This window comes from Cynocephalus volans, chromosome 2 (genome assembly GCF_027409185.1).
Source record: "Cynocephalus volans isolate mCynVol1 chromosome 2, mCynVol1.pri, whole genome shotgun sequence".
NCBI lineage: Eukaryota > Metazoa > Chordata > Mammalia > Dermoptera > Cynocephalidae > Cynocephalus > Cynocephalus volans.
The window spans coordinates 83,373,025-83,660,731 of NC_084461.1; the positions used below are offsets into that span (position 1 = coordinate 83,373,025).

At 38.9% G+C, this 287,707-nt stretch overlaps 2 protein-coding genes across 11 annotated transcripts; one reads left to right on the forward strand and one right to left on the reverse strand.

The window, feature by feature from the left end:
* The first annotated feature begins 93,796 nt into the window (after positions 1-93,796).
* On the forward strand, positions 93,797-205,844 carry CAST (calpastatin). Of its 7 annotated transcripts, none has more exons than XM_063087029.1 (31): positions 93,797-94,053; positions 106,882-106,944; positions 131,415-131,486; positions 157,946-158,005; positions 162,453-162,494; positions 163,909-163,965; positions 164,366-164,479; positions 165,605-165,688; positions 169,347-169,418; positions 170,620-170,718; positions 172,273-172,353; positions 172,969-173,007; positions 173,467-173,559; positions 173,669-173,758; positions 174,856-174,957; positions 178,017-178,100; positions 179,117-179,164; positions 180,260-180,355; positions 182,014-182,109; positions 185,770-185,871; positions 186,338-186,421; positions 188,582-188,629; positions 188,802-188,873; positions 192,500-192,598; positions 195,449-195,550; positions 196,950-197,042; positions 198,375-198,419; positions 198,925-199,017; positions 201,233-201,304; positions 202,775-202,840; positions 203,795-205,844. In XM_063087029.1, the coding sequence occupies exons 1-30, from the start codon at positions 93,979-93,981 to the stop codon at positions 202,823-202,825; spliced, it is 2,328 nt and encodes a 775-aa protein (XP_062943099.1). In that variant the 5' UTR covers positions 93,797-93,978; the 3' UTR covers positions 202,826-202,840; positions 203,795-205,844. The 7 variants fall into 7 exon arrangements, with proteins under 7 accessions (XP_062943099.1, XP_062943100.1, XP_062943097.1 ...); XM_063087030.1 differs by having other exon boundaries at positions 169,350-169,418; XM_063087027.1 differs by having other exon boundaries at positions 93,798-94,053; positions 195,446-195,550.
* On the reverse strand, positions 205,661-240,475 carry ERAP1 (endoplasmic reticulum aminopeptidase 1). 4 transcript variants are annotated; one of them, XM_063087024.1, is made up of 20 exons: positions 240,396-240,475; positions 234,248-234,445; positions 233,192-233,731; positions 231,208-231,346; positions 228,459-228,593; positions 226,502-226,622; positions 225,576-225,730; positions 225,127-225,240; positions 223,796-223,927; positions 221,004-221,129; positions 220,774-220,845; positions 218,869-219,023; positions 217,216-217,295; positions 216,531-216,714; positions 215,012-215,168; positions 214,110-214,294; positions 212,267-212,428; positions 211,617-211,757; positions 211,013-211,094; positions 205,661-207,235 (listed from the first exon to the last, which is right to left on the reverse strand). In XM_063087024.1, the coding sequence occupies exons 2-20, from the start codon at positions 234,298-234,300 to the stop codon at positions 207,080-207,082; spliced, it is 2,889 nt and encodes a 962-aa protein (XP_062943094.1). In that variant the 5' UTR covers positions 234,301-234,445; positions 240,396-240,475; the 3' UTR covers positions 205,661-207,079. The 4 variants fall into 4 exon arrangements, with proteins under 4 accessions (XP_062943094.1, XP_062943096.1, XP_062943093.1 ...); XM_063087026.1 differs by lacking the exon at positions 240,396-240,475 and adding an exon at positions 235,817-235,991 and having other exon boundaries at positions 234,262-234,445; XM_063087023.1 differs by lacking the exon at positions 240,396-240,475 and adding an exon at positions 235,817-235,991.
* Between the last annotated feature and the right edge of the window lie 47,232 nt (positions 240,476-287,707).

The window sequence follows — 287,707 nt, forward strand, 5'->3', positions numbered from 1 at the left end:
AGCCTCATTGCATGAACTTCCCTACCTGTGAAATGAAGTAAAGATATGGGGAACACCTTGATGGTGGATGAGGCATTCTGTGTTTACACATGATGATGCTGCCAGAATGATTATGTGCAGGGAAGGCAAATTCACATTCAAAATATGTTTCTATGCCAATGGAAATAAATCTCTTCCCCTCCATGGTGAAAGAGGTCAAATGTAATTAATGTGCCACCAAGTGGCTAACCAGATCCCCCCAGTAATGATGCCATATCAGGGCTGTGTTGGTCTTTGCTGTTGACAGGTTAGGCAGTCAGCAGTAGTGTCAGTCAGGTCAGCCTTAGTAAGAGTAAGCCCACACATAGCCTTATTCACGCTATCATTGTCAGTTATTTCATAGGCCATTGAGCAACCACTGAAGTGGCTGGAGAAAGTGGCTGACCAACATGTACAGAGTGTATCGTTTTCCTTCTGCTGATTATTAAGACCTCCTCTGAATTGTATGCATTTTGATGACCATTTAAATGGGATACAAATATATTCACTATCTGTGCCACCCATTCACTATCTTTAGTCCAGCCATATGTCATTTTTCCAGACTTTTTTTCACCAATCTCCCAACCTTGGTCCTTTCAAGTTTCTGAACTTTCAGCCAAGCAGTTAGCCACTGCCTGTGAATACATCCATTTTTGGACATCTCTCACTGCTGGCAAAGTGGACAGTCCTGTTGTCCTACTGTCCTCTGAGTGTGACTGTGGTACTATAGCTGTCCACTTTTGGATTGTATCAACACCCTAATGTGCAGAACCATTCATAAACCAGGCTTCTAGTTTTTTCTCTTCATGTCGTTGGTCATTAGAAACATCCCAGGAGGCCAAAGTCATGAACTGAAGGAGAAGGGTTGATGCAGTAGTAGCCAGTGTTAAGGGATTCAGAGTCACCTGTTCCACTTACTTGTTGGCTGTGCCTGAGGTTGGTCTCTTATATTCCATTTCTACTTGCTGATACATTATTTCTTGCACATCTAAGCTTATATCTAGGTGGATCAGAAACACCAGTTTATGATAGAAAATTCAAAATGCATGGATACCTGATTTCCCAAGGTCAGGGATTCTATCTGTCTTCCAAAGCTTAGTGGAAAGACAGAAGTTGTTTCTCAAAATGGAAATAGTTATCTGCAAAAAAAATGTGCTCCAATGTCCTAGATCTTCACTTTGATTCTCCCACTAGTGCCTGAGAGAAAGACTATATAGCAGCTGTAATTGTCACATACACCTCAAATATCATTGGATCTGATGGATCATAAGGCCTTATAAGTAACTGTTGATGGATCAAAGAAGCACACTCAAATGTAACATATGTTGCCACCAAAATACAAAAAGGTCCATCAAGCATTGCATGTTTTGTGGAATGTCAATACAATCAAGATCTTTACAGACTGTTATTATTGCAAAGAACAGGAGAACTGACGGAGCCCTAAGGCAAGGCTTTGAAAGGCCATACCAGGTAAAAGCAAACTGCCCTGGGTTGTCCTTGCAAATTGCTATGGAGAAAAATGCATTTTCCAGGTTCAAGCTGGAACCCAAGTGCCAGAAACCATATCAATTTGATTCAGTGACGATCTAACATCTGAGACAGCAATTGTATATCACTCAAGGTTCTCCAGAGAAACAGAACCAATAGGATACATAGGTAGATATATATGAGGAAATTTATTATCGGAATTGGCTCACATGGTTTTGGAGGCTAAGAAGTCTGTAAGCTGGAGAACCAGGAAGCCAGTCATGTAATGCAGTGCAAATCCAAAGGCCTGAGAACCAGAGGAGCCAATGGTGCATCTCCCAGTCCAAAGCAGAAGGCTTGAGAACCAAGAAGAAGGAGGGTGCTTCAAGGCCCGAGAACCAGGAGTTCTGATGTATGAGAGCAGGAGATGGATGTCACAGCTCAAATAAAGAGAGAGAGAATTTTACTTCCTTTGCCTTTTTATTCTATTTGGGCCCTCAATAGATTAGATGATGTCCACCCACAGTGGTGAGGGCAGATCTTCTTTTTAGTGTCTACCAGTTCAAATGCTTAACTCTTCCAGAAACACCCTCACAGACACACCCAGAAATAGTATTTTACCAGCTATCTGGGCATCTTCTAACTCAGACTTAAGTTGACACAAACTGCAATTGGAGTAACTCCCTGATTAAGTTTATGATAGTCCACAGTCATTCCCCAAGATCCATCTGACTTCTGCACAGGTCAAACAAGTGAGTTAGATGGGGTTGTGATAGATCACCATATTTATTTGTTTCAAGTCTTTGCTAGTAGCATTAATCTCAGCAGTTTCCTCAGGGATGCAGTATTGCTTTTGGCTCACAATCTTAGTAAGAAATAGAAGGAAGTTCCAGGGCCTGAGATCCAATATGGGGATTCTGACAGTTGCTAAATATGTCCATTCCAATCACACATTCATGAATTGGGCAAATAAACACAAGGAGGATCCTTGAACCAAGTTAGTCCACTGTTGGTCAGACTTGAGCTAAAACTCCAACTCTTATCAGCAACCATAAGCCCCTACTTTGACTGATGGGCCATAATGGCATTTTGGGTACCTCAAAATTAGACAATTCAGAGTCAGTATCTAGTAATCCCCCAAAGATGTGTGTATTTCCTTTTCTCCAGTACACAATCACTCTATGTCATCTGAGAAAGGCTTGGAAAAAAATTTACATTATGTACTTCTAATCCTCATTGAGACAATGGGACCCAGACTCCCCTTCAATCAAGGGATTTGGGGGTCTGTGAATTTACTTAGGTCTGGAAACTGAGTGGAGGCTATGATTGATTCTCCACTGTGATGACTCAAATCAGGTTTTTGACAACCACAGGTTTTTTTATGTTATAGAGATCAACCAATTCTCTATCAGATTGCCCAACTATTTTGTTCCTAGGGACACTGTGATAAATTAGCTATCACCAAGGATCCTGCAGAACAAAGCATCTGGTTACCAGTACTTCCCTGCTGTTCTTTGTCATAAATGCACCTCCCTTGTCTTTGGCAGTTAAGTGATGCCACTGGCCTGTGCCACTCTAGGTTTCCATTGTCAGAGTGGCAGAATTCCCTAGGCCATAACCCATCCACAAAGGGGAGCAATCATAAGAGTTTTCAAGGATGCAGGTCCTCTTCTCTCTAATATATTTTCTAATGGCTCAGTAAAGGGACCTTCTTGGTAGGGCTGCCAGATTTAGCAAACAAAACAAAACAAAAAGCAAACAAAAGATTCTCAGTTAAATTTGAATGTTAGATAAACAAAAAAATTTTAGTATAATAATTTAGTATAAGTATGTCCCTGCTTTGGCTCTGAGTTTTGCCCATCCAGAGCTAGTTCACAGCTGGCAGGCAGAGTCTGGAGGGCAAGGAGGTAAGCAGGGACTCCTCCACTGAGTACCAGTAGCCTGAGATGGCTAGCAGGTAACCACAGACCAGGCCAAGCAAGACTGAGGGTCAGTGTCACTGGGTGACCTATATTCTACTGGCCACTGCAAGAAGATCACAAGAAACCAGGAAGAGAAGCCCCTTCCTCCTGTGGTGACCTTCCAGCACCCTCTACTGGCAAGGAAGAATGTACTGGCTTACAGGAGCCCGCTCCAATATTGCTAGCAGGGCAATAAAGGGTAGATTTAGAGCTACAAGTCACCTGGCTTTAATTAACTGGCACAGACACAAACGATAAAATTTTGTGGTACTAGCACATGAATACAAACACAAGTCAACAAAACAGACCAAAACAACAAAGTAGACCCAAATGCATTCTTGCATCAGGTGTATGATAAATTAGGCATATTAAATAAGTGGTGGAAAATTGATTATTGGTGTTGAAAAAACAGAAGAGTTGTTTGTAAAAAATGAATTAAGCTAGACTTTTACCTTACTTCTTATGCTAAAATTCTACATAGATCAAAATAAATAAATGTTAAAAAGTTAAAATATAAAAACACATGGGAAGGAGATATATATCTATAAAATATCTATAATATGTGTGTGAGTTTGTAAAATATCAGAGTGAAAAAGTCTTTTTAAGTATAGAGAAAATTTAGAAGCCATTAATGAAAATCTCCTGAAAAGAAAAGATAGGGTTAAATATTATGGAAAATCAAAAGATAAATGACAACCTAGAAAAATATTTGCAACTTATATCAAAGACAAATTACTAAGAGATCAATAACCTATCAAATTATTATCAAAATTATATCAACAAATATTTCATAAAATGCAAATACCCCATTAGTATATGAAAAATGCTCAATTTCACTCATAATAAGGAAAATGCAAATTAAAACTACAGTGGAATACACGTCTTTGCTCTCAAACTGAGCACTGAACAAAAAAATTAATAACAAATTGTGATAGTAAGAGCACGGGGAAACAAAACTGTCATACACATCGGGTGGGAGTAAAATACAATACAACCTTAATCATAAGCAATTTTGCAAAATTATCAAAATTACAAATGGCCAACAGGTATATGAAAAAATGCTCAACATCACTAATCATCAGAGAAATGCAAAACAAAACCACAGTGAGATATGATCAGTTAGACTGGCTATTATCAAAAAGAAAGAAAATTACAAATGCTGGCAAAGATGCAAAGAAAGAACTCTCCTACATATTTGGCAGGAATGCAAATTAGTACAGCCATTATGGAAAACAATATAGAGGCTTCTCAAAAATTACAGATAGAACTGCCATAAGAGCCAGCAAACCCACTACTAGGTATATATCCAAAGGAAAGGAAAAAGTCGAAGGGATACCTGAACTCCCATGTTTATCACACCTCTGTTCACAATAGCCAAAATTTGGAACCAACCTAAATGAACATCAATGGATATGGAAAAAGAAAATGTGATATATATACACAATGGGAATACTATTGAGCCATAAAAAGAGTGAAATTCTGCCATTCACAGCAACGTGGATGAACTTGGAGAAAAGCATGTTAAGTGAAATAAGACAGGCACAGAATGATAAATACCACAGATCTCACTCATATGTCAATGCTAAAAAAGTTGATTTTATAGAGGCAGAGAGTAGAATAGTGGTTACTAGAGACTAGTGAGGGGAGAGGGAGAGGAAGTGGGGAGAAGGTGGTCAAAGATACAAAATTGTAAAGAGATAAGAAGAATAAGATCTAGTGTTCTACAGAGAAATAGGGAGACTACAGTCAACAACAAACTACTGTATAACCTCAAATAGTTAGTTGACAGGATGTCGAATGTTCCCAACACAAAGAGGTAACAAATGTCTGAGGTGATGGATATGCTACATCCTCTGATATGATCATTGCACACTGTGCGAATGTATCCAAATATCACATCGTACTCCATAAATTTACACAATTATCATGGATCAATTAAGAAAATACAATTTAAAAGAAAAAATTTGCAGAGACAGAAGTAGACTAGTGATTACCAGAAATGGGGGTGGGGAGAAATAATGAGAAGTTGTTGCTTAATGGGTACAGAGTTTATGTTTGGGATGATGAAAAATTTGGTATATGGAGGTAGTGGTCACACAGCATTGTGAATGTAATTAATTCCATGCAATTGTATGTATAAAAACGCTTAAAATGACAATCCTTATGTTATATATATTTTACCACACTAAAAAAAATAGAAAAAAAATTATATGTACACACATTCTTTCACGCGACACTTATGCTCTACGAATTTTATTACAGACGTACTTTTATAGGTGTGCAATGACATACAGCTGAAGACACTCATTGCACCATTGCTAGTGATAGAAAAAGATTGAAACTGCTTTCGAGGTCCTTGAAGATGGGAATGGTTAAATGCTTATAATATCTCATTCAGTGGAATACTATGTGGCTCATGAAAAAAAATGAGACAGCTCATTTATGAGGAATGTGAAATGATGTCTGACGGGGTTCAGGATATGATACACCAAAATATTTTAAGCTGAATGAATTTGAGAAAACAGCCAAAGGAGAAAAATCTCTCTGACCTTCTCCCACACTTCTCTCCCGAAGCAGGTCATAAAATCTAGGAAGAATTTTCTGACCTTCCCCTGAAGCAGGTCACAAGACCCTTGTGTGAATGGTGCCCTACCTGTACCCAAAGGAAAGGAGTATCCTTATCTCTGAACACACAAAGATGCCAAAAGGAATCTAAACAAACAGGACTTGCTAAGTTTTCCAAAGTTTATTATCTATTAGATCATACCCTCTGTGTCCCATCCTATTTCTCCAAAACTACCAACTCTTCAACCTACTGTTAAAAAAATACTCAGGTTTAACTGTTTCTTTAAGACTGCATTTCCTTATGAAGTCTCCCATGTCACATAAAGCTTATATTAAATACATTTGTATACTTTTCTGTTGTTAATCATCTTTTGTACTAGGGGTCCCAGCCGTGAAGGTAGGATGCATAAAAGGAAAGATATTTTTCTTCCCCTACATGTTCAAGAAATATTTTTAAGTGAAAATATCAAAGTGCAGAAAGCGTGTGTAGTATTTCTCCATTTCCATAAATGTGTATATGTGTCCATAAACTTGAGATTTCCTAGAAGGAGACACAGGGAACTGGTAAAGGTGCTTTTCTCCAAGGAAGCGAACTGTTGACTGGGGGTTGGAGGTGGGAGTGAGACACACCTGGCACTATAGTCACCTTAAGATAGTTTTAAAATTTTATACCATATTACAGGTATTGCCTACCCCAAACTATAAGTATTCTTTGTTAAAACGTGTTTTTAAAAGATTGTAGTATTCTGGTGATGTTCACTGCTGTGATTATGGATTCCATTGTTAATTGGATTTTAAGGAGCACACTTTTGCAAAAAGCTTCCCCCGACCACACCTGGGCAGAAGACAGAGCTGAGGTCTCCTGAGCCTGCACAGAGCACAGCATCTGATCTGATCTGCAGATATCGTGACGCATGTGTTTCTTGCGTCTCACTGACCATGTGGGCAAGACTGCTGTCAGCAGGCTGTGGAGAGCATTCATCTTAGAAGGTACTGTTTGAATTTCTGAGCTCTGCAGTGATGCAGACTCAGTAGGAAAGGACTTTCCTAGGCCATTGTAAATGTCATTTTGGTTCCGTCATGAGGCCCTGTTTCATGATGCATAAAGAACACTGTCCTCTACGTAGGGCATCATTAGGCTTTTGCCTCTGCTTCTGAACAATGGTTGATATGCAGGAGAGAGATCTGCTTTTATTAATCCCACAAAATCACCAAATGCCTTCGTTTTATAGGAAATGGGTGCAGTGAGGGATCCTTTTATGTCCCACCAACTGCAAGGAGCACAGAGCACTTTTGTTTGATATCTTTTTGTTTGCTTTCTTTGGAGATACAATAAATGCCTCTCACAGTGTATCAGTTCCAGGGAAAAGGTTAACTGACAACAAGATCTTCAAATCAATTTTTTCATTTGGGCCTGCTCTGATTCCAGAAACAGTTTTCTGGAGCTTATTTTGTTTTCCAGATTTTTTTCCTTTCTTAAACAGAATCCTTTCCTGGTTGCCAGAAAATGTTTTGCATCAAAGAGGATTAGTACACATTTAAAGAGCAAGCAGACTTCTGACCAGATAACATTTTGCTACGGCAAAAGTCCTATTTAGGCTAACCCTTGCTCAAAACCAGTGAGGTATTCAACAAGGGAATGCACCCATGAAGACTCCAACTTAAATGTCACCTAAGCTTGGAAGTCTCTACCACCCCACTCAGGCAGAGTTACCTTCTCCTTTCTCAGAACTTTCAAAACATACTCTTGCCTCAATTAAAACACGTATCGTATAGAGAGGATTTTAAATGTTCTCACCACAAAGAAATGATGACTATTTGAGGTAATGGATGTGCTAATTAGCCTGACTTGATTATTCCACAAAATATACATGTATCAAAATATCACACTGTAATTGTACAGTCAAAATAGAAACAAAATCAGTCACATAAAAAATATAATTCAATATATAACACCTAGAAGGACCAGAAGTCTCCTGGGCTACCAAGCCAGAAAGAGGCGAGGGTCAGGGGCCTCAGCCATGCTCTGCAACACCCGCAACCAGTCCTGAGGGTGCAGGCCTCTGACCTCGGCCACATCTGCCTGACACACACAAACACCCCAGCAATGACCATCAAGCTGCTACAGGAAGCACCCCAGGCTCTCTTGAGCTGGGGTGGTGGGGGCCCAAGGGCTTCAGCCATGCCCCCCTGACATGCGCAAGCAGCCCAGTGATGACCACTAAGCCACAGCAAGATAGGCCCCAGGTTCCCGAGCTGGCGTGGTGTGGGGGTGAGAGCAGGATCCTCCCACAAGTGCATCATCAATAGACCCGGAGCTCCCAGAGGCCATCTGGTTGACCCCAGAGTGTGGTGGCAAAGAAGGCAGGGGACACACGGGATAACAAACTCTTTATGAGAATTTGCTATCACCAAGACACCCACTGCTTAGATAAATGTAGATGACATTGTTCAGAGAAATCCTGGAAAAATGGACGATTGTTAACCTGTTGTATTTTAAATAAATGGGAATAATTTACGAGTTGAGCAGTCTAGATTAGAGTAGCCATGAATATTGTAAAAGGCCTGAGAAACCATTATTCAGTACGTCATAGTCAGTTTTTCATTCCATCTTTATACAGTGTTTGGAATTTTTTTACTGCTTAGACTTTCCTGAACTTACACTATAAAACCTCCTCGCCTTTTCTGCTTACTGGGCAGACACATCTCATGCTGAGAGGTTGTTTCCCCAGTTTGAAAATCTAATAAAAGCCCCACTTAAATTTCAAAATAAATTACACGGTACCCCATAAATTTGAGGGTACTTCAAAAAGTTCATGGAATAATTGAGTTACGAGATGATACAAATCTTTCCACGAACCTTTTGAAGACCTATTGCGTATATAATTATTATTTATCAATTAAAATGTAAAATAAAACTTTGATAAAAACATGCATCATGTGGTATTATAAGTATTTATTCATCCACTCTTCTGCCCTTCTTATTGGGCCCATCCCCAAATTAGACCGTGAATGGCCAGAGCACAAACCAGCACTGAATGTGATACTTAACATGGTACTCGGCCCATTATAATCACTCTGCCATTAAATGAGTGAGTGAATAAATGAAGTGGTCAGGACTCCACTCGGAGAAAGCATTTAAATAGATAGACCCCTGGGTGAGTCCGGGAAGGGAACGATGAAAATAGACTGCTTAATTTTTCTGGAGGCAGCCAGTCAGGCTGGAGACTGTGCAGAACAATCCATGCGAGGACTGCATTCTCCCCATGAACGGACAGGGCAGAAGGGAATACCTGCCCTCCCACAGGGTAATTGGTGCTCAAATCAATGTGGAAATCCTACATTCACTCTCCCTTTTAGTGGAAAGCCTCTCTGCCCGGCTAGAATTTCAACAGAAATTGTATTTCCAACTGGCTTTATTATCGTGACCCAGATATAAATATCATGTCAGGAGCCCATGAGGTGGGAGCACAATTTATCCTAACTGAAAATAGAGGCAGAGAAGCATCAGCCCTGGTATCCCTGATACTAGAGTGGGGTTGCCATAGCAACGAGCTGAGTCACTAATGAAAAAAGGAGAGTCGCACTATGACGAGGCTGACATTCTGTGACATTCTCTTATTTGACTGTAGCTCTAATGATGTCTTCAGTAGGAATGACAGAGAGAAAAGGTTCTGACCTCTCTATTAAACCTGCAGCTTTCTTGACACACTCTGCCTGTAACCTAATGAATGTGAATTTCTGTGTGCAAATTCTGCCTTGGAGAAAAGCACTTTAGGAATTTGTCTGAATCATACATTAGACTTGTTGATTCCATTGTTCCTTTAATGTAGTTTCTTCTTTTCCAAATTAAGTTGGCAATGAAGCAGATGAGCCCAAAAAGCAAAACAGGAAGGGAAAAAAATAGTGAAAAGACGTGACGGGGTATTGCTAATCCATCACTGATGACGTGAAATTGGAGAAAACAACCAGAAGCAGCTTCTGCCCCTCTTTAAACAGGATGAACCACAGGCTATTAAACAAGAATGCCAGGAATCTCTGCAAAGAGAAAGGGACCTGCTGGAAACAAGGTCAGAGCACTCCAGGGCCCACAATATTCACTTACGTCAAGAGTTTGGATATCTGTACAGCTAGATGCCAAAAAAAAAAAAAAAAAGAAACATAATATTCACTTACTAGTCACTGTATTAAGGGCACTGAGCTAGGGATTATGGGTTATTACTAAGAAAGAATATTCTCAAGTTATTTCAAGTCTGAAGCTAAAGGCGGCATGAAGTGCATTAGCAACTTAAAAATGCATATACACTGCACATGACAATGACCCTTGCTACTGCCAAGAAACATTTGCAGAAACCAGCACATGGATGATGCAAGTTTTGAAAGTTGAAATTAATAAAATTAAAAAGTGCCACAACTTTGAGTATACAAATGGAGTTTAAAAATAGAGTTAATCAAGACACTGTTACTGAGTTTGAAAAGCACTGAGAATGTTTTATTTATGTTTCAGATTGTTTTTTGTTTGTGTTATTTTTTTCTGAATGTACTTGTGTGCAAACACATGAACTTGCCTTAAGCCCAGCACTGGGTTGCTTTCATATGCACAAGAAGGGCCACAAGGGCTAGTGTCAGCATTTGATGCAAATGATGTGAGTCTTTCTGAATTTGAGTGTAGGCACAGGCTTCTCCCTATCCACAGAAAAACAGAGAACTCATTCATTATTAAAATAGCCTTCGAGCTACTCTCTTTGTCAGCATAACACTGACAGACTAATTTTCTTAGTCTATGGCTTGTGTTGCATTATTCCTCTCCTCAAGATCTTAATTTACCACTTCCATCATGTCACTCTTCTGGTTAAGAACAGATGATGGCTCCCCACTGCAATTCAGGTCATACTAACTTGCTGCCTGATGTGCAATGACCTCTGCAGTTTTGCCCCAGCATATCTATGCATGCACATTTCGCATTCCTCCCCAATGCTAGTTCTTCCTTCCTGCCAGATTCTCTCCTCCTTGACCACAAAAAGGCACTGATTCTCATCTCCACTTCTTTCTACCAATGGATAGAGCTTTCTCCCTACCTGACCAGTCCTAACTCATCCTTGGAGAAAGTGCAAATGCCACTCCTCCGTAAAGGCGCTCTCTGGATGGCTGTTCCTTTTGTGAACAAGGACTTCCACTCAGCTGACTACTCACTGTTTTCCTAACCTGTTCTTATTTTTTCTGGTGACTAAACTGTTTTTCCTTGAGAGCAGACCTCATATTCCTTTCTTTTTCATGTGCATACTCCCATAGTTCATTTACTGTCAGTCATGTAGTCGTGCATTAATTCAAGAAACATTTATGGAACGTCAGGCCAGAGAAGATATAAAGACCCAGAGGAATCTTCCTTTGGACGTTTAGAGTTTGTTGTATCAGGAATATAGACAGGAAATGATACAGGCAGGGTAGTTCAGAACGAGACAATGCAGACATTTTAGAGTCATCGAAGGATTTTGGCCTTTTATCAAACCCTGCTTTATCAGAGCACCAGAGTCCCATGGAGGGGGAGGGGACAGCAGAGAGGCAGGTAACATTCTTTTTCCCGATCAGAGCAGGTTTGCTTTTATCTGCTCTGTGGGCTTAGACTTCTTGGACTTTGGGTTAAAATTTCTTTGGCAGAATGGGTATTTTTGACTGAACAGACATTGAAAGCTTCTTTTCTGGGTAGTAAAGAGCCTTTACTGTTTCTAGGTAGATTCAGGCAAGCATGTATCTGATGCTGAGTCGAGGCTTAATACACACCAGAAAGTCGGGAGACTGCTTAGCCCTGCAGTGTCTCTGGTACCATCGCATATCATTAGCAGATGTTCTTTCATTAATTTGTTTGCTATTAAGAGGCAGAAGATGAAGATAGTTCATTTATATCTTTAATACTGAGGGGGGTTAGGAATATTTTGGCATTATATTTTGCCTCTAATTCCCGAGAAGTAAAGGTGCTTCCATCTTCTTTCTGTGCATATTTCTTTTGTTTTCATGAGAATGTTTACTTTCTTTGCCTTGTTGGACAAGGGGGTTATTTAAAGAAATAGTAAAAGACAACCAAAATAACTGACTGTCTACCAACAGGTATAATAACTAAATCTATGCCTATGCAGGAAATTGTCGGAGAAAACCAAGCAGAGGGGACAGTGGAAGTCGTATGAAGGAGGAATAACGTAAGTGGGAAACCAGCATAGAGATGGCCCTTGCTGTTCCGTCAGAGCCAAAAATAGAAGAGTGGCCGACACAAAGCAGCAGCTCCACTCTGTCCAGACCAGCTTTCCTCTGGACACTGCTGCTTCAAGAACACGAACCTATGGCTGCCACCTCCTCAGCTGTTGCTGTTACACATTTTAGGATAATAAGTGGAAGAAACCCCCTGAGGGTTTCCAGGAACCAAACCAATAGAAACACATTTTATTTTATGGAACACCTCCCTGCTGAAATAGACATTCAAAAAACATTCCTAACATTCCAGCTCTTTGAAGAAACAGGAGCAATGAGAGACCTCCCTACTCATGAATCTGTTTCTGCCCACATAGGTGTGACATGGGTGACAACAAAGAAGTATCATGCCCAAGTGGGAGCTATTTGTGCTTGGGAGCCAGATGTTGGTTTCAAATTCTGGCTCAGTCATTTGAAGATAGATGAACAATATAGGAATAATTTATATAAATACATTTTTAGAAAAAAACAAAAACAAAAGAAAGTCCACTGGGTAACCCACTGAACACACTGTTTCTGAGACCTACAGACCGATCTCATCCAGCTGAGCTTGTTAGCCACATCCCTTCATACCTACTGTGCATGGCTTTTCTCATCCAAAACATACCAGACTTTTTGCAGGTCCACCTTCCCGGAGCTCCCATCATACCCTGTCAATTTCCACATCAGTCTTTAATTTCCTCTTTTGTAACTCCCCACTTCTTTTGTTTTAGTGCTAACTTAGGAATACTAGAATTTAGGCAGATCTCACTAAAAGGGATTAAAAGTCCCAAAACAGCACTAAACAAGTCACCCATAGTGACAACACAGTCACTGCTCCAGTATAACGTCTTATGGTACCTCTAAAAGAACCACACTTATTGCATTCTTCATTTGGACACACCTCGGCACTGTTTTACTTACTGTTGAGTAGAGCTGTTTACTGCTTGCCTACCCTCTTATATTTGCACAGAGCAAATTTCTCTTATGAGTCAGTAAACTAGTCATCCGGTCTGGCCCACGTTTGACATTATGCCTCACCTGTTTCATTCACATAGTGAAGGTAGCACATGCTTTCAATCACATTTCTCAGTCTAAGACCTTCTCGGTCTAATTCCTCCTGACTGACATCACAGTGACAGGTTGTATTCCCAGATAAAAGAAAAATAAATTTATAACTGATTTAAAGTCAGCAGCTCACTTGTGAATGTTTCGCAGCACTGTAGTTGAGAACCACAACTTTATGAACTTGTCTGTCTACCTCACGTGATGATAAGATCCTTAATATCCTTGGGAAGAGGGCAAAGGTCTTGCTCACCACTGTATGCCATAGTGCTGAACAGGGTAGGCACTCAAAAAGATTTATGAAATAAATTTCAAAAGCAATAAAGATAAAAACATTTATGTATTCACAGCTCCCCCGCACATGCCAGCTAGCAACGAAGGAAATATTCTTCATTGATCATGGAGCTATGGCCTAGATAAATGATGTAGTGATAAAGCTAATGGGATGAGTTGCTGAATTAGAAGTCTCAGGGAAAAGCAAGATTAGTTTACATTAGAATGGGCCTGGAACTAAAAAATATACAACTAATTTTAAAGGTGAAATTAAGGAGAGAAAGGAAGTGAGGAAGAAACATAGCGCTGGGAAGGGACAGAAGATAAAAGATTCAAGGAGAGCCCTTTCTGTAATGAGAATATAATAAAGGTAAAGAGGATCCTTAAGACATGTGCAGAGTGCCCTATAATGAGTTTCTCCCCTTTAGCATTTCTTCAAGCAACTTCAGTAAGGATTTAAATTAATTTTCACTCCTTTGGGGGAAATATTAAACTGGTATTTCTCTTGAATGCAATACAATGCTGAAACTGAAAACAAGGTGACCCAAGTTTATTTGGGTTATAGACAAAAAGAACCATTTCCTGGCTAAATGGAAGGGTGAACCTAGCTGACCCTTAGACTACTGCTGTCATGGACTAAAAAATTCAATGCCAATGCTCCTGACATTTTATTAGCAGTGTCTGATGATCCCTCATAAGTTTGAACAGTGTTATGAATCTGAGGCCTTTTTGCATGATGACATTACACTGAGCAAGAACAAGTACATGTTCAGAGGAGCAGGATATAGCCAGCAGAGTTTTATTCTGGTCAACAGTTGGAGTTTTCTAGACTTCTGATATTAAACATTAAACATTGAGGAGTGGTTCAGATTCCAGAGCTGTCATCTGTAATGGGTCCAAGCTCAGAGCCAGCTCTAAACTATTCAAATGTGGACCCCATTCTGGCTTCAGGCTCTGTAGGACTTAACTTCAGCAGAGAGACAGCAGTTGGGGGAGGGCCAGGGAATCTCATAAAACAGTAGGCCAGTCCTTTGGTGCTAAAAAAAAAAAAAAAAAAAAAAAAAAAAACACAGCAGGAGGCTTAGCTCTCTTGCTCTTTAATACCTTTCCCCTTTGACCAGAAAATGGGTAGAAACTGTTGTTCCTTTCTTAGCAAACATTCTCTAGGAATTTATTTATTTTTATTTACTTGGCATATCCATACTATTCATTTTGAAAATATTTCATGTAGTTATTGATGGGGCTTGTGGAGAGAATGAAGTTGATAAAGAAACACATGCGTTTTAAATTAGTTCTGTTCACTTAAGAATGGTCATAGTTACCAGAGACCATTGGATGGGGCTGGCATGCTTTATAAGTTTCCTGTTGTCAATAATCATCCTAGGAAGAAAGGGGGAAAGGAGTCACAGATTTCCAGTAGTTTGTTCACTTGCATCATCATCAGTCAGGTCTCTATTCAATTATAACTTCCCAGAGGGTTTTTTGGTTTTTTAAAATAAAAAATAGCACCTTATGCCACCTTCTATACCCCATCTAGCTTTACTTTCCTTTGTAGCTCTTATCACTCTGTCATTATATTACATGCTTATTCGCTTACCTGCTTATGCTTGCCTCTCTAAATGGAATGCAAATTACCTGACAACAGAAACTTTCCTATGTTTACTGATGCATCCTAAACCAATACCTAGTATATACTAGACTCTCAATATATGTTGTTGATATATCAATATTGAATTAATTAATAAATAAATATCGAATGAAATTAATGGAATGAATAAATGGACACATATCATGCACCAGCAATGGTAGATAGATGCTATATAAATAGTAAACACATAAATCCAATGCCAACCCGGTCAGGTAAGTGTTGCTTTCTAGATTGACAGATGCAGAAAATAAGGCTCAGAGAGGTTAAATAATTTGCCCAAACAACATGCACACAATAAGTTACGGATCTAAGATTTGGTTCTTTCTGATTATACAACTTGTGCTATTTTTATAACACTCTACTTTGTACAAAAGCTATAGGTCAGGCTACCTTAATCTCCTTCAAAGCTGTAACCTGACTTGGACATCAAAACAAGGCTTGCCTAGTTCCTTGGTTGAAAATAAAGTTTGCTTGCTGCTGGTCTCTGCACCTTGTACAGGCTTTCTCTTTCCTCAGGCATGTAAGGACAGCAGAACAGATGTGCGCCTGTCAGAGTGGAGGGGAACTCTGTGTTTGTCTACCAAGTGTCTGCAATTTGGGGAAGTATGGCTCACAGCATCAGGCACAGCCTGGTGAGACTTGGTGAGACAAGAGGAAGGAAGGTTAAATGGAAAGCAGGTGTGTTCAGGACAAAACAGAAATAAAGCAGGCAGGGAGTTGAGTGTAGACAGGAACAAGTTAACTTGATGACTAATTGGAGAGAACAAAAGCTGTGCTACTGAAGGACAAGGAGGAGCAACACATGATGTAGGAAATTGCTGTGGTTGCTGAGTCTATCTCATAAGGTGATCTTTTTACCTTTTATGGTTGATGTCCTTGGATTGTGCACTGAGTGTGATGACTCAACCGCATATGAGCCAGATGGTTTTTCACCATATCTTTGTGGGAGTCTCCCATAAGGACAGAAATTTGAACTTAAAGAATCTTCAGTTACCTCGGAATTTAATTTTTTCCTTTTTTTTTTTGTTTGTTTTGTTTTTTAGGCTTTTTCATTGAGGTATAATTTACAGAAAACAACATGCACAGATCATAGATGTATAGTTTAGTGAAAGGTGACAAATGCATATATCTGCTTAACCCACACGGCAAACAAGATAGAATTTACGTAAACTTAGAGAGTTCCCTTGTGTGCCTTCCCAGACAATCCCACCCACAACTTCCTCAAGCAATGATCTTCTGATTTCCATCATGGTAAATTATTTTTGCGTGATCTAGAATATCATATATATGGGATTACATAGTATGTACTCTTTGTTTCTGGCCTCTTCTCGTTATGATGTTTTTGAGATATTCCATGATTTATGCTTTAGTATTTCATTCACTTTTATTGCTGAGTATTATTTCATTGTAAATATACAAAATTTGTTATTCAAACCCTTTTACTTTCGCCTATTTTATAATTGTATTGATTGATTTTGTCTTGTTGGGTTTTGTTCCTTGAATATTCTAGGTACTAGCCATGTATTGAATACGTGATCTGCAAATATTTTCCCCATCCTGTAGTCTGCCTTTTCATCTTTTTAACATGGGCTTTCACATAGCAATAGCTTTGATATTCTGAGGTCCAATGTATCAATTTTCCCTTTTACGGACTGTACTTTCTGTGTCGAGTCTAAGAACTCTTTGCTTAGTCCCAAACTTCCAAATTTTCTCTTGTTTTTTTCCTATAAGTTTTATAATTTTATATTTAATATTTATGTCCATGATCTATTTTTGGTTAATTTATGTATAAGTGTGAAATTTAGGTCAGGGTTCATCTTTTTGCCTATAGATGTCCAATTGTTCTATCTTCATTTATTGTTTTCGCACCTTTGTCCAAAACTAGGTCAGCATATTTGCGTGGGTCTACTTCTGGTTTCTCTAACATATCATATCATATTTTCTATCATGTCTATTCCTCTGCCTGTGCCTTTTCAAATAAACTGTAGAGTAAGCTTGTTTATGTCATTCAGGAACAAACAAACAAATAATCTTGCTGAGATTTTGAAACAAATTGCATTACATCTATATAGATCAATGTAGAAAGAATTGGAATCTTTATTCTGTTGAGTCTTCCAATCTAGGAATATCATGTATCTCTCCATTTACTTAGGGTTTTTAAAAAATTTTCTTTCATCAGAATTTTGTGATTTTTAGGATACAAATCCTGTACATATTTTGTTAAGTGTGTATTTAAATATTTTATTTTGGAGAGGAATTGCAACAGTATTGTATTGTTTATTTTTATTATGTATTTATCATGTACAACATGATGTTTTGAAATATACAGACATTTTGAGTAGTTAAATCTAGCTAAGTAACAAATGCATTACCTCACATAGTTATTATTTTCGTGGTGAGAACACTTAACATCCACTATCTTTGCTCTTTAAGAAGGCAATACATCATCATTAACTTTAGTCACCATGCTGTACTATAAATCTCTAACTAAATCCTCCTATCTAATTGCAACTACATATCCTTTGTCCAACATCTCCCCATCCTCCCTCCCCACTAACCACCTCAGCATCTGGTAACAACCATTCTACTCTCACATGTTATTGTGAGTATATGAAAATGAGATTGACTTTTGCATGGTGATCTTGTATGCTGTAACCTTGTTGAACTCACTTATTAGTTCTAGGATGTACATTTCTTGGGCTTTCCTACAAAGACAACCATATCATCTGCAAACAGAAACAGTTTTATTTATTCCTTTCCAATCTGTAGGTTTCTATTTGTTTTTCTCAATTTAATGCAGTGGCTAAAAGTTCTAGTATTATATCGTATACGAGTGGTGAGAGTGAACACCCTTGCCTTGTTCCTGATTCTAGGGGAAAAGCATTCAGTTCTTCACTATTAAGTATGATGTTAGCTGTAGGATTTTTGTAGAGACTACTTATCAAATTGAGGTAGTTCCTGTCTAGTCCTAACTTACTGAAAGTTTGTATTATAATGGATGCTGCGTTTTTTCAAATTTTTTTCTATGTCAATAGATATGACTGTATGATTTTTCTTGACTGTTATCAACCTTGTTAATATAGCGGACAACACTGATTTTGGAATGGTGAACCAACCTTCCATATCTGTAATAAATCTCACTCGGTCACAGTGCATAATTCTTTTAAATCATTTTTAGATTTGATTTGCTAGTGTTTTGTTGAGGATTTTTTTTTTTTTTTTTTTTTTTTTTTTTTTTGCTCCTGTTCTCATAAGAGATATTGGTCTGTGGTTTTCTTTTTCTTACTGATTTTGTCTGGTTTGGGTATTAAAGTAATACTGGCTTGATAAGATGAGTCAGAAATTGTTCCTTCTTATTCTATTTTCTGGAAGAGGTGGTGTAAAATTGTAGTTAATTCTTCTTTAAGTATGTGATAGAATTCTCCAGTTAAACCATCTGGGTCTGGAGATTTCTTTTTCATAAACTTTTTCATTATGAATTCAATTTTTTTAATTGGGCTATTCCTATTACCTACTTCATCTTTGTTGAATTTCGGCAGTTTTTGCTTTTTCAGGAAATTGATTAATTTCTTCTCAGTTGTTAAATTTATGATCATAAAGTTGTTTATAATATTTCAGTATTATCTTTTAATGATTGCAGGATTTATAATGATATACTCGATTTATTCCTAATATTGATAACTTCTGTTTTCTTTTTATTTTTGTCAGTGTTGGTGGAGGTTATCAATTTTATTGATTTTTTAAAGAATTAATTTTTTAAAATAGATTTTCTCTGTCATTTTGCTGCTTTAAATTTTATTTAATTCTGCTCTGATTGATATTATTTTCTTCCTTCTGCTTGTCTGGGTTTCCCTCCCCCCCTTTTCTAGTTTCTTAAAGTAGAAACTTCAATTATTGATTTGATAATATGATAATAATTTGATAATATAAACCATCCAAAAACAAACATATAAGCAATTTAAATAATTTAAAATAAATTTTTGTTGATGTATAACACGCACACAAAAATATATGCAAAAAGCATTCATGTAAAGTTCAATGAACTATTACAAAGCACATATACTTCTGTAACCAAGAAATAGTATCAGCCTCACTCATGCCTCCCAACAATCACCTTCTCCCTCTGTCCTCCCAAAAAGTAACCAAAATTGATAATGACATCACATTTGGGGGGGGCAGCTGGCCAGTATGGGGATCTGAACCTTTGACCTTGGTGTTACAAGGCTGCGCTCTAAGCGACTGAGCCAACCAGCCAGCCTTTTCCTTGTTTTTAATGTAGGTATATGGTGCTATAAATTTCCCTCTCAGCACTATGTTAAATGTATCTCACATATTTTAATATATTGTATCATCATATTCATTAAGTTCAGTATATTTTTAATTTTCTTTGGAACTCCCTTTTCAATTGATGGATTATTTAGAAGAAAGTTGTTTAATTTCCATGTCTTCAGAGATTTGTTTTGTTTTCTATTATTGATTTCTGGTCTGATTCCATTACAGCCAAAGATTTCTCTGTATGATTTCAATTCTTTCAAATTTGTTGATGTGCATTTTATGGTCCAGCATATAGTCTATCTTGGTATATGTTCTATGGTCACTTCAAAAGAATCTGTAGTCTTCTGTTAGATGGAGTGTTCTATATATGTCAGTTCAGATCCTGTTTGTCAATTGCATTGTTCAGATATTTTATATCCTTGCTGATTTTCTTTCCAGTAGCTCTATCAGTTGCTGAGGGGAGGATGTGAAAGTCCCCAACTACCATTGCATGTATGTCTATCAGTTCTTACCTTGTGTAATTTGAGGCTTTGTTGCCTGGTATATAAACATTTAGGATCATTTTGTCTTTCTGATGGATTAATCCTTTTATCATCATGCAATGTCCCTCTTTGTCTTTAGCAATTTTCTTAGCTGTGATGTCTAATTTCTCAGATATTAATATAGCCAATCCTGCCTTTTTTAGATAATGTTTTCATAATAATCTTTTTCCATTCTTTTATTTCCAACATACTTATAACATTGAATTTGAAGCGATTTTCTTATGAACAGCATATAGTGGAGACATGTTTTTCAAATCCACTCTGACAATCTCTTTAGATCATGTACATTTAAGATAATTAATGATGTTAGCAAACAATAAGACTTCCACTTTATTCTTTGTTTTCTGTTTATTTCCTCTGGTTTCATTCCTCTATCTTTCCTTTTTGCCTTCTTGTGGGTTACTTTAGAAAAAAATTTTTAGTTTCATCGTGATTATTTTTTTTCTTTACTGAGCTTTTCTACTTTTTCTTTTGTCTGGAGAGAATTTTTATTGAAGCATTTTTATGATAGCTGCTTTCAAATTCATGTCAGAGAATTCCAACATTTGGCTCATCTCTGTGTAGGTATTCGTTGTCTTTTCCTATTGAAGTTGTGATTGTCATGGTTCTTGGTATGACAAGTGAGTTTTGACTGTTTCTTGGACATTTTGTCTATTTTAATAGGCAACTCTAGGTCCTATTTAAATCTCCTATTTGGGCAGGCAGTTACCCTGCTTAGGTTTAGCACATAGTTCCTGGCCTACTTTTATAGGCCAGGAACTATGTGCTAAACAGGCTTCAATAGCAGTTTAATTTTCAGAGCCCTTGTGCTGTTATTTGGTTTGCTTGATTTATCTGGTGCCACTGGGGCTTCCACTGGTCTCTGCTGGTACTGCCTGAGGAAGATGGAAGGAGCTTCCCTAGACTAGGCCACTAGTGTCTCTCCATGGGGGAGGAAAATCTCAGGTCCCAGGGATAAAGAGACTTCCTGGGCTAAACTATTTGTGGGGCTGGGTTCTTCTTGCTGGTTCTGCCCAGCTGCTCCAGTGTTTCCCAATGGGAAAGAGAGGTCTTGGGCATGTGAAGGTGAAGAGCTTCTTAGCCAGGCACTTGTGGCAGAATCCTCCTATGAGTACCCCCTTCCTCTGGCTGGTATCTCTGGGCAAGGCCCTTAGGGTCAAACAGGCTTCCTGGCTGGGATACTTGTCGTGGCTGTATCCCTCTTACCAGTTTCTCCCACTAGCTGTGGTATTTTTCAGCAGGGAAGGATAGTCTCCACCAGGCAGGAAAGGAGAGCACTTCCCATGTACTTATTGTTAGCAGGGGTTCTAGCTCTATTCTTGCCCTTGGAGTCAGGCTGCTCCCAGAGAGATGTTTTCCTAGGGACTCCCTTTTGAACTGATGGAGGATGAGCCTATCAGGGCTGCCTTCTATTGCTAGGTTGGGAGCCAGAAAATACAAAGTCTGGATTGCCTTCTTCCGATGGGTAGAGCTCGCAAGAGGCCCTGCCACTGTGCTGTTCCTTCTATCTAGGGTCCCAAACCTGTTTTCCTTCTTGCCACCTTTCAGATTCTCATTTGGCTGCCTCTTGAGTAATTTACAGGGTTTATAGTTAGTTTTTCTCAGTGGAGATGAACAAGGAGAAGCAAGTCTACACCATCTTGTTCAGACCTGAAGTTGGGTATACTTTTAAAAGAGTAATTTTCTTTGGCTTTCAGATGCCTTCTCACTGTGTTTAGAAACAATCATTTTAGAGGCCATAGTCACCTTGTGGTAATGATTCCCAAGCATTGCTGCTTTGGGGCAGTAGCACAACCCTAAGTCTCTTCTGGGTCTTGATGCCTTGATCTGTCATACAAGCAGCTGGTGAAGATAAAGGGCCAACAGGTGATTGTTTTGAAAGCAGGAACAAAGTCACTCAAGTACTATTACATGCATAAATGTCTTCAGCTAAATATTGTACATTGTGATATCTTCTTCCTTCTCTTTCCATTTAAGGCTTGTCTTAAAATTCATCTTAACTGGATTTAATATGTCCATAACACAAAGGAAAGTGAGCATAAAGGGACTTCTCTGTGGCCTTGCCACACCTCCTTATTCAAAGTTTTAGATTAATTTCCCCCAAAACTCGGTAATGAGAGCATCTACATTAAAATGCAGATTCAATATTCAAAAAGTATCTCATAAATCAGAATTATGAGTTGAAACAAATACAGTAAAATTTAATGAGGATAACAGCAAAATCTTGCATTTAGGTATAAAATGTTCATTAATAAACTGGAGAAACAGTTTAACAAAAATTTATTTGAAAACAAAATAGGAGACTTAGTTACTATGACCTAAAAAAGCTCCTAAAAAATCTTAATATGAATATTGAAGCCAGCAGCAAGAGTTAAAGACTCTTCATGCTCTACCAGTGTTTCTCAAATTTAAATGTGCATGCAGATTACTTTGATATCCTGTAAAACATAAGATTCAGCAGTTCTGGAGAAGGTCTTGAGATTCTGTAGTCTAACAAGCTCCAGGAGATGTTAGTTTTGTTGGTCAATGGACTACACCTTGAGTAAAAGGGCCATTCCCTGTGCTCTTCACTTCTAGGGTGAGATGTTCATTTAGAAGCAGAACATGTTAAGAGCATTACTGAGATATAAATTTGTTCAGAATAGGTAAGGGAGGATAGTCAGAAGTTCGAAATTGCTATGGTCTGAATGTTTGTGTCCTCCCAAAATTTATGTTGAAATCCTAACTCCCAAGGTGATGGTATTGAGAGGCAGGGTCTTTGGGGATGTAATTAGGTCATGAGGTACAGCCCTCAGGATTGGGATTAGTGCCCTTATTAAAGAGGCCCAAGGGAGCTCAATTGTCCCTTCCACCATGTGAGGACACAGCTTAAGAAGTCACCATCCATGAGAAAGTGGGCCCTCACCAGACTCTGAATCTGCCCGTGCTTTGGTCTTGGACTTGACAGCCTCCAGAACTGTGAGAAATAAATTCGTGTTGTTTATAAGCCACCCAGTTTATGGTATTTTGTTAGAGCAGCCAAATGAACTAAGATAGAAATTAAGTTCCAAGAGTAACAGTAGAAAGGTCAACTCTTAACCAACTGAAAACCCTTTCAGATTGATAACATAAACCATCCAAAGACAAACATGCCAGCAATTTAAAAAAAAAAAACACACAGAAGACCAAACACAGATAACAAATGAACATATGAAAAGATGTTTGACCTTACCAGTGATCATAACATGCAAATTAAAACACTGAGGCATTTTTTAAGCCAGTGGATAGACAAAAGTTTAAGTTTCTGATGGGAAAGTAGGTATTGTTATACATTATTGGTGGGATATGAATTGCCATAACCTTTTTGAAAAGTCGTTCAGCATTATCTATTAAAATAAAAAATGCATACATATACTTTGACTCAGCCATCCTACTTATGAGAGCCTTCACTAATGAAATAAACCCAGAATTATAGATATACTTACAAAGATGTTTACTGCACATGACTTGTTGTGATGAAAGCATGGAAACAACCTGAATGCTCATCAACTAATGATCAATTAAATTGTGGCACATGCAATTCAAGGGAGAATCTTTTATAAATCCTTGCCATCCAAAGGTGGAATGAGGTGGTAGTAAGCTCCTTGCACCAGAATATTCTATCAAAGACTGTAGAAATGTTATTTGGGGAATTCTTGTAGAGGAAAGACATTAGCCTGCATTATTTCTAAGTTTCCTTCTGACTCTATAAAATTCTATGATTCTATGAACTGGGCACAGTGACCCTCTTACAGTGAAGTAAAGAAACAAGAGAAAGGTAGGCAAGTTTTCCGCTCTGTTCTTATCTGCTCTCCTCATTTTAGAATTGAGGCTTTGGGAGTAGGTTTAAGGAGTGGAATATTTTCATCAGTGTGTATAGATGCCACAAGACTAAAACAATTTCATTAGATACATAATAAATGAAGAAAAATGGTTACTGGATTCTCTATTCTTAATTGTTCGAACGAGATTCATATTTCAGAAAATGTCTCCTTTATATTCACAGTCACTAGCGGAAAGTGACTAATTTGTGACTGGGCAGGCACACAGCGTCAAACACCCTGAGCATATGGATAAGTGACTCTCTGTGTGTCTAAGATCGATGGAGCCTGACGCCTGCTCCTTTGCCAGGAGCGTGGGCCAGCATAAATGTGCTCAGGAAGGGGAGAATGGCATCTCATTATGTACTGGGACAGGGTGAGTGGCTGGATGTCTGCATTTTCCTTCATTAGTAGTTTGCAAACTGTGACACTTCCTCAGAGGTACTTCCAGACTCAGCAAGCATTTGTTACAAGTGTTTAAAATACGTTTAAATAATTATTTTTAAAACTAATTAAAAACTAACCAGAAATCACATTCAAATGTGATATATGCCAAATTTTAACACACTACGAACCACCAGAATATTAATATACACTCTCATTGACTGGCTGTTTAGTAAATATTATGAATATCAATGCTGTTTTACCTGTTTTAGGATTTATGAGTTTATGATTTGTGATTTTGTTTGGAAAAAGGAGATTATGCTAAAATTTTTGATAGTCACTGTTTCAAAAATCACGAGTTAAGGAGAGACAGAAAAGTAAGGGTAGAATGAATAGAGCCTGAGAAATTACCATTAGAATATTCAGTCCAAATATTTCCTACATCTTTAGTGCTCTGGATGTCCTTTAGAACACCCCATCTTAAAAAGTTCTTTATTCAGTTTTAGAGCATTTAAATCTATTTTATTATTTCCAGAATCTGATAATGTTCTCTTTTCCTTATTCTTATTTTTTACTGTCTTTGGGGGAAGGGGGATTGGTGCTAGGAGTTAGATTTGATTTGAATTTTGGTGTAAGGTTTAACGTTATGACTTGCTTGGCAGCTCTTGTTCAAAGGAGGGGGTTCTTCTCAAAACACTCAGTTTTCTATTGCAAAAATATTTTGAGAAGTTAAATGAACTGGGAAAATTCCCAGCACAAGAACTGGAGTTTGAGCATATAGGTTCAAATTCTAGGTCTATCATCTTTGAGATGAAGCATAACACAGGCACATTTTCTAAGTTCTGCCTCAGTTTCCCTTTCTGTCATAGGGTTCTGGTAAGGAGATAATATACATAAAATGTTTAGTGTAGTGTCTAGCATATTATAAGCATTCCACAAATGTTAGTGCCACTATTATTCTTATATAAATTTTTGTCCAAATTTACTATGAGAACTGTAAGTACTAAGCAGAAAAATAAAGAGGAAGGCTAAAAGAGAAAGGGGACACACCACATGCATCCAATTATGCCACATACTTCTTAAAAAACTTATGCATTATTATTTGATTCTTCAATAAATCCTGTGAGCTATCCCTAAGTAGGAACCAAGGTTCTGAGAAGTTAAGACACCAAACAGCAAGTGGTGGTGATAGAGGAAGTGGATAGAAATGTGGGCTTTTGACTCTAACTTCAGCACTCTTCCTTCCACGATGTACCTTATGTTATAGTTGCAAGGCAGAGCTATTAAAGTTAACAATAGGTTGCCAATATTTTATTCTCTTCATTATTTTTGATAGATATGGAATTCTGATGTCCCCTGGATGGTACCACTCATTCACTCTCTCCTCTAACATTTGTCTTGGGTAAATATATAAGACAACGAGGAATGCCTAAACCAGGTGGAGCAAAGGGGGAAAGAATTCCACAAAGAAGTCATATCAGTCAGGAAAACAAGACAAAATCACTCCAGTTAATTTAACAGACAAAATGTCGTACAGGAAATTGTTTAAGCAAGTACTGGAGGATTGAAAAGGCAAACAGGGACACCGAGGTAATACAGAGAAATAAGTGCAGGAAGCAGCCATCACCTGTAGGCCTGGGGGAAACACAGGGAGGAAGTCATGGTCATTGGAACCCAGAAGTCTGAAGGAGGACACCCTTGGAGCTGAAACTCAAACCACCCAGGAGACGCCTCCCGCTGCTATTGGTGTTTCTGAGAGTGTCTGAAGAGGCTGCATCGGCAAGGGAGAAAAACAACTGGAAAGTGGAACCAACTCTAGCTACCAGGGTGAAGATGTGTTGCTGGGGTGATGCTGCAGGAACAGGAAGCAAAGAAGGAAGACCGAGTCCTTTCTCCTTTTTCGGGGTTTGCTATTTCTCTCTCGCGCACCCTATTGGCAGAGCCGAGTATGGATCCAGCTGGCAAAGCAGAAATGTGATTTGCGGAGTCCCAGAGAGACAATGGCTTAATAACCATCACATATGTATGTACATACTGTTATGTTTAACTGATATTAATATATAAGGTGTGCTACAGAGGAAGAAACTATTATTTTGAGCAGGTATCTCCTAGACTCCATTTTCTCTACTTGGACCTCATGTTTTGATTTCCTAGTTAATCTTATATATTAAGTCAATCCCTCAGCCCTTCTCCATTCTAACTCCCACTGCCCCAGATTAGACCTTTATCATGTCTTGCTTGTATTATTCCCACTCAATTTCCATGTTTCCAGTTTTACTACCTCCAATCCATCCTACCTGCCAACAGAATAATCCCTGATACTCCATGGTTTACAGTGCTTAATTAACTTCCTATAACCTATGGAATGATGTTCAAACTCCTATGCGTGGAATACAAGCTGCCTCACCTTTTCCAACCTGCCCACTTCCTACCTCAGATCTCATCTCTGCTAAAGCTGCTCAGAGCCCTTTTCTCAATATCACACACAGCAAGGTTGGGGAGTGTGTTGGAGGTTGGAGCTATAGAAAAGCGAAATGTGTATAGAATAGAAGAATTACCACAATCAATCAGGTCTTTGAAGAACTTCACCCAGTTTTCTATTTCTGGCAGAAGCATTAGGACTAAGAAAAGAAGGACATTCAGAGACCTGCCCATTCATCCAAGTGTCTCATAAAAATCTGTCAAGGACTAGAAACCATACAGAAACACACATGTTTTTAAACTTTTGGATGTTTAATATTTTAAATATATAAATAATAGCCAAAGCCACATTTCTTAAAAAATATATAGGGAAGTGAAGACCAGGATTTCTCATCTTCAGTGCCCAAGGATTGTGTTATTAGTAACTTCCTTAGACATGAAGTGAAGAAACATTTGTAGTTTTTCATTAAGAAAACATTTTTTAAACTGTTGTAATACTTTACCAATAATTAAATGTCTTTTCAAAAATAAAAAATAATAGCTAACATATATTGAAACCTTTTATGTGTCAGGCATTATTCTAAGCACATTACATACCTTGTCTCATTTATTTCTCACCAGAAACTTTTATTATCGATATTACAGATGAGGAAACTGAGACTGTAAGAAATTATTTATCTTTCTCAAGGCCACTCGGGTACCAGGTAGTGGTACACTAGCTCTTTGAGAGCCAATAAAATGAAAGGTTAGTAACTTTTGTGAATAGCTTTTGCTTTTCCCTGTGACAAGAAATAACTTTTATATTTGGTTTAAAACTTCCTTTTGTTTAAATAGGTTTTTAAAGGTTCAGGAAAAGACTCTTTTCAATGGGTTATATCAGACCTATCACAATATAACAGTGTCAGGGGAATTTTAAATTTAGTGGTTGACAAGAAATATTATAATATAAATGAGCACAATTTTGCTGTGATTAACCAAGTAAACTTATAGTCGCAGGACAGAAGAGAAGCCACATTTGGGAGTTCAATGTTGGTTAGAATCCAGGTACTTAACAGAATCAGAGACAAGGTCTTGCTGCAACAGTGTGGTGAGAAAGGCAGCTAATCAGAATAAACTGGAAATCTAGTAGCCATTTGGCAGAAGACCGCAATTCATTAAAACAACGACTTCCTAAAAGTAGCTACATCGGTGATAGACTGACCCTACAACCAGGACCAAAGGAGAGAACTGCTGATGCAAAGGAGAAGTTCCAGTATGAATTACATACCTATCATGAGTTAATCAGGGGTTAATTCAGAAAGGGTTGAAAAGAAGAATAGCTACTGCTATTTATCAGTCACCTACTAGGTGTTAGCCAGTCAGTCTATAAAGCCCTCTGCACATATTATCCCATTTAAACATCAAATAAACCCTATGGGGTATTTTTATCTTGATATTACAGATAAGGAAATGGAGGTAAATTAGACCAAGTAACATACTCAAGGTCACCGTGGTAGGAAAACTCCCTGCAAACACAGATTTATTAGATTTTAAAGCCTGTGCTCTTTCTACTGTGTCACACTGCCTCAGCCATTAGTGAACATAAGTCTTATTTGTTTCTATAATGGCTCTGGTTATTCAAGCAATAGAGTTTTGTTTTCAGAAAATAGGACCCCATATTATCTATTCACCACATCAGCTAAAAAGGTTTGTACAGCAATTCTTTGCTATGAAAAGCAAAATTGACTTTATTTAACAGCAAACCATTACAGCTGCTGGAGCCATCATCTCTGTGGCTCAGAAGGTCTATAGCCTGTGCCTAGAGTTTGCAAATCTCATACAGAAAGAGCTAGCATTGATGGTGGTTAGGTGGGGAGAACAGATGGAAATTTCCTGACTAGTGTAGGATAGTCATGCTAGTAAGTATATGAAGGACTGATAATGATATTTTGATTGGTTGCTATAATGTAAGTTGGTAAATATTTTGAATATCATATTGGGCTGGCTAGTTAGCTCACTTGGTAGAGCATGGTGCTGGTAACACCAAGGTCAAGGGTTCAGATCCCCATATTGGCCAGCCACCAAAGATAAAAAATAATAGAATAAAAATAATGTCATCTTTGTGAGGAGAGAGTTTTGGGGACACAGAAGGAAAATGATTGTTTCTTTAATTTGTAAAATTGACTTGTTTCTTAAGCAGAAAGACCAGTGGGAAATGGGTAACTAATAAGAATATTGAACATAATTAATTATGATAAATATTAAAGATATTGCCAATTTCAGCTCTGTGGACACATTCAAAGAGGCTTTGACTTCAAGAAACACTCAGTTATATTCAAGTTAGGAGGAAATGATGATTAGGAAACACTGAAGACTGACAATTTTCCTGTACTATTAAGGTGAGAGCATTCTTTATTTTTGTTTCTTATATACCAGGTATTTAAAGGAATATTCTGGAGGCTCTACTTAGCTCTTTCGGAAAAGCTTCTACTTTTATGAAAAGAATAGTCTTTTTTCTTTTTTTTTTTACAAATAATCATGAGATCATATATGCAAAATGCTTATAACAGTGCCTGCTCATTGAGGCAGCTGAGGTGGCTCAGCTTTCTTTCTCTTACTGGAATTCTAGTTGTTCAGACTTTTGTTCCATGATCCAGCCACCACTTTGATGTAATTACCTGAACTGTAATTACTTTAAAGGAAGTAATAGCTTGTAGAGTGTTATTATTTCTTTAATAAACCAAAACCTATGCAATTAAAGTTGGATGTTATAACCCATGTTAAATTCACACTTTCTACATACAAATATCAGTTCACCTGGCTTCATTGTCTGATAACAATAATGGTCTAAGTCTAATTCCTCAAATGCAATTAAGAAAAAAAAGCTACTTTTTTACTAATTGGATAAAATTACACTAACAGAAAAATGATTTATGATCAGACCCCAAGACAGTAATAAATGTGTACTCTGAAGCATAAAATCTGATTGCCCTTTTCTCTAATGTAAAACACCATGTACTACAATTTATTGGCCATAAAACTATTGATCCATAGTCAAAGCATTTTGTTTCATGATTTCTCTGTTCAATCTTCAAAGAAAGATAGATGTGAAATGGACTATTGACTTTGTGAAAAGAAAGCCCTGCCCACCTTTATTTTAAAGGCTCTGCTTAGAAGAGAGACTGCCACAAATTGGTAATAGAATTCTGCTTTCAAGTTGCATAATTTATTTCATTCAAATACCTACTAATTTTTTAGACTTCTAGAATCATTAAGTTGTCTTCCCACATATTCTTTTTTCATCCAAGAGTTGTAAACTTAGACAACATTTTATTTTTATTTTTATTTATTTTTATTTTTTATTATACATACATGTGGGATACAATGTTGATTTTCAGTAATTGTGTAGAATGTGTGGTGGTTAAATCAGTGTAGTTAACTTACTCATCATCACAATATACAATCATTCTTCGTGAACATTTTCTTTTTCAGCTTTTCAAACCTACTGCTCCAAGTACCCTTCTTTCCAAAGACATTTTCATTTAGACAATAAAACCATGTAATTTACGTTATTTTAAAGATAACAGATTTCTAAATGATGTCAAATTTACTCCCTACTATTCAATTGATACTCAAAGGTCTCAAATGATGCTCATATTACCAGGATTGATAGAATAAATGGCCAAATGCTCAGTAAAATTTTTCAGGAGATTCAAGAATCTTTTGTAAATACTTTTGTAAAAATTTCCAAAATTTCCATAATTTGAATTTGAATAGAGGTAGATTTCATTTTCAATATTATAACATATCAACAATTTCTCTTCTTCAACTGGTGTGTATAAAAATGGAAAGTTTACATATTTATTTTTAAAATGTTTTGACTCAAGAATTTATTTTCTATTTCAAAGAAATTATAATGCCACTTTCAGCTTTATCTGAAAGTTGCTTTTACATTTGCTTTTAAATGTATTTCCATTTGGAAATGGAACATATAGCCTATGAGTCTGCTTTCACAGACAGTTCGAGAGAAACAATAACAATTTCTAGAGCAAAAAGTTTTAGTCACCATTTGAGGAGAAAAAAATATTTTGTTTAATGTTCTTTTAATAGCATAACTTCTCTACATCAAGGACTAGGAAAATATAATAATTTTTAACATAATTATGCTTTTCTTTGAGTATGTTCAATCTTGCACAAAAGCCTTGTTAAATAATCAGCTATCACCTCTTTTTCGTAAGGGTCTTTCTTTGATTACAAGAAACCCAAATTTAGTAGTTCTCTTCACCCAGGCAAGTGTTCATTATAAGAGGAACTGTCGGTTAAAATTGCTTAAAATCAGCTCCATTAGAGGATTAGCGAGAACAACAATTTGAAGTTTCTAATGTATCAGATGTGTAAAACTGTGCCAAGGCAGATTTTGTCAAATAAGAGTGTTACACTTTTACAATTCAAAAAAAAAAAAAGGATGTTTTATACTGTTTCTGGTGTTCTGGTAACTAATTTTAATACTGGGGGAAATGTTCTCTGACTTGGATTCTTAAATAACTTTCCCAGAGCAAGTTGTGTTAACGAATCACCCTGTTCCTTATTACACAAATTACAATCCGTGAACCACACTGGCGACATCTGGGAGCTTGTTAGAAATGCAAAATCAGAATATGCATTTTTAGTGAGATCCTCAGGCAATGCATAAGCATATTAAAGTTTAAGAAGCACTGATCTAGTTAACATTGATAGTTGGAAGGACTGAAGATTCTCTGTTGCAGAGTTTCCCAATCTCTGTGCTAAGGCAGACTGCTAAGCTCCAAATGGACTGCAGGTATACTCCTGTAAGAACTCCTTCAACTCTCAGAGCAGACAGGTGGGGACTGACTCAGCCAAAAGCCCCCAGTGCAGCTCCCCACAGCTGCAAGTTGCCTTGACCATTAACCCCAGTGTGCCATACAGACATCATGATTTTCTATGTATGCCACTACATGAAGAAGGTAGCAAAGTGCTGCTCTGATGAATCAGATTTAATAGGGGAATATTTTCATGGGAAGGACTAGAGGGGAAAAGTAAATAGAAGTAGAAAATCAAAGCTCTTGGGCACAGACAGAAAAAAAAGTGAGGAAGTCAGGGTGAAACTGGAAATTTGCTTCAATTCTCCAATTCCTTGCAAAGTTAAATAAGTAAGACTTACACAACAACCAAACGATGTTGGAAGAATAGTTTCTGGCTGGCAGATTTTTTTCAGAGCTCTTGCTTTAAGATAGATTTGTCAATTTAAAATAATATTAGTAAATATAAATAAATAGATAAACCAGCATAGCCAACAACATGCATAAAATTGTTTGGCAGTTAAATCCTTGGCAATAGCAACAGAAGGATCATTTGACAGTATTACAGGAATTTTGAACAGTCCCTGTTTGGCATAGTGAGAAAACTTCCTATTTTCTCCAATGTGGGAAGGTAGCCTTCCCCCAAAACAGGAGCATGGTGTGTTCCCTTTTCCCCTGCTCAAAGCACCAGAAGATACACAGACACCAGTCATAGAGCCCTTGATATGGGGGATTGAAGGTGGAAGGAGAAGAAGAGGGGGAGGAGGAGGAGGAGGAAAGAAGAAAGGATGAAGAAGAGAAGAGAAGCCCCAAAGTAATATAAGAATTTGTAGCAGGCATTCAGCAAAGTACATTGGAGAAAGGCAATACTGTTGGTAAGCATTCTGTGCTCACCAAAGTCTGAGCTTTGGAAAAATTATCTAACCATAGATGAGGTAGGCACTTCAATTTGTATTAAAGGTCATAATAAAGAAGCCAGTAGTTCAATGCAGATGAGTGTAGGACCAAAACAGTGTAGAATCTACAAGTATAGGAACAGTAAGCCCCAATATCAAGAGAATAACAGAATATAGTCCAAATTAGAAAAGACATTTTTCTTAGCCATATTTGTCAGCATTTGACCAGTGCTTTGAAGAGAATGGCTTAGAAGTTGCTAAGAACCCAACTGTTTTAGTCTGTTTTGTGTTGCTATAACAGAATTACCTGAGACTGGGTAATTTATAAAGAAGAGAGTTTTATTTGACTTACGATTCTGGGACAGGGCATGGGCATCAGGCTGCCTCTACTCAAGGTGGAAAGTGGCAGGCATCCAGCAGGTACAAGCAGATCACATGGTGAGAGGAAGCAAGAGAGAGAGAGAAGGTGCCAGGGTCCTGTAAACAACCGGCTCTCAAGGGAACTAATAGAGCAAGAACTCACTCATTAATCCCCCTTCCCCCAGGGAAAGCATTAATCCATTCATGAGGGATCTGCCCCCAGGATTCAATCAGTTTCCAACACTGCCACATTGGGGATCAAAATTCCACATGAGTTTTGGAGGGGACAACACATCCAAACTCCATCACCCACTCTATAGCAATTGTCATTGCCATAAATGACATTGTGATTTATTTAATTTTTCAGTTAATACTTTAACTCATTTATCAATAAGGTGCTAACTTTCTCATTTAACTTTTTTATTATTATTATTTTAAATGGACAAAATATGAGAATCCCACAGTCTCAGCTTCTCTCTTGTAGAATAGTAATGGCTTCAAATTAGATTCTTTTGCTATAGTTTTCCTCTTTTAAACCTATCATCCACATAATTATCAGAGAGAACCTTTGAGAACACACATCCTCTATGTCACTTTCCTGCTTGTGTTGCTCCAATGACACCTCATAGCTTTCTTGATAGTTTAAATGACTCCATTTGGCACTTACATTCCTTTGGTCTTAAGGAATCTTAAGTCTCAACTGCCTTTGCTGCCCCACACCAATCTGCATTCCAACCACATCAAGCTATTGTATCCCCAAATATGCAGTACTTGATGGTGCCTCTTGGCCTCTGCACCTGGTGTTACCCTACTGAAACACTCTTCCCCTTGTTCACCTGCAAAATCTTTCTCATTCTTGAATCATCAGCTCCAGTGCCAACTCCAGTGGAAAGTCCTCCTCTCTTCTCCCCTTCTAGTGAACTATTCCCATAGAACCTTGAGCATGTCTTCATCATGGAGTTTCTCACAGGGTTTTGTCATCAGGACCAGCTTCCTGGGTGAGTGACCTGTGTGGTGTCACTGGGCCTTGCACTCTGAAGGGCCTTGCATTTTATTTAATACTCTGCTGTTACCATGTTAAAATGATTAATAATTTTATCTTTGAATTTGTGTTTTGTAAGTGAAGTTTAATGGGACAATGGAGCATGCACACGAGGAGATACACAAAATATGCATTCAAAATTCATATGTTGAAACCCTAACCCCTAATGTGGTGATCTTGGGAGGTGGGGCCTCTGGGAGGAAATTAGGTCATGAGGGTGAAGGCTTCCTGAGGGGGATCAGTGCCTGTATAAAACAGGGCTCTCTCGTCCTCTTTCCAACATGTGAGGATACAAGGAGAAGATGGCCATCTGCCACCCAGAAGAAGATTCTCATCAGAACCTGACCTTAGACTCCCAGTCTCCAAAATTGTAAGAAATAAATTTCTCTTGTTTATAAGCTAACCTGTCAATGGTACTCAATTATAGCAGCTCAAACTAAGACAATGAGTGTCATCTGCTCCTTAATGTGCCATTCACATAAAACATTTGCAATGACAAAGAGCACAGAATTTCAGTGGACCCACAATGCATGGGAGTTCAGCAAGACTCTAAACAAGTACAAGATAAACATATTACATCTACTACTGAGTAAGCAGCGGCAGTTGCGTCCCCAAGAGGCCATGCTTTATATACAACTAGAACTTTCTTTGAATGAAGACAGAAGACAATAATATTGTAAGATACACGAATGAACAGGAAACCCTACCATGCTTTCCTACTGTTAGCACTTCCCTGCATTACTCAACGACTTATAATGAAAATAATATAGAAGAAAGGGAAATCTAGGGCAACCCATAGTTGTTTTACCTTCAGTCCTTCCTTACTGATCAGTAAGCTAAAGGTAGAGCATTGGTAGAATACATGCATATCAAGAAGCAAAATAAAAACAGTTGATTTCACTTGTGCAGCATTTCCATTGTTCCGGTAAAAACAAAACACCACAATTACGTAATTTTGTTGATTCTGCATGGGTTAAATACTGTCATAACTGAATTCAAAACTAGCATTGCATAATATAAGGATGGATGGCAAAATTGCTAATAATGTAAATTTTTAATTTTTCTTTACTTAGAATGATATTAAAAACCACATTAAAAAAATACCATGCCAGGCCAAGAGAGCTGTGGAAGAAAGGAAAAAGTTTTAAATTTTGGTGCTGTTAATGGCACCTTTTCCCTTTTTTCTGCTTTTTCAACAAGAGGTTTCATATTTTCATTCTGTAGTAAACCCCCCAAATTATGTATCTGGCAATGATTACAATTCCTGTTTTAGTTGTTTGTGTACCACATTACATTAGGCATTCCTTAAAGGCAGGGACTGTGTTTTTCGTCTTGTTATTCCTAGTGTTTACATATTGCACGCTTTCAAAAAATGAATTTCAATTGGCAATTGCAGTTAATTTTAATATTTTCAGAATGGGGAGACCAAGGAAGCAGCTCTCCTTCCAGAATATGTCCTTAACAAAGTATATTTTGTCCTGAATGTGCCAATATGGAGCATGGAAAGTAAAACCAATCCCCCAATCAATTGGCACTGCTTTTGAACACCTGTTAGGTCTGTGTTAGGCATTGTGGGAGATTTGCATTGTATTCTGGAGTCTTTCGTGAGGTGTGACTGCTTACTCACGGGAACATAGGATAAAAGGCACAGAGGGTTAGAGCTGGTAGCAGACATGCACACTGAGGCATGACATGGATTGGGAGATTTGCCTCAGATACTGAAGTGGATGTTTATCTATGTGGATAAAAGCATGATTACTCCATTGGCAACTCCAGTGGCTCGAGATGAGGTAGGAGGGTTCTGATATGTGGGCTGGAACCAGCCAAAAGGCTAAGCAGTGGCCTGAGTCCCCAGATTACTATCAAACAGGATAAGCAACCCCAAGGGAAGGCAGAACCCTAGTTATGGAGGGCATTCAGCTTCAAGGAAGGTTCCCAGAACAAGACCTCAGAAGGGACCAGAGCAGGAGCCTGACCTACAACCAAGGCCAGAAGTGGGCTGGGGAGCAAACAAGCAGGGACTCTGAAAGGTTCAGGCACTCAGTTGGGGAATGACACAGAATCTGCAAGGGGGAATGAGTGAGTCGAGCTAAGGAGAAGTTGACTTAGAGGCCAAAGAAATTATTTCAGGGGAATAGGGAAGAAGAATGCAGGAAAATGTGCAAAACTTAAGTAGGAAACTTATAGTTTGGTTAGAGAAACAAGACAAATATACGTGAAACAAAATAGAGTTGAATTCAACATAACGTATTAGAGCCAAACAATGGCGTTCCTATTTTAAACAATATGAGAAGTAAAAGTGAGTTGGAGAAGTATGAGAAGGCTTCTTGGAGGAGGTGGTATAAGACCTGGATGTTCAAGGAGGAGAGACTCAGTCAACTTGGAAACAATATTAAGAGCCCACAGAGAGCTGCAAATGGGTGTGGTCTCCATAAGGGATTTGTGCCTGGGAGTGTGGGATACAGGGACGAGCAGGGTGGTAGGCTGAATAATGCCCCCTCCAAATATATTCATGTCCTAATCCCCAGAACCTGTGGCTATTGCCTTATGAGGCAAAAGGAACTATGTAGATGAGATAAAGTTACTGAGATGGGTAGATTATCCTGAATTATCCAAGTAGGCCCAATGTAATCACAGTGGTCCTTCTAAAAGCAATGCAAGAGAGGAGTCAGAGTCAGAGGAGATAGAGATGATAGCATATGACAGAACTTGCTGTGAGGTGCCCTCTTCTGTGTGTGGCATGGATCACAGCAGGGTACCTCAAGGTAAACCCTGGAGAGTGGAGGCTCCACTGAACTCAGCCCACAGCACTGTGTTGACAGTTTTCATGTGCCAACAGGTTTTACCTCACAGTGCTGGAGGCTGGAAGTCTAAGAGGAAGGTGTCAGCAGAGTTGGTTTCTGGTGAAGGCTTTTTTCCTGGCATGTAGACGGCAATCTTCTCACTGTTTTCGCAGATTGCCTTTTTTTTCCTGTGTGTGTGAAGGGAGAGAGATCTTTGTTGTCTTTTCCTCTTCTTAAATGGACTTCAGTCCTATTCAGTTAGGGCCCCACCTTTAGGACCTCATTTAATATTAATTACCTTTTAAAGGCCCTATCTCTAAATATAGTCATATTGGAAGTTAGGGGGGCTTCAACATAGGAATTTGGGGGGACACAATTCAGTTCATAACAGACAATGATGATCAGAATGGCACCATTCTGTATTAGGATTTATGACTTCATCTATATCATTGTTATGAAGACCATATCAGGAAGCACAATGAAAAATACTTCCAGAACACCTTTGAATTTTCATGCATTCTCAAAACATTCCTAATGCCACAATCTGCCGAGGAATTCATTCTCTGCTGTAAGAAAGAAAAGGAGACCAGGTTGGATCTGTGGCCTTTTCCTCACTCACCTGTGTGAAATACTAATTACAGAAAGTACAATGGAGAAAATATTAAGTTTTGTAAAAACCGTGCAGCTGAGGGCCTGCTGTCAGGATGTAATTATACAAACTGGAATTGATCTCAGGCAGGACACGAAGGCTACCATCAGCTACATAAAGTGCCTAGGGAGCTCCTCTAATTACCACTGACTTGAGATTTAGTCTTACAGCTCTTTCAAATAACGTCAGCAGCAGCAGAGACAGCCTGCCCCTTCCAACATCACACTCCTTTATTAGTTTGCTCTGACTCACCCTCCTCACATTCAACCCCCCCCAAACTTTTTATTGAGTGATTTATCTTTCCATGTACCAGGTAGCACTTAAGACACTGCATTCTTTCTTCCTTCTTTATTTTTTACCAAATAATTATTGAGTGTCTCTGTGCAAGGACATTTATATGTGCTATTTTATTCAGGCCTCACTGTAACCCTGCTAAGTAAATATCATCCCTCTAGATGGGGAAAGTGGAGATCAGAGTGGTCACATGGATGGGCACCAGGATTGAGTCACCCGTGGGCATCCGGAGGGGTGGAAGGGGGAGAGAGGGATGGGGAAAATTGGGAGGGGGAGAAGCCTGCAGGAGTGGGGGGGATGGCAGCACTGAGGTCTGCTGAGCCCAGCCCTGCCTTTCTCTAGGGTCAATATGGCCCTTCACATCCCCCAGACGTTCCCTACCCAGAGACTAATTTTATGGGAATTCATTGTAATGGGAACACATACACTCTGCTTGATGAGAATTGGTTGGACTTGCTGCCCAGACATAACAAAACTGTAGTGTTATTCTCTAAAAAAGCTCGGCTCCTGTGCCTAATTGGAGCATATAGACAGCTAAAGGAAAACATACTCTATCTTTGCTATCAATTCTCTTTTGTCCCCAGTGCATGAGAATAAGTTTTTTTGCCTTATTCCCATAGACTTTTCTTCATCCAAGATGGGACCGGACCTCTAAATCTGCCCACAGGCCAGCCAGTTCCCTGCACTCAGCCTCAGCCATGACTAAGACCATGAAGGACTGTTACATCCCACCCATCCACGCACTGGGGGAAACAGGTCCTCCCTCAGCTGTCCCTAGGGCTACACCTTGATTTCTTTGGGAAGATATGCAGTGTCCTGGCTCTACTTCCATTCTTCCTGTACGTGGCCCCTGAGTTGGGCCACATGGGCTGGATGCCACAGGACAAACCAATAAACTTTGTTCTACCTCTGTTTTTCTATGAGAAAAAAATAATTGAAGATGTTCACTGTGATGGTTAATTTTATATGTCAACTTGGCCAGCCCATGGGTGCCCAAGTATTTGTCAAACATTATTCTAGGTGTGTCTGTGAGGCTGTTTCTGGATGATATTAACACTTGAATTAGTAGACTGAGTGAGTGAAGCAGACTGCTCTCCCTAATGTGGGTGGGCCTCATTCATTCAGAAGATGGCCTGAATAGAACAAAAATACGACCCTTCCCTCTCCTCTCTGACTGCTTTGAACTGGGACATTGGTTTTTTTCCCTGCCTTTGGACTCAAACTAAAACATTGTATCATCCTGGGTCTTGAGCCTGTCAACTTTCAGACTGGAACTATACCATGGACTCTCTTCGTTCTCAACTCTGGACTGGAACTGCACCATCAGCTCTCCTGGGTCTCCAGCTTCTGACTGCAGATTTGCCAGCCTCCATGATCACATGAGCCAATTCTTTATAAGGAATATACTGTGTGTGTGTGTGTGTGCGTGTGCGTGTGTATGTGTGTGTGTGTGTGTGTGTGTGTGTGTGTGTTTCTCTGAAGAACCCTGACTAATACAATAATAGATATACAACTTCTATGAGACTTTTAGAGGATGGCTAAGTATATAGAAAATTTTCAAGTTGTCTCACAAATGCAGAATGCAAAAACCATGTGATTTGACCAAGGCCTCTCTTAATTTAAGGAATGAAAGAGAGAGACTGGTGGTTAGTGTCCCAATCTGCCCTCAGACTGATTCACCATCTGTCCCTGGTACTTAAATCAATGCAGCTGATATGATTTCTAGTTTCCAAATTAAAAGATAAAAGAAATACCTATTTCTTTATTTTCCTAAATCAAATGGAATATGAACTCAAGCATACATCTAAGCAAGCTGTAATATTGGAAATTCATCTCAGGTGATATTGGGCTGTCTCCTTATTCAAATCTGATAGAAACCTAAAAGTCTTACATGGTGTCAAGAAAACACCTCTCTCCTCCATGTGCCTTTCTGGGGTCTCCATTCTTCAGGCCATCATGGATACCACTATATCTACATTCCCTGAGCCCACAGTGGTCCCTCAAACTCTGATAACTTGAAGTCAGGTTATCATGTGTCAGGTGTAGAAATGTTTGCAGAGGCTGGAAATCCCTCCTCCTCAGGTGCCCCACCACTATTGTTTTGATGTATTGCTACCCACTTGGGGCACAGAATTGGGTACAGATATACCCAGAGCCTAGAGTCTTCTCTCCCTTTCTCATCAGAGGGAAATGTTTCTGCTTCCTTTCTCTTTCTCTCCTTTTCCTCATATAGCTTATTCAATTTCTACATTTCCCCTTCCCCTCCACCCAAAACATCCTGCGTTATTGCTTCACTAGGCTTGGGCTCTTTAGAAAAAATCCGAGGGCCACTGACTTTAGACTGCAAGTCTGAAGTGTTTTAAATCATTTCCTCTGGGGGGAAGTGACTTGACTTTGGGTCATTAAGTGTCCATGTAGTGGATTAATTAGGTTATATGGGCATTACTGAAGCCATATATTTAATAGGAAAAAGTGTGGCCTGCATGATGGGCAAGGGTGGGATGTATTGATCTCACCAACCGAGGTGCCTTTTAGTTTTATTCCCTCCCTTTCTAGATACCTGGGAAACACACAGTCTAAGACAGAAAGGTTTCATATATGCATCATGGCACATGGTCTTTCCACCCTGACCAGAGTTGTTGGAACCATGGTGGGCATCTAACCCAAGCCAGCCAAGCTCTGATGATGCCTCAAACAAGAGCTCTGCCCAGTAAGGACGCACTGTATGGATGATGACTGACCAAGTATGGACCCTCTGTATTAGGAAGTTTGAATTCAGAGACAGGGAGAAAATCATTGACAATAGGAGGAGCAGCAGAAGCAGAGATTGAAAGTGAAGTGATGAGAATACAAGAAAACCAAAGAAAGAAGAAATGCCTGGTGCTGACCTAATGACAAGGTACCTAGAAGTGTGTTCTCACCTAAAAGATCGTCCCACTTTTATTTTTCTGAAAGGCCTACCTAGATGTGGTTCCTGTTTTCCTTCCTTCTCTGCATAGCCTTTCCAGACACCCAAATCCTTTGAGAAAACCTGAGCTTTTCAATGTTCTTGCAACCTTCAGGCTCGCTCACATTTATTTAAAGAAAAGCTTCGAGGCTGAAGTATTAAAGTAGTTAAAGAGCAATAAACAACAATGTACTTATTACTTAACATTTAAATAACAGGTGATTTTATTCTGAAGTTTGAAGATTAAGCAGTCCTAGAGAAACAGGCAGCAGTGAAGAAATCTCTAAACCTACTAAACCTTTCTCCCTGCTTCTCCTTCTCTGGATATCGGTCTCCCTCTGTGTTCCTTCTGCTTTTCTTCTATTTTATGTACCTACCTCCCCTCTCCCCTTCCACAATCTGTCTTTCTCTGATGTGACTCCCTTTGTTTCTCTCGGCCTCTTTCCTTCCCTTTCTCTCTCTGGTCTCTCTTTTGTGTGGACATCTCTCTTCCACTCTCCTTCAACATCTCTCATCCCTCTTCTTCCTTTCACCCTCTCTTCCTTCCCTGGGCGCCTCCACTACCATTTACCTCCTCTTATTTTCCTTACTACCACTCTTTAAAGATCACTAATTGGGAAGAAAATATATTTATTAGAATTTATTGTGTTTATCACATTTTGTGTTCTGTTTTCTTTATTTAATAGCAGGTGACTTGAGCATTTCATTTTTTGTCTAATAAAAGGAAATACCTAAACAATCTGTTTTTGCATGTGTCCATTGATTTTTTTTTCTCCAGGATCTGTAGCCTTGGCAGAAAATAAAGGCTCTCCACCCCCAGGATTCTGCATACAAGGTTACTAGGGAAACAATAGATTTTCTGATAAGTTTACATTTGAAAGAATTTTTTAAAAAATCTCCTTGGTGTTTCTTTAAGTTGAAAAGAGTAAAGAGAAAGATGCAATCAATTATTTACTAAATTTGATTATTAATCCAAAAGGTACAAAGCTGTTATTGCAGTGAAAGTAGCTATTTCAGCTGCATTATATAAAGATATCTCTCCTGGTGGTACCCTGGGGCTGACATTAATCTTTCTACTAGATTATTTTTTAATGTTCCCTTGTTGCCCATTTCCTTTGTGACTCTGAAAATAAAATTTCAAATACATCTTACTCTTCATAGACCAAGGCCAGAGCTCTTACTATAATTTTTATCACCCTGTCAAATGATTAAAATCTCTGTACATTTAAGGTCAATAGAGAAAGTTATCCAGCATTTGATAAGCACTATCATATTAATTATGCCTGTTTTTATTCAATAGCATAGTCAACTGCCACCTAGTGTCTAAACAAAAAACTGCAGTAAATAGTCCATTCAGCCAAGGTCTTCTGAGCTCCCTCTGAACTCCTTGCTGGACAATTGGGGCCTAATTTCAAACTCTTCTTGGTGTCAGGCAGCCCTCTCTATGAGAGGCTACTAGACCTGACTTGCCCACTCTAAACAGCAGAATCCCACCTGTCACAGTTGGGTAAGGTCCCTCTTGTCTATATATGAGAAGACTCAGAGGAATATTCTGACTCAGGGCTTTATGGGAGAGAGAGCAATGGTCAGAATGGCTGAAACACATCAGGACATGAAAAGTGTACACAGTTTATGTTATACTGTTATTTCAACATACTTATGTGCAGTGATTGCCATGACATTTCAATTTAACATTTCATAAAGTGTCTACTATATACTGGTCACTGTGACAGGCACCGGGATGAAGCAACATCAGATAAGAGTCCTGCCCTCATAAGGCTTACACTCTAGGGAGGAAGACAGATAACAAACAAATAAACAAGATAAGTGAGGACAAATAGTATATAGGAAATAAACAGGGTCACAAAATAAACTTCCTGCAGGAGACCACTTTGTTTAAGTTGGTCAGGAAAACCTTTCTGAGAAAGTGGCATTTAAGTGAGACTCAAAACTGACAACATGCCAAGTATAAAAATATCTGGGAGAAGTCATTCCAGGTGGACGGATCAGCAAATGGGAAGGCTCGGAAAAGAAAGGGGTCCCTGTGTCCAAGGACCAGAAGGCAGGGAAATGTCGTTGAAATGTGATGAACGGCAGGCAGAATGGCCCTTGTTCTCTAAACATTGCTGATTCAGGACACGGAGAAAGTAAAATTGCCCTCCGAGATTCAAACTTTGAAATAATTACATAATGGATCACGTATATATTGGAGCTCCTTTTGGTTGCAAGAAACAGAAATCCAAATTAAATCAAATTAAGAGGAAACAAATTGTTGGGGGGGGTATTTATTGGTTTCTAAATCATAAAAGACGCAGGTATATCTGGGGATGCTAGTACCAGGGATTCTATGTCACTGGCTTCTCTTTCTCTGCTTCTCTTTGGAGGCTGGATTCAGTCTCTCCTAACACGAGGCTAGAACCAGGGCTGCTGAACTTACGTACAGCATTCCAACTGAGAAAGAAAGAAAGCTTCTTTCTTCTCTGCTCAGCTTGAAAAACCTGAGAAAGGACTCTGATTTCCCTGACTTTGTGATCACTCTTTGGACTGATTACTGTGGCCAGGGAACTGAGGAACCATGACTCGCTAGCTTGCTTCATATGCCCATCCCCATGACCAGGGCAGTTACTATAAATGGAGGGCACTATGCGGTAACACAGACATGGCCCCCGAGACACCAATGTCACTCTAATTTGTCTATTAGAAATGAAAAAAATATGCCAAATCGTATTTAAAATTAGCATGCCAATTAGATATTTCTTTAGGTTAAAAAGAAAAAGGAAAGACAAGGTATTCAGTGACATTTATGCTGCCCAAAGAAAGAACATGTTTTTCTGAAGGCATCTTAGCCATTAAAATACAGAAAGATAAAGGTCACAGATAAACCTTGTCAATTCTCATCTAAATGCTATGGTAGGGAAAAGAGAGCCTTTGCCAATGGCCACTAGGGCAAGGTAGATTGAGCCAGCCAATCTCTCTGGGCTAGCCCCACTGTGGCCCATTCCATTTTAATTCAATGTGATCAGTGAATTTCTGATATTAATTTGAAGTAGAACTTCATTGAAGAACTGAAAGACCTTTAGTCTATAACCAGGAATTGTCTTAATATTTTTCCTAACTGGATTTTTTTTTCCCTTCCATAACTCAAGTTCTGCTGATGTGCTTCTATGTCCCACACTGTTTTCATCCCATACCAGTTCAATCAGGATTTTGATTTCTTGTAATACAAGAATACTTCAAAAAGGTTCATGGAAGGATTCATTTTAATTCTATTTTTCCGTGGACATTTTGAGGTATCTTTGCATTGTTAACAGGAAAATCTAAGTCTCCGCATCAACTATTGCTGTTAGCTCACATTAATTTTGGCATCTTTATTAATTATATTTCTAAGGGGATTTTACTTCTCTCTAAACTTGGTATAGGAAAATAGCTTCTTTTTCAATTTACAGCAGCTCAGCTGTGTGTGTGTGTGTGTGTGTGTGTGTGTGTGTGTGTGTGTGTGTGTGTGTGTGTGTGTGTGTCCCACTGGTTCTTAACTGCCTTGTATTCTTAGCTGCATGATCAGAATTTTCTTTTGGAAAGGGTTTTATATTCCATTGCTTTTGACATAAAAAGTAACATTTAACCCTGCTGAAAATGTATTCAAGGCTGAGCGAACTTATAAATGACAATAAAGTTCAATTGCAAAATATTAAACAGCATTCTAGATTGCATGAAGTTTCTTTTTAACTTTGTTTCCACCATTTATTCACTTACTGACTCAAGTAGTAATTATTGAGCACTCACACTATTCTATGCACTGGGATACAAGGTGAGTAAGATGGACAGGATCCATATGCTCATGGTGGTCACAATGTACTGTGATCACTTGATTCCCAATAATACCCTGATTCCATCACATCTGGAATAAGATGATGAGTAAGATTTGGGCCCTATCTTTAAGACCTTAGAAATTTGGGACTGAAACAGATAATCACGTTCAACATTACATAGCAATTTTTAAACAGTGTGGCAGAGGTATGTTGAGGAGGAAGTAATTCAATCTCATTGGAAGTGTGTGGGACAAGGTCACTGAGTCCATCATAATGGAACTGGCATTTGTAGGACTTGAATACATGAAGGAGGAAAAGCAATTTCAGGCCCAGGGAACAGGGCTCATAAAAGGACTGAACTAAAGAATTTGTTGAGAGAATGTGGAATAATTTTATAGGACTTATATACATACCATTGGGATGATAGTGGGAAAGGGAATGTGAGATTAATGCAACATTATGCTAAAAATCATAGAGGCCAGAATGAAGGCCACTTAAATGTCTATGCTTGTGATTTAGATTTTGTTCTGTAGCAATGGCAATCCATCAAAGGATTTGTGCTCTAAAAAATATCTTTGTCAGTAGCTCATAGGATGATCTCAGTAGGCAAGAGGCAGAGAAGGCTAGAGGAAAAAATGTCCCTTGGGAGCTGCCTTGCCACTTGTTCAGGCCAGAGATGAAAACCTGACTTATGTTGGTGCCTGTGGAGGCAGAGGAGAAGAGATGTTTTTGAAAGACCCAGGAGACAGAGCCGACCACACTCTGTGATGGAGAGAGAGGGGGAAGAGGGCAGGTGGCACCAAGGTTGACTCCAAGGTCTCTCACTAAAGAGTAAAGTGATTGTGATGTGGAATGAGGAGAAGGATACATTTAAGTTTCCAACACACTGAGTATGAAACTGCAGGGAAACATTCCAGTGGAGCTGTCCAGCCTTTAATTAAAAGTATAAGTCTGCCGTCACTTTATTGCACATCCTAATGGCTGCCTTTTGTAGACTGCCTGCTACATGCTGCACGTTAAGCTTCATAGCAACTGGTCTAGGCAGATATCAACAGCCGCAATTTTCAGAAAAGAAAAATGAGCACTCACAGACATCCAACTTTCTCAAGTTCCCACAGCTAATAACAGGCAAAGGCAGAATTTGAACCCAGTTTGCTCGATTCTAAAGCCCTCATATTTTCCCATATATTTTGCTTTTTCCTGCTCTTGCAGCATTTTCCCCTTATTTCTTTTAGGGCAATTCAGCTTAACTGTCTTAATTAGATGCATAAAGTCATTCTCAGCCTGCAAAGAAAACTGTAGGTTACTCTCTTCATTCTTAGCCAGGGTAGAAGGAGAAATAACAAAAACACTTGACATGCCTCATGCTCAGAGGCATAACCGTGCCATCCCTCCGTGAAAAGCGGGTATTTTATTAATAAGAAACCTATTTACAGGAAGTTTAATAATCATTATCACCAGTTTTTTGTTAAACAGTAGAATATGTATAGAGAATTCGGAGCTCTATTTTTGCTGTTAAATCTAGTTACAGTATTGTGAAAACTTAGTATTTCAACATATGCTCTCCCCACCCATTAATACAGCTGTGGCAACTGATTTCCTAGAAGCTTTTGGAAGTCACAGGTGAAGCTGCTCTTGCTGGTGACATTTAAAATTACTCCTGAAATATCAAATATGGGGTTCATTCTGCCTTTCCTCTGGGTCAACTAAAAGAGTTTTGGGGGCAGTACCATTTTTAAAAATCCCTTTTGGAGTCACACAGATACCCACAAAGCAGTGTTCTCAGCCCTGGCAGCACATATGAATCATCTGAGGAGCTTTTTAAAAAATCCCACTGCGCAAGGCCTCCCCTTGGGATCTGGATTTAATGGATATGGGGTGGGGCCCAGGCACCAGTCTGAGGCTAACAGGCAGCCAGCATGGACAACTACTGCTTCAAGGGGCATGGTATAGACAAGTGGGAACGAGCCTTGGAGGCAGATAAACCAGAATTTGAACCCTATTTCACTACCTACTGGCTTTGTTGTGTTGGTAAATTCCCTAACTTCTCCAAATCTCAGTTTTCCATCTGTATAATAAGAATAATACCTATTTCATGGAGTTACCTGAGGATTAGTGCTAACATATACAGCACTCAGCCCAGTGCCCAATGCAGTGTATTGACGGAATGCCTGAGAACAAGCAGGAGGGGTAAAGACAGAAGGAAGGGCCTAGAGGAGAAGACAAGCCAGAGCAGAGAAGAGAGGCAGAAAAACAGACTCGCAAAGCAAACGCAAGCCTGCCTCAGCCTTATAAAGATCCATTTCCTGGTCCTCATATTTTTATCCAGCTTAAAACAAGGGGTTGGCTCAGAAAGAAGGAGAAATTTTACCTTCTGAGGAAGTCCTGCAATGTGGAAAACCTGGATGCTCCCAATCATCTTTATTTTCTTTGACTGTGGGAAGGTTTGCACCACCTGAGTACAACTTGAAACCTAGCTCTTGGGGTTTGACGATTGCTCTAGAACATTATACTATTCTAGTGGTTCTCTAGGTGTAGTCCCCAGGCCACCAGCAGCAGCATCTTAAACATTTATTAGAAATGTGTTAGAAATGCAAAAGCCTTGGAGCCCCTCCTCAGATCTACTGAATCAGAGACTGTGGGGATGGAGCCCAGAAATCTGTGTTTTACAAAGCCCCAGATAAATCTAATGCATGCAGAAGTTTTAGAACCACTGCATTAAAGTACTATAGCAGGGGCTGTCAGCAGCAAAAATGGCTAGCAACAAGAAAAAGCCACAGCACTTTTCATTTTATTCACTATTGTGCCAGGTTAAATAATCTCCTTATTCTTGTCTTCTTGGCTCAATAAATTTAATAAATGTGGGAATACACAAATAATTGAATTCTCCTTCAGAAAGAAGTAGAATATCATTCTTTAGACTTCACTTGCTCAATCTCCCAGAAAACATTTAAAATTACATATTAATATGCTATATCTACCTGTGTATGAATGTGTGTTCTTTCATGTGTCTAAATATGTATTTGTTTTCCTTTGGGGGGATTTCCTTTCACAATCACTTTTCCAGACCTCTGCTCCTCTTCCCAGTTAAGTGTGTTCTTCGAGTTAGTTGATCTGGTCACGAGGTTCTTCACAGCATGAGAGACTGCCAGTGCAGATGTAAGGGCTTTCATTGTGGGTTCAGCCCAGCAAAGGTTTAATCCCATCCCTGCTACTTACTAGCTTGTGTCCTTAGCCAAATGACTTAATCTCTGAGAGCCTTGTTTCCTTATCTGTGGAAATGAAGTTATTAATACCTGTGCCTACCTCACAAGGTCAGAGATCTAAATATATATGTATACACACACACATGCATACATATATACACATCCATAGACACATATATACATATGTAAGTATATATGCAATTATATGCTATGGATAACCAATTATTGTAAAACCATGTATCAACTAGCCCATGCATTTTCTATGGATTTGTAATGACAACACTGTCATATGTTAGTACCCGGATGTGTAGGAGTCTCTTTCTGAACTCTCCATTCGGTTCCACTGGTCAGTTATCCATCGCTGTGCCAACTCCACACTGTATTTTTACAGTTTTACAGTAAGTCTTGATATCTGGTAGAGTGACCCTCCCCGTCTTGTTCTTCTCTTTCAGAATTGTCTAACCTATTCTTAGCTCTTTTCTTCCATTCAAATCTTAGAATCATCTTGTCAAGTTCAACAAAAAACCAGGTTGAGATTATAATTTGAATTGCATTAGAATAGGTTAATTTGAATATGACTGACAGCTTTACAATATTGAATCTTCTTATCCTTGAACATGATTTTCTCTCTCCCTTCATTTAGGTATTCTCAAATGTCTTTCAATGAGAGTTGATACATTTGTAATAATTGTACATCTTTTGTTAGATTTAATACTAGACACCTTATATTTTTATTACTTCTATTCATGCTATCTACATTTTCTGTTTAAATCCTCACAACCCTATGAGTTAGATATTTCCATTTTATAACTAAGGAAACTAAGGTTCAGAAAGATTAAGTAATTCACTACATGTCACCAGTAGTCAGTGATGGGGATGGGATACAAAACAAAATGTTGTGTCTGACCCCAAATCCCGTGGTATTAACCTTCAATCCACACTCTGACTTGTGATGGTTTTCTTCAATGACAGCATTTTTTTTTTTTTGAGATTACTGAGGGTTTTTTCTCATTTTTGCATTTTTAAAATTAATTAACTAATTTTTAATTGATATCTATTAATTTTACATGTGTATGGGGTACATAGTCATATTGCAATACATGTATACAATGTGTGATCATCAAATCAGGGTAATTAGCATATCCATCAGGGCAAAAATTTATAATTTCTTTGTGATGAGAGCATTTGAGCTCCTCTCATCTAGCCATTTGAAAATATACAATAAATTATTGTTAATTATAGATACCTATCACTACTGCAGCCCACTAGAACTTATTTTTCCTATCTAGCTGTAATTTAATGTCAGCAGTTTTTAATGAAACAACTTGAGGGTGTTCAAAGGCACAAAACAACAACCATAGTAACAAGCCTTTATTTCAATGGAGAAAGCATCAAGAACAGTACCTCTCAAACTACACTGTCTATATGAATAACCCGGGCATCCTGTTAGAATTTACATCTTAATCCTGTAAGTACGGGGAAAAGCCTGAGAATATTTAGTATTCTCAAATATCTTTCAATGAAATTCTCCAGTTTTTGTCATAATTGCACAGTTTTTGTTAGATTTAATACTAGATGCCTTCTACTTGTTTATTATTACTGTTCATGTTAACTATATTTTATGATTAAATTCTCACAATCCTAGCAGTTAGATATGTCTGTTTTATAACTAAGGAAGCTAAGGCACTAAGTAACATGTCATCAGTAATAAGTAACCAGATGAATACCAATGCTGCTTTTCCAAGGCACTCACTGTGAGAATCACTACTGTATGAGGGTACTTTACAAAGTTCATGGACAAATCGAATTGAAAGATAGTACAAATTTTTCCATGTACTTTTAAAAGTACCCTCGTACCCTCCGGCACGTGACCCTTTAATTAACAATGATTAAAGGTGAGAGCTCCACCAGGTGGCAGCAGAACCTTATTATTTTTCCTCAAATTAATTTTCACTCCCCTCTGGATGAAATATTGGCTATGGGCCGATGCCTGACTGGTTGGGTTGTTTCAAGGAGACAAATCAGGGTCCTTCACTCCTGCTGCTCCGCAAAACCCCACCTGCTACAGTGCTTCAGTGGTGACCATGGATTTTCATCAGAAGCATCCAGCTGAGACCGGATACCATGCCCACAAGCTTCACTCGAAAACCTTGTAACAAGAGGCTCGTGAACGAGAATGAAAATTGTGTTTTCTGCAGGTTGCTTTTTCATCATAGTGAGTTCAGTTTAGGCTCTTAACTAAGACAGGAAGGCATGATTTGAAATGTTTGACAGGAGATGAGAAAAGGAAATGATTCATTTACTACGGGGGAAGGGAAAACTGTTCAGGCAGGTAGACCTCAAGCAGAGTCCAATGATTTGGGGAAATCCAAGAAGAATGCCAGTGGACCAGTAGCTTCATCCCCAAACCTAGGGCCAGCCAGCCCCAGGAGTGCCAGATTACACCTGTTTCTTGATTCTTTTTTATTTTCTTTTTCTTTTTCTTTTTTGAAACTGAAAAGAAAAATAAATTAATCATGAAGAAGAATCCATCATCTCTCAAATGTTCCTATCCTGAGCTTGGTAAGGTGAAAACACTCCATCTTCATTCAGAAAAATAATTAGTTCATTATACTCTGTTGCCTTTTAGTTACTCAGAAGCATAAGTCTGTGCATCAGGAGACCTCAGTGCTGATCTCCGCTGTGCTTTGAGCAGGCTAAAGTGTCACTGGGAAGCCCCTGGGCAGGTCCCTCCCCCTCCTCCCATTTATCCTCTGATAACCAACTTTCCATTTATGTGCCTGTCTGTCTGCACTGCACAGGGCTGTCACCCCAAGTGCACTAACACAGTCTATCAGATGGCTTTCTCAATGGCACCAATAACATCAGGGAGAGTGAGACAGGAAAGGAGTTGTACAAACCATCCTTGGCTGATACGAGCACTGAGGGAGAGCGTGATGCACTCACTGCTCTGGCCCCAGGAAGGCAGGCAGGCCAGGGAACCCAAGAGGGGCCAGCTGGAGTAGCACGGTTGTGAGTAGAGAATCAGATTAACAGTGGCCGTATTATTTAAGGGTTCCTATTTCAAGGATTTGCTGGGAAATTGGGGGACAGAGAACAGGGTCCACACCACTGAGACTCAGTGATTTGTATTAGGGCAAGCGTCAAAGATCATACCTCAGCCTGACTGTTAAATCTTTATCTGTAGCTCTAGAAGGTGGTCATCCTAACATGGAAGTGACACTCCGTGGGGCAGCGCCCTAGGGGAGATCCACTCCTAATCTTTCACCTCCTGGAAGTTCCTGCAGAGTCAGAGGCAGAAAGCCTCATGATGGGAAGCTCCCAGAGGTCAGGAATTCTGGCTTCTTTTATTGCCACCATCACCTCAGTGCCTGGCACACTGATGGAGCATGGACGATGTGTGGCTAAGTGACTTTATGTGTCATCGCGTTTAATCCTCAGTAGGATTCTGTGAGGTAGGCACCAGTACCACCTTCACTTTACAGATAAGAAACTGCAGCTGAGGGAGCTCAGGCTATTTTCCAGAATTATGTGGCTACAAGTGTGGAGTTGAGATATGAACTCATGGCAGACAGAGGTCCAGGCTCCAATGTGTGGGCTCTTAGACACCAAGCTACAATGTTCAATTAGTAGTTACTAAATTAGTTTATTTATGAGAGAAGTTACACTTGTAAGAAAACACCAGAAATAAGAAACCAGTCATCTAGAGACAGGCTACTGTCCAAAAGAATAAGCAAAGTCTTTGGGAATTGGCTCTGGACCCCAGGGCTCTTCTCTCTGGTCTGGGAACTCCAGTTGTGCCACCACAGGGCGTGGTGCCCTGGCCCACTGGAGCTTTCAGCCGCACTTTCCTGACGCTGCTTGACCACACCTTCTTATGACTCTTGGCCCTGTTCCTTTGATACACCAAGGCCACAGCCTGAGTCATAGGCTAATACACTGGGATAAGCTTCAACTGTGAATCACCTTATAAAACAAAGGTGACTTTTATTTTAAAAATTCTTTTAATTTGATTCTTGTTAATTCTACATGAGTGAATCTCAACTATCTTTAAATTGCAGACCCCTCTGAGGATGGAGTGAAAGTTATACAGACCTCTTCCCATAAAAGAACACACAGAACAGGGCACACGACTTCAGGGAGGTTCATAAACCTTCTGAGTCCTATCCAGAAACCCCATGCTAGGAACCCCTGCCCCAGATGGCCATTATTTGGGTACATTTAAATTGTTAAACACCTACAAAATACCACTGACTCCATTTACTAAGGGACAAGGTGAGATAGGGACAGAAATCGAATGTTACTCACCTTAAGTTTGTACCTTTTACATCGTTAGGCAGGCATCAATAGTGCTTTGTAAACTCTTAGAAAAAAAAGTATTTTAATCGGACAATGCAAAGGTGATTGCATTAAGTGGTTGCATTTGGTATCTAAAGGAAGGTGGAGGATTTGGAGAGCATTTCAGCCAGAGGAATAGCATTTGCACAACTGGACACACACCAGGGGTCTGCGCCATGGAGGACAAGGCTCTGCTCCCTACACAGGACAAGTCTCTTTTAGGGGTGTTAGCTGAGGGGGAGCATTTGCAAGGTCTTGGCTTAGAATGAAAAGACAAAGTGGAGACTTTAGTTTCATCCACACAGTCTTCCTGTGCCAATTCCAGGGCTTACTTCTAGAGAGGAGAGCAGATTTCCAGGCTGAAGGTGAGCTTCGAGCATCTTAGGATGCCAGAGCCAGCTCTTGAGAACTCTTTACCATCATGGGAAATCTGTCTGAGCTCTGTGCTTCTTGGGGCTCAAAGAGAGTACAACAGAATTTTGTACTCAGGCTAGGGTGACCAACCACCCTGGTTTACCTGGTGTTCTTCTGGTTTTAGCACTAAAAGTCTTGCATCTTAGGAAACTCCTCAGTCCCAGGCAAGCTAGGACAGTTGGTCACCCTACTCAAATTCCGGTTCTGTACCTCACTATCTATGTGACTTTGGGCAAGACACTTAATCTTTCTGAGCCTCGGTTTCCACTTCTGTAAAATGAAGACAAAACCCACACATTTCAGGGATTAGTGAGAATTAAATTAGAGACAATGCAAGTTAAATGCCCAGCACTTGGCAGACAAACAGCAGGAATGGCAATCTATCGGTGCTGCTTTTGTGACGGGATGGCCAGGCTCTCAGCAGTGGTTCAGGACTGCCATCGTACATGTAATTCCCTTCTCCCTTCTCCCCTAAGGCCCCTAGGACAATAGCTGTGAGGCCCAAAACCCAAAATTAGCCACCAGGAGTCAGGAGGACAATCCCAAGATAAAAATGAGATACAGGCAAAGTTGGTGTTTAACTCTCCCCTTTGGAATCCTTTCGTCTTCCTCCCACCCTTCCTTCAGACTCCTCACAGACAGCTCCTGGTCCTCCACCTCGAAATCTGCCCTCGGGAAAGGAGTTGCTCACAGTCATCTGTATTTTAAGTGACTTTAAAAAGACTCCTGAAAATGCATGCATTTTAAACCTCTTGTCTTGTAGAACCCAAGGCTTTGTTTTGTGTGAAAGGAAATTCCCATGCTGGAGTATTTAACCCTTTGATGGCTATTGGAGCTCAGCCAGGTTCAGCTGTCCATATGAGAAAACATAAAATTATAGCATTTTAAGATGGAGGTTTATTTCTCTGTCACATACAAGGGCTGGTGTGGCAGTTTCACAGCCATCTTGAACCATGGCATCTAGTCTCTCTCCCTCCATCCTAGTGCTGGCATCCTTCTTGAAAGTCACTTCCTGGCCCCAGAAGGCTGATGGAACTCTGACCATAACAAGCCATTTAAGCCTATACGAAAGAGGAAAGGTAAAAGGGCAGAGGGGAGACCTGCTGACTGAGTCAGTTCCTTTAAGCAGCCTTCCCCAAATTCTATGCAACACTTCAGTTCACATCTCATTGGCCAGAGCTTAATCACATGGTCACCATGAATGGCAAAAGATATTGGGTCTCCAATGGGAGGGATTGCAGCCTTACATAAAATCTGGGTTCAGATACTAAGGAAGAAAGGGAAAATGCATCTAGAAAATGCTCTAAATGGGGACCCTGCTCTGGTGAAAGCTTCTGTTGTTTCCCCTGGTGGCTGGTTCATAAGTGACATGTGGCCAGAATCACTTCACTACAGCTGCAAGCCTCTCTGCCCCTCAATTCTCATGATCAGCCCCAAATTTAGGCACCCCTCAGTGACCAATAAAAGAATGAAGGTAATTATGCTAACACTGGGGGGTTTGGGTTCAACTGTTAGTCACCGGGTTAGATTTCCAAGGGACGTTCTGTCTCAGGATTTTAAAACCCTGCAGTACAGACTTCACACATCTCCGGGTTTAAGGATTCTTGTATTCTCCTGAGATTCTATTTATAGCTTCTTAGTTATTCCTCAACTATGTGATGAGAGTAACTTCTGAAAGCATTCAGAAATTCTTAACAACAGAAGGTATTTCTTTTCCAAAATTTATTGATCATGACTCACATAGGAAATACGGAATGACCGGTGAACGTTCAGCTCATGACAGAACTGGTAATATAGTGGTGGCTGATTGCTAAGGGGAAAATAAATCTTACAGGACAATTTCTAGCCTGTCCAACAAAGAATAAATCATTTCAGCTTAGTTGTTATGTGCAAACAAGAGCTGGGATTTCCCAGCTAATATCACTAAAAAGACACCAGTTGGGTACAGTGCACGTAGTGCTGAGCCTGATGCCAAATAAACTCTTCTGATTCTTTTTCTATGGATACATAATTCTCTCTAACACTCAGGTTTCACCTCAGAAGTACAGGCAATAAACTAAAACATCCTTTCAGCTAAAAATAGCGATGAGAAGTAAGAGCTGGAATTGTCTGATCCATCATGAAGGCACCACTAGATACTGGAGTCTGATTGGCCCGAGGGTAGGAAACTTTAAGTGTCCTAAAAAGTATCTCCCTATTTAGGAGACACATTTAAAACAAAGTAAGCCAGGGGGTATATTCATTTTTAAATGAAAAACAAAAACGGACAGTCCTCTCTCTCAAGGGAGAAAAGGGAGATTTGAAATGTACAAGCAATTGCCATTTGCTGACTCATCCTTTGTGGAACTCTCTAGAAGGAGAGATACATGGGCAGCAGCAACAGTAGCGGCTAAAGTGTATTAGCCCTGATGGAAAAAGAGGGCTTAGTGCTGGCTGTTTTCTAGATTGTGTTTCTGAGTGGAATGCCTCATGACATGAGGAATAGAAATTGTTTTCCCTCCACAAATAGATTGTACCTCTAGTATTTCATGAATTGCATGATATCCAATGTACCTCAATAATTTTTATAACCTGGTGCTCTTTCCTGTCCTCTGCTTTGATTGTGTCTTAGTGACAGGTCACAGAATCTAAACCATAATAGCATTTTTTTTATTAGTTCAAAAGCAACCAGTTCAGTGAATGTTAAAGCTAACTGACACTGCTAAATTCATAGTATAGCACATGGGTGTGAGCATGGAGCCCTTGAGTTAATTCTTTCAAAAGTCAATAATAATAATAATAATAATAATAGCAGCTACCAAGTGCAGTGCCCACATTGAGCCAGATACCTATGAATAGCTTCACATTCATATTCTCATTTAATTCTCCGACAAGCATTTACACCCCCATTTTTCAGAAAAGGAAAGCCAGAATCAAGCTCGTACTGATATCAGTGCCAGTGTCATTATTGAAATCTGGGTCCGTCTAAATCCAAATCCATGCTCTTTTTTTCTATTTCTCTTTGCCTCATGGGAGTTCAAATTCCTTTCTCCTCCAACATTACTTTAACATACCTCCTTGGAAGAAAAAAGGAGAAATGTTAGGGCCTTTTTTTGTTTTGTTTTAGATTACAACAATTTTGTTAATTTTTCAATGAAATCTAAGCCATGTTATTTTGGCCAGATCTAAGTAGCACCTAAAGCTTTCCATACATTTTTCTAGATTATAATCAGACCCACCTTTTATCCATGTGCTTTACCAGGGCTCTCCACAAATCTTTTTAGGCATAGAGAGGAAATAACCACAACAGATTCAGGAGAATGGTGTTCTGATACCCACCCTGTGTTGTGGTGTTTTTTGTTTTTGTTTTTGTTTTTCTGTAGGCACACCTTTCTTTGAGAAAGAGGCAACCATCCTTAGACAATGGAGTGTTATAATCAGCTAAGTATATAACATTGAACAAATTTAGAAGAGTCTGGGAAAACAGTACAGACAGTGTGATTTCAAGCTTGTAAACGTGCGTGCCCACACCCGCACGCTCACGCAAACTAACACATGTGTAGTTTGTTTTATAATATATGCATGTAATGATCTGGAAGGAATTATAGCAGAATTATAACAGTGATTATAACACTGAGTGGTAGGATTCCAAGTGATTTTTCTTTTTAGTTCCTTCTAAATGTCCTAAAATAAATGGATACTACTAATACAATGTCCTCCAAAATGTAGTATTTTTAACGGGTATAAAAATTCTCAAAGCAAGGAATAAGTGGCTGGAGACATACATCACGAGGCCTTAGTTTTGCCCCTGCCTCTTGTTTATGAACATGGTTGTTAATAATAATAAAGATCTTTGATATTTCTTTGCCACTTTTTCATTGGCTGGAAAGATAAACTGGTCTCAATAAAATAACAAAGCTAAAGAATTTTCCACAGGGTTAATCACTATGAACCAGCATCATTTAATAATCAAATATTTTCATTTCCTTTGTGTGACTTTGTGTCTGTGTTTCCTTTGTACGAGGAGTGTTTCTAGAGATGAGGAATCATGGCATCGTTTGGGTTACCTATTTCCATGGCAACACATGAATTCAGGGAAGAGCTCTTGGTGTCTTTACTATTTGCTGTGTCAATTTTTACAGACACATGGTCCTTCTAAGTGAGAAAGGTTAATTTCCTGTGAGACTGCCTCATTTTGTTGTAAATATTTGAAGCAGAAGTGAAGTACAATTTTGGCTCTCAGAACTTACATTAATATCCGTAATTCTGTGAGCAGCAATAAAGAGTACGAGTATATTGGAAATATCTGTTTTTCGTGACAGTTCTCTCTTAAAGGGTCACAAAACAAAAATCTTTTTAGGACTACTGGTTAGTACAGAGTGTGACAACAACGGAGTTTCTAGTTCAGGTTTTATTCTCTCTCTTTCAATCTCTCACACACACATATACACACACTTAGAAAGTAGAATACGAATTTCTCCTTTATCTTTACTGAAATGAGATAGACCAAAATTTTGTCCAAGATCTTTCCTTGTAATGTTTTCCTGATAAATATTTAAAGCTAGCAACAAAATTGTATAGAAAACTGAGGCAGAATTCTGATTCCAATTCTGCCACTGTATGTGCAATCTTGGGCAATTTCCCCGTCCTCTCTGTGCTTCCAATTTCTCATCAGTGAAATTATCTAAGCTAATAAAAAGGAAAGAAAACCAGTTTGAAAGAAGAGTGAAAAGCTGTAAAAATCCTAAGCAAAGGTTGTTATTATGTGCAAAATGTTCTAGAAATAAAAGTGACATAATTCAAAATTGAAAATCAACTCTATACCCCACAGATATGTACAATCAATTATGTTTTAATAAATAAAATATAAATAGTGCTGAGGTTGGGGGGGAAAAGTGACATAATTCAAAATTGCCTTTTGTTTTTGTTTATTTTCTGTGGTAGTCTCTCTTTCAAACCCCAGGGAATATTGAGCTGCATGCCAAGTTAATATTGTCTCCTTCCACATTTTAGACTTTGAAGCTGAGTTGGAGAAGCGCCCCACCATCTACCTTCCCAAGGGTTGGGGTAGAAGGGCAGAGAAAGAGAAAGAATGTGGCTTCCTATTAGCTCTGAGGTTGAGTGATCTGGTAAGCCCACTGCGCTTGTGGGGGTTGGGGCCAGGGGCTGGGAGGACTGAGTGTGATTCTTAAAGTGAAATGGACGAGGCATGGAGAACCTGTCTGGGGAGCACAGCTGACCGCCAGCTGCAGCTGCTGCACCCTGAGAGGCACCACAGCCTTTGTGCTGAGACCACACTTTTCATAACTGCTGCCCATCACCAGCCGAGTGTGGTGGAGGTAATAGTGCAGGCCCATTCCTGTAGGACACTTCCCATGGGCAACCTCTCCTCCTGGACTCCCCATCAGCCCAGCTGAGGTGTCCAGAACTGCTCTGTAGCCTGAGACCCCTGTCCTGTCCTCCCTCTGTCAGGGGGACAGACCTGCAGTTCAATCTGAAGACACCCTGCGTCTTCCTCTAATACATCTCTTGCATGTTTAACCACGTCCTGGCATCTGCCTCTCAGAGAAGGATCAACACAAGGGGGAAGAGACCTGGAAGAGGACCTGAGCTCACTCTAGTGCGAGGGGGACAGGGGTCTTCAGAGGACAGATCAGGCTGTCCTCCTCTCCCACTGCTACTCCCAAGGCCAAGCCACCAGCATTTCCGTGATTACCTCATTTCTCTGCTGCCTCTTTTGCCCCCTAGCGTGATTAAAACAAAACATTAAGTTAGGTAAGGTCCTCTCTAACCTACAGCTTCCCATCACTCTTAGAAAATAATCTGAATTCATCATGGCCTATGGGGGTTTTTTGGTCTGAAGGCTTCTTCCCTCTGGGCCTCCTTTCCTCCTCTCCTCTCCTTTCCTCACTCAGGCCTTCCCCTTTCTCACATGCGTCAAGGTGCTCCCGCCTCACAGCCGCAGTGCATCCTGCCCCACCTCCCCTGACCTTCCTGGGGCTGCTCATTGTCAGAGTCGGAGCCCAGATCCAATAGCACCACCCCAGTGAGGGTCCCCAGGCTATTTTCTACAAAGCCCCTTGCTTCCAGCCATTCCCACCATGTTGCCATTTAAGTTTCTTCATGACAATTTTTCTCTCCAACACTGTCTGGATTGTTGTTATCCCCCACTACAATTAAAACTAAAATGGAAGCTACATGTTATCAGGCGCCCTGTCCATCTGTCACTGGGGCTCAGACTGTACCTGTGCATAGCAGGATCCCCACCATTTGCTAAATGAATGAACATCTGGCAGGGATGCATGTCAGGTGTGTGATATAAACCCTCTGCTTTATCTCTGAAGGTAAATTCTACATTACCTTCTAATACTTTTACCATGAGAACTGTATTTTGGGGAATACAAACATGTATATAGACCTCATTCTAGGGACAGCTCAGGGGAAATAAAGACTGTGGAAACAGCCACATGCCACGATTGAGAATGCACAGGAAACAATTGAGACAGCATTCCAGCAGCTGGTATAACACAGTGAGGAAGATAAGATTCCAACAGGCCCCATGCAAGTTCTGTGTCCACAAAATTTGTGTTGTGGGATCTTGGACTAGTTACTTTTCCATCCTAAGACTGACTTGCCCCTCTTTCAAATGGGGATAACATAAAAATATTAAGCCCAATTGTTATTGTGGGGATCAAATGACATGAGACATACAAAGTTCAGCACTCTGCAGGGAGCATGGGACAGCCTCTATCCGTGGACCTACAATACTATTAGAAACAGTAGGTTTTAATAACAGTTTTTAATAAATGGCTAAATGGAAGAGATCAGACAGGTATAGTTGGGCATGACTTTGAAATCACAGAATGTAGGAGCAACTTGGCAAGATGGCAGGAGATTGAAAGAAAGTGGGGAGAGTGCAGGGAGTGGAGGGAATGGGAAGAGCAGCTGTGACGGGCTGTCACCACTGATCTGCCCACTGTGGCCACACTCTAGTCCCTTACGTGAAAAGACAAAAGACACCAGAAATAGAATGCAATAGGAAAAGATGGGAGATGAACTTCAAATACTTGATTAAAATAGAACCAAAACCAGAAGATAGAAAAGTAGGACTGCCTTTATCCCCATACCAAAACAATTCTGTTCGTTTTTCCTCCATTAAGTGCAGGGTCTTTTCTGTCCTTTTAACTGCTATATCCCCAGTGTCTAGAATAGTGCTCTACTCATGTTAGATACTCAGTAAATACTTGTTAAATGAATGAATTAAATTATGCCATAGTTAGTGCCATAATTTTTTTTCTGTATAATGATTATTTCTCCTCTTTCTTGTTGTTTATTAAATTTACATTCAGGTGAACATCAGAACTATGGCATTGTTCATAGAAGGAAAGAAAGAATGCTAGGGGTCACCTTGTTGTTAACCAAACACACATATGGCCCCCCCCCAAAGAATTCCTAGTTAATGCTTCTCTTCAGGTTCAAACAGTGTATTCCAGCCCGTAAGAATCCATGTGGTTGGGGGAGGTACAGGCTTATCTAATGGTCCTTTGACTTTGCACCCAGAGTCCACCCTGACATTCAAGGATGTAGTTCTAGATTTTGAGAATAAAGAGCAACCCACTGTCTTCTCTTTTACTCTCTTCTGTCCCCTGCAACTCCCCCATCCTTTACTCCTTTTCTTCACCCTCCCACCACCACCCCTGGCTCTGCTGCTTCTCATAGACAGCTCTCTGCATGGGTTCCAGGGTATTCTCAGAAACCCCCTGGTTTTTTGGTTTTGTTTTGTTATCAAAGAACAGACATTTGTGTTTTTTTGTTTTTGATTATACATGTTTATGGGGTACAGATCATTGTTTCAGCACATGCATATATTGTATAATGATCTAATCAGAATAGTTAGCAGATTTATCGGCTAAACATTTATCATTTCTTTGTGGTTATAACATTCAATATCCTCTCCTCTGGCAATCTTGGAATATACAATACAGTAATATTAGCTACTCTCACCCTTGGGCACCAGAACTTACTCTTCTTATCTAAGTGTAACTTTGTGACTTGATACCAGTCTATCAACCTCTCCCCCACTCTCCCCCCACCCCTTTTCCCTGCCTCTGGTAACTACTATTCTACTCTCTATTTCTCTTTTTTATTTATTTTTCTTAATTGATCCAGGATAATTGTATATATTTATGGAGTACAATGTGATATTTGAGTACATTCATACTGTGTGCAATAATCATATCAGGGTGCTTAGTATATCCATCACCTCCAATATTTGTCATTACTTTGTGTTAGGAACACTCAACATCATCTTGACTAGCTATTCAAAATACACGGAAATTTGTTGTTAACTGTAGTCTCCCTATATTAGTATAGAACCCTAGATCCTATTCTTCCTATCTCTCTAATATTTTGTATTCACTGACCACCATCGCCCCATCCTCTCCTTCCCCTTCTCCTCACTAGTCTCTAGTAACCATTATTCTACTCTCTGCTTCTATGAGATCAACTATTTTAGCTCCCACATATGAGTTTGAAAACATATGGTATTTCTCTTTCTGTGGCTGGCTTAATTTTCTCCAAGCTTATCCATGTTGCTGCAAATGACAGAATTTCATCCTTTTTTATGGCTGAATAGTATTCCTCTGTGTGTGTGTGTGTGTGTGTGTGTGTGTGTGTGTGTGTGTGTGTGTGTGTGTGTGTGTGTGTGTGTGTGTGTGTGTGTACTACATTTTCTTTATCCAATTAGCCATGTAAGGACATTTATGTTGGTTCCAACTCTGGGCTATTGTGAATAGAGCCACAATAAACATGGGAGTGCAGGTGTCCCTTCGACTTGTTGATTTCCATTCTTTTGGGTATATACCCAGTAGTGAGATTGCTGAATTGTATAGTGATTCTATCTATACTTGTTTGAGAAATCTCCATACTGTTTCCCATAGTGGCTGTCCAAATTTACATTCCTACCAAAAATGTGTATGAGTTCCCCTTTCTCCACATCCTCACCAGCATTTGTTATTTTCTGTCTTTTTAATAACAGCCATTCTAACCTGGGTGAGATGATACCTCATTGTGCTTTTGATTTGCATTTCTCTGATGATTAGTGATATTGAGCATTTTTCCATATGCCCATTGACCATTTGTATGTTTTCTTTCCAAAAATGTCTATTCAGTTCCTTGCCCATATTTTAATCTAATTATTTGGGGGGGGGGGGGTTTGTTTCTGTTTTTACTATTGAGTTGTTTGAATTCTTTGTATGTTCTGGATATTAATCCCTTGTTGGGCGCATAGTTTGGAAATATTTTCTCCCATATTCAGGTTGTCTCTTCCCTCTGTTCATTGTTTCCTTTGCTGTGCAGAAGCTTTTTAGCTTGATATAATCCCATTTGTTAATTTTTACTTTTGTTCCCTGTGCTTCTAAAGTATTATTCATAAGGTCTTTTGCCCAGACCTATGTCCTGAGTGTTTCCCCTATGTTTTCTTTTAGAAGATTTACAGTTTTGGATCTTACATTTAAGTCTTCAATCCATTTTTAATTGATTTTGTTATATGGTGAGAGATAGGGATCTAGTTTCATTCTTCTGCTTATGGATCTCTCATTTTCCCACCACCATTTATTGAAGAGATTGTCCTTTCCCTAATGTATGTTCTTGGCTCCTTTGTCAAAAACCAGTTGGCTGTAGGTATGTGGATTTATTTCTGAATTCTCTATTCTGTTCCATTGGTCTATGTGTCTGTTTTTGTGCCAGTACCACGCTGTTTTGATTACTACCACTTAGTAGTATATTTTGAGGTCAGGGAATGTGAGAACCCCTGCTTTGTTCTTTTTGCTCAGGATTGCTTTGGCTATTCAGGGTCTCTTGTTGTTCCATATAAATTTTTGAATTATTTTTTCTATTTCTGTGAAGTATGTCATTGGTAGTTTGATGGAGATTGCATTGAATCAGTAGATCACTTTGAGTAGTATGATCATTTTGATGATATTGATTCTTGCAATCCATGAGCATGGGATGTCTTTCCATTTTTTGTGTGTCTTCTTTAATTTCTTTAATCAGTGTTTTATAGTTTTCCTTGTAGAGATCTTTCACCTTATTGGTTAAATTTAGGCCTAGATATTTTATTTTTGTTGTTGCTGTTGTAAATGGGATAACTTTCTTGATATCTTTTTCTGTTAGCTCATTGTTGGTGTATAGAAATGCTACTGGTTTTTGTATGTTGATTTTGTATCCTGCAACTTTAATGAATTTATTTATCAGGTCTAGGAGTTTTTTGGTAAAGTCTTTAGGTTTTTCTACATATAAAATCATGTCATCCATAAACATGGACAATTGGATTTCTTCCTTTCCAATTTGGAGGCCCTTTATTTCTTTCTCTTTACTAATTGCTCTGACTGGTACTTCCAGTACTAGGTTGAATAGAAGTGGTGAGAGTGGGCATCCTTGTCCTGTTCCAGTGCTTAGGGGGAAAGCTTTGCTCCTTATATCCCTTGGTACCACTAGAAGGCATTAGGAACATCTTCAAGCCCATCCATCAGAAGTCTTGAGTTTGCTGATAGTAAAGTGAACCTTGCAGATGAAGCTAACCTTTATTTACCGTGCTTTCAGTTTCATTTCTCTAGGCATGTGCTTCACCCTATAAGGTAAAGAGAAAGTGTTTGTTGGTTGGTTGATTGCCATCTGTGATTTTGTTGTAGGAGCAAAATACCTCTTGAATGTGGAAATAAATGTTAACCTTTCTTAAACAAACATTTTAACCATTATTTTAAGGAAAGGAAACAAAACATTTTAATGATTAAACAAACATTTTAAGCATTATTTTAAGAAAGAGAATAAAATCTTTTAAGCATTATTGATTTTTTTAAACCATCCTTATAAAGTGGCCATTTCACTTGATCTTAGCCAAAAGGCCGAGAAGCAATAATAAAGTGGCCATTTCAGTGAACAAAGACTTTACTTAATTTACTTAATTTACTTAATTGTCTGTATATCATTCACCACACAAAGGCCCTTTTTGTATGGCACACACTAAAAAGTTTTGGCAATTTACCTTATTAAAAAATGCCCTACGAAAATGAAAGTTAATAAATAAGTAACTTTAGCAGATCAGACACTCTCCCATGGCTAAAATGTTTGGAATTCAAAAGGTTAATCCCAACATCTTGCTGCTCAGATAAGACGTCCTCGAAAATGCAAGAATCAATTTAACCCTTTTATAAATATGCAGCACTAACACTGTGCATATGAACTGAGTAGGCCTGTAACCTCAGGAGGCTCGATATATCCCTCACAGCCTCCTGCCTTCTCAATTAGTTATCCATTCCACTAATATTTAACTAATATTCAACTAATAATCCTGATAACCCATGAAACATGCCCTAATAACACATGAAACATTAAAAATGGAAGGAAATTTAGAAATTATTCAACCAACCTCCTTGTTGTAAGTACCTGGGATACTGCATGGTATACTCAAATGTATGCAGACTTAGGGCTCGACAGACAGATGGATCTGCCCCAAGCTTGGCTCCACCATTTGCCAGCTGCAAGGCCTTAGGACGACACTCATCATTCACCTCTCCTTACCTGCTTCCTTGTCTTTAAAGTGAGGATGATAATATTGAGAGATAACCTAAGTCACAGATACCTGAGAAGCTAAGTGGTTTTCTCAGTTACCCAATTCAGTTTAACCTTCTGAACCCAAATTAGAAAGCAAGCATAGATGCTGTTTCCCTGCCCAATTAGGACATGCTCAAGTGGCAAAGACCCTGTGCATGTGGTGACTGAATGGGGGAGGGGAAGGAGGAGAGCCCAGTCATTTTGGCAGGATGCATGACAACTCTGGTGGATGGCACTCTTTCCAGAGCTCCCTCTGCTCTGCATTGGCCAAGGCTTCACCAAGCCTCCATGGTAGTTCAGTTTCTCTCACTGCTCAATCCTGCTTTCTTTCACAAGTATTAATTTCTTATAAATATCTTGTACCGCAAACTCTGTCTCAACATCGTCATCAGAGAACCGCCCCCTGCAACAGGAAGCGTCATACCTTCCTAAAAAGTATGGGCTGAGGGCTGCCTGGTTAGCTCAGCGGATTACAGCCTGGCCTTGTAACACTAAGGTCAAGGATTCGGTTCCCTGTACTGGCCAGCCACCAAGACAAACAAACATGACAGAAGTGTAGGTTGGCACTTTGCCTCAGTTTCTCTCAAGAGGGCTGTCCTAGACCAACTAAGCTGATTTCAAACTCTAACTTATGTCTAAACCTTTCCTTCCATCCTCATTCTCCAACACTCCTCCCACGAGTCTTTCACTCAAGCAGCAGGGGTTTGTTTACTTCCATCTTTAAAACCACTGCTCTGTTGCTTAGAGAAATGCCCTCTCCCTCTTTCTCTGCCCGACCTTGACTAATCAGGCTGAGCAATGTGTCACAGCACTTATATGGTGTTGACTTTGGCAGAGATGAATTTCTTTTGCTATAACATGCTATGAATTTTGCAAACAGATTTAAACCACTGCCAAGCCCTAGACCAGCTAAGCCTTGATTATTGTGGACTAGGCTCAACAGGATCAGCTGCAGAACAAGGCAATTCCAGACCAATTCTGGGCCTGTACCCTGAGGAGGCTTAAGCTATCTCTCACAGCCTCCTGCCTTCTCAATTAGTCATCCATTCAAATAATATGTATTGAACACTCTCCTAGAAACTGGGGATATATCAGTGAACAAAGCAGTCATGTCCCCTGTCCTTGGAAGTTACTGTCTAAGGTTAGAGACAAAAGTCCAACAGACAAACAAATAGACATAATTACCAGTGCAGGATACTAATAATGCAGTTGATGGAAAATAGGGGTGATAAGTGGGAATCTAGTCAGCTGTCAGGGAAGGCCTCTCTAGGAAGAATCATTTGAGTTGAGCCTGAAAGATGAAAAGGCAAGAGCCATGGGAGAGTCAGGGGAAGAGCATTCCAGGCAGAGGGGCTTCACGCAATCAGCCTTTGTTTACTGATCAACTAAGTTACTGATCAAAGTTGAGGACCAAAATACAGTAGGACAGAAAACCAACAGTAGGATAGAATGAAGTGTCATATTGACTTTAAATACAAGGGAAAAAGGGTTTTTTTGTTTTGTTTTAGTCTACAACTGATTCTTGTGTATATATATATTTTTAATTTTTTAGTAACCTCTTGCAGAGTCCTCACCTGAATATATTTCTTCATGGCTCTGTGCTTTTGGACATTTAATGTCCTTTCCCTAGAATATATTTCTCCACTGTCCACTCACAGAACGCTTCCTTGCTTATAGATTCACTTTAAGCATCTTCTCTTTTTTTTTAGTAGTATTTTTTAAATTGATATATACTTTACATGACATAAAATTCACCATTGTAAGGTGTATACTTCAGTGGTTTTTAGTAAATTCATTATTTTGTGCAACCATCACCACTAATTCCAGAACATTTTCATTACCCCAAAAAGAACTCAGGTACCTATTAGCAGTTAATCCCAAATTCTCATTCACTCCCATCCCCTGACAACCACTAATCTACTTTCCGTCTCTATGGCTTTGGCTATTTTGGACATTTAATATAAATAAAATCATACAATATATGTCCTTTCGTGTCTGGATTCTTTCATTTAGTAAAATGTTTTCAAGGTACATTCATGTTGTAGCCTGTATCAGTACTTCATTCCTCTTTATGGCTAAATAATATTCCATTGAATAGATAGATTCATTTTTATCTATTCATCAACTGATGGATATTTGGGTTATTTCCACTTTCTGGCTATTATGAATAATACTGCTATGAACACTTGTGTACAGTTTTTTGTGAACATCTGTTTTCAATACTCTCAGGTATATATTTAGGAGTGAAATTACTGGATCATATGGTAATTCTATGTTTAGCTTTTTGAGGAACTACCAAGCTGTTTTTCACAGGGGCTGCGGCATTTTACCTTCCCACCAGTAATGTGTGAGTATTCTAATTTCTCCTCATCCTCACCAACACTTGTTATTGTCCTTTTTAAAATTATTTTTATTTTTCTTATCGCCATAATGAGTATAATTGTACTTGTAGATAAGTTTGAGTAGTATTGCCGTATTAACAATAAATAATAAGTCTTCCTATCTGCAGTGGATTGAATGGCCCCCAAAGTCATTGGAGCTTAATCCCCACTGTAACTGTTGAGGGTGGGCAATATCTCATCATGGTTTTGATTTGCATTTCTCTGATGACTAATGATGTTGAGCTCCTTCACTTGTGCTTGATGGCCATTTATATATCTTCTTTGGAGAAATGTTTATTCAAGTCCTTTGCCCACTTTTTAACTGTCTTTTTGTTGCTAATTATAGGAGTTCTTTATATATTTTGTATACTAGACCCTTATCAGATGTATAACTTGCAAACATTTTTTTTCCATTCTGTAGGTTGCCCTTCACTGTCTTGACAGTGTCCTTTGACACACAAAAGTTTTTAATTTTGATGAATCTCAATTTGCATGTGTATATGTATGTGTGTGTGTGTATATATAGATTTATATTATATATAGATCAACTCATAGGATACACACACACACACATATGTATATTATTTGTGCTTTTGGTATCATATCTTAAAAACCATACCTAATCCTAGGTCTTGGAGATTTTCACCTATGTTTCTTCTAAGACTTTTATAGTTTTCGCTTGTCTTTGATTAATTTTGAGTTAATTTTTGTATATGGTATGAGAAAGAAGTACAAATTCATTCTTTTGCATGTAAATATTTAGTTGTTCCAGCACCATTTTTTGGAAAGACCATTTTTTCCCACCATTTAATCATCTGGCACCCTTGTCAAAGTCAATTGACCATAAACGTATGATTTATTTCGGGACTCTCAATTCTGTTTCTTTGATCTATATTCTTATCTGTATGCCAAAACTACACTATCTTGATAGTAAGTATTTTTGTTTGTTTGTTTTTTGTTTTTTGACCGGTAAGGGGATTGCAACACTCAGCATGGTGTGGTCCGCAACACGCTCAGCCAGTGAGCGCACCGGCCATCCCTATATAGGATCCAAACCCACGACCTCAGCGCGACCAGCGCCGCACTCTCCCGAGTGAGCCACGGGGCGAACCCTTGATAGTAAGTTTTAAGTAGTGAAAAGTGAGTCCTTCAAATTTGTTTTTTAGTGGAAATCAGAAACAGTCAATGCTCACAATCAATTCCACTTGCTACTCCAAGACTGAGCTACTGCCATCCAGTTGGCTCTTTGAAATATTAAATGACTCTCATCTGTGCTTAGTTAGAAAATTGCTTCTGCTTCAGGTTATTTTAAAAATTCTTCAGCATGGCACATAATAGATAAACTTACATGCCTTAATTCCCCCACTTTTCCCTATCATTAATTCCTCTTTCCTACTGCTCTCTAAAATCATGGCTTTTCTCAATAACTAATGCTTAATCTTAGAAATGCCTATTTCCATTTCATCGAGGTATACAGCCATGTGGAAGGAGAAAGAGTGTGAGAGTCAAACAAGCAGAGATTCCCAACTTGATCTCTCTAGGACTCAGTTTCATTATCTGCAAAAGGATAATAATGGTGCCAACCTCACACGTTTGCTGTGTGGAAATTATAAAAAGTCTTCCCCCGAGCGTGGTGCATAGTTGGCACTGTACAATTGTTTATCATGCAATATTTAAAGCCTCACCCTATCATAGGCTAGCCATGTGACAAACTTTCTGAGCCTGTTTCCCCATCTGATAATGAGTATAATAAAACCTGTCTCATGGGTTGTTAAGCTCCTGACACACAGCAGCACTCAATACATGGACCCATTACTAATGGGAAGTCTGGTATTCACAGTGGCCTGTCCACCACTTTATTGTATTAAAGGAAAGAATTTCGATTTTAGGTTCAAAAATCAATTTTAATGTAGGCATTTTCCATCTCTGTCTAAAGCTTTCCCTAATTTCTTAATGTGCCCAGTAGAGTTTCTTTAACTCCTGTTGGTGGCACTGAGGGTTTAGTTTCAATGACTACCATTTTTGTTTGGCAAAACAAAATAAAATTGTTCAGGTATCCTTAGATTATTGCTGCTAATATCCTAATATTAAAATACTTTATTGGATTTGGCAAGGGTTAAAAGAAAACAGAAAAGTAAAAGAAAAAATTTGAAAAGAAATGTTATATGAATGAAAGGTTGAATAGCATTTGGAAATGTTTTCACATGTAAATTCACAAGGAAAAGGAGTGAGTGGTGGCTGTGGCTAATAGGGAAGAGGGCTCAAAAGTGGCTGCTGGAATCCCCGTAAGACACTTTCACAAGTGTGGGAGGAACGACCAGTTCTGTTTCCCTCTGGAGCTGGTGGAGCAGCCACACCCAACAATGTGTCACTGCTGGGGGCTCTGTTTCAGCAGGATCCTGGGAGGAGTAAGATCTGGAATGGATCAGAATCCCCCTCTGGGATTTCCTATCTTCTGCCTCTCCTTGTGTACAAGGCTGTTCCAGTGACTACAAAAGTGTGGCAGGCTCAGCATTAGGAGCAGCACCAAGGCAGAATACAGTGATTCTGAGGCTTGGCCAATTATGTGTTAGGTCAGCCCAGTATCAGTTGTTACTAATGTAGTTTTATTACTATGTTTACAATGTGTCAGGTGCAAGCCTGAACACTTTACATTTATTTTCTCAGTTAATTTTTGTAGCAACTGTATAAGGTTAGTTCCATTTCACAAATGAGAAACTAAGGCACAGGGAGGCCAGGTAGCTTGCCCAAGTCAACTCACCTAGTATGGTCACACAGCTACCCAGAGAGTTTTCATTCTAGAGCACTCTATGTAATGACAAACTTATGCTACCTTTCTGGAATGTGACTTTCCAGCATTACAGTGCTCCATTTAAAATAATTCCAGTTTATAATTAAATGAATTCAGCTTCTTGGGACACATTTTGCAAATAACTTCCGCAGGTAAATTGTTGCAGAGCCAGTAACAAAGAAATTTAAGACCTTAAAGTAATGTTAAACAGATGATGACCAGCCTGGTTTAAAAATCTACAAATTGCGTTGCTGTCATGTGATCAGCCTTTAAGAGTTACAGCAAAGATATGTCCCCAGAATAACAACATAAAATTAAACCAAATAAAAGCAAAAGAGCTTGTTTCCTCTTATAAATACAGATTTTACTTTTTTATTAATCATTAGTGACATTGTTTTTGACAAAACAATATCTTACCATGTAAATAAATTTTTACTATTTAAGTAAAATATAATCATGTAAGAAACCTACAATATTCTATTAATCCAAGTAAATTCAAAAATTTAAAGATTGGCCTCAAATACAGGGTTCATAGTGTGCAAAGAAGTGTGACTGGGCCTTGGAGAGAGAGGGCTGGACCCTGAGCCACCATGATCTTCTAGAGAGCCTTAATGAAAATTCTAGAAAGGCTTCTCCCTTATATTGGCCAATTGGGAAAAGCCACTTTCTTTGACTGAATGAAGTCCCAGGCAGGGCACACAGCTTGGCAAGGAGAAGGTTGGGCCCCTCATCTAGGTGATTGTATGCACTGTACAAATTGCACAGCTGTAAGCAGTGGCATTACTGGGCCTATACCCCAATTGCCTCTCTTCTGCTGGAAGAACCTTTGACATCCTACAGAGGATCCCCTAAACCTCCCCACATGCCTTGGGTGTTTGGTGCCAAAGCATGCCAGGTTAGGGTTACATGAGGCAGCTGACGTTTCCTTCTTCCCTTATCTTTTTGATCACTGAGCTCAAGAAACTTTGTTCTGGTATATCCAGAAAACTCTATGAACAGCCCGACTCTTAGAACCCTCACAATGAACCTATTCATGGCCATTATCAACACTAAGGAAACTTTCACCTCCCATGGACCTCTTAAGCTCATGGGTCTCAATATTTTATATCAGCTCTTTCTAATCCCAAGGGTTCCCTTCTAAATGAAGCATAAATAAGTTGCAGGTAAATGTTTTACTGCTGCAGCATTTCTCTATCCCTTTTCAGTGTGATTTCCTTCTCTCTACCACAGCCCCTAGGGAGATTATTACCAAAGAGGGACAGCCTACCTCTGAGAACTTCATCCCTTCTCTAGAACACAGGTCCAGGGAGGTGGCCTCCTGTCTTCTTCTTGCCATCTTTTCCATCTTTTGATATTCAGCGCATGTCCTGGCTCTTAGTCCTGTTCCATGTCCAGCATCAGAAGATCATATACTAACATATAACTCCTATTTCTGTATTCATTCATCCTATTCATCTGGAAAAGATTAAAATCACTCAAAGTCAGTGAGAGTATATAAACAGAGAGGATTTACTTTGAAGCTTGTACTGCAGGGCCCCACACTTGTGCTGAAAGTAGTTAAGCACTAGGACCCATCCCTATTTAGGCCATAGTAGACTCTTCTGTGCTTTGTAGAATAGAAATGCAAAATCTCAACCAAGCATTCATTAGTGTTTTTAAGGATGTATAAAACCACATTTGAGAAAAAAGCAAGTTAACTTTTCTTGGAGTTTCCTCTGTAGTATACTTCTTTGGTGGGTGGGTTGTCCTCACTGGAGAGTAAGGTTGTTCTATCAGGAGCAGAAATTCTTATGGAAGAATGCTACCCCTGCTATCTGACATTTGGGAATTCTTTTCAGTAACCAAAGCAGGACAGTTGCCCTTACAGCATTCTCCAGAGAGATCAGTCTTGATATATTGCTATGTAATTAACAGAAACGAGTGTAGTCTGACACCTTTAAAGGACATAAATTCTGTTGTTATAGGAAGTTAGATACTAGACAGAAATGTGTCCACTGAAATGAACTAGAATTCTTTTCTATGCCTCTGGAATTGATCAATAATCAGCTTAATAATTGTTTCTAGATCTTCTTCAGAATCACTGTTGACAACACTTCTCCTTTGATATATATATAGAGAGAAATATACATATATGGAGAGAGCTACATATAGAGGTAAATATATGTGTATATTTCTCTGTTGATGTACACACACACACACACACACACACACACACACACACACACACACACACACATCTCCACAGAGAGAAAGAAAAAGAGACAGAACCAAAATGTTAACAGTCATTAATACGGGATTGTGGAAGATTCTTTAAGGTTTGTTCTCTTTTCCAAATATTTAATAAAACTCTATTTTTTCATAATAACAACATAATTTTCAAAAAGAATTAGATAACTTTGTAAAACAGTGTTTTGACTGAAGACTGTGAAATTAAGCATAAAAAGAACTTCACATAAGCACTATATACTGTTGTTGATAAATTTGTACTGTAGTTGATAAAGTTGATAAACTGTGATAAATAAGCCACACAGTGTATAGTAATTTCTTATAGCAACCCAAACAGATGAAGACAAACCTAAAGTATAAAATAAATATCCATAAATGTGGGGTAATGAATAAGCAAGCTGACAAAATCCTTCCCATTCTAGGGGAGCCAGCAAGGCTGGCATCCCTTTTGCCTACTTCCCTCTTCTCCCTCCCCTTGAGGTCTGACCTTTGATTGAACCCAGGACCCTGGAAGCTTTGTAAATGAGAAACTTACGTTCTTGTTTTGTTGATAAGTAGTTAGCTATGAATCTTCAAGTGCCGTGGCAGCTGAAAATGTTCTATAAATAGCTTGGTACCAGATATAATTGATTTAATCAGTAGGATTTGTTATTTTCACTGGCTTATAAAAAGGAAACTAAAATAAACTGAGATGCCTTACAGGTCAGTAGCCTGCAAGGTACTCCTGATCCCATAAAATAAATCATGCCTTTATTCATTTCCCACCATCTCCCCTTGGGGTACTGGTTGACAACACATAAGTCCTTACTGATATAAATAAATGATTGAATCAATAAGTTGCGGAGAAGAGACAAATATCCCATACAGAAGAACTCTAATTTATGTAGTTATTCCCTTCTCAAGGAGGTGGAACTTAATTTCCCACCCCTTGAATGTGGGTGGCATCTAGTGGCTTGCTTCCAAAGAGTATGGGAAGATGGAGAGAAGTAACTTTATGGTAGAGAAACCTAACAGTACCTCAGCCAGGTGACCATGGTTAACATCATCTGTAATAAGTCACACTCAGATCTCACAGGTGAAGGGTCTTCGCATCATATGACCTTTCACCTCTGAGATCTTCCTCACAAAAATCTGTAACCCCAGACTAGAAAAACATCAGACAAACCCAAGTTGAGGGACATTCTACAAAATACCTCACCAGTATTCCTGAAAACTTTCAAGGTCATCAAAAATAAAGTAAGTCTGAGAAACTGCCACAACACAGTGGAGCCAAATGAGACATGAAAAATAAATGTAATGCAGTATCCTGAATGGGATCCTGGAACAGAAAAAGGACAGTAGTGGAAAACTAAGGAAATAAGGATAATATGTGGAGTTTAGTTAATAGTAATATACCAGTGTCGGTTCGTTAGTTGTGACAAATGTACCATGGTAATATACAACATTAACAATGGGGAAACTTCACGCAAGGTACAGGGGAACTCTCTATACCATCTTTACCTTTTCTGTAATTTGAAACTGGTCTACAATAAGATTTTATTTGTGAAATTAGAAATAGATTTAAAGTAAATATACACTTGAAACCGTATTCCTATAGAGAAGTAAAGAACCAAGCCAAAGAAACACCCAGGTAAATATCACTTCCCATTTGCTGGTGGCTGCCATGTTTTGGCAAAACAACATAGTGAGTAAAAGCACAAGAGCTTTAGATACACACAGCTGTGTTCAAATCCCAGCCCTGCCACTTACTAACCGCATACTTTGAGCAAGCTACTTAATCACTTTGAACTTCAGATCTCTTACCTGTCACCTGTGGATAATAAATCTGAATGCCTACTTTCTATGGTTATTCTGAAGATTGAATGGGGCAATGTGTAAGGGACTTAGCACAATACCTTGCATATGATAATTGTGCATTAAATGCGGGTTGCAATTCTTAAATTGCATTTTTTTAATCATTATTAAATTATTTAAAACCCCAGAGTGGCTTCTGGACAGGGCAAAGCAAATTTGGCTGGATCTCAGGTCGAAACAGCCTCCTGTCGAGTTGATAAATGTTCTAGAACCGTTTCCATTCAGCAGACACTACAGACATTCTCTAGACCACAGGCTGAGCCATAGCTGAGCAGGAAGGCCTGATCCAGACCCACAGACCTGAGAGAGCTGGCAGCTATCATTCACCCTGATGTGCCCATCACAGAGAATAGGTGCTTTTTCCATTTCCTCAAGAAATAAAAACTTGATTGAGATATGTTTTTCATTTGAGTCTGTGCTGATAGAATGGCTGGCTATTGGAAACAACTCCAGCATTTGCTAGGCAACACAGAAAACAAGTTTGAAATGACCCAAAGTCCTGCAATGTTCCTGTCTTGGGATAGTTATAAGCTCATAATGGCCCCTCAGACCTGGAGGCAACACAGGAAACTGAGTCACAAATTACATTTTCTGGCTGGCAAGTGTATCTCTGGAAATCTATCTATGTTCTTGAAATCTGGCTGTCTTTCTCTAACTTCCATTCTTCTCCCACTCAGAAACACCATTTTATTGAGTTAATTTTCTACGTGGAAATTTTAGCAGCCCAATTCTCTCCACAGTAAACAGCCTGCTTTAATAGTTAACAAAGCTAGGTTAATTTTTCAACGTGTTTTTTTCTTTCTGTAATGTACCAAGACAAAGTGGTTCGTAGGAGGTGACTTTTATTATAAGAATTATTATATTCTTGTGATATAAAAGTTTTTGAATTAATTATCTGAGCCTCTCTCTATATTGTACCCCTCCCCCTCCTACTCAAAAAATAGTCATCTAAATTTTCCTTAGTCAGCAGACGTGTCCCAGGCCTAGCCCTCACTTCCTCTCTCAGCATGTCTTTTGTCCATTAATAACTATTTCTTGAAGCATATCCAGAAGGCATTTAGATTGGAAATATATGCTGAGCAAACCACCTTTCTTCACTATAGGGAAAAAAGAAACCACAGTTGGTCATCAAGGTGACTCATCCCAGGCTTCTACCACCACACCCAAACCACACAATACTGCCGACACCGGTTAGACTTAATCCAGAAAATAAAGCCATCATGCACAGCAAGATTTTATGTATCAAGGTATGCCTAATGCCACCTCTCTTTGGTGTTTTAAAAGTCTTGATCCTTCTTGTTGTAGATCACTTCACATTACATATTTAATGGGGTTGGGTTTGCTTTCTTTGTTTTTTTCCCCCCTGCATTTCTGTTTCCAGCTCAGATTATCACATGAGAACAATGTGCTATTTCCAAGAGGCTCTTCAATTGTCTGCAAGCCAGAGTTCCTTTTATTGAAGAAAAGTGTCTCTTTGGTTATAATACTCAAAGTAATTTTAGGCACATGCATAATCTTGATTTCTTTTAACCCAATATAGAAGAAATCCATTAATTTCTGGAGAGGGGAGTTAAGAGCATGCACCAGGACCATTTGGAATGTCTACCCAGCCCACTCCATTTCCTCCTTCTCTGGGGTAGAATCCCAGAGCCCCATTAGTGCTTCATCGCTCCATCCACTTCCACCCCAGCTCACAGTTTATTGGACCAAGGGACGACCTGACTTGAACTGACCCAAACGGATTTGCTTTCTTCATTGGGTGGTGGGGACTAGGTAAAGAAATTAAGATGAGGACAGGGAGAAAAACTTTCTAGATGGCAAGAACTGTGACATAAAGCATGTGGACCCAGGCTTCACCATGGGAAAAGAGGAAAGAAGAAAACGTCAGGAAGAAAGAGCAGGCCAGCCAGCGCAGCAGAAATGAAGGATGCTGAGCTTCCCTGCAGCCTTCCAGCTCTGTGTTCCAGTCTCTACTGAGATCCAGTTGCATTCGAAAGTTTTTGGTTCTGAGCAGTGCCCTGTGTCCTTGAAAGTAATCTCCTCTCATTTTTGTTTTAATTAGTACACTTTGTTTTTTCTGTTACTTAACATCCAAAAAGAGTACAGAGAAATTCAGAAAATAACCAGAATATGCATGGAATATGCAAACTGCCTTTGAGTAAAGTTCTCAGTTGGTAACTTTTCAAACTTTTTTCCCATAGCCCTCAGTAGAAAATGCATTTTATAAGTGCAACCAATATATGTGAATTCATATAAATAATTAGAACATGAAGTTTCAGGAAACAATACTCATCTTTATTACCTATGATCAAGTAAAAACATAATAAATATGAAATATGGCTTATTAATATGTGAACACAAAATGGAAACAAACAATAAAAAAATAAAATATAGGAAAGATTTTATTTAGTGCCACAGCTATATTTGCCTCTTCATATGTTTATTCCAGTCTGGAACACATGAAGATAATGCTACTTGCATTTCTGGTGCACTGTTGAGCCTGGTATTTTTCCTTCGTTTTTTAACTGGTTCAAGATTGAAAATCCTAGTTCATACAAATAAGTTCTTGAGAATGTTATCAGTGGCAGTACATTCTGATATCGTATTTCCTGCTCATTTCTACTTTATTCTAATCTCTTTTTAAAATTCCTGGTGGAGACCCACTAAATTTCACAACTGACTGATTGTGCCCTCAATTTGAAAAGTGGACCAGAATACAATATTGAGTTGCCTACTACTAAGGACAGTTAAGATAAAACAAGTCCATTGCAAGTAACTACAACGCTATCCTTGCTTGGGCCCAGGCAGCTCTCCTTTCTAGAGCTCTATAGGGGAATCCTATTTCTCTCACTCCTGCAGATCCCATGTGACAATACTCTTCATGGGAAAAGGGACACCAATTTGACCATGGGCCAACATTCAAATCTATTTCTCTCTGTCTGGTTCTCAGAGAAGATAAAGAAAAGGTGCCTGAAAACTTCCCTTGGCCTGAGCCCATCCATCTCCCAGCCTTGGCCCTCTCTCCATGAGAAGCCAGCTCCTGTGGCCTTCCCACGGGGCTTTGCATGACCCATGCTCCTTTCCCTTTCTGCAGTCTTCCACGCTGCTGTTCTTCTTGGAAAGTCTCACCCCATCTAATTATCTAAATCCTGCATATTCCTTAGGTCCCAGCATAAGCTCATCCACCATGAGGCCTTGCGATCACTCTACCCCACATTTTTCTCTTCCTTTTTTGATCTCCCTACAGGCCTTGAAACATTTCTGCTACATATTATTGTCACGGAAGAATGTTCAGGATCCTATGTTAGAAGAAGAATGCAAAATATTGCTTCTCAGGTTAAAACATGACATCAGAAGAAAAGAGGGTGATTTGTTTTTGAAACTGATAACATATGGTAACTGCAAACTACACACATGTGTTTCTTTGCTTACATTATGTTCTCCATAGTTCAATCTTTTTAAGGAAAAGATACATGAAGGAAAATGTAGAGAATAGAGAAAGTGAGATAAAAGTAAGAAAGACAATTTAAACAAGAAAATGATTTTAAAAAAAAGGAGAGATATGAGAGAAGAGAAAAGGGACAAGGGAAGAAGAAAAAGTATAGTTAAATGACAGTAATGAAAAAGAGGGAAATGAAGTAGAATTTTTAAGGGGAAACTAAATATTATACCAAAGCTACCACTAGAAAAACACAGAGTAAGACTAATGGTTTTTTATGTTTGTATATATTTTTGTGTTCCAGTACTTTAAATATTTAAAGATAGCTATTTTGATTCCTCAAATCCTTTTTTCCCTTCTGCCTAGAGAAGTCTAAACAAAATATTCCTTAATTTTCTAAATATTGGGTCAAAACACAAGGTAAAGATCTGTGGGAAAAGAAGAAAAAGAAAAGAGTCTTAAAATAATTTTTATTTTACCTATAATTTACTTTTTGCTTACTCTAAGCCAGGCCTTCACATTGCATCTTATGAATCCTCACAGCAACATTATGAGCTCTTCTTCACCCATGTTTATAGAGAAGGAGTGACTGTTTCAGGAAGATAAGCATCTGTCCTACAGCTGGGGGTTGCAGAGCCCTATTGCATTGTCAGGCCCCCTAACTACCCTTCATCTCTGAATCAGTGCCCTTCCTCTAGAAGCAACAACTCCATCATTCCCTTTTTCTGAGTCTCCCAGAACTCTTTAAATGAAGCAATATTCATTAGAAGCCTATTTTTCCCTCCAGCCCACTCATAAACATGTACCTATGGCCACTGTCCATATATGAACACAGGGAGCAGGAGCATGCGGTTGACTTTTGGGAAGACTTTCATGATGACAAACACTTGTCCGGCTTAACTTCACTATCAGTTTGGGCCCAGCTCTGCCTTAAGGTGGTAGATCTGGACTGGTGGGTCCAGGGTCTACTCAGATCCAGAGACTCCCTAGGAGGTCTGACCCCATCCTGGAGATGTAGAATAACTGTGGCACAGAGCACATATCTCCCTGGAGCCTGCAAGACTATGTCAGGGCAGTCACTGAACATGGAAATACTGCCATTGATTAGGAGATAATGGCTGTGAGAAGAACAGGCCGGAGAGGGAACCTCTGGGTTTCAAGGACCCAGAGACATTCCTCCAGCACTGGGCTAGAGCCCAGCCAGCCCCTCACATGGGGTAAGAGGGTGTGGCTTTATCTGTTCCCTAGTTACTTCTCCCAAACGTGTTGTCCTATGGAAAGAGACCATGGTCCTCATGCAGTGTGTGCCCCTTCCAAAGCATGCAGTAGTCCTCTCTTGCTGTTGGAGTCCCTGTGACCACCATTTCTGTCACCAGGTTTTTTTTTTCTGGGATACTTCAGGTATCATGTTAAATTTTGCTTTGAGTCATTTTAATGTAGGCAAGATGATCACATGTGCAAATAATGCATGTCAAGGGGGAATCTTAAAATAAACAAATGATAAATAACTCATTGCTTGAGTGGGTTTGGCTGACTGCTTTGTGTCAGGAGGTGCTATGACATCGCATTTAAGTGGAGGCTTCCCAGAGGAGTCACCTAAACACAGGGTTTCCTCTTCATGGGTGTGCCATGAGCTGATTGTATCTGTAGCCAAACTTATAATTAGGTACTGTGAATTACTCATTTTTTTTTGTTTTATGTTCCTCCTCCAGGGTTTTAATCAAGCACTATTTAGTACTTAGGCTAAAATGATATTACATCGATTATCTTTATTTAAAAATATCCCTGTGACCCACTGATTCTACATTTCTCCTTCACATGTGTTAATCTTAATCATGAATATTCTAATTATAGACTTCATACAGAAAACCACTTGTAATTATCGAACAAAGCAAAGGCAAATATTACAACCAGGGTTGTAAAAGACCTTAGGGTTGGTCTAGACCCTGCTTGACCTGAATCATGTATCTTCTTAGAACCATCCCTGACAGTGGTCATCTGACCCTGCCCTAGGTGGCTACAGCAGGTAGAACTCTGCCCTACTGGTAAAGGGTATGGGCTTTGGACTCAGTTAAATATAGGTTGGAACATAGTTCTGGTTCTTAGCTGGGAGCTCTTAGGCAATTTGCTGAAGCTCGCTGAGATTCAGTATCTTTATCTGTAAAATGGACCTACTAATATATGCCTTTCAGGGCTGTTATTTTTTTGAAACATGTCACAGGGAAATTCTGATGTAATACACAGATCAAACACATGTCTTTATCCCTTCTCTCTGCTGGTACACCCACTAAAAGAAGAGTAAATGAATTTAAAACAAAAAGAAAAATTATAAACCCAAAAGGATAAAGGCATAGAACAGACAATTGCAGACATGAGATATTGACACATTCTTGTAAAATGGTAAGTAAGAGTAGAACTGAGTGGTAGAAACTGACTTTTACAGAATAGAGAAAGCTACAACCTGAGAGCCTGCAGAGGGGATGCTGACAGAAGTGAGCCAGGTTGAAGGCACTTTGAAGGCTCAGGGTTTGGAGGTGGGGAGTGGGCTAAAAAGAGGGAGATCGGAGAAAATATTTATAGATTGCAGTCAGTACCTCAGGCTCTTTCTTCCATCCCACACAGCAAGGCAACTACTCCTTCTTGACCTCATGTGAGATGGGAAGTTCACAAAGAAAAGGACAGTGTAGAGAGGATAAAAAAAATTAGAGGATCAACTCAGAACATACAACATTTATCCAATAGAATTTCTAAAAAAGAGAACAATCAAGTAATGATATGTAAAAATCAGAACAGGCTGATAGTAGTTTAGACACACACACAAGCATAAAGCACATCACTGGTGTTCTGTCCCAAGTCAGAATGTCGCAGAGGCCTAAGGGACATGCTCTGCAGAGTATTGAAGAGAAACCTAAGTTCTAGTACCACCACAAGTTGCTGTCCCTAACTAGACAGTGCTGTGTTGTTGAGGAGCCTAGGGCATAGTAAGTTTCTGTCTGATTCAGATGAGTTGAAGAGAATGAAATCAGCAGTACCATTACCCTAAAAGCACATTTATTTCTTGTCCTATTTGGGTCTATGTTCTATTCCTTCAAGAAAAGTTTTCAGTATATTGTTGGAAAGAGATTATCTTCCCACATTGTCATCTGAGTTCAATTCTGAGACAGCATAGCAGAAAGAAAAATCACAATATACCAGTCAAGAAATACTTCATTGTCAAGATCAGAAAAGAAATTTCCAAACACAACTCTAAATATCTACTTTGCTCTAGTCTTGTGAAAAAATCTTTTCTAAACCTTCTCTGCCTCCACTTTTAGAGGTATGCCATACATCTGGAAAGCAGTGAAGACTGTTTTGAGTAATCTTTCTTTCTTTCTCCCACCTATCCTCCAACACACGCACACATATACTCTATACACGCACACACACACACACACACACACACACACACAAGATTAAGTAACTAAGAGGTAGAAAGACAAATTGTGTTCATGGGAAGTATATCTTAGGCTGGTGGGTAGAGAAAGTGGAGAGGAAAGCTGTACAAATTGCATCAAGTAATTGTAAAGAAGCTTTTGAGAAAGAAGCATGTGAGATGAAAATTGTCCGATTGTTTCAAATTTCATGTTACAATTTATGATTTCTAGATGCAAAGAAAAAATAAGAATATATTTACTTCAATTAGCAGTATATTAATCAGGATAGAATAGGCTATACGAGGGGTCTTAAAAAAGTTCATGGGAAGATTTTTATCATCTTTTAATTCTATTTTTCCACAAACTTTTTGAAGTTCCCTCATACTGTAATAACCAACGAACCTGAAACCTTAGTAGCTGATCACATAAAAGTACGTTTCTCTCTCATGCAAATTCCACTGCCAGTCCAATGGCTCTCCAAGGCAGCTTGCTTCCAAGCAATCCCCAAGATCTTTTCATTTCTGACATTGTCATTTTAACCTGAGGGCTATAGCAGGGGAAAGGAGAATGTGTAGAAAATCCTAATCACTTTTTAATGCATCAACCCGGAAGTGACCCACATCTCTTCCACTTCCAGCCAATTGGCCTGAACTAGTCCCAAGGCCCCAATTTAATTACAAGGAGTCTGGGAAATGAGGGGGCACATGGATATTTGGTGAGCATGAAATGTCTCTACAACAGACTGAAAGTGTGGATGCAAAGTCTGGCTCTGCCACTTACTCACTGTGTAATTTATTTAGCCTTCTGGAAAGTGAGTTTTGAAAGAGGAAAGGCACACAGTTTAGCAGAAGAGGAGGGACGGGTGTTCTAGGCAGAAGAAACAACTTGAGTAAGAAGATCCAAAGCCTAGTGGAAAATATAATCCAAAGGGTAGATGAGTCCACACAGAGAGAAGTGATATTATAGACTTTCTTCCTAGAATGTTGGGGAAACACAGCCTAAGTTGAAAAGGCAGTTACTCATTCTAGACTAAATCCCAAAAATCAGAATTCAAATTCACAAGGAGCACTTCCTATTATAGAAAAAGACTGGAGAAAGTCTGAGCTCATTTTGAAGTGGGGTTTTTCATATTTGTGTGCAAGTATTTCCCATCCTCAGTCCTTGGGCTCTTGTTACAAGATATTACAAACTGGGCGGCTTAGAACAACAGCAATTTATTCTCTCACATTCTGGAGGCTACAAGTTCAAAATCAAGGTAACAGAAGGGTCATGCTTCTTCTGAAGGTGCTTGGGAAGGAGCTGTTCCAGACCTCTCTCAAGCTTCTAGTGGTTTCTTGGCTTGTGGCAGCATAACTCCAGTCTGCGCATGGCATTCTTCCTACGTGTGTATCTATGCCCTGATTTCTCCTTTTTATAAGGATATCAGTCATCCGGGATTAGGGTCCACTCCGATTATTTCATTTTAATTTGATTACCTCTGTAAAAACCCTATCTTCAAATAAGGTCAAATTCTGAGGTACAGAGTTAGGACTCCAACATATTTATTTTGGGGGGACATATTTCAACCCATAACACTTAAAAAAAAGGAAACCGATCTAATCATAAAAAGTGATATTGGCTAGGAGAGCAAAAAGTGATACAATCCAATGTTTATAAACCTATTAAAGTAAAACGGTTTTACCAAGCAAAGAAGCTTCTTTGCAAGAAAACTATTTTCATCATGAAATTGTTCTATATCAATTTGAATAACAAGTCACCCTCAATGTATGATCTTGTGCAACAAATGCCTTTAGAGTTTGGACTGAGTCTAATTGACAGTCTATACTGAAACCTAAAGGGTACTGTTTGACATTATGGAGAACTGAGCTGTGGAGAGCTGGTTTTGTTTTGTTTTGTTTGTTTTTCCTTCACAGTTCTGTATAAGTCACCAAGCAGCAACAAACCACACAACAATCCCCTCTACCTAACTCCATCACAAACATGTCAATATTCCCCAGCAGAAAAGCCAAACCACTCATAGAAACAAAAACAACCCCAGTCTCAGAATTATTCAAGAAGAAGATGGTTCACAACAGATTGGGCATCTGTTCAGTTTCACCATCACCTCCTACAGTTTGGATGAGGGGTTTCTAAAAGTACAATTTTCTTCAACAAAACAGATTTGGAAATTTCGGGAATTCTAGATGATAAGCTTTCACCTGTAAGTCATACATGCACTTGATATATATTTATTTTTTATTGGTTATCTAGACTCTTAATGGACAAAGAAATACCATATATGGTTTTAAAAAAACTAAGTTGGATAATAAAAAAGAATAGACAATAAAAGGCGAGTCTTCTGTATTACATGTCCAGTTCCACAAGCTCCTCCAGAGACAACCACTGTTTACAAATTTTAAATAGCCAAAACAGCCATGCATATGTGGTTATACAGAAAATATATAAAATGTACATCTTTCTATTTTTGCATATATACTAGAATACTAATACACTGTCTTCACACTGCTTTTTTCAGTTAACAATACATCTTGCAAGACAGTCCACATCAGCTTACAGAAACTTATCTGCATAATATCTTATTATGTAATTGCTTCGTACTGCATTTAACTGTTCTCTACTGGTGGCCCCTTAGCTGGTTTCCAGTTTTTCACTATTATAAACAACGCTGTAATTAAGTCTTGTACATACCTTTGTGCATGTATATATGCAAGTAGGAGTATATTTGTTAGAGAAATTTCTAAAAATGGAATCACTAGTCAAAAGACATATAATTACAACATTTTCACAGATATTTTCCAAATTGCCAACCAAAATTGTTGCACCAATTTATACTCCCATTAGCAGTGTGGACTGTAGTACTTCCTTCTCTACAATATTGCCAGTGCTGTGTTTGATGAATCTCTTTGACCTTTGCCAATCTAATAGGACAAAAATGGTATCTCATTGTGGTTTCAATATGTATTCGTCTTATTTTGAGTCAGGTTAAAGCATCTTTCCACCTGTTTATAAACTATTTACATTTCTTTTTTCTGTGAATCCTCTATTTGTATTTGTTGGGAAAATAGAATAGATTGGTCAGGGCCCTTACCTTGGGTCCAGTTAGGTCAGCATTCTTTGTAAGCAAATTGTGTGTGTGTGTATGTGTGTGTGTGTGGCTAGTGCACATGAGCACCAATGTATATTTAGTTTTGTTGCTATTCTTGTGTTCTTCAGAGGGAGAGAGAGAGAGAGATTGGTGAAGCAGGCAGGCAGGTGTCGGCCTCGGGCATCTGCCTGGCACAGCCATCCTCTCCAACCTGCAGCTTCCAAGGAACTTTTGGCTGGTTACCTAGCTCATAGACTTGCGTGAAGGGGTCTGGTGATGTGTGGGGTCTGGGCACCCAGCCTGTCATGTGAAGGCTTTGTGACCCAGTCTATGAGTGGGCTTGAGGGGTCTGGGAGCTCCAGACCCAACCCTAGCTTTACAATTGGCCCAGTCAGTGCAGGATTACCAGCAGGTAAAAGAGCCCAACAACTGGTGTGGCTGCCTAGCCAGACCACCACAATTGGTGTAGTCGTGGTTGAGTAGCTTTACAATTGGCGTCATGAACAGGATCAAGAGCTAGACAATTGGCACTGTGAGCAGGATTCCAGGCCTTAGCCTAGCTAGACAAATTGGTGTAGTTGGCGGGATTGCAGGGCTCCACAATTGGTGTCGCTGGCATGATTATGCCACAATTGGTGTAGTCTGAGACAGGATTCTGAGCAGGATTTCAGATATTAGCTGTAGCCCCACATTGGCGATGTCGATAGGATTCCAGACATCAGCCTTAGCCATAGTGCCACAGTATTCTTTGCCATGTTTCTATGGAATTGTTGGTTTTATTATTGGTTTATAGTCATTTTTTATGTTTTTCTTACTTATATATTTTTAAAATTATTATTTAAAAAATATTATTATGCAGAATTTTAACATTTTAGTATAGTCAAATTTATTAGTCTTTTTCTTTAAGGCTTCTAGGTTTTGTGTCATATTTCAGAGAGGTCTTTCCAATTTGAGATTATAAAAAAATACTCTCCCTTATTGTCCTCTGGTATTGGTAAATTTTGATATTCTTTCACAGTGTTTTCTCATAAATTGAGATTTTAAAATAAAAAAGGTAATTGTTTAAAAAGAATTATGCAAATTCACATTTCATTTCTCAGAAAGCAGCAGTCACATTTTCTCATACATATAATTTAGAATATACATCTTTCCAAAGCACAAGAATCCAAAAATGTAAAGTTCAGTATTAAAGGCTAAAGGAAAAGAGAATACCAGTCGATTGAAATACTCTTTGAAAATCTCACAAGTGGATATTATGTTTGAAAGAAATAAAATAAAAATAATTTTCACGTTAAAAATTATTTGAGCATGGACTGGACTTAGTGACTTGCCTTCAAAGAATAAAGTATTGGAGAAACCCGGCAAAAACTACTTTATCCAAGTAATGAAGGTCACCATCACCAATGGGACTCTCATGAACCTGGTACAATGAATGAGAAGGCCACTATACCGTAATCCCAGCCTACTCATGAATAAAACATCAGATAAACTCAAATTGAGGGCCATTCTACAAAATATCCAAAGTACTCTTCAAAACTGTCAAGGTCGTAAAAAACAAAGAAAGCCTGAAAAACTGGCAAAGACCACAGAGGAGATGAAGGAGACATGATGGCTAAATGTAGTGTGATATCCTGGATTGGAACCTCTGACAGAAAAAGGACATTAATGGAATACCTGGTGAAATCCAAATAAAATCTGGAGTTTAGTTAATGGTAATATGCCATTGTGTTGGTTTCTTAGTTTTGACAAATGTATCACTGTGATGTAAGATGATAACATTAGGGCAAACAAACTGGGTGAGGGGTATAGGGGAATTCTTCGTACTGTTTTTGCAACTTTTACATAAATCTAAAATTGTTCCAAAGTAAAATTTTATTAGAAAAATAATTCTATGTTTAGCAAGAGTTTTTTGAGAATAAAATCACCAAAAATATTTGCAATAAATTTTTATTTGTACTAATCATTTTCAAAGGGTTAAAGATAATTTTCCAGCAATTGGCTTGCTGTAGCTGGCCAACATGCAATGCTTATTTATAGTAGCTGACCAGCACGCAATGTGAATCCACCAAGTAACAAAACCACTCCTGCTGCGAATATCTTACTAAAACCCTTCCTTGGAGGAGCTGTAAATGTAAATGAGTAAACAGAAATGTAAGTGACAGACTTGTGCTGTAAAATGATCTTAAAGTGTTCTTTCGAAATTCACTGATAGTCATCATATTGAAGAAAGGTCTATAAGGAAGTGTTTTTTAAACAAAAATAATAATAATAGAAAAGCTTTATTGAAATATAATCTCCCTGCCATACAATTCACCCATTTGAAATGTATAGTTTAATGGTTTTTAGTATATTCACAGATATGTGAATCACCAATCAACTTTAGAACATTTTCATCATCTCAAAAAGCAACCCCAAACCCATTAGCTATAACATTCTTATCCTTATATCCCCCTCCACCCACTAAACAACTACTAATTCACTTTTGGTATCTATAGGTTTGCCTATTCTGAACATTTTATATATTTTATATTATATGATATGTGATCTTTTGTGACTGGCTGGAAGTATTATTTTTATATTCTTTAGGTAGAATCTGGATAACAGAAAAAGTAGCTGAAAATGCACTTTTATCAATGTGGATATTAAATCATTCACACTGAAATATAAGCTCAATCCCCCACTCCCAAAGTGTCTTGCATCCCATCCATATGCAAACATTCCACTCCACATTCCATTATAAATGTTTTGTATGTAGCAAAGAATAAACACAGAATAGTGGTTAGGAGTGCAGGCCAGAAAGGTACATCACCTGATTCAAATGCTAACATTAGCACTTAGCAGCTGTGTAACCAAGAGCAAATTACTCAGCCTCTCTGGTCCTTAATTTCTTCACCTGTAACTTGGGGACAGTAATGGTTTCTACTTCATAAGGGTGGTATAAGGATGAAATGAGCAAATAGATGCAAAGCCCTTCAAACAGTTCCTAGTACATATTAAGTACTATATGTTTTTGATTTACTTACTATCTGTATTAGTCTGTTTCTGTTGCTTATAACAGAATAGCTGAAACTTGGCAATTTATAAAGAAAAGAGGTTTATTTGGCTCATGATTCTGGGACAGCTGCATCTGGCGTGGGCCTCAGGCTGCTTCTACTCAAGAAGGAAAGCAGCAGGGCAGTCCCCAGGTACAAGCAGATCACCAGACAAGAGGAAGCAAGAGAGAGAGAGAGAGAGGGAAGTGCCAGGACCTTTAAACACCCAGCTCTCACAGGTAAAAATAGAGTGAGAACTCACTCACTGCCCTCCCTCTGCCCCACGGTATTAATCTATTCATGAGAATTCTGCCCCCCATATCCCAAACTGCTCCAAAAATTGCCAAGTTGGGGATCGGATTTCGACAAGAGCTTTGGTCAGCGGTGGGACAGCATATCCGAACTCTATCATTCTACCCCTGGCTCCCCAAAACTCATGTCCCTCTCACATACAAAATACCATCATTCCATCCCAATAGTCTCCAAAACCTTAGGCTTGTTCCAGCACCAACTTAAAAGTCCAAAGTCCAAAGTCTCATCTGAGACTAAGGCAAAATTCCTTCCAGTTGTGAACCTGTAAAAATCAAAAGCAAATTTATCTACTTCCAAGATACAATGGTGGAACAGACTTTTGGAGCATATTCATTTCAAAAGGGAGGAACAGGCCAGAAGAAAGCAGGAACAGGTCCCAAACAAGTCTGAAACCCAGCAGGGCAGACATTAAACCTTGAAACTCCAAAATAATCTCCTTTAACTCCAAATTCTGCATCCTGGGCACAGTGGGAGGTTTGGGCCCCCAAAACATCAGGGCAGCCCCGCCCTCATGGCTCTTCTGGGCACAGATCACTGGTGCCTTCGGCTTTTCCAAGGGAGCATTTTTAGTGGCCCTATAGTTCTGGGGTCCTGGCAGCAGCCCCGCTCCTTGGCTCTACTAGACATTGCTCTAGGGGGGTCTCCACCTCCACATCTTTGCTCTGCATTGCTCTAGTAATGGCCTCTGTGGAGGCTCTGCCCCTGAGGCAGGTCTGTGCCTGGGCCCCCAGGCTTTTCCATATACCCTCTAAAATCTGGGTGGAGGCTGGCCTCTATTGCTCTTGCTTTCTGCTGACTTAACACTGCAGACTGAACACCATGTGGATGCCACCAAGGTTTCTGGCTTGTACACTCCAGAGCTGCTGCACAAATTACACTTGGTGCTACTCGAGGCAAGGCTGCTCTAGCTAGAGCTGCCAGGATGCAGGGAGCAGCTTCCTGAGGCAATGCATTGTAGTAGTACCCTGAGTCTGTCCTCTTGAAAAAATTGGTCCTCCTAGATCTCTGGGTCTGTGATGGGAGGGGCACCCTTGGAGACTTCTGAAACACCTTCAGGGCCTTTCTCCCATTGTCTTGGCTATTATCACCTGGCTGCCTGGTAGCCATGGTAATGTCTTTAGCAACCAGTCCCTCCACTGCACCTTTGGATTCTTCTCCTGAAAATGCTCTCTCACTCTGTACATATGGCCAAGCTGCAAATTCTCCAAATCTTTAGGCTCTGCTTCCATTTTAATTATAAATTCTGGCTTTACATCATGGCTTTGCCACCATAACTGAGTGAAGGCTGTTAAAAAGTAGCCATGCAGCTGTCTAAATGCTTTGCTGTTTAGAAATTTCTTCCACCAAATATTCTGGTTCACAACTCTTAAGACCAATCTTCCACAAAGTCCTAGACCATGCACACAATGCAGCCAAGTTCCTTGCTATGGTTTAGCAAGGGTGATCTTTTGTCTAATTCACAATAAGTTCGCCATTTCTATCTGAGACCACATCAGCATGGCCTTTACTGTCCACATTTCTATCAGCATCCTAGTCACAACCATGTAACCAATCTCTAAGAAGTTCCAAACTTTCCCTCACCTTTTTGTCTCCTTCTGAGTCCTCCAGACTCCTCCAACCTTTGCCTATTACCCAGTTCCTAAGCCGCATCTACATTTTCAGGTATGTGTATAGCAACATCCCACTCCTCAGTACCAATTTTCTGTATTAGTCTGTTTCTGTTGCTTATTACACAATACCTGAAACTGAGTAATTTATAAAGAAAAGAAGTTTATTTGGCTCATGATACTGGGACAGCTGTGTCTGGTGTAGGCCTCAGGTTGTTTCTACTCTTGGCGGAAAGCGGCAAGCAGCCCACAGGTACAAGCAGATCACATGGCAAGAGGAAGCAAGAGAGAGAGGGGAGGTGCCAGGGTCCTTTAAACAACCAGCTTTTGTGGGAACTAAAGCCACCCCCCACACACCCTGGAGAGCATTAATCTATTCATGAGAGATCCACACCCCATGATCCAGACCACTCCCAACATTGCCAAATAGGGGATCAGATTTCTCCATGAGCTTTGTGGGGGACAACATATCCTAACTATCATTATCATTATCAGTGATGAGACCATTTAATACAAATAGTGCCAGAGTATTTACACAGTTCTCTTGACCCCCTGGTCTTATATGATCAGAGACCATTTCAACTAGAAGTGTCTTTCTAAATTCCCCAGTCTATTCCTTTCATCCTTTGAAAAAGAAAGTTTAGCCTGGAAAGACCCAATAATGTACCTTTATCCATTTAACAAATATTTATTGGGGCCATATTATATACCAGGCACAATCTCAAGTTCTATGAATAAGATTGAAATGAGCCTTTTCATGATGGAGTCTAGTGGTGGATACAGATAAACAGTTATGACAGGGATCAAATAACATAGTAAGAAGAATTGTATCATTTCACAAGGAAACGAGAAGGGGAAATAAGGCAAGATAACATTTGGTTGCTTTCTGGAGAGTTTATAGAAGTTTCAGAGCATGAGAAGACGATGGAAGTAAGATAAAGAAAGAAAGGATTTTTAAGATGTTTTGGTGAGTGTTCAGATTGTGCACCCACTCAGGCATTGTCAATTTCAGTAAAGAAATTAGAGTAAGGATTAAAACACTTTTAATTCTGTTTTGAACGTTGGACCACTGTTTTAAAAATATCGACTGCATTTAGGATTGGGCCATGAGGATCCTGGGCTTTACATGGGCTTTACATGATTTCGATATAATACAATGTTGGGGGAAGTTAGAGACAGCCTTGGGAACACATAAAAAGGATTCACTTGAACTTCATGATCAGGAAAGAAGCAAGAGATACCTAAGCTGAGACTTGGAGGATGAAGGGGTCACAATGGGAAGAGGAAAGTATTCCAGGAGAGGGAAAATGAGCAAAGGCAGGAACTGGGAAGAGCCATATATGTTCCTGGATCCAAAAGAAGGAGGGCATGGCTAGAATACAGCAGTGGGGAGGCACAAGGTTGCAGATGAGCCTACCCCGGTCAAATCCTACAAGCCCTGGGAGGCCTTATTGCAGGGTCTAAACCTTCCTATTGGCACTGGGGATCCATCAGGGACCGTCAACAGTAAAGAAGAATGATTCACACAGTTCTTGTTAGTTGACAGCCCTGCAAAGAGTCCTGACCCTTTGCATGAGCCCATATCTCTGACCCCATACCCCTGAGGATAGAAAGTTGCAAACTTCAGGAAAATTGACAAAGCTGAAGACATCTGAAAGCTCTGATATCCTAGGGTATCTGATACCTCCTTGCCTGCTGCCAGACCTATAGGGGCAATTTTTCTTTCTTGTTTTATTATCAAAACAAAACTAGAAATGAAAATTTTATTTTCTCTTTATTTCTAACCATTGTTAGAAATCCACAGTTGTAAAGTTGTATCTATATCTCTAGATAGTAGTATTAACAGCATTGGCTTCTCTATGAAACAAATTATTTTTCAGTGATCCCTCTTGAAGGCAGACATCATTGTAAAATAGGGAGAAATTTAATTAAATGGGTAATATTTTCACAGCTAATGTTCTGTTATGTAGCAATTTGACAGCATGCTTTTGTAATATTATTTCCTCCACCATTCTATTTGCAAAGTTTTATAGTGTTATAGAGCATTGAGGAATGTAATGGATATTACGCTTGGATCCCCTTCAGGAATAACAGAGACCTTGCCTTAGCTTCTGGGAGTGCCGCCAGCAGACAGGCCTCATCTGCCAGCCCCCTTTGGGGGTTGCCACAGCTTCAGAGAGCCATCCACCCACCCCCACGACCATGCTCCTTCCCTCTCAACCGTATCTGATGACTGGTTGATGCAGGCATGTAAAGGCCCTCTCTCCCCAACCCTGTCAACTCCAAAGGGCCATGACATCCTCATAACTCCCTGCAGGGATGTCTGAGGCATCTGGTGGGTCTGCATCCCAGCTCAACTTCTCCCTTTGCCCATTCTTCCCTTCCTTTCCACAGGGGTTGACCCCAAGAGCACTCCTGGACAGGAAATATGATCTCCATCTTCTTTGGGCCACAGAGACAAGAAGCAGGAGATTTTGTCCTGCTGAAGAGCAAGGCTTGAAGGTATTTTGCAGGTGTTTTCCTATCTGTAGAAAAGTGGGATGTAAAGGATGCAAAATAAATCCTGAGGGCCCAGCTCTAGGTATGTGTCACTCAAGTTCTTGCTTGGTGGTAGTGCAAATTAAAAACTACTTCATATGCTATTTATTCCCTCTTTCTTGTCTTTTTTCTTTGTCCCTTCATCCTTCCATCTCCATTATTTTCCCTCCTCAACCCCATCTGCCATCCATGAGAAGAAACAAGAAGCCCCTGTGGCCTAAACATATTCTCCCAACTGGCTAGCACACCTTCCTCTCTCTCCTTTATGCACAGAATTTCACCACTGAAGCCATTCTTTTGGATAAAAAGCACGAAGGTCTTATGCAGATACATGCATGTTACATGGGGAAAAGGGCTCTGAGAGCCTTCATCTATTTTGATCATTAATCTTTGCCTATTTACAGGGATTTTTTTTTTTTCTGGTTAATCAGGAAAACTTCATTATGAAGTGAAGCAAACTTGGCTGAAGGCAGATGGCAAATAGGACAGGTAAGTTTCAGTGGAATGGAAGGGCACCGGATATCAGTTAGAAGGTCCAGGTTTTCTTGGGATAGCTTCTCTCTGGGAATGCATTATGGTGTAAAAACAAATACCACCCAAAGCCGAGGCGACTGCCCAAACTGCAGGCACCTCTGAAAAAAACTCTGCCTTCTCAATCTTACCCACTGTCTGAGTTACCAAAAAGCTCCCAGCTGTCAGATCAAATGGAAACTCTTCATACATTGTCTGACTCACCCTTTGGGTGACATTTTTTATTGTGGACCATCCTTTCCTTTTAGGGTAACTTCTCTCTTGGCCTCTGGCTCTCACTTGTCTGCAAGCTTCCATCTGCCCCCTGTAGCTCCTTCTCAGGCTCCCCTGGCTTTTCCTCTGGACTCCATCCTGTCTTTCTTTTTCTCATTTTACCCCTTCCCTAATGAGAATTGATGAGCTTCTGAACAAATGAGCGGTGGGGATGAAGAGGAGGAGATAAAATGTGAAGATTTCTAGGAAGGGGTTTTAACTCACTCAGGTCAAACATGGGGGGAGAAAGCAGCCCCTGACCTTCCCTTTCTCCAGTCCACCCCTCAGTCAGAGTGAGAAGCCCCTCCTTGGGATCCTACAGCCAAACCCTATGATCATGTGATTGTGATTGTGGATTTACTTGTCTGTCTCTCTCATTGGACTGTATAGTTCTAGAGTGTAGGAGGTTTCTGGTACCTCTCCATAGCTGGCATCTGTTACTGAGTAAATAGAGGAATGAATGCTGACAATATGTGCAGACAGTAATGTAGCAAAGTCTATATATACTTAAAAGGGGCTTTCCCAAGATCCACAAATGTTTGTCCATGTATCAATGTTCCAATAACTCCTCACTGACTACAAAAGAAAGTCAAAACATCACCCTCTTCTTCAACTTCCTTAAAATCTTCTTTACTTATAGTCATTAACACTGTTTAGCAATTGTTCTGCTTATGTGAGGAAAGGTTAGGGTCCTTATCTTATAGATTTTATAACTAATATATCATGTAGCACAGTGTAGCTGCTCAGTAAATAATGGGTTAATGAATGCATTGATTACTCTGAACATAGATCCTCAACTCCAGCAAGGTGGGTGGGTTCCTCCCTGTCTCCAGAGGTTCTCCCACTCCTCCTTCGGTTCACATCCCACCAGCCAGCCTGCTCAATCCTCTTTTCCAATCCTATAATCAATAACACCCATGGAACTCCCAAAACACACTTGTACTTATCCACACACTGTATGTCTTTCAGTTTCACCCACATGATCATGTGTTCCTAACGCCATATAACTTCAGCTAAACTATAAGTTCCTGGAGGGCAGGGAATGTGCATTTTTAATGTTTATATCTCTCCCTCTACTATTCCTTTCATAGTGCTTTACATGCAACACTCTCAAGAAATACAAAACTAACTCATTTAAATTAGTTTTTAAATACTCTTTTAAAATACCTCAAACTTTAGTGCCACCAAGTTAATGTAACTGTTCTTCTTCCAGAGTTAGAATAATGTACTCCAGGGATCTAAAACTTTGCATCTGGGACATTTAGGATTCCAAATAAGAACATGACTCAAGTTCCTGGAGTGGAGGTTGGGGACGAGGAGCTGCCTATCACTTCACCCCTGTACCTTTTCTGTTTGTTTAAATTGCTGTACTGGTTTGATCACAATCATAGCATTTTTTTCAGGCTTATGACATTTTCCCCCATTCTGAATGTAATTGATGCTACCAACCAATCTTTCCTGAAAGGACAATCATAGTCCCCATATCCAAGTTGCTTCATTTTTATGTTTAAATTCCCGCATTGCAGCCTGTTTGTACTAGATATGTAGTTAAGTAGAACGCTTTAAGAGAAAATGCATTTAAATCTTCCTCCCTTTCCCCCAATGAAGAATGCTGCTAGCCTATCCTTTGAGGAAGGGAAAGTCAGAATTCCTAAAATTGAAGGGGTAGGGGGTAAATCAGAATTCCATGCTGCCAAGCTCCATATAGCAAGACAAAGATACCTATAAACTGGCTTCTCTCTCTTCAACGGTCTAACAACACCAGAGAGAGCCGTGACCCCACATCCCAAAATAACGCTATTGCAGAGTAACAGGTTTTTCTGTCAGGTCTGATCATGAACCAGCAGCAACCGCGGCTAACAGTCTCTGCTGATGAGCCTTTTCTAGTAAGGCTGGGTAAATTTCACTTCCAGCCCCAAACCAGGAAGTGCCCTTTAAGATGAGTCCGAGACAAAAGCAATCCAGCCTCAGAAACAAAAGCTGCTAGACTGCAGAAGCGCTATACGGGTTTAAATTCGGGACTGTTCTCCGATTTGGACTGGCACCTACAGCCTCCGCCCCATAACATATTATTAAACTTTCAAAATTGCCCCCCCCCCCCGAAGGTAAGATGGCACAGAGCATACACAGTGCGTGCACCCACGTACACACACAGACCAGTATGTTTTTGTGATCGACTTCCTTATCTAGACAGTCCAGGCTTGGGCCAGATTTGAGTTGGCAAATTCTCTCAGCTAAACCAGGGCAGATCGCAGAAAAGGTGTCGAATTCTCGAGATTCTCAGGGAGGCCACGCCCGGGTCCCGCTCACCGGTTGCACAACTGCAAGATAACATCAGGGCAAGTCGAAGGACGAACCCCGCAACCTCTAGCCTCCCTCCGCCCCCTTCTGACCCACGGGAACCCAGCAGTCCTGGGGGGCCGGGAGGGTCACTGGTGAAGACCGGCGGTGGAAGGTGTTAGGTTTCAGACGGGGAGCCCGGGACAGCTACAGCGAGGGGCGCAGCCAGCAGCGGGCAGGAAGGGGAGGGCCCAGCGGGGCAAGGGGCAGCCTGGGCGCGGGCTTGGGGCTGGGTCGGAAAAGCTGCCTCACGGGCGCGCTCGCCTGCCCCTCGCTCCCTCCCTCCCTCCCTCCAGAGCTCCCCGCCCGGGCCTCCCTTGCAGTCTCGACTGCGCCTTCCCGGAGGCAGCGCCCGCCGCGGCCTAGCCATGTCCCAGCCGGGCCAGAAGCCCGCCGCCTCCCCGCGGCCCCGGCGCGCCGCGGCGGCCCACCACACCCAGGAGGTGAGTGGCGCTCCTGTCTGAGCAGCTGCGCTGGGCAATGGAGGGACCCGGGTCCCGGAGCTGCGGGCCGCTTTCCCTGGGCGTTGCCGGGCCTGCCCGGCCTGATCCTCCGTGCGCCCCTTCCTGGGCAGAGAAAGAGCTCGGGGCTCAGTGGAAGCGGCTGGGGATTCCCGGGCCTGGGTCAAGTGCGTTGGACTTAGCGCCGGCCAGCTACGGGGAGGGGAGCGGGTCGAGAAAAGTTGGCTGGTGAGACGTGGGTGAAATGAGGATGGGGATGAAGGGGGAATGAAGTTCATTCAGGACCCCCAGAATGAGGGGGGTCTTTCACTGGACAGCGGAATCCTGTCATCGTATAAAGTCCGGGCCGCAGGGCGTGGCTGCCTGGAGAAATGACACCTCTTCCCTGACAAGCCCGGAGCCAAACCAGGCGGGACGGGGCCGGGACGGTGGGGGCGGGGCCTGCTTCGGGCCCCACCTCCAAATGCCTTCCCACCTGGCAGCTGCGGGACGTCAGAGCCCAGTGCCAGCCGGGTGGGCTAGGAAGAGTGTGAATTCGGCGCTTCCAGCGCAGCACCCCGCGCCCTCGCCGGATCCTCCGCCGAGGGGATCGGAGCAAGCCGGTTGTCGCCATGGCGTTCGCAAGCTGGTGGTACAAGACGGTAAATGGGAGCGGTCGTGCCTGGGCAGGACCGGGAAGGGAGTGTGCTTACTTTGCTCTTCTGACCGTGTGGACGAACTTTTGTCCGAGGATTGGCTGGGAGGGGTGGGGACCGGGTGCGACCTCGTCTCAGACCTTCAGGTTAGGCTCCCAGTGAGGCCGAGGACTCACCCTCCTGTGGTATGTGCGAGCGCGCCCGGGCGCGCGCGTCCGTGAGAGCAGATGCAGCAGGCTCAGCCCGCGATCTCAAGTGGAACAGGGACTGTTCCTGGAGGAATTCCGTCCCTGGAGGAGGATACCTCGGTGAACTCGGACGCAGCTCGCAGGAGCTCAGGTCTAGGGTTTGTTTTTAAACCCTAAGTAAAGCTTAAAACTTTATAAGAAGGTTGTTGGACATACCTTCTCCAACGCAAAGGAGGAGAGGCAGCCGGGGTGGGGGCCAAGGAGAAAACCTGAAACACTAAGAAACAGGAGCAATTGAGATCAAGACCATTGTGTATGCGTGTGTGTGTGCGTGTCGGTGTGTGTGGGGGGCGGGGAGGAGAGATGCTGTGTACTTTGGGTGAGGGACAGATACGTTCAATTTGTTGAGTGCATCTGCCCTACCAGTCAGGTTTTAGATCCTGGCAAGCTCGCACTTCTAATGTTTTGGAACCAGGAAGCATGATTTAACATCAGACTGCTTTCCAAAAAAAAAAAAAAAAAAAAAAAACCCACAAAAGTTTTGTTCACAGAGAGATCCAAAACATTTATGTCCCATTGCTTTATGATGAGAATTTCAAAAAATTAGGTATACCTCTCTCTCTCTGCATGTGGTATTGGGAAAAACAAAGATGTTGTAATTAGACAGTCTTTGGAACTAGAAACCTTATGCTGGAATCAGGAAACTGTTACTTATCAGCCGAGGGACATTTATTGAGCATCTACCATGTGCCAGAAAATGTACTAGCCTCCGAGTACACAGTGGAGAACAGCAACGAATACTTCTTCCCACATGGCAGCGGGTCAACCTTTTTGAACCTGTCTCCACATCTGTAAAATAGGAGTGATATGCACTACATAAAAATTAATGAGGACTAATTAGATTCATAAATCAAGATGCCATATAAAATATTCTTTTAATGATTGGGAATTCTGATTTGAGATATTTCTTCATAAGTGTTTTCCATTACATTTTCTAGGCTTTTTAAATGAAGCATTTTATTGATGTGCTAAGAACCAAAGTTTGCTTTGAACCATTATTGTCCTTAGGTTCTTATCAAAATGCACCATGTGAATTACCTGCAAATATGGATGTTAGTGGTTCAGAGTTGACATCAGATTTTTCCTTCCAAACCCATGATTCCCTAAAGGAAATTATTCTGAGCTACTTGGATGAAACAGTTTAGGCATAGTCCTGTTTATGTTATGTTTAGGCATAGTCTGTCATTTTTTGCTAAAACCTCTCTTAAAATCCAATTTTGGAACTATTAGAAAAACTTTTTGCTAGTAGGAGCCTTCTAGAATCAGCAACATGTCTGTGATCAAGCTTTAATTTTTTAATGTTTTTAGGTTACTTTTTTATTATCACATTAATTGTTACAAATCATACTTATTCTTATCCAATCCCCCCACCCCCCCGCTCTAATAACCATAGATTTGTTCTCTCCATCTGTTAGATTAACTGTTCCTCTGTTGGTTTGTTGCCTAGATGATCTGTCCAGTATTGAGACAGGTGTGATCAAGTCCTCCTATTTTATTGTAAATCAGAAGTTTCTTCAATTATTCTGGAGTGTGCTTTGTGGAGAGAGAGGATCTCTTCTTCTTCTTTTTTTTTTTTGGTTTCCACTGGTGCCTCAATGCTGTTGAGAGTCTGACGTGCTATGGCTGTGACTGCTGCTATAGACACTAGCCGCTTTTGTGGCAGCCATGGCATTTGCGGTGGCTATGCTGGCCTACCTGCATGGATGGTGTTTTGGGTGTGCTCTTTACCTAGTTGCGGCTGGGTTCCGCTTCCCCCAGCTCCATACCTTAGTCTAAGATGTTGTTGAGGAGCAGTTGTGGAGGGAGAGGGGAGGGGAAGATGGAGGGAAATAGGGTGGGGGGACAAGGAAGAAGGGGCTGTGTGATTGAGGTCCATGGCACTCCCCTCATTTTGGCAGGGGAGACCAGGGGCCTTTCAGCAGCGGATTGGTTGTTGCTGCTGGATGCAAATGTCAGGTGGGTGTGGCTGAAGCCCTCAGCCCCCCACTGCCCCAGCTCAGGAGCCCCAGGTGCTTCCTGCGTCTCAAGCTTTAATTTTTTCCGTATGAATGCTGTCCAGTAGAAATATAGCATGAGCCACCTATGTAATCTTAAATTTCCTACTAACCACATTAACAAACGCAAAAAGAAACAGGTGATCTTAATGCTAATAATGTATTTTATTTAACACACTATATCCCAGATATTATTTCAAAATTTAATCGATGTACAACCATTGAGATATTTTACATTCTCTTTTTCATATTAATTCTCCAAAATCCAATGTGTATTTTACACTTATGGAACATCTCAGTTCGCACTTGTCACATTGCAAGTGTTTAATAGCCACAAGTGGCTAGTGGCTATAGTGTTGGACAGTACAGCTCTAAACTTCCTGTTATTTATTTTGGTGGTGGGAGAGTAATCATAGACCATTTTGAGAATCAAATGGAAATTATGGACTGTTTCCCACAACAAAATACATACATACACAAATACAATTTCCCATAAAGTTTCAGGGACTTCAGAGATTTCCCAAAAGTCCACCCATAAGTCCTCCAAAGGTCCATATGGCCAGTTTATAACATATATACATATAAAATACAATATATGCAGTATATTAGACCCATGGATCCAGCATGTGTTCATATTGTATATATTGTATATATTGTATATGCACATATTTATATAAGTAATACATGTGTATAATATAGATAAATTAATATAGATTTATGTATGTATGTGTATGTCTATAAGCATAGACATATACACACATCTGAGAATACTTATGGCACATCTTACAATTAAAATATCTTCAGTGGAATCCTTTAGATAATGAAAAAGGTTGTGAATGATCTAACTTTCAAAATTTAAGCAGAATAAAATAAAATAATTAAAAGGTGTATCTAAGATATGTTTGTTTAAGAGCATGACACCTATAAAGCTAGTCTGTGAAACATTACAATGTATATTTCCACATTTCCATCAATATTATTGGTTTTATCTTCTGAAGAATTGTGTGGTTGTAGTAAAACACACAGACACAAAACTTTGAAAAGCTAGATTTGAAGAACACCTGATGATCATTGTAATGACCAAGCATGAAGAATAAATTTAGGTTACCCCAGTAATCACATTCCTGAGTCATAAATTGATTCTATTAGGCCATGTTAATTAAAGGTTTTCTTAGCCTAATTAGACCCATGGGCCCAGTGGCAGCATGATCAAGGAGCTCAGTCTTTTGAGACGCCAGCCTGGGAAGAGTGTCGCAAGTCTTCTATGTCAGGACAGACTATTTGGCTGTACTGAATTTTAGGAGTAAGGAAGGCAAAATTGTGGGGTCTGCAAAAAGGGCACAGGCTTTAGGACAGTGGAATGCAGAGGTCAAATACAACTTACTTCTCTTGGCCAGCAATCCCTGAATTAGTTTGCTTCATCTGATATTGTTCTTTAATCAGTTTAAACACTTCCCAGAAAGTTAATTATATTCTACAAGTGCTTTTTAAAGAATGATGTTCCCATCCCTCTGGGGGTGGGAACAGTGGGTGGTCATCTGAGATTCCAAGGTGGATAGATGGGTAATTAGTTCTGAGTAGGTTTCCTCAGCAGATACAAGACTATTGTAAGCAGACCATGTTTTGTTTTTTTCTTGAGTTATTTTTAAGATGGAAATCCTGTTAGTGGGATACTAACATTCTGTTCTTCAAGTTGTCTGATTTTCTCTTCATTGAAACCTAACCAGAAAGCTTTACGGCTACCATAAAGGAGCAAATGTATTTCAAATGTCTTCCAGTTAAGAAAAGTGCAAAAACTACTCCATCCAATGACCACTATTTATGTAAGTTATCTCCTTAGATGGGAGAGTCAGTTAACTCCAGAGGAAAAAGGGTCTATAGTTAGTTTCCTGAAAATGTATGGAATTCATTCTGACTATAAAATCTCATGGAACACAAGAGTGAATTGGTAAAGATCAAAGGTGTTCACAGTTGTTTACTGTCCAGCTACTATGCGTCAGGTTCCATGCAGAAAGCTGTGGACATAATAATTGGTGGGTGGTTCATGCCTGGCCTTCTCTTGCATTTCTTATAGACAAAACTATATCATAATGACTGCTGAAATGACAACAAAGTAACTATTTAAATTCTTATGACATCTCCTTTGACTGAGAGAAAATTCAAAAAGCCTCAGTGCGGGTGGATCCCACAAGCTAATCCATGACAGTTAAGAAATCAATGCTACTCCTGAAAACTAGACAAAAATAGTGTGTGCCTTTACAGTTTCATCTTGGAATATCCACTGGAATCTTAAAATGTTAGCAGAAAACACACTTGGGGCTCAATGAAACAGGAATTTTAGAATTATAGCTATGCAGTTAATCCTTAATACACATGCTGTATCTTTTATAAGAGAATTGCAAAGAAAGTTATTCATATAATTTGATTATAAATATATTTAGAGGAGTAGAAGGATATCATGTATTGAAAGCTAGACCTTTCATTTTCTTAGTTTCTATAATAATCGTCTTCCCTACAACACCTAGCTTAAAGTAGGCACACACTGATTTTTTTTTTTTTATAAATAAACCCTGCCTCTCGCACTAGCCTTCTCTATGAGTTTGGAATTTTCAGTATTAAAACTAAGTAAAATAGCTAGGGTTTTGCCTTCGTCTCACTCTAGGGAGACAGATATTCTTGAGATAAGGGGATTCCACATTTTTCAAAACTTTTTAGTAGAAGCGTTTTTACATTTACATAGAAGAAGAAAGAATATAATGAGCACCCCAAACACCAATCAGCTGGCATCAGTAATCCACAATGCACCAATCTTGTTTATCTATCCAATTCCCACACCTGTCAATACACACACACACACACACACACACACACACACACACACACACACACACACACACACACACACACACACACACACACGAATTTTAAATTTAAGTATCATTCCAGTAACCAACTTGCTGTAGATCGTTGGGAAAATGAATTCTCTATTCCTGTGTAGTTTATTTTCTTAGGTATAATTTGGAAATGTGAGACAAATATAATAAAGTCATGAGATAGACAAAGTACTAAGTAAAAACTTATCAGGTGAACCTGGCTCCTTTGTATTTCAGGGAAAATGAAAAACTAAATTCTTCTACTCTAATGTTTATAGCCTTAGAAAATGAAACCTTCAAATCCTTGCTTATTTCTCCCATTCATTTCACTGTCTCATAATTCGCCATAATAGACTGATGCCAGGGGGAAAAAAAGAGAGTGGAATAACTTTGATTGTATTCTTCCAATGAACTAGACAATGGGCCACATTCCTCATTAACATCGGCTCTTTTCATAAATACACCAGCCCCTGGGATAGGTACTCTGTTTTTACTAGGAGAAACTGAAAGGTTAAATTATTTGTCCAAGATCACATAGCATTGCAAATCCATGCTCTTTCTGTCCTATCAGAGTTTATCACAGTCAACTAAGAGACAGAAATGACTCTGAGTGTTTAAAACAAAAGGAATGTAGGGAGTTGGTTACCCAGGTAACAGGAAAGGCTGGGAAGCCAGCCCGTGAGGGTTAAGCGACCCAGAGATTAGAAATTGCAGGGGGCTGCTACCATCCCTAGGCTGGAGGGACAGAGGAGGAGGGTCACCCTGTGGAAGCTGGAGCCACAGCTGGCCTGGCCTGCAGGAGATGCTACTGGAGAGGCCCCCAGAGACAGAGGGAAGAGGAGAAATAGCACCCACCCCACCTCCAGTCTCCTGCCAGTGCCTCCCATTGGCCAGACCCAGCTTGAGGCCATCCATCAAGAGAAATGCAGCTTGCACAGATCCCCTGCAATACCAACAGAGCAGGAATAGGGCAAAAAATCCACCGGTAGGTGACAGGCTCCAGATCTGCACCCAGGGAGAGTGTTTTGAAGCAAAACCAGCTTTCCACCTTGGTCCTTCTGCTTGTTAGCTGAACAGTCTTGTTTTAGCAAGTAGAATATATACAAGGATAGAGTTTAAGAGATTTTGCAGGGTATACCAATTTGTACTTTGTCTCAATTTTTCAAACTATTTTCTCAGCCTCTTTCTCTAGTTTGCGGATCTGAAAAGAGTAAAATAATTCTCAGGGAATGCTCAGAGCTTTGTGGAAATGCAGTCATTCAATCAGATATTATTTGACACAGTCCTACCACACAACTGAAAAAAACCAAATACGAGGGGTCTTCAAAAACTTTGTGGAAAGATTTGTATTATCTCTTAATTCTATTTTTCCATGAACTTTTTGAAGTACATATAATTTACCATGTGGATGGGAAGGCAAGATATACATTTATGTAGTAATCAGTAAGCAAAAAAGTATACAATAAAGTGCTAATTTGTTTGCTTTACTGAGAAAATGGAGACTAATATGCAGATATGAAGATATGATGTCATTAATAAGGCAAGGCCCAGAATTAGACAGCAAACGCTGGTGTGGATATAGGGCACTGTGCTCCTTCACTGAGCTCAGGGTTTACCCGGGATGCGCCCAGAGCTGCACCAGCCTGCCTGACCCTGGGAACCTCCCCCTGGGTGCCCACTCAGTGGGTGGTTTGAGCAGCAGAAACTTCCACTTCCTGCTGTGGAGCCCACAAATCTCTCCTCCAAACCAGTGGTTCCCAGTCCTGGCTGCATATTAGAATCTGCTGGCGAATTTTAGAAAAATATATCCATGCCCAAGCCCCACTCTATTCACATTAAATCTATATCCCTGTGCTCTGGCAGGGGTGTATCCAAAAGCCCCCCCAGGTGCTGGTGACATAAGCTGAAGGATGGACCTCACTGCTAACCTGAAGGCTTTCTGATCCACGGGAGGGCCCTGGAACTGCCTGCACTAGGAAAGTCCAGAGAGCACCAAGATAACCTTTTACTGCTTCACGATTTTGCTACAGTTGCCCCTTGACAGGCTAATATCGATGTCTATGGCCTTGTCTCCAAGTTGAAGAAGAAAATTTTCAAGTTTTCAAATAACCTTTACTGTTTTCTTCAGCAACTTTACTCAGCTGTAACTCACAATTCATATCATTCACCCATTCAAGCATACAATACAATATTTTTTAGTATATTCACAGGATGGTGCAACCATCACCACAATTTTATCTTAGAATGTTTCTGTCTCCCCCTAGAAGAAACCCTATACCTTTAAAATAAAAAAAAAAAATAAAGCATTTCAGAAGCACATTGTCATCTGGCATTCTTTTCAAGCTGCACTTAGACTGTCAGAGGCTGTTTTTCTGTCTTCTTTCTCCTGTTATATGTGTAGAAGTTTGTTTTATCCTATTTGGTGTGACACATTACCATACCTGTGTATCTGTGTATATCTGGGTAAAAATAGGGAGGGTGCCCAAATGCCCCAAAGCCAAGGCCTCGCACTAGCAGAAGTCTGTAGCTGGGTGAGAGCTCAGGCTCCAAGCCTATTGCTCTTTGCTCTTATTGTTATCCTCACAGGTTTATGGGTTCTCTGTGGCCTCATATGAATGAATGCTGCCTCCTAGGATGAGGACAAAGGACAGCATGACTTGCTAAATATGTGATGATACCTGGGGTGAAACAGTTTGGAAAATTATTTCCTCTTGTGGGAAGACAGGAAAGCCCTTTATCTGACTTTTTCCCTGCCTTATCTCCTGTAGCACAAACCACCTGTATTCTTCATCTTAGCCCTCATGGAGTTTCCTGTCATCTGAGGCCTTACTTCTCCCAGTGAAGTTCTTTACTGCTTTGGGGCTGGCATTCTGTCCTGCTTTTGCTGTCTGTGGCCTCCTCTCCAGCTAATACAGGATGGAATTCATAAGTACTGTGTGTTTGACTAATTTTATAAAACAAACCAGTTTCAGAATAAGAAGGGTTTTTGTTTTGTTTTGTTTGTTTTTGTTGCTTTTTGTTAGTTTTTTTGTTTGTATGTTTTGTTTTCATTTTAGGGCACTGCATTGCTCTAAAGACTTTCTTGATGAGAATCACAGATCCCAGCTAGCTTTTAACTTGATCTAGAAAAGCCTAGTCTCTGGCCCACATACTATAATCCTGACTGGTCTGACCAAGGAGGACATCACCTTTCAGATCCTCAGTTTGCTTATCCATAAAACAAGGTGACAGTGTACGTCCTGTGGAGTTGCTCTGGGGAGCCAAGGAGACCATGTGGGGAAATGCCTAGCCCTGGGCATAGCACAGAGTAGGTACTTAGGAGGTGTTAGCTGCCTTTCCCTCATATAGGATTCATTAGTTTTGTGTTCAGTTCTCTTTCATGAGCTATCACTCCTTCTCTGCTCCATGCTCTTCTCACCTCACCCTACCCCACTGGGTACATGTAGCCAGGTTTAGCAAACTTTTCTATCTTTGCTCTTAGGAAGACTCACTGTAGGTTCTTGAGCTGGATTGAATTTGACATATATCATTCCCAAGTATTTCATTCCACCCAGTCAATTATATGAAAAATGCTCAATTATTCCATGAATTAAAAAATCAGACATTTTGAATCTCTCTCCCTGAAAAGGTATAACTGGTTTTTACATCATTAGTGGACTGCTGAATATTGAATAAGCCCCAAGAAATGAACGGGGCAATGGTTAATTTATAAAGTTGCTAATTACTAGAAATTGAATGGTATTAGGGAATTCTTCTTAATTTCCTAGGGTGATAACGGTGTTAGGTTTATATGGGGAAATGTACTCAATTTAAGGAGATACATGGTGAAATGTTTAGGGTTAAAGTTTCAGGATGTCTGCAATTAACTTTCAAATACAGGTATATGTAGATCTCTCCTTCTCTCTCTGTATATGCAAACATGGCAAAATACAGCAACAATAGTTGTTGAGTCTAAGCGGTGGAATGATGGACACTCTTTGTATTATTCTTTCACTTTTTCTGAATGTTTTTCTGAAAAAAATTTATAATCAAAAGCTAGGTTAAAAAACATGAAAAATGTAATTCATGAAGTTCTAAAAAAAGTTTGCATTTGAGTATGTAATTTTTATTTATATCATTATACTTTTGTGTATTGTAAAAAAGCTTTCTATTAAGAGCAAATATTTCTTTAGAAATCACAAAATACCAAGACTTACAATATATAATTTTTAAATTGTCATTATAACTCAACATTTTAAAATCATTCATTATGTATATTCCTCCCAACCTATTGTTTGGAACCTTCATAATTTTGAGGGATTTTGAGCATTTCAATGGAAACAACTGATGATGTTGCTTAATGTTGAGTGCTATAATTTTGAAGCACCACCAGGAAACAATTCTTACAAATTTTGTAAAAGAAATTTTCCATATACCTATATCTTAAGGAAGAAAAGGCTGTATACACATTTAGTGTGGGATAATAAATCATGATATGTATTTGCCACATGAAGAGGCAGCAGACTGGAACTGGGTGGAGAGCATGGAAACTTGCAAGAGCAAAAACAACAACAAAAAAGGCAAGAACAAGTTGCCTTTTTATCTTTTTTTTTTTTTTTTTTTCCGTGACCGGCACTCAGCCAGTGAATGCACCGGCCATTTCTATATAGGATCCGAACCGCGGCGGAAGCGTCGCTGTGCTCCCAGCGCCTCACTCTCCCGAGTGCGCCACGAGCTCGGCGGAACAAGTTGCCTTTTTAACTTTTTGCATTTGTAAAATGGAATAACAATACCTCACGAGAAGTCATGAGGCACTCAAAACAGGAAACACTGGTGTAATACTTAGTAAAAGATATTGTTGCTGTTATTTATTTTATCTAATCTGAACAAAATATGGAATTGCAGATAATAAATGAATGTGATTTCATGGTTCTAAAATGATCAGCTCTGGAAGTAGACAGATTTGGTAAACCTCTTTCTTTGTAGATCTGTCGTTATCAAATACTATCTCCAAATGTTGAATAATTTTTTTAGAGATATTAAAAAAAAACTTTAGGCAAATAAATTTAGCAGAGTTTATCTGAACAAAGATGGTTTATTAATTGGGCAGCACTTAAACTTGGGAGAGGTTCAGAGATCTCTGCTCCAGCAGCATGAGCAGCAAGCTTTTATAGGCTGAATGTGGATGTAAAGAAATTACTTGACTGTTACAGCTAGGTGTTTGCCTTAATTTGGTATGGTCTGATGGGAGGTTCCTAGTTATAGGACCAATCAGCTGGTTGGCTGTTTGTTATTGTTTGAGGATCATTTGTTTTGTTTTGTTTTGCTTAATTCTAAATCAGTTACAAGAAATGCCTCCAAGTTAAGTTCCAATTTGCTTATGTAAGGGTTCTAAATACAGCAACAACCTCAGGCTAATGGCTTTCTTATTTGCTTTAAAAGAGATAATGTTTTCCCGCCACTCTGGCCTTTACAGATCTTTTGCTCACTACTTATTCTAATATTTATCGATTACCATCCAGCACTGATAGATATGTGGGCTTTAAAATGGTTCCTTTTTTCCCCCAAGATTCACTAATCACTCAATACTGATTGCCGTTAAATATGGACAAACAAAACCTTGGCTAGGACATACAAGAAAGCAAGCCCTGTAGGGGATTTCATTCACCAAGCTATTGAAAGCCTGGCTGCTTTTTGGTGGATTCCAGTCTCCAATGGATCTCCAATCCATGAGACTGTTTCTTCCTGGGAAGAATTATACATTCATAAAAGTGATGTATTGCTAGTTGTTCATACAAAGAACTATTAAGGAAAGATTTCAGCCACATGTTCTGGCATTCCTTGGCCGTTTTTTAGTAGCATACCCGTTGATATGATTAAAGGGAATATTAACTAATTCTATTTAGCATGGTATAGTGGCAAACAATCAATTCTAAGGTAGAAAACGTACTTTGTGAACTTTTTCCTTTTACTAGTTACATGTTCTTGTGAGAAACACCAAGTAACTATTATTCTTAATTTTCTGATTCTTAAAACTGCATGAGCCTCTTTTTTTGTAACAAATAAGAATGTATATGAAAGTGCCTTGTAAATAATAATGATATGAATTATTACTATTACTATTACTGCTATTATCTCTCTTCTTAATTCAAATAATTTCATTGACCTACGTATCCAGGTTGTGATTCTGCTCTAGGGAACATAATAGTATTTTATATTTTGGCTTAACCTAGGATGACTGGCATTAAATCCAATGATGAGCTTTTATTTTCTCATATTTGGTTCCCATTTCCCATTTTCTTACACATCCCACAGTGTGTAAGAAATGAAATATTTCTTTGTACCCCTATTTAAGGACTTTTTAAAATTTCTCAAAAAAAAAAAAAATTCAGCAAACTTATGGCTTATTTTATCTTTCACCCAGACAAATGAGCATGTAATCTACTTGAAGCTTTTATGCACCATGTAAAGATACTTGCATTCATCCCCAGAGTCATATTAAGAAAAATAATTCTGCTTTTAGATGTAATAAAATCCTAAAGCCATAATAAATAGGAGAAATTGTAGGTGTGGTCTTTCCCCTTTAAGTTTTACCTTTCTGCCTTGGTGAATACTCAGATGAAAGAACTATAGGGAATTCCCAAGCTGTTGGAAAGTGATGGGTGACTTGGAAGTCTGTGGAGGACCCTTGAGTCCATACTGAATAGAGGCTTTTAAGTATGGCTTCAGACACAACATGGTCCTTAGAGATCTCATCTTCATGATGAATCAGATGTCTCCCATTCTAGCAATCTGGGCTTTAAAATCCCATGAGGCATTTTGGAGGAGACGACATGCCGCCTTGGCATCCCCATCAGCTCTGCATCTGGTTAATTACAGACTGACTTTCTGGATCCCAAATGAATGTCTGTAGCATCCCTTGATTTTTGAAAGCCACCTACATTGACGCAGAATTTCTCAGGAGACTGATTAGAGGGGTCCTCGTTTTAAAGTTTATGAATTTAGCCTTTTGAGATTAACGTCACTATTATATTATATTATTTCCCTTTATTAAACATTATCTTTTTGAAATATTTTACAGCATGTCAATGAAAAAACCAGTGGATCACCTTCCAAACCAGGAGAAAAGAAAGGATCAGATGAGGTAAGTTCTGGGTTTTCATTTTCTCTTGCTTTTAAACTACGAATTTTGTCTTGAAACATTAAGTAATGATGTAGCAAAGAGCTCCTACTGAAATATTGGCAAATTTAGTTTTAACTAAAATTCAATTCAAGAACATAAGAGGAAATCATTAAGGATAAATAAAAAATAAAATGTTCCTGGGAAAGGAAGCTTTAGAAATAGTTTCCATTTAGAAATAGAGCTCAGGTTGTTTAGAGTGTTTCACTTATCGGAATTGGTGAATCTCAATTGTTTTGTTGGCAAACATGGCAGGCAGATGTAGAAGGGAATCGAAAGGCTGAGTGAAAAACGAAATCTTTTTTCATGAGAGGATGCCATGAAAGGAGGACAGTGATGACCTAGATTAACCAGTCATTCCAGTTTGCAAACAAAAGGAAGAGAGAACTATTTTTATTTTGCATCGATTCTATGGAAATACTAGAACCCCCACTTTGAGATGGATTTTTGTTGAGCCTGTGAATTTCTCCTTTCACTGAATGATGCACCATTATGTGCACTGTCAACACTGACCTGTTTCTCTATGAAAGGGTCATGTGAAAGTTCTGTCCTTCAAAAGGGTACTGGATTTGTCTCCCTTTAGCTGCTTTTTATTAAACATCAATAGATATATTCATTTTCATGCAGCAGAAATTGTGTCATTTCCAACTTGTACAAGTCATATAGCCAGGTCCTGAAAAATATATGGAAATGTAGAAAGCATAAAGTGATCATTTTATTTTTCTCTATATTATCGACATTAAACAGATGTTTATGAAAATTTAGTTCATCTTCCTGCTTATTCTCTGCAGTTTCAAAATATTCAATATGTAACAAAGCTGTTATGGCTAGAACCTGTTATGCATTCTGCACTAAAGTTTACTCATCAACTTTCTACCATTGTTTTCATTACCAATACCCATGAAAATATAATTTAGGTTATTATTTTACCAAGCATATTTGTAGTAAATTTTTTATACCAATGGAAGGCAAATATTTCTTTAAAAATAAAAAGCAAAAGTAAACATATATTAAGATTTTATGCTGTTTCTTGGTTAAATTATTAAAAGTAAATTTCCTTTTGAAAAAAAAAAATTTTTTCCCTTTTACTAGAATGAAAATCTACCTACATTTCATTCCTTTATCAACCTTACCCTTTAAATATATGCTCAGATAAGTTATCTACCAAATTAATTATTTAGGCAAATAGTGAATACTTCCTATTTGAAAACTATACTATTTCTTTATTCTCCAGACTAGGAAATGTTTTTGTATGCAATTCTCTATTAATATTAACCAAGATTAAACTACTTACGTAAAAAGGAAATCTTCTTTTCCAATACAGTCAAATGAATACTAAGCTAGTTCTTATATAGTCATTCTGGCCCATTATGTAATAAGTTGGAAGCTTAAATATTACATCTTGACCGTACAGGCATTATTGGTTTAGGCAACAACTACTAGCACAGAGTTAAGTCTTTTTATAATGTCAGGATTATAAAGCACCATATCTCCATATTTATAAAAGGCTTAAAAACACTGCTAAGAAGCCCTGTTACAAATGCCACCAGGGAAGAATTCGAGATTTTTATATCTGTAGAGGCAGATTGTACTTTGATTTTGAAGTTGAAAGGCTGATCATCTGCCACAAGAAGAGGAAGAATGGGTTTTTCTTCTCACTCTTGGCAATTCAAATAATTCTGACATTGTTTCATAACATCGCTAGGAAATTCGTATTTACAACTCCTGCCCTTCTGCCAGAGCCTGTGCATATTTGTCTGTTCTGCCCCATCCAGCAGAAGCGAAGAGGCAACAGAGGTTTTGCCCTGCTCACATGACTTGAATCATGGCTTTAGACAAAATGAATTTAACAAAGTTTATTTGAGCAAAGAACTATTCATGAATTGGGCAGCACTCACAACCAGAAGATGTTCAGAGAGCTTCACTCTCTCATTAAATTCTGCCCATATCTAGTTATTTTCCAGGGAGGACAAGCATGGGGGTGGGTGACTTGATAGTCAAGGTGTATTTCCAAAATAGTCTATCCTCAAAGGGTCTCTAATTTTTTATATCATGTGCAAATAAATTATTGGTGAGATATTGTGGCCCTGGAGAGAGTTCAAGGAAACTGTCCTACATTAGGCATTATTTTTGTCTTTATGCTGATGATTATAAAACTATGTACAATCTGGATTTGTTATCTGCCCTGCCTACCATACATGGTTGGTTACCATCCTTCTTCCTTCTCACTTCTCAAAATTACCAAAGACTTCCAAAAATGATTCTTTCTCTCAAATGTTTTCTTACCTCCTGCTCTGTTGAACAAGAAATGAGATCAAAAAGCTTAGTTTGGGTTTTGATAATTCATTTTCAAACTAGCACATACCCCTGAAGGTTAAATACCTTATTGTCCCCAAGCACATGCAGATATACTGGTTAGGCCTCTGAGGACAAAACAAGGCCTTTGAAATTTTGAGACAAAGTCAGTTTAAAAAACTGTGTTCTATTCTTAGGGGTACTTTTTGTCAGTTTTTTCTTCTCTATTACTCTGCTGCATTTCATTTAGAGGTACAAAAAAAAAAGGACACAGAGGAGGACTTTGGGAGGATATAACCAGGAGTAAAAATGATTAGGGTTAGCTGAGAACCACCATTATATTGCCATATATAAAAATATATGGGAATGAATGCAGCCATGTGAATTTCAGAGCTCTTTCTCCCTCACTTTTGTCAATAGTTCTTACTTTTTTTGGAACATGACATTTATAGAGACAGCCATTAAGTGATGCTAAGACATCTGCCCCAATTTTAATAGAATGCTGCAACTTAAATGTTATTCTTCATGTTACATTTGCAATATAAATGCTTTAGGATAGAGTAGGGTGAGAATTTATGTTTGTTTGTTTATTCCAGTCATTATGACTTTTTCAAGTCCTTCTCAGATGTAGAGGAATTACAAGACCAAAAGTTTCATGGACTAACAAGCCAAAAAGCTAGAGAGCAGGAAAACAAAAAATTAAAATTAAAAAAAAAAGAAAACTTTTAACATCAGCATCTTTGAATACAGTGAAACAAAGAAGTCTTTCCAAACCTGCAATCAAATCTATTTAGAGTATTCGACTGACACATCTGGCCATAGTGGGGGAGTGTGAGCATTTTAGCAACATATTTCAGTGAAGTCCTGGGGAATGGAATTTAAAGTATAAAATGGGCATGATCTCACAGAGCCAATTTTAAAACTTCAAATTTAATAATGGATATGTTTTTATGAGGAAGATACAAATAGAAGAGAATAGAAATTATACCTTAAAGGAAAAGATATTTGATACATTTTCCTTACCACAATAGCATTGGTGGCATTCTTTTCCACAGTATTTACCTTTCCTTGTTCTAAAATGAATTAATTAAGTATTAAATGACTCAAATTTTTTAAATTTTTCTTACACTTTTTTCTTTTAATGAGGTTAGTCTTTTTTTATCAGAAAAGTAATATGTATTTGTGAAAAGCAAACAATATCACCTAGAGTCTTATCACTTAGTTGTAACTACTGCTACAAAATTTTGTGTATATTCTTAATACGTTATGTATTCTCAATTATTATATATACTGATTTTAGTACTTTTTAATGATCATACAGCTAAAACACGGTCATTGAAAAAAAATTTAGGAAATACCAAAGAATTTAAAGAAAAAAAATGCCATTGTCTAGAATTCTAGCACCTACAGATGCCCACTATTTACATCTTGATGTATTTACCTACATGTTTTTTCTATGAATATATATTATGTTGAGTGAAGCATTGCATATCCCGGTTTTTAAGCAGAGACAACAAAGGAATATCATTAACAAGATATCATTAACTAGACTAAAAATGATAAATAATATGCTTGTGACAGATAAATCTTTTCCAATTATAAAAAGGGTCATCAGTACTGTGGTTATTAAATACATACAAAATGATTATTCAAGTACGTTGGCATTTAATCTGGTCATTATTTTGTGCTCTGCTTTTGAGGGGGGGGAAACTTACATCTTGTTCAAGAAGTCATTTGGGACGGTGTTCCCACCTGCAAGTGATTTAGCCGTCATTAGCAAACTTTAGAAGGGTACTGCAGCAAACGTTGTTTTAAGGGACTATGAGTCATAACAAGCACAAGCTCACATCCCAGTGGCAAGAAAGAGGCAAACCTGAAGAGCTGTTCCCAGGGCAGACCCACCTGGCATACTTGGAGATCCAGACGCTAGCGGCCAACACAGACTCCATCTGGGTGTCTGACTTGGGCGGCTAAACTAACTATGGGAAGGGAAGTTCCAAAATTCTTTTGAACTGTTTTCCAAAATTCATTTTTTAGTTCTAAATGTTTACTTGTTTCTTCATTGGCTACAATATTTTTTAAGATAGTTTTTTTCAGGGAGGGAGTATGGAGGGTGATTTTCTGAGTCTGTGTGACGCTAAGCATATTTTCCTGTTGCCTTCACATAAGAAAGTCAATTAGTACAAAATTGTACAACATTCTTGGGTAACAGCTCAGTTTCTTCGAAATTCTATATGTGTTACTTCATGATTTTCTGGCTTTTGGTGCTATAGAGAAGATGTCTGAGGCAGCCTAATTTTGATGTATTTTTAGGAAGCTTGTTTTTCTTGCCTTTGTTCTTGTAAGATTGTTTTCTTTTGTTCTTGAAAATTTTTTAAAAAGTGCCAGGATGTGCCTATATATATGTTTCTCTTTATGAATTTTTCTCAGAATGTCTGTTATTTAATTGTTTCTTTAATTATTGCTCTGATTTTAGTTTCTCTTGTTTCTTCTTAAACGTACATGTAATTCTGAGATTACACATTCATTCATCGTCTGCCTCAGTTTTGTCTTTTAGATATTTACATTTGCGTTCCAGGAGCGTTTTTAAAGTTTGTCCTCATATTTTTATTTCTAAATTCTCTCTTTGAAACTCACAATACAGGATTACATTTTTTGTTTGTTTGTTTTTGGTATTTGGTTTCTTTGTGGCCCTCTCTTATCTCCTTTCTCTCTCCTTTTGTCTCACTCTGTTATCGTCCCATTTCTATCTGTCGCTCTCCACTCCAGTTTCATGGACATAAGACCATCTTGTTTCCTATTAAGGTTGCATACTTTTTTCTAAATTTTCTCCTTGCAGTGTAGCATTTTATGAGATCTGTCTCTTTCAGCCTTCAGGACAATGATGCTCTGTAGTGTTTTTGCGAGACCAGATTTCTTTCTTTCTGTTTACTCATTTTGAGTAGAGCTCTGTGTATTCCTGGAGCTTGTCAGCAGTTGTGAGCATGTCATTCTTACCTCTGCTCTCTCTCTGGGCCATGCTGGTTGAATCTCTTCAGATCTATAGTTGTTTGGCAGGTAGATGTGCACACTCCTGGTAAAATCCCCACTGTCTAATGGACTTTCATTCAGTACACAACACCATCTGTATGAAATGAAATGCAGAGAAGAGCTTCACTCCTTAGCATGTACTGCTAATAGGGCTTTTCTCACCTCTGCCCCCAAGAAGACCCCTTATGACAACTGCTTGCCCAACAACTACTCCAGAGTGCCACTGCCACATCCTGCCCACTCCACTGAATCCACCCCAATTTCTGCTTAGTAAGTTTCCAGGATTTGTAATCTTTGACTTGGTTTTAGAAAGAGGTGCTAATGGGGAATAAAGGTACGTTGCCTCATAAGGAGGACTCCCACCACAGGGGTGTGACCACTAGGTTTTCCAGATGGTTGCATTTCTCTATGGTGTGTGAGCATTCAGAAGAGAGAAAGTGACTTTTAGGTTTATAGGCTTGCTCTGTTTCCAACTCCATGACACAAGTTGTTCACCAATTGTGCTTTTCAATATAGTTTGATTAGAGATTCTGCCTAGATTTTGGTACTTGGTTGACTTTATTTAGTGTTTAGTAAAGTTCTGTCCTCTTCTGCAATGAGAAAATAGAAACTGCTAGAGAGAATATTTTATACCAGGAAATCTTTGAGTTGTCTCCTAATGACAGTGCTTAGCTTCTTGAATTGTTTCCTCTACTCTGTTTTTCTGGGGTTAACCTGTGAAATGGCTTTTCATTTTGGACTCTGTTCTATCAGTTGTGTGTAATTCTGCATGAGTTTCAACAGAGGGGCTTGAGGTTTACAAGTCTGAAGAAAATAATTATGGGCATTCCATGTCTCTTCTTTTCTGGAATTTTTCTGGTACACTTGCCTTCTTTTATGTGTAAGTCAACATGAAATAATTTAGGTCTCTGCTTGTCTGCCTGTGAGTGAAACTTGTTTACATAGATGTTAAAATTACTTTCTTATGTGGAGATTATCAGATAGGTCCTCTTGAGTGGTGCATGAATTTAAGTTCAAAATCTGCAATTAAAGCACCAGGCTTTATGTATACATTAAGACAGTTGATTTATCCTAAGACACATATTCAGGTTGAATTCTGAGAGAAGTTCAGAAAATTTGCAGATTTCAGAACAAAATCTCTGTCACTCTGAGACCACAGTCAGAGCTTCTTGCTTTCTCACCTGCTGTGGAAGCTTTGAAGAGCCACACTCATGACCCAGTTAACCTGCCATGGGTCTGTGATGTCCGTGGAGGCAGCACATTATACTTGCTGAGTGTGGGCTTTGGAGTCCGACTGCCTGGATCTGAATCCCAGCTCTGCCACTTCGTAGCTGTGTGTCCTTAGGCAAGTTATTTTGTCTTACTAAGGGTACTTTTCTCATCTATAAAATGGGATTAATAGTAGCTCCTACATAACAATTAATGTGAAGTACAACAAGACCATTCATATGAAGTGTCTAGAACAGTGCCTGGAACATACAAAGTGGTCTATAAATGTTAGCTGCCATTATTATTGTCATTATTGTTGATGCTACTTTATTATTATCACTACTATTATTAGGCCAACAAAGAGAGCTTGCTTGGCAATAAAGGTGAGCCCTTATTTATTCCTAACCATGTGCTGGGACAGGACGCAAATTCTTTGGCTGATTATGTATTGGAAAGCCTTTACCATTAAAAAGGAAGGGAAATTTGATAGTTCATTAAGCTTAGTAGTCCTTTTGTTTTTTAAAAAAATTACATGGAACACCCAGAAATATATACCAATAGCTAGAAAGTAGAGACCTTCTGCATCACCATTCAATGAACTGTTTTATCAGAAGCTAAGAATGCTCCTTTTAGGAAGGGTATTGAAACAATATCTTAATTCTTTGAATTAAGAATCTGTGATAAACAAAATGTTATATCATTGGGTAGGGAATGGCTAATAAAAAATAATTAAGCACTTTGCCCCTATAAAATTTTATAGCCTTCATTATCATACTTCGGATTTATGAGGTTCGTAACATAAGATCTTAGATCTCACCAAAATTGTCTCTGAAAAGATTGTACCTCATGGCATACAAAATTGGAATCACATATTAACAAAATATTGAAAGAATTGAATGAAGGTTAAATTCAGTGACTTCAGAGGAGATCATAAGGCCTAGAAAAATGATGGACAGATAGATTAAATGTCATTCCAGAAATATTCTGTGTTAAAGTTAATATTTTTTATTCTTATCTTTATTAGTTTCTCAAAGATAATGGAATGACTAGCTCAAAAGGGATGATAACCTGAAGTCATGCCCATAGCAAGATATCTGTGTTGTCTAAAAACTGAATGTATTTGATTCTTGTCATATGTCAACAGTATTTTACCATATAACAATGTACATAATATCTTGTTACAGCCTTATATAAATACTTCATTTGTGAAAGCAAAACTTCATGGCAAGTTGACATCATAAAATCTTTTATGTTTCAAGTAGCATTACTACAGAATTCTTAGTAAATGTTTAGAACATAAATGTTTAGAATACCATTAAAAACATATTTGAAAGCTCTCTATTATTCATTTTCCAATGCATTACATGAAATAATGCTGTAATACTCAAGTTTTAACATGTCTAAATATCACCTAGAGATAGTATGAAAAATTTACACTCATGAGCCTCATCCCTAGGGATTCTGATTTGGAAGATCTAAGGTGGAACCAAGGAATCAAGTATTTTTATCGATCACTGCAGGTGATTCCTCTCTTTGCCAATGGTCTTCTGAGCACATTTTAAGTAACTGTGATCATTCTTATGGAGTGCATGGCACAGTGCCTGACATATACAAGCGTTTCTTTCTTTCTTTTTTCTTTTAAAAATGATGCCCCTTTATTCTCCCCCATCCAAATCTGCTCTGTTATATTCTGGGGACAGTGGGCTATGGAGTAACTTAAGGAGCTGCAGTTTCAGAGTCACTGGGCCAATGGGGAGGCTTTGGTTGGAGGAATCAGGTACTGATCCTATTCCCTTGTCCCTTTGGTTATTCCCTCTTTCCTTTCACTCTATTTAATTACTGCTTTTTAGACCACATATTAGTTTGATCTTCTTCATCATAAACTGTTTTAAAATATTTCCTTTGAAACTGCTCAAGCTCCCATTCTATCTCTCTTTCTAATCCTCACTGCCAACATTCTTGGTTGAAATCATTGAAAAAAAGAGTGCAGAGAGATGAGAGAAACTAAAAGCAAATGTTGATAATGCCCACATGTAGGAGGTGAAAAGAAATCAGTGAACAAGTAAAACATGCAAGCAACCAAAGCGGTAGGGGAAGATGGATTCTGCAGAGTCATCAGTGGGAGGGCAGAAGACGTGGGGAGTCAGGAGGGCCTAAGGGGCTCATATTTCCAGGATGATGAGGGCTGAGGTAAGGCCTGTCACTGGAGATTGGGATGATGCTGGTTCTCTGCTGAGCTGTTTCTGTACAGTAATAGGAAATAACCATTATATCACAGGTATGATTGAGAAGATGCTGAGTAAGTAGAGAGTCTGCATAGGTAACTCTTCTGCCAATGTACCCAGATTTATTTAACAAATAGCAGATAAAGCAAAGAAAAATTGAAGCTGAAATCAGTGTTTCTTTACACAGAAAGAGGTAAGTACCTGTAGTAGTCCATTTTTGTGTTGCTATAGTAGAATAGCTGAAACTGGATAATTTATGAAGAACAGAGGTTTATTTAGCTCATGATTCTGGGACAGCTGCATCTGATGTAGGCCTCAGGTTGCTTCTACTCATGGTGGAAAGTGGCAGGCAGCCGGTGGGTACAAGCAGATCCTATGGCAAGAGGAAGCAAGAGAAAGGGGGAGGGAGGTGCCAGGGTTCTTTAAACAACCAGCTTTCACCAGGAACTAAAAGAAAGAGAACTCACCCCTTGCCAGAGAGGGCATTAATCTATTCACGAGGGATCCACCCCCATGACCCAACTGCTCTCAGCATTGCCAAATTGGGGATCAGATTTCAGCATGAACTTTGGGGAGATGACATATCTAAACCCTATCAGTGCTGTAAAAAAAATTTTTCATGATACTTGATAATGAACAGTAAGGCAGACTTTATTCAGGACCATTGCTACAGCTGTAGGGACCATTGCAATGGGACTTTGCAGTGAGGGAGAGAGATTGGATTTAACTCCAAATACAATAAGGCAGAGTGGGTATTTACAGCCAAAGAGTAGTGGAGGGATCAGTGGATGGAAAATTATTAAGAGGAAACATCAGAGATAATGAGGACTCTGGCTAAACTGACCTAGCAGGATTCTTGTTGAAGGCAGGCCGGGGTGATTAGACATCACCGGGGGGATGGTGGAAGATGAGGGAACAGATATCAAGGATGGGGGATCTAGGTAGAGTGACTTAGCTGGATTCTTGCTAAAACTGGAAAAGTGCAGAGATGAATATGGAAGTCCAAAAATTGAGGCCTAGTTGAAAAAGAGCTCAGTGGAGCTTGAACTAGAGTTTGGTAAAGGAGAGAATCTTTGTCAATATCCCCTCTTGTTCAAGGAACAAAGAGACATGCTTCTTTCTTTTGAATGATATAAATCCATTCCTCACTGACCAGATGACCAACTTTTGTTCATCAAGGACCAGCTAAACTGTCTCTTGGGACTTGGTAGTAGTAGAGGACATTTGCTGGATGCTGTGAACAGCCAGGAATTTAATGAGGGGAATTTCTTTGAAAATAAGATAAAACATCAATTAATAGTTGGAAACCCAGTTTCTGAATCCAGAGGGCAGCCAGTCAAGAAGGTTTCTAGATGTGGGCTTGAAGCATCTTTAGATAGTGGAGTGAGTATGCTGGTGGCAATCCACTGAATTTCCTGGTTTGCAGTTTGAATGTCTTTGGTGATGGCACTGGGTTCATTGGTCTTCTGGTGAACTTTCTGAGTGGCCCACACTATCACACATGAAAGTTGCTCATACGTGATCTGTTATAGTGATTTCTTTGATGTTTATATCAAGTTGTCCAACTTCTGTTTATAGGGATTTGGGAAAACAGCAGTTTTCGTTCTCAGTGATGCCAAATCAGGAAGAGGGAGAAAAATTGGAACCATTATTTTGGGGAGTTGTGGCCATAATCACAGGAAACTAGAAGAATGGAGAACCCACAAGGGTGTGCTATAGTTTTCTATTGAAACAAAATTTCTCTGTATGGTTGCCCCCCAGTCTTTTGCTTTTTGTTTATAAAATATATTTGGTGTCATGAGATTTGGCCTGATTATTTACATAAATGCAGCAAGAAAAATAATTGACTACATAGGCCTTTTTGAGTTTGCTTTGCTGGAACTTTACATGAGAAATCTTGGATTATACTTTCAAAAGCTTCTGGAGGCTTGGAAGTTAAGCCAGGAACTTGCCACCAGACTTCATCTTCACTACGAATAGATTTGGTGAATTCCTTTCTTCTCAAAGTTCCCAAGATACACTGAGCTTCTTGGGCCTGCCAGGAAATGATCTTCCTCACTCACCTTTAAGACTGGGAACCCTATAATCCAGGCACCAGACTGGTTTGTCTAAGAGGGCTTTGTAAACATTGGCTCTATAAAGTCAACCTCAGTTCCTTAAATTGTATTCTATGTACATCATTCTTAAATATGGTATTTCAGTCAAAGCTTGGTAATATAACCAATTTTTTCAATTTTGTCCTGTTAGAAGGAAAATAGATTTTTATTGAACTTATACAAATAACTATATTGCCACAGAAATAAGAAAATTCAATAACTTTACAAATTTGGGGGAATCAGGTAGGGAGCAAAGATAAATGTTACATTTCTGTTTATAAAAGTATAATCTAAGTTGTTACAAGTATGCATACCTTAAGAGAAAAGGGAAAAGGGTTACCTATATCCATAAAGTAGAATATTAAGGAACCAACGAAGTTTGCAAGCAAAAACTGTGATCATCCTTTACCAGTTAATTCAGTCCCATGTATCTTATTCTGCTTGATTTTGGGTTAGCAGTTTTATAAACCTGTCAGCTTCTAAAGATCTGGTGAGAGTTCATTATAGCACAATGGACAAAAAGATTTGGTTATCTCTCTGGCATACAACATTTTAGATATTAACTGAAATTATGACATATTATACCAGGACATATCATAGACAGTGAGGGTATTGAGAGATTTATGTGAACTTCATATAATTTCAAAAATAGCAAATTTTACCCATGTAAATGTAACCTAGGGAAGGTTAAGAGTCACTTCTTATTTGACAATGCTTCCCGGGGTGAGAGTGATGAATTTGATCCTATCCAAATCATGCCACCATAATTGTTAAAGAAAAAATTATTTATGACACTTGTTATAGATCAGTGAGTCAGACTTTATTGAGGACCATGACTATAGGTGTAGGGACCACTACAATGGGGTTTTGCAGTAGAGAAGAGAGATTGGACTTAACTCTGAATACAATAAGGAAAAGTGGGGACTTACAGCCATGGAGCAGGGTGAGGGGTCAGTGAATAGAAAATTATTAAGAGGAAACATCAGGGATGATGAAGATTCTGGCTAAACTGACCTAATAGGATTCTTGCTGAAGACAGGCCAGGGTGACCAGATATCACCTGGAGAATGGTAAAGGATGAGGGACCTAATCAGATATCAAGGATGGGGTGAAAAAGTGGGCTTACAAGATTCTTGCTGAAATTGGACAATTCAGAGATAAGCATGGAAGTCCAAAAGTTGAGGCCTGGTTGAAAAAGAGCTAAGAGGAGCCTGACTAGAGTTTGGTCAAAGATAGTCTCTGTCATTGTGAATAGATGCTCCACATGTTATAGATTTCTTGGATTGTTTGGTACTACTGCCTGTCAGTTTTTAGGTAAATATGGATTCACTTATTAATCAAACAATATCAAACGAGAAAGGCATTATTTCAAAAGAACTCACAAGTGAATTCTAAAAATATATTTATCTAATCATTCATACTCTAAACTTCCTGGTTGTTTATTCACATTAAGGTCGGCATCCCTGGGCTCTCTCTTTTGCAAATCAAGCTTCTGGTTCCTGGATGATCTAATTTGAGCTCAAGGAGCAGAATTTTTGGACTTTAGTACATTCCAGAAAAATATCACTCTGAAATCTGAAAATACAGTTTTGAAGAAAAACATTTCCCTTATAGGAAACAGAACTAAAATGATTTCATATTGGCATTCCAATTTTGTTCTAACTTAGTACTTGGGATGAAAATTGCTTCTTTGGATGTAATTTTGTCACTCAATTTTTTCCTGCTTACTTTCTTAATATAGCAAGTAGATTCAGTAAAGTCTGAAATCATACATTTATTTCACTGAATAATGAAATAGAAAGCTGAATGACTAATGAATTTAAAATATACTGAGTGTTCTTACTACTAGCTACAAAGAGAGGTTGCTGAAATATTTGTTAGATATGATATGGTGATATCTGCCTGAATGTTAACTGTATAGTTCAGGGGACACCCAGTGGTTAAAAGGAAGTAATTCCTTGCAGTGGTACAGTGTTTAAAAAATTGTGGAATAAACTATTTCTTGCCTTAGCAGTGATAACATATTACTGTCTTTGGTTTTCTGAATGAGCACATGTTAGGAAGTCTGTGTGTGTGTTGTGTGCGTTTTAAGAAGAGGTTGGTTTTGACTTCATATATAAATTTTCTTTGAAAATTTGAAAACTTACAAAGCATAAGATTGGAAATGCTAGAAATTAAACTAAACCTTTCCTCTAATAAAAGCATAAATGATATTTAAAAATTTTTAATAAATGACCGAGGGTCATGAATAAGAAAAACAATTAAACCTTTTTGACCCAGAAATTCCAGTTCTAGGAATTTGTTCCAAGTACATAATCAGAAGTGCCCTGATGACTCATACAAGAGTATTTATCATAGCTTTATTTATTATAACTTGGGGATTGGGGAGACCGAACAAATATAAGTAATGAATTGGCAACATTATGGCACAGATGTAGTGCTTAGTGACTAAGGCATCTTTAACATCATGCTTTGAAGAATATTTAATGAGGAAATACTTAACAGAGGAAAATGTTTGTTAGAAAAAAAAAAGATAAAAGATCTACAATTCCATTTATGTAACATACTTATAATATATTATGCATGTTTTTGTATTTTCATAAAAACAGAAAAACTGAAGGTAATTGTCTTGACAGGATTTTAAGTAATTTATATTTTCTTTTTTCTCCTTTTCTCCTTATTTTAAATGTATTTTTTAAATCAGAGGAAAAAGAACAATAAAGAGAATAGATAAAAAAGAATAGGTAAGAGAGTGTTTTAACACTGATCAGAACTAAAATCTGATGCATCTGTCTGCTTAGATCTTAAAGAGAAAAGTATTTTATGCTTGAACCTTTTTACTTTGGAGGCCCTAAGAGGTACTTCTAGATCAAGACTGCTGCTGCTGGTGTGTGTGTGTGTGTGCGTGTGCATGTGTGTGTGTGTGTGTGTTGTGTGCTTTTGTGTGTGCAGGTGTGCTTGTGTGAAGTCTCCTGACTTCAAATTCCACCATTAGTAACTTCCTTAGCATTTGAGTTAAGCATTGGGTTCCCCTGGGTCCTGTTTTAAATTGTAGTTATTCCTAGGAGGGAATTAACAATTAACATCATAGTGAGAAACAGTTTGATAGGAAGAGAAGAGAATTATGTTTGTGTAGAAGAGCATTTCTTAGATATTTTCTTAGATATGGACAGAAAATAGAGACAAACACAAAGACAGCTTGGACGGTAAGGATTGCTAAATATTTTTAGTTCATGGACCCTTTGGAATCTGATGAAAACTGAGCTTTTCTCTGAAAACTACACACATATATACGAACACAAAAATTTTTTTAAAAAAAGCAACACAGACTTTAAAGAAGTTTATAAATAGACACCACTCCCACCCCTGTAGGGGCCATCTTATCAAGTAAATGTATTTAGGAGGCACCATCTAATAGTATTTTAGTTGGTTTGTTGATATTTCAAATTCCACCATTAGTAACTTCCTTAGCATTTGAGTTAAGCATTGGGTTCCCCTGGGTCCTGTTTTAAATTGTAGTTATTCCTAGGAGGGAATTAATAATTAAATCTTAGTGAGAAACAGTTTGATAGGAAGAGAAGAGAATTATATAAGTACAGTTTTTTGTGTAGATTTGGTAAAGGTAGTAGAGAACTAGAGATCATTTGATAATAGTAGCTAACAGATATAGGCATTATACTCACATTTATTCCTTAATCTTTGATTTTAAATATGTATCCAATACATATCATAAAAATTTAAAAATTCTACCTAAGGCCAATTAAAGAGACTTCCATACTACTATGGTCAATTTTTAAAATTCTTCTGTCTACCTCTTCATTTTCTTTTCTTCCTTGTGTGGTACCCCCTTTTCATTCAAAAAGATCATATAGGAAATAATTGCAATTCCCACTGTGTAGGTATAGCCATTACCTCTTTGTAGGTAGGAAATGAGGCACAGAGAGAAGCTAAGTCACAGCAGAGGCAGAGCCAGAGGAAGAATAGTATTCTCCTGACTTCTAATCAACGCAGCCACCTCGAGACTAGAAAGACTTGAGCTGGACTACCTTGAGGACTTCTACCTGGAGATGATGGATAGACAGAGTAATCAGAAAACAAACACACAGGAGTGTGAGCACCATAGTGTGTTTTGTTAAAGACATTGTTCATGGAACATTTCATTTAGTAAGTGAATTTCTGTGTAATATTATGAATTAGTAAGACTTATTTATTATAACTTATTTTTCAATGTTTTCTTGGGCCAACATATCCTGCTTACTGCATCACATTTGTAGGAGCAAACTTCTTTTGGTAGTAAAAGTAACTTGTACTTTTTGGAGACAACTTACAACCATAATATAAAAGAAAACTTGTAAATAAGAGTCATAGTTTTATAATTGCTTGTTTTGGGGGAATCTGCCTACCCTTTTGAAAGACAATCTTTTTCTAGATACTATTTTCGAATAAAGCATGTGTTTTCATGTGGAAATACAATATTTCTTGTCATTTTATTGGGTGACTATTAAGTAATGGAATTGATTTGTTAACAGACATGTCAAAACTTACATATTTTAGTGAGAGTTTTTATCTTGAAATGTACTATACTTTATCAAGTCTAAGATACCATTGATTTGAAAATGCACTGATTGGAAAATGCTAAGGAAAAAAAATATCAATTAAACTCCTACCAAAGCTTTCTTATACTGATTTTAAGATGCATTTTTATGTAAGAGGTGTAAAACAGGAAAGAAAATGGTGACAAGTCAATAAAATTCAGTAGCAACCTAAAAATTTATATAGTTAAGATATTTTCCGTTCAAATAATTTTGAAATGATTCTACTTTGTCTTCAGAGCACAAAACAGTTTCATCTCCCTCCTTCATTTTTTTTTTACTAAAAATTCGTATTATCCAGTTTGAACTTTTCCCATATTTGTCAGACATAAATCTGATTAACTTTTGGTAGTTTCAATAAATTAAATCTACATTTAGAGGATAAATATTTGCTCTACTTCCAAGGATATCTAAATAATTTGTTGCAGTTCCTGAAGACAGTTCAACAAACAGGGTTCCAAAAATACTTTGAGCAATCATTTGAGCATGCTAGCTGCCAAGTTGAAACTTTGAATGTTTCAACATTTTTTAGATGCAAAAGTTCCTGTGTACTTGTGTGTTCAAACATTTAGTCATGTATAACATCTTGTCTGTTACTTATAGTTCACTGCAAACTAGAGAATCCCCCAGCCTGCTCTCTCCTGAGGGCTCACCAGGGAATATTTGACATTACTCTGGTGGAAAGTTGAACTAGTCCCTGTGTGCTCATTTTTACTATACTTTAGGGTGGAGAAGATAATTACTGGATTGGAGGGAGTAGGGACTCTGACCAGCTTCCATGCCACCTTCATGCAAGGAAAGGTACAAGGTCTTAGCTGGGGCAGGAGAAGCTGCTCTTACACTGGGAGTCTTTGGGGAATGGAAATCTGAAAACCCAGATTGCTCCTTCATACCCAACCCTTACTAGGATTTGTTGAGCTTCTTGGATTGGTAGGTTTATTGTTTCCATCAAATTTGGAAAATTTTTGACCATTTTTTTTCAAATGGTGTATTTTGTTTTGTCTCCTCACTTCTCACCTCTTCTTGGAGGCTGCACTTACATATGTATTTGCTTCTTGACTCATCCCATAGCTTGCTGATGCTCTCTTTAGTTTCTCCTAGTCCTTCTTCTCTCTGTGTCTCATTTTGGATAGTTTCTATTGCTATGTCTTCAAGTTCACTCCTCTTTTCTTCTGCAATGTCTAATCAATTTTTAATACCACCAGTGTATTTTTTCATCTCAGACATTGTATTTTTTATCTCTCGAAGTTTGGTTCAGGTCTTTTTTTGATATCTTCCATGTCTCTACCCAACACATTTTTAAAAAACTTTTTATTTTTGAAGTGATTACAGATTCACAGGAAGTTGCAAAGATAGTATGAAGACATCCCATGCACAAAAACTAGGAAATTGACATTGGTAGCATATGTGTACATGTAGATTCCTGTAGCCAGCACTGCAATCAAGATACTACTCCAGGACCACAAGTAGTATGCTTTTTGAACATTATGTTTTCCTGCATATGGAAAATAAAGTTGCATTTTTCTGCCTCTATGCATGCCTTGTAATTTTTTTAATGGATGCCAGATAGATGTAAATTTTATCTTGTTGGGTGCTTATTGGTTGTTGTTGTTGCTGCAAGTGTTCTTGAGCTTTGTTCTGGGACACAGTTAAGTTACTGGGAAACAGTCTGATCCGTCTGAGGTCAGCTTTGTTTGGCTAGGCCAGAACAGCCCATGGAGAAGGACTAATTTTTCTTCAGTACCTGATGTACTTCTGAGGACTACCCTGGGATTTTAGCCAGTGGGAATGTGTGCTCTTCCTGGCCCTGGGGGAGCCCTAGTGATTGTTCCTCTGCTCTTTCTGGGTGTTCTTTTCCCAGACTCTGGTTTCCTCCCAGGCATGTATATGCGGCTCTCTCTTGCGGCTCTCTCCTCTCTGATGTTCTCCCTGGGAACTTGAGCCCCTTAAGCCTGCAGGACTCCCAGCTTCATCTCTTCAACCCAAAGGGACCAATGGCCTCTGCCTATATCCTCCTTCCTGCAGCCTGGAAACCCTCTCCAGGCAGCAGCTGTGGCAATTGTAGGGCTCCCCTCATTTGTTTCCCTCCCAGGGAATGCCGTCCTGTGCTGCCTGTTGTCCAGTGTCTGAAAACCACTGTTTCATATAATTTGGGGGTTTTCTAGTTGTTTAAATTAGAAACACTCTTCACTTCTGCATCTATATTTCATTATGTAAGAACGTCATTAATGTAAAAGGAAAAGAGCACTACTGCTGAAAGCAGGGTGTAGCCCAGTTTACTAACTTAAGTTCATTCAAACTATGGAGGCGTCTGAGCACAGTTTTGGAGTTGGGTTGTTAGATTTTTCCCTTTCATAAGCCTGGAAACTGACTTGGGTCTTTATTCATGTACTAATGAGTTCAAGTGTTCTCAAGATATTCTGCTGATGTTTAAATGTGCACAAAAGCTGTTGAAATCACCTGTGCAATATCCTGACCTAACACACCGTAGCACCTCAAAAGTGTTCTTGCAACTTTCAGGAAACACACTGAGGTCCAGCCTATTCCTGCAGATTTTGATGACCTAGAATCCCCTACCTTACACATACATGCACCTGTGTGACAATGTAGGCACCTGTGGGACCCTTCAGAGCAACTGTCCAGAGGGCCTCCATCTTTGACATCTGGTGCAGGAGCACCAGGACCTGCTGCTCTGGCTCTGGAGATCACACTCATACAGAAGGGGAGGACTTTCAGCATTCATCCTGTAACTGGTCCCGGGCTCTCCTCAGCTGGCAGTTATTGAGCAATTATAGTATGTCTGGCTGTGGGCTAGATGCATCACACATATAGTTTTTATGTAATCTACAGAGTTCACACAGGGCCAGGAATAGCACATGTTCGCACAAGGCAGAATTGCTGGAGAGAGTACTCAGAAGAGTATCAGCTCAGTTTTGAAAAAAAATTAGTTCTACTTGTATGGTAAGAGAAAACAAACTGTTTTTTCTTAGTATATTCTCACACCCCACACAGAATACTTCTGGTCACCAAAATGTGTGAGGGTTTCTTTCACACCAAGCAATTCTTCATTTCTCAGCAGACACCAACTGGGTTTCCTACAATTCAATTCAATTCTGACACTAATGCAGATCCCATAGGTTTACAGCTCAGTCCCACAAGTCTGCCCCCCACTTCAGATGCCAATCACAAGTCCCAGGTTGTCACCTGTAATTCTGAACAACCAGCTATAAATCGGGTCCATGACCCCCTCCTCAGGTTCGAAAATTTGCTAGAGTGGCTCACAGAACTCTAGGAAACACTTACGTTTACCAGTTTATTATTTAATAAAGAATATCATAAAGGATACAGATGATCAGCCAGATGAAGAGGTACATAGGGTGAGGTCTGGAAGGGTCCTGAGTGCAGGAGCTTCTGTCACCGTGGAGTTGAGGTGTGCCACCCTCCCAGCACATGGATGTGTTCACCAACCTGGATGTTCTCCAAACTCCATACTTTTGGAATTTTTATGGAGGCATGATTCATTGTTAACTCAATTTCCAGCCCCACTCCCTTCTCCGGAGAATGGAGGGTGGGGTTGGAAGGTCTAAGCTTCTAATCATGGAAGCTTGGTTTGGTCTTTCTGGTGACCAGTCCCTATCCAAGAGCCCACCAATAGTTACCCTATTGGTATCAAATGTCACCCAGGAAATTCCAAGGGATTAGGAGCTCTCTGTCAGGAACTGAGGGCAGAGACCAAATATAAATATTTTTTATTGTAGCAAATATCACATACTCTAAAGGCTGCTCTGATCCAAACTAACAAAGCTGAAAAGCAAATATCAAAACTTATCAGTGTCCCATTGTTAAAATCATGGGCTTGTCCTAAAAAAAATCACTTTTCTATTCAATGAAAAAATATTCTTTTTCTGATTATATAATAATAAAAGCTCATAAAAACTTTTCAACAGCCACTAAGTCTCCTGAGTTAAAACTAGAACCACTGGGGGTTCCCTGGAAAGGTCAGTCTGTTCCATTGCTATCCGGTTAAGGACTTTGGGCCTCTCTCTAGAGTGGGGACTTCCAACCTGTGGACCACAGACCTCAGGACATATCTCACCTCATTTAATCCTCAAAATCACCCTCTGAGGTATGAGTAGAGTTATCCACATTATTCAGATGAGAAAATTGGTGTTTAGAAATGTGCATAAGCTTACCCAAGGTTGCATAGCTGGCATTTAGTAGACTAGGATTCTTGCCACCTATGTGGTACAGTAGCACCATTATCCTAGAGAATGTGGCACCTTTCCTTGCATAGTCACTTAGTCTCAGGATAACATGAGGCTTCCCTCAAGGGGGCTTTCCTGAGATTTTAGGTGACAGTGACACAGCAACTCTTTACCTGGCTCTTAGAACTCCATTGTTATTCTGAAACTAGTTTTTATGACTTGAGTTCTGATTCATTCAGTAAAAAATTTTTATTAAGAACTACAACAGATATACAAAAATATGCATTTAATTCTTTTCATGCCATCCTGCAACAACAGATACAGTGGACCTAATCTGTGCATTCTTTATTGAGCTTTATTCTGCCCAAGCATGAAGTTTTCTTTTGCCAGTCTCTTGGCTGGCAAACTCTGAACCACTTTTTGGAGGTGAGGGAACTGCTTTCAGGAGAGGGTGTGGATTCCTAGTCCATGGAAACAGGGCCTGTGTACAGTCAGTCAGGAGTCTGCTAATGACTAGGAGGGGCACATGTGTTCTCTGTAAACGGACCACAATTGGTGTTCTGGAGTTTGGGTCCAGTAGAGGCAAATAGGGCATAGAGGATTACACTTCTTTCCCTGTCAATAGTTAGGACTGAGGTCCTGTGACATTCTGAACTGCAAGGAGGGTATGACTCAGCCAGGCCTGAACAGACATGTAACAGACATATAGAGATAAAGGGCAGGATGTTTCTGACAGTTTCCTTTCTGTAAAACTTGAATTAAACAAGGAAGTGCTCATAAACATTAGAAGAAATGTAAATGGTTGGCAAGGAAAAATCTGCTCATTGTCCTCTAGTCTATAGATTTAGAGAAATAGAGAAAAATAATTTAACTCAAAATTTTAATTTATCATGGGACAGACATTCTCATCTAATATTTTAATCTTTTATTTTAGAGACTAGAGCATATCTACATGTAAGGACATATGCAGAATCATACACAAATGAGCTTATTTTGAGAGTTTCCACTTATTGTGAGTTGATGAATTCCATTCTGAGGGTAAATCCAGCCCTATGATTAGTAAGTAAATATGCACACCCAGCCAGGTGAGAGATGTGTCCAGGCCAGGGAGGGATTTCTAAGGACCAATGTTGATGGTAAGGGACTTGGGGTTGAAGAAGACACCTGCAAAACTAAGCACAAGGAGACATGAAGCCAGAGCAATTTGAGAACTTTGCACCTGGAGGCAAAAGAGGATTCACAGGGGCCAGAAGATCCCCAGAGAAGTCTAGGAGGTAGATCAGAGTCTGGAAGAAATTGATGATCCACAACATACCTGGCTGTAGGACCATCCTGAACCCACATCACTTCAGACTAAATATCTTGGTCTTGCTTTCTGTTTTACCCATCTCATACCATATGTAACTGCACCCGCCATGCTCCAGCTGCACTGGCTTCTCTTTTTTTTTTTTTTTTTGTGACCGGTAAGGGGAACGGAACCCTTGGCTTGGTGTCGACCGCACCACGCTCAGCCAGTGAGCACACTGGCCATCCCTATATAGGATCCGAACCTGCCGCCTCGGCGCTCCCAGCGCCGCTGTGCTCCCAGCGCCACACTCTCCCAAGTGAGCCACGGGTTCAGCCCATGCACTGGCTTCTTTCTGTGCCTCCACCTTGCCAAGCCCATTCCCACCTCAGGGCCTTTGCACGAGCTGCTCTGTCCATCTAGAATGTCTCCTCTCCCCCATCCCATATTTATGTAGTTGGCATCTTCACCACAGTCCCATCTCAGGCAAATGTCACTTCTTTGTCCATCCTGTCTGAAGCCACCCTTAGATAGTCACCCTCTGTTACTTTACCTTGTTTACACTCAGTTTAGCACTCATCACTCTCTGAAATCATCTTTTTTTTAAAAATTGACTTATTTAGAGCCTGAGTCCTTCTACTGGAATTTAAGCACTATGAGAGCAGAAGCTTTTTCTGTTTAATTGGTCATTGATCCTGATTGCTTAGAATAGGACTAGGCTCAGAGTTTGTTCAGTGAATGAATGGGCGAATGAATGCATGAAATCAAACACAAGTGAAGAAAAGGAGCTAGCCAGGTCTTATATGTCAGCCAAAATAATCTGTAATCTGTAACTTTGGTTACTAACCTAAAAATAAGGAGTCTGTGCTCTATAGAGGTATACATTTCTAAGCTTTTGTATTGTGTTTTAAGTGCCTGACATGGGTTTAATAAATATTTGTCATAATATAAATTAACGAAAGATCATTTTTACACATTCCACTCTTATTTCAGCTGAACTTAATTGGTCTCTTGTAATCTAAGTAATGCAGGCATCTCTGAGGGCAAGCCAGTCTTTAGGGTGACAGGTCATACCAAGTTGAGTTAAAAGACATTGAATTTATTGTTAAGTCATTTTTTAAAGTGATCCTTGAGTTGGTGTAGAACTAAAATAAAAATTAGCATGTGTATTAAGTTTAAATCGTTATTATTTTTAACTTAATACATTTATAATAGCCAAAAAGCAAGTTTTTTTATTCTCATGGGCAATTTTACGGGTGAGCTGTGGTCCGGTATCTAGGCTTTTGATGTAGTGAATGGAATCTGTAGTTAGCCCAGGATTGAAATAGGGCCTTCCTCATTCTTAGCTGAGACCAAAGGCTAATAACTGGAGTTCTGGGCAGCTATGGCACACTGGACAATGGCCTAACCCCTTTGGGCTTCAGTCTCTTTGCTTGAAAATGAGGAGGTTGAAATGGATAATGAGGTTGAAATGGATAACCCTATTGCTCTATTTCTGTCTTTATGTCTTAAATCCAGACTCTTATAGTCAATCCATTTATACATTATGGCTATCAGAAGCTATTTGTTAACATACTTTATCATTTGAAAAAGACTTGCAATCTGGTAAAGTTTAGGCCGTTCCCTTTTTTCACCATTTCCCAAATAACACCCACATTACTAGCTTTTTCTCAGCCTCTATTGTCTCTATCACATTTATCCAGGATTTTTCATCCCTTGGTTGGTATGTATGTATCCTTAGAAGAGACTATTTATCTGCAGGTGATACCTGGGAGCCTGGAACTCCTGCAAATGCCTTTGAGGCCCCCTAGATACCATTTTATAAAAATGTGTCCACCCTGGTGGTTTATGAAGTACTCTGAGAGCTTGTCAACCAGGGGATACATAGAAATTATGATTTGAGGACAGCAAGCTATATTTTGATTTTTCTGCCTGCTAAGGCAATACTTACCCTGAGAGAAAAGAAGACTTCAGCTCAAAATCCCATGGCAAACAGGCATTTTCAAAAAAATTGAGCTATATACTTGGCTAAATATTTCTTCTAAATGTTAAAGAATTAAACCAAATTATTCTCAATTATACATATTAAAAATTTTTACTGCATAGACATAGAGCACCTTAATGTGTTACATATCGGCTAATTAATGCATTACCCTCCCTTTTGTATTCAATGTTTCTAGTACATTATTCACATTTTATAAGTCTTTCTGTAAATTCTCACCATTTTACATTACAAAGCTTTATAATTTATATGCTTGCTTCTTTGGAATGTAGATATTCATAAGTAAGAGACAGCGGGTATTAAGGCCTTCTTGAGAAAGCAACTGTATCGGGTATGGAGGCCTTGTCGAGGAAGCAACTGTGTATTTTACCTTTCCCTTTTTTCTCATTTATTTTCCTTTTCTCAGTTAAAATAGTTATATAAGAAAATACAAAATCCTTCCTGAAGAAGGATTTTTTATTTTTTAAGCACTCATAAACCAACCATCAGAAAATAATCCCGTGTGAACTTCAGGGATCATACTATTCATCCTATTATATAATCTGACTTCTTTATATAAATATGAATAATATGTTTTTATTTAATAAAATGTTTTTCTAAGAAATGATTTTTAATAATCACATGATATTTCATCCTGTAGCTGTGCCATAACATAACCTGTTATGGGAGGCAGTATAGGTAGGTAAGAAAATAGAGTCTGAAGCAGACATCCTACATTTTACCATCCAAGTTATTTATTCACTCCATTCCTGTCTCTCCACCCATAAAATGGTGATAACAATAGTACCAGCTTTAAATTGGTTAATGTGAAGATTAAATAAGTTATAACACATAGTACTTAAAACACTTAGAGCATTTAGAATAATGTTCTCATAGACTTTATTATTAGAGCATTATTATCCAATTATTATCTGTAATTGTTATTCTAATAGTATAATTACCTGCCACATCATAAGTACTCAATAAACATTCGTTATTACTGCATTTCTTGTTTTCAGCTTTTTGATGTTATAATACTATAATGAATATTTTTGAAGAAAGAGGCTTTTGTTCTTATTATTTCCCTGAGATATGTTTTTTAAAGTGACATTACATCTTTGATACACATTGCTAAATCATCCTCCATAGAGGTTGTAACATTGTACACTGTCTGTAGCACTGTAAGAGAGAAAGCAGCTACTCCGCAGTGAGTCATGTTGTTTCTGGAAGTGCATTATGGTGGGAAATGACAACTGCCCATGTGAGGATTTTTGCAGTTCTCCAGAATCATTAAATATTGAACAATGGAGATTTATCCAACTTACTCTTCTTCTTCAATATTTATTATATACTCTTCAGCCAAAGTTATGAAAATTAAAAACATGTTTGTTTCAGGTGCGTTTAGTATATTAGTCTGATTTTTGCTTGAAAAGATATTTGTATTGATATGAAAATTTGCACTTGACTACTTTGTTAAGGTGTTTCCCCTCACTGAAATGAATATTTTCTTTTTAAGAAAAAAGCAGCAAGCCCTGGGAGCAGTCAACCCTCCAGAACCCAGGCTGCTGGAACAGCCTCAGCCACCAAGGTCAGTCATTTCCTTAGCACAGAAAGATCCTCCTCTACAGGTGTGTCATCAGTAGGTGGGGCTCATAGAGAAGGCAAAGAGTGCCTGTACATCACTGAAAGTTTTTGAACAAAGTATTTCTGTGCTGGAAAGAACGATATAATTTCTTAACAATGATTTGAATGATTTAAAAACTAGTAAAACCATCTATGTCATAGTTCTCCCTGGCATATAATAATAAATAAGTGTTCAATAAATACTAATTATTATCATAAATATCTATAGATAATACTGGACTTTTGTACATGCTGTGAGTGGATATATATAGTCCTCCTTGCTTCTTCAGAAAGAAATTCAAATCCCCCTCTGAGCATTAACCACACTAAGCTCTCTGATAAGTGCTCTATGTAATTGTCTCATGTAATCCCCTCACATCCTTATTATTATTATTATTCCTTTATAACTGAGAAAACCAAGGTTCAAAGAGGCTGAGTAACCTTGACAAGCTCATGAAGCCAGTAAAATGAAGGTGGGTTTCAAACCCAGGTTTCCTGTTTATATAAGGTCTTGACGGTGCTGGACTCAGAAGCTCTGCCTAAGCATTTTTTATTAATATAACACTTCAAAGCTTTGCAACTTATAAAAAACATTGAAACATCATCTTTCAAGACAAAAAACTATAATCTTAGCTAGTAGTTTTTAATAAATAAAATCATTATGTTCATCCCATTTCAAATGTGTGGCCTTGCAGTATGTTTAGTATTATCTAAAACCTTAACCTATTTCAGGACTGTCTATAAAACTATTTAAAATAAGCAGTTTTCCTTTGAACTCTTGGCAATGGGAGTCTGTGGACTTTTTCAGATATGTCACTTACTTCATAAAGAGTTAATACTTTGGTGTCTTCTGGAGCTTCAGCTGCTCCCCAAGACCTAAAGGTGCCAAAAGACTCTGAAGTTAGGCTGGGCACAGTAACACCATCCCGATGTGTAAGACCCGTGAGTGTGTTTTATAGACCTTTTCAAATCTCTTCTTCTACCAGCCAGTAAAAGGATAAAAATCATTGAAAAGCTATGAATTTTCAACACAGGGGGTGAATTAATGTTTGGGCCAACATAAATTCAAAACTGAGGTCTGCTCTCTTTTAGCCATTTTGTTCCTGTTATTGGGGACTCTACAGTATTGATGCTCACTGGGTGAGAGACTGCTCAGCCAAACAAACCCCAGTGTGAATTTCCTCTTTGCCCCTTATTATTCATGTACTCCCACTGAGCTTCAGTTTCCTCATCTAAAATGGAGTTAAGACTCCTATCAGAGGTGTCGAGAGGCTTAAATTTAAAAACAAACAAACAATCATTTAGCCCTGGGCCTGGCATTTAGTAGGTGCAAGAAAAATGTATCTCTTCTGTGTTTACTCTTGTTAGTCCGCATGTTCTGTTGTTTGAAGGTCTCCAACTAAAAAAGATGTCTTATCTTTTGTAGTTATTAGGACCCGCACTTAAATAGTGCCTCTGAAAATGAGAAGCCTCATTAGCAAAATCCCCACACAATGATATTTAGTGAAATCATTTGTAAATGGTTTCCAGAATTGCTATTACCTAAACTTTTGGAGGTTCAGTACTATATGGAAAACCACACTCAGTTTTTTCTTGAAAAGACTTATGACTTGAAAGTCATAAGAATTAGACCCTTTTCTATCTTTTTTTTTTTTTCATTCAGGAAGTTATCATCCAATTTTTCAGTGGTGGGACAGTAATAGAGAATTTGGATCTCTCTCCCCAAAACCCTGTTCTGTCTTAAGCAGCTGGGGGTGGGGGAAGACATAGCTGGGAGGTGAAGACATTTTAGCCACATATTTACTATTTTAGTACTTAATGGCAAACCTGACAGCCTTTCCTTGGCTTCTAAAATACGGTCTTCTCTACCTCCATTCTTATCTCTCCTGTTGTTCTTTGTGTTTTTCTGACCCACTTTCCTTCACCAAGTTTCCTGAATACTAGTTTTCTATGGTTTGATTCTTCACTCCTTCCTGTTTTATTTCTTTAGCTCTAATATAGTTTTAGAAGAAAAAATATACATGCTTGCTTATTTCTTCTTCTGATGCCAGATTGGAAGGGCTATAACTCACTGTCATCTCTTTAAAAATTATCATTCACATGCATCATTTAGAAAAGCTGGAGTTAATAGCATTTGTGATAAATTGAAGCCTTGTTGTTACACAATTATCATAACACGCACAGGCAAAGAAATATTCTCTCAATACATTCAGAAAAAGCATGACAAAATAGTAGGTACAATTGACGGTAAGAATTAGTCCTGGTTTTTTTGATTCTGGACACATTTAACTTGAAAGTTAAAATAAGTGATAATTTTATAATTATTGAGAAAACCTTAAAGTCTTTCTAAAAAATCAACTATTTAATTTGAAACTATGTATAATCTGTTTAATACAGAATGGTTTACACATATTGCAGGGCATTTCATGAGAATTCTTACAAAATGAGTAATTATGCCACAAATAATATTCTTTCTATCATGTAGTTCTGGACTTAGAAGATTTAAAGCTCTTAAGTGGTATAGATATTTCTAACTCAAAGTAATTATTGGAAAATGTTTGGTGCTTAAAATTCAATGTTTGGTAAATTTATAATGAGAACAAATAAGGCTGTAGAAATTATATAGACTCATTAAAATCAATAGGAAAATAGTTGTGATCCATAATCAGTCATGCGACTTTATTGCTGAAGAGTTCTCAGACAACTTCTGTTTTGACAATCTGATTGTTGAGGTGAGGAAACCAAGGTTCAGATCGCATTAGGAATGTCTCTGTAGAAGACCATGCTATTAAAAAGATGTATTGGTTAAAATTGTTAGTTCCAATTAGAATCTACTCTGACTAGTTTAAGTGAAAAAGGAATTTCTTAAGGCATAATGGGTGGCTTGTAGGGACATCTAGAAGGGTCCACCAGAAGGAATCTAAAGCTTCACAGTCAAGAACAATATGCAGCCACAATGTGGGAGTTTCTCCTGCTAAATCCTGCTGCCACCACAGCTCAGCACCTGTAACGTTTAGGACGGGACACCAGAAACTCTGCCACTGTCAATCCTGAAGACTCAAAAGCCTATCATAACGTGGATTTCTCAGTGGGTGGGCCCTCCTCCTATCGCTCACCTCCAATCTTGTTTTCGTATGGTACATCTGATTGGCCATTGAAAGTCACGTGCTCCAGCCCTTCTACATGGGAATATGGGGGTATGAGTTTTCCAGATTCTACTTTGGGAAGGTGTGTGCTGATTTGGTGGGAAATTATCAATACGTGGTGCGGGTTTTCAAATGTGTGGCCGGCTGCCAAGTGACAGATATTCGCTACAGAAAGGAAAACAGGAGAATTACCTAATTGAACAGGAGGAAAAATCATTGATGACAGGTTCTTCAGCAACATCAAATCTTTTGAACAGAAGAATGTGTAAACAACTTTTCTCACAGCCAAGAGAGGGGAAGATCCACAAAGGAACAAACACCCATCAGAGAAATACTTTTGTGATTTAGGTCCTGTTTTGCTATAAATATCTGTGTTCACTTTGGCAACACAGCTCTTTTTTTTCTCATTCATGGTATGAGTAAGGGGCCAGATAAATTGTTTGGATATTGAGAAAGGTATTCTGACATCTAGCATCAGCATCACCCCGCAGTACCCTTGTACCACATTGGTTTATGAGATGACTCTATGGGATAGACAGGAAAGCATTTTATTTTAATAATTATCTGTATATTTTAATATGCTAAAAAAAAAATTAAACTACCACATCAAACTCATAATCCCATGGATATTTTTGCTTAAGACAAGGCTAAACTTGAGGTTAAAAGTAAATCCATTTTTTAAAAAATTAAGTAAATATAATATAGTCATGGCAGATTTAAAAAATATTATGTAGGTAATGTACAAGTAACCAAAGTTTGGGAAATAAGGTCCAGATCAGTAATTCTCACGCTTTAATGTGCATAATAAATCAGTGGAGTTTCATTAAAATGAAGATTCTGATTTAGGAAGTCTGGGGTGAAGCTGAGATTCTGCTTTTCTAACAAGCACCCAGTTGATGCTGCTGCTGGTGGTCTGGCAACCATACTTTGAGTAGAAAGGAGACTGAATTGTGCCGAATGTGGGTAGTTTAGACGACCAATTACCTGAGTATCAATTGGAGAATCTGGTTAAAATGCATATTCTCAGGTTAAAAGCCAATAAATTCTGATTCATTATGGTAGATCCAGGCCAAGGATTTTATATATTTCATAAGCACTCACTCACAGGTGTTTCAGATGCAGATGATCTGAGGATCACACTGGGAGAAAGGATGACACTCTGGAACGGTGATAGCCACAGCACATCAGAGGAGCAATAGTGTTCCCCTTCATTTCAAAGGAAAAGAGGTCCTTTCTATCTGGCCTGCAGCATAAGAATCTTCAGAAAATTTGTTTCATACTAGATAATTACTCATTCTGTACTCTCCAGGTGCACAAAAATACTCACCTTCATTGAGGGAGATATAGCTGCCTAATACTGGGGTCAGTGGGGCCTGCAGCCCATTCCTGCTGGGGTGTGGCCCAAATAAGTCACCTTGTGCTGTTTTTGTCACAGGAGAAATTAATGTCAGTGAAACCTAGACAAGCTCAGGTTTAGTTAAAAAAAAAAAAAAAGACAACACTAAAAAATAACAAAAAAGGAATTTGTAAGCTATGTTTTCATCAAGAATGATGATAAGGACAGGGCCTTTTGCTTAGGCAATTATGAAATATTAGAGTTGGGAGGGCTCTTACTTCACCAGCTTTATTTGACAGAAGCAGAAGAAAAATGAAAATAAATTAGGTGGCTATAAGGAACACCTTGAAAGGGGAGTTGAAGGTTCCTACCTGCTCTGCCTGCCAGGTAGGGTGCAGGTACCAAGCTGTGATGGCCTCTCTGTCTTTTCAGTGCCAGCTGGCCATCACCTCCATCTTGGCTGGATGCAGCACTGAGTCATCGCTCAGCTGTCACTAGCTGGACCTCAGGTCTTTGTTCCTCAAACACTGGCCACCCTCTTTACCACTCACAACCCAAGCTTGAGGTCCAGAGTCTTCGTCTGTTGGTAAACAGCTTCAGAGAAAGTTGGATTTCCATGTTTCTTTTAAAATTTCATAACTCTTTAACTTCATCATTCTTGTCTGTTTTTGTGACCGGCACTCAGCCAGTGAGTGCACCGACCAGTCCTACATAGGATCCGAACCCGCGGCGGGAGCGTCGCCGCATTCCCAGCGCCACACTCTCCCGAGTGCGCCACAGGCTCGGCTTCATCATTCTTTATTAGTTGACATTCTTCTATGAGAAAGTTTATTTTCCCCAATGGATTTATTTATTCGTGCCTTTATTTATAGCAATATGGACTCATGAATTCATATTTCACTCAATGGTTTATTTATTTTGAAGTTTTAAATTGTAATAATATAAAATGCACAATAATTCAGTAGGATTCTGCCTCTGTTAAACTGCTCATTTATTTATTTATTTTCTTTAAATTTTGATTTTGTCGATATACAATGTGGTTGATTATTGTGGTCCATTACCGAAACCTCCCTCCCTCCTCCCTCTCCTCCCTCCCACCCCACTATGTCCTTTCTGTTTGCTTGTTGTATCAACTTTAAGGAGTTGTAGTTGTTATATCTTCTTCCCACCCCACTCCCCTCCGGGTTTTGTGTGTGTGTGTGTGAATTTATTTATTTATTTTTAGCTCCCACCAATAAGTGAGAACATGTGGTATTTCTCTTTCTGTGCCTGACTCGTTTCACTTAATATAATTCTCTCAAGGTCCATCCATGTTGTTGCAAATGGCAGTATTTCATTCGTTTTTATAGCTGAGTAGTATTCCATTGTGTAGATGTACCACATTTTCCGTATCCACTCATCCGATGATGGACATTTGGGCTGGTTCCAACTCTTGGCTATTGTAAAGAGTGCTGCGATGAACATTGGGGAACAGGTATACCTTGGGCTTGATGATTTCCATTCCTCTGGGTATATTCCCAACAGTGGGATAGCTGGGTCATATGGTAGATCTATCTGCAATTGTTTGAGGAACCTCCATACCATTTTCCATAGAGGCTGCACCATTTTGCAGTCCCACCAACAATGTATGAGAGTTCCTTTTTCTCTGCAACCTCGCCAGCATTTATCGTTCAGAGTCTTTTGGATTTTAGCCATCCTACCTGGGGTTAGATGGTATCTCAGTGTAGTTTTGATTTGCATTTCCCAGATGCTGAGTGATGTTGAGCATTTTTTCATATGTCTGTTGGCCATTTGTATATCTTCATTAGAGAAATGCCTACTTAGCTCTTTTGCCCATTTTTTAATTGGGTTGCTTGTTTTCTTCTTGTAAAGTTGTTTGAGTTCCTTATATATTCTGGATACTAATCCTTTGTCAGATGTATATTTTGCAAATATTTTCTCCCACTCTGTTGGTTGTCTTTTAATTCTGTTAATTGTTTCTTTGGCTGTGCAGAAGCTTTTTAGTTTGATATAATCCCATTTGTTTATTTTTCCTTTGGTTGCCCATGGTTTGGGGGTCGTATTCATGAAGTCTGTGTCCAGTCCTATTTCCTGAAGTGTTTCTCCTATGTTTTCTTTAATAAGTTTTATTGTTTCAGGCTGTATATTTAAATCCTTAATCCATTTTGAGTCGATTTTAGTATATGGTGAGAGTTATGGGTCTAGTTTCATTCTCCTGCATATGGATATCCAGTTATCCCAGCACCACTTGCTGAAGAGGCAGTCCCTACCCCAGTGAATAGGCTTGGTGCCTTTCTCAAAGATCAGTTGGCAGTAAGTGTGTGGGTTGATTTCTGGATTCTCTATTCTATTCCATTGATCAGTGTGTCTGTTTTTATGCCAGTACCATACTGTTTTGGTTATTATAGCTTTGTAGTATAGCTTAAAGTCGGGTAGTGCTATGCCTCCAGCTTTATTGTTTTTGCTCAGCACCGCTTTGGCTATGTGTGGTCTTTTATTATTCCATATAAATGTCTGGATAGAGCTCTCTCCGGTGGATCATCAAAAAAATAAAAAAATAAAAATAAAATAAAATAAATGTCTGGATAGTTCTTTCCATTTCTGAGAAAAATGTCATTGGAATTTTGATGGGGATTGCATTGAATTTGTATATCACTTTGGGTAGTATGGATATTTTCACTATGTGATTCTTCCAATCCAAGAGCATGGGATATCTTTCCATCTTCTTGTATCCTCTCTAATTTCTCTCAGCAGTGGTTTGTAGTTCTCATTATAGAGATTTTTCACCTCCTTGGTTAACTCAATTCCTAAGTATTTTTTTTTTTTTGGTGGCTTTTGTAAATGAGCAGGCTTTCTTGATTTCTCTTTCTGCATGTTCACTATTGGAGAAAAGAAATGCTACTGATTTTTGTGTATTGATTTTGTATCCTGCTACTGCGCTGAAATCATTTATCAACTGCAAATTTTTTTGTAGAGGCTTTAGGCTGTTCAATATATAGGATCATGTCATTTGCAAACAGGGACAGTTTGACTTCTTTTTTTCCTATCTGGATGCCCTTTATTTCCTTCTCTTCTCTGATTGCTCTGGCTAGTACTTCCAACACTATGTTGAATAGGAGTGGTGAGAGTGGGCATCCTTGTCTCATTCCTGTTCTTAAAGGAAAAGCTTTCAGCTTTTCCCCATTCAGGATGATATTGGCAGTGGGTTTGTCATATATGGCTTTAATTATGTTGAGATACTTTCCATCTATACCTAACATATAGAGGGTCTTTGTCATGAATGAGTGCTGAACTTTATCAAATGCTTTTTCAGCATCTATAGAGATGATCATATGGTCCTTGTGTTTGACTTTATTAATATGGTGTATCACATTTATTGATTTGCGTATGTATGTTGAACCAACCTTGCATCCCTGGGATGAATCCCACTTGATCGTGGTGAATAATTTTATGTATGTGTTGCTGTATTCTGTTTGCTACTATTTTATTGAGGATTTTTGCATCTATATTCATCAAGGATATTGGCCTGTAGTTTTCTTTTGTGGTTATATCTTTACCTGGTTTAGGTATCAGGATGATGTTTGCTTCATAGAATGAGTTTGGGAGATTTGCATCCGTTTCATCTTTTGGAATAGTTTGTAAAGAATCGGTGTCAATTCCTCTTTGAATGTTTGGTAAAATTCTGCTGTGAGTCCATCTGGTCCTGGGCTTTTCTTTGTTGGGAGCCTTCTGATAACAGCTTCAATCTCCTTTATTGTAATTGGTCTGTTCAAATTTTCTACATCTTCATGGTTCAGTTTTGGGAGTTTGTGTGTGTCCAGAAATTTATCCATTTCCTCCAGATTTTCGAATTGGTTGGCGTGTAGTTGTTTATAGTATTCTCGAATGATTCCTCGTATTTCAGATAAATCAGTTGTAATATCGCCTTTTTCATTTCTAATTTTTGCTATTTGAATCGTCTCTCTTCTTTTTTTTTGTTAGCCATGCTAATGGTTTGTCAATTTTATTTATCTTTTCAGAAAACCAACTTTTTGATTCATTGATGTTTTGTATTGTTTTTTGGGTTTCAATTTCATTAAGTTCTGCTCTGATCTTAATGATTTCTTTCCGTCTGCTAACTTTAGCTTTGGATTGTTCTTGTTTTTCTAGTTCTTTAAGGTGAAGTGTTAGGTTGTTCACTTGCCATCTTTTCATTCTTCTGAGGTGAGCATTTAATGCAATAAATTTCCCTGTTAATACTGCTTTTGCAGTATCCCACAGGTTTTGGTATGATGTATCATTATTTTCATTAGTTTCAATAAATTTTTTGATTTCCTGCTTGATTTCTTCTTGGACCCATATGTCATTAAGTAGAATGCTGTTTAATTTCCATGTGTTTGTATAGTTTCCAGAGTTTCGTTTGTTATTAATTTCTAGTTTTAATCCATTGTGGTCTGAGAAAATACATGGGATAATTCCAATTTTTTTGAATTTGTTGTGACTTGATTTGTGACCTAATATGTGATCTATCCTGGAGAATGATCCATGTGCTGATGAGAAGAATGAATATTCTGAGGTTGTTGGATGGAATGTTCTGTAGATATCTGCCATGTCCAATTGGTCTAGAGTATTGTTTAGATCTTGTGTTTCTCTGCTGATTCTTTGCCTAGATGATCTGTCCAATATTGACAGTGGGGTGTTCAGGTCCCCTGCTATTATGGTATTAGTGTCTATTTCCTTCTTTAGGTCTAATAGAGTTTGTTTTATAAATCTGGCTGCTCCAACATTGGGTGCGTACATATTTATGATTGTTATGTCTTCTTGATGGATCAGTCCTTTTATCATTAAGTAGTGTCCCTCATTGTCTCTTTTAATGGTTTTTAGTTTAAAGTCTATTTTGTCAGATATAAGAATAGCTACTCCAGCTCGTTTTTCTTTTCTGTTTGCATGGTAAATCTTTTTCCATCCTTTCACTATTAGTCAATGTGAGTCTTTATGGGTGAGGTGGGTCTCTTGTAGGCAGCATATAGTTGGGTACTCCTCTTTAATCCAGTCAGCCAGTCTGTCTTTTGATTGGGGAATTTAAGCCTTTTACATTAAGAGTTGTTATTGAAAGGTGTTGATTTATTCCTAGCATTTTATTGGTTGTTTGGTTGTCTTAGGTGTCTTTTGTTCCTTGCTTTCTGAATTGCTGTTTGTTTTCTGTGTTTGTTGGTTCGTTGGGTTGTAGATGGTGTTTTTGTTTGTTTTCTCTTCATGATTGCCATTTTTATTATACTAGTGGGTTTTGATTTTTCTTGGGTTTTTATGGCAGTGGTAGTTATTTTTCAGGAACCAAACCCAGTACTCCCTTGAGAATTTCTTGTAAGGGTGGTTGTAAACTGCTCATTTAAAAAACAACAATCCATGGACCGCCCCATGGCTCACTCGAGAGAGTGCTGCGCTGGTAGCGCCCAGGCGGCGGCTGCAGATCCTATATAGGGATGGCCGGTGCACTCACTGGCTGAGCGTGGTGAGGAGCACACTGTGCGTAGGGTTGCGATCCCCTTACCGGTCAAAAAATAAAATAAAATTTAAAAAATCCATTATATAATTTTAAATGTATTTGCGAATCTCTGGTTGTGGTCATTATTAAGTCACTTTGTAATTACAAAAATAGATATTTGGGGGGGGTGTATTTGCGAAGAATGCCCACCGTTTGCTCCTCTGTTTTGGTAGTCAAAGGTGACAGCTGGGGGAGCTGTAGCCCTGTCACCAGCCGGCAGTGTGCAGTACGCACAGCACGTGGCCTGCCTGACAGGCTACGTTATTAGTTCAGTCAGCCGAGACCACTCAGCGAAGGGGCCTCCCTCCGCAGGCGGGTCCGCGCTCCCGGGGCGGGGCCGCGCTGGGAGGGGGCGGGGAGCGTCCGGCGTCGTTGTCCCGGCCCCGCCCCGTCGCACTCTGCGGGCTGGGCTGGGGCTTCAAGCAGAAACCGCGGATGCAAACATCCTCAAGACCAGGCTGAGGTCTGCGGGCGGGGGAGTCGCCCAGAGTGAGTACTGATTTCCGCCGCTTTGCTCCCGAGGCCAGCAGCCCGCGCGCCCGGCCGGCCCTGCGTGCCCGCGGCCTAGACCCAGGCTGGGACGTGCGTTCGTGCTGTTACCTTGACCCTGACGATCCACTTCCTTCCAGTGCGTTCTGAGTTTAGTTGTGCTTCTTGTCGGCGCCTCCTCCCTGTCGGTAACGCGGTTTCTGGCCCTTCAGCTAGGAATCTATCTAGTGACCCGACACGTAGTGTTCCAAACCGGGGGCATTCGTATGACCCGGGCCAAGTGCTGAAAGAAGAAACGCGGCAGCTCTGTGGATTTGGTTTGGCACTTTGATTTCTGGGGCTGGACCCCCCCCCTCCAGCCCTGCCCCCACCGCGGTGATGACCTCCGTTTTAGAGAATGAGCTCACTCTGACCTTTCCGTGTACCTGATACACGTTGGGTGTGGTGTGGCAGAGGTTGCAACATATTTCCCTTCTATTTCCTTAGCATAATCTGGGACTGTTGTAGGATAACATCACTGAGGTTACTTTGTATCTATCTTTCAAGAATACAAAGTGTTTTCACGGAGATTCAACATTCTCTTCTGTATTGTCAGGGCCCCAGCTTTCCCCAGTTGTAAATGGGCAAGAGGCAAATTCTTAATTCCCATTTTACAGCTTAAGAAAATGAGGCAGAGAGTTTAGGAAGTTTCCCTAAGGGGCGGGACCTTGGGGCTTCTGACTAGTCTCCTAGGCACCCACCTGTGCATCCGAGTGACTTGAAATGCTTAATCAGCAAGCAGCTCTGGAAAGTTCCCGTTTTTTGAGGTGTTTTCTAGAGGAAAAACCTCTGCATTGCAGGGCAGCTCAACAAGGAGTGGCATCTCCTGTTCGAAGGGGGAGAGTTTATTCTCTAAAGAATACCTAGAGAGAGCCTCCTCTTGAAGTTTTGCTTGTACGCATGAATTCGACTTTTGCACACTGATTTTTCAGAATCTAAAAGGAATATTGAGTTACTGGGAATGTTTTGGGGAGGGAATGCTGCTTCAGTTCTAGGAGGCAGTATAGGATTAAAACGAGGTAGTGAGATTTAGCAAAATCATGCCGAGCAAAAAAAGGATATATCTGTAGACAGATGGAGTAAGTGGCCAATAATAGCAGGCGGAAGCAGGAACCCCGTGTGTGTGCAGCAGGGACTCTTGGTGTCTATATAAACGTGTGCTTCGCAGACTGTGTGACAGTGTTTATGATGCAGCACATTCAAGTATAAATGGTTGCTGTGGTTCAGTTCACATGCTTCGAGAGAAGATTCCCAGTGCATAAGAGGAGTTGATTCTCTAGAGTTAGTGGTGAGTTTCAGTTCTTTGATTGTTCTCTTGTAGTATTGGCTGGGTAGAATGTCTCTCCCACAATGAAAAATTTAAAAGGTATCACGTAAAATCAAAGTCTGAAAGAATGAAACCAAAAAGAAAAGAAAGCCATCAGGAAAACATGAGGAATTAATTTGAACTAACTTAATGTCAGCCAAGAATTTATGTTCCTATTCATTGTTTATAATAACAATTATATCTTTAAGTCATCACTACTTCTTAGGTGGAACTAATTACGTTTTCTCAAAATTTGAACTAATTAGCCAGTCCTGTTTAAATAAAACATCCACAACCCATGCTCTCCTGTGTGTGTCTTTGTATCTTCTCTTTCATTGTACCTTACATTTCACTCATTTTTGAAATCATATGACTCGGGAATATGTTTTAACATCGGTGTGTCTGACCTCATTAGAGGAACATATTTTATCCTGTAGGTTTTCTGATCTTTCTGATTGCAGACTTAATAATCTGCATACTGGAAATGCACAACAGGTCTTCACAAACATTGCATTTTATTTTTTCTCTGTGAATAGCGCTTGACTTAAAAATGTCAGCTACCCAATATTTCTCAACAGGCATACTCTTAGCCTTTTGGATGACAATTCTGAATTGGGCAGGGCTGCTTGCTCCCATTCAGTGTGATAGCATGACCAAAAGCACTCTCACCTGTTTTTAATGACATTTAGTTGGGTGCTATCCCCTCTGGTTAAGAACAATTGAGCTGCACTATTTTTACAGAGAGCCATAAAAATAATTACCCAGTCCCATTATTTCCATTTTTTAAGGACACTTCACAACATCTCCTTAGATTTGGTAGCTTCTGAACAAGTCTATTCGGACATTGGAGATTTGGCTGGAAACTGTGTAATCATACCACTAGCAAAGTGACGTTGTTTGGCCCATGCCCTACAGTACTCTATTGTCTACAATAAGCAAAAATAATAAATTATTGGAAAGTGATTGTAGCAGGTTCCAGTGAAAGACTAAATTAGCTTAATCTATTATATAGCGTAATCTAGATCAGCGTGTTAATAGTTATGGCTACATTTACTGAAAATACTATATTTTAGGCATACGTTGAATACTGTGAATGCTGTGATGATAATGCAACTATGAGGAAGATATTCTTATTATGCCCATTTTACAGATTAAGAAAATAAGAGCCACCACACTGTGTTGTTTTCTCAGGACATACTGTATTTAATAGCTCTCCATAAAATACTTTCCAAAAAATGAGCATTAGTGCGTGAAAAGTTACCATACACTAAAGTCTTATTTGGCTACAGTTACTTCCATTCTCAAAATGCAGGATCCACATCTTTGAACCCCCATAGCATCTACAATGGTTCCTTCCATATAGTAATTGCTCAATAAATATCTATTGGCTTGGAAAAAAAGATTAGTTTTATCTTAATATGAAGAGACCTAAAGTGCTATTAATAGAGATTCTTTCTGAGTAGGTAAAAGTGGTAAAATAATATTTGTTTTTATTCCCTAGGATTTACAAGTAGAGTTTTTAGAACTTAATATCTGTGCTTTGGGTAAAGATTAAAGAGTAGATAATCAGAAAAGATGAGTAACGAACCCTTTTCTTTTTCTCCTAGAGCTTCTACAGTGGGCCAGTTGTCATGGTAGGCATTCAGAAATACAGTCCATATAACAAATATAAAGAGACAATATGAAAAGTGATAAAAAAAAAAAAAGCATTGCCATCAAGGTGCTATAAAAGCAGAGTGGAAGGTTGAGGGAAAGGGTGAGGTAAAGCTTGGAGGCCTGTTTTTCTAGGAGTGAACATTAGGAATATGCGTCCTTAAAGGAGATCTACAACCAGTAGGCCAGTCTAAAGTAAAAATACCAACAGCTACAGACTGAGGACTGAGGTGTTATTCAAGTGGGGAGCAGTCAGTGAGAGGCAGGACTGCTAAGTCCAGCTTCCCAAGCACTGACTTGCCTTTTCATTTTCTTAATCTCCTCCTCCCGTACTTTACTCTGAAGACCCACCGAGACACTCGTTTCCCCTGTGTACTTTTAAATGTGCTGTTTTGGGAGATTGAGAGTTCTGATTAATTCTAGGACACACTGATGAGACGTTCTTGACAACCTTCCCTTGTAGACGGACTGGATTTCCATCAGGTGTCAGCTACATCAGAAATTTCCATTTTGTCCTGGAGCTTCTACAGTTTAACTGGAGACCTCACAGCAGACTGGGTCTGTGTTGTCAGTCCTCCAAGTTAGCTTTGAGGGTTGCAAGTTTCTGCTGCTCATATTCCTGTTTCTTTCTTTACCACCCACCTCCAGGTACAAAAGCGGAGACAAGCTCATCAGCAATCAGAATAACCTGCTCCTCAATCCCATACATTTGTTATCTCTAATGACACATTTGTCTTAATCTGGTTTCTGATTTTATATCCTTAGCTAGAGGAAGAGAACCTCATACCCAGGTTTACTCACCCTTTGTAATTTTCTCTGCTTCCTCTCACATGAATGGTTAGCATACCTTTGTTAAAAAGTTGCTGCTTGGTCTGTTTTGTTCTTGGTGTTTGTTTTCCCATCGATCACTTTCCAATACTTTCTTTAAAAAACAAAACAAAACAAAAACACAACTAACATTTAGATTTATTTGGGGAGGATTTCTTATATGTTATAGTATTCGGGTCTGCTTTTATTGAGTTTATTAACTTCGGTAAACATTTTTTTATGTTGCCAACACACTAATATTTTGCCTCAGTTCTTAAGCCCCATGGTCAGTACATATTGATCATAATGGGTAAGATATAGATAAATGGTGAAAGTAACACTGATTTGAGTCTAACCAGTGGACTGATAAGGAATGATGAATGTAAGTGTGATTTAAGCAAGGCCTCCTTAATTGCAGAGAGCTGTGAATTAACAGTTGGGGTCTCCTTAGAAAAGAGAAAGTTCTTGGTCCCCACACAGAGAATTCAGGCCAGTAGAAGGATTCCAGGCTAACCCATGGCCTTGGGGCTTCCCCAATCCTTGTCCTGGGTATGTGCTGCAACTTGTTGGAATTCTCCAAGATAGTGTTTGATGATGTGTGGTCTGGAGAGCATCTCCATCAAATTCACCTGGGATACTTGGTTAAAAATGGAAATTTTCCAAGCCCCACCTCAGACCTACCCAATCAGTATCACTGAGGAATCCATGACTTAATAAGTTCTCTATAGAAATCCTTGCACCTGTTAAAGTTTAACAACCACTGCCCTAAGAAGTGAAGACTATAAAGAGCTCAACAATAAGTAATCTTCTGGCCTTAGCAGTGCAATGAAATCTTGGTGAGAATTCTGACTATCCACAGGGTCTCAGACTTTTGAATCATATTGAGGGTCTTTCACAAACTGATCTGATTGATGTTCATGGCCCATGTTTGGAGACTGATCAAGGGCCTGGACCACTCCCATTTCACTCAAAGTTGCCATAAGAGATCAAGGTCAGCTTAGTATGAAACCATACTCTCTGAACGCTGTCATGGATTGAGGTCCCTGTACAAGTGACTTAAGTATCAGAGACCTAGACCAGAACCCAGAGCCTCCAGAGTTGCCCAGAAAAGAGTTGTTGGGCAAAGTGTGAGAAATTGCTGTTTCTACAGAGAAAGCAGGGGCTTAGGCTCTTGGGCATACTGTTTCTTTGTTAGCTATACTAAGAGGGTAGCTAGGAAAAGTAGCAGGGGATAGAATTATTTGTACATTTTTTTTCAGTTCCATATGCTTCTTCTATGTCCTCCTTATCAAGAAAATAGAAAATTGTGTTTATATTCCACAGGACAAATAAAATCGTTTTTTATAACTCCATTACTATGGCTAGTAATCATTAGAGTACCTGACTATAAATATTCTCATGCTAGCAATATGTTTAAAACAGTGCCTCACATGCTTTTAAAGATGCATCTTTTCATAATATTTTATTTATAAAGATATATCAGTTTCAGAGGGCTGAGTCTACAGCAGGGAACTGAAACTGATGACCAGAATTTTTATCTTCCAGTATTCTCCTTTCACATTTCCTATCTCTTTATTTTGTTATGTTGTATTCTGAATAATGTCCTCAGATCTATGTTTCAGTCACTTAAACCCAGCTTCAACTACACGTAGTTTATACTTTCACCTGTTTTTGATCTGTGATTTGTATTCCTTCCTTTGTCACTGAATTTTAAAAGATATTTAAAGTCTTCGTCATATTTTTATATTATCTTCAGTTCTTGAAGTGCCATTTCTCCTATGTTTGTAACTACTGACTCTCTCTTATGATGTTACTTCCTGATGAAACAATCTTTCAACAAAGATTGTTTTCCGTAAGAGTCCCTTTCCCCCCATGTTGTAGACCCATCTCTACCAAGTATTTTTAATATGTTTCTGCTTGGAATCATTCAAATTTCATCAGAATTAATATCTTGGCTTGGGGCCTCCATGCCACGTAGAGTAAATTTGGACCTTAAATGCCCAATGGCACAGGCTTGGAATTTCTCTTTCTCATGGGTGTCTGGTTTTATACTCATGGCTCCAGCCAGAAAGAAAGCTTCCTTGCCATTGCCCTGTGCAGGAGGACAGATTTCAAGGCTTATGTCTGTGGATGATCAGTTCTTAGTAGCTCCCGGCTTTATGCCAATAACTCAGCATGGGGCCTGCAGCCAGGATTCCTTTCTCATTGGGTAACTCACTTCCCAGTTCCCAGCTGATATGTCTGCTTCTAATATTACTGCCATGAGCCATTCATCTTTAACCCTACTCACTGCAGGACTTGGATAACTACTGTACTAAGTGATTTATGTAGGATTTCATTTATTCCTCTTAAGAGTCACATATTTTTCAACTAGGTAGGGAAATATCACAACAATTTTATAAATGAGGAGAGAAGACCAAAGTCCAGAGAGTTTGAATAACTTGCCCTTGGTCACACAGATAGCAAGATTCTATTTGAGTCTCAATTTCTTTTCAGTAGAATGGTCTGACAAAATCTTTCACGTAGTAGTTTATATCTAGGTAATTTAAATAACTGAGAGGGGAATTCGTATCTAAATTCAAATAAGCACTATAAATCAATATTTTGATCTCTATTGTCAGGCTCAATATCTTAATACTGTTGAAATTCTCTCTAGTGGATGAGGTTTCCTGCTTGGTGAAAAAGAATATTGTGTACTAATTGGAATTAGCAGATAATACTCATGGTTGAGTTGACAGTTTCTTTAGACATTTTACATAGGCAGTAGAGAAGGAATAAATTAGTCACCTTCGAATATGGTGAAATTTTTAAATAGCAGAATTAAATAGTACATAACTGAAAACTCCCTCATTATGTAGGAAATACAGAAGTTTTGCTGAGACTGAAAGATAAGCAACACTGCTCATATTTTTACATTAATTTCAAATGAATCATATTTTAAAATCTGTTCTTCTATCCCATGGAATTTTATCTCAGGGGAAAGTAGGATGTAATGCAGTGGAAGGAAACATTATATGGAACCGGCACAGAGTAGCTGAGGAATTTGCTCGAGGTCACACTGCCGGTAGCAGAGGTGGGATTTAAACGCATATGGTCTTGCTCCAGAACCATTCTCCTAACTGTACACTCACTGCCTCTTTAACGTTTGCAAAAATTAAACTCGCTGTCAATATACATTTGTGAATTTGTTTTTCTTAGATAGTTTCTGGAATGACACTTTATTTACTCCCCCTTTTCATTTTAGTTACTTGATAATCAATTTGGATAAAAGAATCTTGTCCAAAGAATTCCCATCACTTAAGCTTTCTTATTAGGATCATGCTTCAGTGAAAAGTGGGATCAAGGATGGTTCTGTTCCTGCTCCATTTCTCAGCTCCCACATTCTTGTCTGCCTCAAGATTTCTTCATAAGTTCCTCCTCACTTTCTGTTAGAGATATTTTGAATCTAACATGCCTGTAGAGATTGAGGCTGACAATTGGTTTTATAGCTCAAGGACCAATAAAAATTCCTGTTTCTCTTAACCTGTGTTAGTTCTACACCTAAGGAATGAACACTTTATGAAAGTCAAGATGAAAGGCTTCTGAAGTGGTTGTTTGGCAGAGCTCAGAACTTTTCATTCTTATATAATTATCATGCTATCAATAACCATATGTGCTGTAGATGAGCTCATAATCTGCTAGAATTTATACAAATCTGTACTCTCAATATCCAGATTTCTCTTTCTTATTTGACTGGAACATGTACCTAAACCAACTGGGCATTTGAGTCTAGAGAAAATGCCATAATGTGAAACAATGTTATGTTTTTTTAAAAAATTGACTTAACCACGTGCTAGGTTCCAGGCGAGACACTTTACAAACACACCCTCATTTAATCCTCATTACCACCTTAGAAGGCAGGTATCGTTTTTATATCCATTTAACAAATTAAAAAACTCAAATTTGGAAAGATTAAGCAGCTTGCCTGAAGTTGCACAGCTAGAATTAGACCCTGGGTCTGTGGGACTCCATAGCCCATGCTCCTAACCCCTGTGTTTCCCAACTGAACACATTATCCCATTTGAACACATTATTTAATAAGCTTCATTTAATTATAGCATATAATATTAGAGTTGCAGAACTATAGAATTCTCGGGCACAACACTTTACAGATGAAGAAACAGTTCCAGAAAGGTTACGAGCTCTATATGTCCCACAGCTTGTCAAGGGCAGTCTTCCTCATTGCTCTTTATGTAGCTCCTGTTAGCTGAAATTGCTTGGCTTACAGGCTTAAGTGAATCCTCGCCCTACAGGGGAGGGGACAGAAGAAGAAAGTAGGCTGTCTTTTCCGGGTCCGACTTCTCTATTTTGCTTTATCTTGGGCAGCCAAAGGTCAGACATAGTTGGAATTATTTCATGCATCAAGAAAAGCAACCACAATCCCTAGAGGCATAACATAACTCCAGAAAAAAAGCTGCTTTTTTATTCTTTGATGACTAATCTAGGCCAAGTGGCTTGCTCTTCTCCTTGCCTACAGAATATTATTATCCCAGAAAAAAAGCACGGAAGAAATTGGAGTTTGCAAATCAATGAAAATGAAGCAGTTGCCTTGTAGAACTGGAAGCTGGGCTTCATGTCTTATGTGGATTTTTTTCTAAGCACTTGGGGTAGTACACTGTCAAAGCTCATAATCAGATACTCGCAGGATGTGGCCAAATGTCCTACAGTTCTTCTAGCTTGGATTTAGATCATAGATCAGCTGTGGCTATTGTCCCAGTTGCTAGGCAACATTGGGATGTTTATTTTGAGGTCTGCCCACCGACCCATAGGTTGCATCAGAGGTCGAAGCTTCATGTGCTATCCACTTCCCAGAGCAAGTAGAGCCCAGGTGCTCCATTTTAATCTTAAATCTGTGTTTTCCTGTAATATATTTCATGCATGTTCAGCATATTCAGCCAAGCTATAATCACCCTCAGTTTCTCTCCAGGTAATGTTCAGATTGCCTCATTTTGTAGCACTCTACTTACATCTAACTTGTTGCATTCTGGACTGAGAATCTCTGGTACTTTCCTACCCCTAAGTCTTGCTCAAGCTGTTTTGGTCACCTGGAATGCCAGCCCCATCCCAGCTTCCATCTGCATATTTTGTAAAATCTTAATATTTTGTTTTAATTTTTCAAATGAGGGAGGCAACTTGTTATAGCAAAAAGTTTGTGGGCATTATTGTCATATCTGTGTTCAAATCCAAGCCCCACTGCTTTTTAATTGTGTAATCGTAGATAAGTTACTTAACTTCTCTGAACCTCAATTTTCTCATTTATAAAATGTGTCTTACAATGTTTACCTCCCAGGATTTTATAAAGATATATTGAAATCAGATATGTAAAGAACCTGTCACATTCCTAGAATATGGCAGATTCTATAAGTTCCCACCTTCTTGTTGACCACATCACAATAAACACTCATTAAATGTCCCCTATCTTGTTTATGGAACCATTTCTAGCCATCTTCTAAACTTGCACCTCAGAAATAGAGTCTCCTTCCTCTGACCACCTATAACGTCATATTGTACTTAAGATCTTATTGCAATCAAACTTGTCATGTACCATGCTTTGAGGTGTAAATCGGTGCCCTAACTTGATCTGCTAGCACAATGTCATGTTCTCCCTGAAAGAGATGGCTCACCTTCATTCATAGATGATCCGTTGTTTGTCTCTCATCAGAATCACGTTTTCTGTTATGACTAAACATTATGCTTTGTTAGGTAACTGTATTGCAGCTCTTTTTAAAAGCACCATTATTAGGCTTAATAATTAAAGACATTGCAAGAATGTATGCCATGGTTTAACACATGACAATTGACAAACATAAACATCTGAATATTCATTTCCTGAAATGAATAATCCATCATTACAGGAAGAAAAATGGAAACCTATACTCATGGGGTCCATAAACGGTGTTTGTAAAGAATGTCAGTACTTTCCTTAGAAAAGTGCCTCATCAGCTGCCTATTGTTTGTTGCGGGTGTCTTACAGGAAGCAGCTACAGAACATATGATTAAGTGTGCAAGTGAGAAGTACAAACATTTATAAAAGTTGAGAAAATGATATGAGCTAAAGCAGATACATGTGTTGAATCTTGAGCTAAATCTTCAACAACAGGGATAGGTGGGACTTGGGCAGGGAAATGTCTTCCTATGTAGTGGGAAAGGCAAGATGAAAGGCTCAGAGGTACAATGGGGCATGATGGTGATGACACTAACTAGCATTTGCCCAGCACTGTCACTGCCAGACATTGTTGTAATTGGTTCACATACATTAACTTATCCTTAAAACAACCTTAAAACAATTCTCAAAACAATTCAACAACGTAAGAATTGTTACTATTCCCATTTTACAGATGTAAAAACAGGCACAGAGAGGTTCAATGACTTGCTCGAGGTTGCACATGCATTAAATATCAGCTGGATTCCACCAACAGTCTTAAAGCCAGAGCCCCCTCTCACACCCTTAGCCAGTGCATTATGTGCCTCGAGGTGGTAAGGGCACCATCCTGGCTGCAGGGAGGACGTGATGTGGAGCCATAGCCAGAGAGGTAGTTGTATAAGTAAGTAAAGTCAAATAATGGAGAATCTAAATCAGGCAGAAGGCACCGAACTTTGTCCAGGACATGGGGGAAACCATTGATATTTCATCCGCGTTGAAATGTGGTACACATTTATTTTAGAAAGATTAGTCAGGCAGCCATAGACAGAAAGGATTGATAGATAGATGGGGATAGGGGTGCGAGTAGGAGAGAACAAGACACAGAAACTTAGAAGGGCTTTGACGTGATCCAGGTGCAGGTGATAGGTGATGAGACCGGGAGTGGGTACAGCAGTGGAAATGAAAAGGATGGAATGGTGCTGAGGATTGGAACTGGAGCTGCTTCTGAATCCCGCTGATTCAAGGCCAGCTGATTCCCCTAGAGCCCCGTCAGAGTCAGGTGGTATTTCCCCCACTTTACAGATGAGGGAATGGAGGCTCAAGAGGTTCATGGATTTGGACTAATAAATGCTGGAGGAGAGATTTGAGCCTGCACCTGTCTTTCTCGGCATCATCCCTTCAAGATAAAATAATGTAGTCGGGGTAAAACAGGGTTTCTGATAAGATATGAAGAATTGCTTACATGGGGAGAAATCAATGTTCTGAAGAAACAATAATATAAGCAAAAAGGCAGAGAGCTTGTGACTGAATATGAAAGAATACAGAGAATAGAGCAGGTGGAAGAGGCTTCCAGAAGGAAACAGGTCAGTGTTGTGGGAAGAGAACCCAGAATTCCTAGTGACACAGCAGCCAGTGAGGAGAGAATGGTCAGTGATTCCAAATGAAACTGCTGATGGGTTATCAAGCAGAAAGGAGAGTACATACATGCAGCCCGATGTTCTTAGCAACCCTCAACAAACAAAGGCAGATTGGGGCATGTGAAGGGCGATAGTGCCGCAGGTGGAAGGGTATGGGAATGCTGCCAGTGATGGGGTAGGGAAAGGAAGCAGGGTCTGGCATGAGGAGAAAGAATTCTGACTCACCTGATGCCCTGCTCTCTGCACTTCTTGAACCAAACCAGCTGGGGACAAGGGCAGAGATCAAGGTGAGGCTGAATTGCTGGAGGAGAGGTGGTGAGGATTCCAATAAACCAGCTAGAAGTGCCTAGAAGGAGGCTGAAAGCCTGCTGGGAGCCAAGCGAGAAGCAAAGGGACTCTATTATATGGTAGAGAAGGAGCTTAGGAAATTATTTTTTCATCAGCCAAATTTAATGTCAGCAGAATAGATGAGCAAACATTCTAGGAACTCACTCGTTCTACAGAAGCCCTTAACCCTCCCACCCTGGACCATTTATTTACCAGGACCTGTGAGAGAGCGCACAACCCTCTCCATTACGATCCAGCTTTGCAAGATGGTTAAGGTTGGTGCTGGGTCTTGCTGCTTCTGTCATGTAGACCCTCTATACACCCTGCAGAATCCATGAAAAGCCCTGGACAGAGACCTGCAGTGGGAAAGAATGGGGCTCAGCAGGTTAGTGCACCCAACATACAGGTCTTTTAAAGGGTCCCTTCTGGTGGAGGGCAAAATTCATTCATGATGTAATTATGTGATACCTCCTGCATATGGTGCTCTGGGGAAGTGAGCTGGGACTGGAGAGGAGGATGCCCACTAAGTCTGGCTGCAGTAGTGCAGAAAGTTCTGAGGACAGGGCTGGATGCCAGTGAGACACAACTTAAAGGAAGGGTGTGTGGACATTTTGGGAGAGAAGCATACCAGCCAGTGACTGTGTGAAAAAATATAAAGGGAGAGGTAAGTGAGGCATGCCCTGAGACAGAGATGGACTGGCTGCTTGGAGTGGAACTTCTGCATTGGGAGATGAGGTGGGATTGGGGACTGGAGGATTTCAAAGGCAAGGGTAAGGATTTCTGCGTGAAAGGTGGGCACCAGGAGTCACTGTGGTTCTACTTTAGAGGGAGTTACGTGTGTAACAGTGGCATGAATGGGTAGGAGAGCTAAAAGGCTGCAGTCTGGCAGTCCTTGCAGAATGTATTTGAAAAAGGAAAGCAGTTTCCATTTTCCAGGGGTCTTAAAAGCATATCATCTTTCCCTCATATCTCCAATCATTTACTGCAGTGAACTTGTAAAATTCTTACTGTAGCAAGTAAACAACATTAAGGAGATTTTGTCAAATGATGACTAAAAATAACACATCGTATTGGTTAAGTACAGGATTAAATACTCAGTTTTTTCTAAGCTGCAACTCTTTTATCAGTATTGGTTTATTTTAATACAACTTGACAATATAGCATGATTATTTGAGGTGAGCCTAAAACTGACTTAGAACTCAGACATTTGTTTTGTCACATAAGTCTCTGTTCATACCTGTCTTAGTGCACTCAAGTTGTAATGTAAACCTGCCTGATGTCTGTTTTTATCTCACTGGACTCTGAGTTCCTCCAAAGCCTTGCTTGTGTCTTATTCATTGAGTATCCTCAACCCCCTGCGTATTGTTTTTTAAATAACAGTTGTTGAATGGGTGGGTGGAGAGTGATTTATATTAAGGCACTTTTTTTCTGCTCTTTGTTACTCTGAGTTATGCCTTAATTCAAGTTTATAAATTATTAATAACTGGATATTAAGAGATTTGCATGGGTTGTTTGGAAGGGAAACTATTGTTATAGCTGTGCTTCAGGCTGTTTACAGCTCTAATGCTGTAGAGGTATTTTGGTGTATATGAGCACTGATGGTTTGTGCAATAAAACTGGCAGCCCCTTGATATTAGCAGGTGTGGTCGAGTGGTAGGCACTGCAGTTGAGGGGACACTGGCACTAGTATAGAAATGGGCTGGCCTAGGTCCCAGCCCTGGCACACACAGCTTGGGGGATCCTTGGGCATGGAATACACCTCCCTAGCCTTTTGTCTGGGTGATGCCTCCTTATCCTTCAGTTGCCATGTAGCCTGTAATGGCCTCAACATCACCTGTCCCAACTGTCCCCTGAACTAGCTCTGGTTCCCTAGTCTATGTTCCATGGAACCCTGTGATTTTCCTGTATAGCAAGTAATTTTTTGAGTGAATACTTTACTAAAGATTCTCCAAATAGGTTATATCTTTCTTGAGGGCAAGGACATGTCTATTGGTTTTACCACTGTCCCCAGCACCCAACACAGTACCTGATATGAACTGTGTCTGGATAAATGCTTGTGGAACCAATGAACTGTGGTAGAACTTGGAAATGATATTCGTTTTCCTCATCTGTTTAAAACCTGTGTGTGTGTTAGAGGTTATCACTAAGGTTCTTTCTCTTGAAAGATCTGTGGATTAACTCTTAACAATTTTTAATTTTTTAATAAAGTTACTCACACCCATGATTACAGATTCAAACAATACAGAAATAATTCACCAGAGGTAACAAATATTAAAAGTTGCTTATCTTAACAGATAGAATGAAAATTGAACAAGTTACAATAAGCTGGAGTTGAATGGCTTAATAATTGGATGGGGTTATTTCTCTCATTTCCAGCCCTCATGAGGCGGGAACTGTGTTTCAATTTCAAAATGCTTAGTGCCTTAGTGAGGGTTTAAAACTTTCATGGAGGACTCTGCTAAAAACAGGTGGGACCAAGGCCTTTCGCTAAATTCCCATTACAACCAGCTTGGTGCTTATTTATAGCTATTCCATGTAGAGATTTTACTGGTTTTGGTGGGCCTTTAAATCTTCTTTCTAGGATTTGTGGGCCACTGCCAGGTATTGTTTAATAAAGTAGTAAGATAGGTTGGACAATCCAAAGCTAACATATTTTACGAATGTTTTATGAATGTTTTAATTCATTTGGATGTTTAAAAAATAGTTAATGTTTACCTAAAGATTTTCAGCTTAAAAAGCTTATAGGTAGTGTTTGGTTTCTCTGGTGGTTTTATATGGTTGAAGAGAATCCTTGAAGGAATGGAATGAAGCAAAGCAGAACTTCTTAAGTTTAAATGGAAATTTGTACATACACTTCTAATTGTAGAAAGATAGATTTATATAAATATGGGTACTTTAATCCCCATAAACTTTAAAATATTGTCAAGGAAAAAGTACATTCATATATTTTTCCATTAATTTGATGGAGGAAAAATCTACCTTAGTACATCTTCCAGTTCTTTATCCCAAAGAGAATGTGTGAAAGGCTGTTTCACACTGCTGTGACTGTGTATGTGTTGTGGGGTGGGGGGTGGGGGGTCTGATGTCTAAGGGTGCTCAGGAATAGTTCATATGATTATGTTTGAAAAGTCAGTATACTAAAGTGTTGTGTTTCTGTCTGTGAATTATGGTAATTGAACTCTAAGCATCAGTGTGTCCTACATTAACTGAGATCTGTGGAGAAGGTGATATTGATGGTAGGCTATAAGGTATAGTGAGTTTCATACAATCACCTTGAGAGATAGTATGTTGGGGGTGGGGAAAGGTAAGGAAGAAGCAGGGATGGCTCACGCTGCCTTGTAACTCAGCTCTGAGGTGGCTCAGGGCCAGGCATGAGAGACAGAGTGAACCCCACACTATAGGCTCTGTGGGTATTGCTGGCAGGACTGCAGTTGTTGACTAGCAGCTGGTTGCTTAAGAAGGCAACTGGTGCCAGATGGAATCCCTGTACTCTACAACCTAACAGACTCAAATGTTAAGGACATTTAAATGAGCCTGGGTTGGAATTTGCAAAGATAATTATCTATTTAATATTAACCAGTATAATACAAGTTAAACACTAGAATAATACTCAATATCATGCAAGTGTCCACAAGCACATCCCACTGCTTAGGTGACTGGATTGCAGGGGCTTATTCTGCCACCCCCTGGCATCCTTAGGAAGGGTGTTTCTTGAATACTTCAGTTACCATTCATCACCTCTTGCCCTCAGAGGAGTAGTGTAGATGAAACAGATAATGCAGTAACATTCCCTCTGCAACCCTGTCTCCCAACTTCTATTCCTTACATGCACCGAAGGGACAATTTGCATCCACCCAAGTCTATTTCCTGGAGTTATGGAGTTCCTTCTATCTTGTATAAAAGAAATAATGTTCTAGTAATTTAATGAGAACCTACAATGTGCCAGACAATTTACACACATTTTCTCAAATACTTAAAATACTGCAAAATAGATGTTATTGGCCCATTTTCTGTATCTGGAAAACTAGGGCTCAAGGTCACAAAGCTAGTAATCGGGAGAGCTGGGATTTGAACAAAATTCTGTCAAGTTTTGAAGTCCATGTTCTTTCTAAACATAACATTAACAATAATCATAATATTTGCTAAGCAGTTATTATGTACCAGGCAGTAATTTTTATAATAAACTTACAAGGTAGTTGTTATTTACTGAAGAAGAATTGAGGATTAGAAGATCAGAAAATTTAAGTAACTTGCCCAGGATTATTTAGTAAACAGCAGACCCCAAATTTGAACCCATTTGACCTGATTACAAAGGCTTTTTATCCCTTGGGCAGCACCACCTGCTGGATTTTTGTGGGTGAGGTACACTAGGTAAAAACAGCATAAGGAATTAAGGGCAGTCTGGCTTAGAGGAGCTGAAGGACCGTGCATATTGTAGGTTAAATAGAATCAGACTTCCTGTTTCATTTCTTTCTAGGTATCAGCTTCCTCTGGTGCAACCAGCAAGTCTTCCAGGATGAATCCCACAGAAACCAAGGTATAGAGAACCTTCTAGAATCAGCGCTGGGACTGCTATTTAAAGTCGATTATATTGTAAGGGAAAACAAATGTAGCCTGATTTTTGACAGATTATGTTTCCTATGAAGCTTAAGTTCCGGAAGTAAACATATTCTTCCTAATTTATGGGAGTCTTTGAAAATTCAGCTTTCCTTCCAATGTTTACCTCAAACACCATCTCTTCACTTTTACATAGTTTTAGAATATCTAGAAAAAAGTAATCACTTAGAATTTTTTGGTCCTAGACTTGATTTTTTTAAATTTAAGATAATATCTCTATGTGCATTTCTCCGGATCTAAATGAGAATATAAATTCTTGATTTCTTGTTAAAAATGATTTTATTATTCTGGCCTTTTAAAAATAAATATAAAAATGAGAAAAGGTTATATACTAAGTAAACATAGAAATGAGTGAAACAGATATAAACATAGAAGTAAGTGAAACAGATACTGATTATTTCAGATGCTTTCTGACGTTTCTTTCTGAAATTTGAGTCATGTGATGCCATCTTATTGACAAACGTTTGTTGAGCTCTACTTTGAATTTATTCTTATAATTATTTCTTGCAATTTCAGAAGAAAAAATAAAAGAATGTCTGCTAGTGGGATTGTCACATAGAAGTCTGGCTTTGAAGAGTTGACTGAAGCTGCCTTAAACCTTCCCCTTTTAGTTACTATGTCTCAACTTCTGTTTCTTGAGAATATTTCAGGGTGGGGGATTAAAGAGAGAGCATTTTCAAAATACTCTCAACTAATTCTTAGGAGCCAGTATTGTTTAGTGCCTTTAAGAGCTACCCCAGCCTCATTATTATTAAATTGCCCTTATTTGAAATCACCAACATTCTCTTATTTTCTGTCTTTCATATTAATTTGTTATCCTAGTAGTTTCCTATCCCAGGTGATGTGGCACCATAATTTAGTATTATCAAGGGATCCTATGGCCTCATCTTGAACTGTTTGAAATAACATTGCAAATATCTGGAAACTTACTATTCAAATGTAAGCCCTTCTAAGTTTCATTTAGCATTCATTTTTATTTTTATTGTAAATCTAAAATTATATTTTTATTTGGTATTTTACATTTAAATTGATATATTAATTGTTTTTAAATATACATTATATGATTCCTAATTAGTCTATTAGCAGTCGCTACTTATTTATACCAAGCTTAATCTTAAAAAATTAAAAAATCTTATTTCAATCTTAAAGTAATCCTAAAAGACTATGGTAGAAGCATCTACGAAAAAACAATTCTCTTTGAACTTAGAGTTCATGAAAACTAGAGAAAGAAGAGCCATAAATATAGGATTTCCTTTTTATTTTCTTGGTTCTCTTTTAACCTGTTGCCTGATTCTAATCCCCAATGTCCCTCAGCTCGAGAACCAGTGCTCATTTCCAGTGTGCCATTTTTTCTAGAGCAAGTGTCAGCAAACTCTTCAGCCATCACTAAGCATTAATCATGGGAATTTCTGGCAGTCTTACAAAACTAGGGGAAGGGAAGAACGTAGGGGAGAGATGAGAGGCAGAAACAGAAATAAGATGCACGTGATCAAGTGTCACCAGTGGCCAACTTGAGACCACTTTTGGTCTCAGTTCTCTTCCCTTGGTGGGCTTCAGTCACACTGTTCTCATTAATCATCTTATCTCCATGTGCTTCTGATGTCTGGCTCATAAAATTTGGAGATGTTTGTGAGCTTGATGAGCATGTCTCCAAATATTTTGAGCTTGAGGGAAAAGATGCTAATCCAAAATAATACCTATACCAAATCCTTGTCATATTCTACACCTTTAAAATAAAAGTCAGGTTAGGTCCAGAGGGGAATGATATGTCTAGATCGATGTTCTAAATCTCTTGCTACTTCCACAGAAGAGTTGTTAGTCACACTGCTGGGTTTAAGATGGAAGGTAAATCATTTCTAATCAGGATGAAATCCATGAGAGACCATGTAGTGTGGATGCTGGAGCCTAGCGTGACATCCTGGTTCCACACCGCCATGATATTGGACAACCCTCTTTACCTTGGTTTCCTTATCTGTACAGTTTTGAGGAAGATGATAATAGTACCCATCTCTCAAGACTCGTAAGGAAACAAATGTAAATATATTGGATGATGCTGTTCCACAGTAAGCACCCAGTAGGAGTTGGCTATTGGCCAACACTGGAGAGACAGTACGGTGCAGTGACTGAGAACACAACTGCACGTCCACCATGGGTGTCCTTGGGAAGTCATTTAACTTCTTTAACCTCAATTTCTCATCTGCAAGATGAGGATAATAACAATACCTGTCTCATGGGGTGAGTTGACACATGTAGAGCTTAGAACAGTCCCTGGTACCAAGAGGTGATTGATAAGCATTAGTTATTATTCTCATCATTATATTTAGTGCCACCACTATGAAAAATAAATTTAGCAATCACTGGTTTAAATGTACATTTCATTATAAGCTGCTGTGTCTGTGAGCATACATTCTTAATTGTAGTGTAGAGTTCTCCCATGTAAAATTTTGATTGCCAAATTATAAATTGGAAGCTATTAATAGATTCAAACCAACTACAGTACCAGCTGGCTTATATTCCTTGTTAATTATTTAACAAATTGTATTTGCATAAACTCAAATAAACGATAGTAGCATAAACAGATCCCTCATTAGCAAGGATGTAATGCGAAAGGATACAAAATTTAATATTTCTTTAAAAACACTTCTTAGATCATGAACTTTGTTTCCTTCCCAAAACAGTGTGTTGGCAAAGCAAGGGGCCACTATGTGAGGAAAGTATGTGTTTTCATTACGGACATTATAACTTGAGGGTATTTGACTTTAGCCTCTTCAGATAATAAAATAAAAAATAGAAATTAAATAGAAATTTGTGCTGATATCATCAAGCAGATAAATGGAAAGAAATGACAGAAAATATTGGGCCTAATTCATAATGTTTTACTTTGAAAAGTTCATAAAATGTTTAATCAAGCTTTATTCCTGATTTCATATCTTGCCTATATTGAGAATTCATGCATGTACTTAAATTAAACAATTTAATTTACTTAAACAGTTTACAGGTAACATTTAGTTAGATAAAGCTTCGTAAAATATCACACTAAAGGTCCTAAATTATAACCACTTCTTCAGAAGCGTTCCTAGAACTTTAGATTAGATCTGTACGTACAGGGCTATGACACATACAATAAAATCCATACACTAAATATTTACAAAATTGTTTTAAAATTTTGTTGACAGAATTTCAGAAAACTTTCAACAACACTTGTGACTATTTATTTTATTGTAACCAAACATTGGAAATATAGGTAGAGAAAAATATTGCTCAAGCAGCTTTTACACAAAGAAGGAAGGGAAAGGAGGGGAATCAGAAATTAATTTTATTAATGGAAATGTTCACAGAAAGAATGAGAACCCACACTAAAATATTTGCTTGAGACCGTATGGACCTTAGAGTTGAGGTGCCTACAACTTGTAGAAGTTACATACATATCATCAAGTAACCACAATAGATGAATAGAATGGATCTCGGTATAAACATCTTAGCCCTGTTTATAAGTGTTACTTGACTGTCTGATAAAATTACACTGGGGGCTCTGCTCTCATGTTAGGCCATTCCAAGCAGCAAACAGATGGAAGGACCGCATTCTCCTACCAAGAAAAGACATAAAAAACAGGTGATGTGGTTTATTGTTCTAGGGCATCTCTGTTTACTAATGGTCACTTTAGCCACTCAGCACTTGCTAATATTGCAGTTCACAATCTTTTGTAAATCAGTCATCCCATTATGGACTTTCTGTAGCCTTAGCTGCATGGCCATCAGTCACATTTTGGCACTAAAAATATATTTCACTGCTTTCTGTGCCCTCGATTCTACCACCATCCCATTCTTTCACACTGTCAGCCAAAACCTGTGGTGTTTCATTGATAAAAAGATCATGATAGAGGTTTTGAAACACAGTACTATTGGCTTTGAAGAACGAGAGTTTTTATTTTATGTTGCTTATGTGTTAGCTACAATGCAACGTTAATATAATAAATCTTTACATATCTTTGATACACATGGCAAGAAGTAAGATTTAAATTTCCATCTGGGAGCTGGCAGGTTAGCTTAATTGGTTAAAGCGCCATCTTGTAACACCAAGGTCAAGGGATCGGATCCCCAAACTGGCTAGCCACCAAAAAAAAAAAAAAAAAAAAAATTTCCATCTGGATAATAAGAGCAGAATATTAGTAAGTGTGCTAAGTGTTTTATCTAGAGTTACAATTCCAAGCAAAGTGTAATAAACTTAACTCAAAGTTTATAATTACATCAAAATCATTTCTTTTGAGCTTCCTTAGTTAAAGAAAAATCTGTGATAATCTTTGTAACTATGGCCATTCTTCTTTTCCTCCTTCTTTTCCTTCCTCCCACCCACCCCCCAAATTTAGGCTGTAAAAACAGAATCTGAGAAGAAGTCACCATCAACTAAGGTAAACAATTTAAGTCTGCTAATGAGCTATTTGGATTCTTTTTAATAACAATGAATAACCAATTTCCCACCTTGGTGCCTCTGAATGGTAAAGGGATTTGCCAGCTAATTAATTTTTGGACTACCCTTTTTAATATGATTGTGTATAGTATATATAAAATACTTATAACATTGCATCCATATATTGTTAAAAAGAATATATAATTAGAGAGGGCAACATATTTCAGAAGACATTTTGTTTGAATCTAGATTTTTGTTATAGGTGAATTGTTTTTTGTTTTTTTTTTTTAAAAGCAGGAAGAACAAAGGAGAAGTGACAAAAGGTAGCAAGTATTCAATTCCAATTCCGATGAGACATCAAGAATAATGGGTCTGAACCCAGCACCTGGTAACTTAAGGATGGGAGTCTTTCCCAAGGCCAGCTGGGTTTATCTTGATGTCATAACCTCAGTTGTTATGAGTGAGGAGTGAGGAGTGTTATGAGTGAGGAGTTCTTGGGAGTGACTTCTCTTGCTTTCCTGCCTCCTGGCTGTCCAGACTGAAAGCCATTCTGCCTCCACGAGAAGGTGGACCCCAGGGTGTCTGCAGCAGCACAAATGTTTCTCCTCAGCAAGATGCTACACTTTAATTTTTCAAGTGCTTAAGCAAATACTCAGAGAAGACCACAAGGCTTCCTGTGGGAAAGTACAGAAGTGCTTTGGGCTGAAGTGGTTGAAGTGCAGGAGGGACGAGGTGAAAGATGAGGCTTACCTGATTTTGCCTAAGGCCTCCTGGTAGCCTCTGAGGCTGGGAGTGGCATGGTGAACTCTAGAGTGAAGAGTTCAGCCGCTAGGGGAAGTTGTCTTTTGTTCCACATGTAATGCCTCATCTAGATAACCAAAATTATCTACCAAATCTCAAGAGAACTGGGTTTCTGGTGATGTGATCTTCTCTACTTGTAACAGACAAAACATTGTAAATCATTAAATTGAAGAAAGTGTAGAGTTCTTCATCTCCTATAAAAGAATATTTTTTAAAAAGTTAATTTCTAGAGTGGGATCCCCTGTCAATAAACTCAGTGGTCACACCAATCATTTGATGTCTCTGTAGATAGACCTGCTAATTCCAGATAGCATGAATTGTGAAAAACAGCCAGTAACTTGGAGATACACATATATTTGAAAACATTTGATATGAAATACTATTTTTTCATTATTCTTATGATAATCGCCATTGTTGGAAACCATTGGTGGGATTACTATTGGCCAGACAGACAGCACATGTCTACTTCTTTGATCCTAAAGAACTGGGCCTAAGTGAACTTTTCTTGACAGAGGCAGAATGATTTTACTGAGATTTTGTTCTTGAGCCTGTTTGTAAATATGAAAACAGTGGACTCCAATGTAATTGAGTTTTTAATCTTTTGAAATTGACAGCCATCTGTGGTTCATGAGAAAAAATCCCAAGAAGGAAAGCCAAAGGAACACAAAGAGGTAAATGATTATCACTAGAATATACTATGAAGGTTATGTCTTTTGGGTGAGGTATGATTAAAATATCATTCCAGACTAATCCCAACAGTGGATGGCTGGATGTTTGTTTTTTCAGCTAAAATGGTGCCATCATGTGGCAATAACAGTGTTTACAATTTACTCATGATTCTTGCCGAATTGGGGGGAAGGATTTGTACCATTTCAAATTTTGTACCTAAAGTGAAGTTTTATCACCTTTATATCACACTAATTCAAATTCACATTAATCAAAACCACAAACAGCACAACTATTATGAACTCTTTTTACTCTATAGAGAAAATTGTCAGTATTATGTTTAAAACTAGCATCTTGGTAATAATGTTTTTGTATGTGTGTGTGCACGTACGTGTGTGCTTTCAGCCAAAAAGCCTACCCAAGCATGCAACAGAGAAAGGAAGTAAGCATGCTCATAGTGAAAAAGCAGTTTCCAGGTCAAGTGAGCAGCTGACATCAGAGAAATCAACAGAACCAAAGGTAAAATAAGCAGGTTGATAGATGAGAAAACACTAACAACAACTAGCTAGTAAGATATGGTTCCCCTATTCACATTGAGGTGTGTAGTTGGATCTATGGGGCTATGCTGAATATATTTTGTATTGCAATATTTGGTGCTATTGGTTTTACAAATAGCCTCAAAAACACTTAAGCTTTTGGAGGGCTTGAGAAGAACATTAGATGGGTCTGGGAGAATGTTCTGTCCAGCCTTCTCCCACTGCCTAGCTGACTGCAAGGCGGAAGGCTCTGGAGTCTCCCAGACAGGAAACTTTGGATTGAGGCTGCCTCCTAGGGGAATGAAGTCTTAAAGTGTTTTTAGAGTCTTGTCATAGAAGAGATGAACTTAGTGAGCCAGAAATTGATTCCACAGTTTTGTGGTTAATGGCAGTCAGCTTTTGGAAGAATAAACATCTATGAGAAGAACTTTTTCATTGAGAGTGCTTGAAAAATTATATCAAGGCCTGCTTCAAGATATATTTTATATCAGAGATCACAAATTTGTGACTGACCAGTTAAATGCAGCCACACGTGTATTTTGTTTGGCTTACAGTATTGTTAAAAATTATTTTTAATTAGTTCCCAGCATTTAAAGTCAGGATATTTTATATAAAATCCTAATTTCTAGCTTCTCTTGAAAAAATTAGAATTTTTTTTTTTTTTTCTGACCAATAAGAGGATCGCAACCCTCGGCACGGTGTTGTCTGCACCACGCTCAGCCAGTGAGTGCACTGGCCATCCCTATATAGAATCTGAACCCGCGGCCTCGGCGTTACCAGCGTTGCACTCTCCCGAGTGAGCCACAGGGTCAGCCCTTTTTCTAATTATAATATTAGAAGTAGCCGTTACACCTGGTGTATGCTCCAGTTCACCACAGTGCCTACCTAGCCTGACTGACCTGTTTGTATTACCTGCACAGACCCTGTAGGCCCCTGAACGTAGCTTCATGTGGTGCCCAGCATTGCATCTTGTGCAGTAGAAGCTAGTAGACATTCCGTGATGTCCATGAGGGCCAACTGGCAGGTGTTGGTGACATTTGAAACTCATGATCTCAATAATAGTCATACAAAGATACTTAGTGCTGTCAATCTTTATCCTCACTCTTAGACTAAATCACAAGACACGATTTCTGCTGGTGGAAAGAGTGTTGCTGCTGGTGTAGCTGTAACTTCTGGCAAACCAGATGATAAGGTGAGTGCACATAAGGGATATGACCGTGGGCCTCTGTGCTTACTGGGTTTCTTTTATAAGAAACATATGCTCAGATAACCTATGGTTTGGCAAAACTGAACACTTTTTATATGGGAAATTTTGTGAAGAACATGCAGTTAAGGGATATAGAGTGAACAAGATACCAAAAATGACTTCAAAATTCATATATTCAATAAATACTTACTGAGCACCTGCCATATGTAAGGCCTGGTCTCAGAATTGAGGAAACTAGAATGTGAGTTGACTCAGACCCTGCCTTCCAGACTTTTAGGTGTGAAATAAAGCAGGTAAAATTTCCATGAAGGTTTGGATAAGTATTACTCTTGGCTATCAATGTTCATACCAGCTATCTTGATACTAGTCAATCACAAGCAGTCATGATATCAACGTAAATTGATATGGGAGGTTTTCAAAGGAGACACTGCAAGCCTTCTCAGGAGCAACTATACTCAGATGTGCTGTGCAGGCTAATTATGGGCAAGCCTTCCTGAGGTCCTTTGAAGAGCTACTTCAGATACTAGCCTGGGAATGTCAGATGAAAAGTGGTGTATTCTTTCTACCCAGAGCAATACAGACTTAGTAATTGGTTTAAAGGGCATGTAATCAGTTTGAATCCACAAGTAAACAATTGAAGCAACAATGAGAAGATGGAAATGAAAATGGAAAAAAAGTAGTATATATTTATTTATATTCCTGCTTCTCAAAATGGGAATGGTATACCCCGACAGCCTAGATGGTGAAGAAAGTCATAGGATAAAATTATGGCACATCTCCTGAAACATCATTTATTTCCCAGATTTGGGGGGAAAAGCACATTATTTTCATCTAAGGGCAGAATTTACATAAACTTTTATATTAAAATACCCAACTTAAAATTGTTTTTCTTGCAACAGATCACTCGTATGTTACTTTGAGACTCCACGTCACCCCAGGGATATACTCTCTCTTATGCTGAGGGACGAGGAGTACTTAGAGGAACTGGTTTGAAAATGGAGGATTATATATGTTAGAATAGATTTTTAAATCTATTCAAAATTTGAAATTTTATGCTAGATGTAAATTAGCCAGTGTTGTCAGTGAAAGCTAAATAATAACACTAGGAGAGGCTTATGTTGAATTCTTTTGTGCATTGACTTGTGCTGGAAGTTGCGGCAAGTCATTTCACTTTTCTTTGCCTCTAATTTTTCTCCCATCAAGTAGGATTGATCAGATCTGCCTTCTTATTTTAGTACTTAGCATGTTTAAAGCATCACGGTTGACTCTGCAGGACACAGTAGCTGCAGGCTGACCCAGCTAGGGTTTGTGGAGAAAACAATTTACCTGGGAGTGTAATTTGAGGCAGATTTAGAAAGACCATCAAAAGGAGGTGTTTGGTGAGGAACTGAGGGATTCTGTCTGACTCAGGGAATCCACAAGAACTTTGAGAGAGTAGATCCAATCTGAGTTAGGCATGGAAGGAGAGTGAGGATTACAGGATAGCAAACACGTCAGGGTGTTGAAAGATATGAGATGTGTTCCTGGCACAAAGTGCATTCCAGTGTGGGTGAAATACTGGGGAGGTGAGTGGTGGGGCTGCAAGACCAGAAAGACAGGTTAAGCACTACTGTGGAGAATGCCAAGGTACATTTATATGTGTAGTTGGTAGCTATTGAGAACACCAGAAAACAGATGGGGTGATGCGCTTGATTTGAAACCAAGCTGCAGTTGGATTAAGTAGACTTCAGACAGATGAAATGGAATAGAAAGGGAGGGAGGGCAGACAGGAAGGTGGAAGGTTGGTCAGGGGCTGTTTTAGTTCTGGTGAGTCATAGTATAGCTTAAATTACAGCTATGATCGAATTAAAAGGTGGGGACTTACACAAGAGACATTGCAGAGGTAAAATCTTCAGGTTTTAGGAAACAATTGGCCAAAGTAGGCAAAGGCAAAGTAAAATCTGAGATAGGCTGGAGCTTCAGAGTCTGGTAGAACTAGGTTGGTAACCCTACAGTAAGGCAAGGAAAGTAGCCAAGGAACAAAATTTAAGGAGGCACTCACTGTCGGGTTTGTGCAAGTGCAGGGTCAGCACCTAAGAGTAAGTGCCTCCTTAAACTGTGAGCTGGGTGCCTTGCAGTCCTGTTCCTGACTGAGCCCCTGGCTACCTTGGAAAGGTGGACAGAAATCAGAAGAGGAATTGTTTGGTGAGGAAAAGTGTGTGTGTGCTTTTGGACAGGCTGAATTTAAGTGTTTGAAGTGTTCAAAGAAAGATGTGTAGGAAGGCAATTAAAATATTGTTTGGGGTACAAAAGAATGTAGGAGGAGGGAGATGAAGAGGAACAGAGGGAGAGAGAAGAAGGGAGGAGGGATAGAGAGATTGAAAGTGGAGGAAGGAAACGGATGATGAGGAGAGAATATGAGTATCTGCACAAGGTGGTGGTTGAATCATGGAGGTGGTATGAGTTGCATAGACTCAGGCTCATACCCTGGTCCCCACAGTATTTTAAGCATTATAATTGCAGCAGTCACTTATTTAGCGCTTAGTTATATAGCAAGTACTTATATAGTGCTTAGCAAATGCACAACACTAGTTTTCATACTTCATATGGATTAATTTGTCTAATTCTCACAACCCCCCAGAGGTAGGTACAGTCATCATCTCCTCTTTGCACACAGGGAAACTGAGGTACATACAGAAGGAGAAATGACTTGCCAAGGTCTCAGGCAGCTACTCGTGCTGCAACTGCTATGGAAGCCCAGACAGTGAAGGCCTGTGCCCTTTGCCTCTGTGCTCTGCTGCCCAAATTCAGATACCTTCAAATGGGGTGTGGTCTCCTATTGTCTTAAATCCTACAATTTCACCCATTAAGTTCCTGCCAAGCCCTGAAAGTGTTTGATCCCTGGCCCTAGAGAATGATTCTGGTTTGACCCTGTCAGCACAGGGCAGAAACATGCAGAATGTGTGCAGTTGGGGCCAAGTGGAAGAAATGCCAGAGGTGACAGACCAAAGGACACAAACACCAGAGAAGAACTGGCATAGTGCTGGGTAGTGGCAGCTGGGAGAGATGAGTTGGGAAAGGGATGATTCCCGGGGTCAAACTTCAGAGAAGATTACATTGGGATAAAGGCATGGAAATTACAAATTGGAAAGTTATTGGCAATCTTCAATAAAGCAACTGAAGCAATGGTGAGAGCAAAACTCATTTTAGGGAAATAAGGAAAGAGCGAGTGTTGAGAAGCTAAAGCAAGGGACATGGAGGCCTTCATGTGTAGGGGCAAAGACTCAGAGCGCAACAGCTGGAAGTGGCAGCCTAAAGAAGGAATTCATGCGTATTGCAAAGACTGATTATGGGCCCCAGAGAAGAACAGTGAAGAAAGAAATAGACAGTCCTGGATTCAACTCTTGGTTCTGTCCGTTACTGTGTAACATGAGGAAAGTTATTTAACCTCTCAGAGCCTTGCTTTCCCCATCACTAAATGATATTATTATTTAAACTGTTCTGAAAAAGGATTTAAAACATATGGCATAGTGTCTGGTACAGAGCAGATGTTCAGTATATGATCAATGCTATTAATATTATGAATTCATTTTAAAATATGTAATAGTATTGAGCTTTATAAAGGTATGTGAGAAGGAGTTTTTATTTCTTTCTAAACTCTCAGCAGAAAAAAGAAAAGAAATCATCAGTACCAGCTGTACCAGTTGAATCCAAACCTGACAAACCATCTGGAAAGGTATGAAGGTAGCAGTGCACTACCACATAAGATACTCATTCATGTGCTAGTTCTGTCTTTATCGTAATCTGATTTCTTGTGGGTAGACAATATGAGGGGGATAACTTAAAGGATCGTTTTAATGAATTAGTGTTTCAAACTAATATGACTGGATTGAAAGTATGGTTTTCATATATGTTTACAACATTTTGTGTTATAACCCCGTGTTTTGAAAACTTCAGTTTCATTCTATGGAGTTTACATGCCAGTTTGTCTCCTGCAAATGCACCTTTTTTTAACCAGAGGTATCACTAAAGAATGTCAGGTACTTTATTCTGAAATTCCCCAAAGAATCAGCCTGACGCTAATAGGCCCCAAATTCTATTACAGATATCCGTGATCAGGTGAGTCCTAAAATTGTCGGTTTATATGGTAGTTGCAAAAAAATCAAACAAATATTTTAAACAGTTCTTTTGAATCTGAGTTAAATAGTAAAGGGTCTTTCCCTAGATTGTTGTTTTCCCCTTTAGAGGAAGGTTATTGTTCACAGTGAGTCATTCTTAACCTTAAAAATAGGATGGAGGTGCTCTCTCATTTCTTATACTGATTTGAGCCCATATTGACAGAATAAACTCAGTTCCTGTAAGTTTAACATATTTTTCAGGTAATTTCTGTTTTGTGAACTTCTTCAGGCAAGCAAGTGAACAAAACACAAATGAATGAAAGAATATAGGCAAATCCAATTTTGAAATAGATTCTGTTTGGAAGAGGTGCTACATAGAGATTTTGTTGGCGTTCTTTGTATAAAATTCTGGAAAACTATTGATAAGCAATAAATACAAGCATTTCTCCTACTGCTTATAGCAACATGGCCATAGTTCTTTGTATTTTGTTGTTTTATTTCTTTTTTCATTTTAACTGTCAGTATATTGAACTAGCAGCCTTAATGAAGTCATACATTTGTTTATGTAGTTAATGCCTTTAGACTTGTTGAAATAGTATTCTTACTTGAATAGGGCTTTTTATCTTTCCAACCCAGAATCTATACTCTGGGACTTTAGACTTTAAGGTCTACCAGAGACCAATTTTAATTATTTTGATAGTTTAAGAACTTTTGGGGTTTGGTGTTTCTTCTATGCAGAATGCTTTTTTTGTAGTTAAAAAATCAAAAGTGAAATATGTATAGCAAATAACATTGAAATATCTGCTCTTTCTTTTCCAGTCAGACATGGAAGCTGCTTTGGATGACTTAGTAGACACTTTAGGAGAACCTGAAGAAACTACAGTAGATAATGCCACATATACTGGACCAGAAGTTTCAGTATGTAATGTTGATATCTGTAAAAATTTATACTCAGTGGGTAGCAGAGCATGGACACGAAGCGCAAGAGAACACCTAGTGTTTGTTCTGTCACTTGGATAGAAACAGAATGATGTCAGCATCAGCAACAGCAAATAAAAATTACTGTTGGGGATAAAAGTGGTTTGTCCTGTGGTAGCTATATAATTACATTGATTCAGCAAACATTTATTGATTGTTTCTGCTAAGACTGGCACTGGGATACAACCTGTTGGGTCACAAAGACTTATTTTCTGGCCTCAAGGTTAAAGTCCAGTGGACTTGAACTCATTTTGATGTCCAGGTATTTTCCATCCTATGATTTGAACATATTTTGATTCCTAGATATTTACTACCCTCGGTTTATCCCTATTCCCCCTCCTAAAAGGCACGAAAATTTTATGTTTCTTGGTTAAAAAAACAAAAAGATAAACTATAGACTAGATGAAAATATTTGCAACAGATGTAAAATGATTTGCTTCTAGAATTTATAAAAAATATACAGAAAAAGGCAATCTAGTAGAAAATTAGGTGAAAACTTGACTGGCTAATTAACAAGTAAAATGAAACTCTCCTAGTAATTAGACAAATGATATTAAAACATGGAGTGATATCATTTTGCACTTTGACTGACAAAAGCATGAAAGTCTCACAACTTGCCTATACTTGGTGGGTGTTGAAGATGAGCTTTGTCGTCAACCAGGAAGTCAGCCTGTAGAGAGATTCCCAGGAAGGAGCCTTGCCCATGTGTACAAGGAGTTATAAGAACTGGTGAAACATTTGAAAACAATTTTGTTCAGTAGAGGACAGGATAATATAATGCAATGCTTTATAATGGTTAAAATGGATTATTCATATATCAGCATGGATACATTACAAAAACATTATTTATAGTAAAAATAATGCAGAATTACATATAGAATACGATACCATTTGTGTAACATTTGAAAATATGCAAAATAATGTACCTTATTTATACTACTTACATCTGTAATAGTTTCGGATATGCTCATCTTTAAGTGGATGAATATGATAAACTTAAAGTTCAGGGTGGTGGCTATCTCTGGGTAACAAAGAAGGGGAATTGGACTGGAGAGGACTAAACAGGAGAAACCCACTTTATCTGTGATTTTCATCTCTTAGAAATTACATAATCAATAACTGTAGATCTGATAGAACTGGATGTTAGGTTATACAGAAGTTCATTATGTTATTAACTGTACTTTTGTATGTACTGGAAATGTTAGATAATGAAAACATTTGAAAACAAAATTTATTTTTAATATAGGAATCAACTTTAATATTTTGAATATTTTCTAACATTACATATGAGTTAAACCAATTAAATATGGGTAATTATTTGTGTAAACTCAGAACTCCAGAGATGTGTAAAGTGTTAGCTTTTTAATGACTTATATTTCATTGCAATAGTTCTATAAATTAATATTAAAATAGTACTTTGGTTTCAGGATATGCATATAACATTCTCAGCTGATTAATTACATTATATCCTTATCTGTGTGATTTTTGTTCTAGGATCCAATGTTTTCTACCTACATAGAGGAACTGGGTAAAAGAGAAGTCACAATTCCTCCAAAATATAGGGAACTCCTAGCTGTAAGTTAAATAATCATTCACTTTTACTTCACTGTTTCCTTTGTAATATAATTTTATATCAATATCGTCCCAATTTTTAAAATATGGAAAGTATCATGGGACATATGAAATTGTCATCACTACGAAGCTTACTGTATTAGTTTGCTAGGGCTGCAAGAAAGACCACAGACTGGGTGGCTTAAACAACAGAGAAGTATTGTCTCACAGTTCAGGCTAGGGGTGCAGAATCAGGTGTCAGCAGGGTTGGTTCCTTCTTGGGGTGTGAGGGGTGGAGCTCGCCTCCAGGCCTCTCTGCTTGGCTGGTAGATGCCGTCTTCTGCCCGTGTCTCTTTACATCATCTTCCCTCTGTGTATCCCTGGGTCCAAATTTCCCCTTTTTATTAGGACAGCAGTCATAATGGTTTAGGACCCACCTTAACACTTCATCTTTATTTGATTACTTCTATCAGACTGTATCTCCAAATAAGGTCTCATTCTAAGGTACTAGGGGTTAGGACTTCATATGAATTTGGGGAGAACACAGTTCAACCCATAACACACATTGAGCAATACATTTTGCCAGTCATAAGTATGAATCTTGCCTTCTCAACATCATCAAATTAACGTTTGTTTCAGAAAAAAGAAGGGATCACGGGACCTCCTCCAGACTCTTCGGTGAGTTCACAAGATCTTCTAAGATCTTCTAAGATCTAAATTAACATTCTTGATATCTTCAGTTGGGGGAATAGGGCTATCAATTCTGTATTTGGAGATTATAACTAAATTTATCTCCAAATCAGAGTGTGTTTCTGTCTGTTCAGAGAAAGGGGGTGGGTGCTGGGGTTGTCTCAGTGTTCCTTAGTCTCATGTAGTTTTTTGGAGGGGAAGGAGAATGGAGCCAAGAAAGTATTAGAATAAATTAAATGTTAATAACAATAGAGTGAGAATATCCTATCATGTAAAACCTTTAGAGGGGGGGGAGAGGAAAACAATACTTATGGAGTATCCATGCCCTTCTGAACATAGACTTTGATCTGAGTTATTTCATTAACATATCTCATTTGGTAGCTAAAGACTTGCAAAAGTGCATTCTTTCTTTGCTGGGTTTCTAATCCATTCTTTCACTTTCTTTAGACACCCATGGGGCCCGACGATGCTATAGACACCTTGTCATCTGACTTTACCTGTAGTTCCCCTACTGCTGGTGGAAAGAAAACTAAGGAAGAGGTATTGTTTTCAGTATTAAGAACTTGTTAGAAATGATCTCGAACTTTAAAAGAATGACAATTAGATTTCCCTCTGCCATAAATCTAAACTTTTGTACTTTATTTTTCAGAAATCTACAGGAGAGGTTTTAAAAGCTCAGTCGGCTGGGCTAATAAGAAGTGCTGCTCCACCCCAGGAGAAGAAAAGAAAGGTGGAAGAGGTATAAATAATTTGAAAATAATCACAGTCCACCCAACAGCAGCTGCTTTCGTGAGTCTGATCTAGTTTATTCAGGACAATCCCAATACTGTAGGGTATTACCCATGATGAGGGGCTGTGACCTTTCTCCCTCAAGTCTGAGCAGAATAGTGAATTATATCGATCTGATCATCTCCAGGCAAGCCATGTGTGTTTCCATAAATGCTTATGAAAGATTTTAGCACAGTCTTCTTGATCATGATCCAAGATCATCTCACCATTACACGGAAGGGCAGAAACTAGAGAAATTGCATTTTTGGAACATAAAGTCTTCAAGTTTGATTTCCCAAAGGAGTTTAAGCCCTTGTGGATCACTAGAGAGATGCTGTTGAAGCTCCTTCTGTCCATCTCTCTTAACCACAACCAACTATAATTTAATTCTCACAAATCCTGAAAGGCCATCCTGCAGCTCTGGGCTGGATGAGAAAGTGTGTCTCATCTGCAAACAGTCAAGAAAATACGAAGGAACAGTTTCTATCAGAGAGACGCATCTGCCTCTCCCCTCCTGGAATGGACAGTTTACTTTTATCTGGCTGGCGGGGGGAACGGTGGTGAAGCACCACACCCCTGAGAGTGGGACTTGCTGCAAGATCAGCCATCGTGCCTTCGGAGAAGGCAGCAGCGGGGGCCACTTCAAGCTTCCTTGCTTCCTGAGCTTAGCTGCTTTGCTAAAGGATAGGATTGTCAGAAGCCATTTTTAGGGACACATTTTTAGAAAAAGAAAAGCAGGGTCATGAAAGTTTACTACTTTTGCAGCTTTTATTTTCATAAAAGAGTACTGTATAAGTTTTATTTCTAGCTTACTAGATAAGGGGTGAAGTGTGCCCCAGAGAGCGCTGTTACTGTAGAAACATATTTTAGCCCCAACTTTCACTCATTGGTAAGTTCTCTTTTCTTTCTCTTTTGCCAGGTTTCAGATAAAATTGCCTTTCTAGAATATTTTCTCAACCCACAATTCATGTCATATATTTAAAATGTGTGTTTCACAAAGAAGTAAATGGACTGTTCAGGTTCAGGAGATGTTGTCTTTTCATGTACAGAATTTTTCATTTTTAACAGGATACGATGAGCGATCAAGCACTCGAGGCTCTGTCAGCCTCACTGGGTACCCGGAAACCGGAACCTGAGCTTGACCTCAGCTCTGTTAAGGAAGTCGATGAGGTACTGACCTTGGAGTTGATATACAAAGCATGTTAGTGTGCAGATTATGAAAGTGAATGCATTGCATATGTTTAGAATTCTTGCACAGCTTTTATTTTATGGGAGATTAAAAGTGAACTACTCGTTATTCTGTCTTTCAGTGTCTGGTTAATTTAGATATTTATTGCTGGGTAGTTAGCAATCAAGAGGGATTGTGTTTTGTTTTGACATATGTGTTTTGTATAACATCTAGAATTTTTAGTATTTAAAATGAACACTAGTCTCCTTTGCCAAAGCTTAAATGACACCTGAGTGAACAAGGTAACAAGGAACAGTGGCCTGGTGAGAAATAGTGACGTTTCTCTGCTGTCATGGAAATTGAAAACTTTTATTTTCAGAAGGATTCTGGGCACTTCTCTATAAGGAGCAGGGGATATGGCCATGTAAAGGCTGGGAAGATTCTTCTTTTATAACTGTGGGGAAAGATGTTGAGAAATTTGTCTCAAATGGGAATAAAATCAAGCAACAGTTACTCTGGAGCTGGAGCTCCTGTGTATTCAGAGCACGATACTTTATTCTGCCACACTCCAAGATCTTAACAAGCCTTCTAAGCCAAAGCAAGCTTGTGTCTGGTGTACGAGAGTTTTAATATTGTTACAGTTTTTGTAGAATTTTTCAACTTGGTCCTCTGAGGGAAAAAAAGAAGGAAAGGAGAGAGCCGCCCATTCCTGACAAGGCGGTGTCATGGGGGGAGATGGAAACAGCCTGGGGTCCTCAGGAGCCCCATCCTATCAGCTCAGGGAAGAGAATCTGGCAATTGTCACTGTCACAATGCCCCTGCCTCTGCTGTCATTTCCTGTTCTGAGTCCTAGTTGGGGAGGGGGAGTCTCCCAGATTCCCAGCAACTCTCCCAAGTCTGGGACCGCCCTGGTCCAAGATGGGCCAATTTCTATCTTCGATATTCTTGGAGAGCTTACCAGCCACAGCATGGCACAATGAGCTTTGTGATGGTGACCGCAAGGGAGCTGGAGAAACAGTCCCTGACCTCCAGGACCAAGTAATGTACTGGGAAGAAAGGAAATTTTGCAGCACAATGTGAGATGTGCATTGCCTGGAGTAGCCACATAGAAACAATGTCATCTCAAGGATGGGACGGTCTTGGCAGAGCCCTGGGGGAGTCAGGAAACCAAGTTAAGCAGTGATTCTACTACCTGAGGGCTGCGTGGTCATTAGGAAATTGCACTTTTGCCTCAGGCTTTTTACAGATAATTAGGGGGATTTAGTAAGACAACAAATATGGGGAGGGAAGATATAAACATGATATAAATTCCCGGACAAATAGAATCTTTTAGTGATTAAATCAGGTAAGTAGATAGAAAAAAGGGACATGAAAATAACTTAGAAAACTTGTGGGTAAGCAGTTTGGGGATGCATATGAATGTATTAAATTTTGTCTAGAAAACCTCAGAAAAGTAGTAAACTAATTCCAGCAAAAAAACACTCTTCTTTTCCACTCTTAATACATACTAGTTGTCCTTTTCAATCATGTACAAAGTATAAAAATTTCTTAAGAAGATCTTTCAATCCTCTAGATTCTTTAGCTAAATTCATAGTACCCAGTGGTGAATTCTTTACATCTTGGATAATCTGATGTTGTGGTAAGGCTCATAAACTTCACTGCCATCCCAGCACATTCCACACTAGAGAGCTCTCTGTGGACAACTACGTAATACTCCAGAGAAGAGGTCCATGCCTACTTGGTATTCTTGTAATGTATTGTAACATAAAATTTATTCCATAATGTTACCTCATTATAAATTCCCCCGTTTTTAGGTGTGGTTACCTAGTCCAGTGCTATTTCAATTCAGTATACATTTTTTTTTATGCCTACTCTATACAAGCCACAGTGTAGGCATTTCAAGAATATAAAGATCAAAGAAGAAACTAATTCTGTCCACCGCCTGAGTGTAGTGGAGAGGACAGTCTTACATAGGTGACCCTTGCCATTCATGAAGGCTGCAATAGCCAAAGACCTCACAAATGCCTGAATCGGGGAGTACCACTACATAATAGGACTTCCGCCATATGCTGCAGTAGAATATAACTGCAAATATTTTTTAAAAAGCCAAAAACCTTTCATCCCTTATTGAGAATTATTCTATAGAACAATAAAACTGTAATTCCAAAGCCTAGAACAGTGTCTGGCTTATGAAAAGTGCTCAATAAATATTTTTTAAATTAATCTACTAACTAATTGATCAGTGGAAAACCACAGTCTTAGGCTGAGATGTAGATGGGAGCAGTGGATCAAGTTAGAATTTGCTAAGTGAACCCCACCTTGGTTTGTGTATTAAATCCATGCCTTGATGTAAGTACAAAGTATATCTCATGGAAATTCATACCAGTAGATTAAATTGCAAATGTTATATCCTAGAAGTCAGCGATCTACTACAGAACTATACTTTTATTTCTAAGGCAGTTGGTTGCTCGTGGTTCAGTAATCCAGTGAAGTCCCGGTGTTTTATTGAAGGGAGTCCTTTTAAAAGAAGTTAACACATTATCCATGGATCAGCTCAGATTTGTGATAGGATGCTTCTCCCATTTCTGAACTGGGTTTAACATGACAATTGGTTGTGTTTCCCTCTCTCCCCTCGTTGAGTAAGACAGATGAAGGCTATTAAAATAATTGCAGCTAACTTCTGTCCTGCACTTACTGTCTTCAAAGGGCCTTTTATTTACTTTTCTCTGTTATGCTTACAACTCAGTGGGCTGGGTAAGGATTATTAGTAGCCACACGTAGCAGCTGAGGAAAGCAGCCCAAAGAAAGGCTAAATGACTTCCCAAGGATGTAGTGCCTGAGAGCAGAGCAAGTCACCTCCCCAGGATCCTATCTCAGTTGCCCATGCTGTCTTTCTCATAGCTGCTCATCATGGTCTTCTGCTCTGTAGTTTACAAAACTCTCCAGACACTTGTATCTGATTTGGTCTTCTGTGCAACACTCGTGAAATACACAAGGCAACTGATAGCATCTCATTTTACATGCATTATCCAACTGCTTTTTTTCTCTCCACTTTCACCAGGCAAAAGCTAAAGAATTAAAACTAGAGAAGTGCGGTGAGGATGATGAAACAGTCCCGGCTGAGTACAGACTGAAACCAGCCACTGTGAGTTTTTAGCCGCAGTGTACAGTACACTCATCCTGCCTTCGCTTCATTTTGTTGTTTCTGTACCCTTGACACTGAGGACATGCCTGTTGCAGTTCAGATAGTAACTCTGAGAACCCCAAAGCTTTCTCTGCTCTCCACAGTTAGACCCCTTGAGGGATGGTTTGTCCATGCGTGGCTTCTTACGTAATGACCATGTAGTCATTAAAATTTCCACAAATTCAAGTGTTTCAACTATTAACAATGTTTGACATTGATCTTAAAGCTGAAGGAACAACTTGGGTGTAATTTTTCTCTAATTGCTATTTGCATAAAAGCACCATCGATCTTATAAGTGGTAGGTATAAATGTACTACTATTTACCAGTATCCTCAGTTAAGGTGGTTTTGTTGTTTTTGATTTATGGTGAGGATAGTGAACTAACTCCTGTAATTACATTTGTAATTTATCTTTGAAATCAAACATGATCACATGATGGAAAGCAGTTGTGATTTTTATATAAGCTTATATATGAAAAAAGTTTCTAATTTTTAGAAATATTCTAAATTGTGAAACCTCATATCCAAAAAACTAAATGGTATTATCAGAATGATATCTACTTCTTCACCTTGGGTTGCAGAAATGAGACATTTAAAAAATCTTTCACTAACATAGCTTCACCTTTCTTGCCAAAGAACTTTTTTTTTAAAAATTCTATTTCTCAAAAAAATAAATAAATAAATAAATAAATAAAATTCTATTTCTCTGTTCAATGAATGGAACACAAAACATTTTTAGTAACTTTAAGGAAAAAGTAAATGTGCATCATATTTGTTAACATTTGATCTCTTGGTTTTTAAGGCTCAACTCCCTATTCTGATACTTTATAAAAAGTAAATCTGAAACACCAATTTACTCAAATATAAGAAAAAATAAACTTCCTTTCATATCCTGGAGTTCCTAAAAATAAACTTAATGGGTCATGACAGCCCCATTTTTCTACTTCATTTCCAATGAATTTTCAATTTCATTTACAGGATAAAGATGGAAAACCACTATTGCCGGAGCCTGAAGAAAAGTCCAAGGTTAAGAAATAAGTTTCTTCTGTACTTAAAAAACAATAGAAATATAAAGTATAAATTATGATTATTTTGACAGATTTCACTGTTGGGGACTTGCATACTGACCTAGCATTGGGGAGGGAGAACTTCTGATGGTAACACTTGGCTAACATCTCTGACTTCTTTTCATATATTTTAATGATTATGTTCCTCATGAATTATTATTAGTGTATTAAGTTTCTAGGTGATGTTCATTGAATATTAGGAGCTGATGTCAAGAGAGCCCTTGAATTAGCACTTAGAGTTTGTTCCTAGTCACAGCATAAAATACTCTCATCAGAGTTACCTGTCCTGATAATACTAATCAGCAATGTTTATTAACTACTTACTATGTGCCAGACACTGCACCAAATGCATTTTGTGAGTTATCTTTTTAAATCCTCACTGAATGAGGAAGGCATCATTATAATTTCCATTTTACAGGGAAGAAACTGAGACATGGAGGGATTATGTAAATTGACCCCAGATCTCTTTAGAAGAAAGCAGGACAGGATGTAGAACTCAGGCTGTCCACGCTGGGGCCCAGTTTCTGAATCACACGTCCTCCTATCATGGGTCAGGCAAAATTTCTACAAGTCTTCAAATAATACCACCTCCTCTGAAAGAATTAGGGATAGCAGAACTTTCCCGCCCAAAACCCACAGTCATAGGAGAGGAGTATATTGTCTGTGTTTTCTCTGATTTATTCAGAAGGGAAGTCATTAGGAAGTAGGAAAACGATAATCATATTAAAAAAACTATACAGATCTTCATTGGAGAGAACAGGCAGTTTTAATCGAACAAAATCCTTCTGAAATTGAAGTATTAGGAAAACTTAAGTAAGTCAGTCATTAACGCTTTTGTGGTACTGAAGTGTTTAGTATTTATTTGTTGCATGTCATTTTTATCTCACATTGATAAATGAAAAATATGCCCCATGTAAACTAACTTTTGGTTTTAGATCCTAAAGTATGGTCTAATATGTGTTGAGCAGGAAGAAAATGTGTTCTATGAAAACTTTTTTTTTAAACAAAGTGAATATAGTTACTTCATAATATACAATGTTTTCTTACATTACAGCCCCTGAGTGAATCAGAACTCATTGATGAACTTGCAGAAGATTTTGACCAGTCTAAATGTAAAGAAAAACAATCCAAGCCAACTAAAAAAACAGAAGTATGTATGTAAAAATATATCTCTAGTTTTCAAGGTTTTTTAAAAAAATGTATTTGTGTAATCTTTAAAAATGTGAGACTGAAACTATTTTAGGATGAAGTGGCTGATTTAAAAAAAAGCCCATTATGCCATCTTTTTTTTTTTTTTTTTACATACAGCTTTCATTTTGTCTTTTTCTGATGTGTTTTCTTTTCCCGAGCTAATGCTGTTATTCTTATAGTTTAAGTCCTGTAATTATTCCTTCAGGAAAGCTCTCAAACCTATGCTTTCCTTTCTATTCCTGCTTCCATAACTGACCCGGTTAAAGCTGCCAGCACCTATCACTCAGGATTGCAATGGCCCTTCTTCAGTCTCCTTCCCTCCCGTCTCTTGTGTCCACCAGAGGCATTCTTTCTCAAGTATGTTTGCAGTCGCATCATTCACCTGCTCCAACCCCCAGGAGAGTCTCATTCCCTACAAAAGAAGAGTTTCTGTTAACGTGTTCTGGCCCCAGCTTCCTTTCCTACCGAGCTGCGTCCCTGCATCACTGAACTGCACAATAAGTCTCCATGGCTTTTCTTACCTAGTTCTTTCTGTCCGCACTAACCTTTCCTCCTAATTCTAGATCAACTGAAGTCTTACTCATCTTTTTAAGGCTCTGCTAAAATATGGCTGCCTTTATCTCCTGCTTTTTCTTCCCTAAACCATATCACCCTTCTAATCTTTATTAAGCAGAATATGCCATGGAAGGGGGTCTGTTGTTCTCTCTTTGTATATCCTTATCAAAGCATTTTTACAAACAAGTTTTTAGCTTTGTTGGTCCTTTAACTCTAACATTTATACATAGTTTAAATAAGTAGGAAGTAAGTTCTTTGAAAGAAGAGATCATACCCTTAATGTTAATGATCATCTGATGAGCACCTTGAATATATGCTTACATACAAGTCTGTATTAAAAACAATTTATTTGAAATTTTATTCTTGTGATAAGATAGTACAGTGGTTCTCAAACTTCATCATGCCTCAGGACCATCTGAAGGGTTTGTGAAGACGCAGATTGCTAGGCTCCACCCCCAGAATTTCTGATTTAGTACATGGTGGTGGGGGCCCAAGAATCTGCATTTCTTAGAAGCTCCCTGGTAGTGCTGAGGCTGTTAGTCCAGGGACCACACTTTGAGAACCCCTGGTACAGTGTTACTACCTTGTATTTGTGCGTAGCTATTTATAATTTACAGTGGGCTCAAAGATTCATATAAATACATAATTTATACAGTGTTATATAATAGGTATGTTTTATTGTTTAATATGATGACAAATAATACAAATAATAGCAATCATTGCTCAAATTCATTGAGCTTACTGTCTTCCACGCAATATCTCATTTAAGCCCCGCAGTAACCCTTGAGATGTAGATAGTATGATTGTTCTCACTTTACAGATGTGGAAACTGAGTCTGGAGTTTAAGTAGCCTACCTAAGGTGAGAGGTAAAACCAGGATGAAATAATGGAAGCCGAAGAGTTTTGATGTGCCTTGACGTATTTGCTACTCATTAATCCTCAGGCATTCAAGAAAATCATGCTCATGGCATATAACACAGCAGAGTGTCTTGTTGGTCCATCATTGTTCAGTGTTAACCATGTATTTCTAACATTATTCAGAGCACCTGCTTCTTTCCTCAGGAATCTAAGGCCGCTGCCCCAACTCCCGTGGCAGAGGCTGTGCCTCGGACCTCCATGTGTACTATACAGTCAGCTCCCCCCAAGCCAGCCACCGCGGTGAGTGCCTGGGCATGGAGAAATGCCTGAGAAAGTTCTGTTCTTGCTCCCATCATTCTGCTGTGTATCACGATCATATTATTTTATTCTGGCAGAGTAAAAATAAAATCTGATATAGCGGCAGTATCTGTTGTTCTTTTGGCTTCAGGAATGTGCTAAAAATTCAGGTTAGATTTAAATTTTTAATTAAATTCTTGCATACTGTGTTTTTCTCTCATCTACTGGAATTCTTTCAAGTTTCTCAGTTATTGTGCATAATCCTGCTTTCTCACTTTCCTGCATCTTTCAAGCATATTTGGAGTTATACAGATAGCCCAGTGTTACTTTCTACTGACTCTCCTGATGGAATAATTTGCACTAAGATCATTATGATTCCTCCCCACTCTCTCAACTAAAGGAGAGATTGACTCAGTTCCTCTCCCTTGCCTTCTTCATTTCCTGCCTCTCTCTCACTTTCTAATTTTTGTATGAAGTGTGATTTTTTAACTAGATGATCTTTGATGATTTTTTATTTCAGTGGGTTTTGTTTCTATTAGCTGATGATAAAATTTGACTTAGAGAATACCATCTGATGGAAATATATTTCATTACTCCATATGTAGTAAATCTGCACTCCGAATAGCTAACTTTCATCATCTGCTATACCACCGTTCTAGATGCTTTGCAGTATCTGATTAAATTTTCACAAGAGGCACTATAAAGTCTCTTCTGATTGTGTTCCTATTATGTGTATTATTATTTTTTTTTTTTTGGCTCTGGCCAGTACATAGATTGAACCCTGGACCTTGGTGATATCAGCACCATGCTCTAAGCAGCGAGCTAACTGGCTAGCCCCTTGTTCCTTTTATAGATGAGGGAAATGAGGCTTTGAATTGACCTTGAACAACCCACTTAGGACCTCAGCTGAGATGAAAGATACGGCCCCTGCCCTAGCTACCTTCGACCCTAGTGTGGACATGGGCCAGATCTCAAGCTTGCAGGCCAATTTGGTCATTCCCATATGGAAAAAGGGCAGTGGGAACATGGGTGAAGGAGCCCCTCTCCAGGGGGAATTAGCAAAGTAGCAAAGGCTTGCTGGTGGAGGGCAGGATCACACTGAGAAGTGGGACTAGCACCATTTTCCTGGGAGACCAATTAGCCTAGACAGACCAGCACAGAAATGCAAAGCACTTGGTGTACTTGGGATGTGCACATTCAGTTGCTGGAGAAAAGGAGGCCTTGGAGAAGCTGTAACACAAGTGTCTTGGGCGCTATGAAGTAGCTGCCTCCTGCCAGGGAAGTCCTTGGTGCCAACTGCAGATTCTGAGTCCAGGGTCTCCATCCTTTCCTAGACAGGACTTGGCCTACACCCCCTTTTTAGAGGTTTCAGAGAACTCTTCAGTATCTTTTATATTGTGGGTGCCAGGCCACCATGGTAAAGAACAGGAGAGGAGGAGAGGACCTAGGAAGAGTCCAGTGAAGAAAGCAGGAAGAGAGGCAGTGATTGGAATAAAAAAGGCAATAGCCAACATTCCAGGGCAGAACTCTCAAAACCTGCACCGTTTACCTTGGGCACTAAGTGTGACTGCCAGGGCCTTAAAAGGCTCAGTAGATTCTTTATAGCTTTAACCTGATTGTAGAGAGTTGAGCATTAGATGGATTTTTAGTGGACAAAAATATTTTGCTTTCCCCTTCCCTGGGCCTCTACCCCACCAATTGTGACCATTGTTGCCAAGTTACAGTTACTGAGGCAGTTGGCATGTCTGGGATTATGACACCCTTGGGAGCAAGAAAGAATATCTGTGGAGTGTGATAAAGGTCAGAGGACTCAAGAAAGGCATGAGGATTAGTGAGTAAAGGGAAACAGATTGGAGGAAGGAGATGAATGTGTGTCCTGGGTGGTTCTTGTGCATATAGAAGGATAGTGTTTTTGAGGAAATCCAGAGACCTGAGTTCTAGTTTGGAATTTGACAACATGAAACACTACAGAAGTATGGACGTAAGTCCTTAGCCCTGTTTCCAGATTACATAGTTCTTAAAACTACTTTTTCTCCTAGCATTTCTTTAGCTCTGTTTTATTAATTTCTTAAAATAGAGGTTGACAATGGGCGCAGGCTTGGGAAACAGTGGTTTCCAAAGATTCTACAGTAGAGAGTATGGGAAGACAGAAGTGCAGTTTGGGCAGGTGTCTTGGATCAGGTAGCAACTCAGATTGCCTAGATAAGACTTAGGTACCTGTGCAACTCTTGCAATTTAGGTATAATCTCCAAAAGATGTTAGATACATCAGGGATATATTTTTTGGTCGCTCTTAGAAGTAAAAATCTAGGCAATGTTCAGCCACTAGGTGGCGATAAATCACCTTCCACTTGGGCTTCTTTTCCTTGCTGGTGATCTTTCCTTTTGCAGTACAGCTTAACAGAAAACAGTTTTTCTTACTTGGAATAATGGCTAAGATATGTAAAACAGAAAGACACTTTTACTGGAAAAATCCAGTGATACTCAATGGGAGATCAGAGACTTTATGATGAGAATAAACTCAGAGACTTTTTAATCCAAGGGCTTTCACACTTTTGTTTGACCAAGACCCATAGCAGGAAATTCATTGATTTTGCGATCCAGTACCCACATAATGAAACAGCTTAATGAACAGTACTTATCTCTCTTATGTACAATGAATTCTATTTGCTATTCTATTCTTTTCATTAAAAAAGAAATCCTGGCTGTGAACCATTAAATTGATTTTTATGAACCACTAAGTATGGATATGACCTATAGTTTAAAAAAGCCAGACCTGGGTGTAACTTTTAACCCAAACATGACACCATTTATGCTCTGTGTTCGTCCGGTTTCGTTTTAAATGCCAGTGTAGCCGGAGCTCATTGCATTATGTGGAACCACATTTCATTTTGAACAACTGGACCACAGGTACACAGTTCACACTGTGTCATCCAGGTTAGTTGGTCACAGGCCGAGTAACCTGAACCAGCCGTGAATCTAGTTTGACCCTTCTGTGCCTCAGTGAGAGAGAATCTAGTTTGACCGCTTCTGAGACAGGCCTGGGTGCCTCACAGAAAATGGGGAAGAATGTGCTGACATGGACTTCCTGAAAAATCTTTCTTTTGCCGTCCATAAAATTATCTCTGTAAAGATTACTTCTTTCCTTTTCCTGGCTTTCAGCTTCTCTGTGGTAGACCTAATTCCACTGCCTTATTTCTAAACCAAGACTCTGGGTTAGAGCTTGTAAGTTTCTCAGTGTCACTATATCAGTTGCACACACCTATTGTTCAGTATAAGAACCCTGCTGTATTTTAAGTTTTTTAAACATAGATTCTAATTCAGTTGATAGCTGAAATTATTATTATTAATTTTTTTTTTTTGTGACCGGTAAGGGGATCGCAACCCTTGGCGTGGTGTCGCCCGCACCGCACTCAGCCAGTGAGCGCACCGGTCATCCCTATACAGGATCCGAACCCGTGGCGGGGGCGCCGCTGCGCTCCCAAGCGCCACACTCTCCCGAGTGCGCCACGGGGTCGGCCCAATAGCTGAAATTATTAATAGATGACATGTGCTTCTTATCGAGGCTTGAAATAAGGATATGCCTTTCCTAATTGTTCGGTAGAGTCTGTTTTAAAAGAAGTGATTAACCGCCTACTTAGTATATCCACTAATGTCCTTTTAGAAGGGCATGGTGCCAGATGATGCTGTCGAAGCCTTGGCTGGCAGCCTGGGGAAAAAGGAAGCAGATCCAGAAGATGGAAAACCCGTGCTGGATAAAGTGAAGGTAATAGCAACCCAGATACTTCTAGAAAATAGTTATCATTGATCCCCCCCCCCAAAAAAAACTACTTAAGTTAGTCATTTGTTTTTTGTATGTATTTCTCATAAAGCCTGACCAGTTGGCTATCTCTATTATTGTGCATACTCTTTTTAAGCAGCCTGACCTGAGAGAATGTGTCAGAGTTCTCTGAGTCTCACGTTTGTCCACCTGCACTCACATTGCTGAGGCCTTGTGAGAGAAGTGGCCGCTGCCTACTGCTGCCTTTTAGCCCAGCAGCATTTCTGGTGGTATCTGAGCTTGCTAAACCAGGATACAGGGTTAAAAATGAAGTTGCTGTAGGAGCTCTGAACCTATGGCCATATGTACGTTTTAACCGAATGATACATTTATTTACCTCACATTTACTCAGGCATCCACTTTATGGGAAAAAAGATGTATTAACAGTGAAAATTGTACAACTTTTTTTCAGGAAAAAGCCAAAGAAGAAGACCGTGAAAAACTTGGTGAAAAAGAAGAAACAATTCCTCCTGATTATAGATTAGAAGAGATCAAGGTAAATGGGCTGGAGTATTTTTCTATTTTATTTTAATTTATACTGAATTTTATGTGCATAAAGAAGGAACATGGGAACAGACCTGGAATATAAAGATCTTGTTTCTTGATATTTCAAACACCAAATAGTATTAGTCCATTAATACCATGTCAGAACACCAGATATGAAGCTAAACTATTCCCTAAGTGGCCTTTGGATCCTCCTTTAAGCAAAGAATTCTAATGTCCAAACTGCCTAGTATTTTCCCTTCTAATATGTGGCTTGTGATAATACTAGAAATATAGAAAACCTTATGTAGATAGGAAAGCCAAAATGAGGAGCAGTTATTTCCTAGGAGGAAAAATTTGCAACTAATAAGAGAGCCTGTTTAATATTGAGTAATGTGATAAGTTGCCTATTTCCTTTATTTTGGAAGTACAGATTGCACAGAACAAGTGACAGAGGGAAAGATCTCCATTATGAATCTGGTAGTTTAAGTTCAGTCACTTAAAAAGGGCAGATACGTGGACAATGAGCAAATGTCAGTCATCTTCATAGCATGCCACAGCTTAAAAGAATATTCAACTAAACTTCATTAAAAATTCTGGAACATCAAATTCATACTTCTCACTCTCCGTATGCACTAGTCCATTTATCTTCTTGATTGAAAGCTTGTTACTCTACACACCTTTATTCTGCTTCCTTTCTGCATTTTACATTTCAGTAAAAACCATGGCATTTCTATTAATTTGGCCTTGTTTATATGTTGCTTTGCAAAGTTCTTAGCATCTCAAGGGCCACATGTTCTGTCTCCACTGACTGCCCCTTCAGTGGGGACTGATCAAGTGCAGGTAACTCTGTAGCAGGTGATTGGTTACTTCCACTCTCCCTTTGCTGAATTTTAGAAGTAGTGTTTAAGAAAGCAGTTGATTAGCTTTCCCTGACCACTTTATTCTACAGTAGTTTCATCCTCCTCCGAACTTGTTGATCTCACACATTATAGTTACCTACGGCTTTATAGCATTTTCAGGTGCTGACTTCATCTCTTGTTTAAATCCTATGTTATTATTTATCAGCTAGGCTCACACCAGGTCTCTTCAGTGAGATTCAGCTCCCTGAGGGCAGACCACAAGCTGCCCCTTCCAGATACACGGATGATGCAGTGATAGAAAGTCAATTTCAATTTGAGTCTGGAGTAAAAGTGCCCCCAGTGTCCCAGGCATCACTGGAAATTGGCTGCCTTTGCAGATGAGCGAGATCGTTGAGAACAAGCCCAGGTTCTGCTTTCCTTCCTAACTGAAGAATGGTCAGAAAGTGCAAGTGATCTGCAGGGGAGATGAAGGGGATAAAGGAGTTTAGTTTATGTCAGTCATGAGGGAAGCAGGCGACTCATCTAACTCACTGCACCTCACATTTTAAATAAACAAAACAAACAAACAAACACCGTAACCAGTTTCTCAGGAGAAATCTTTGTGTTTATTTATTTTTATGTGTACGGAGAAATGGGACTTACCATTAATTTATAGATCTTCTTTTACTGAAGAGCCCCAAATGCTTTATCGATTTTTGAATCATTTCTCAAAAGTGGCATTTTGAGTCATTTAAAGCTTGACATATCTGAATCATAAGTTTAAGAATGTCCCACCCACAAGTTAAGCTCCCTGAGGAAGAACCTTTGTCTGTGTTCTTTTCTGTTGCATTCCCAGTGCTTAGGGTCAGGGCTTGGAACATAATTAGTGCATGTTATTTGCATGTGTGGCTTATAAAGTTAACCAGCATTTTTCAGGCAATCTTTGCAAAGCCCACCCCCAGGTAGATGAGGGGCTCGTTTGTGCTCCACACTGTTCCACAAACTCCTGTCACAGCACCACATGCCACACTCCACTGACTGTTCACATGTTTTTCTTCTGTGCTAGTCTCTAGGCTTCTGAGATCACAAGCCATGCCTAAGCCATTGTGCAACCCCTGGGCCTGGGCCCTGGAATGCCTGGTGTGTGGGTGCTTTTTGTTGACATGAACTAATTAGAGCATATTCTCTGCTGAGAGAATCTGTCTCCTGAAATGATGAACCTAATTTAAAAGAGCGGGTATAACCTGTCAACCCTTTGTAATGTTTACAAGGTTTCATACTTGGGATAAAATGTGAAATGATTGAATGTCATGTTTTTCCCCCCTGGGTAGGATAAAGATGGAAAACCACTCCTGCCAAAAGGGTCCAAGGAAATTTCAGTAAGCAAAGCAGCTTTTCTGAGTATATCTTTTTCCTTTTGATCCTGACTGTTAATTCAGGAAGGGCATAACTTTCCTTTTAATGAGTTGATCAGTATGTAAATTTTGACATCATTTAGAAGAGGAGACAAATGACAGTGGTGTGTGTTGATAAATTTTCTGGTTCTTGCAGCCCTTGAGTGAAGATTTACTTCTTGCTGCTTTGTCTGAGGACTTCTCCACGACCCCGAAAGCTTCATCTCTTGTAAGTCTGAAACTCCTGGTTTTCTTTTTTTACTTTCAGGATGGCAGAAATAAATGGAAACTTGTGACTTAGAATCTGACATGGAGCTGAGGAAACAGTCACAAAATTAATGTCCCCCAACCCACTGTAACCATTAATTCATGTGTTACACCATGCAATATTGTGCTGACAAGTGGATATTTCCAACAGTCTAATTAAGCCAAGAATCATGGGCTATATCAGGTACTCCTAGTAAAAGAGAATTTAAGTTTATCCAAAATTACTTTTCAGACAGCTTTACCTGCTGATATTTCCACGCCTTTTAAGGTAACTTTAGCTCCACGTGGGTTAAATAGTCCCTTTAAGGGAATTCTGTTACTAGAAAGTTTGGACAATGACGGGTGATATTAAGTAGGTTTCTCTACTGTAGGATTTTCATGGCTTTTTATATGTAAACATATTGTGTAAGTCTGTGTAAGTCTGTTATATGTAAACATATTGTGTAAGTCTATTCCAAACATATAACTGCAGAACCTTTCTTTGTGGGATCTGAGTTATCTAATTTGAGGGAACCCAGTTTCTATTTTTTAAAAAAATCCTACTCTTAGAAAATTAACAGCTTAGCAAAGGAAAATTTTTTAGTGTCAACAATACAGTTAATAAAATAGAAATAACTGATGACGATACTCAAAATAGAAAATTATTTGGGGGAATGTCCCAAGAACTTTTGGGGGAAAGTATCATATACTGGCTCATAATTATGTTCAAATATAAAAGTGCTACTGTACATACCACATTCTTTGATTACAATAAAATCGAACAGAAATTCTATTTAAAAAGAAAAATGTGGGCCGAGCCCGTGGCGCACTCGGTAGAGTGCTGCGCTGGGAGCGCGGCGACGCTCCCGCCGCGGGTTCGGATCCTATATAGGAATGACCGGTGCACTCACTGGCTGAGTGCCGGTCACGAAAAAACGATAAAAAGAAAAATGTAAAAATATTTAGCTAATAACACTGAAATCAAATGCAGAATAGACTATTAGAAAATCAAGGATAAGACATTACAAATAAAAATGTTTGAGAAGCAGCCAAAGCAGTATTCGTGAGATGTATTTATTGTCATAAATGCCTTTATCAACAGTATAGAAACCTGATACATCAAATGTGTATTGACTTTTAAGTTTAAATTTCTACAAGCTATAATAAAGTAACCCCCCAAAGAAAGTGTAGCAGGAGAAAGTGTAGGAGATGAAAACAACAGCATGCGCATTAACTAGACAACAGTTGTTTCTTTTGAAAGTGTTGACACTTTAGGAAATACTGGCAAATGTGAAAGAGAAAAAAACTACAAATAAAATACAAGTAAATTTTAAAGTGACAGCAATATAATAATATAAGAGATTGACTAAATTACTGATAGTTCAAAGCCAAAAATCAGTTATTTTTTATGAATGTCTAACAATTCATCAAACACTGGCAGATATAATAGAGGGGGAAAAAAAACCTGACAAAATTTAATATAAAAATGAGAAAATATAATCAGTATAACAGCACAACTAAATTATCAGGAAACACTGTGTACAACAATTTTTTAAGGAATTTTTAAACAAAAATATAAAATAGTACGATTCACAGAACCTAAACAAAAGAAAGACTGAGGATGACATTACATTGTTCTCAAACTTCCCTTTCACAAAAGGTTTAAATATAACTCAAATGTTAACACTCAGATCCTATGTGGCATGAATATGTCATGAAAAAAGGTGTCCTATATAATTACTTCTAATAAGTAATTACAGTGCTAATCTTAAAACTTGACAAATATAGCAATATTAACTAAAGTCACTTAGATCAGTAAATGTAAAAGTTACTAACATAGAATATAACAGACTTAAGTTAAAGTAATTACTTGCCATTATCATAAACATTTATTCAGTAGCAGTAAAACTGTTGATACAGTATAGTGGTATATCAAATAGAAACAATCAAATAATTATGTCCATATAAAAGATATATTTGAAATTTTACATATATTCATGTTGTAAATAAATACCTTAAAGTAGGCCAAAAAAAAGCTAAGCAATCCCTTAGTGTGTTAAAGAGTATTTAGTTTCAAAAATCAAATAGACAATATCATGCCAGGGGCATTTCCCAATAAAACAAACTAAGAAAAGTATATTTTATTGTCATTTCTCCTTAATCATTAATATGGGAACATCATTAATAACACATGAAATAGAAATGACAAACATTAAATAGGAACACTTGTATGTATTTGTAGATATCACTATTTATACATAATACATTTGTAGGTAACATTACATATGCTATGTATATTATTAATAACAGATTAGAAAATATAATTATAGGTTGAGTATCCCTTATCCAAAATGCTTGGGACCAGAAGTGTTGTGGATTTCAGATTTTTTTCTTTTTGAACTTTGGAATTTTTGCAGATATCTACTGGTTAAGCATACCTAATCTGAAAATCTGAAATCCAAAACGCTCCCATGAGCATTTCTTTGGAATGTTATGTTGGCACTCAAAAAGTTTCATATTTTGGAGTGTTTCAGATTCTGGATTTTCAAATTAGGGATACTCAACCTGTATATATCGGACTTTGTAAAGAAAACTGCAAGAAGAAAAATGATCAGGAAAATAAGGACACAAAGAAATTGAAACCTATACATCTAAGACAGTTTATGTAAATGTCTTAAAAGAATGATAATTCTCTCAAGTCATTTTTATATTTTTTATTAAAATAGCAACAACATACTTGGTCTAACTCAATAAAAGTATTCTAAAATATGTCTGAAAAATACTTTTCAGTATTTTTAGGGAAGGTTGAATTATCTAAACACTGGGATATGTCATATAGTAATAATAAATAGAAAATACAGTACTTATTTAGAAAGCAAAGTTGTAGTATGGTTCAATGAAAATAATTGAGAAATGGACATAAATGACAGATTTAGTATTTTTAAAAAGTGAGAAGAAATCATTATTTCGAAAGATTCTGTAATATTCAACACTGAGAAAAAAATAATAAAACAAACCTTATACTGCCTACCACAATATACAAGCAAGAGTAGTACATCATTTTACACCTGTTATATTTGCAGAAATAAAAATATGTGATAAAAATCTAATTTTGGCAAGCCAAGCCATGGAAAAACAGGCATGCTCATTCCTTGCTTTTAGCAGCGTGGATTCCTAGCAACTTTTGAGAGGGCAGTTTGGCAGAATGTATATAGCCAGCACCATAAGGAAACCCACTTCTAGAACTTGATAGAGCGATTTTTTAAAAAAGCTAAAAAATTTCAAATAGCCTAAATATACAACAGGAAATGTGTAAACAAACCATGGAACTCTGAGTTATTACATTATTGAACAACATTTAGAATAATAAATATGGCTATGCAATAGAAGCAGGAAATTGCGTGAAGATTTATGGAGAAGGAAGACTTATGGAGAAGGAAGTAGAATAAAAATTGCTTTAAGATTATATGTTACTATGAGTCTGTTTGGATCAAGAGAATAAACAGTCATAAAGCTATCTTAAGAGTTATGTTAAGTGATGGCATTGTGGGTATAATTTTATATACAACACATTACTGATGAAAATATCTTTTTCTTTTTTAATAAAAGAAATTCGAAGATGCTAAACTTTCTGCTGTCATGTCTGAAGTGGTTTCTCAAACCCCAGCTTCAACCACCTACTCTGAAGGCCCACCCCCTGGCACTGCAGTAAGCAACATATCTTTTTTGGGAGATAAATATTTGTTTTCCAGCAGAAACAGCAACAAGAAAGAAAATAGAGCACCTGCTTAGAGCAAATAAAAATAGACAAAATTATTAGGAAAATGAGGTACTTTCTGCTTCAGAAGAGCTAAGACTGGCATCTTGGGAGATGGCAGAGAATATCTTTGAAATAATTAAATAGAACAATATATGTGAAAGTATGTTACACACAATCAAGGAGCTTCATATTACTGTCATTTTATTAGAGTTGAAAGTGCAGTAATGTGCATGGTGTCTGTGTTCAAATTACTAGATTTGAAAAATTCTTTAGCGTTCCTAATAATTTTCTTCTTTATATTTTTCCAGATACATGCTGTAATTTGCTTCCCATTATTTAACCTCAAGTTGATCTTATGGAGTTGCTCAGTGTTTGAGCTTCTCAAAAAAAAAAAAACCGTATACAAGCATGTCAGGGAATAGCATTTTTCTCCCATTTGCACCAGTAAAAATTTGTAATTTTCATGCTAGCAATAGAAGAACCTCAGCATCAATATTGTTTTAATTATTTACATGTTCTGAGGCAATGCTGTGGGACCAAAGCTTTTTTAGACTTCCTTGATTAATTATGTGTGCAGTACCAAGTTATACATTATCGAGGAGACCACAGCACATCAAAAGATAAAGGGATTGCCTTAAACCAGATCCCCATCTCCTTTGGTTGAGAGCAGTGCCTCATTTGCTACATGGAGGTGAAGTATTTTAGTGAAGTCAGCTATGCTTTCTTTCCTTTTGATGTAGCATCAAAGCTTGCTTAGTGCTGTAGTCTGACATTCTGATGGATTTTCATCCTGTTGGGTCAGCCTCAGGATCATCTGAAAATATCCAGAGGCACAGATGACAAAGCTCAGACTGGGCTATAGGTCACATGACCATTAGCAGCTATAGTCCTGGGCTCTAATGAAGCACTTTAAACCAGAAAAATGCCGTGTGGTGGGGGTGGCAGGGAAGGAGACTGGGGCTGTGAGCATACCCACAATGACAAAAGTTCCTGTGCAACAGAAAGGGAGAATCACTAATAACCCAAGCTGCCAGAGGTTCTGCCCTGACTGAGGCATTAGTAAACAGCAGCAATCAAAAGCCTTTTTGCCTTTCCTAGTAAGTTTTAGAATAACACTTCCTCCATCACTTTTTCCATCAGCAAATTTTGTTTTAGTTAATATTTTATTTGAAGACATAACTAAAACTAGGTGTAAAGCAGTATTTAAATGAATATATGTACTTGGGAATCAAAGTCAACTAAGCTATCATAATTTATGTGAGTTTTCTTTTCTGGCGATATTAGTCACCAGCAGTGTTATATACACTGAAAGCATCTCAAGACATTTTCAAAGAACTGTATAAGAAAATCACCCCAACAGGAAAAGCTTCTTCAGAAGGAAATGGAAGATCATGGATATGACTGAGCATGACAGGGAAAAAGCTCTGTGTTATCAGTCCCAAAAACTGTGTTCCATTCACTTTTTATCAAAATGTCTTCAAACAACCGACTTAACTTCCCTGACCTTACTTTCTTCCTTCAAAAAAACCTGCTTAGTTTACTCAGCAGGTCATTGTGGGCATCAGATAGAACTGGATAATGTTTATGAAAACACTTTGGTAATCAACTGGAAAGTTCCACATAGTGTGGGTCAGAGCCCAGCATGGTGTCTTGTACAGTGTAGACAGTGAACACATTTTTTAATTGAATTCATATAGAGACGGATGTCAACATTTTGAATGTACTGTGTTAGAAAATATTTTGAAAAAAACTTCTTAGGACTTCACTGTAATAATGTTTATAATAATGTATAATTTACCCAGTATTACCATACAAGTACTGTTTTAAATGCCTTTTCGATCATTCATTCTTTCAGAAACTTATGAGTATACTCTTAGGTACTTTTATCACTCACATTTCACACCAAAGAAACTGAGACTCAGAAGGGTTAAATAACTAACTTACCTGAATCATACAGTAAATAAATGTTAGAGGAAATAAGCTATTTTAGTTACCTTGATATTGTTGTTCTAGTAGCCATAATTTTTTTCCCTCTAGAATACCAGCTCCCATTCATTTAGCTTCCATAGGCTTTCGGAAGGTAAAGAGAGAGAATCTCCACCAGTTCAGAAATTCTCTGAAGTCTTTAGAGGCCCTTCACCCCCAGTGTGGCAGAGAAGCCCTCTTCACTTTGGTGACGCCAGATTGTCTCTAGGGTTTTGTGCTCTGGGAAGTATTGGGGCTGGCAGTACTGGGCTCCACGGCTTGCCACAGCCTACATTTGGTCATGCTGTACTTTATGAAATGTATCCTTTAGTATCTGGTCTTAGAGCATACCCACAAAACCAAAGAAACGCTCACCTTCTATTGCAAAATCCTGCTTCCTGACTGTCTTACAAAATCAGTGGATTTTCATATCCAGTTTTCTAACATGTATAATTTCTACATGAAAATAACATGATTGGTTCATTTGCTTTTAGATCCTCTAGGTGGCTTCTAGATTACCTACTGGGGTGTGGCCTCTGACACTGCCACTAATGCTTCCATAAGCTGGTGGGATTTTCACCAGGGAGATGGGCAGAGTGGATTGGAGGTGCTGGACCTCCATCCGTATCAGATTGACAGATGTGACTGCTCTTTCTCCCTGCTCTTTTGCTCACAGCACTTCTCTGACCCTGTGTAGCCCCCTGCCCTACATCTAGATGTCTTTCTCTTCTAAGAAAAAAGGTCCCACCTAAAAAGATGAGGTTCCTAGGCTGAATTGCCTCTGATACAGTTTGGCCAACCAGTGACTAACAGAATTATTTACTCTTTAGCAGGATGACAGAGAACTTGATGATGCCTTGGATAAACTTTCTGACAGTCTAGGGCAAAGACAGCCTGACCCAGATGAGAACAAACCAATGGAGGATAAAGTAAAGGTAAAAAGAAAAAAAAATCCATTAATAAGTGAAATTTTCAGGTTTTTATAGTATGTAATACCCTACTCTCCACAGGAAAGGAAAAAAAAAAAAAAAAAACACTTCTGACATTGTCCGGGGTTAGTGAACAGCTGGATAACTTAAGTCTCCTTTTTTCCTGCGTCTGTGGTCTGTGTTGCATTTCCTTATTTCCTCACCAAGGATTATGTTTACGGCACAGATTCCATCACAGGCACATGTCCTGTTTGTGAGACCAGACTTTATTCTGTTGGAAAAGCACAGCTGTGCTTTCTTAACTTTATTCTTCTCCCACGTTAACTTTTCCTGACCTTATCTGGTAGTGAGGACATCACATACACGATACACATACATATGTGCGTTTTTTTAGTTGACATGTTCTGTACTTGTGGTGGCAGAGGCCATCTGTTTGGCAGTTTTTTCCAGCAGCCTTCTCTGCAGGCGTAACTGAATCTGAGTTCAAATGCCGAAACAAAGAGAGCATTGGGCCAGGAGTTCAGCACTGTGCAGAGGCGTGTCTAGAAGGACACACACAGTTAACTGAACATATTTTATATAATATATATAAGCACTTATTGTAATTAGCAATATACAATACTTAACAACCTTTTTAAGCTGTCTGGATCTTAGCTTGGAACCAAGAAGTGACTGTTGGATCAGCCAAACCAATGTCTCAAAGATATGGCATTTCAAAGAATCCATAGATCTTGATTCTAATGTTATTATAGGAATATTAACGTGAACTTAACCTATATTTGAAAAATTAAATTATAACGATGCATAAAAATAAATCTCTACTCCAATGGTGGGGAGGGTCACTGAAACTGTGACAGAGGGGACAAGCCGAACCTCACTGTGGTAGGGATACTGGGAGATAAGTGCCATTTACCCAACAGCAGGTGTTTCCTCTCCTGCAGCACAAGCAGTCAGCACAGCCATTCAGACTAGCTGTTGTCCTGGTCCTTCAGGGTTACTTATAAATAGGCAAAGTTGTAAATATTACCTCTCTGAATTCCAACAGTGGCCTGATTTTTTAATTTGAAAAGTGAAACTCCTAAGAAAGAAAGAAAAAGATATTTTATACCCTTGGATTTTATCTCCTAACATGGTTTCTGAGGATAATTATTTAATCATTTATTTTAATTTAAAATACAGAAAAAAAATCCACAGATACAGATTGACATATAGAAACATATGGGTTTACATTTTTTCACCAATTAATAATCAGTTGAAGTTATCTGTGCTGTTCTATTCCTTAAAAAATAAAAACAGACCATATGTTTTACCTTATAAAAGTACAATCAATGCTAAATGCTGCATTTTAGAATTTTCTAAGTGAAAGAGGAAATTAATATTAATTATATCTGCTCACTGTTTATAGGAAAAAGCCAAAGCTGAACACAGAGACAAGCTTGGAGAAAGAGATGACACTATCCCACCTGAATACAGACATCTCCTAGATAATGATGGGCAGGTAATCGAAGGCAGATGGCTAGACTGGATTTATGCTACAAAGCTTTTTAAATTCAAACCTCCCTTGTAGTGAATAGAAGCTGTACTCTTTTACAGCAGCATAAAGATATGTCATGACTGACTGCTTTTAATATGCCCTCAATGCTGACGAGCAGGCTGTCTAGAATTCTGTAAACGTTTAGTTGAGCCAGTATCATTTGATATTCATATGTGGGGCCCTGTAGTGTAAACAAGGTTGAACAATGTTCAGTCACTCATTGATGCTTAAGAGTGATTCCAGGAGATGGACACAGAAGGACTCTTTCCAAGAAGAGGCTATAAGAATGATGAGGAGATGGGATTTCAAAGGAAGTAGCCTCTACTTGAGGAAAGCGGAAAAGGAGCTGGTGCTGGAATAATTACTAAGGCAAATGATAAGCCAGCTCCAAGACCTGGGTCTCCCTTTCTTCTCCTACACCATTGCCAGCACTACTGAAAGTGAAGACAGGCAAAATGATATTCACTATCACAAGTCCTGTCTGTCAAAAAGTCCCTGGCCTTCTGTTGTTAATGCGGAAGCCAGTCTTTCTTAGGTCAGCACACTTGCCCCCCAAACCTTTCTTATTCAGCTTCTACTTTTGAGTCAGTTAGATGATAAATAACCCTTTCCAAGCCTGTTCATCAAATAAAAACAAGGAAGTCCAAATCACATCCTTCCCTTTCTGTGCTGGTTCATTTGGTGGGTAAGATAACTCCCTGGGTTAAATGGTGCTATCAGCCTCAGTGTCTCTGTATTCCTGAAGATAGCAATTCTGCATCCTGCTACAATCCTCCCCACTTTGATAGTACCACCTCATTCTGCCTGTACTCTTTGGGAAATGTATTATTTAGTGCCCTTGCTTTTGAAGATGGAGAAATCCTTGATGAGTTGTGTTGTAATCCTGTCTGAAAATAATCTTCACATCCCTGTCAAGTGTAATAAGCTACAGTACATAAGACATAAAAACACAAGTAACTTTTTGTAACATTTTAAGTAGAATTATAAATTATAACGCATGATGGCAGAAAGTTCCTTAGTGATTCTTTCACTTCCAGGACCAGACCTTTTCTTACTCTTTCCCTCAAGGCTATTGAAAATGGTTATATGGGTAGTAATTAAACAAAGCTGGTGGAGAAATAGTAGGGACCCAATTTTATCAGTTATTGCAAATCTATATCTATTTTATCCAAGTCATTGGATAATAGATTCTGTAAATACTGACTACACCTACGTAAACCTTTACAAAGATCTATATTTAAACAAAATCAAAAATAAAGATCTATGTTTAACCAAAAACACTGTCTTGTTTTTAAGGACAAACCAGTGAAACCACCTACAAAGAAATCAAAGGAATCAGAGGTAAATACTGTGGTAGCATGTTTTCACTTTAAAACATGTTTTATTCTAGCTGTACTTTTATTTTGCACTTTTAAAAACTAAAATGCATTGAATGCCTACCCTGTGCTTGGTAGTGTGCCGAGGCAGGCACTTGAGTGAGTGAGTGAGTGAGTGAGTGAGTGAGTGAGTGAGTGAGTGAGTGAGTGAGAGTGTGTGTGTGTGTGTGTGTGTGTGTGTGTGTGTGTTAACTTTCTCTCATTAAGTCCTCAGAAAAGCCCTTTGAGATAGGCAGTGCTGTGCAAATACCAAGCAGATTGTTTTAAGAATGGAAGAAAATAAAGCTGTCAAGATTTCATGTTTTACCATCTCTGTCACAATACAATATTGTTAGGAAAAGAATGTCTGCAAGGTTGTTGTTGTTTTTTTTTCTTTTTTCTTTTTTCTTTTGAAGCAATGTGGGAAAATGCCCCATATAGCATTTTTCTTTGTGCTTCTTCTCTGATGGTTATTTCTGTTAATATCTCAGAAACCTGCAGATGACCAAGACCCCATTGATACTCTCTCGGGAGATTTGGACAGCTGTCCCTCAACTACAGAAACCTCACAGCACAAAGAAAAGGTACTCTACTTCTCCATGTCGACTTTCTTTGAAATATTTATGTGTGTGTTTGTGTGTATGTATACATATATAATTTTTAAACTGTAAAATCAATTGAATGATGCCACAGAGAACCTAAAAATAGAGAAAAGAAAAAATAACTTTAATTCCACTACTCTACAAACAGAATTACTTGGTATATTTCCTTGTCTTTTTCCATATGTATATGTTTTACATAGTTGTCCATTTTGTAATACATTGCTTAACATTATTTCATATGTTTTCCATGTTGCTTTACAACGTCCATAGCCATCATTTTTGATTGCCACACTGTATTATTGTATGGCAGTAATGGTATGTCTGCATTCGTTTCAAATGAGAGCAGTCCCTTACTACACCAGGCCCTCTGTGCTCATTTTCCCCCCACCCCTGGCGTGTCTTCCCCTTTTCTGCCCACCCAGCTGGCTGACTCCTCCTCATTCCTCAGGCCCAGCTCACGCATGGGCTCCATCAGGAAGACTGCTCTTACCATGCCTCCCTTCCCAGGCCAGGGTTAGAGGCCCCTTTTTCGTGCCCTGCCTACACTTTGATTGCCTGTCATCACATGTGTGTAACACCACAGAGCCTTGTGCTTTGTACGGTACTAATGTGTCTTTTACCTCTGTGCTCAGCGTTAGTAGAATGCCTGGTGCTCAGAACATGATTCAATTGAATGAAGAATGAATGTGTAATTCAGCAAGTGTGGGGCACACCTCTCATGAATCAAACAGAAGGAAAAGTGAAATGAGTACCCTTCATTGTTATTTTTAGGAAAGTTAATTCTGCAGATCTGTTTGCTCTTGTTTTGGCTGTAGCCAATTCTGCAGATCTCTTTGCTGCTGTTTTGGCATAGCTCCCAATCCCTGAATGGTTAGTCCTTCCTTATTGGGTGATTTAATTTCTAGACCACTTGAACATCCTATTTCTCACTCCTGAAAACTCCTAAATAATGACTACTTTTGGTGAATCAACTTTATTTTTATAAGTAACTTGCTCCAGCTCTCTGTAGTTGTTTCCATGGTTATATTTCTCTTCCAGGAATGTCTTGTTTTTGCTCTATTGGCACATAAAAGCCAGTCCCAGTAAAGACAAGCTCTGTTTTAATTTTTTTTTCTCCCCGTGAATTTTGTTTTTTAATAAACTTTAAATGTACACAATAAAATTTACAACATGATGTTATGTTATAGTGAGACATTAACATATCTATCATCTCACATAGTTACTTATTTTTTGTGACAGGAGCAGCTAAAATCTTATTTAACAAAAATCCCTAATACAATATAATCTTATTAATTTTGGTCCTCATGTTGTATATTAGATCTCTACACTTTTTCATCCTACATATGTGCTATTTTGTATCCCTTGACCTAGATTTCCCCAATTCCTTCCTGCCCCTCCCCTCCCCCGCCATGGTAACCACTGTTTCATTCTCTATCTCTGTGTATTTCAGCTCTCTGTATAATTTCCACATATAAGTGAGATCATGGGTGTTTGTCCTCCAGGTCTATCCATGTTGTTGCAAATGGCAGGATCTCCTTTTTTTTAAGGCTGAATAATATTCCTTGCATATACATTTTTTTTTTTTTCCATTCATCTGTTCATGGGCAGTTGGGTTGCTTCTACATCTTGGTTATTGTGAATAATGCTGCAGTGAACATGGGAGTACAGATATCTTTATGAGGTGGTGATTTAATTTCCTTTGGTTATTATATACCCAGAAGAGGGATTGCTGTGTTGTATGGGAGTTCTATTTTTAATTTCTTTAGGAACTTCCATACTGTTTTCCGTAATGGCTGTACCAATCTACATTCCCACCAACACTGTACTCAGATTACCTCTTCTTCATAGCCTCGCCAACATTTGTTATTTCTTGTCTTTTTTATAATAGACAAACTCTGTTTTTATATGCCAAATAAGATCTAGGTGAATTATGCGTCATGGAAATTGGCAGAACATCAATGTGACTCACATTTCCTTCCTAATTTTTATCCTTTTTACCTCCTGCCTAAAACACTTCTGTGTATATTCACCACTGTTCCAAAAATCATGACCAAAACACCCAGAGACTTCCATTTAAGTAAGTTGGAGATCTCCAGGATTCTAGAAAGAATAGTCTGCATTAGTTTGATTGAGTCAATAGTTAATTACTAGATGGATTGATGATAGCAATAACCTCATTACATTTCCTTTGCCTTAGCATAAGAGCAAGAAGACTGCTTCCAGTTCCAAAGCACCCAAGAACGGAGGTAAAGCAAAGGATCCAGCAAAGGTAAACACAGAGCAGCAAACATTCCACAAATTACCAATCAACTGGAGTGGGGTTTATCCTTCTGGTCATTTAATTTCTTACTGGAATCTATTTAGAATAAAAGATTTTTTTTTAAACACTGTCTATTCCCTAGCATGCATGCCTTGCTAAAGAAATTGAATTTTTACAGATATGTATATATATGTATATAAAACTATGTTATTACTATGATTTTTAAAGCACCAGTTACTTAAATACATATATATTTAATGCACCAGTTACTTAAATATATGTATAGTATATACTATATATTATATATAAATAATATAAAACATTTATATATAATATTTATTTAAAAATTTACATTAAAAAATTTTAAAGCACCAGCTACTTAAAAATATGTATTATATATAAAATATATGTATAAATATATATATATATTTAAGTAAATGGTGCTTTAAAAATCTAAATGAATGTTCTTAACACAATTCAAGTTGCTTTCATTTTCTGCCCTTATTAAAATACCATCAGAGTAAATACATGGTTTTATAAATTTTATAACATGGAAATAGTATCCAGAATTAGGGAAAACATTAGAGTTTTTGTGGTTCAGTATATTCATTAGATAGCATTTTAGAGGGAGATGGACTATTAGTACATAATTTTTCATGTTGCTCTAGAAGAGAGTAGAATTAAAGCTAATGAATTGAAGTTATAGGGTCTAGTTTAAGTCTTAGAGTTGGGCATTAATGGAGCACAACAATTGAGAGCTTCCTCTTATTAAAATTACTCAAGCCATGGTGAGGAATGGAAGTTAGATTAGACAACTTGTAGATTTCTTCTAATTCCAAGAATTATGATCCAAATGGTTATTACTATGACTCTCTGACTATAATGAGAAATTAACAGTGCAGCTTTAAAAGCAATAGTCCAGATGTATCAACACTCTTAAGATAGTGAAGTCTTGATATAATAGATTCCATTAAAGGACACAGGAAACACGATTGATCATTGACAGTTACTCATGCCATTATATCTCAAAGAGATTAAATAGATTAAATGCTTATTATTTAATTTGTTGTACAGAGTACTTCATCAGCTCTTTAACAAATTAGAAAGCATAATAACCCTTTCTGATAAATGGATTAGCTGGCCAGCCATGCCCCCAAGTACAGGAAAAGGATGGATCACCGTAGAATGATAAAACACTGCCATCCATGAATACCTACGCATTTGTTTTCTCCACTTACCCCAGCTTTTAAAAAAAAAAAAAAAGTTTAAAGTGAGAAATTTAGGATCACTTAAGGTTGTTTTTAGCTTATAAACTTGAGGGGAAAAACTCAATGTTTTGTCCAAAGGAGAAAAGAAACTTAAAAAGAATCATCTTTGTCCCATCTGCTCATAAGCCTCCTCTGGTTGATCAGTTTTTCGATACTTAATCCAGAAAAGAAAGAGCTCACCACGCACTGATGGTTTTACTTTCCCTTTTAGACAACAGAGGGAACTTCCAAGCCACAAACTGGAGAAAAAAATACAAGTTAAAGTTTACACTCTTTGGTAAGTTGAGTATTTATTGTAAATGAAGATAACCGTGCCTCAACCAACCAACGTGTTATATGTGAGAGAAGCAAATTCCACCTCTTGAGTATTTCCTGCTGTTTTTATATTATTGCCATGAAAAATGCACATTGCAAAATCTACAGAGTAACCGGCCATTCTCTGAAAAGCACTAAATGGGATGATTGTACTATTGGAATGTTTAAAAACATTAATCTTAGAATTAAGAGCTCTTTAAAATATTAGGCCAGACTCTTTAGAAAATGACTTTATGAGACTAGTTGGATCTTTGAAATCCAAATGCTCATGACTGCAGGTTTTTGTAGCAAAGCAAAATTAGCATGCTACAACTTGTAGTGAAATGTCCTTAAGATATATGTTTATCACCTAAAATACCAACACATGGTGGGGTGGGGAGAAGTACCCTTTAGAGTCTGGTGGAAATTACAGGGTTTTTGGAACAAGGGCAAAGGAAAGGATTGACCACTTTCATTTGCCTTAATTTTGGAAAGTACAGTATTGTATCTGATTCTAATTTATGGTGACTGAAGAAATCCAACAGATGAAGGAATTTCTGAAATTTATCTTGAGAGCTGGATCCTTATCTTAATCTTCAGAGAGGAGAGGTATTACTCCAGACCATCAAAGTACATAACCACTTACTGATGAAAGCCTAAAAGAAATAAAAATGTATATTAAATCAGGTTTCTCTCTTTCAATACGATCCATTTTTATTTCTTTATAAGGAGAGAGGTATACTAATTAGAACTGCTCTAAAGATTTTTCCCACAATTTTAAAGATTTTCCATTAATAATCCACTCTCATATTTACTTATAGGAAATTTCTTCTCATCTGTTACATAATGCTTTTGCTAAAGGGTATATTTACTATTTCTTTAACAAGAAAATTACATATCAAGTGGTTCACTAGATTTTTCTATTTGAATTTTTAAGGTATCTGCATATAAAATCTTCTGCTGGTGGATGGTGACTTTTGAAGAACAAAAGACTTTGGCAAGAGAAAATTTTTCTGGGTGGCTTCTAGACAGTGGTATTTGTTGAGTCCTTTGACATTTTAAACTTTCGTTTGTTATTCTTTTCCAGAAAGAAATGAATTTGTCTGGTTCACCTGTGTTATCATACTGAGTATTGATAAACTTTGAATTTTTAAAAAATTGCCTTTAGTTGGGAAAGGAAGCTTTATATTTGTAAGAAATATATTTGATAACATTTCTTAAAGCAACACCAAAAAAAGAAAAATTTTGCAAACTTTTGCACATTCTACACACAGTGCCTATAAATCTTATTAGCATTTTCAGTTTGCACTTAATCTTTTTTGTTAGCATTCGGAAAACAATACTTTAAACATTCTTCAACCTTCTAATTTCTTGTTACCCACTTTCCTCAGGCTTTTGAACTGTATTTGATGTTTCTTTGGGTTAATGTTGGTAAGTCAAACATAAAATATTGTACATTGGGCCTACACCTCCTCTTGAGCTGCTAATAATAAATTAATAGTAGATCACGACAAACCAGGAAGCACCGAACCCCTTTTCAGTTTGGATTCCTCTCTGCCAGAAGTGAAGACTTCTGCACCTCACAGTCAGCACAAAACACACTGAGACTTGAATCAAATCAGCAGAAAAGCAGAGTGCAAGCTAGATAAGTCACTGTACAGCAAGTTTTGAGAATAAAAAAATCTAATTCTTAGCGTATTCATATGGCTTGAACTCTGGTGGTTTACGACGTTATTAAACTGTGTTCTCTACTCTTTGTGCATAAAATCTGAGCAGCAATTATTTGCTTAGAGCCATCGCCACATTAGTCTTTGCACTGTATAGAATCTGGCTTTATGGAAGTTAATTTACCAAATATGAAAACAAACTTTTGCTTTAAAAAAAAAAAATAATAACTGAAATTTAAAATCTCCTTTTCCCCCGTGGCAATTTAAGAACTAAGCTCTGATGTCGTATAACTTTGAATGGTTTCTCAGATCTTTCTTAATGAATAGTTTATGAATGTTGTACTGATGTCATGAAAGAATTTGATAAATAGTTAATTTCATCTTCATTTCCTGGTAGTGGATGCAGGGAAAGATGTCAGGTACGTATCATAGAACAGATTTGGAATTTGTTTTTAGAAAGCATGGCTTTCCTTGGAACAGTTTAAAGCTTTTGTTAGACTTTAACTGACTTCACTAAAAATATTATCACCAATGCTCTCTAATGGGGCAAGCAGAAATAACACTGCTTCCAACACTGCTTTTAATGGGGATAAATTTTGTTACTACTCCCTAAAAATACTCTAAAAATCATGCACATACCTATGGGACTTCAAACTCCACCTACTTAAAATGCTGTGTCTTTGTCCCATCAGAGATATAGTGATTATTCTATTTTCAAGGCAGTAACAAGAAAAGGAAAAACACTTTTCCTGAAGGATTTTAACTATATATCTAATTCTCTCATTTGGGCAGTATAGATAGTTGCTTTGCTTAAAAAAAAAAAAAAAAAAAAAAAAAAAGGCTGAAACCTTTGACATTGACAGATGTGTTTGCAAGGGTATGGCTAAAGTATTACTGATTTCCATGGATATATAGAAGTATTTTTAAATGCATACCAAAATCCAGATTTAAGAATGCATGTAAATAAATGTTTAAGGGACTCTGAATTTGCCTTCTTCTTTTATTAGAAATATCAAGACTTGGGTGTTTGCGAGTAACTAATGATGAATTGACTTGAGTAAGCTATGGGATCTCAGTCCTGTTTTTACCCATCTAATTAGGAGAAAATAATTGCAAATGTCTGCTTAGAGGTGAAGAGCAATTTTTTATTACCAAAAAGGTTTCTACACATTGTTGTGGCAATATTGTATCTGTTTAGAAAATGGGCTTTCCCAAAAGCGGATGAAGACAGGATCCTCAGGTGACCAAAACTGACAATATTTCCATGTTTCATTAATCAAGATATAAAATATAATTAAAGCAAAATATTTTACATTAAAATCTTGGCTGTGAATGTTCTTTTTAGAAGGAAAATAGCCTGGGGTGGAAATTACCAGTGATTTCTGATTTTTTTATTTCTCAGACCATTAACCATGCAATAGGTATACAAATGGAATTGTAAACACATTTATGTCCAGAGAATCACTATTTGATAGTGTATTACAGCAACACATTTTGACATTTTTTGTGTCAATCAATCATATAGACCTTTAACTTGAAATTTTTGTCATATATTCAAAAAATTCATGTATATAAGAACTTCAGTTCAAAGCCAAAGAATGTCCTCACTTAGGCTGATATAAGCAGATATTTTCAGTTTCACAATATGTTATCATTTATTGGTGACTCTGCAATGATTTATTGGCAGTAAGTACCCATAGCGAGTTATTTAGTTGTTATAAGCTATGCCAAGGAATTTTTACAAAGGTGTGGGCAGGGTGCATGGAAACCACAGGTACCCCTGGGACTAGAAAAAGCCAGGCTGTCACGTTGTGGCCCCTGTCCCAGAAGAGATGAGAGAAGGAAGCAGTAACCAGAACCTGGAAATGGAGAAGGCTGGGTGGAAGAAAGGCCACCTCTCAGGAGCCAAGACCTTTAGTGAAGACCTGCCTAAGGCAACCTCCAAGGGAACCGGGAGAAAAGCACCCCTGTACCCCCCACTCCAATCTCCTGGGGCTCCCCATTGACCAAAATCCAGAGGGCAAGAAAGCCTGATGACATGGGCTTACAAGTGAGCCCCTGGGCACGGAGCAAGGAAGAGAAGGGTGGACAGCCTGTTTGGAGGGGTCAACAGGAGAGCTCCAGCACAGCCATAGTCCAGCTTAGTCTTTGATCCAGGTGTTCACGGTTCAGTATCCTCCACAATTCAAAGTCTTCAAGGGAGATAGATGAAACAGCTTATGAATAACAAACACGTGGGGCACAGGGTTTTGGACACTGTGGGGTTTAAGCATAAAATATAAAATGAGAAGAATAAGGTACTTCTCCGTGGTAGGAAACCCACGACTTGGGTTTACGTTGCAAGGCAACACCTGCAAATGAAACACGGTAGTAATAGCCCATTGATGAAAAACTAACAGCCCATCTTTTCACAGGAATGGCCAAACGAATGAGGAGTTGAAGAGAAAGGAAGTATCTTCAGCTGGAGCCAAAACAGCCATCTCTAGTTTGAAAATATTCACATTCAACAAAATTGGGGGATTCTAGGTCACAGGAACCTGGCAAGGAATGAATCATTACAGCAGTTCAAGCTTTTCATTTTGCAGCCATACTCTGATTTTTTCAAAATTCTTATCCATCCAACGTATGTTTTCTTCGATGGTTTCAATTGTTTGTTGGACACAACGGAGCTGAGAACCATTTTCTTTTAAAGAGCTGAAGAATCCTTTTACCTTATGAAGAAAAATTGAATTTTTAAAAATTAGTTTTATTACATTAAGCAAATGTATCTTCTGTTTATTATATTAAGCAAAAGAAAACTGAAGCCAGAATTCCAGCGTCTCAAAATTCTACATAGAAGGCAGTCCCAGGTGTCTGGATTCAATTATGTACACATAAGCTGTATGAAATGAGCTCATGCCTCATGATGTCAGGTTCTATGTTTTTTTCTCTGCAGCCCTCTTATTTATTCACAGTTGCCAGACTTTAAAAGACTTTACTGTTTACAATTTTATAATTAAGGTTTAATTGATTGTGTCTATTTAATGCATATCCTGTTCTATACACACAGATGCAAACTTAATTTTTTTTTTAACATATCTAAAAAGCAGAATGTGTGGACTGTCTTCTTTGCCAAGCAAAACAGTTCTGTCCACTTAAGTGCAGTCTTTCTCCATGGGCCTGGCCTTGCATATTGTTACAGAAACTCTGTGGGGAATGGGGTTCTTAGCAAGTTATGGTGGTAAGACCCCAAATCTTGCCAATTTTTTTATCCTAATCCATAATTTGTGTATTGTTCCCTCAAGATAAAATCCACATAAAGGTCCCCATAGTTTTAAAGAGATAAGAGAGTTTTGGTTGTCTCCTCAAAAATATCTTTGCTCTTGTTTCATCTCTGGGTATCTTAACCCCTTAAGCTCACATGAGGGACAGGCTGGCTCTGCCACAGCATTGAACATTGTGCTATTCTGTTTCACCTTAAAGGGTTCTTAACCTTTCCTCCATAAATTTTCACACCACTAATCCATCAATTTTTTAATTTTTCTAGTCAGGAAGTAAGTGTAGGCCAAAATATATTATTTATTCAGCATGGATTCCAGACAACTAATTCCTTAAAAATCCATGTCCTAATACCATATTATAAGTTTGGGAATATGGGGTTGGGGTAGGAATAGGCTTTAGAAAGATCGAATTCCAATTTTAAATGATGCAGAGTTGTTTTAAAATTATAGCTCAATACAACTTTTCAGTGAGCTGAAGGCATCGCCTAGAAAGCACTTCTCTGCCTCCAGTATCCTGCTTTGAGTTGTAGCTCAGCCTACTCTCTCATACTCTCAGAACTCAGGATTAATTCATAGTCAGTTAAAAATCATATTGGGCACTCTTCAACAGTTAAACCACATCAATAATTTTTCTAATTGGTTAATCCTGAAGGAGGTCATCCTGATAGACCCGCTAAAAAGCAGACCTTCTACAGGAGCTGTAGCAAGGCCAGCTGTTAACCCTTGCCCTTACCCAAAATTGTCTCCTATCTTCGTCTGCCCTGGAAATGCAGCATCTCAACTATTTGATTTAGATGTGACTCTCAGAGAACATTTTCTGTGCAATAAGCAGTGAGATATAGGGATAGAAAAACTGGCTAATCCTCCTAACTTGTTTGACCTTGAACAAATGAGTTCACTTCTCTGGGATTCAGTGTCCTAATTTATAAAATGGATAATATCTACATTGCAGAGTGGTGTTAAGAATGTAGTTACGTAATGTTGCTGAAATGTAGAACCTAAAACCCAGCATGTACTAGGGACACAACTTCATCTATTTACTCACCAATATTTACTCAGGTTCTTATTCATGTGTCTGCCTTAATTACTGTGACTAGACACTGAGGATGAGGCAATGAACCAGTACCTTGCCCTCATGCAGCTTACAGTCTACCTGGTTGTATAAACAGTAAATATGATTACTATAAATACACTGCTGTGAAGAAAGTACATCAGGGTATGATAGTAATGGGGGAGAGGTTGGCCTGCTTTAGACAGCGTGGTCCGGGAAGGTGATATTTGAGCTGGGACCTCTGAAGGATAAAATGAGCAAGCCAAGTAGAGAGAAGGAAAAGTTCAGAGGCTTAGAGACAGGAGAAACCCCTGGGGGCCAGAAGCAAGAGGCAGCTGAGTGGCTGTGACGTTGTGAAACAGCAAGCAAAGGAGCACATGTGGGAATTGGCTGGAGAGGTGGGCAGGAACCAGATCATCAAGATCTTGGACACACAGGAAGGAGGAGCTTAGAATTTACTGCAAGGCAGGGTTTCAAGAAGGCAGGGTCAGTCATGGACCATGGACGGATTTGCAGTTTTAAATGTGGAAAATGGTTTGCTACTGGCCAAATGCAGGAGAGGGCTCAGTTAAAAGGCTATGGCAAGAGATGGAAAGAAAAGGCTTGGATTGGGGTAAGAGCAGAAAAGACTACTGCATAGATATGAAGCAAGTGCTAGGCACAGAGACAACGGGACCCAGAGAAGAAGTAGATGTGAGAGGAAAGATGACTCCCGCATTTTAAATGTCAGTAGGATACTCTTCATTATGGCAATCTCTCAGGCTCTTCAGGGTCTTTGCAACCTGATGGTTCCTCTGCACACAACACTCTTGTCTCCTAATTATCCTGTAAAACATAGCACCATTTCCCCACCCCAATCACACTCTCTCCTTGCCTTATTCATCTTCAGAGCGTGTAACTATTTGGCGTAAATTGATTTGTCTGTAATTGTCTGATTCCTCCAAAGGAACTTAGGCTCCATGAGAGCAGGGTCTTTATCTGTTCATCTCTGTAGCCCCAGAACCAAAAAACATGCTTGGCATAAAATAAGAATGTAATATGTCTTGAATGCATTAATGAGAAAACGAATGAACAAGTGAATGAATGAAGTGTTCTGTTGCTATAGATCTGATCTATGAATGGATATCTATTTGGTCAAAGCCTATGTATAGCTCTTTAGTCATCACATAGGATACCTCTGCTGTAGACCTCACTGGAGCTCAAGCTTGAATTATCATGTGCAAATTAATTTACAAGCCTGGAGGAGGCTATTGAAAACTGGAGAAGAGCTAAGGAACTATGACAACCCTTCATTCTTTTGCATTTTCAAAGCTTTCTCCCTATATCAAGCTAGGTCATGGTATAACCAGACTACACAATGGAACTATTCCTAAATTTTAATACTAGGCTCTTAGCCTTTACATAAATGTAGCATATTTTAAAAGCCATGTAAAATTTGTTCCACAACTTTACTACAGGAAACCTTATTACAGAAGGGACACCACAAAACATAATGACTCACACATTAAATTTCTCAGAGTTTAGGATGGGAGGAAAGTCTGCTTTTGTAGAATACTTGTACATTTCATGTTCCCTTTTACCAGACAATGAGAATAATTCATACTGATTTTCCTCATTTTTCCTTGACTGCTAGGAAGCTCTGTTATAAGTTTAGGGTACCGTTTCATTAATTATCCTCAGCATAAGTCCCGTGTATACTTATCTCCTATCCATTTTCAAGCTTTTTGTTCTTTCTGTTAACATTTCTTTGATAGTTGCCTAAAATTGTTTCTGAAAATAGATGTTAGATATAATAAGTAACAGGGAATCCATGATCTTGGATAGCAGAGAACCAAGATTCCAGACCTGCCTCTTTCACAATAGCTCGATGACCACTGCAGTCGTTTATACCTCCAAGGCTCATCATTAACATCCTTAAGCAAGGACTAATTGTCTCAAGTAAGTGTTTGAAGTTTTTAATGGCAGAGCTAAGACCTCTTAATGTGTTTGAGAAGAGGCACAGTTTTTAATAGTTTATTTGCAACTGATTTTTGCTTATACCAACTCAATAGCATCCAAAAAAGTAACTTCTAAATGACAAAATCCATTTCTGACTCATCACACTTTTAAAATATTTTGTCTACCCTATACTTACTAGCTAATTGTCAGTTAATTTTAAAAGCAAAATTTGTCTTTACCTCTTCAAGCCGTGTTCTTGTAGAGAACTGATTTGTTGTTCCCATTACCATGTGGGCTATGGAAGGTGAGCCAAGTTCAAATCTAGAAAGGGAAATTGTCAAAATGTGTTGTGAAATACTTACTTATTCAACATATTTTTTAGTGCCTCATATATACAAAAGCATTTAACTAAAGACTGAGTAGTCATGAAAAAGATATAAAATATGATCACTATTCTCTAATGGGTTTAGTATCTAGTTGTAAAATATACACACCAACAGCCAAATAAAAGATTAAGTATCCAAAAGCAAATGATAGCAATAGGAAGTGCTACAAGAGTTGAACAAAGGCAGATGCAAATAAGGAAAAGTGCTAATAGAAGTCTTGGGCTTCAAATAAGTCAGTCCGTACAGGAAGAGCTCATTCCAGACGGAATGGACAATGTTACTATGCAGATACATTAGTTAGCATGTGATTAGAGTTTTATATTTTCTAAGGGTATTTTAAGTATCTCCACTGCCTATGTTTAATTAAAAAAAACTGTTCTTTTACAGACAACAAAGCTAACACACAGCAAAGTTAAGGAATTTATCCAGTCCCAGTACAATTGTTGGCGCTACTTACTTTTGTACAAGTTTATTCCAGTTTTCCCTCAGAAACTGCCAGGCCAATGGATATCCCACTGGATTTCTGCCAATGAGTGTAAGAATATCTGGAAACTCCTGAGTTTTTATTATATCTCCCTTAAAACTTTGATCTAAAAGCCTGGAAAAATCAAAAAAAAAAAAAAAAAAAAAAGGTTAGCAATAAACAAACAATGAAACAGTTACAAATAACTGCAATAAAATAATCTGAAAAAAAAAACCTGCCAATAATAAAGAGCAAAAAGATAAATAGGTTACCAGAGTCCTGATAAACCTACTATAGCTAAGTAATAATAAAAACTAAATTAATATTTACATACTGCTTACAACACGCATTCTCATATATTCTCTCATTTGCTAAAAAAAATAGTTAAGGAAGGATATCTCTAATAAATATTTCAAGTATGTTATCGCTTTAAAGATACAAAGATACACATATACTCCTTTAAATATTTTTCCTAACACTTGGTTCTCCCCAATTATTTGCCATTCTCATTAGATGTGTACCCACTTACATAAATGTTCCCAGCAGAATAGGCAATTCCTGGCCAAGAGAACAAAAATAGATGCCAGAATGATCTGACCTAATTTAATTTCCCTCGACCACATGAACGTGAATGAATCACTCACCACTGAAGCTTTTCCTTATTTTGGCTCATACAAAGGGCAAATTCAATTTGGTTTTTCTCAGTACTGGACAAAGAAGACTGATATTTACTGTAAAGAAAATCCCAGCCTTCAGTGCTCTGGGTCCCCACAGCAAACACTGCCAAGGTCACATCGTTAGGCAGGCTGTGGAAAAAGAACACACGCGGTGAGAAATGGAGATACAGTAAGTGAGTTTAGAAGCATAATGGTGACCAATCAGGAGCTGATGAGCTGGCCCCATGATTAGAGAAGGATGCCTGGAAATATAAACAAAAAGTACTTCTTTCCTTCACATTTTTTGAAGAGGCAATTTTCTAAATTATCTAAATTTGGTTTTAAGTAGTCTTAAAAACATAATGTGAAATGCCATTTTTATAAATACCCACCTATCTATCACACTTTAATGATGTTGAGTGAGTCTATATGTGGTCACCTTACAAGCCAAAAGAAAGAAATTCAAGCTAGACTAAAATTTATGCCATAAACACAAGTCAGGAATACAGTAGGACCACTGTTTGTAAGCATTTATTTAAACAGAAGCATGTAGATTGTTGGCATAAATGTTTCCTGGATAAGATTTAAACTTGTAATATAAAAGGACTGAAGTGTATAGCAAGAACAGAGATTTCCAGATATGGTAAGATCCTACCTTGCTTAGATAGTGTCAGCAATTACTATGCACCCCAGTCAGGGATTTTGGAGGCCCAAAAAAGCTACTATAAAATGTACTGTCTCTGTTTATGTCTGCCACGGCCATCTCAGTGTAATAAGGTTTTGTATTGGCTGTACAAAATGGGAACTATTCTAATCCTGTTCTAACTCCCCAGATAGTTGACTTTTATGCACAGAAGTTCCCTCCTAACATTTTTTAAAAGAAAGTTGGAAGATAGATAAATCTTAAAAAGCAATTTGTTTTCCAAAAAAGAGCAGCAGGGGAGACTTATTTATGCAGTAGCCCCCCCTTATCCACCGTTCTGCTTTCCATGGTTTCAGTTACCCTTAGTCACCTCAATCCAAAAATATTAAATGAAAAATTCCAGAAATAAATAATTCATAAGTTTTAAATTGCAAAAATTCTGAGTAGCGTGATGAGATCTCAGTCCATCTCTCTCCACCAGTCCCACTTGGGACATAAATCATCCTTTTGTCCAGCATGTCCATGTTGTACACATTCCCCACCCATCAGTCACTTAGCAGCCATCTCAGTTATCAGATCGGCTGTCGAGGGACTGCAGTGCTTGTGTTCAAGTTACCCTTATTTTACTTCATAATGGCCCCAAAGCACAAGAGCAGTGATGCTGCAATTCAGATATGCCAAAGAGAAGGCAAAAGTGCTTCCTTTAAGTGAAACGGTGAAAGTTCTTGACTTAATAAGGAAAGGAAAAAAATCATATGCTGAGGTCACTAAGATCTACAGTAAGAACGAATCTTCTACCTGTGAAATTGTGAAGAAGGAAAAAGAACTTCATGCTAGTTTTGCTGTCATATCCCAAAATGCAAAAGTTACAGCCACAGTGTGATAACTTTTATTACAGTATATTGTTACAATTGTTCTTTTTTATTAATAGTAATCATTGTTAATCTCTTAGTGTGCCTAATATATAAATTAAACTTTATCATAGGTATGTATGCACAGGAAAAAACATAGTATTTACGGGGCTCAGTACTATAAATGCAGTTTCAGGCATCCACTGGGAGTCTTGGAACATACCCCCAAGAAAAGGAGGGATTACTGTACTTGTTTCTGCCCATGTTTAGCACCGATGATGGAAAACAGAAAAGATACCCTATACATCAACAAAGTGGTTATTTGGTAAGGACTGACCTCAGATTTCCATTGGATTCCTTCCACTCTCTGAAATAGCCTTCTGCCCTCTGCACACATGGCTGATACTTGCGCATGCAGGCAAGGAGAAGGAGCTGACTCCGCAGCATTCGCTCAGAGACCGAGCCATCATCTGTCCATGTCTGCTTATCAATGAGGTCCCTCAGCAGCTTGATGAGGAAGGCCTGCGGGCGTTACACAGGGGACAGTGACATGTGTCATAGTATTGTCACAGGTCATGTCATGTTTATATAATCCAATATACTCTCAGGTGATGGGGACTAATTTGTAAAGCTTAATTCAACTCTTGTTTTTAAAAACCATGCAGCTCTACCTATATTTAATTATAAAAAGAGTCAAAAACAAGAAATAGCAATGAATGACTTTAGTATTTGTATAACAATCTTTTCTAAACATATCCTGTCTACTTAAAACCAGGATGAGCTGCCACTCTTAAACTAAAAGAAACATTTTATATGACTAAATTTTTAGAGCAAATTATGCAACAGGACTTCATGACATTTTGCCAAAAATAACAATTGTGTGTTTTTTCTTCATGTACCAGTAAGAGTCCCAGAAAATGCTAAAGCCAGCCATCATAATGGAGAAGTAAAAGAAATAAAAGATTTGTGAAAGGAAGGGAGTAATAAATCCATGAAAATTAAGTACAGAATCTAACATTGCCATTTCTGTTTCTAGTGCCAAACAAAACCAAAATTTTTGCTAGTGCAAATGCTTTTTCTTAATATTTATGAAGACACACACACACACACACACACACACACACACACACACACACACACACACACACACACACACACACACACTGATAAGCTCTCTTTTTCACGCACCAAAAAGCAAACCATAATTATATAACTATTCTATTTATTTCAGGCATTTACCTTGAATTGAGTTTCCACTTCACTCATATCTCTTTTCTCCATTAACTTATACATGGGTATCAGCTCATTCAAACCTTGGAACACGGGCATAATTTCAGTTTCATGTTTCAGGTACAGGGTTAAATCCAAGGCTTTTTCGATTGATAGTTTTCCAATGCTGATCAAGAGACACCATGGTTAGCAGTTTCAAACAAATTCCAGGAAATCAACTTTTTACTTCAAAATATAACTTAATCTTCCAGCACAACATTCAATTAGATCAAATACCCCTTATAATGACCTTTACATTAGTATCTGTTCTGTCACACATAACACAACATCTGGAGCAGTTGCACTGGAAGGGAGTTTCTCAAATAAAAGAGCTAGGGATAACTTGTGGTTAAGACCAAATGGAAGCATGTCAGCTTTGTCTCTCTATGAAACACTGGATTGTGTGCTAAGCCTCCAGAGTAAGAAGGGGATTTCGATCAAAGACTCCTCATGTAGCCATTCAGTCAAAACTATGAGTCCCTGGAGTAAACGCATCTCCATTTCAAAAAGACACTGAATATACATAGAACTGAGAGTTGGTGTTAAAAGCCTTAGTGGTAGGATATATACTTGTGTAAGTAAACACAAAACCCTCTAAGATTTAAGCAGAAATATGCCACAGAAGGGAATTTTTTAGGCAGAAAGAAACAGTTAGCTAAGCAACCCCTAATTTTCTCCCCCCACCTGTTGCTTTTTGTCACCTCAGGAGGCCCAGTTTGTGGGTGAGAAGAAGCAGAAGGAAGAACTCCACATTCAGGGCAGCAGGAGGACAGGGAGTGTGAGGAGAACTACAAAGCTACCCCTTCCCACCTCCATGGCTCTCCCCAGGACTTCAGTTCTGCCTAAGTAGGAAAGAAGTTTGAGTTTTAGGCTTGGAGAGCATTTCCTTAAAAACCCTTGTCATGGGGCAAAATGAATAGTGTTCACTCTGTCCTCAACCATTCAAAGGTCATTTGATTGGGCCAAATTTTGTAAGCTGTATTCCATAAAGATGCTGTAAAGATCAGGTACCTGGTTTAGGGGGGACAAAAATCTCCTTTAATCCAAGAGATGGCATTCAAACAACTTGGGCCTGGGTCACTTAGTCTTCTAAGAAGGCTTCAAGACTGTTAATGAGCCAGCATGAGAGAAACCTGATCTGTCATAGCAGGACCAGGAAAAGCCGCAGGACAAAGCTTCAGGGATGAGGAAAGGGGATTCACCTTGATTTTAGTCTCTTAGCTTTCTACACTTTTGCCTCAGTCTGATCCGAGTTGTTAATGAGAAACATTAAAATACAGATTCCTTCGTTCAAGTTACTGAGCAGTCACTGATAGAAAGTTAATCATAAGGCTAAAAGCAACCTCTGATGGTTAGAAGAACTTACTGGAAAACACCTTTCAACTTCTTCTCAGCAATCAATCAATCATTTTCACCTTTAGAAATCAAGAATTTGAACGATAGCAGCTGCCTTCAGAAATAAACCACGACTTGGCACAGCTTGTATTACCTGACAAGCTGAAATGCATTGTTAATGAGACTCGCCCGATCATTACTGCTGATTGCCGTGTGTGTTCCTTTTAAAAGGCCAGTCAGAGAATCCCATCCATCATCCTCGTAATGCACAATGTAATAGCCATTCATTCTCACATTAAATTTGATCCATTCCACCTCTTCTGAGAGGATGAGCACATCTAGAGCAAATAAAATAAATTATAGCTCCATTTACTCTCTTGACTGATGAAAGCTTTTCTGATCAGAGACTAGACAAAGAAATTAGAGAAGAGTTTAATACTGAACAATCTGAAATCATCACTTCTTTCTTTTAGAAACCAGAAAAACAGAAGCCCAATAGATAAAGGCCAACACTAGCTTTCGACACCAATCTTGTGAGATTTATAGATCTATGAAAATAATGCAACCACATCTCTGGCCATACATACGATATAACCCAGTAATGTTAACAAAGTAATAGGAATTTTCACTAGTAATCCCTCCTTTTTAGCATTATATAACTCACCTGCTTTAATCTATCTGACAAGACATTGGCCATTCTTTTTCGAAACCAGACAGTATTTTGAACTTGACCCCCTTTGTTTTAACCAAGATAAATAGCAAAAGAAGCTTAGTATTTAAATCCTACACATTTCCACCATCCTTCTTGAGGGAAACTAGTTATTTCCACAATAAATTACCTGTTTTTGTCTTCAGCAAAAATCTATGGACCGAGTCTGATTTGCTGGTAATGAATGTCAGTGGAACATGCCACAGGTACCTAAAAGAAAGGAGGAATAAATTGTGCATTCATTTATTCACCACATGCAAGCAGTTTTTAAATCACCTATCATGTACCAGGCACTGACCAGTTTAGGACTGGATGGTACCAAACCGCTAGGGCCAAGATCTCAAAACATTGCCAGCCTGTCTTCCAGCTTTGTAAGGAGTGCCAGCTCAGGCTCTTTTCATTATTCTTGGACACCTTAAGTAGAGTTGGGAATGCAGGCTTATGTGAGCCCTGAAAGCCTTTACAGTGATGGACTGATTGGAGCTCAGAAGCCTGACTTAAAAACAGTGACTCTAGTAATGATACAAATTGACATTATGTGCCTCCTAAAAATCATATTTTGAGGACACATGTCACTTCTGTGGAATTACTTACTGTCAGTCTCAACTGATCTAAATCTGATCATGAAGAAACAGCAGAAAACCCAAACTGAAGGACATTCTATAAAATAACTGGCCTATACTCTTCAAAAACGTCAATGTCAAGACACAAAGAAAGACTAAAGAATAGTTTCAGAAAAAAAGGAGACTAAAGAGATATGAGAACTAAATACTATATGTGATCCTGTACTGAGCCCTAAACCATATGTGTTTTTTATATTTTGCTATAAAGATATTTTTAGGACAATTGGAAAAAGTTGAATAGGGTTTATATATTAGATAATAGTATAGTACCAAGCTCATTTCCTAATCTTGATAATTGTACTTATATATATTATATGTATGGTTATATGTGAATGTTCTTATTTTTTAGGAAATACCACACTGAAGTATTTAGATGTAAAGGAGTATCACATCTCCGACTTACTCTCAAATGGTTCAGAAAAAAAATGACATGTGTATATACATACACACATACACACACACACACACACACACACACACACACACACACACACACACACACACACACACACACATATGGAGAGAGAGAGAATGATAAAACAAATAGAGTAAAGAGTGAACATATATCTAGGTAAAGCATATATGGGAATTCTTTGCACTATTTTTGCAACTTCTCCAAAGGTCTGAAATTATTTCAAGATAAAAAATTTTAATAGTGTCCATCCAGCATCAGTCAAGTTGCAGCATCTCTTTTCCAGTGATACCCTTCTATAGCATGAAGCTGACAACAGGTTCCAGGAACTAATTCAGACTTCCAAAAAAGAGAATTAAGTCTCTCATAAATTCCAGAAATCATCTAAATTCTTTTGTCCTTAGCTCCAAACCAAATGCCAGGCACTATTATAATCTAGTGGCAGTTAATAGATCCTTAGATCAGAGCTGATTTCAAGCCAATAACTAGAAATTACACCCTATCAAACTACAAAAATGAGAATGTTAAAATAATTATATATCATCAGTTTTACTGAGGTTAACTGAAGTTTAAAGCCTCCTGAGTCCTTTTGGGAAAATGGGGGATAAAAGTCAACTTCATAAGATACATAGATTCAATTGAGATATTTTAGTGATAGAGGTAAAGGCACTCTTTCAAAAGTAAGCTTTTATCCTATGAGGCTGATGTCTCCTAGGCAACAGAATGAGTTTTATTCAATGCACATTACCCAGTCTCTGGGGTACCATCCGATCCCTTCATATAGTGCTCTTGCTTCATGTGTACATTCCTCCCTCTCACGGTGATGGTTATCAGGGGAAAGCCCTTCTGCAGTGTCCAGGTGTTCATCATGGTTTTCACATCCAGGCCTTCCTGACGCCAGTGCTGGTTTATACAAAAAAAGGCAGATCCATCACCCACTTAGACCCAACTCTAAGAAAAAAGAGAATGCCAGCTTGTGCTCCAAGGACTGCTGCCTGTGACAACCTCCTCTGCAGAGCTCTTCCTGATCTCTTCACCTGCTCTCCAGCCCCTTGCCCTGGTTCTGTTCCTCCACTGTCCCCAGCCATCCCACATCCATTAGAGCACTATTTACTTTTCGTTCTCCACTACACGTGTGTCTTGAGGACAGGCAGCATATCTGGTTCTGCTGGGCACACCTTGGGGCTGGTGTAGCACTGGGCTCAAAGCAGACATGTGAATGAATGAGTGAAGGGAGAGAAGGGAGAGAAAGTGGCCAGGTCTTCAACACCTACGTAACTATGCTGGCTCTCAGACAAACAAGGTGGGAAAAAATGTTCATTCAAGAGCCTGTGCTTCCTAAGTGATAACACGATGATGGCCCATAGTCAACAAATAGTCATCAACTCAAAGGGGAATATGTTCTTTGATATGAAAAAAGCTTTTAAGAAAAGATTTAAGGTTAATAACAGGATAAAATATGCTACAGGAAAATTCTAGAAACCACTGAATGAAGCAATCTCTAAAAACAAAAAGTCAAGAAAATAAAAAAATGGTAGATAAAATTCTGTTGAATCTCCAGACTCACTCTCAGCTGCCTATGAAAATATTCCACAAGTCCATTTAAATAGAGACTCAGACTGTTTTGTGACTCAGATGTTATGAATAGTTTATAGCAGTTAAAAAAATGAGTTAGATCTAAATTCAAATCCCTGCTCTGCAGTTTACCAACCATATGCCTTTGGATTTCATATTCCCATTTGTAAAAACAGGGATAGTAATAGTGCCCAGCTCATACGTTAATTGCAAAGAGTCATGGAGATAATACAGATAAGTGCTTAGCACTTGCCTGACACATAGTAAGTGTTCAAGAATGCTCACTGCCGTTATTTGTTTTTTCACAACTGACACATCCTCCTGACTGATACAATATAGCCCTATTCTACCACAGAAATATGTCATAAATCCACTGCTTTACAGAGACTGAAGCTGAAGAAATTAGTATCTGTTGGGAAAATAGAACAATTTGATCAGGCCCTCTTGCCTTGGGCTGGTTGGGGGTGGTTCAGTAAACAAATTGTGTGTGTGGGGGGGTGGAGTTGGTACGCATATGCAGTGCCGCCACCCTGACTGGGGACTGCCTCTGGTGGCCGCTGCCGCACAAGCAGCCATGCTTTCCAACCTGCAGCTTGCAAGGATTTGTTTGACGGTTACCTAGCTCACAGACCTGTGTGTAAGAGGTCTGGTGACCCAGCCTGGAGTGTAAAGGGTTTGTGACCCAGTCTGGAACAGGCTTGAGGGGTCTGTGAGCTCCAGACCCAGCCCTAGCTCAATAATTGGCCCAGTCGGTGCAGGATTATGGGCAGGTAAAAGAGCCCAACAACTGGCGTGGTTGTGTAGCTCCACAATTGGCGACGTCAGCAGGATTCTGACATTAGCTGTAGCGCCACAGTATCAGTGAGTAGTATTATCAAGGCAGCTGTGCAACCGACCCTCTTGTGTAGATGCCTTCTAAGAAAAATTATAAAAGGCCCTCGGTCTGGTATAGTTTAGATGCAGTCTTATCTGGCATGAGGGTGATAAAACCAAATACCTCAAAAAGTCTGGTACAGAGTTATCCTTCAAAGAATAAAAGAATGTGCTTAGGGGAATATGTACAGATGTGGAAACTTACTGAGGATGAAGATGAATGTTGATTTCCAGAGCAAAAGCCATCCATCATTTGTGTGCTCTCTGTAGGGCAAATCTAAAAAACAAAAACAAGCACATCACTCTCATTTCTGTAGAAAACACTCATGATTCTTCTCAGAGGTATTAATATGATGCAAGAGAAACAAAACAAAACAAGAAAATAAGTCTGTCAATCCCAAATGTAGAGATACACAAAAATACACTCATACTTGCCATGCTATTCCACAGGTCCTCGTTTTTTGTGTTTTTGTAGCTATACGTCCGGAGATACTGTACAATACCACTTTTAAATGCATCAGGACTCAGATAATCCCTTAGCATATTCAGAATACAAGCTCCCTGAAGAGATAATAGAAATAATTGTTATCTATAGGTTGGTTGCAATCTAATCTGCCATCTCATTTTATTTTGCAGTAATTCTACCATTCACAGCAACATGGATGAACTTGGAGAAAATTACCTTAAGTGAAATAAGCCAGGCACAGAAAGAGAAATATCACATGTCCTCTCCCTCATAAGTGGGAGCTAAAAAAGAAAGAAAGGAACAAAAAAAGAAACAACAAACACAATAATACATTGAACATTCAGAAGGAGAGAACAGAACTGTGGCTATTAGAGAGGAGTAAGGGGAGGGGGAGGAATGTTAGGGACAAATTGGTTAATGGACACAAAGAATTAGAACATTTTGTAATAACGAATATACCAACTACCCTGATTCAATTATTACATGTTGCTTTGCCTCCCATGGATTTGTCGCCCCTTTTCCCCTGGGTGACAGAGCTGCCAAAGATTACTCAAAGCCCATCTCTTCTGAGCAGTGAGAAGCCCCAAAAAGGGGTTAATCTCCCAGAACCCTCAAGATAGAGGCATTCCTTCCATTTGGGAAATTAACCATGAATTGGGATTCTCTTCCTGCATTTATTCTTCAGACCAGGAAGTTACAGGAAAAGAACATAGGTGGGGTTTTTGCTAAGTATAGTTTAACAAGTTTAACAATAGACGCTGGTAACATTCAGTAAGACAAGCAAGGTGACATTCCATAATGCAATTTGCAACAAAAACTTGATTTTAGCAAACATTCTCTTCTTACAGCAATTTCTCATTATCTTTACATATCAATCAGTAACCTGCCTGTCCTTTGAGCCAGCAACCTTGCTGTGTTACAATTCTTTATCTTACAACAGAGACTATAGCCTGAGGAAAATTTCCTGTCCTTTGCAAGGTCAATATTTGAAACTGCAAGGCTTTGGAAAACCAGGCTCTGTGAAGTACATTTGCTTTATGCATACTCCACAATTACATATTGCACACAGATATCGACAGTCAACTCTGTACCCCCACAAATATGTATAATCAATTATGTTTCAATAAAAAGGAAAAAAAGAAAAAAGAAAAAAAAAAGGAAAGGAAAGGAGGATGGAAAAAAGAAAGAATGAATCACAATAATATGTTGAACTTTCAAAAGGAGAGAACAGAACTGTGGTTACTAGAGATGGGAAAGGGGGAAAGGAAGGGGAAATAGTGAGAAATTGATTAAGGGTCACAAAGAATGATTACATTTTGTAAAGATGAGTACACTAATTATACGATTTGATCATCACGTATTGTATGAAGATATTGATACTAAACTCTGTACCCCATGAATATGTCTGATCGATTATGTATCGATTTAAAAAATGCAACTGCAGTAACATTTTTAACGTCTGGCAGTTTGTGAAACAGAAAAGGTGGGTTAAACCTAGACCTGTCTAGGTGGGGGATTTATCTAACGTGATTGTTTATGCTCTTAGCCCACTGGGCCGTTATTTTCTATCAGGAGCCAAGTCTCCCCGTGAGGCAAATTAGCGTCACATGCCAGCTCCCTTTATTCACACTTAAGTAGACAAGGGTGCAGATTAAACATCAGATCTTGAACTATCACCTGGCTCTCTCACTGCCACTCGGAGGCAGGAGTGGGGAAAGATAGGTGCAACAAGGGGTGGAGCACTAGAGAAAGGAGCAGAGGTGGGTGTCAGGTAAGGAACAGAGTAAGTACAGGGAGCGCAGGCAGCCTTGAGCACACAGTGCTGAGGGGGCTACAGTAACAATGAGAAAGGGAGCAAGAGAGTTCCCAGATTCTCTGTCTTCCTGCATACAGTGTTCTTTTCCTCTGCACTCCCCTTGCCATAGATGGTGGGTAACAAACTCAAATACCTCCAGTGACATAGGACAGGTGACATAAATGAAGTACTCCAAGATAAGGTGGATGCTCTTTTACATTTTTCTCCTGCATTTTTGATGGAAACAGGTGAGCAAGAACTACTTTTCTGTTTGCTATAAGTAAAACGGCCAAGCATAACCTAAATGGCAGCAGGTTCCCAGCCTCAGTGAGAAGACAATAGAAACAGTTGGGAATGGTAGGGGAAGTGGAGAAGCACAACCTCAGTCTTATAAAGGAGCCACTACTTAGCTCCAGCATATGTTGCCAAAGAAAATTCAGGCCAAATTTGTTTGGCCAAATCCTCTTTTTTCCTCCCCAAGAGAAGCCAGAAATCCAGATTTTTATATAAAAACCTCTATATCATTCAGTGCTGGCAACAATTTGCAACTCTGTCATTAAACAAACTGTTCAGTACAATACTTTGCAGCTCAACAATATAAACTGTCTCTGAAAACCCTGAAAGGTAAGCTACACAAGGGCAGGAATATTTGCCTGGTACAAGGGGCTCAGCCAATACCTATTTGTTGAATGATAAATGCAAGGCAGAATTTCTGTAGGCCTGAATTTTCAATCCAAGAAAGAGTAAATGAGGAACTGAGCATAATATAATCACTACGATTATGAGCCAAACTGCAAGTTAGGCCAAAAAAAGTGAACTCCAGCCAGCATGGATCAGGATAGGAGGCATTCAATCTGGTTACCCCTCACGAAGGGAAAGCTACCCCACACCCTTGCCGATATAACCTGTCCACCCCTGTATTTATAAGTTTAGTGTCCAAACTATACCCTTATGATCCACTTTTACCTTTTCATAAGAAACATCATCGAACATCTCCCGAATCTGAGCAGGATTCTCCACAGGCGTGGACACAGGGTGTGAGGAATTTAACGCATCTACCTCCATCGCATTAAAACACTTGCCAAAGAAATAATCTTCCTATTGAGACAGAAAAAAGAAAATATCACCTATGTTTTACATTTAGATAAAAATATAAAGGTAGTAAGGTTTGATCTAGAATAATAGGTCTATACTTCAAATTTCCGGGCCAACCTATTCCATATTTCTAGTCTTTATGAAAACAAATGGAATTACTATTTTCTAAAGAGCATCTGAGAAACAATGATTTTAGGTAAACATTTTAGATTTTGTTCATCTTAAATACTTATCACTTTAGAATAAAGAAAATTTCATATTAACTTAAAAACAAAACCATTACAACTATAGCCAAACATCAACAAAATAGGAAGCTAAAATGTATAGTGATTTCAACATTTCCATTCATCATTTGTATTATTTTAAAACAAAGATGTTTAGCTTTAAAATCATGTAGTTTAAAAAAAAAAGCAGAGAACAAATTCTAACCTTAACCTGCTTTACTAGGGCATGTTAACTCAATAGAATAATATACATCTATAATCATTTTTATCATTAAGGATTATGTAGAAACATAGGAAAATATTTACAATCCATTGTAGTAGTATAATTTATAATTCATAATTATAACTATGTATAAATTATGTGTACAGGCAGATGAAATGGGAAATAACAAATGTTCATAAATGAAAAGAAATGTAGTAAAGAATTTTTTATATAGAATAAGTTTATTTTTAATTTTGTTGTATGTGATTTTTTTAAGTTAAACATGCAATTTTTAAAATCAACATATAGCAGTTCCAAAGCATTAAAACTGTGACCCATGTGTCCAGGTGGATATGCAATCAAATATGCAGTTACCTTAAGCATAATAATTCATTTGATTTGGCAAGTAGGGTCCTATTTAAATAATAGCAATCTGTACCAAACACTTCTGCAATGAGCAACCTGAAGGTTGGGGAAATGATATGGAACATTCAGGCTGCCATTATTTACATTTCTTTGATATTAAAGGAATACACAATTTAACACTTAATTTCATAGTAATCATAGTTTCACAATTGGGTCTGGAAATAAGTTTTTGTAATATGTCTTGAAAGTTCACTAACATTTTTGAATTATAATTCATATCTAAACTCCCAAGGAAGTTATCAATGAAATCTTTCTATGAATTCTATAATCAGAGATTAGTAAACATTTTCCACCAACATTGAGCAAAACAACAGATTAACCTAAAATGTAAAAATATTACTACTACTTACGACTTTCAGTTCAGGATGGGTCACACTGACAGACACGAACTCCATAAACTTGGCAAATCCCTCATTTAGCCAAAGATCATTCCACCATTCCATAGTGACCAAGTTCCCAAACCACTGAAAGGAAAACATTATTCAGTTTATTCACACATTTCTATGGAAACTGATTTATTATCTATAATGGCAGCCATAAACTAAAGACATTCAGAAAGAAATATGTTTTAGAAGTCTAATGCCATTTATAAATGCTAATATATATTTATAAAACTATTTTATCAAAGTAAAAATAAAAACCTTTCAATATGCATTATAAAACATGAAACCTAATGCTTTAAAGAATAAATTTTCTAATGAGAATAAAGACAAAGTAAAAAATAGCCTCATATGTCCCATAAAAGCAATATCAATGTAAATTAACTATACTTCTAAACTATGTGACTGAGCTTGTATACCTGGTGGGCGAGTTCATGGGACACAGTCATTGTGATGCCAAGCTTACTTGATGCAGAAGACTTTTCTGCATCAAACAATAGAGAAGATTCTCTGTATGTTGTCAGTCCCCAGTTTTCCATAGCACCAGACTGAAAGTCAGGAATAGCAGCAAGATCTTTGAAAGGAAGTAAAAAAATATATTACCAATCTCTAAGCTACACATTCTCTTAAACACCCTAAACTTCAGAATGGATGAGTGTTAGGACCAAAAGAAAAGCTAAGCTGCCTGTGTAGAATTATGGAACTCTAGACTTTCGGAAGAGCCTTTCACAATGGAGAAAAAGGGTCTCAGTGACTCAGAGGCACTTTGCTACTATCATGACCAAGTCAGACTTCTGTCTCACACCTCTTGACTCCATTTCTAACTTTCTGGAAAAAAATTTTGGAACTGAATAATCTCAACAATTACCTCAGTAATCCACTCTATTTTGGATGCCCAAGACCCATATATACATAAAAATTTCAACACACAACAGTTTTTAAGAGCTCACATTTGAAAGAAAAATGCAGGTTTTCTTACACTGTGTAAATGTATTCATTCAAAAGATGTTTATTAGAGCCCTCTATGTCACTGCCATGCATGTGCCAATAATGAAACAATGCAGCCTCTGCCCCCTGCTGTCTACTCACTAATAAAATTAGAAGGCAAAACAGTCCCTATGCCATGAGCCTCAGGAACTGTATCAAGATCTGCTTTCATCATCTTTAGAAGCTTATGGTACAGATCAGGGGTGAGGAGATGCTCACAAGGATCAACCCGATGTTTGACACTTGCTGGGGTTTTTATGACTTGAGGGGCTGCTGAGATAACCATGGGAACATGAGAGTATAATCTATGACTGGGGCCATCAAATGCCACATTGTAACATCTGTGTAAAATTTCTACCTTGTTTGGGTAAAGGATATGGGATGCTGAAATAATCCTCATAAAATTCTAGAAGTGTCACGGCAGCATTCAGTGCATAATCTGCTTGATTTATCTTGTCTGGCACAGCATATACAGAAACCTAAAGAGAAACGCACAAGAAAGTTACTCAAATATCATAGTGCTTCTCTCCACAATTGTACAGAAGACTGACATTAATAGTTTCTTAATGTGGGATATGGTTGCCAATGTTAAAGATGATAATTGGGAATTCAATTTCTTGTATTAATGCTGACTATTCCTGATCGATCCCCCTTCTAAAAACTATAAATGCTGGATAACATATATAAAAATGTCTTCTTCAAGGTGTTCATAAGGTGGCAAAAAAGAAAAGAAGACAGAAGTCAAAACTAAAATGACAGGTGGGCCCTCCAAAGTCAGCAGAGCACTGCAGCTGATTTTTGCCCTGAGGGCACTAGCCAAACACAGGTGGACTTGAGGTTTGGTTCTCATGGCATTGAAAGACTCAGAGGATAAGAAACAAAGTCTGAGAACTGCCTAAGGTGATAAGCCTAATGGGAGATACAACCCTTGCATAAAGCTGGACCCCCCAAGAGCACGCCTTAGAAATAACCACTCCTTTCTCAAGGAAACTGCAAGAAAAAAAAAAAATGCTTTACTCAAACTTCGGTACTATATAGAGGAGAATGGGGGAATCTCTTTAGAAAATCTGTAGCTAAAAGCTAACCTTCACGGTGTTTGGCAGCTGAACTCACAATAACTAGGTGATCCAAAACCCTGAAGCTGATAACTTAATTTAAAGTGGTCCTTGAACTGGTAAAGTACTCCCAGGCACCCTGTAGGAGCAGATATAAATTCTCTCTGGAAGAATCCACTTTTGGCTCAGGCAATACAAGTTTACATACATAACTTACAGTACACACAAAGAAGTAAGATAGTATGAGCAAGAGCCCCAGAAACAACAAACCACAGAACCAGATTCACAAGATTTCAGATATGACAATCCCCAGACATAGAATATAAAATAAGTATGTTTAATGTGATTAAAGAAATAAAACTAAAATATTAGTATGAATTAGATATTATAGAAATACCGATTTCTAAAAGATTCAGAAAAGTGGGCAAAGCAATGGGCAGATGTTTTTGCTGATAGTTTCACCACTGAATTGAGAGTGTCTCCTTCATCCAGGTCTCAAGCATCACTTTCAAATACCCAGGTAAGTAAAGAAATCTCCACAAGGATAAGAAACCTCAGCATTAGAGGAACAAAAGCCAATTCAGTAAAGCCCCATCTTTTCAGGCCTCAGTGAAAACCAACACAAATATATGAGGTGTCTTCAAATAAAGTGTCCCTTTCTCCACTCAGAAAAAATCTGTTTGCATTCTCAGCCACAGCACACAGGTGTACAGTTTGTCTACTATGCAAAGGTACCCAGAGGAGGAGGAGCAAGTGCTCCCTGAAACAAGGTCTTTCTCTCCAATATTTCAGTATTGCCTGGCTCAGATGTTCTCCCCAAAGTCTCTTACTACTCCAAGCTGGTTGCCCTATCTTACTTCCTTCCCACAGTCAGAAATCCCCTGTTCAGACAGTCTGTAACATTTACTTCCGAACCGCAGAAAGTTATAACAAGAAGCAACCTAAGAAACCATTGCAGAATCTAGTCCAACTTATACATTTTAAAGAAGTATAAACTAAGTTCCAGAGGGAGCAGGGCCAAGGTGAGAGCCAGGTAGTGGTGGAGCCAGGATCACGACTCAGGACAGGCCAAGCTCTCTCCATGTCTTTGTTATTAGAAACTCACTGCAAAAATGGCCATGTAGACAATAGGGTGACCAAACATCCTGGTTGGGCCAAGATTGAGGAGATTCCCAGGACGCAGGACTTCCAGTTTTAAAATCAGGACAACCAGGCAAACCAGGACAAGTTGGTCACCCTATGTGACAGCCATAGGTTCACCTTGACTCCACTCTTGGTCATCTTGCTGACAGATTCAAAATCTGAAATAATGAAGGCCACCAGGTAGGTGCTCATCTTCACAGTAACATCAAAATGGTCTTCTATGAGTCCTTCAGCAACAGCCACAGATTTCACCTAAAATCAGAATAACTCAGATTATCAATTAATCTAATTATCTAACACACTGAACATACTTAATAAAAAGAAATTTCCTAATTACAAGACATAATATTGAAGGTATATGGCATGACATTTCTATAATTACTTGAAAAGCTCTCTATTTAATATCTAATTGTAATTATGGCATTAAGGCCATTCTACTCAATTTTTTATTGATATATATAATACAAATATAAAATTCATCATTTAAAGTATACAATTCAATGGTTTTCAGTATGTTCGTAAAATGCAACCAGCAACACTTAGTTTCTTTTAAATAATCCATATGATTGCAAACTGACTCATATTTGGTACATGTGAATTGATAACACAGATTGGACAAAGCAAAACTGAGAGTGCTGGTTTTGCCAAAATGTGGTCCACCTGTCCTTAAATACAAGTGTAAGAATGATCTAGAAATGCAATATCTGGTATGGACACTATACTGGGCAAATACATATCTGTGTACTACCTAAAAAGAGCTTCTGTTTTTCTATACAATTGAAAGTAACATATGCCTAGGCCTGATCCTGAAAAGCCTCTTCCAAACTCAGATTTGCTTCATTGGAATCAGCTTATATGTGCAATCAGGGAGTAGCCTTGCAGGTGGGGTGGGGTAACTCGAGGAACATTCTAAGAAATCTGAATCCAAAAAAGAAAGTCTAATACTTCAGAAACAGAAAGTATTGAGGCAGGATCTTGGAGAAAGAACCAGCCAGATCTAGCTTGGGGAAAATCATGCTAACAGGCATTTTTCCTGTACTCTCTTTCCCTCCTCTGTTTCTGTGCCCTTATCCTTAACACCCACCAACCACCAGCTAGGTGCCTGCTGTTCACCCTTTGGTCATTCAACCAACTCTGATCACCAACGTAGGTTTGCTCTTAATGAATCCCCATTTTTTTTTTCCTTTGAAATGTCTTCTACCCACCCTTAACTAAAATTTCCATTCCTGATGTTGTGCTAATTATTAGGAAAGTAACCTGATTAAACTAACTCAAATTTAAACGTGATTAACTCCTTCTCACTGCCCAAACACTTCAATGTTCCAATGATATATTTGCTTTTCCAGCCTTCAAAAAGATCCTTGGAGACCCATTGTTCTTCTCCTCAGCTCCACATCTGCAGCCTCAGGTCAGGACACTCCTATTAGATTTCTGCCAGGGGGAGACTTTTCTGTCCAAGGGGCAAGACCACATTAGAGATTTTCTTCTCAACAAGTGGATCATGGATATCTACGGATTAAGACTCCAGCATCTTCATGAAGCTTCTAGAGATCATGGCCTTCCCTTTGCAAGTCTACAAATTTCTCTACTAATCTTGGTTGGTCCTTCAGTCTCTCTCACATCTCCATCCCATCCCTGTCCCTTTATTCTCTTGAAGTTGTGATTCTCTAATTAGAGAATCCACTCCTGTCCCAGGGAACAATATCATAATATTGAGGGAGAGGACTATAATTTGAAAAAGCATATTTTGTATCTCAAATTTATATTAGGAAAATAGCATAATTGTTTCTTGTCTTTTCATATACAAAAGTGGGAGCAGAGACAAAATTTCTTGGCTGGTAGGGATTTGCGGAAGAGTGCTTTTTATAGGGGACAGTCCTCTGGGAGTGGGGAAGGGGACAGAATCTTGTTTGAGGAAGGGACAAAGTATTCAAAAAGGGGTATAGAGTTTTAAGGGCTGAGAAATACTGTACTAGAGGTTGGGCTGTGGCTCTCAGAGTCCCTTCATGCTGTGATACTGCTTCCTTGGTCAGCACAGGGAGAAAGCTGGACACCCTTCAGGACTCCAGGCATAGCCTATTCCACCCTGAGTCTCATCCACAGTGAGCTTCTCTGAAAAAAGGATGTGTTTCCAGGAGTTAGGATACACCAGCTGCAGAACGGCAGCCCAACTGATGCTTTTCTAAGTTACCAGAATCATAGGATAATGGCACTTAATGAGTGGTTTTATTCACTTGGCATGGCCATCTTCTTGCCCCTTTTAAAAAGAAGAGGGAATCCTGTCTACATCAGCTTTGAAATTGGAGAACAATGATTTCTCTTAAGGGAACTAAGCTACCTACCATTATTTACCTCCAGCACCATAATATTCTGATAAGATTACTTTTCTTCTCTTTTTCTTTCTACCCAAATTTGTATGTATAGTAATAAATTGTATAGTTAATTATGTATGTGGAAATTATAAAATATAACTATATATTTGAAATATGGTCATATTCAACAAAGAATTCTCTTTAAAATCCTTTTAAAAGATAATCTGAGAAAATAAGCAATAAAGTGCTTTGTGAAGGGCACTGTCATTTAAACCTGACCTGAATTCCTTAGTTTCCATCCTATCAGCACTGATAACCTGGAATGTCACTCTTACTGAAATCTTGCATTTTTGAGAGACAATTTTTTCTTTAGCTACAAATAACTGTGGCTTGAAACAAAAGCATAGGTTGAAAATGAAAAAGAAAAGTTAGCAACTGTCAGGCAATAAAACAAACAAAACAGGTGACCTGAATATAAACTGTCATTGGGGTAATGTGAGTCACAGGGAATCAACAGATTTTCTGTGAGGAGATACACAGGAGTTCAGACTCACCAGCGGCATGTTGGAGATGGCCAGGTGCCTCGGCTCCCTTCTGATCTTGACTAAGAAACTTGCTTTGAGGGCAGGTTCATCAAAGCAGGGAAAGGCCATCCTTGCTGCAGTAGGTTCAAACTGTGTTGATGCAAGTATCCTGCAATTATGGCAGGTGAATAGAAATTGAGCATGAAGCACCAGAGCCTCTAAAATAGGTGTTTGCTATTTAATTCCTAAAATTACCAGAAGATTAATAGATTTCACCACTAAAAAAATATTTTATATGACAAAACCTATTATAAAGTAAAAGTCAAGTTAAAAAACTGGGAAATTGTATCGAAAAGTTTTTGAAGAAGAGTTACTAGCCTTAGCAGATAGTGAGCTCTTAAAAATTAATAAGAAAATATCCAACAACCAAGTAGAATGTCTGGCAAAGGCCATAAACAGGCAACTCACTAAAGAGCCTACAAATTTTTAATAAACATATCAAAAGCTATTCAACTTCCTTAATGAAAGTAATGAACACTAACGAGAGATATCATTTTTTGGCCCTTTTGCTCTAAAACGATTGCCAATACACAGTATTGGTTAGGGATAAAGAAATATAGCAAGGGATATCAAAAGTTTGTAGAACCTTGACTTAACAGTTTTATTTCTAGGCATTTATTCTAAAGAAATAATTTATGAGGATGTTCATCAAAGTGTCGCTGGTACTGAAAAGTTGGAAACAATTTAATATCCATCCACATGGGATTAAATAAATTAATGTACAAACATATATTTTAATAAAGTCATTTAAATGATGTGTAGTGATAGTCATTGATATGAAACATCTTCCCAACATATAAAGTTAAAAAAACTTTTAAACTTTTATTTAAAACTTTTATTTTTCCCTTGTAAAACAGAAAATATAACAATTCCATTTACATAAAATAATGTGTATACACATCCAGACAGAAGTCTGGAAAAATGTTCCCCTGAAATAGAAGTGGTGGTTATTTCTGGGGCCTATGATTGTGATAAATTTTACTTTTCAAAAAATTACTTTTAGTAGCATCTGACTTTTTTTACCTTAATCAAATAATATGGAATCAGAAAAACAAGTTAGTATGATCTACCAAAAAAGAAAATTTGATTTTAAAGTTCAGCATAAAATTTCCCCAAATAAGTCCTCTCCTTAAAAACAGAAACAAAGCAAGGCAGATGGGGATCCCTAAAAAAGTTTTAACCAAGAGAAAAATATTTCCTCTAATGAGCTGTTATGGGTTGAATTGTGTCCCCCCAGAATAATGTGTAGAAGGCCTAATCCCTATTGTCTGTGAAAGTGACCTTCCTTGGAAATAGAATCTTTGCAAATGTAATCAAGTTGAGATGAAGCTATCAGGCTGGGGTCTAATCCAATATGACTGGCATCGTTATCACATGATGGAAATGTGGACACAGAGACCAAAGGAGAATAGCCATGTGACAACAGAGGCAGAGACTGGAGTGATGCGGCTGCAAGGCAAGAGGTGCCAGGACCCATAGCACCAGATGCCAGGAAGAGGTGAGGAAGGATTCCACCCAGAGTCTCAGAGGGAGCAGGGCCCTGCCCACACCTTGACTTCAGACTTGTAGTCTCCAGAACTGTGAGAGAATACATTTCTGTTGTTTTAAGCCACCATTCTGTACTACTTTGTTACAATAGCCCTAGGAAACTAATGCACAGGCCAAGAGCATTTAAAGTGTTTATTATGTCTCAGAAATCTAATTAAATAAACAAATAGGTATTTACTCTGATAGAGCTGGAAGAAAGAAAATTGGATAAAATAGAATGAAAAATGAGATCAAAAAAGCAAGGAAAAACAATTAGTCATTTTTGAGTCTATAAAGATGCAAAAGCAAAACTGGAGCGTTAAACCATAAAAGGAGTTTTAAAACACAATCCATTTGAAATAATAAATTTACTGTAGGCAACACTTGTATCTTAAAAAAAAAAAAAAAACAGAAAAAAAAAAATTACCTCACTTCTCCTTCCTTAGTTCTATAGGTGCTTTTATAAAATCCATGGAAATTCTCAGAAAGATTGCCAGCATAGTCGATGACTACTGTGTATGGGATCCCAACAAGGAGAGGTTCTGGAGCCAGAAGTGCAATTTGCTCATGAGGTGGATATTCCAGGACCCGCAGCGGCTCTTCAGATGGCCTCTCTCCAGTTCCTTTCCTGAGGATGGCCTTAGATATTTGCAGGTGGTGACTATGCAGGATGATGGTACTGGTGGGCTGGCTGGCTGTGATTTCGACTTTCGTGGTTCCCCAGAAAGTCAGTGTGGTGAGATTTGCATGGATCATGAGATCATAGTGAACTGGGATGACATGCTCAGGAAGTCGCATTTTATTCCAAGGAAATGGTGTCCCATTGCTAGCTTTTGGAGATGTAGCTTCACTGCTCTGACACCAGGAAGGTGTTGACATGGTTAAGAGAGTCATCAGTGAGGAAAATAGAAATGACATGCTTGCAAGTGGCCATTTGAGGGGCAGAGACACCATCTTCTCGCTCAAACTACCCAGTGGCACAAATGTATAGAAGCAAAAAAGGAAAGAAAAAGTAAAAGTCACTAAAATGTTATGATTTTACAGCATATACACCATAATTTCATAATTTATCTTCCCAGCATTAACAGATATAGATATAAACTTCCAAAAATACTAGGTCTTTTCCTGAAAGTAAAATTATATTCCCTATGTTATTGATTCACAGAAGAAAGAAGTTTATGGGTAGCATCACTAACACCTACTAGAAAGGTGGCTTTCAAAGTTTAAATGAACTCTATCCGTTATGATTCTTGGCTGAAAGCAACAGAACAAGCTCTTGCTGATGTAGGAATTGTTAGAGGATCGTGAGCAGCTCCCTAAATGGGTCACAGAGTTGCAGGACATTTGGGAAACTGGACTTCAAGCAAAGACGGACAGCCAGAACCACATCAGAGAAACATTTGATCAAACTACCACTACCCACCCCCACTGATACTGGACCTTGAAGGAAGACTCTCTACTGCCCCGGAAATCAGACACTGACCCTGAAGCAGTCACCTCTAGAATGACTTCTCCACTGCCTCTGCAACTTTGCATTACTTGTGTCAGTTTCAAAGTCCTATTGTCTGCACCGAGGTGAGGTGTCCATGCTACTGGGCAGGAAGGCAGAGAAAGCAAGAATCTGGACTTAGCTTCTGCTGGGGGAGACAGGCCTTGCTTCTAATCACAAGGTAGAGAATTCCTAAATGACAGGAAACATAGGAAGGAGACTTAGATGCTGGGTAGCAAGGAAAGAAAAAGGGTAAGTATCCATAACAGTAACCTTTAGTAACATCGGTGTCTCTGTCAAGTCATCAGGCCAAATGTTAACTATTTATGTAGGCAGGAATGGCTTAAAGAGTTTATGGGATTTTCCCGGTAGTTTGTGACAAATATATCAATCATCTGGATCTCTCTTACAATCCTCCAACAAATATGTGTTGAATGCCTGCTACACAGAAGGCTGTGTGTCGAGTACTGTACGAGATATAGTAATACACAAGACACAGACCTCACCCTCAAGAACTTTGAAATCTGGAAGGACAGAAAACATTCATGCACAAATAATAAAACACAACTTAGAAAGTATGGAGTATTTTGTGAATAATTATAAAAGAGGGTGTAGTGGAGAATGGAATAATATTTCCAAAGAGAGTGAGTGACTCTGGCTGCAGTGACTGTGGGATGACTTCACGGAAGACCAGCATTTGACTGTGGCCTGGAAAGATAGTTCAGATTTGGAAGTGAAAGAGGGCATGAAACCCATCTCAGGTAAAGCAAACCAGATCAGGAGCTCAATCATAAAGGGAGAAGGTGTAAGGCTGTTTGGGCAATTGGTGGACAGAAGGGAACCCCTAGAGGACTTGATGGAGAATGGTTATTCTCAAGAAGGAGGGAAATAACTCCAAGATTATGCTCAAAGCATGATGGAGTCATGCTGCAGACCATAGTTTGCACTTTATTTTAAAGGCCATGGGTCTTAAAAGCAATCTAAGTTTTAAGGGAGTTGGCAATCCATGCCCCAGGAGTCAAGCATAGTTCTTTTTCTCTTAAGCATACATGCCTTTCTAACAGGTGTTTGCCAGGAGGGACCCCTACTAGGATTAGCTCATGAAATTGTCCCTAATTTCCTCAAACTCCTCTGCCTCCTAGACAAAACCTTACAATGTAACCCTATGATGTGGATCCCTCAAAGTGACAGTAGTACATGGGATTCTCCTTCTGTAAAATGTCAGTGGTTCTCAACTCTGGATCCATATTACATCACCTAAGAAGCTTTTAAAATTCCTGATGCCTGGATCCCTATTCACAGCCATTAAACTGGAATCTATGGTGATGAGGTGAGGGCATCAATTTCTTTTTCTTTTTCTTTTTCTTTTTTTTTTTTTAACTTCCCAGAGATTCTGTTGAGGAGCCAGGGTTGAGAACTTCCAACATAATCCTTGCCAAACTCTGGCCTTATCCTTGAACCCAGGGTATGGGATACTACTCCAAGGCAATAGCTGATGTGCTCTCCCCCACCCTTCATTCTCCATCCTGCTCCGTTGCCAAACACAGAATTAAAGGTACCTACCTCCTCCTCCGCTGTGGAGTGGATCTGAAGGCTAAACAGAAGGAATACGTACACAGTAAAGACAGACAGTCTCGGAGGCTTCATAATCTCAGTTCAAAAGGCACCATCCAGATGAGACAGAAAGGAGATGTGAACAGGAAGAACAGGTCTGTTCTGTTTTTTTGCCTTTTTGTCTAGGAACCAACTAAAGGATACCTCCAGCCAAGGAGGAGTGGAGCCATTTGGAGAAGAATAAAGTTTAAATACTTCTATGGTAAAGAGTTCCTGCCCCTACCTCCTGAGGCGGAATCCTAGGATAGGGGCAGAATGATGGATTTCCCTTCATGTTGGGGGACCAGAGAGTAACGTGAACTTGTGTCCTGCTTCCATGTGGAATTCTCCCAGCAGCAACTTAGTGGTGCATCTCACCCCAAGATGGTAGAGCGTTCCACGAAGGTGACAGGTTCAAGCATGTGAAGACTCTGGAAGTCCCCAAGTGTTCTCCAGCAGCCCAAAAAGAGATCTAAAAATTCCAACTGGTTCTGAGCTGACAGAAAGGCCCATGGGCTAGTGCAGGGTTTGGTGCTGGGACCTCCTATCAAAGGCTTTGTAGGGTTGGGTCCATGAGGGAGCCAGAGAGAGCATGGCTGTCTCTCAATCAGGATACAGTGCCAGGATACCAAAATGAGACATGTAATATAGACAGCATAAATAATATCAGAATTTATTCACCCATAGTCAATAGATAAATGATGCAAACTTCCATAAGTACTAGGTCATTCCTAAAAGGAAAATTACCCACCTTGTATTCCTGATTTAACCAGTAAGAAGTTTACAACTAGCAACAATGATTAAAATCCTCTAAATTTTGTGTTCTATTGAATCCTGGGCAGAATTCTGTCTTAAAACCTGTAACATTTTAGCAAACTTAGTTTTTTACATGTCTGTTTCTCTTTACTAAGTTATAAGCTCCCCAAGGCAGGAATTGTGTGTTATTGGTCTGTTACATCACAGGCATTCACCAAATGTTTGAGACTGAAGAATTGAGGTGTATGTGGTCTTCTCTCCTAAATCATCAGACTGAGCAATTTCTATAAAAAGTAGTCTTCAAAGGCTTCTCTTCCCCTCAGACTTCTATGCCAGGCAACCAAAACCATTTAGGCCCTGCAGTCTGTGAAACCAAGACTCCAACCTTGTCTCAAAACACAAACCCCTAGATGCATCCTAGAATCCACTATGGGCTTTGGTTGTTCCCAAATGTACCCAGTACTTTTCTCTATCCACATCTCTGCTCAAGGATTCCCTCCACCTCAACGACTTTCTCCCATCTTTCAAGGTCCAAGTCAAATGAGGCATCCCTAGGAACCCTTCCTTGCATATTCCAGGCACAAGTGTCTTCTACTTCCTTTGAAACTCACAGCACTTTCTTTGTTCCTCTCATGGCAGCTTACTACACCCTGCCTCAGTCTACTATGATTGATGCACTTGTAATACCTTCCCTACAACATTACAAACTGCATAAACTTGAAAACAATACTGCATATTTACCTGTTTTTCCCACAGCACCTAGAATGATATCTTAAGAGGAACTTGATAAAAACTCAGGGTAGTGAATTAGGATTTCACTGATGAAATTCTCTTGTTAATCCCAACAATAGACTACATCCAAGATTCTGTGATCATGTTCCAGTATGTTTAGCTCTTCCCCTGGAAAATCAGCTTCTCTTGTCCAGCTTTACTTCTAACAGTAACTTGAAACCCAGCATTTCATGGTTCTGGCTGGTCTCCTAGAGTTAGGTTTTTGTAACAATTCTCTAAAAGGGATGTAGTTTAAAAAAGGACTCTCAAAAACAGTAGTCTATTCAATATAAGCAGCCCATTCCCAAGAAAAGAGCAATTCTTTTTGAAGTTAAACTCCACTAACACTTAAAGGAACAGAAGCTAAGGACGAAAAACAACTAGCACTTACTACATTCCTACAAAGTGCCAGGCACTTTACACATGTTATCTCACTGCAATAGCCTATTATTCCCATCGTGAGGTGGGGAAACTCAAGCAAAGAAGCATTCACCCAACTTAGCCCAGGTTCACACAACTAGTTGGAATGCAATCCACGTCTGTGTGATTATAAACTCCCTGTTTTTCTGCTTTATCAAGTTTTCTTTTAAAACCTTTGTGCTTTTACTTTCTGATTTCCTGAGTGACATGCCCCTCATTCATTCTTCCCTTACACCTTATCAAGACTCACGATGCACGCTGTTTTATTTAAGAACTCCAAGCAGTGGTCTATGGTATTTTTCCTACAAATGTGGTTATATATATGCATACATTCATATATAGTTATAGATATATAATAAAATACATATTAGGCTTACAGTCAGAAAAGAAAACCTGACTTTGAGTTTTTGCTCTGCCACCTACTGTGTGACCTTGAGCAAGATATTTAATCCCAATTTTATTTTCTTCCTGTGTAAAATGAGATAATAATAATACCTCTCTCACAGGATTGTTGTGAAGATTAAATGAGTTAAAATACTTTCAGTTGTTCCTTCCACAAATATTTATTGAGAGCCTATTATGTGCCAGGGGTTTGCTTCACTGGGTACTGGTAGTGCCAGACAGCACAGGTCCCTGACCTCAGAGCTTACAGTGGGGGGTCGGGGGTGGGAGGGTAGGGAGGGAATTTTTAACAAGTTTACACAAATATTATATATAGTTACCAAGCATTATTAGGGCTATGAAGGAAAACACACACACACAAACACACTAAAAGAATAACAGCAGACCAATTTACATTGGGGGCTCTCAGAGGATATTTTAGCTGAGACTTAAAGGACAAGTTAACTAAGTTACTTAAAGTTACAAATTAACAAGTAAACTAAGAAAAGAGGGAGAGGGAGAGTGTTCCAGGCACAGGGAGCAGTAAGCACATTTGCGGGCCCAGAGGCAGTAGAGAGCACTGGTTATGAAAGCCAGTGAACCTGAAACAGCACAAGGCAGGGAGAGATGTGCCTGGAAAGGCAGGCATGGGCCACACAGCCTTGTAGGGAAGTCTGCCAGGTTTCTAGAATGAACATGTGGGTAGTCACAAGTGCCCTTTATTGAGATGGAGAAGGCCAGATGTGGAACAGATTCATAAGGGACAAGAGGGAATCAAGGGTTCATTTTTTAATATGCTCAATTTGCAATGTCTATGAGATATACTAGGAGAAATATCAAGCAGGCAGCTAAGTACACAGGTTTAGACCACAGAAATTAGAGTTTTAAAGGACTTTCCTATACTTTACAGTATTCCTTTAAGGTTTTCAGAAAGTATTTATCTCTCTTTGGCATACTAAAGCATCTTTCACAGTCAATGTCACCCTGATGAAAGTGCAGCAGGCTCTGTTACCTACCTTTACTTCACAGGCAGGTGAGTTCAAGATATTTTAGGAACCTTATTTAGGTTGCCTTTGGTGATTCTGACTTTCCCCACTAACCAACGAAGTCGGGAGCAATTGGTGCGATTATTTCACTCTTCCCTTTAATTCCACTATGGAATTAAAAACAGGTCATCAAGAAGTAATGACTTTCTTCCAAAATTTTCTGAGCAATGAAGTTAGCTAGCACTGAAAATAACTTGTCACTGCTGATAAATAATTAAAATGTTAAATTAATTTGAATTTTTTTTAACCTTACTAGAATTTTTCTATTTAGGCCCACCTGAAAATGCGCTACTTATCAGTACATTTCCAAGTCCTTAGGAGAAGAGACAACTCCGGCCAGTTTATTTAAAAAAAAAAAAAAAAAAATTCTTTTTTTCAATTGTTGACCACATCCTGAATTGAGAATAAATACTCTGGACATTTAAAAGAGAACGGAGCATTTATTTCTGGACCTGGCCCACACGAAGAACCTCCATCCAAAGTGCAGGGAAGTGTCCACTCTCCTTCCTCTTATGAAATTCTCTCGCCAGCCCACCTGGCGTCCATATAGGAAACGTAATTTGCTCCAGCGGGAGAGCTTGATATGAATGCACCCGGGTGGAGCCGGAGCAAGTGAGGAGAGAGCACTGCTAGCAGAAGTACGAGAGAGGCAGGGACGGAACTGACCTCCAGGACGGACGAAGTCGCTTCAACAAGTTCGTGGACAGATTCGTATCGCCTTCCCATCTGTTTTCCCACGAACTTTTTAAAGTACCCGCGTCCCCGGCCCGCGGATCTTACAACACCCCCCTCCCCAGTAGTGAACGGAAACAACTGCCGGCAAGGCGTCCGCCTCGGCCTACCTCACCCGCCGTCAGGCCCGCCCCTCCCTGGGCCCCCGCAGGAGTCCGGGGCGGGGCGCGGGGCGCGGAGCAGGCGCGCGGGTCCTGAGCGCCCCCCGCCCTCCCCCGGTGGAGAAGGACCAGCGCGGTGCCGGGCCGGTCTCCGAGCCGCTGCGCTCCCCGCGGCCTCGGCCCGCCCAGCGACTCCCCGCCTCGCACCCCGTTGCCCTCCTCCTCCCCGCGCCCCAGGCCCTCGGCTCTCCCCGACGGGCGCTGGGAAAGACAGGGGCCGCGTCCTCCTCCGGCCCCGCAGCCCCCTCCCCGCGGGTCGGGCCGAGGCCAGGCGCGCGGTACCTGCGGGGTCTGGGGCCGAGCCACCTCACCCTCGCGCTGCTGCCGCCGCCACCGCCGCCGCCTGCCTCCCGGCTCCGGGACCGAAAGTGAAAGTGGAGTCGGGAGAGCGGCAGGCGGGCGCGCAGGGGCGCGTGGGCCCGAACCCTCGCGGCAGGTGCGGGGCAGCCCGCGGCTGAGGCGGGAGTGGGCAAGGGCAAAACGGAGCGGGGCGAGCCAGGGAGGCCGCGGTCCCCGAGGCGGGAACTCGCACATGAGTGCTGCTCGCCCGAGAAGCTGCGGGGGTGCGGTACAGGGGATCGGGCGGAAAGGAGCACCCCTTATGGACACGGATCCGTGTGTGTGTGTGTGTCTTTGCAGGTATTTCCTCGCGCTTAGCCACGAGCGGACCGGGGGCTCGAGGCATTCTGGGCACCGCTAGAGCCCCCGCAGGACTAATAGCGGGCAGGGCCTTGCGGGTCCGCCCGGCCAGGACGGGCTCCACGCCCATTGGACTCAGAGGGTGTCCGTCATTTCGCCTCTGCAAATGGGCTGAGAGCTCTTGGCCTGCCTCAGAAAGAAGCAGGAACCCAGAAACGCTCTTTGTTGTAAAATGCTGAGTCCTCTAGGGTTTCAGTGGAGAATGGCTCCACCGGAAGACGCCGCGGAGGAGGAGGGCAGAATATAGATGGCCCCAGAACTCCCCACCACCACCAAGGCGAAATTATAAAATCACTTTTTCAATCTTATGCCTCCTTTAAAAAATATATTTACTTCTGCATATTCTCTCCAGTCAGGAACATTCTGTAATATAAAAATCAGCATCCTTTCTCCACACTCTACCGGAGTGGGATCAAGAGAAGTCTTTTCATCAAAATTCATTCATACTTTCATTCATAATTTCTGCATCTTCAGAATATGGCAGCAGGTGTCAATAGATAGTTAAAGCCTCCAGTCATCTCTCGGGTACTCACAGTTTATTCAAGATGAGGCATCTTATTCAGTAAACCCATGTATTTCTTTGCTTTCATTTTTATATTTTTAGGATGTGATGTTTCTCTTTCGTTTCTAGTGGAGTTTCTTTTAAAATATTTCTGGAAGGTTAGGGTGACAGGAGCGAATTCACCGTACAGACTGGAGGCCGACGTGGAAGAGAGCTGAAAAGGCAGAAACAGGGCAGTGCCTCAGCATGGACCTGGGCGAGAGGAAGCTGAAATGTCCCCAAGGGGAGGGCTGACTCCGCCACCCCTCTAGACTGTTCCCCAGCAGCTCTCCCTGGCTCAGACTTTAGCCTGTTACACTAGCCATGGTTTCCTCTGCGGAGTCCAAGCACACTACAAATAGAGATGACAGAATATTTGGCAACTTTCCCTCCTAGTTTCAGAGCCCTCGCAGGGATATGGGGGATGCTGACCTCGGAGTGAGGACTTTAAAGGGTCCCAGTCATAGAGTCTGTGCCATCAAAACTTAGTGAACAACCAAGCTTAGAAACGGTTAGAAGGAAGGGGACTGACAGAGAAAGGGCACCTAGATATATTGCTTCCCTACCAGCTGTTAGATACTGTGCTAAATGCTAGCCAGATGCATGAGCGTGTGTCTATAGAGATATAAAATTTAATCTTTTCCGCACCCTGTAATGTAGATATATATGCTTTATAGATGAGAAAAATAAGAGAGGTTGGCAACTTGTTCAAAGAGGTAATAGTTGCTCAAAGAGACGAAATCACACAGGTCCCTCAGCCAGACCTTCATCACTCCTCCGCTCTTCACCCCACCCCATTTCACTCAGTGCTGCTGGCTTGGCTTCTCCTCCCAGTCCCTATGAATTTCCCTGAGAAACTTTCCTGAAGTCTCCAAATTGCCTCCCAGTGGATATTAGATTATGCTGCTGTAATAAAGTAACCTTAAAATATCAGTAGTTTAAGAACACAACCCTTTATTTCTCACTCATGCTTAGGCAGGTACTCTATCCTGCACAGCCACCCAGGACTTGGGGTTATAGAGGCTTGTCCTCTTGTAGGGCACCAGCTGAAGCTTTTGGCCTTCCCGGTCACCATGGCAGGAAAGAGGAAGTCCAGAGAATTATGCACCAACTTTTTACCAACTCAGTGCTGAAAACACGCACCACTTTTACTCACATTGCATTGTCCAGAGCAAGGAGGCGTTGGTAAACACTAATATTGTTGCCTACCATATAATGTAAGAGGGTCAGTTGAGCCCGTCCATTTCAAAGGTTTCTCAGTATCCTTAGTTCCAGATGTGAGCTCTAGGGGAATGAGGGAAGTCCTCTTCAGACTTAAGCCATTGAAACATGTACGACTTTGGGCTATCATTAACTTTGTTAAAAATATTAGACTCCAGATATTATCAAGGACTATTCCATTTTGCTCTAATTGATTGATTCAGATTAGTCAATTAATGTTAGCATTTGGCTCATTTCGTCTGTTTTACTGCCAAAGTTGCTAACATTTTAATCACATTACATCTTTTCTTTTTGGTGTAAAATATTACCCAGAACCATGATGTAGAAAACAGACAAAAGTAGGGCTGCTCTTATTAAACAGAACAGCTCCACCCATTTTTAAAATGATAACTTACAAAGGAATGACAATGTCCCTCATTGGCATTCTTGAAAAGAGTATGACCTTTTTTTTCCTACATGCCAAATTGCAGGACAGGCCTCCTCAACAAAATGCATACCATTTGATTAATAATCAGAAACAGGGAAGAAGATACACCAAGTTGAAAGCACGACTGTTCCAAAGCAGGCCACGGAGCTCATAAGGGCTAGTAAGTCCCTCTGAAATGTTGCAGTTTAAAAGTTTTTACATGTACTCTCTCTCATTCGATCCTCATGGTGTACTTGTGTAGGTGGCTTGTAGCTCCATTTTTCTACAATAAGGAAACTGAGACTTTGAGATGGTGAGTGACCTACCAGGAGTCACCACATGGTGAGAGCCTGCTTTACAGTGAAGCCAGTTCAGAGGAAAGCAGAGCTGAAAGAGATAGAGAATAACCCCATTAAAGCCCTCAGATCCAGCTGTCCTGAGCAAGCCCTCAGACCTTCCAGTCAAGAGGGCCGATGGATTTCTTTTTTTATTCAGCGTGTTGGAGTCAGGCTTCAGAAGGAGTCATGAGTCACAATATGACAGAGCACTACAGGAGGAGGCAATGGATACTTGCTTCTGTAGGACCAACTAGAGTTCTTATAGAGTGACGAAAACTGCTGTTGGACTTCTAAACCTGCCAGGTCCAGAAGAACATTCTAGGTGCCATGAGGGCTGATTACATGTTTCTTCCTCAGGCATTTATTCCATAACCTACTATCCCATAAGGTAACCTGAGCATGTCTTCAGTTCTTGCAGCCTGACAGAACCCAGGGAATCCAGCCCTCTCGTCCTTCTTCAGTGTGTGAGAGCACCCATCTCACTCTGCTCTCTAGCCAGCATTCTGTATTCCTGTTGCTTTTTCCCTTTGCTCATTTCAATAAGGAGGTAAATCACCAGAACATATGTTTCTTTAACTTGCATTTCTTTCATTGCTAATGAGACTGAACATATACGCAGATATAACACAGAGCATGTTGATTAGATGTTTTGGCTTCTTATTTCCTCTTTTTGAGAATTAAACGTTTATGTTTGTTGCCCACTTAGCTACTGGGAAATCATTAGTTATATAAGAATTACCTATGACACACAGGAGACAGCAGTGAATTCTATTAAAAATGCAAAATATCACAGTAAGTCTTCACTGTTTCAAAGAAAACCCACAGATATGTCCAGATGAATCATGTTAGTTTCTTAAAATCCAGATCTGTACCTTCTATGTTAAATCATTTGAAATGTTGGGGTTTACTAGGTAGTGTCAATCTGAACACGTTAAACCAAACCTTGGTTCAGAAAACCTGGTATCCATGGGCTTTATCATTGTGTTAGATTTGGTTTTTTCCTTGGTTTTCCAGTCCTAGTGGTAGATTGCTAAACTTTTATTGAGCCTGTGAGAGCTTAGCGGTCTGACAATTCCCATTCAAAAAGACGAAAACAGCAAACTCAAAATAAAGTACAAATTTATATTACTCACTTAATTTCTATTAAATGCACTACTAAAAAATAAAATATTCAAACAACTGGGCAGTTTGGGTTTCTTTTTCTTTTTTCTTTTTTAATTAGTAACTTAATAGATGCAGTAAGCAAATTGAAGCAAAGGAATGCATCAGAATAACTAAAGAAACTTCTTTTTTTAAAAAAAATCCTGAACCCCACTTAGAAATTCTGATACTTTCAATCTGGGGGAGGGGAGGGAGAGGATAAACTTCAGGGCAGCTATAAGCTTTCGTTCAAAAAAACTTTATCACTGCTGAGGGCAAAGGGGATCTTCCACACTTTAGCCAGAAAAAGTAGGAGAATAAGTGAACCTCTAAGGGTCAGTACTCAAAACTGGCAGGCATCAGCATCAGTTCTAGATCTTAGAACTACTGGACAGGACACAGATAGAGGAGGAAATAGAGGCAGACAGAGTCTGGGGTCAGCTGTGGTTGTTGACAGAGATCTGTATCATTCCCTCACATTCTTTTTATAACCAAGTTAAGAGCCTGAGAATTGCAAGCCTGGAGATTAAAATATGGGTACTTAGTGCAGGGAAAACACCAGGGTGGCCATTGCGTTTGTGGCTTTTGATCTATAAATCCTCTGTTGGCAAAAGAGAGAGACTGCAGAGTAAGGAATTAGCAAATGTTAACTGTTTAGAAAGTACAAATTCTAAGGAGAAGATGGCCCACAGATAGGAGAATTACATCACCTAAAACACTTTTTAAAGAGAATGTAGTGGGGGACAAAGAGACAGGGAGCATAAATCAGGTCTCGCCGTTGGCTAAAGCCAGAAAGCAAAGAAATCCATTACTGCTGGTCAGTCCCAGGGAATGGGCCAAAGGTGGAGAGTGGATGTGGACGGTCAGATGGAAGACTTCCACGCCAGGCATGCTCAACAACAGCAGGTGTTTGCTATGAACCTAACCGCATATCAGTTAGGAACTGTTATCACCTCCTTATCCACCTACTCATTGAAAGCAACAAATAACACCAGTTTCACTTTCTGTTTTGTATCCATACAATTACGAAGAGGAAAAAGAAAAATAAGACAATCAAAAAAGCCAGTGATACTTTCAAAACTAATTTCTATGTTGTTCTATTAGTCAAGGTTCAATTGCAGAGAACAGAATCCACTCAAGTTATTTAATCAGAAATGGATTTATTACAGCCTGTTACATGGCTTAGATAATCATTGGGAAGGCTTAAAAAACACTAGACTGAGCTTCCAGAAACAAACCCCAAAGCCACAATGCAGAACTTGGCTTCTAATAAAGTTGCTTCTCTTGCCATGATTCAGAAGCCGTCTGCTAAGCTGGGCAGCTGCTGCTGCAGTTGCTGGCTGCACTACAGTCTGTCCCAGCAAAATGAATACCTCCAGCCCTGCCTCTCTTTCCCCTGAACTCAGTTCCAAATTCAAGTCTCCCATCACTACTTCTGTTTGTCAGAGCATAAAGCACATCCAGAACCTAGGAGCAAAAAAGTATTTGCTTTCCAGACTGCAGTGGAATAAGGAATTCTGAAAAGCGGTTGACAGAGATGCTGAGTGCACCAATCACAATATCTGCCATGAGTGTTAAACGGTATTGAGACTGAACAAATTAAAAAATAAAACAATTATGAGGAGGCCTCAAGTAATTTTGATCATTGCTATGGACAAAGAAATAATAATGGGGAAATCAATTGTAGGTTTAGATTATGAGAGGCATGGGACACTTCGGAGCGAGATGAATATTTAACTTTGTGATATAAGCACATTGCCAAAAATTGAGTTATCATTTAGGCTCTGTGGGATGTCTCCGGGGGCCCTTTTATCCCCTTTTGTCTGTTCAATGCCCCTTCCTCCCCTCCTGATAAATTAATCAAATAGTCACATTACTCAGTGTCAGTCTGCATTAACATAGCACACCTGTTCTCTAGCCACAGTGATCGGCCATGGGTTGGCACATGACTAAAGCCAAACCAGAGTTCTTGCCCAGGATTGTTCTGGCTGAAACTAACAGGGAAGTGTCTTTTTTATCTTTTTCGTTATGGTCCCAATACTATAAGAATGTGATCCTAGAGTTAACAGCCAACTTCCCACTGTGGACAATAGCCTAGAAAATGAAACCAACATGAAAGAAGAAAGAAGAAATGAGAGACAGAGCTTGAGAGACTCCTTTGTTGTACACATTTTCTGATTTCATCCTTCAGACCTGGAGCTACCTCCTTCCCACAGATATTTCTTTAATTCTGTGAGCCATCCAGTGTCCTTCCAATAAATCCTCCCTTTGGATTAAGATAGTTTGATTGAATTGAGGATCAGTAGCATTCAATTTTAAGTCTTGAATTTTAAGAGTCATTAACGAATCATAGTCTCAACTTTATAATCTATTATTCCATTATTCCTTGAAGGAAAGTATCTTTTGTGTACCATGGGAAAAGTGAGATATCTCTGTGTGTGTGTGTGTGTGGGTGTGTGGGTGTGTGTGTGTGTGTGTGCGCGCGCCTCATGGGAAAAGTGGGGTGTGGGGTTTTTGGGGGGGTGCTGGGGTTTTTTCCAGCTTATTTTCCAGCCCATTGTTTGAGGTCAACCTAAATCCAATGAAATCCAGTGAATCCTAATCTGAACTACATTTCTAATCAACCAACTTGATTTAAGTGATTTTATAATATCATTCAATATCAGATAAGTATTTTCTAAGAACAACTCCATTTTTAAAAAGACTCATTGACAACTGCTGCAGCATAATCATCATGTTTTCACGCTACAGACAATCACCAGCTGTGTAGTCTGGTGGGTCCCAGCTATTTCCCCAGTGATGGGAAAGAGCCAAACAAAAGAAAAGAAAAATTACCATTAGACCAGGAAGGGAGGAGAGCCTATGGCTCCACGGGGCAGGCTGTGTGTGTGTTTGTGTGTGTGTGTGTGTGTTTGTGTGTGTGTGTGTGCACGTGCACGCGTGCATGTGAGAGAGAGAGAGAGAGAGGATGACAGAGCAAGAAAGAGAAAATGAAATTTTTTTCCTACCAGTAACACTCAGCTGTGTTTCTCTTACTTGCCTTGACGCTTTCTTGAAACTTAATTACAAGGTAAGTTTGAAAGGACAAAAACTTCTCCTCGGTTTTCTTTTCAAACACTATAGAACCAGATTAGATCAGTATTTAGAAATATGACATAAAAATAATCACTATCAAGTAGGATTTAATTATGAATGAATTCTCAAGATTGACGTCTACCTTTCCAAGCACCCTGAACATTCAGCACAGTATTCTAATATTTTCTGAATGATGTTGTCACCTTCCAAGATATCAAAAGATTGAGCATGTAATAGCCTCAAACAGCCATGGATTTAATATTCATGGTTTTGATTCTTTTGGGGTGACCCAAATGTCTAGAACTTGCACAGGTTGTAATTTTGCCGAGGCATAAATTAGAATTACATGAACTGATGTGAAAAAAGGAGCCACTTAACCTATGAGCAGGTCTGCCTAACAATTCAGAATCCACGCCCCAATCCAATTCTGTTGTTTTTCGGTTCTGATCACAGGCACAGTCACTTTCCAAAGTGGTAAAATCTGGAAGAAAAAAAAAATTAAACTGCCTTTCTACAATTTCATTAAAGATCTTAAAAGGATTACTCAAAGTTTTCAAGTTCGTTTTACAGCATTTTATGGGAGAAAATATATACTCAAATGGTAGCAGAGATATGAGTCTTGGGAAACAGTCTTGCAAGTCTGTTTTAATCTAAAGGTTATTAGTTTTCCTTAAACTGTTGAGGATTGTATAATCCATAAGTAAGAACACATAATTTTTTAATGAGACATGAAATTTCTACTAATTCTGAAAATGAGATTTTCTTTCATTTGTCTTTTAAAAAGAAGAAAGCCATGTTCTTTGTCAAAGGACAACAAGTAAATGCCAATTGGTTAGTTGCCAGACCCAGTCATCTTTTCTTACTCTTTATCTTGTTGGGTTTTGTATAATATTTGATATTGTTTATGACCTCTTCCTTCTTGTACCTTCTCAGCTCCCTTACCCTCAGAGGTACCACTCTCATAGTAACAACTCCCAATTTATTTATTTACTTACTTTAATATCTCTCCAGAGCTCTAGATCTGTATAAACATCACTTGCTCTGGAGAGTTCTCTTGGATGTTTGTATTAGTCAGGGTTCTCCAGAGAAGAACCAATAGGAGATGGGTAGGTAGGTAGATAGGTAGGTAGGTAGATAGATAGAATTGATTTATTTTAAGAAATTTGCTCAAGCAATTGTTGAGGCTGACAAGTCCAAAATTTATGCTGGCAGGCTGAATAAACCAGGGAAGAATCGATGTTGTGGCCTTGTGTCTGAAGGCAATCTGAAAGCAGAAACTTCTCTTCCTTGGGGACTTCAATCTTTTCTCTTAAGGCCTTCAACTGATTGGATGGGGCCCACCCACATTATGGAGGATAATCTACTGATTTAAATGTTAATCATATCTTAAAAAATGACCTTAACAGCAACTTCTAAACTAGTGTTTGACCAAGCACATGGGTACCATAACCTAGCCAAGTTGACACATAAAATAACCATCACAGTGTTCTATAAGCAGTTTAACTTCAACAGGCTCCAGAAGAAACTGCCTTCATTCCTTGCAAACTCATAATATTCTTTTGTGTTCCATTTTTGGCTCCCCTCCATGTTGGCAGATCTAGCAGAAAAGGCAGGCCTGGGCAGGCATTCAGTCCAATGGGACACAGGGGAAGCACAGGATGCAGGCCAGGGCAAGGGACAGAGTGTTCCACGCCTATGACCAGGTATTGGCAGTCATGTCTTAGACATAGAAGGATGCCAAAGTCAAAGCAAGTAAACCTAGGAGCTCAAAAAAAAAAAAAAAAAAACTAGGAGAGATATATAGTCAAAAAAAGAAACATTAAGGCAGTAGGAAATTTAAGACTGGTTGGGGCAGAGGGAACACATCTCAGTAATAAGAACTAATATGCATCAAGCATTTCCTGTGTGCCAAGCACAATGCCAAACACTTTATATAAAGCATGCCATTTAATTCTCACAGCAACACTATGTGGTAAGTACTATTGTCATTTCCATTTTATATATGAGAAAACTGAAGCTCTGTAAAGTAAATAACTTGTGGGATACAGAGCTAGAAAGCTATAGAGCCTGTTTAGTGATGGGTCTACAGTGAATTCCAGAAATGAATCCTGCTTTTCAAATCTTTCCTAGTGCCATATTTGTTTAAAAGGGTTAGGGTTAGTGTTAGAGTTATATACATTTAATATTTGTTTAAAAGGGGTCAGTGAGAGGCAGACTGTTCCAAGTGTGATTATTGCCTTGCTTTCTACCTATCCACCCAGGCTAGATGCCATTAACACATAAGTATCATCTAGCACCATTCATCCTTTAACACTTGACCTCACCAGATCCTGTCAATATTACTTTCAAGGGATGTCTGGAATCTTTCCCCTCCTCTCCACTCCTCTTGCCTCTAATCATGCTTAAATCATCTTATCTGTGCTATTTCATAGCCTCCTAACTAGGATTTTCACTTGTAGTCTCTTTGTCTTCTTCAATCTGTTTTCCATACTGTCATCTGTCTAAACTATCCTCCTGGGCTGGCAGGGGGCCCAGAAATCTAAATCAGAAAGTCAGAGTTTAGCAAGGGATTCAGACAGAGCAACTCTTGTCCTGGGAAAGGGTGGGGGAGGTGGGGGGAGAAGCAGAATCAAAAACATTGTTCAGAAACCAAGGTGGATCCAGAAACTAGATAAAGCCCAGAGAAGGTATTATTCCAAACATAACCAAGCAGAGATTCAAGGACTGTGTGTTAGGTAGTGTGGTGGTTAATTTTGTGTCAACTTGACTGGACTAAGGGATGCCCAGATAGCTGGTAAAACATTATTTCTGGATGTGTCTGTAAGAGTGTTTCCAGAAGAGATTATCATTTGAATCAGTAGACCCAGTGAAGGAGATCCAGCCTCAACAAAGGAGGCCAGTATCATCCAATCTACTGAGGGCCTGAATAGAACAAGATGGCTGAGGAGTGACAAATTTCCTCTCTCTCTTCTTGAGTGGGGACATCCATCTTCTGCTGCCCTTGGACATTAGAGCTCCTGGTTCTCTGACCTTTAGACTCCAGGACTTACACCATCATCCTCCAACCCCCTCCCCTGGTTCTCAAGCCTTTAGCCTCAGATTGGAAGTTACACCACTGGCTTTCCTGGTTCTCCAGTTTATAGATGGCATGTCATGGGACTTCTCAGCTTTCATAATTGTGTGAGACACCTTCATTATGAATCTTCTCTTATATACATCTATATACATTTTATTGGTTCTGTTTCTCTGGAGAAACCTGACCAATATAGGCAGAGAGACTACATCTAGATTCAATCAGGTGAACAAGTTGAGAATGAGATGCCATCAATTTAAAAGATGTTTAAATATGAAAAAACTTGAGTTGTACGGTTGATGAAATATTGTGATTAGCTAAACTTTGTCTTCTTGCTGGATGTATTGATAACTTATTTATCTTTGTATCCCCAGCACCAAGCGTAGCACGTGGCATAGGTGCTCAATAACCTTAGTTTAGTTATTTGATTTGTTGCCCATTCCACACCACTAGCCACTTGGCTTTCCTTCATTCTCCAGCCCTGATACCTCCATGCTCTAATGCTATTGGTGTTTCTGACTAGCCAGAGATTTTAATTTCTTTGAGATGCCTTTACTCCATGAAAATCTGACTCTTTTCACATGTCTCATGAACTTGCTGTAGCCTGTCAGCTATGTTGACAGCTAAATATCTGCCAGATTCACCTGCATGGTCTTGAAGCTACTGTGATAGACTGATGTCCTCCCCTAGTGTTCCCCCTCCCTTAACATAATTGCATTGCACCCAGTGACTTTACCAGTGTGGTTTTAGGTCCTGTGGCAAACCAGAGAGGAAGAGAATTTAAGTAGGGAGAACTTTTGGTAGTTTCAAATAAATAGTTAATTACACCTGCCTATTCACTGGACTAACCTTTCCTTAAGCTTTGTTTTTTAATATCTATTTAGGAGAAGCAAAAGGAAGAAGGTCAGACTCTTAGGGATCTTCACCCCAGTCAGATAAACCCTGTCTCTTTTTATCCCTTTGATACAGGACTCCTTCGACACAGAGATTCCCCAAATAGGTGTCATGCTGAATGATTTTGCGAGCTGGGTTCAGCCAGCATGATGTTTCTTTAAACGTATGAATTGCCTATGCATTCTCCAGTTGGCCAGCACATCATTCCCTAACCATGTTACTGCAGCAGATTCATATATTCCTAATTACCTGCTAGACTCTTGAAAGCGTCTGAATTTTTGACCCCTGCCTTGAAGGTTGTGGTTTTTCTTCTCCTCTAGGAATTCCAGCTTAACATGTCCTCTTAACTTTGTTATTCTCATTTTGAAATTAATTGGCCATTAAAGATGGATCAGTTTCTCTAACTGTAGGGAAATCTATACAGTGAAGTTGAAATAAACTAGTTATAGAAATATTTATTAGATCTATTTATTGGTGCAGAAAATAACTATAAAAATTATCCCTTCCTCTATTCCCACAAGGCTTAAATATCAATGGCATTTAAGAGGCAGTATCTAAAAGAAGAGGTGGGTAGATAGAATAAAGAAATATTATAACAATGTTAACATATAAAATTGAATCAAGAATTTTGGAATCTGAGACAACCCACCCCACAATCTTATCTCTAACTCAAATCCCTCCAAACAGATTTTTCCAGTGTTTTTGCTTGGATTTTAGTAAAGCAAAGGCAAGGGATGTTGGATGGAAAGTGTTGGATGAAACTTCAAAGATCATGAGTGACTCTAGTGAGCCCTTTAATTCACAGGGGTAGGTATTATTTGTCTCCTTTTTTAAAATGTCAATTGGAGGTAGAAGACACATGATTGAGAGATTAAAAATAAAACTGAAATGCTTTCCTCTGTTTAAGAAATAAACACATAAAAATGTTTTCTGGAAGTTCCTGCTTTTCATCTTTCAAGAGTATTTCCATTTCACTTCCCTCACCTCGCCTTTCTCCCTTACTTCTACTTCCTGCATATTACCAACACCCCTGAACTAAAATTAGTTTTCAAATGCTTATCTGAAGAACACTATGACCCTGTACTGGTTGAAACCCTGAGTAGATAATAAAAGAAGGTAAATGGGTTCTGGAACAGTGACCATTATTTTTTCTCCTGGGTCAATTTAAAGTCAAATTTATTAGGTTTTATTATTATTTTCCAAATAAGCTTTCCAATTCACAGACTAACCTACTTAAAGCTACTGTGATAAACTAGGCCTGTTGGAAGTGAACCACACTCATCTTATAAATTATTTTAAATTTTAGCCTGGAATTCTCCTGGCTGTCATGCAAAAGTAAAAATTTTCTCATAAGTGCACAAAGAACAGAACCATTGAAAACATAGATGTCATCTCCGCTGCCTTTTTGGTGTTTAACTCCAAGTGCCTTCTTATTTTCTATCTATTTTTAATGTATAGGTCTTCTATGGGTCATTACATTTTAATTATGACTACAAAATAAAGACGGATGCATTCTGAAAAGTTTATGATTCAACTATTGAATGTAAATGGAGTACTAAGAATATGAAAGGCTCAAGATTCAGTGTATATGTATATACATAATAATATAATAAAAATAATAAATAAATAATAATATTTATTGGGCATTTATTAGGTGCATATATCACTCAGTTGTAAATATTACTGTTTAAAATATGTATTAAGAGAAAAATGGAACAAATAAGTGAGAATTGATGACATTATTTTCCAAAAAAAATATTTATTTCTTAGAGCATATCCACCAATTAAGCAGTGCTGCCACACACCCAATACAGCGGTACATTCATCTTTTTATGGGGGTGGGCATTTGAATCATAAGTACAGAATCATCAGGGTAAAGAGAGCAGGAGACCTTCACAGCCATCCTTCAGTGTGAGAGGAGAGCTGTGCTGTCACCACCTTGGATAAATGGGAATCTGTCCTAGCTCTGAACATTCTAGATTTCAACAATTCTAGACATTTGGGGTGGGAGCGGAGGCTGGATAAGGCAAATAAAACTTCAGAAAAATATAGATTTTAAGAAATTACTTACTGGCAATCAAAATCAACTTAATGGTATTCTTCTTTATGACATCTTAATTCTCCTTTTTCATGACTTTAAACAAACTCTGCAGTCCCCTAGGGTCCCATGCCAAATAACTTATACATGTGTACAGATAGTATTGATCTAATAGGAGATTCCTTGCTTTTTTCACATACTAAATAAAATTCAGTGGATTTCCAAAGTTCAATATAAGGTCATTTACAAGATTACATCCTATAGCATAATACTTAGTACTAGTAGTAACATGCTTACCTGTTTTGAATTTTACTAAGTCCAAGAATGCCCTTAGTGGGGAAGGAATTGAAAACATCATTTTCCCCATAGCAACAAATAAACTAATCATTTCTCTGACATTCATTAAGGCTTCCTGACTGAATTCTTCCCATCCATTGTGATCTTTTGATCCATTCTAATCCAACAACACTAACCATTTTAGATTCTGTGAATGCAGATATCACCATCCATAAAAAATTTCCTAAGCTGACATAACAATCAGCTCAATATTGAATTAGAGAGAACACAAGAAAGCAGAGTTAAGCAATAAGAATATGTGACTTAGTTTCCTTGAGGGCAAACTGCCTTCCAAATAAATGGTAATTCATGTTAAAAATAATTTGAGAAGTATTTTTAAATACATGATACATGCTCAGAGCACAAAAGGCAAAGAGCACAAAAGGATATGCACAGAAAAGTAAATATCTCTCATCAACAGAAATGTTATTCACTGTTAGTGGGTGTATAAACCATTTTGGATAGAAAACTGGTATTACTTAGAAGGTTGAAAGTGTGAAATTTCTATTTCTGGTAATAATAGAGTAGGTAAATTGGACCAATTGTCTACTGACAGCAACTAAAAAAGCTTGAAAGATTTTACAAGGAATGTAATCAAATGTAATCAAACAGTCAACAAGATGGTGAGGAACATTAGGGATCACTTTGATAGAAATTTCAAAAAAGTTGGAGTCCAAGTCTACCTCGAGGTAGGGAACCTGGTAAATCCTATCTCACTGTGGGATGAGACCCACTGGGACTGCACTGCAGGAGTAAGGGTAAACCTGGAAGGAAAGTGGCATATGTACAGAGCAGCTTGAGGCCTCAAGAAGTTCCAGAAATTGGAAGACAGCTCTGGATGGCTGCTGCCACCAGGCACTAGACAGAACAATCCTCTCTGGAGAAAAATAACCTTATCCTAGGTTTCAAATTGTCTCTGGAAAAGTTAAAGATGTACAGACCCTATGATTTTCCCAAACCCAGGTGTGTAATTTCAAAAAACTGTAGCACTGTGTATCAGGGGACATGCACGAGGATGTTCACTGTGGTATGGAGATGACAAAAACTGGAAACAACCCAAATGTTCACCAACAAGATGGGCTAGTCATATAATTGAACCCTACAGAGCAGTAAAAATAAATGAACTATTGCTACATGCATCAATATGGATAAATCTCACAAGTATAATATTCAGTAAACATGTAGCAGAAGATTATATATAGTATGATACCAATAATATGAAGTTTTAAAACCAGCAAAATGAATAATATGTTGTTTAGGTACATATACATGTGCAGTCAAGCTTAAAAGCAAGGGGACAATAAATATAAAATTCAGGGTCCTTGTTGACCCCAGAAAAGAGGGAAGAACACACAGGGAGCTGCGGCCATATTATTCGTGTTCTCTCCTGAGACAACCATTCCTAATCCTCTAAATATATCCTAGGCACACTAATTCACTAATTCTTTGGAAGGAAAAAGAGTTTGTTCCTTTTATAGATTGTAAGGCCAGTTTGCAGTTTGTGCAAGGGCTCCTTTCCTTCCAGATTTATAAATACTCTTGGGCTGCAGTCCTCTTCCCATACTACAGTGGGAATTTATAGCATCTCTCAAATCACATTGAGTAGATACAGTCTAGCGTGTCCTTATCTCTACCATCAGTCCTCGGAACAGCATTTCTCTGACCAGGGGAATGATGTTATTTCTTCCTCTAGATTCCAGGCTTAGCAGGGGTAGAAGCAAAACATGGAGCAATAGAGAAGCAGCTAACCCACGCCCACCCCCTTTCTCACTGCAGACTTCCCTCCTAGAATGGGCTCCAGCAGGGGTTAGGGAGAGCTTTAACTTTGAATGAGGTGCAGAGTTTTTCATTGTTACAGGAAGCTGGACATGTTGACGACTGCAGTGAGAGTATTTTGAGATAAAAGTAATTAGAACATTTTATTGTTTGTGAATGACCAGAAGAAACTATGCAACCTGTCTGTGATTTTATCTAAGACATGGCAAACAGCTGGTTCTACAGAGTGGGTGGGTGTGCTGGAAAAGTTAGGGCAGGGGGTGGGGGGGAGTGAACTCACTATCTTTGTGTGTTTTGTGTTGCTATAACAGAATACCACAGATGGTAATTTATAGGGAAAAGAAACATTTCTTACAGATCTGGAGTCTGGGAAGTCCAAGATCGAGGGGCCCACATCTGGCAAGGTACTTCATGCTGCATCATCCCGTGAGGAAGGCAGAAGGAAGAGTATGAGATAGCAAGAGCAGTGAGGAGCCAAACTCATTCTTTTATCAGGATCCCACTACCACGATAACTAACCCACTCCCACAGTAATGGACTTAATCCACTCACAAGGGCAGAGCCCCAAGACATATCACCTTTTAAATGAGGAATGTATAAAATTAAAAAATCAGAAGAAATTATTCAGAATCCTTTCCAGCTCTGTCACTTTATAACTTTTACACAAGAAAATATTTAATCATCTCTATAAAAATGGATAAGATTTGTAAAATGTATTTAAGTCTGAAAATGTGCTGTAAGAAGCAGACAGCATTGCACATACAAAGGGAAGATGATGCTACAAATATCTTAGATTTTAGGTTTGTTGATATAAATACTCTTCCATACTGCTTAAATTACATTCATGATCCCTTTAGGCTCATGTTGTGGACTGAATGTTTGTGTCCCCACAAAATGCGTATGATAAAATCCTAATGCGATGGCATTAGGAGGTGGGGCCTTTAGGATTAATTAGGTCATGAGGGTAGAGCCCTTATGAATGGGATTACTGCCCTTATGAAAGGGATCCAAGGGAGCTCCTTCACTCTCTTTCTGCCATGTAAGAATACGATGGGAAGTCAGCAGTCTGCAGCCTGGAAGAGGGCCCTTGCCAGAACTCCACCATGCTGGCACCCTAATCTTAAACTCTAAGCACCTAGAACTGTGAGAAATAGATTTCTGTTGATTATAAGCCACCTCATCTACCACACTTTGTTATAGCAGCCCTAACTACGAGCTGATAAACTACTGGACCAATAAAGATTTAGACAGAAACTAAAATATTGATTGTATTATTCAGTATGCCAAAGGTGACATGTTAGGACTGCTTTTGTCCAACTGCAAATTTCATGTTCCATTATGGTTTCCATCAAGAAACCTAAGCTTCACAAGAACAATATTTTCATTACTGTGTGCTTTGATCACATAAATACTCCTCAATAGGTTATTTTGTAAATGTATATTTGTTTACTGAGATCAAAAGAGTTTTGACAATGTGGCTATCTTTGTTGGTAGTGGTGATGATGGGAAGATAAAAGAGATACTTTGAAAGACATATTTGTATTCTCCATTATAAGGTCAACTCAAAATCTTGATTCATTGGGAGTCTTCTATATACAGATTACTATTTTAGGGACTGGGAGTATGTCAAAATACATAGAATTTGGCACGTGGCTCCTGACCTCACCTTGCATGAGAAAATAGCATAAGAATTCATTGACAGGATTTTCTTTTCTCCAGGTTCAACTTTCTATGTGTCTTTTGTATTGTCTGTCTACATATCTTTGTTTGTATTAGTAAATAAAGTAGGACATTCCCAACATTAATGTAGTAGTAATAATTCATTGCTGATTGTAGCAAATTTCATGCCAGTTGGAGTAAAGTTAGTAGTAAAACAGCCCCAACTAATTACATAAGCAAAACTGAAACTTGAAATCTTAGATATAGCTTCACAGAATGAGTAAAGAGTTGCCTTAATTTGTTAGCACTATTGGATTTTGTGTCCGTCACTAACTAAAGTACTTCCACAATTAAAGTGGGCTTTTATTAGAGAGAAATGTTTTTGTTTTCCTCACTCACAAGAATCTCCTTCTCCAATGAATTAATTTTCTTTTTGCCATGATATGTATGTACTTTGTCAATATTCTTAACTCAAATATGCAGTCAACAGACAGTTTTTCTATTCCAGCTCTGCCACCTTCTATCTGGGAGAGCTCATCAAGCTTTCTAGCCTCAATTTTCTAATCTTTAAAATGAAACTAATAATCCCAACCATAAAGAATGTTGTGCATAGTGGGCATATCATTAATGCTGGTTCCTTCTATGATTTCAACAGAGTTATTAGATCATATCCAATTTGAAGGATTGTGAATAAGTTGCCAAATTGTGATATGGTAAGTGGAGTCCTGGGTTTGATGTATACAAACTTACACTGAAGACAAAACTTTTACATTTGGCCTGGTCACAATCAAATGAACTACTTGAAGAAGAATACAGAAAAATTGGGGAACATAATCAAAATAAAATCAATCCAAATCAGTGGTAGCTGTAATTTGCTGATATTCTTCAGTAAAGAACATAGAGAACAGACCACAGAATGTGATCACTGGAAATGTTTGCTGCTCTGTGAAGGAATAATTTGTCTATTTCACTATTATTACTAAATCATTGCTGCATTGTGTTTAATCCACACTGTATAAATCACCTAATGAAGATTCATCTCTATCTTATTTTTTGTTATGAGATACAAATGTTGGCAACAAAAAGCACACTGAATAATACTTACCTAGTAATAGGCAATTATTCAAACCTACTGAATCAAAATCTGATTTAGGGACTATAAAATTATATTTTAAAGAAGCACCCCTAAATGATTTTTGTGCACAAGCCAGTTTAAAACCACTAGGATAAGGGCTCTTAGTAACTGCTGTGTGTTAAAACTTTCCGGCTTAAGGAATGCTAAGGAACTGTTAGGAGTATACTAGTGGTTGAGAAGTTTGCTTTGATAACAGTAAAAAATGGCATCTCCGTGACATTGTCTGTGGCTTGAGGTAAAATTATGACATTGCCTATTGAAAAGGCAAACTCTGCTGTTTATCCCAGAAGGCTCAAGGATAATTGGAATTGTCAAGTAGGTTGTAACCAAAGCTGTTTTGGAACTGCTTTGGAGCTTACTGAGTGATTCTAGCCACATGGTGAGGTCTTTAGGGACATGTCAAGTTCCCTGAGGACACTGAAAACAAGACACTGCCCATTAAAGGGCATTAATTGCTACAAGGATCTTGAAAAGCACAAATGAAAACCAGGTAGAGGCTCAAATGTGGTCTCAAATATCAGTTCTGTGGTCAGAATTTTCTATCATATGTCTGTTAACAACAACAACAGAATAGAATATCTTTAAGTATAGAGAAATTGATTTGTATGAAATCACGTAAAGAATGCCAGATCCATGTTTTTAAACTGCGCTATGACACCAAAATTACAATTGTAGAAACATGAATAAATCCTTCAAAAAGCCAGTAGCAGCAGAGCTCACAAGTCAGGAAGGCCCATCCCACTTAGTAGCTACCACAAATCTCATTGGCTAGGTCAGGGTCTTAAAAAGAGTAATCAGACCTCTGGCAACCGACTAAGACTTTCCAAGGGACACCCAGGCAGACAGATAGTTCTGACAGGGGATCAGTTTCTAGAACTGCAACTTCATGCATACCCTATCTAAATGTGATCTGGGAACACTCCTGTGCTTTAAAGCTCACACAGGATCTCCTTTCTACCCTAGCTTTCACTAGACAAAGAAAGGCCAACCTCTCTCCATGGCTAATGTTACTATGATACAATTCCTGAGATGAGAAACTTCCATGATTCAAATGAAGAGAAATGTGAAATACTGTTGTTGGTTTTGAGAAAGTGAATGCCTTTAATGTCTGGGTAACAAATCCTCTTACATTTCAGGTAGTTCCCAAATCTTTGCTTTCAACCAAATTAAAGTAAGTCTTAACTAGTCGATAATTAAAAATACTTTTTGATAATCGATCACCATATGATTTTTGGCATATTAGTGGCAAGGAGTTCAAAGAATTGAAAAAGTGGCATTTCTAGAACAAAACTCATTGTATCCTCATCTACTAACATATGTGAACAAGATTCCTCAGCACTTACATTAAAAAATAATTTGAAATAGAAATAAATTTTCTGCTGAATCCTAACTTGTTCTTGCAATAAAGAGTCACACAAAAATTCACTGATTGAAAAACAAGACTTATTTATCTCCTTAAAAGATGCATAATGTTGGAGTTTCAAGATGGCGGCGGCTGCGGCGGCTGGCGCGGAGTAGCTGAGGTGGAAAAGGTGGCCACTGGGCCTCAGGCAGCCGGGAAACTTGTGGACCTTTCTCCGGCCATCTCTTAAGGGAGGACTGCTGCTGCTGGCCGGTCGTGGGGGCTCAACGCCACTTTGCCCCCGGCAGGAGAGGCTGCCTCATTTACAGGCAACAGCTTTGAAGTGTGGAGCAGGAAAAGAACTGATTCTTAGCTGCAAAAGCGAGTCTTGAAACAGGGAACACGGCGCCAGGGCTGCTGTGGATGCAGCCAGGATCCCGGAGGCTGGGGCCGCACTGAAGGCGGCCAGCTGCCCTATCCAGGATTCGAGGTTTCAGGCCGGCATTAAAGAAGATTCCTGGGAGCGCCCGAGCGGCGCCGCGACTGAACAGCCCGAGGTGGCAGCGCCGAGAACACGGAAGGCAACAAACCAGAGACAGAGCGAGCGCCCGACCTGGCACAGCACTGTGAGTGATCCCTGGCAAAGCTCTGTTCGGGGGGTGCATGCCCACGCGGCTCCCCGCCTGCACCACCAGGCCACTCATTGCCCCGGTGCTGCCTCCATTTTCCCAGGTGCGGGCAGCTCCGCCCTGCTCGGCCATCACTGAGCCCATTTGCTTGGCCTGGCGCGGGGCTTTCCGGACCCTGCGGGCCGTCCTCCTCTCCCACTCCCTCCACGGTTCTCTGGCAGGGCTGGGGGTGTGGGGCGTCCCGACCAGTTTTGGGAGGGCTAGGAAGTACGGGCGGGCCGACTGTCACTCCACCACACCCTGGACTCCGGCCCCGGTAAACTTCCTGTTACTGGGAGGCAGATACCATCTCTGCGACCACCAGTTTGGAAAAAAGCCTAATGAATTTCTGGTTGGGAATAGTGTGGTAGGAGAGTTCCCAGGTCTGCTTGAACCTGCCGGAGAGCAGGCTGCAGGCGGGCACTAGATTCGGTTTATACCGGGGGGATACAAAGGTGAACAAGACCCGAGAAAGATCTACACAGTGCTACAAAGGCACCCAGAGAGACTGGTCGTCTGTGCCTAGCAGAAACCTGGTAGACTTCCTGGGCGAGGCGGTGCTGAGCAGGGTCTTGAAGGCCCAGCTGATAGACGAGGGGTGCAGAAGACACGCCCCAACCCAGCACAGTGTGCACAGAGGGGGGAGACGTGCGGCCAGGGAGGCGGAGACTCGACAGAAACCACACACCCGGTGGGGTCGCCACTGCACGATCTAACAGCCTGGGCCAGAGCACACGGAACGGGGAGAAGTCCTGTACAGAAAGTGAAAGCTCAACAGAGATCACACACCCTGTGGTACATGATCCACCAGCCCAGCAGAGTACAAGCTGACCAGAAAGGTGGATCCCCGGAGAAGCCCAAGACCCGAGGCAACCACACACACAAGACACTAGAGGCCAACTGAGCAGTCACGGCGGGAGCCATACCAAATTGGCAACCACAGCAACATCCTAGTTAGTCATTAGTCTTAAACCGGTGGACTGTGAAACCCCCTGCCACAATGAATAAACACCAAAAAAAAGACACCAGAAATACAAAAAATCAAGAAAGTACACCACCAAAAGTTAATAAATCTCATACTCTAGATCCTATAGAACAAGAAGCCCTTGAAATAACTGATAAGGAATTTCGAGTGATAATTCTAAGGAAACTGAATGAGATACAAGAAAACTCAGCTAGACATCATGATGAAATGAGGAAAAGTATACAGGATCTGAAAGAGGAAATATACAAGGAAATCAATGTCCTGAAAAAAAATGTAGCAGAACTTGCTGAACTGAAGAAGTTATTCAGCGAAATAAAAAACACAACGGAGAGTTTAACCAGCAGGCTTGTCGAAGTTGAAGAGAGAACCTCTGAACTTGAAGATGGGCTGTTTGAAATAACACAAGCAGACAAAAAGAAAGAAAAAAGAATCAAGGACATGGAAGAAAATCTGAGAGAGATATCAGACAACCTCAAGCGCTCAAATATCCGAGTCATGGGTATTCCAGAAGGGGAGGAAAATGGAGATTCCATTGAAAACATATTCAACAAAATAGTGGCAGAAAACTTCCCAGGTATAGGAAAAATCACAGATCTTCAGATCCAGGAAGCTCAACGATCTCCAAACGTATTCAACCCAAAAAGGCCTTCTCCAAGACATGTCATAGTCAAATTGGCAAAACTCAGAGACAAAGAGAGAATCTTAAAAGCTGCAAGAGAGAAGCGTCAAATCACCTATAAGGGAGCCCCAATCAGGTTAACATCAGACTTCTCATCACAAACCTTAAAAGCTAGAAAGGAATGGGATGATATTTTCAAAATACTAAAAGACAAAGATTGCCAGCCAAGAATACTCTACCCTGCAAGGCTATCCTTCCGAAATGAGGGGCAAATAGTATATTTCTCAGACAAACAAAAACTGCGGGAGTTCACTACCACAAGACCACCCTTACAAGAAATCCTCAAGGGAGTACTGGGTTTGGTTCCTGAAAAATAACTACCACTGCCATAAAAACCTAAGAAAAATCTAAACCCGCTAGTACAATAAAAATGGCATTCATGAAGAGAAAACAAGCTAACAAAAACACTATCTACAACCTAAGGAACCAACAAACAAAGAAACCAAACAGTAAATCAGAAAGCAAGGAACAAAAGACACCTAAGACAACCAAACAACCAATAAAATGCTAAGAATAAATCAACACCTTTCAATAACAACTCTTAATGTTAAAGGCTTAAATTCCCCAATTAAAAGACACAGACTGGCTGACTGGATCAAAAAGCAGGACCCAACTATATGCTGCCTACAAGAGACCCACCTCACCCATAAAGATTCACACAGACTAAGAGTAAAAGGATGGAAAAAGATTTACCATGCAAACAGAAAAGAAAAACGAGCTGGAGTGGCTATTCTTATATCTGACAAAATAGACTTTAAACTAAAAACCATAAAAAGAGACAATGAGGGACACTACTTAATGATAAAAGGACTGATCCATCAAGAAGACATAACAATCATAAATATGTACGCACCCAATGTTGGAGCAGCCAGATTTATAAAACAAACTCTATTAGACCTAAAGAAGGAAATAGACACTAATACCATAATAGCAGGGGACCTGAACACTCCACTGTCAATATTAGACAGATCATCTAGGCAAAGAATCAGTAGAGAAACACAAGATCTAAACAAGACTCTAGACCAATTGGAATTGGCAGATATCTACAGAACATTCCACCCAACAACCTCAGAATATTCATTCTTCTCATCAGCACATGGATCATTCTCCAAGATAGATCACATATTAGGTCACAAATCAAGTCTCAATAAATTCAAAAAAATTGGAATTATCCCATGTATCTTCTCAGACCACAATGGATTAAAATTAGAAATTAATAACAAACAAAACTCTGGAAACTATACAAACACATGGAAATTAAACAGCATTCTACTTAATGACATATGGGTCCAAGAAGAAATCAAGCAGGAAATCAAAAAGTTTATTGAAACTAATGAAAACAATGATACATCATACCAAAACCTGTGGGATACTGCAAAAGCAGTATTGAGGGGAAAATTTATTGCATTAAATGCTCACTTCAGAAGAATGGAAAGATGGCAAGTGAACAACCTAACACTTCACCTTAAAGAACTAGAAAAACAAGAACAATCCAATCCTAAAGTTAGCAGACGGAAAGAAATCATTAAGATCAGAGCAGAACTGAATGAAATTGAAAACCAAAAAACAATTCAAAAGATCAACGAATCAAAAAGTTGGTTTTTTGAAAAGATAAATAAAATTGACAAACCATTAGCATGGCTAACAAAAAAAAGAAGAGAGAAGACTCAAATAACAAAAATTAGAAATGAAAAAGGCGATATTACAACTGATTCATCTGAAATACAAGGAATCATTCGAGACTACTATAAACAACTATACGCCAACAAATTTGAAAATCTGGAGGAAATGGATAAATTTCTGGACACACACAAGCTCCCAAAACTGAACCGTGAAGACGTAGAAAATTTGAACAGACCAATAACAATAAAGGAGATTGAAGCTGTTATCAGAAGGCTCCCAACAAAGAAAAGCCCAGGACCAGATGGATTCACAGCAGAATTTTACCAAACATTCAAAGAGGAATTGACACCGATTCTTTACAAACTATTCCAAAAGATTGAAACGGACGCAAATCTCCCAAACTCATTCTATGAAGCAAACATCATCCTGATACCAAAACCAGGTAAAGATATAACCAAAAAAGAAAACTACAGGCCGATATCCTTGATGAATATAGATGCAAAAATCCTCACTAAAATACTAGCAAACAGAATACAGCAACACATACGAAAAATTATTCATCACGATCAAGTGGGATTCATCCCAGGGATGCAAGGTTGGTTCAACATACGCAAATCAATAAATGTGATACACCATATTAATAAACTCAAACACAAGGACCATATGATCATCTCTATAGATGCTGAAAAAGCATTTGATAAAGTTCAGCACTCATTCATGACAAAGACCCTCTATAAATTAGGTATAGAGGGAAAGTATCTCAACATAATTAAAGCCATATATGCCAAACCCACTGCCAATATCATCCTGAATGGGGAAAAGCTGAAAGCTTTTCCTTTAAGAACAGGCACTAGACAAGGATGCCCACTCTCACCACTCCTATTCAACATAGTGTTGGAAGTACTAGCCAGAGCAATCAGAGAAGAGAAGGAAATAAAGGGCATCCAGATTGGAAAAGATGAAGTCAAACTGTCCCTGTTTGCAGATGACATGATCCTATATATCGAACAGCCTAAAACCTCTACAAAAAAACTGTTGGAATTGATAAATGATTTCAGCACAGTAGCAGGATACAAAATCAACACACAAAAATCAGTAGCATTTCTTTTCTCCAATAGTGAACATGCAGAAGGAGAAATCAAGAAAGCCTGCCCATTTACAATAGCCACCAAAAAAATAAAATACTTAGGAATTGAGTTAACCAAGGAGGTGAAAAATCTCTATAATGAGAACTACAAACCACTGCTGAGAGAAATTAGAGAGGATACAAGAAGATGGAAAGATATCCCATGCTCTTGGATTGGAAGAATCAACATAGTGAAAATGTCCATACTACCCAAAGTGATATACAAATTCAATGCAATCCCCATCAAAATTCCAAAGACATTTTTCTCAGAAATGGAAAAAACTATTCAGACATTTATATGGAACAATAAAAGACCACGAATAGCCAAAGCAATGCTCAGCAAAAAAAATAAAGCTGGAGGCATAACACTACCTGACTTTAAGCTATACTACAAAGCTATAATAACCAAAACAGTATGGTACTGGCATAAAAACAGACACACTGACCAATGGAATAGAATAGAGAATCCAGAAATCAACCCTCACACTTACTGCCATCTGATCTTTGACAAAGGCACCAAGCCTATTCACTGGGGAAGGGACTGCCTCTTCAGCAAGTGGTGCTGGGATAACTGGATATCGTTATGCAGGAGAATGAAACTAGATCCATACCTCTCACCATATACTAAAATCAACTCAAAATGGATTAAGGATTTAAATATACACCCTGAGACAATAAAACTTCTTAAAGAAAACATAGGGGAAACACTTCAGGAAATAGGACTGGGCACAGACTTCATGAATACGACCCCAAAAGCACGGGCAACCAAAGGAAAAATAAACAAATGGGATTATATCAAACTAAAAAGCTTCTGCACAGCAAAAGAAACAATTAAAAGAGTTAAAAGACAACCAACAGAGTGGGAGAAAATATTTGCAAAATATACATCTGACAAAGGATTAATATCCAGAATATATAAGGAACTCAAACAACTTTACAAGAAGAAAACAAGCAACCCAATTAAAAAATGGGCAAGAGAGCTAAGTAGGCATTTCTCTAAGGAAGATATCCAAATGGCCAACAGACATATGAAAAAATGCTCAACATCACTCAGCATCCGGGAAATGCAAATCAAAACCACATTGAGATACCATCTAACCCCAGTTAGGATGGCTAAAATCCAAAAGACTATGAACGATAAATGCTGGCGAGGCTGCGGAGAAAAAGGAACTCTCATACATTGTTGGTGGGACTGCAAAATAGTGCAGCCTCTATGGAAAATGGTATGGAGGTTCCTTAAACAATTGCAAATAGATCTACCATACGACCCAGCCATCCCACTGTTGGGAATATACCCAGAGGAATGGAAATCATCAAGTCGAAGGTATACCTGTTCCCCAATGTTCATCGCAGCACTCTTTACAATAGCCAAGAGTTGGAACCAGCCCAAATGCCCATCATCAGATGAGTGGATACGGAAAATGTGGTACATCTACACAATGGAATACTACTCAGCTATAAAAACGAATGAAATACTGCCATTTGCAACAACATGGATGGACCTCGAGAGAATTATATTAAGTGAAACAAGTCAGGCACAGAAAGAGAAATACCACATGTTCTCACTTATTGGTGGGAGCTAAAAATTAATATATAAATTCACACACACACACACACACATACACACACAAACGGGGGGGGGGTAAGAAGATATAACAACCACAATTATTTGAAGTTGATACAACAAACAAACAGAAAGGACATGGTTGGGGGGGAGGGGGGGAGGGAGAAGGGAGGGAGGTTTTGGTGATGGGGAGCATTAATCAGCTACAATGTATATCGACAAAATAAAATTTAAAAAAAAAATAAAATTAAAAAAAAAAAAAGATGCATAATGTTAAATAATTTAATTGTCAAAATTTGTAATGTATTTATTATCTTGTTTTGATCAATTGGGTACCAATAATAATTGTAATGTTAAGCAAATCAGAAGATTTTTTAAAACAGATAAGCCTTATGGTACCTGAAAATTAAATTTTCATTTACATTTCAATGTATATACATATTTTTGTTTCAGAAAGTCATTATGGCATAAGGACTTTCAATTATAAAATGTATTAGGTTAAAATTCAGGAGAGAAAGTGAGGTGTGGAGGAAGGAAAAATTTCCAACTATTAAAAAAGAACATGTTCATTTTTCTAGTATAGATAGGTAGGATCAAATCAATGTGGGAACATTTTAAAACGTCATATAAGAGTTTTAAATGTTAATATTTACAATGTGCCAGAAATTACATCATTTATAGCTATTTAAAAGCATAAAAATTTAAGATGTTTAGATGTAGAATTAAAATTGTAAAGTGTTGGTGTGTACATAGCTTTTCAAAATCATTTTGTAAGATGCAGCAGCAAACAGGCCTTGCACTGGTAGGTCAGTAGTTATGTAATATCTGCAAATGCCCAGGTTGTTACATGAGTTGTCAAGACTGCTGATGTCCAGGTCCTAGTTCAGCCAGACCTTCAGACTGAGAAGCTCTGAAGTGGACCAGATTCCTGAGGTGGACCAGGAAGCCCTCAGGGGGCTTCTGGTGCCAGTAGTCCAAAGACTGCATTTGAGAAGTACGCTTTGATCCAGGCTTCCATCTCCCCTCCCTACCCCCTGCCCAGTGTTTGAAAACATGGTGGTTCAGAGGTGTAGATTTATTTATATGCATGTATTAGTAATATAATATAGTGCTTATCTTGCAATTTGAATTCTTAAATTGTGGGATGAAGTTGTCCGGTTTTGTTACTTCCTTCCATATATTTCCTCCCAAAGTCCATACATGACAACAGACTGAAACCATGTAAGAAGATATGCAATTTTGGAAAGACTTCACAGAGGAAGTGACAGAACTAAGTTTGGGCCCCAAATGGCAATATAGAAGAGAACTGAGTAAATCACTCAACATAGAAACACACACACACACACACACACACACACACACACACACACACACACTAACCAATTTGCAATGCAATTCTGATGCTAACCTCTTGGAACTAGTCGCAGACTTCACAGGTTAGGCACAGTCTCCCACAAGACTGCCCTTAACTTCAGACACCAGTTACCAGTCTGTGTATTACCCTAGGCCACTCATACTTCTGACCAACTGGCTACAAATCCACGGGTCCCACAACCCTGTCATGTTTAACAGTTCTTTACAATGACTCACAGAACTCAGGAAAGCACTATACTTACATGACAGTTTTATTATAAAGGATACAACTCAGGAAAAATCAAACAAAGAGATGTTTAGGGCAAGGTCTGGAAGGTCCCAAATTGAAGCTTCTGTGTCCTAAGGACATGTCACCCTTATGGCATCAATGTGTGTCACCAACCAGAAAGCTCACCAGGGTTTCAGGCCTCTAGAGTTTTTATTGGAGTTCATTAATAGGCATGATTGATTGAATCATTGGCCACATGATTGAAGTCAATCTCCAGTCCCCCTCCACTCTCCAGGGTTGAGCTGATACCATATGGCTCAAAGCCCCAAATCTCTAATCACGTGGTTGGTCTTTCTGGTGTGACCAGCCCCATCCTGTGTCATCTCATCAGCATAAACTCAAATGTGGTCCACTTAGCTTAGGCTGACGTTTACCTACTCAAACTTAAAAAATTATCAGATGTGGAGAAAAGGGAACCCTGGACATTGTTGGTGGGGATATAAATGAGTACAGCCACTATGTAAAGTATATGAAGTTTCCTCAGAGAGCTAAAAATAGAATTACCACATATTCCAGAAATCTCATTTCTGGGTACTTACCCAAAAGATTTGAAATCAGTATGTTGAAGAGATATCTGCACTCCCATGTTCATAGCAGCACTATTCAGAAGAGCAAAGTTATGGGAACAACGTGTCATCAAGAGATGAATGGATAAAGAAAATGTGGTATATATATATACACACAATAGAATATTATTCAGCCTTACAAAAGAAAGAAATCCTGTTATTTGCTACAACCTGGATGAACCTGGAGGACGTTATGTTAAGTGGAATAAGCTGGGCACAGAAAGACAAATACCACATGTTCTCACTTATGCATGGAATCTGAAACAACCAGACTCATAGAAGCAGACAGCAGAATGGTGGTTACCAGAGGCTGGGGCCGAAGGAGTGGGGAGATGGTAGTCAAAGGGTCCAAAGCCCAGTTAGACAGGAGAGACAAGTGATGTTTTTGGTTTGTTTATTTTAAGATCTATTACACAGCACAGCGAATACAGTTAATAATAGTGTATTGTACATATCAAAATTCCTAAGGAAGCAAATTTCAAATGTTCTCACCATAAAAAAGATGAATAGTTGAGGTAACGGGTGTGTTAATGAGCTTGATTTAATTATTCCACATTTTACTCATAAATTACAACATCACTTTGTACCACATAAATATATACAATAAAAAAGAATTAATAAAACAAGAAGGAAATGATAAAAATAAAAAAACATGAGCAGAACTATTGTGCATATTCTGCCATTCCCTGTGTGAAATTGGGATACTCGCTCACTCCTTCCGGTCCTCCCTTTCCTCAACTGAAAATGTCAATTAGATTAGATTATCTCTAAAATCTATTCCAGTTCTACCAGTCTGTAATCTAAAAATACTTGCACATGCAAATTTTCATCTATGTCCTGAGAAAAGAGGGAGAGAAATTATACAAATACATCCCTTAAAATCTTCAGATGTTTTTCTTTGAAGATCACCTATGAAAAAAATGTTCTTGGTAGTACTAGTCTAGCATGCAATCAGGACATAACTTAATCCCTATAAGAATCAGTTCTCAATACGTATAAGAGGGTAAAATAGGAAGGTAATAGAAGGGTCACATACAGAAGGCTGTATCAGTGTTCTAATTCTGTCATTAAAAACAGAACCCAAGAGACATCTCCTGGAACCTCATAGGTCGTTAACAGTGCCCAGTGATTATAATATATTTTCCTAGTACGGTGATTCTTAAAGAATGGTGTTTTTCAGCATCAGCTGGGGAACGTGGTACATCCAGAGACCCAGGATTCATCCTACTCAACAACCTGGTCCTTGGTATTGCTTTATTTGGTGTTGATACACTGCAAAGTTTGAGAACCTCTGCCCTGGTCTGTTTACCCTTTTGTTCTCCTTGATCAGTGCTTCTCAAAGATTTCTGCACATTAGAATCACCTAGAGAGCTTTTAAAAATCCTGATGCCCAGGCCATACTCCATACCAATTTGATGGGAATCTCTGGAAGGGAAAGCCAGGCATCAGCACTGTTTATAACTCCTGAAATGATTCCAACATGCTGACAAGTTTGAGAACGAGTGTCCTTTCCCACAGTGCTTCTTAAACTTTAATTGTATACATATTTCCTAGGAATCTTGTTAATATAAGATTCTGATTCAGTAGGTCTGGGATGGGACATGAGATTCTGCATCTCTAACAAGCTCCCAGAACGTGCTGTTGGTGCTGGTCTGAGGATCACACATTGGGGAGTAAAGTTCTGGATGACAACTTTATATCTTGTGCCTTTCCCAAACCCCCAGCATCTCCTCTCCCATTCATCCAACCAAAAGATGAATAAAAAGTGTGAATTTGGAGATAGAGAAGCCATAGTAAAGAATGAATGGTTGATTTTAAGAGTGCTGATGATAATGTAAAGAAATTTTAAACTGGAACAAATGGTGAACTGAAGGCGCTATTTGGATGCTATAACTAACTGGTCATTGGAACAGTATAATGAGTGTCCAGGAAAATGCCATTTAAAAGTTAAGTCTGAATGATACAAATAGAGCTTTAAAAAGATGTGCTGGACAAAGATACCCTGAAAGCCACCGTTTACAAATAAGAATAGCTGAAAGAAATAAATGGACGCTAACATACTGCTTATAAGAACATTTTCCTGATGAAACCTCCTATTGTAATAAAGAACTCAAATTTTGGGTGAAGTGTCCTTTAATTTTGTTCTTAACTATATATTGTTACTTTGAGATATTAGTTCCCTCAATCTGTTTAAATAGACCTTTACTTGCTTGAAAAATAATAGGAAACTAAACAAAATTGATTTCCACTAAATCTTGCTGATTTTTAAAATAGCTCATTTACTTTTCTGCTAAATGTGCACTTCAACTTTGTGTATTTAGTTTAGCAACCTAAAAACACCAGCAGTACTGATACATGTGTAAATGAATTCTGGTGAAGTATACCAAGAGTAATTGCTCCAATATAGCTCTTCGTGCCCTTGTGTTGCTCGCTTACCAATTTTTAATGCTCCTTTTAATGTAAAAGCCATATTGCTATGTGTTCTGATAATTGCTCCTATTAATTATGTAGTGTAGAGCTCCCAGAGTGTGTTCCATAGAACACCAAGACAGCAAGATCTTCTATCATTTTGTTCAAGTAACTTTGGGAAATGCTGCATGCATTTCTTTCTCTTGGAAATTTATACTACATATTGGCATGTTACTAAAGGCTCTTGCAAAAAAATAAAAATAAAAGAACAAAACCGCTCAACCCTTTCTAGGCCACTACTTTCCCAACTTATTCATCCACAGAAGCCTCCCCCGCCGTGCTGCTGGCCCCATGTTGTCCCCACCACCCCATCTACACATTAACATCTCACAGCACACATTTTAAAAAATGCTGCTCTATAGTCACAGAACTAATGATAGTGGTGGGGAGTCAGAAAACATTTGATGTAGTCAATTTCTTTTACTCTTCTCTCTGCTCCCTCTAAAATAGCAATCTGAATACATAAATAGCATCCATGAAAATTATTTCTGATAAGAAAGGGTTGCAGGTAATTAAAAGCCCAGGATAATTAAATTATAATCTATATTTAATTAGTCCTTTATAGAAATTAAATGAACTTTTCTTCTACTTGAAGGCATGACTTGAGGCTTGATTATCTGAAAGTAATTTTCTAAGCAATAATTCTGTCCCTGTAGAAACATCAGTGTGAGAAGTAGGTTAAACGGGCTTCCTTAATCAGACTGCACAACGCCTTACATCCTGTGTCTCCTTTCACTGATGGACAATGAGCAGAGACAGCAGAATCTATAAATTAAGTAGATCGTAACGTTTACCCTGAGGGAATTAAAAACCTAGAACCCTCTGCAAATTTAGGAGACTCATCAGTGTTTGACACGGTCTACTACTATAGTTAGCCTGGACTGCTTGATTGATAGATTATGTGAAACATTCTATTGATGCATGCTGTTCTCTGGTGTTTTTTTTTTTTTCTTCTTTTCCCAGCCTGGGTTCTATAGGTGTGTGGCCAAACAACCTACAGGTATGATGCAGCAAACTTTTACGCAGACACTGGTTTCACTTAATGTATTCGATCCAGGACAGCGAATACAATCTCTGTTTTCTGGCAATCTATGTCTGGAGCCCTGGAACTGGAGAAATTACAACAGGTCACACTACAACTGAAGGAACAGATACACAGTCAAGAAGAGCCAAAGAATACAATTATATACTGTATGCTGGGCCCAGTAGTACAAGATCATGATGGCTGAAAATGGCAATAAAGGAAAGCTGACACACACAGGAACAGGAACAAGAGCCAGAGGAAATACAAAGGACGAAAAAAAAAAACAGAAAAAAAAAAGGAGACAATGGCAAGGGCAGCACAGATTAGCAACGGCAGCGAGGAAAGCGAGCAGCACATCTTCGGACAGCCGACAAGAGAACAAGCAACAAACCCAGAGCAGTTCTGCCACGTGGAGACAGGGCAAATAGTCTCCAGGCCTTCGAAAGCGTAGCAATGAGGGCGTTCACTTTCTCACTCATTCATTTACTCAGTAAGTACTTACTGAGTCCTCTCTGTGGAAGAAGCCTGAACTTGATGTACTTCCAAACTCCCACTTCTCCTATTGCAGTGGTGCAAGGAGGTTAGATTCCCTGATCAAGGGTAGAGTCACTAAGATTTTTTGGTCTTATATGCTCAGCAGCAAGAAATCTGGCAGAGATAACATAAATGAGTAATATTGTTTTTACGAGCAGGGATGCCAGCAAGAACGAATGTTGACTATCGACCAGATCCCCATCTCCAACCTCTCCCATCTGTGTGCAATGTAAAGCCCCCTCCCCACCTCCAGATAGTATATAAACTGACAGAGAAAGACAAAATCCCGGAATTGACTAAGAAAACTTGCTTTGACTGAATTTTTTCTGAATTTTTAAATATAAGTCTCTATCCCTGGGTGGATTTGGGACTCAAGAGAGAAGTTAGTTATAGAAAAAAAATTTTTTTAATGCAATTTTTGTATATCTAGGTTTGTGGCCTAGTAAAGTTATGTTCTTAGGTTTGATTTGAAATAAATGTTAAAAAATATATATTTTTATTTTATTGTAACATAATTGAGTGTACATATCCATGGGGTACAGCATTGAATATCAATACCTGTGCACAATATGTGATGCTCCAATCAGGATAATTAGTATATTCAGCATTGCACAATATAATCATTTTTTGTGGCCCTTTACCAATTTATTGCTAACCCCCTTTCCCGCCTCTGGTAACTTCAGTTCTATTCTCTCATTTTGAAAGTCCAACAAATTATTGTCATTGTTGTATCTTTCTTTCTTTCTTTTTTTATTTGTCTATTTTTTTTAGCTCCCACTTATGAGTGAGGACATGTGGTAGTTCTCTTTCTGTGCCTGGCTTATTTCACTTACAATTTTCTCTAAGTTCAAGTCCATGTTGCTGTGAATGGGAGAATTTCATTCTTTTTTATGGCAGAGTAGTATTCAGTTGTGTATATGTACCACATTTTCCTTATCTAGTCATCCATCGAGGGACATTTAGGTTGGTTCCATGTCTCGGTTATTGTGAATAGAGCTGCAATGAACATGGGAGTGCAGGTGTCCCTTTGACATGATGATTTCCATTCTTTTGTGTATATACCCCGTAGTGAGATGCTGGATCATACAGCATTTCTCTCTGTAGTGTTTGAGGAACATTCATACTGTTTTCCATAGTGGCTGCACTAATTTACAGTCCCACCAACAGTGTAGGAGTCTTCCTCTTTCTCAGCATCCTCGCCAACATTTATCATTCTCTGTCTTTTTGATAGTGGCCATTCTAACTGGGGTGAAATGATCTCAATGTGGTTTTGATTTGCATTTCCCTGATGCTTAGTGATGTTGAGCATTTTTTCATGTGTCTGTTGGCCATGTGTAAGTCTTCCTTTGAGGAATTCCTATTCAGCTCCTTTGCCCATTTTTTCATCAGGCTACTTGTTTTTTGTACAGTTCAGTTGTGTGAGTTCCTTGTCTATTCTGGATATTAATCCTTGTCGGATGCATAGTTTGCAAATATTTTCTCCCATTATATAGATTGTCTTTGCACTCTGTTAATTGTTTCTTTTGCTGTGCAGAAGATTTTCAGGTTGATATAATCCCGTTTGTTTATTTTTCCTTTTGTTGCCTGTGCTATTGGGGTCGTATTCATAATGTCTCTGCCCAGTCCTACCTCCTAAAGTGTTTCCTATGTTTTCTTTTAGTAGTTTTGTACTTGCAGGTCTTATATTTATGTCTTTAATCCATTTTGAGTTGGGTTTTGTATAATGCCAGAGGTATAGGTCTAGTTTCATTCTTCCACATATGGATGTCCAGTTTTCTTAGCCCCATTTATTGAAGAGGCAGCCTTTTCTGCAATGCACATCTTTGTTGCCTTTGTCGAAGATCAAGTAAGTATGTGGGTTGATTTCTGGGTTCTCTATTCTGTTCCACTGATCCAAGTGTCTGTTTTTATGCCAATACTATGCTGTTTTGGTTACTATAGCTTTGTAGTATAATTTTAAGTCAGGTAGTGTAATGCCTCTGGTTTGGGATTTTTTTGGTTTTTTATTTTTATTTTTTTTGCTCAACTTTTTGTTTCATTGATCTTTTATATCATTTTTGAGGTCTCTATCTCATTTAGTTCTGCTCTAATCTTTATTATTTCTTTCCATCTACTAATTTTGGGATTGGACTATTCCCGTTTTTTGAGTTCTTTAAGGTGTAGCATTGGTTGTTTATTTGAAATCTTTCTACTCTTTTGGTGTAAGCATTTATTGCAATAATCTTACCTCTTAGTACTGCTGTTACTGTATCCCACAGATTTGATATGATGTGTCTTTATTTTCATTAGTTTCAAATTTTTAAAAAATTTTCTACTTAATTTCTTCTTAGACTCTTAGGTCATTCAGGAGAATGTTGTTTAATTTCCACGTGTTTATATAGTTTGCGGAGTTTTGCTTATTATTTATTTCTATTTTTAAACTGTTGTGATCTGAAAAGATACTTGATTTCAATTTTTAAAAATTTGCTTAGACTTGACTTGTGACCTAACATGTGGTCTGTCCTGGAGAATGTTCCATGTGCTGATGAGAAGAATGTATATTTTGCAGCTATTGGATGAAATGTTTCTGTAGATATCTGGCAAGTCCAATTGCTCTCAAGTATGGTTTAAATCTTACATTTCTCTGTTGGTGTTAATTTGTTGCCTAGATGATCTGTCCAGTGTTGAGATAGAGGTGTTGAGATCCTGAACTATTATTATATTCGGGTCTGTTTCTTTCTTTAGGTCTAATAGTGTTTGCTTTATGTATCTGGGTGCTCTGGTTTGGGTGCATATATATTTATGATTGTTATGTCTTCTTGCTAAATAGAGCCTTTTATCATTATATATTAGCCTTCTTTGTCTCTTTTTATGGTTTTTGATTTAAAGTCTATTTTATTCCTTATAAGAATAGCTACTCTTGCTCATTTTTTGTTTCTCTTTGCATGGTAAATCTTTTTTCTATCCTTTCATTATTAATCTTGTGTGTTTTTACAGGTGAGGTGAATCTCTGTGGACAGTAAATACTTGGGTCTAACTTTTTAATCCAATCAGTCAGTCTGTGCCTTTTTAATCCAATTAGCCAGTATTTGTCTTTTGGTTGAGGAAATTAATCCATTTACATTTGCATTGTTATTTAAAGGTATTGTCTTACTCCTGACATTTAATTGCCTTTCTTATGGTTGATTTAAATATCTTTTGCTCATTTATTTCCCTTTTATTGTTTGCCTTTGGTGTTCATTGGTTTTTTTGAGGTGGTATCATATAGTTTCTTTCTCTTTGTTTACATTTATGCTCTACCATTGGTGTTTGTTCTTTCTCATGCATTTATGGTAGTTATTATCATTTTGGGGGTTCAAGTTGTGGGACTCCCTTAAAGATTTCCTGTAGGGCTGGTCATGTGGTGGTGAACTCCCACAGCATTTGGGTGTCTGGGAAGTACACTATTTCTCCTTCATTTCTGAAGGATAGCCTTGTCAGGTATAGTATTCTTGACTGGCAGTTTTTTTCTTTTGGTACTTTCAATGTAGTATCCCATTCTCTTCTGGGCTGTAGGGTTTTTGCTGAGAAGTCTGCTGTTAGACTGATGGGGGCTACCTTACTGGTGAGTTGATGCTTTCTCTTGGTGGTGTTAGAATTTTTGACAGTTTGACTGTAATGTGTCTGAGAGGACCATTTTGGTTTAAATCTTTTTGTGGATCATTGAACCTCTTAGATCTGGAATTTCATATCTCTACCGATACCTGAGAAGTTTTCTGCTATTATTTCACTGAATATGTTTTTAATGCCTTTTCCTTTCTCATTTCCTTCCAGAACACCCATGATTCAGATGACTGAGCACTTAAGGTGGTCTGCTAGCTCTCTTAGATTTTTTTCATTTTCAAAAATTCTTTCTTTCTTTTCTTTTTCTTTTTTTCTTTGTCTGCTTGGGTTATTTCAGAGAGACTATCTTTAAGGTCAGGAATTCTTTCTTCCACTTGCTCTAGCCTGCTGCTTACACTTTCAATTGTAGTTTTTATTTTGTTGAGTCTTTCAATTCCTGGAGTTCTACTACATTCTTTTTAAAGGTATTAGTTTCTTTGTTAATTTCCTCCTTCATGTCCTGGATTGATTTTCTCATTTCATTGTGTTTTCTAACTAAGTCTTCTTGTATCTAACTGAGTTTCTTTAAGATTGTTACTCAGAATTCCTTTTCAGACATTTCAAGGGTTTCCTGTTGTTTGGGGTCTGGCATTTGATAATTATTGTATTTATTTGGTGGTGTCATATTTTCTTGCTTTTGTTTTTGTTTTCATATTTCTGGTATCCCTACATTGATGTCGAGTCATGTAGTGGAGCATTTGCTTATTCTATTACTCTGGGGTGGCTTTTGAGTAGAGAAACTCCCTCCTGTAGATTTGTTATATATTGCCCATTGGGTGAGGTGTTTTAGTTTTGCATACAGGTAGACTCAGTAGTTTCAGGAGTTCCAGGTTGACTCACTTGTTCTGGGTAGACTTGGTAGTTCTGGGGAGTGCTAACAATGATGTCTGTGGCTGGGGCTGCAAGTTCAGCTATGCCCAGGTGGGCAGGTAGGGAGTGTGGGCAGGCTAAAGCAGCTGAGGCTGCATGGGCAGCTGTGGGAGCTGGGTTAGTGCAGGCAGCTGGATGTCTAAGGCCATGCAGACTCATGTGGTTGGCCAGCGCCATACAGGCAGCCATATGGCAGGGCTCACATGAATGGCTGGGTCCACATGGGTGGGTGTGGCCACCCAAGTGGCCAGGCAGGTGGAGCCTAATGGGCAGCCATGCAGGTAGGGCTGAAGGGGCAGGTGGATGGCTGGGCCCAGGCTGGTGGGAGGGGCCATGTGGGCAGCCAGGCGGTTAGGTAGGGCTACATGTGCAGCTGGGGTAGCTGCAACCATATGGGCAGCTGGATGGCTGGGCCTAGGTAAGTGGGTGGGTCTGTGCAGGGGGCCGGCCAGTTGGGGTCATGTGGGTGGCTAGGTGAGGCCATGTGAGCAGTGTAGGCTGCATGGTGGGGTGCTCTGTGTAGGATGAGCTCCTGTGCAGGAAGAAGGGCCACAGCTCTGGGACTAAACAATGACACAGGTGACCTCGGAGGTGATGAGGTCAGGCTGGGGCAGGAATAGGAGGAGGGTTACCACTCGGAAGTGCTCACAGCCAGGCAGATTCTTTCTGCTGCAAGGGAGAATGCCTCCTGGTTGATCCAGGTATTGGAGATATGGTGGTGGCTGAAACTGTGTGCCTCTTTCTCCTCTACATCATCCTGTTTGGTTTTCATGCTCCACAGAGTCCTCATCAGGTTCCAACTGCCCTCCCATGCTCTCCTGCAATGCTACCCCCCATACTTAGCCGTCAATTCCTTGCTCTGGTTCTTTTCTGTGGGAGGATTGTGCATTAGGCATCTTTAGTCTGCCACCTTGCCCTGCCTCCCCCCAAGAAGTAAATTTCATTCCCCAAATCTTCTAGTTAAAATTTAAGGACAGGATATAGTACTTCTATTTAACAACAGCTAAAATGGTATCATGTTTCCATAAATCTAGCACTTTCCTACTTTTGAAAAAACAACTAATTTCAGAGGCAATGTCTTATATTCAAGTCTGACCATTAAAATGGACTTTTCACAAAACCATATTATAGTCTCATAGTTTTAAATTTAGTTTTATAATGTTCAGATGATAATGTAAATAGAAATGATGACTCAATTATTTTTCAAATGAAGTTCCTTGATGAATATATTCATTTTCTTCTGACAGGCAGTTATTATTGCCTTAAATTTAATCTTAGTTCTGTACATGTTGCAGGAATTTTCATGGCTAAACTGTTTTAAATTATCTTAACTTATGATTCACCCACCATGAAAAATGAATGTACTCTATCCACAATAAGGCAGAATGACATGTAGTAGACTGTAGATGACTTTAAATTTTATTTTCTAGAGATATTTTATTAAAATGTTTTTCTTACATGGCTAAAAATCATGGCCCTTGATTTATTTAAGGGGCAGATTTAAGAAATCAGACTGAGCTGTTAGTATATGTACTTCATTCATTCAACAATATTGTTAACAGATAAGGGATCAAGGCCAGAGGCTCTGATAAAACGAAGAAGAACAAATCATCCATCAGGTCTAGAAGTCCACTGAGGAAGGAAGGGTCTTTGTTCTCTAAGGACAGGACTGTGACCACTGATCCCACAAGAGAGAGGTTGTTTGTTCTCTGCCCTGGTTTAAAACAACCTGGGGGTAGAAGGTCAAGGAAAAGAGGATCTAGATAGTAGAAATAAATCCGAATTCTGCAGATAAATTTGATAATATGAGATGGAGACAGAGAGGCTAAACTTGCCTTAGCTCACACATATTAACATGTGCACTGCAGAGTTTTAAAAAGTATTCCAACAATCTTTCAATGCCTATTATACTGATATCTAGTTACGAGTGTATACAGATGGACAAAAGCCAAGAACCAGGACATATAAAGGAACGTGTTAGGTAAGAGGGATGGCTACAATCAACTTAATTTCTCCCAGGAACAAACTTAGAAAGGCAAATCTCCTTTCCCACGCAGGCCAGTGGCAGATGTGAATTTGAAACTCACAGTAAAATGTGGCTTTGGAAAGACTGTCCTCTCCATGTAGAATTTGAAATGTGTTTTGTGAGCAGAATGCATAGTAACAGGAGGCAGCGTAACAAGTCTGAAGATCAACCAACCCTAAAATACTTAAATGTTCTAAGAAATGAAGCACAATGACTTTCCTATACCTCAGAAAGGTAAACAACATAGTGCAGGCTCTTAATAGTGGTAGCAATTGCATGTCTGCCCATACAGGAGGAAACATTCACTTATAAAGAGCAGGGAAAATGTGGGTTTTGAGCGACATCACATCACTGGAAGGAATATGTAATCATGGCCCTTTTTTAATTGAAACATAATTGACTGTATATATCTGCGGGGTACAGCACTGAATATCAATACCTGTGTGCAGTATGTGATACTCAAATCAGGATAATTAGTATATTCAACAATACACAATGGCCACAATCATAGCCATTTCTGAGTCCGTTGTGAGCCAAATGATCTTCCTCTAATCCTTGCCCCCCCAAATCTTGAATACACATACACACACATATACACAACTATGTAACCTGAGATAATTACTTCATCTTCTTAAACTTTACTTTGTTCTTCTGTAAAATGTGCATAATAGCATCAATTTCCTTAATCTGTTGTGAGAATCAAATGAGGTGATCATGTGAAGCACTTAGTGTAGTGTCTATTTCGCAGGTAGTAAAGGTCAATATGAGATTGCAGTCATTGATGCAAATTAGTACTATGTTTTCGATTCAATAAATATCCCAAGTATGTAAACAGACATTGATTAAATGGTTTACAGTCCACAGTTTAACTTGAATTTATAAATGAATCACTCTGAGCAGAACTACGCATTCAAATCATTGAAGGCCAATGTTGTAAAAGAACTCTGAGGTTTCTTGGTTTTTATTTTCATTTTCTTTGCTCAAGTGCCAAACAAGGCATCTTACAATAATACTACATATGTGTTCCTAGGAAATTTTACATTTTGCAAAAATTGCACATTAAAAATAATAGGTCCTGTGGGGAAAATAGCATTAAGAGCAGAATATGCAAAACCGATGCAACTTTGAAGTCAGCACTCGAATACAACCAATGAGAAGCCTAATAAGAAATTATACTGTACTACTGTGGTTAAATTTCCATGAGCGTTTGCTGTAGAATCTTAGTCATTCCAACCTTTGTGGCCTTTTACCATGAAGTCATGCTTGTTCCTCTTTTGAAATGAATGTCTTTGAAGATACTCACTTCCACAGAAATTAGTTTAACAAAAATTTAAAATACAAAATAAGGGTACCCTTTTTATCACTAATATTTCCTATAACTTGAGGGAAATGTCTTCAGCCTTCTTCATCTCTACTTGAAACTCCCCTTGAGGTTAACGTAGTAGAAATTCTAGCGGTTCTTGAAGCCACTAAACAAGCCACGTTTTGCACAAAGAAAGGACATTTCTGCAGGATGTATAGCTGTCATCTTAAAGGGTTAATACACTGTGAAGCTTTTTATCCATTTATGAGAAAGCTTGTCTCTAATGGCTTTAAAACATTTCCATGCTGGGGAAGATTGTAATGAGCCCACACAACTTCTACTGACCTCGTTCTCCTATCTACCAATCACGTCTGAGCTAATTAGCATTAAAGAAACACGCGTGGTGGAAGAACAGACTGTGTGCTTGCACCATCATTATCATGACAACAAATGTAACAATGATACTCACCACTAAGCTTTATTGCCTGTAGAAAAACTACTTTCAATGAGAAAGAATGTTCTAGAAGAATAAATTGTCGCAAAGCTGAATAAATATCCAATGAAATTGAGCTATAAGAATGTCAACAATGATTCTGTCAAAACTGCTTTCACAAGATACATTGAATCTAATATGCTTGAGACGACTGTGTACCAGGAAGGCTTTGGAGGAAAAATCTACCCAGACTGGTGGACAGTGTCCCTGTAGGGCTTCTCTGGTGATTGCACATGGATCTGTGATTTTTAGGATAAAGTCTGTCTGTTCCTTTCCATGACTTGCAGAAACCAGGCCCTTTGCTCCAAATAAAAGGGTGATGACACTTTTAAAACTTTGGCTCACCACCAGAGGCAACTGCAGCAGAACTTTGGCCACTGTCAGATGTTTCTCACCTCTCTCCGTCTTACTTGAGAGCTTGAATAACACTTAGATCTGCTTTTGCCGTCAAGCGAGTCTGAGTCCCCAGACATCTTCTTGGTCTTGTAGGTAAAAAGGAAGGGAAAGATGCAAGGAAAGGGAATTTCCAGTCCTCTGATAATTTGTGGAAATATGCACACATATGTGCATGCAGGTATGTGCTTTCTTTCTCAAATATAAACAAATGTTACATGTGGACTTATCTATCTGTCTTTCTGCCCCTGCATGTTTCCTCTCACCTTCACTGGAGCCTGGAGCTGAACTAAGAAAAAAGACAGTTATGTAGTTTCCCAGGTCACCAACATAGTTTCCCAGGTCCCGGGTTATGATGGATGTCAGAACCAGGGCTGATACTTGGCAGACGTACACCAATGCAGCTGTTTCAGTTGCTAAAATGTTGAAATACTTCTGTACTGGTTTTCCTGAGCCTCACAAATGTCTAGACCACCATTCCCTTCTCCCTAGTTCCTTAATTGCTACTCTATGATCTATGTCTCTGGCTTTTGAGTTAGAGAGGTAACCACAGTAATCACAAGGTATCAATTGCCATCAGTTCAAAATAGCCTGTAATTTAAAAGCCACATATTGGATGAGCAAACATGTTCTATATTCAGGCTCTTTTAATTTTGGCTGAGTATACATATGAGGGAACTTTTAAAAGTTTGTGAAAATTTTTGAATTAAAAGATAATACAAATCTTTCCATGAACTTTTTGAAGACCCCTCATATTTTATGTCCAGGTCTAGATGGCAGGACCGTAGGGGCCAGGATAGAGAGTAAAGAAGAAAATAAATACGGCCAGAGAGAAAATACCAAAAATCATGTCCAAAGCTAATATCAAGTCCCCGAAATGTGTTCAAAATGGGTCATACAGCAAGGTAGGGAGCAGGGTGCGGAGCTCAGCAAGCAAGAGCAACAAACAGCAGGTTGGAGGAGAAAAGAGGTTGAACCAAAATGTTTTCCTGTTCAGCCACATGGGAGACACTTTTGTATTTAATTCATTTGGTTACAGCAAACATAAAGCCACTGTTGAGTGTAAACCCCTCTTCCCTTAATTGCACATTGCACTACAATAGCTATTCAACTTGGAGATTTATGCCAAAGAGCACTGAGTGTTTCACAGAGATTTCTCTGAGCCTTAAATTTATGTGACAGTGTTTGTCTTTAGTAATAAAGTTAACTGGATTTATAGTGCGTGACAATGTCCCTTACCCCTGCCAGCATTTCACTGGTTACACATACTGCTTTGATAGAGCCCAGAGAACCCCTCAAGTTAGATTAATCACGGTACGTAAATAAATAGTTACTATAGGAAATATTTCATGCTCAGAATAGAAGACCAGCAAGAGAATAAAAGTGAGGAGATGAAGAATAACAATATTCCACACCAGCAAAGTACTCTCATCATTTTTAAACTTCCCTGTGTCCTTGGTTTATAGGCATCCACAAGTCAAACAGCCTCAGCAACAAGAGTTCCAAGAAGCCTGGCTCTGAAGACTGCCCCTTCAAAATATGATACTGGTTGCTATGCTTTCAAATGAAAAAGGTGAAACTCATGTTAGAACAGCCCATCTGCCACACACACACACTCACAGTGGGCAGCAGATGTGTTTTTTTTTTCATCTCTGTACCCCCAGGTGACTAGCACAGGCCCTGGTTTACTAGGCATCTCATGATGTTTGCTGCATTGGGTCACTGAGCCACACAGGAGTATTCTTCTTGTCCCTCTCGAGTGTACTTGGACTGTTGGTAGATCTCCCTTTCTCCCTGGCAAAAAGCCCCTTCAGAGAATTAGGGAACGAGCACAACAGTGGGCCATGCTGCAGGTTCACGTTCCCAACAAGCTGCTCTTGTGCAAGTGCGTGTTGAATGAGGACAGCAGTTCTGCGCGACAGGGTGCTGCCTCAGGCTTCCACTCTGTTTGTCCTGGGATACTAGGTTGGCTGAACCAAAGAGAGACATTATACTCCGTGGGTAGAGAGTTTCCTGCTCCCGTCTTTCAAGAATTGGGACAATCTCTGCCTCAATATCATGCTTGCTGCACAGTAACGTGCAGAAATCCCTGGGACAGAGCTGAAAGGCAAGATCCTATCTTGACCTTTCTCCTAGTCACTGTTAGGTCCCCAGCAAGTCACTTCACCTCATTAAACTTCTGTTTTCTCACTTGTAAAATGAGATGATACTTCCCCTGATTTCTGTACAGAATCGTTTCAAGGATCAATGACACAATGTACATCAAGGTGGCTTTGTCAACTGTTAAGCAAGCCCGGCAGTATTTGTGGTATTATCAATTTTGGCTGGCTGCTGTGACTCTGACCTATTGACCTCAGCCTCATAAAATCAATAAAGACAAGACCACTGTGTTAATGTCTGAAGGGGATTTTCACACGTGAAATTTGAAATACAGTCCAACTGGAGTACAAGAGTGGCTAGCATAGTGCCTGCCCTGAGCATTGGGCTGGGCTGTAGTTTAGTTACTTGACACAGAACGGTATTCCATTTTGTGATTTAGCCATCATATTGAGATAAAATACAACCCCAAAATGTATATTGTCTACCAAAATGACAGCATTTCACACATCCTAATTATAAATTAGACTTGTGTTGTTGTTTGTGGTGGACTTACAGAGGAAAAGAAATAGTCTTCTAATCATTCAACAAGTTGATAAACCATTGAGTGCAACCACTGAGTGCCAAGCATGCTGTATTAAATACTAAGATATGACACTGTATAAAACAGACATTGGCCCCACCCTTCAGGATATTATAATCTGGTCACCCAATCTAGTCTAAAGGGATCAAGGAAAGTTTCCTTGAGTGAGGTCTGGTTTATGGAAGACTTGCATGAGAAGGAGTTGGCTAGGATCTAGGGGAGTGGAATGAAATGGAGAAGGAGAAGAGTATATTGCACATTTGTTGTTTAAAGACTGTTTATCATCTTCCAAACAATTCCTCACTGTTGGGACTGTTTTAGTCCCACTGCCCCAGAGAAATCAGACTCAAATTCCCAGCTTCCATTATAGCTAAATAGCAGACATGTGATCTAGCGCTGCCAATCTAATGCACTAATGTGTGACTTTGATTCACAAGTGAGCAATGCAGATAAACAACCTTCATGTAAAGTTTCATTTTCTTTTCTTTTCTTTTTTAATCATTTTTTTTAAATTATTATTTTTTTTATAGCAGAGGCCTCTAACTATCAAAAAGCGCAGTCATTGCCAGGTCAAGATCTTAACCTTGTGATTCTATGGCTAAATTGTGCATGTTGTTCTCCTAGAAGTTTATAAGTCTGTTTCTACAGCCCTCCTAACAATTCTTTGAATTGCCAAAATCCTTTCATAAATTCCCACAAAGAAGGCATTCAATCACCTCACAAAAAAGAGCCTGACCATGGGATCTACTGATCTTATCATCTGCTGTAGCATCTAGAAGCAGCTGGCATCTGTGGGTTTTCCCTGTGAACATCTTGATGTGACAGAGATAATGACCACATGGATACTTCAGTAAGCGAGCCTCTGACTAACTCCTGGGCAAAGGAAGGACAGACTGGCGTCATCAGGGAGAGTTTCTGAAGAGCAACGTGAACCCCAGTGCATCTGAATGCAGATCAGGTAAAAATCTAAGTGGCTTTTGACTGATACTTGCTGATTCTCATTTATACATTTCGTTGGGATAGTTTCAAAGTTCACAAGCAGCTCCAAAGATAATTAAAGATATTTCAGAAAGCCTTAATCAGATTTGGCAATGTTTCCTCTGATGCTGTGGCTAACATTAGTCACATTCAGTAATAATAATGACTAATATATACTCCCATTGAGCACTTAGCATATACCAGGCCTCATTATGTCCCATTTCCTTTGATCCCAGCTACAACCCCTTAAGACAGGTACTTTAATTATTCCTATTTTGCAAATGAGGAAACTGAGGGAAGAGAACTTTAACTGAAGTAAGTGCATAACCTACCATGTGAACCCAGGACATTTAACGTCAGAGCTCATGCGCTAGGCACTCCACTGTGACAATAGGGCAGAGGCAATATCCTTGTGGGAATTCCATTCCATTTCCCCAGCAGTAATTTTGCCCAGTGTTTTTTATGATCAAAATAAACTTGCAATTTGGAGCACCCCATTCTAAAAGACTTTTATGACCTGTGAAACAAGTTGTATTGTGATTCTTGGGTTAAACCAGGAAATTACTCCCATAAACAGGGAACTAAATCAATCTGTATAAAAAGTAATGCTATTAAGTTCTTTATTTGACAGTACATTGTCTTCCAAGTGCTGCATCTCAATAAAAAGTCAACTCTTAACAATAAACAAACAAACAAACAAATAAACAAACCCCTGCTTATTAGTAAAATTGAGGCTGCTGACCAGGGTATAAAGGTGGCCTGAGAATCAGGCTAACACAAGCAGCCACAGAATAATTAGAAAGCAGCTATTAGCAAGTACCTCAGTGTGTGAAAGCCAGACATGAGATTTGGAACTTGTAACAGACATTCTCTGAAATTAGAGTAGTTATGAGTAAAGGGATTATGACTCCAATATTGTCTGGCGAATGATTGACTTTTTAGTAGCTAATGAGTTCTAAGGACTTCTGTTGTTTCATTTTAAGCTGCTCTTTTCCTGATGGCAACAGGGTTACTTCCTCTGCAGCCACCATAGATTGACCCATTCCAAAAAGCTTAGGAGGCAGCTGAGAGACTGAGGAGGAAGTCTCCTCACAAGACCCTCCCTGAGCCCTTCTCCAGGACCACCACTGGGAAAAGCTCTCACTTTGACGTTTTCTGTCTTCCTGCCACTTTGCTGTTACTCCCTACTCAAGCAGCCTTGGACTTTTCAGAGCTACTCACCTATATCTGGGTCGAACAGGGTATAACTATAAGTGGCACGCTTGCCATGTTAACTTATGCTTTCTGGAAACTTAGAATTTACTTACTTTTTTTTTTTTTTTTTACATGCTATTTCTTCTTTCAAGACCCACCTGCACTATCCCCTCTAATTCCACAATTTTGCCTTAATTTTGACCCACCCCGCACCTTCCCATTGCCGGCAGTCCCTCCTCAGGCTGCTCTCCTTTCTGAGTTCCCAAGGCTTTTCCCCCATTGGTGTCATCCTGCATACCTCCTCATGCAGTCATCCTGTCTCAGTTGCAGAGCCTCTACCCCCCAGCCCCTACAACTTCCTGTTCCCAGCTCTGCTCCCTTCAATCACCACCTTAGCTCTTTGCATTGTGGTTTCAGCCCTTACCCTCTCTGAGAGCTAAGTGGGCTCTCACAGGTGTTAGCCGAGTCACCCAACCCAATGGATTTGTCTCAATCATCACCCTCATTCATTTTTCATTTGCTGCTCGTGACATCCCTCTTTTAGGAAACTCTTGTTTCTTGGCTTCCGTGTCATGCTCTTGTGATTGTCCCTGTCTCAGTCTGCTCTGGCTCTCTTTTCTTTTTCTTACTCCCCTGAACATAAGCTCCTTCAACCCCTTCCTCTTCTAGCTCTGTATTTTCTCTTTGTGAACTCACCCATGGTCATGACTTTATTGGCTTTTTATGTGATTTTCAACCTGTTTCATAAATTCCTGTTCTCATTTCTAACTACTCACTGATTTCTATGTGGAAATTCTTATCAGCTCTTCAAGCTGGATATGATCAGGATCCAATCGTCCCCAGCACTCTCTCTGATGTAAACCCCTGCTATTAAGCAGGAAACTTAGAAATCTTATCTCCTAAAAAAAAGAAAAAAAATTACCCCTATCACTTTGCTCTTTTAGTATTACTTTCTATGTGCTCTTTCATCTTCTTCTCAAAGGCTTCCTTGACCCTAGGTACACTATAAATTCTATACTATAAATTCCTAAGGGCAGAGACCATCAGTTAAACAACATCATATTTCTAATTGTATTCCTCTTCCCCCTCCACACTTCCCCCGAATACCAACACTTAGTAAGCTTTCAAAAATGTTTCTTGAGCATATGAAGGAAGGAATGAATGACAGAAGAACTTCAAATATTTTGAGATATAGAGAATAAAATGTAATCTTGGTACACTTCTTGGTTCTGCTAGGAATAATATTTACATAGTCAGAATATATAAATGTTTTATTGATTTTCAACCTTTAGAACTGACCTGTAGAGAAAAACCAGAAGATTTAAATATGATCATAAGACACATTGTAAATATTATCTAACTTGACATCATAAAAGTAAAGATCTGGTTGACAGAAGATGGGGATGGAAGTGGGGAGGAGAGGTAGAGGGACATTTGGGGACACTAATACCATCATGTGGGAGGCAGTGGAGCTTCATGGGTC

Excerpts from the sequence above, each read along its gene's own strand:
- CAST (XM_063087027.1), top strand. The coding sequence starts at position 93,979 with ATGTCCCAGCCGGGCCAGAAGCCCGCCGCCTCCCCGCGGCCCCGGCGC. Across the intron at positions 165,689-169,346 it reads CTGGCAAACCAGATGATAAG|CAGAAAAAAGAAAAGAAATC; the intron begins GTGAGTGCACAT and ends CTAAACTCTCAG. Across the intron at positions 186,422-188,581 it reads ATAGATTAGAAGAGATCAAG|GATAAAGATGGAAAACCACT; the intron begins GTAAATGGGCTG and ends CCCCCTGGGTAG.
- ERAP1 (XM_063087024.1), bottom strand. The coding sequence starts at position 234,300 with ATGCAAAGTTGCAGAGGCAGTGGAGAAGTCATTCTAGAGGTGACTGCT. Across the intron at positions 217,296-218,868 it reads GATGGTACCCCAGAGACTGG|GTACCTGTGGCATGTTCCAC; the intron begins GTAATGTGCATT and ends CCTTTCTTTTAG. Across the intron at positions 216,715-217,215 it reads TTTGCTGAAGACAAAAACAG|ATGTGCTCATCCTCTCAGAA; the intron begins GTAATTTATTGT and ends TATTTGCTCTAG.